Source organism: Cygnus atratus, chromosome 3, assembly GCF_013377495.2.
Source record: "Cygnus atratus isolate AKBS03 ecotype Queensland, Australia chromosome 3, CAtr_DNAZoo_HiC_assembly, whole genome shotgun sequence".
NCBI lineage: Eukaryota > Metazoa > Chordata > Aves > Anseriformes > Anatidae > Cygnus > Cygnus atratus.
In genome coordinates, this window is record NC_066364.1 from 108829994 (window position 1) to 109114138 (window position 284145).

The window sequence follows — 284145 nt, forward strand, 5'->3', positions numbered from 1 at the left end:
GCAGAGCAGAGGTCTTGTAGGTTCTGTGACAGAACAGAAAGGGGCTGGGGCAGTCACACACAGTAAACCCTAGCTGTCCTTATACTTTCTCCAGTTTCCTCCTGTGTATAGAGTAGAAGAGGGTTTCAGGAATGTGTCAGAACTAGAACAGTATTCATGTATGTGAAAGCTCCTCAGGCTCTGAGCTGCCCTGTCAGGCTAACACTGCCAGTCCTAAGTGCTCTTAACTCTTAAGTTTTCCTTTCCACTCTTGTTCTGCTGGAACATACTGAACGTTCACATTTTCAAGCTTTGCCACTGAAAACTACTCTTTTAAGGGAGAGCAAGTTTCTCCCAAAGTAATAAAATTCCAGGAGGCAACATTAAGACACAAAGAAACCATGAGCTGGCTACCACAATTTCATGCTGAGTTCAGAAGTGGCACCTTAAAAAGTCAGATGCTGCTGGCAGATCCATAGCAACAGATCCCCAGGAGGGAAAAAAAAAAAAAAAAAAAGAAAAAAAAAGTCAATTTACTGGCATGTGGTACAGCAGAAATAACATTTGGTCTTTGAAACTTCCTGTACCTTAGGGTGTTGATTGCAGCAAGCAAAAGGCTTAAGCTCCTTGTTACTGAAGCAGGAAGCAAAAAAGCTTACTTGTCTTACAGCCAGTGAAGAGAAGGCCAGCACAGGCTAAGAGATTTTCAGATACCTGGCTGACCCACTTTTTGCAATGCAGATGACTGCTTGCTGTAAGTAACCTTAACCTGTCCCGAAGAGAAGTACAGTCACTGGAGTACAGGTTATGGGGCTGGGGTAATCTGGTAGATAGATGCCTACTTGACTATGCATGAGAAAGACATGTAGGACAGTTTATACGTTGACCTCAGTGTTAACCAGGAACCTGAATCAGCAGTAAGTGCTTTGTGATAGTTCAGTCCGAACTCGGCAGAGTGTGCCACGCCAAATGCCATTAGCCCCTCAGTTATCACTGATTGGAGTCAGTGCTGACGACGAGGAGCATTTCAGTTTCAGTGGAACTGACCCTGTGTAAGGAGGCTTGCTGATTTCAACGATTGCCTTGATGTGGCAAAATATGAAACACGCAATGTGTTTTTATGTGGTCCTGGAAACTTGTGTGAGGCAAATCTGTGGGGACTGATAATATCCTTTATCAGACGTGCTAACATAGCGGCATAAATCAATGAGTTTTAGGGCAGCCAAAGCTGTACTACAGCGAGCACGTGAAGGACACAGCTATAGGTGAAGGGATGATGATCACGAAGAAAATTACTAAAGAATACCAGGTGTCTTATCCTTTTTTTGGAGGGGGTGAGGGTGGAGAAGAGCTCATATTTCAGCCTTCCTCTGCCCTTTCATGGGGTAGCCACAAGAAGCTTTTCCAGAGCAAAGGCCAACAAAACACTATCTGGAGGGCTTGAGAGGGCTTTAGAATGGAACCCAGCACAGCCTGATCTTCCAGCAGTTTTAGTAACAGAGCTGGGAAGTAAAATGCATGCAGATAATAGATTTAAATACCAATATTCTTTCTTGCCTTCAGTTGTGAGAACAAGGTGCTAGTTTGTTGTGAGAAAGTGACCTCCAAGTGGATAAAAAAACTTTGGTTTAATCATTTGTAGTAAAGCACAGAACAAACTTTGTATAATTCAACAGGGAGAAAATCAACCTTATTTGAGTCTCTTTAGCATCCCTCCTGCCCTGTGCACTTCCTGCTGAACAGAAGCTATTCAGCTATTATTCTGTTTTCATGTGTTAAATTCATTTCTAGCAATTGTGAAAGGAGGAAGTGAGTTGTTCCTCTGTGGTGTGACAGTAGGAAAGGACTGAAAAACATGCTAGGTCTGCTGTTTATGAAAGTAGATTTTTTTTTCATTGTTATTCATTAAGTCTTTAAGGTGGTAAGTCAGTAGATACACATTAGCTTCAATGACATGAAATTGTACAGCTTAGGACTCTGGCCTTGAAACCGTCAACACTGAAAACTCCCATTGCAACAGAGCTGCAATAGTCAGAAAATGTGTTTCCTTTTTGTCATGTTTGCCTCTCCGTAGTTTGATCTTTACAAAATATCAGGCATGAGGCTTAATTCTGAATTTCCTGTCTCATATGTACCTTCCGTTTTAACCAGCTCCAGTTATGGCTGCTGGCATAATTTTATCATGTGTTAACATTGACACACCGATAAAAAGAAGGAGCATAGTACGCCCTTGTGGGCTTGCTCTAAATACTGTCAGCCAATGTAATCTTTTTGCTGGTAATGCAGTCCATACGAAAAAAAGGTAAAGGCTATAGATTACAATGACGAGGTGCCAGGGGAGTGCACTGCTCCATCAGGAGGGCACAGGACCCCTTTCTTTTTGTGAAGGAAATGAAAGTAAGGTCAAAGATTTCCGCCTAATGTGACAAATAGAAACTGGTAGTCTGGAGAATGCTGTAAACAAGCATTTTTGGCTTCTTTGTCACTTCTGCTTTCTGGAACTCCTTATCTTTTTTTTATGGACTCAACAGTACCTGCCAAATTCCCCACTGCCAGAGCTTTTTTGATGCAGCGGGGAGATATCACAGAGATGGCTGGTTTCTGGATGCACTGCATGTGCTCCCACAACACAGCAGATCTGCTGAAGTCGTTTATTCCTGTGCTTAGCTCCAGCCCTGCCCCCTGCAAGGTGTGCTGGGGTGTTGCCTTCTAGCTCATAAAAAAGGGGCCACTCCGCCCCCCAGAGGGATGGGTGACAGACAGTGGATGGGAAGATGTAGCCTGGTACCAGAGCAGTGCCTGGCTTTAGTTACCACCTAGGAGGCTAGGCTTGCATCCCAGCAAGCCCAAAAGCCCAGGCTTGGCTGCTCTCGCTAAAAACCAGACTCACAGACTGCCCCTGCAGGGACCTTCCCCTGTGCCAGCTCACCTGGGAGCAAAATGAGGCCTTTTTGGCAGCCACAGGACTTCTCTTTTTTCTTTTTTTCTTTTTCTTTTTCCCGTCTCATTGACCTCCCTTTAAGCACACCACTTTGCCACCAGTCCAGAGGCTCTTGGAAAAGCCACCAGCTCCTTCCCAGCCTCTGTGGCGGTCGGCTTGCCAAGAAGCCCAGCCAGCTCTCAGCTGGCAGCGCTCCTGCCCGCCAGGCCACCCTGCGGCCTCAGACAACAGCCGGGGCTGCTCCTTGACCTCCGCCGGCTGTGGTGTGCCGGGATGGCCGGTGTTTTCTTTCCTAGGAAAGCCTTGGGCTGGGGCTTGCACAACAGGGCTGTAAAATGACCGAGTGCTGACGGGGCACCTTAGACCCCTGTATGTTGCGCCCGGACAGTTTGTAAAGCAGCAGCTGCACCATCCCTGTGCTGGGCAGCCCTCTCAGGTCTCTCCTGCAGAGCTGAGGCTGCCAAGGCAGCATGCAGAAGGGCTCAGGCAGCAAAATGGTTTGGCATCCAACCTGCTGCTGCAGGACGCCACGCTCCTCTGCCCACCTCACACACAGGAGCTTGGTGGCGTGGTTTGGGAAACCCTCTCCTCGCTGACCTCACAAAAAAAAAATATCAAAACTGCATGTTCTGAGGAAAATCAAACCTTAAACTACTTGATCACCTCACCCCAATACTACCCGTTTTTCACCTATTTTTCACCCCGAACGTGCCCGCCCACCCGCATAGAAGGCCCGCCCGCTGGCAGCCGCGCCTGCCCTTAGCCAAGATGGCTCCGCCCGCTTCACCTCCCCCTCGCGTCGACATGGCGGACGGCCCCCTCGCGTCTTGCCCGGCGTTCGGGCGTGGTGGGGGTGAGTCCCGGCTCCGGGAGGGCTGGCTTTCCCCTTATCGACCCCATTGCCACGTTTTGCTGTCTGTCGGGTGCTGCAGCACGCTTTTCTCCTCAACGGCGGGGGAAGGTTGGGGGGGAATGGACATAAATACCTCAGCAGCCATGGCTTCCCCCCTCGGGGCAGTGGGGGTTGAGGCTCATGAGGTCCTTGATTCCCCCTAGTCCCCTTCAGCTTGCCCTGTGTGGCTCCTGTTTCCTTTCTCTGCAAAGCACCCAGGGCTTTGGTCAGGCTGGAGCAGTAGTTGAAATACTGCATCTCTGCAGGAAAGGAGGAAAGAGACGAGGCTGCTTCAAGAGGGCTCCTGTCCTCCATCCCCCAAATGAGCTGAATGTGGCAGCCGTTAATTCCGGTGCCTCGCACCTCCCACCGTGCCCATCGTGTCTTGTGGATGCCATCTGCCCCCTCTATTTGTGCCAACCAAATGCATTTGTCTGGGAAGTTCCTGGTAGCACCGCTGTGCCCCGGGCTGAGGGTGGTCTGAAGGCAAAGCCAGTTTCCTCTTGGAAGTATGTTTGTCCTAATCATTTGCTTAAAATGTTGAGGCAATGGCAGAGGGTAGCAGACAGGATTTGGTCTCCTGGACATATGGCTTGTATCTGTACCCTGGATTTTGCTGCCCTCTTCCTGGTAAAGGCTTGGTGTAAGCATGTGTTGATATGTTAGTGTTGGTATGGAAGCAGCACTAGATAAACCTGGTGGGGAAATAACCTGTGCATCCACAAGTGGGAGGGAAGGGTGTCATCAGTAGTTTGCTTTACTTCTTTATGGATTTTGAGTAAACAGCTCATCTAGCAGCTTCTTGTAAGGGAAATCTTGGCTTTATTTCTACCATGTACCTGCACCTTTCCAGGAGATCTCCATCACCATCAGAAGATTTAAGGATATTACTGGATATGCTATTTCTGATTCCTAGAAAATATCTTCCTCTCTGCCAGACCTGATAAACAGTGGTGTGTGTGATGACTGTTGACTTCAGCTAGTATATGCCTTTTGAAAGGTCACACCATCCAGTCAGCCTGATCAGCTGATGCAAAACATATAACCAGACTGTTTGTTTCATTCCAGCGAGCTGAGATTTACAAACCACGAAGAAGGAGGGGATACTGAAGCAGTGACAGGCTCTTTGCTTCTGGCATCTGTCCCAGCTGACTGCTCCAACATCAGTGCTGTTCCAGGTATGGCACAGGGGTAATAGTGCGTCTCTTCGTGCGTCTGAAGGCCCAGGGCTGAGCTGAGATCTTGTTTGTCCTCACAAATGAAGCTCTCCATCAGTTCTGGAATTAGAACAACTGCAGCCTTGGTTTACATTTCCTTACACGGTCAAAGTGCACTCTGAAGTTGGTGAAGAAATGGAGGGAGCTGATCTAAGGGAGAACTTGGGGGGAGAGGGTAGTGATTAGTTTTAATTGGGAAGAACTGTCTGGACCTGATCATCACATGGCTGCCCATGTTGTCAGCCCTGGTGTGGCAACGCAAGGAAAGAGGCCAGCAGAGGCAGCTAACAGAGAAGGCCAGAATCACAGCAGCCCACACATATCAATGTCGGCCTCAGGCTTCTGTGGTACTACACCAGCATCTCCTCTTGCTATAATCTCCCATTTTCCCTTGGAGGGATAGAGTTGTGGGTGTTTTGTTTGTTTCAGACCAAGGAGTGAATTAGACTTCTGTAAAGTATTTACGTATTTAAAAAGTAGCACCAAGCAGTAAAACAAATTGGAGGTACATTTCTTCTCTGTTTTCCTTATGCATAGCTCATCAGTGATTTGGGGCGAGGAAAACCTTGTCTGTAAAGAAACTGGGGGAGGATTGTGTCCTTTGTTTTGTTTTTAATTTTCCACTCTGTTGTCTGTGGAAAGTTTCCATGAATGCACTGACCTTGCTTGTCCCTCCAACGCAAGGCAGCTGGGTTCCAGTATCACAGCCAACATCTTCACTCTGTTCATTAGCAGGTTGGTCAGCATTCTGCAAAGGTCAGAGGTGTGTCTTAGCTACAAGTTTCTTCAGGACAGAAGCACCTGAGGAATTTATTTTTTTTAAATAAAAACCTCATGGGGTTATTCACTTCATTTTTTCAATGCTTGTTACTTCTAGGGGTTTCTTTTGCCCCTGTGACTGTAGCATTTATCACTGTTACAAAACCCCTGAGATAAAATTAAGAAAGCAGCATATTTTGTTATAAAAGAGGAAATAAATGAGAGTCTATAGGGTCCTGATCCATTGCCTGTCCGCTAGATCTGGTTTCTCTGCCCTATTGTTCTTTATCAAGATAGCACAAGGATACAGCTGGTGGAGGTGGCAGCGCAGAGACACAATCTGCTTTTTTTTTTTTTTTTTTTGTATTACATATAAGTAGACAAGACAGATGATGGAAGGAAAGTGGGCAAAATCTCCTGCAGTCTCTGTAAGAGCTGGGAACTAAATTCACATCTAATGAGAAACATTTTTGTTCTGTCCTCGTTTTTTTTCCCTGTGAAAAGCGTCATCTGTTACTTAAGTGAGGGAGAAGAACAAGATTTTAGCTCACATTTACCTCACTCAATCTCATTGTCATTCTCACTGTATGTGCTTAAGTGAAGCTCCTGCCTGAAAGTCTTGCTGGCATGAGGCCTTGCAGCAAGGCCTAGGTCAATTCCTATTTGGTGTTGCTACAAGTGTAAGGCTGTAGTAAATCTCTGCTGTGAATTGACTCGGTACTGTTCTAGAGCTGGAGCCTGACTCTGTACTTCTGGGAAGCCTCTAAGAAAGCCAGATATGTTGTGGGCTCCTAGTATCCAATATAGGGCTGAGGGGTGTGCTTTTTTTTTTTTTTTTTAACTTGCTCTTTTCTTAAATTTAGTACCAATACTCTAAAACAGCTTTTCTCAGCTCACAGAGCAGTACAGAAATGCCAGATCGTCTTTTGCTCAGATTTCATGCTCTAGAAACACTGCTCAATCAACTCCGTGTCTCTCCAGCGGGACCATGGAAGGAAAAGAGACATCACCAAGCCGTCACTCGGAGGAGAGCAGTATATTGGACCTACCCTCTGTTTGTGACCTAGCAGAGATCTTCCAGCCTCCAAGCAGCGCTGAGAGCAGTGAGGAGCCTTTTTGTTCTCTGGATACTTTTCCCTCTCCACTCCCAGGTAACAGCTTCTGCCTTCTCACGTGGTCTTTCCTTATCCAGTGCATTATCTGTGCACGTCATTGGAGTGAGTAACAGTGGTCTGTTACAGGTGTATCTGCCTTGTCTTAAAACACGGTTTACCAGAACTACAGTCCATTCTAGCTTGACAGATGCAATGTACATTGTGGGTTGATGAGACATAGGAGAGCAGTTCAGAGGATGCTCTCAGCTGCTAATGTTTTGATGACACTGTTTTGTGTGCTCTCAGAGGAAGAGGATTACTTGAACAAGCCCACAGAGCAATCCTACAGTCATCAGTAGGAATTGCTGTCTCAAATTACTATTATTCAAGATAAATTCTTACCTTATGCTCTTCATGTGCTCACCACGTATCTTCCACTAGTGAGCTCAAGACATGGCCTTTGTAGCCTGTTGCTTGAATAATGCAAGAGAGAATGTTTGCTTGTGCTAAGACACGAATGTGATGAGCTGCTTCAGTTTAGCTCCTGGGAGACAGCAGTTTCCTTATTTGAAGGGGGCTGATTTCTGCAGAAATAGCATTTTAGACCAGCCACTACTCCGGGTTCTCAGGAGTAATGGCATATATGAGATCAACTGATGTCTGGCACGTTCTGATTACTACATCCCTCAGCCTCACCGGTGTGAATAGAATATATGTCAAGAAGTGTTAAATCAAAATGCAGTGGCCCAGTGACACTTCTGCCATATATTCGTACTGGCTGGGCTGAGGGGTGTAGTAATTATGTTTAATGTTGTGTGTGAATCTGATTGCAGATAATGTGAGAAGATGTTTTGTCAAGGCAAATCTGCAGGCTGAGCAGGTGTAACATGGCTGATAATATTTCTGATTACTTTGTAGTTTTAAGTAGTGTAAAAGTAGAGTTTGGCGCCTTGTCATTCTCGGGCACCAGGTGGCTTGTTTTGGCCGTGCAGAATCAAGAATTCTGCTTGGAATTAAATGCATGAGGTTTTTTTTATTTTTTTTTTTCAGTGGGGATACTGCTATTTAGGATGCTAAACAGAGCAGCAGTGGGATCTACCAAACTAGTCTAGCTCAGTCAATGTTCACTACTTGCTTGTGCAGTCATCTTCACCTCTAATTGTGGGACATGCAGAACCTGTAAGAAAATCTGCGAATACTAGATACCAATCTTTACTTGGTTTTCCGGTGCGGACCAGGAAGTCACATGTCTTAGGCTACTGTTGCAAATTTTTCACAGTAAAGCCATGATCCATATATCATTAGAGGAATAATGAGTCTGCTTTGAGGCTTTGCATTACTTTTTGTGAATCAGTGTGCTGACCGCCGCTACAAAGAATGTCCTGAGCAAGCCTTTTTCCTCTCTCGTGAGGGTGGGGAAGTTCCTGTAATGGTGGGACAGGCTGGAGGGCTTTTGTCTATTCAGATTTCCCAAGCCCTGTGTCACAGGTATGAAGAAGTTCTGGGAGCTGAGACAGTTACCACAATATGTAGGGCAGCTTAATTGCTCAAACACCCTTTAGTGTGTCTTGGGGCATCTGGACTTGATTGCTCTGATGAACGGGATGCACAGAAGAACGTTATGACCACTCCTCAGTCCTAAGACTGGGCTGGGGCATAGTGGTGACGTTTGTGGAAATGAAGATATGCAGCCTGCAGCCCAGATGATAGCATCGGGCAGGTTGTTGGCAGTGTGGAGTATGTCGCTAAAGCTTGGTACCAGGGTATGCTGCAATGCCAGGCCCTTCACCCTTGCTGTCTCCAACACCCCCTGCTATTTTAAAGCATTCCAGATGTACTGAGAAGGACAGAATGGGCTTATGAGCCTTCTCCTTCATCGCTTGTTTTGGAGACCCCTCACACCTGAAAAAAAAAAAAAACCACAATTGTGGTAACTGTGGGATGCGCACTGTGGAATGGTTCCTTACCTTGTGCTCCTGGTAGTGAAATAACCAAGTGTCACATCATACCCAGTTCATGCTCTGAACATCCCAGTGCCTTTATAACAGTGTCAAACTGTTACGCGTGCCTGCTGAAACTCTTTTTTGATGCCACCTCAGCTGTCTAATCCATTGTGTTTGGTCAGCGTAGCAGAAAAAAGCAGGAGTCTTAAAAACAATCTGCCTTTGGCAGACTTTCTTGGACAAGCAAATTCTGTCTTGGGAAAGGAAGCTCCTTTGCTTGTTTGTATTTTCACATTGGGAAAGGAAGCTCCTTTGCTTGTTTGTATTTTCACATTGTAAACTGCTGCTGTGGCAGGAAATAAATGGGGTTCCCTTGTGGCTATAGCTTGCACCCCTATAAGCTATGGGATCAGAAGACCGTTCTGGGGCTTGGACAGTATGGGTAACGGGTCTTCTCATCAGACTTGAAAGAGTATTTTAGGCATGGGGATCTTCCTCTGATTCAAAAGCACTTCCAAAAGGCCATTAGGTCTCCGGGAATGTGACAGCTTCCTTAGCAAAGAAGCAGAGTGACAGCACAAGCTGTGTTATCTGACATCTGTCACGAGCCAGACTGAGACTGACCAAAATATTGTGCCATCCCAGCCCCGGGAGTCGGAAGTGAACATGGAGGTATGCCTGCTGCCTGAGTCATTAGTAATTGATCTTATTAATCTGGAGAGTCTGCATCACCTGTGACAGCAGAAGGTGGTTCCCATTAGTCAGGGAAACAGGGCCTCATGATAGCAGGTATCTCTAGGCAAGAACAGAGCAGTCCTGTGGAAAAACTGCTGAATATCTAAGTTATGGATGGATGAATGGCTTCAGGACTAGTGTGGGAGTGAGGGCTGTGTTCTCCTAACAGATAAGCATGCCTTTGGCTGACTGTTGTTGTGAGCTCAAGAGTTTATGTAGCTGAGAAAATCAAATTGGATCGGTGAACTTTTGGTATGCTTCCTTTTTTCTTATACCCCCCCCTTACGCTGGAAAATAATTAAACAAAAAAGAAATGCATTATTTATGGTGTTTCTGTTCTGCATCACTCTGCCTGTGTGGCTGTTGGCTAGAGCTCGTGGTCTTGGGGAGGGATGAGCCTCCTCGTGTGTCCTGTAGCTTCTCCTTTGGTCTCTTTGTCATGAAAAGTTGTTGGAAAGATCTGTCCTTAGGAGAATGGGTGGGTAGAGGGGGTCACCCGGTGGAAGGGAAAGATGGGCGGAAAATGTGGTGTCACAGGAACGAAGAAAATAGAGGAAGGGTGACAGTAGAAGGGGAAGGATGGCAGTAAAAGGGGAAGGAGGGATTCTGAAGCAACTGAGTAGAGCAGGGAGACAAATAATTCGCTGTGTGATTGGAGAGGCTCGTGTATGTCTCAATAATGGCTAGATCTCAGAAAAATGCCCGTTTGGGGGATAGAGGCTTCCAACCTTTAGTTACCCTCTCCAAAGTCACTATTTCTCTTCTTACGGTTTGCTTCGTGTTTGAGCCCACGTGTTGGTTATTTTCCACGGGCTCCTGTGAGCTCTCTAACACAGCAAGGATCCCAAAGCGGCCCTGCTTCTTGCTCCTGCTCCATCCTTAGCGCTGGCACTGCTACTCAGGCAGCCACACGAGGAGGCAGCTCAGGGAATCGGTCCACAATTGGCAGCCACGGGAATATTTGTGTGGCTGAGATGGGGGGGACAGCTGTTCTTGCTGGCAGCAGCACAGGAATATGACAAGACGGAGCAGTCAGCAGCGTGCCCTCTCTTTCATGTGGGGTTACAGCCTTCCCAGAGTGGTGGCTTCTGGAAAAAGTAACGTTAGGGCATTAATCGCTTCTCCCTTGTGGGGAGCCGGGCTGTATGTTCCTTTTGATGGATGTTGTTCCCAGGCTTCCTTCAAACACAGGCTGTTCTTAACTACTAGTGAGGGCAGGGGGGAAACGGCGCGGAACCGAAGAGCATTTCTCTGTGGCCTGGATCCAGAAAGGCTTGGGTGGAACTGGTGAGTCTGAGCCGTGGCGCTGCTGGTGCTACTGTGCTAAAATCCTGAGGAGGGTAAACCTGAGCATGATGATATCCCAGTTTTAAAAATAAAAGCAATCATGGTTTTTGGACTGTTTGGGTTATGTTTTTTAATTATTTTTTAGCCAACCAAGCACGTGTTAATCAAGGCAGAGATTTCCAGACTAACTCAGCTCTCTAGGCAATCGTGAGTTCTCTGAAGAAACGCTACACATACCCACTGAATTTACATGCTTAGTTTTGCAGCGAGTTGTGGTGTCTTTTATTAGCAACCGAGGAGTCACATTAATGTCAGTGCATGTGTTTTGATGTGTCCTTAAACGCTCTCCCCTGTTTACCATGTCTACCTGCCTGTCAAGAGTTGCTTAATCTCTTTCGCAGAGCTGGGTTGTGTTTACTGAAGAAGCCTGGCATGGTTTGTGCTTTTTCTGTACGGGAGTTGTGCACAAGTGCTGACGTAGAAGCTGAAAATGAAAGGAGCAGGCTGTACTTTTCATGTCAGCAGCAACCTTTCAGGGCTGGCACTTGACGGGTGCTTGGAGATAGAGTTCAGCCCAGAACTCGGTGTATTCATTCATTGTTTGGTACAGAAATTACAGCTTGGCTGTTCGAGCCACCACTGTTACCAAAAGTAGCAGAATTTCCAGAATGGTTTTTTGTCTGCCCTTGCTGAGGACAGCCAGAAGACTGAAGACCTTTATATAAGGTCTCATTTAAGAGGTCAGTGTTAGCTTTTTGTATCCCAAACATATGTGATCTTTTGAATCACTTTCAGAAGGAGCCACAGCTGTGCTAAAAAAGGCTTTTTCTTGTATTCCTGGCTGCCGTAGTTAGATACAGAAACTTCTGCCAGTTTCCCTTTACCCCAGAGACGCAGACTGCCCAAAGAGTATCTTGCTTTTTGGCTTGATGTGAAGATGAAGCCGAGGGTACTGTACAAAGGGGGTTTGTGCTAGTATGAAAAGTCATCGTGGACTGCAGGAAGATAACGTTCTCCCACTTGCAAATACACTTTCGATTGAACTGTGAGCCCAAACACCTTCAGAAATAATTGTTTTTTTTTTCTAGGTGGATGACCTGTGCAGAACTGCTTTTGACTGGCTGAAGCTTGTGGCCCCTGTTTTGAGAATTACTGGATTTTCATCGGTTATGCTTTGTTTCCTGCTGCCCTCTAGTGAGCAGTGTTACTCATTTACGGTGCTACCAACCTTACGTGCTTGGAGCTGATGGGCTGATGACTTTTTATTTTGGTTTCACCTGGTGCAGATGTATGCTGCTGTAGCGAGCTCAGTCCTGTGGTAGCTGTCTGCCACTGAGAAAAGGTGCTAACCAGTTCCCAAGGCAGATGTGGGAATACTTCTGAGGAGTGTCGGATGCTCACTGTTTAGTGCATGGTCCTTGGTATAACGTGGCTTATTTTGCCAGTAGGTGAAATATTTGTTTTTGTCTGGAAAAGCCTTCCTACATCTGTCTATTACAATTACAGCCATACCAGGATCTGAGTCTGTTATGAGAATGAAGAGTCTTTAAAGCTTCGTGGTTACGCTGGTTTTTGGGTGCAGCTGTCATTTCTTTGCCTTCCCAAAGGTTCTGTTTTTAGCAACTCGCTCTTCTTTTATCCCTGATACTGGCGTAAGCATCAACTTATTTGTCAAGATAGGTGATTTGTTTAGCTTAGCAAAAGCAAAAAAGCACCCATGTTCAAGCAATAATGTGTACTTGTTTATTTATGATTTCTAACCACGTACACTCAAATATAATCAAAATATTAGATTTTTCTTAAAACCCTACTCTTTTCAATAGAAAGCCATGGTGAAATGTTTCAGATCCTAATAATTTTATATAGACCTGATGATCAAGTGGGGCAGATGCTCAGCTGATGTGAATTTATCCAGCTCCTCTGAACTCGTGGCCAGGCCCACAGGTGTGGTAACTCTGCAGCTTCGGTGAGCTTGGCAGGATTAACTCTGTGGCACGGTTGTGTTGAATATTGAACGAAGCTGCAAAGTAGAATTCATGCTACGTGACATAAAAGGAATACAGGGGAACTGCATGACACAAAATGAAGTGCTCAGCACCACTCTGAAGGTCTCTACGTCTTTTGTAAATTAATTTTTCAGGCATGTTATATAAAGCATCCAGCCAAAAATAAATCCTGGATGAGAAAAAGCTGGTGCTTTATTCTGCACAGACTGGAGAAGAAAACTAATCCTATTTTAAGGAGAATTAAAGCACTCTCTTTATAAGTAAGGGAAGAAGAACTGGGGCACATGACTTGCCTTGTAGATTTCAGTGTCTCAGGGTACATCTGTGTTCTGTGAAAATCAGCTGGTTTTGCTAAACCATTACTAATCAGAAATCAAGTACAGAGGAGTGCTTTGGTAAGGAAGACAGGGAGTGCTGCTCACACACTGAAGTTCTCTGATTAGATTTTGGGGTTCTGTGCTTCAAGGAAAGCTCGGAGGTTTGGCTGTCAGAGGTGTTGAGGAACAACTGTAGTGCAACTGGTGCTGAGGTCTGAAGTTTTGTATTGACTTATTTGGAATTGCATCTTATGCTCAGAGTGAGTTTTATTCAGCTACCCATCTATTTTTGTCTTTTTTTCCTCCAGAATTAGAGGATTTTGTAGGTTTGCTCTTTAGGCCCGGAGTTTCAGCTCCGTAAGTGTTGTTTGTTTCATTTATCTTTTTCAATTACATGTGTAGGTTAACGAAACCCTTTCTAGCCTCTCCGTGTACAGGAAAAATCAGAAGGGGTTGATTTTCAGTATTCCCATTAAACTTTACACGGCAGAGTGGTAGAAGATTTCGTTTCCTCCCTAAAGCCAATTCTAAGAAGTTGCTGATCAATTTTACGACTGGGTGCTATTCCTTGTACTGAGAACTGCTGCGTGGTGACTGCAGAGCTGGGTGCTGGTGGCCCATCCCCACTGCAGCTGTAGGAGTGGGCCTGACCTGTAAGAAATTGCTTACTTAATGAATTGCCTTTTGTCCCTCAGTGTGACAGACTATTTGTGGAAGGTGGTGGGGGTGCTGTCTTTTAAAGTTGTATGTATGCATGTGCTTGTGGTGCTGGATTTACAGCTTCAGACCCGGAGGAAATTGACAGGTAAGGACTGATCCAGAGCTCCGTGCATCTCCCAGCTGATGGCAGCTACTGCTGGTTCGGGTCTGCAGAGCACAGCCCTGCCAAGAGGCTGTGGTGTCTGGTTCTTGCCCCTGTGCATCACTTGGGTGGCTGGTTAGCTCTGTGGGTGAAGGACTGTGCTGTGCTCTGAAGCTGTGTGCTGCAGAGGACAGGGTGTCTCCGTCCTTCCTCTAGGATAACAGAAGAGCCCAGCTGTGCACCTCCCTGAGCCAGGTACAAAGAATTGTTCTCTTAAACTTTTGAAGGAAGTTCATTTAGTCCTTGTTTGGCCAGAGAAGGTGAAACAAGGTGCAGGGCAGGGAACAGTAAGTACTCCAACAGAACCAGCAAGGCATGAGTCAGGTTATACGTTAATCCCATTCACCATTGAGAACAAGCTGTGTTTCTGAAGTAGCTTGTAACTCTGGGTTATTTTCCAATTTTAAATGTAAAGTGCACGTGTCACAAAGGTGATGTGGGGTGGTTGTGGTGCATCGTGTGATCTAGAGCCCTGATGTCGAGCTGCCAAATGTGCTTGTACGAAGCAAGCCTTAGGAAAGGGATGCATGTTTCTGCATCCCTTACGCTACTAAAATATCTTTTCAGTGATGCTTTTGTTTTCCTGTGTGCAGAAGTGTGTGGGGTTATTTTATTTTTTTCAGACACCATTCACTTTGTGGAAATTTCTCTTAAATGTTTCCAACTCCTCATGTGCGAGTGCTGAGCCACCTTGCTGAGAAGACATGAGGTGTCAGTCTGATTGAACAGGCCTCACACAAGCGACCTTTGGATTTATGCAGGTTGGTCGGTTAGAGTTGATGCACAATAGAACGGGCAGCATCTTGAAAGCATAAAATGCTGAACAGGGTAGTATGAGAGCGGTCAGAGCGGAGATTGTTCGAGTGGTACCTTGTCTTCAGCAGCAGGTACCAGTGCTGTTGGAAGAGCAGGGCAAGCAGAAGTGATCCTGTCCCTGCAAGCCTGTAGCTTGCCAGGACTCCTGATCTAGGAGCCACAGACATGTCACTGTGTCCTGATTAATGGGCCTTCATGGAATTTGTCTGACTTTTTGTGGACACCACCTGACCTTGTGGGAGTGGGGCTGTGGGGGAGCACTGGCTTTGTGTCTTTGACTTCCTTGGCCCCCCTGAATCTCCTGAGTTCATACAGGTTGAGAAACGGTGAATGATGGCTGCTGTTTCCTTGTCCAAACCATTTGTGATCTTACAGACATCATACAGTTTCTCTCTGCAGAATTCTTCCCAGGTTAAAGAAGCCTAGTGTGTTAGATTTTTATGTCACAGAAAAGCCATCCTGTGACTTTAGCTATCTTTGGTCTGTCCCTTACTGTGTCCTTTCCAGCTTTTCACTGATCTTGTAGGGACATGGGGCAAGAACTGTGCACAGTGCGATGTCTGTGACATGGCTCAGAGCAACCTATCAAGGTGCTGTGGTCCTTGCTTTTAGGTCTTTGTGCATGGTTTTGCTTGGTGGTTTTATTGCCTCCCTGCTTTGGTAGCTGTGTTAGAGGAAGGAAAAGTTTTCCTTGCAGGGCACTGAGCTGTGCCTGAGTTGATACAGTGATCTGAAAAAGGTGCTCTCTTGAAAGGTCTCTTACTGGCTGGTAATATAAGTTGAGGAGCTCTGCAGGTAGGTCAGAGTTGTCCTTTTTGCTCTTTTTCTGGTCTTTTTGCTCACTGCAGTCTGCTCACATGCTTTGCTCTCTTCTTTCCTTCCCTTGTAACATCCCTTGCTTTTGTGCTTTCACTCCCTGGTCTATTCAGTGCTAACTCATGGTGTTTTTTCCCCTGACATTCCTCCATCGTGTGTGCATTGCCATGAACCTGCCATCATCAAAACAGCATGGAAATATTTACTCTGTCAGCCTATAATTAAAGATTAGAAATCCTAAATGCCATCCCCTTACCCTCTGCTGTGTGCTCGGTCTTCAGCTTGATCCTAAGTCAAGTGTTAGTGCTGGATATTTGTTTCGGGAAACTTCATGGCTTTTATTGGCTTTACTTCCAAAGCCCTGCTGGCACAGTTTTCAATAAGATGTTTGCTCAGCACACGCCTTTGATGTTTGCTGTGCTTGTAGTCCTTGTGTTTTCCGAGGTGCTTTTCTGGTTTTTCCTGGTTATAAGGCTCTAGGGTCCGGCTTAGGCTTTGAAATCGCAAAACGAAAATGTGAAGACAGTGATTTAGTGATTTACAAAGGTCAGGCAGGCCTACGAGCCAGGTTCAGGAAATTAAATGTGATCCTGCTTCGGAAGCAAGCGCAGGGATTTACTGAATGTCGAGTGAGGAGGGCAACCTGTACCTGTATAAAATGCCACGACAGCAAGCCATTATTGGTGTGCGTTTCAGAAAGGAGGCTGCGTGAGGGCTGTACCTGCTTTCAGGTTGCAACGCAGCTAATTTCATGATCATAACATGCATTTGCAGCTTTACTTAAAGCTCCATCTACTGGAGGCGAATGACTATGGATGCTTTCCCTTGCACTGACAGCAGCCTGGCTGTCAACTATGGATGATCTAATTCATAAAGAGGGCACACAGGGCATATGCAAAGATATATACGCATATATATGTGTGTGCGTGACATATATTAGGTCTCATTAATCTTTTACCAGTTCTGTGGTGTGAGAGGGGACCTGGCTGACTTGCTGCTGCTGCCAGCTGCGCCGTCAGTGCCAGATAGAGAGGCACACAGAGCTGCGTCTGCAAACCTCGGGGACTGGGGGCTTTTCTTTTCATCTCGCCTTGCTCTGTGGCAGTGGTGTAATAGTCCCCGTGGGCCTTTTCTCCCTTATCTTTATCTAAACTGTCATTCCAGTCCCGGGCTTTTATTTCTCTCATTATAGCTATCTGTGTTTGTCTATTGCTGTGACCTAATCGAATTCCAGCTGCAGTAATTTCATTATGGCAATTGTTGCTCAGGTGGCTGCAAGGCAATTTTGTACATATGTATGCCAATGCTATTTTATCTTCTCGGACTGCTTAGTGAGCCTTAGCTGTTTAAATAAGGAATTAAGTCCTGGACATAAATGACAGAGAATGAGACTTCGTTCAGTTCTTTATGAATCATTTTCTATCCTCTGAAGTGCAAATGTGGACTTCTTTGAGATGGAAAATTGTAGGTCAGGAGCAGAAGCCACCGAAGCGTGTTTTTTACAGAAGAACGAGAGCGAAGTTTAGGCTGTATAAAGCCTGTGCCTTTCAACTGTCATTTGTAACCACTGTGCTGCCATTAAATATTGTGGGGGCACATAAGAACTTCTAAATAAAAGAAGACCTGAATAATTATTATCGACAAAGATCCAGGCTGATACCAGGCCGGGATGGTAGCCAGATGCTCCTGGCTATGCAAAGCTCTAGAACACAGTGCAGACGTGGCCAAAAAGCTCATCCTTGTTTTGGGTTCCTCCTTAATGGATGCTTCCCTGTTCTGTAAATAGGTTTTTAGCTGAGTATGTAGTACAGAGTTTCTTCTGTGTTGAAGACTTGTTTTTTTGCAGTCCTGCTCAGCTTTTCCAAAATCACTAGATCTGTTCCTTGGAGTCACCAGTGGAGGTGGATCTGTCCTGGAGCAACTGGAGGCCAGACGTTGGCAGCGGACTGATGCTGCTGGAAGGAGCAAAGCGTTTACTGAAGTTAATGGTCACCCAAAAGACGAAGGTCCACTTGGGATGGCTGCCCTCCCTACACTGAGCTCCCATCTGAAACGAGTTTGTTTATAAATGATCTTCAGTTGGGCTCCAAAATCTTCAAGGAAGCACTTGATGTATTAATGCATCTGTGAGGCATCTGGTATGTTTCTGGGTAACCAGCATGGAAGCCGTGGCCTAGAATGGTTTTTCAGCTAGCAAATATCATTTCTTGGCTAGTTCCTCAGGAGCACGACTCCAGAATACGTTAACATCAGTGATCCCGGTGTTGTGCACTGTTGTTCTTCCATGCATTTAATGCCTAGCTGCATGGAGGTGTTCTGAATGCTCCAGAGTGGTGGAGTCTGGCGCGTCATGGCATGAACCTCTGGCTTGTCACAGGCAGGGAGATGGGGCTGGAGATTCTTGTTTCTCCTGTGCCATCAGATTCCCTTGAATTTTATAAGAGAAATGCCTTGCCTTGCCTTGCCTCACCTGCTTGATTTTGCCCAGGGACTGATTTTACCACCTGCTCCTCACTCAGGCGAGGAGCTTTGCACAGGCAAAGAGAACCATTTCTTCACGTGGTTTGGATGGTCTTCACATGGTTAGGATGGAAAGCCCTCTTTCAGAGAGTCTCATCTGCATCCTAGCCTGACTCCATCCCTTCAGCAATATTGTGGCTCTATGCAGGGATGCTGAAGTGTCAATAGAAAGGATATGGGGTGAAACCAAGGGCACAATTCAGGAAAGGGAAACAGGAAATTCAAGTATCTGTGAGGTTGAAGGAGAGGTGGATCCTATGGAAAAGGGGTTTTGTTGTTTAATCTGTCTCTAGGTTTGATTCATTTTTCTCATTATTTCAAAGCCGAGAAGCTCTAGGAACAATCCTGATGTTACTTTTGGTCAGGAAGGGCATGGGAAGGCTGAAAGCGGTGATGGAGGGAATATTTTACACGTCGGTGGGTGCTGGCCAGCACTTCCTCTTTCCCTGTCACCTTGGGGGACACCATTTTAATTGCAGCACATTTCTTTGCTACTGGGGAGAAAAGGTTTTTCTAAGAGAAGCATCTTTTGCAGGAAGCGACTTCAGTGGAACTCCAATTTTCTTTAACGACTGGGGAGGAGTGGATACAAAGCAGTCCTGAGCCTGTAAGTCAGTGGAAGCCTGTGCTTTTTGTAGTGGAGTGCTACAATGGTACAATGACAGCAGCCATGAAACATGCTGGTGTACATGTGAAAGTTTCCAATCACTTTGCAGCGCAAGAGTTGCTGTACAACTGAAACTTTTCCACCAAATCTTTTTTTTTTTCATTGAAGAAAAAATGAAAATTCATACCTTGAATCCTTAGGCCAGTGAAATAGCTGGACAGAGTTGTATGGCAGTGTGACTGCTCCTGTTTCTGTGACGCTTTATGGGATCATTTTCTCTTTATTAGTCATTTTTGTGGGGCTCCTAAGATGTTGGTTCCTTTCTTTTATAATATAGCTGCTCTTTGCAGCGTGGCGTTTTGGTCTTGTTGCAGTGCAGATACTGCAAAAATGACCGAAGACACGTGTGTCTGCCTTGAGCAGTCAGCAATGACAAAACATGAAGTGGCTGTGATAACCTTGTTATGTAAAGCCAGCGTTACCATTCCCTGCTGTCTGCAGAGCGTACTTTGGTCTCTCAGCTTGTCAGCTGCATCACTCCGTGTGTGGGTGGCGAAGTTCTGCGAAAACAGCTTAAAATCCCAATTTAAATCGTGAAGGATGTGTCTGGTTGGGACAGAACAGTGAGAAAGGGCAAATTGCCTTGGAAAGCCATACTGGAGCCATCCCCAGCCAGCCAGCTTATTCCTCTTGTGTGCCTGGCACAGGTTAGTTTGGGCATTTGGGGGCACAGTGCAGCTGCATCGGCCTGAAATGCAGCTCTGCCCCCCCGTAAGGATGCTGCAGGGCTTCCAGTTTTCTCTGAGCTTCATGCAGCGCACATTTGCTCAGACGCTTCGGGGTGCATCACCTGTGGTCCAGCTCTGAGCAGCATTTGTAGTTTAGAGGGAGATTTAATACTCTAGTCATATGCTTAGATAACAAATGTGAATCTTCAAGTCTCTTTAAAAAGCTGTTGTTTCCATTTTTGTTCTCTTAAACTTGCTGGTTTGCTGGCAGTGCCTTTCATTTCTGATTTTCTCCAGCGTGTGCCTTCTTGACGGATGCATATCTTAGCTGCCCTGCACCCGGCCTTGCTGCTCCCACGGAAAAGCTTTGCCTTCTGCTGCACCCCGTGGAAAGGCAGAGGTTTGCATCGTGCCCCATGTTTGAGCATGTTTATGCGTGAGTTCCTCCCACTCTGCCGCTCCTTTTATGTAATCCGTCATGGTTACTGCTGAGATAGCAAACAGTATCCCGGAGCTGCATAAATAAATAATCAGGGATGTTCTTTTATTTCCAATTTACAGGGATAGCTTATGTAAGCAACATGTGCCAGAGCGCCATGTGCTGAAATACGGGTGTCTCTTGAGCTCATCTGAATGTCGGTGAGATAAGCTATATGAGCCTACGTGAAGTACCTGCAAGACCTGAGCTTGTACAGTAATGAAGGCTGTCTCCTTGTTACTGTATTGGCAAGATTTTTACTTTGTTTTTTTAAAATCCCCCCCCCCCCCCCCCAGTCTGTTTCTAAAAGTAGAGAATTTTGCCTTGTGGTTTGTCAGTCACATATCCTGTTAACACAAAACACCTTGGAGGACCCCCCCCAGAGGCCTAAATCTTCTGTATCAAGCTCAGCCTTTTTTAGGCATCTGTTAAGCAATCAACCATTTCTGCACAGCCTGCCTTTCTCCTTTTCACTGGGAGGCTTTCACTGCACCCATCTCTATCATTCAAACCTTTTCTCAGGCATACGGTATGCTAGAAAAATGAGCTAGAGTTTTTTGGACCCAAAAGGTTGCGCACTGAAAATTGTCATTGAAGTGCAGCAAGAGGAAAACGAGATGCATCTGCCCTGATTGCTGCGATCTTGTGTTGCTTCTGAATTGATTCCTTGACCTCATAGCTTCTTTTAGATGCTGCTGTAAGTTGGCAGTAGAGAAACACATCTTGGGGAATCCTCTGTGGCTGGTGGCAGGGAGGAGGAAAGAGGGAAGCTGTAAGCCTTGCTGCGCTCCCTGGGCTTGGCTAAGCAGCGAGGCCAGGCTGACTGCTGTGAGAGGAGGCAACTTGTTCCAGTCCAGTGCTGCCGTGGGAAATTTGGAGCAAGAGCCAAGCAGGAGGCTGTCTGTGGGCAGGGATGCCTTTGTTTCCTGTGCGTGAGCAGAGCTTGCGGCGGATCCAGCGCCTGGAGCCTTGCAGGGGATGCTCTGTGACAAGGTAGGACGTCGTGGTGCTGCCTGGACAGCTGTGAGCAGCTGCTGACTTCTTACTCTCTGCAGTGAAGTGGCCGGGATTAATCCCAGGGTTGTGGGGATCACTGCGGAGTTATTTCCTGCTCTTTTCCTTGTAGTTATTTAGTCCCGGCCTTTGAATTCTTGTGCAGATCCTAATGGCTCCTTGCGTCTACTGCAGCTTGCGCCACGTGGATCAGGTCCAGATGAATGCTCCTAAAGCCTCACAGCTCAGGCACCTATCACAAAAATAAATGACATAAGTGGGCAGTCTGGCACTGGATTTTAACTAGTTCTGTGTGACTTAATCCAGGCTTTTTTTTGCCTATTTCTCTGTTTTGCTTAACTGAGCTCATTGGTGTGCAGCTGACGAGACTGCAGCATAAAAGCACACAAAATAGTGACTCAGAACCCTTTAGGAGCAGACTGAGTATAAAATATAGCACACTTTCATCATCCACCATATTTTTTTAAACAAAACACCGTAGCCCTGTGATTCAGCATCAGTGTGGGTTATAGGACATAAATTTTTATCCTGGAGCCCTCCTGCCTCCATTTCTTGCTTCATTTCATAACAACCCCCTTCCTTGGTGTCACTTGCTGTGGATTTTCACAGCGGCTATGTCCCTTGGCTAGCTTACGTATGCACATATATCCGTCTATAAAATCTCCTCCGCAGACAGATGGAAGGCTGTCAGGCTGAGCAGTGCTTCTGTGTTTACAGTGAGCCTCCACACTAAGGTTATATGTGAAGGGTAGCAGGCAGCTGGTTATTTATTGCCGTAATAAGCACTGGCAAGCAAACGACAATATTTTGTGCTATGTGCTGCTTGCTGTTCTTTTCAGCACACTGAAGGATTTGTAGCTGTGCTCTGATGTTCATTGGTGGGTAGAGGTAAGTGGAGGTTTCATTTTTTCCAAGGTTGACTCTTATGAAAATAGCGTTCCCTATGTTATACAGATCATCTTATTCCAAAAGTTAGTTGTGTTTGCCACGAAAATAGGAGGTCCTAGCTTTGTACAACAGCCTGTTGATACCTGATAGGAAAATTTTTTTTGGTTTTAATTTGAAAAGACAAGACAAAAGGAACCAGAAAAGAGTAAGTACAGGAAAACAGATACACTCTAACATCTTCAAGATGAATCAAGGCTCTGGCAGTGTCCTAGTGATCCATCCTGTATGTATACATCTATCTCAAAGAATTATGCAAAACTTGTATGGAAGAAAAAAAATAAGTCCAGAAAATAGTAATGATCTAGAGGAGTATCTGCATACCTCAGAAGATGAGGAAAAGGAAAGACAGTAAAATCGATCTTAAGCACTTTCTTACCCAGCAGGTGATTAGATGACAAAACTCAGTGCTACGGGAAATCATCGAGGCTCAGAGCTTGCTAATGTTAAGAAAGGGGATTATACACTGATTTGGATAATAAGAATGATCTAAGTCAAATAGTTCTTGCTGACACAAACATTGCTGAGATATCGAATACCTAGCGTGGCATTTCACAGCTTGTAATAATCGCTGCCTGGCTGGAAGTGTCAGGTCCCACGCACGTATCCCCATCAGCACATCTCCCTGGTGCCAACCAGCTCAGAGCACAAGTGGAGGGGCCATCCTGGACTAGAAACACTTGTGATCTGATCTTGTCTGGCGAAAAACAAGGACACAGCTTCTTCCCTGTCCCTTTAGAAAGGAGGAAGAAAGATTCTGATTGTGCAGACGGCAAAGCCGATACCAGTGTTTTAATGGGTACAACTCTTGCCTTCAGCATTGCCATTACTTCCTGGGATAACTTGCCCAGAAGCAGGAGGGAAGCTGAAGTAAAGGGATTGTTGGAGTAGAGAAGCAGGCAGTGGGGAGTTGAAGAGGACAAACTTCCCTGTTTTCCTGTCTGCAGCTTAGGTTATATTTGTGCGAGAGTAAATTTTACAGTGGCATTTTTTTAATAGGTAACCCACAGGTGGCATACACGAAAAATCCAGTAACTAGTGCCAACCGAAGGAATACTCGCACATAATGCATTGACCCAGTGCCTAGCCCCAAGACGTTTTGTGCTGTCCATGGTATTAACTTGTTCTGAGTTTAACAATTAAAAAAAATTTTTTGCATAAAGACTGCAGAGAAATATGTCATCTGTACTCCTGGTCATGGTGTGGCACAAGTTGGATCCACTTCATGACATCTTGTCATTTAGTTGTAATTTCTTGAAGAGGTGAGCTTTCTGCTCAAGTGCTGAATTGAAGCAGAACCTGATTTACAAATCCTCCATCTGCAGCCCCTGCAGAATTTAATGTTGCTCTACATTGCTTTTCCTCCGGATGTCTAATGAGGTTATTCCTAGGTTAATTTTTCTCCTGATGCAGTTTTAATTAAAATGTAATGAAAACAGCAGAAGATGCAGAATAAAATAGTTTGAGAAAATCCAATTCACGTTGCATCAGTGCTTTGTGGTAGGATGTTTGTTATTGGTGCTAATTATTATTTTATATGAGGCACTTGTCTAATAGCATGTGCGAGGGTGTGAATCATCTGCAGAGCCTGTGGCAGCATTCCAGAAGTGAAGTTGGCTCTAGTGGCTGAGTCACCAGTGGGTTTCATTCCTACATTAAGTTGAGTGTGAGGAAATATCAGTATTCTTCAGCCCAGCAGTCTGGGAATATAAAGGAACCTGTTTTTGTACTGTTAAGAAATCCTATTTTGCTATTAGCTCTTAACAGTCCGCTGTAGCTCTTATTTTTTTTTTTTTTCCCCTCTTACAAAAGAGGAATCATCCTTTTGCAGAGGATGAAAACAAAAATGAGGCTGAAAGTCGGATCTCACATTCAGAATGTAAGCATGGTGCTCTATAATTAACAGCTGTGAGGTGCATACCCACACGGATGAGTTAAGCCATGTGGGGAAAGAGGGCGAACGTGCGTTGTTGGCAAATGCGCTTCTTCACACAGAAAACAAAATTCTGTTTTTGCCTATGCTCTTCCCACACACACGAAATACTCAGTTGCTTAAGGTCTCGATGACTTGTCTCACGTTAACAATACCTGGCAATGAAACCTTTCTAGATGAACCTTCCTGCGTGATCGCAGATTAGTCAACTGCTCTCTCTCTGTCCACCATGCTGAAGAGTTGGTCATAGGGATGAGATGATAAAAAGTCATATGGTATATAGGCAATAGTCCACCTTTAATCCATCACATGGCTGGTTTTAATACTTTGAACTAGTAACCTGCTTTGTTACATTCTTAGTTTGCCAAAATTGTCCTCCCTGTAGCATAGAACCAAACCACTGTGCTGTTTCTAGATGCCAATATCACAGTAACATCAATATCCCAAACATACAAAAGGACACTTTAAGTATTTCTGACTGCATTCGTGTTGAAGTGTTGCAATCTGTGCTTTCTGGGGTCATAGCAATGGTTTTCCCCTTCTTCATTGCACAAAAAAAAAAGGCAAACCAGTCTAGCCATTTCTTATGAACAAGATGATTTTAGAAGGAAATCCTTAAAGGATCTAGCAAGAGCCTTTGCTGCCAGTTCATCTTTTCACAGCTGTGCACTAAAAACAGAATTTGTCTTTCCAAACTGGTACTAAATGAACGTAGTGGTCAGACTTAGAGACAAATTCTCCTTAGAGCTGAGCCACAGAAAAGAACATAGTGTTACAGAGCTGAACTGCTTGTAACTAGGGGGAGATTTGACCTCCTTATAAATATTATAATTCCATGTGCTTTAAGATCCTGTTCATCTCAATCCTTCTGTGGTCTTGGAGTAGATATTAGTAAGACCAGAGTGGTCCCAAGGCCATGGGGTGGGCAAATTTGAGAGAAGACAGGAAGCTTGCTTTGCTTCAGCAGCCTCCGTGAACAGATTTAGTCTGAATCTTTCAAGCTTCTTGAAACCCTGCCAGGCAGTAGCGGGGCCCTCCCTTTCTCTTCACCTCTCAAACAGACCTCCCTAGCTTTTCTCAGCCAGCAAGATACTGGCTTGCTGCAGGAATCTGGTTCTCCCCCTTGACTATTGCGTGAGACAGTAAGCGAGCTTCACTCCTGTTCTGAAAGCTGTTATATTTGATAATGCATCTGGGGTTTTCCTTTTGTAAGATGCTGTTCGCTGATAATTTGAAAACAGGTTGTTTGTGCTCCTCTCTGAGGAGCAAACGTGTTCCTTTGGATTTTACTTCTCTTCTGGATACAATAGTGTCCCTGACTGCTCTTGCTTTAGAGTTATGCTCCCTGTATTTTAGCTCCAATATTGTTCCACCTGTGATGAAAGAGCAAGCAACGAAGCAGAAAGCAGAACCCATCATCTTCAGGGGTGCAGGGACCAGACAAGCACTTGAACTTTGGGTGAGCAGTGCAGGCACTCTGCTGCTCTGCTTGGACAGCTTGCCACATGTGTGTTATCTGCCAGGCTTTCCCTCTGTGCCTTTCCTTCCTTCGCAAGGAGGAGTAATGCTGTGAGAATATACGCTGTAGGGATTATAAAGTGTGTATGATTGGGATTATGAATATATTAACACAATATTCCAGATGCTCTCCTATCTAGAACACTTTACTTGAAGTCCAGTTGTTCTGGAGAAATGCACCTGGAAGGGCTTTTTGTGTTTACCTCTGGCAGGTTTCAGCAAGCCTTTCTGCTGGGAGTAAGGCTGTGACAGCGCGAGGAACCAAAATGGGAAAGGAGATGGTGTGCCAAGGAGCACCCTTTGGTTTCTGCTTCTTCTCGAGGTTGGACTATAACTGTGGATCCGTGTGCTGCTCAGTGTTGCTGGGTATGTTGTTACCATTACTGTGTGCTATTGCAGAAAATAACTAATTAGACAAGAGCTAAACTATTCATGGAACTTAAATGGTGTCTAGAACTACAGCTGTTTGTCAATAACTCAGTAAAACTCAAGTATAATTGTCTCTGCCTCTTCTTGCTGCTGTTAACAAATTAGAGAAGAGGTTAATATCCTTGGTTCTGCATCTGTTACAGCATCATCTATATGACTGTTGATTTAACTCCTTACTTTGTCCTTTTCTGTAATACTTTACACAAAACTATCTTTGTTGCCCTCTGGGAACGTTTGCAGGAACGTCTCTGGTTTCACTAACGTTCACGTGAATTATTCCCTGAAGCTCAGTGTAATCTGTGAAAAATATCACTGTCCCAAATGGGCATTGGTGCATGTTAAGTCCCGCTTAAAGGCAAAAAAAAAAAAAAAAACCAACACCCTAAGACAAAGGAGATGCAATAAACCATCTGTTGTATGTTAGCTGTACCTTGATGCAAAGAGCACTCTTGGGGCTGGGTGCCGCACGGCACGTGCACGCACAGGAGAGCGTGGAAGCGAGCACTGATCACTTAATTTTGAACAGTGTCTTAGTCTGTGGATGCCTCCCCAAATCCTACTTCCCAGTGCCCATTAGAGAAGACTTGATGTGGATGATGTAGTCATTCAGTGGATGAGTTTGAACAAGTAAAACCTGCTGAACTTTTCCTATCGATGCATGGCTCCAGGTGGGGAGGTGTGGGTACGGGTGCTTGGAGGAGAGCTGGAGCCTTGCCTGGGAGATGACGAGGTGTCTCAGAAGCAGCTGGTAACGTATTTGGGAAAGGTGGTCGCACACAGCCACTGCTTTCGTTTGTCAAAGCTGCAGAAAGCAATGTGTTCTGCCTTGCCTTGAGCCTTGGACTTTCCACTTTAGAAAGATGGTGAAGGCAAAGAGGTTTGAAAAGTAGCTCAGGTCTTTGTGCTGGCTGTTTGACAGGTGCTGTAGCGATAAGCTGTTGGCCTGAGACAGAGGGATGCAGATACCGAGAGCGAATGTGGATTTTTCTGGCCAAAAGTATCTTTGGGAAAGCTTTCCCAAGCAAGATTTCTCTGCTTTTATGAAGACTCTGCCTGCAATTCTGCTTTTTTTCTTCATAGTCAAATCTTGGGTTGAGTGTGGCAAGTCTCTTGGCTGGGAGGCAGCAGTGTCAAAGCCAGACAAACAACCCTGAGCCACTCTGTAAAACGGATGCTGGTGAGAGCTGGCAGGCTGCCTGCCGCCCAGCACTGCCCTATATGAAATACAGCACAAAGAATGCACCAAGAGGAGGAACATCTTAGCACAGTCAAGGTCAGAGTGGCAAAACCAAGCGGAAGAAAAGGCTCTGCCAGGCAGCATGAGCACGACAGCGAGCCAGCTTGTTGGACTGCAGCCACCCGTTCGAGTTAAATAGCTCGTGGTGAGGCAGGTGATCCCAGCAGGGCATTTGGGGCACTGCTCTGGAGGCTCCAGTTTGCAGCCCTGACACCTTGAGCTGTGGCCTGACTTTGTGCTGGCCTCTGCCTCTCCTCACCTTCTTGAGTGCAGCTCTTCAGCAGGTGGTCTGTTTTGTTAGCGCTGCTGATCCGCGCTCGTTGCATGATGACACTGCACTCTTCTTCCCTGCTGCCCCAGGGCATGCGGAGAGTGGGATGTTGGTGCCGCAGCCTGCAGGGATCTTGAGAAGCAGCGTTGGAAAAGTTGCTGTGCAGATGCTGGCGTTTCCTGCTAAACGCTTTTTCCAAGTCTGTAGGTTTACAGCAGCGTATCACAACCTGGATGCTCTGCTCCTCGGGTAACATTGCAGAATGAAACAGCACAATAGCTGGGAGAGAGTATTTTATTGAAATACCTCTTAGCTTGTTTCCAGTTAAAATTAAAACCCAAAACTTTAAAAATATTCTTTCATATTCGCTCAGTAATCTGTTCATCTGTTCCTTTATCTTTTTAATATTTAAAAAAAAACTGGTGAATGTGGTCTTTTTTTTTTTTTTCTTTTAAAGGAAATTAAATTGTTTTCAGCTTGGGAGCTTCCATTCAGCTTAGTCTGCAGCCTGTCCCTCTAGCATCAGAAGATCCTGATATGGGGCTGTAATTGAGTTTTGCATTCTGTCTGAGCAGAGTTCATCTCAAAACCCGAAATCTAGGCGAAAAAATAATTTGCGCAGATGGTCTTCATAAAACAAAGGCAGATTAAATCTGGAGCTGTCACAGAATTGCTCTTACAGATGCATCTGCTGCAAAATAATTACCTCTTGAGCCCAGTAAGTTAATCAGCGTCTTTTGTTTGTGTCTGCAGTGGAAAACAATTAAAAGCTCAACTCCTATTTTTTTAGGTAAACTTACAGGTTCTCTGATTGTTAAGGGTAATTAAATTTATTTTGATGTGTATCATGGTCCAAAGTGTTCCTGTTGGACAACTAGCTGTCTGTAATATAATTTACCTGTAGCCAGGATGTAATTTCTTTTCAATCACCTTTTTTTCCTTGGGCTGTTTTTTGCTAAAGAGTACAAAATCCTTTTGTCTCCGTTCATGTAAATTGCATTTAAAAAGCTCAGGGCTTTTGTCGAAACACACGAACTGCTGTTATTTGCATGCATTTCCAATTTTATTTAAATGCATGTTCTGCGACAGGACGGAGAGTCCCGTAACGGGAAGATAAATGCTGCTACCACCTTGTCTGCCATCTCTGAAGATCCTAGCTGGGAGTGTGACCTCTGGGGAGGCAAAAGGTGGGGTCAGGGTGATGTGGTGGGGCAGATGGTGTCCTGCAGGCTTGGACACTGCTGGGAGCTGAATTGTATTGACTTGGGCAAAGCTTTTTCTTTGAGAGGAGAAATAAGTGATATTTAACTTTCCTTGCGTTTTCGTGTGGTTTGGCTATTCTCCTCCTTTTAACACTCTTCTGACACCCTCGTGTGTTTTGCAAAGCCCATCAGTAGGGCTCAAGACCCCCCTGTAGTTTACTGTGGGGTAAATCCCCCCTCTCCCTGCTGAAATGACTTGTGCAAGGTGGCTGCTGGCGGGCCTGGAGAACGATCGCTGCTTCCCTCGTGGTTCAGAGCAGCAGAGCCAGCTTCCTCCCGGGGTCGCAGCTGCCCCGGAGGGCACAAATGGGTGCTGTGGTGAGCCTGCTTTCTGCCCAGAAAGTTTCCTTGGAGCGTGCACCAGGTGAGCATCCCACCTTCCTGCAAGAGCCATGTCCACCATGGGAACGCTCGGCACGCAGTCAACCACGCAGCGTCAACTCTGCCACAGGGAGCGAGGCTTTGAGATCGTTTCTGCAAGGCAGCAAACATCCTGTCTTTCTGCCTGCTTCGTACAAGCTGGGCTCCTCCAGGGCAGGCCTCTCCTTCGCTGTCTCTGCATTGAGCCCAGGGTGGCTCGGTTCTGCAGATCAGGAGCAGATTTAAACAACTCTTCCTGTGCCTCCTTTTCCCCAAGGTTTGGCAGGAGGGGGAGTAAGCTTTTGTCTGCACTGGCGGTTTGAGAAATAAACAAAACCAAAGCACCAAGACCTTTTAAACTCATTCTATAGTGTGTGGCTGTGATGTTGCAGTTGTGTTTAAAAGAGAACAGGATCACACCCCATGGTTAACCGTGTGTGCCTTGTTCAGGATGGCTTCACTCTGTTAGCTTTTTGTGCTCTGTTTGGGCTTCCATGTTGGCATTCAGTCGCAAATGCTGCTGTCACTAAAATGTACCATTATTTATCTCCACCTCTGAGTTCCTTAATCTCTGAATTCTTTCAGGTCTGTGTGACAGCAGGCTGACTTCTTTTTTTATTGCAAAAAATAAGCATCAGTTTCTGCGAGGGGGGCACTAAGGGCACAACAGAGCCTTTGTGCAGACAGACAGGTGCTTGTTTTATTTTAATTCTCAGTGACCTTCATCATATCCTGATTCGATTGCTCACTCAAGGACTCCAGCATTTTCCATGCCTTTAACACATTAAATGTTCTTCCAGCTACAGGAAGCTTTAGATGTATCTGCTGGTGTCTTAAAAGACACAATTAACCTTCAGCAGTGAATGTGACCAAGAGGAACCGGAACCATGTGCAAGTGGAAAGTAGGTTTATTTGTAGAGTGGAGGAAAAGGGTTCTAGTGCTGTGATCTTACAGGTTTTAAAACTTTGGAGCTGATGATCCTGTAGAAATCAATTTTATTCTCTGACAGATGTTCCTTATTTAATTCTGTTGATGGGAAATGCACCTGCTCACCTTGTTTGTACATTAATAATGTCCATATCAATGTCATTTTTGGATATGAGCATCTTCTGGCATGCTTCATCCTTGTAGCTACACCTTCTTTAAGGGCTGCAAGTGTCCATACACTCTGTGGTAGTGCCCTCCTCCATGGGGGCACCAAGGCTGTGGGGATGGCTTATAAGAAAATCAATCCACTGAGAAAATGAATTTAAGGAAGAAGGTTGTCAAGGTAGCGGAATGCAAATTTGTTAGTTACATCCTTAGTCTCCTCAAGTTGTCCTCACTTGCTCTAAACAAACATTGGCTAGCCTTTGAAGACCAATTTCAAAACTTGAGTTGAAAATATTCACTGAAATCTTTTGTTTCAGAATTCCGTGCTTTATTTATAAATAAAACAGATGTATTTACTGCAATTACAGAACCCAATCTGTTTGAATTATGCTTTCTTTGGGGCATTTAAAACAAGATTCTTAAGCTGATCATAGATGTTGGGGGTAAAAATTCATCTGATAATACAGATCTGTGATTTTCTTTTAGTTTTTATCTGGATTGTCAAATCCCACCCCACCGACAAGTCTCAAGTAAGAACCAGGAGCCTTTAGCTTACATTTGAACACAACTGTCAGAAAACAATTCCAGCCTAGATTTTAAAATTTAAATACTGATTAACTTGCAGTTTTATTTGAAAAATTTCACCTACCTTCACTGTTAAGGATCTGCTTTATGTCATACACATCGTACATATTTGATTTTATCATTAGATAGAAATGTCCTTTATTGAGGCATTCATTACTTTAAGTATTTGCCTTTTCCCTTGAATAGATGAAGTACTGCATTAATATGATGTACTGTTTGCATCAATATTTGCCAGGAATGACAAGAACTAGCTCCCAGAGAACTAAAACTGACTAAATACCATCCCAATGGGGTTTAGTTAAATGTTTCCCTCACATTTCAGTGTAGGCTAATTCCAAAACAGGCTTTCTTTAGACATTATTTTTTCATATGGGCCAACAATGTGGAACTGCTGAAATTCTCCGTAAGTAGAGCAATATTCACAGGCGTGCTGACCTTCCCCTTGCTCTTTAAAACGCAAGTCCAAAAACAAGATACCTGAGGTACCTTCATTGGTTGAGATTGTAGGGAGAAAAAAAAAAAAAAAGAAAACAACTTTGAGCAAGACCATCATACTGAAGGAATTTGTTCTTTCTAATCCAATCTCCATCACTTGTCCAAGGACAATCTGTTTCGGGATTCCTGGTGCAGAAAGCCGGTTGCATGCCCAGATTTCAGGGTTATTCTTAGTCTGTGTGTTGTCTTTAGGAACATCATCTTTATGCATTTAACACCTGCACTGCGGCCACTGGTTGCCTGGACTCAAAAATACTCTAGAGAGCTGCTTTTATGTGGTGATTGTCTGTCTGTTCAGCTTTACTCATGTTTATTTGCATCAATTCTATTTTTTTTTTATCTTTTCTCCCCTCTGATACACTTCTGGAGGGAGGAATGGTTGCATGTGGAGACTTGAGTCCTCATTTAGATGTCAGAAGGGCAGTAGGAATTACTGAATGCCCCAGTAATGTTGGTTTGTTTCACATTTGAAATGACAAGACAGGCAATTTTGAGATTCTGATCAATACACCACAAATTCTGAACTCCCTGGTGTTTCCCTTTATCTGGCTGTCTGTTTCTGCAGTCCTTGTAGCCCATGTTCAGGGTAGAAATTCTAAGCAAACACGGTCATAATTCATGTCACTACTCTGAAAGTCATACAGACATACAAAACGCCTGGAAAATAGTTGGAGTGCTGTTCTTTACTGATTGTAAGTGATGTGAATATTTACAAGTTAAAATATCAGCTGGATTATGAAAACCCCATGCTGCAGCACTTGTTAACTTCCATAAAACCTGCACAGATCTACAAGCCTTGGCTCTCCCTTTATAAGGGGTTGTATTTTTTTTTCCCTAGCTTGTTAACTTGTATGATTATTTTGAATAAAGTAACTATTTTCAGCTAAGCAAGCTCATGGTCCGAGGTGGGTGAAAAATGTTATCTTTATTAAAGGAAAAATTGAATTATTCTACCTTGCTTTGGCTTATCTGTCCTTTTATTTATGTTGTTTTGCAGGAATTAATTTTTTTGTTCACAGGTAATTGTGTCAATATTTTTAAGCTGTTCAGTAACGCAGGATGTTAATGTGCCTGGACACTCTTTGTGTCGCTTAAACATCTGTGTCATGAGTGTGGTGGAAAAAAAAAAATCAGCGTGTGGTTGCAGTAACTATCAGTAACCACAGTTCGTCAGTAGTTGAAGGTGTTACTGAGAAGCTGTCCAAGCAAGTGGTAACACGCAGTGTCAGGCTCTTGCATTAGTGCTCGCTGTGGTGTGGGGAATGTGGGTTTCCCCTTGGTTTGCTTTTTAAACAAGACCTGGGCTCTCGCTGACCTTCGTAGTTTACACAGAATTGTGTCTGTGAGTAATTGAGGTGAAATATTTGGTTTGGGGCAGAATTGAGAGGTGTGAGTGCTCACGGCTAAGGAATTTACTTAAAAAGCAGGTCTGATAGGCTGTGGAGCCAGCTAAAGGGATGCAAACATACCTGAAGTGATGGAAAGCTTTTTACTGTTTGGTCTTCGAGGGCAAAGCTGAGTTGGAGCAGGGAAATGCCAAGCCTTCCTCGTGGCTGGCTGAGAGGACAAGGGAGAAAATAGCCGAGTCGACTGCTGCAGTTGTTTGCTAAGTGACTTCTCTCCCTTTCCTCCTTTTTAAAGTCATACTATTTTTTAAAGACTTTCTCCCTTGTGCACTGTCCCTTTGTTTTTTCAGTCCGTTCAGAGCCTTGTGGATGCCCACAGCTATGACACTGCCTGAGAGGTGAGGTCTGACAGGTGAGGGCAGCTCATTAAGGACCCGAAGATTTCACTCCTGATGTATTTCTTACGTGATAACCACTTCCATTTTCGGGTTTCAGGTTCTCGGTTTTGTAGCAGCGCAGCAATTCCTGCGGAAAGCTGACTGATTAAATGGCAAAACGCTTCTGTTCAAAACCTAATTTTCTATCGAGCTGCTTCTGATGGAAGAGGTTTTCAGTGATTCCCCGAGCGCTATGCAGATAATTAAGAAAAAGCCCTTGTGGTTCTTAAGCCTCCAGCATTTGTGAATGGTCTGTAAATGTGCACATCACTCTGGGCCAATAATCTCTTTGCTCATTACTTACTTTCATGTAATATTGCAGGAGAACTAGATGGCTCCAGTGTTTATTCAGTGTACTTTTAAACTGGCAAGCCAAAATGCCCCAGACTAGTGATGAACAAATACCTCTAAGTTATTAAACTTGTATATCTTGCTTGCTTTTCATTGTACTCTGAAATTGCATTTTCTGTCTCTTGAAAATTTCCTGGATGACTGTTTGATATATCTGATTTTCTGCTTTCTTTGATATGAGGATGTTTCATTTATTAGCCTGTAGAAAGCTCATAGATGGAGATTGTTATCTTGCTTCCATACTGAAAAAACCTTCTGTTCTTGTTTTCGAGTAGTCTCTTTTTTTAATAATTTTGATCAATATGTGATGCACAAACTTTCTCTGGCAAGGGAAGAAAAAACAGCCCCGAGCTGTGTGGTTCCACATCCCACACGGCCGGACTGGAGAGAGGACAGAGCTGTAGCTCTGCTCTTTCAGTGCCAAGGTGCTCAGGGGCTGGCTACATCTCTGCATAGCCTTCTCCATGCACACAGCTACATCAGGCCTGTGGAGAGACTGGGAAAATGTCTCGCTCTACATTCAAACCTTCACCAAAATTTCAGTAGATTCCTTTAACTTTGTATGTGCTATTTACCTGCTTTTTAAGATTATTTCGTTGTGCTTTTTTTCTACGTTTGCTTTTAAAAGAAGGGCTTTGCGTGACTTACAGCATGTATTCAGGAGTGTGACAAAGACAAGAAACATGGTTTTAAAACTAATCCTACTGTAAGTAACTTCAGGAAACCTACACCTCTGCCATGTTCCTCTGTTGTTCTTAGTGAAAAATCAGTCCCGATAGGAGGTATAAAACTGACATGAAGAGAGGCAGACTGCACATGCTCGGCTATTTCTTTCACACCTAGAGAGAATAAGTAGGCTTGTAAACACCTCTTTTGCTATGCCCACATGAACATGTTTGGCCTTAGGCAAAGACGAAAGGTGAGGACTTCCAGATCTGAGAGCCAAAAGGTACCTGTCTGTTTTTCTGTTGTACAGTGGTCTGCTTCCGTACTTAGTAGTGTTAAAGTTGAGATGCCATAACCATGTTCAAAACAGTCAAAGTCTCTCTGTCTTCTTTTAAATTTGGGAAGAGCATCTGTGTGCTCAGCACTTCGGACAATCAATCCACAGATTTAGGATCTGAACCTAAATAAGCTGGTAGAAAGCTGAACAAAAGGTAAAAAAAATAAATAAATGGAGGGGTAAAGAATTGGGGGGAAGTTACATTCAAGTGGGCTTTACCTTCATCTGCCTTGTTTGAGTCAGTTTTCAACCTCCACTGTTCCTTAAAGATCTTTCTGTTTTCCAGGTGCCCTGTGGTATCTGGGCATCGTTTCCGTGTCAGGATTCAGGCCTCCCGGTCTAAGGCCTCCTATGAAGATGTGTAATGGTAGTATTAGATGATAATCCATCTCTCGCTCTCAAAAATATGCACAAATTATATAATTTTAACCACATTTCAAGAGGGATGATTGAAAATATCTCGCTCTGCAGTATTGTTTTGGTCTAAAACCTGCCTTTTTGGATAAAAAATGGATTCTCAAGTTGCTTGCGTCCAGAGCTGTGTGTAGCAGGTTGGAAGCAGAGCTGAAACGCGTGTGAATCTCTGTGATGTGAATTATGTGTGTGTTTGTGGGTGCTAACGTTGTAAAGAACTGGACTTTGAAGTGTTATAATGTCAGAGGAAGGCACTGTACACAGAACAATTTCCACCCCTGTCTCCTTTTCCATGTTCCCATGGTTTGCAAATAAGGCAAACCTGCTGAATTTTTATAACGGTGTGGTCTTCTCTTCTGTCCTTCTCACTGAAGAAACACCATAGTGATAGGTTCTTCCTCTTCTATTTTATCTGTATGAATAGCATTGTATTCTTGTTTTTTTTCTAGGCAAACTGTCACTTTGCAACGAGATGCAGAGGGTAGAATTTTTTTTCCAGTGATGTTGAAACTTGAGCTATTGATCACCAGCGAGAGCCGTCTGCTTGTTCCTCTTCTTGCCAAAGGCATCGGCTGAGCATTGTTGGCTCCTCTCAAGTGCTGAAAACGTGTGACTCTGAATGAAATACCAAGTATTTAATATATCAGGGAGGGATATTGCTTTGGGTTTGTTTTTAATACTTAGAACTGCAGTGATACTGTATTACTCAGTAAGACTTATACTCTAGAGTTGCTTCCTGTCATTGGCAGTGGCCATTATTGAATGTTTTGGGATAAGAGGTAGTTTTCCTCTCTTCATTTCATCCCCATCCTCCAAATGTGAGTCTGCAATATACAGTATGCTGCCCGTTGGGCCCCATTCTTGCCTCTAGCAGAGGATTTGCTAAAGCCCTAAAGAATGGGATTTAATAATTCTGCTAGATTTTTTTTTTTTGCTAGACTCGCCTATGATCACAGATTGTCATCCAGATAAATATTCAACTTCTCTTTTAATTTAAGCTCTCAGCTTCATCAGTTCTGCATGGCAACATCTAGAGAGTACATGTAAGTGCACTATCTTTCCTTTATTATTTTCCTCATCTTTTACCTTGGAACTGTGAAGGATGTTGTCTTTGATGCGTCCTTTTTTGTCTCTGTGAGAGATTTCCTTGGATGACTCAGGTTCCCCAGGGACTTGCTCACCTCTCAGCCAAAGAGGTGGGTGCAGCAAATCTTTTTCCCAGTTCCGGAGTTCACTAGCTGGTAACCAAACCCAGGGGCTGAATAAAAATTCCTTCCCTCTCAGTTAATTAGGGTTCTTTGAAAAATTCTTATGTCAGAAAGCGAACAGTTCGTGAAGGGATTCTAGAGAATAGACGAGACCAGAATTCATAATCTTTAGGCAGGAAAAAAAAATATGAAGGGAAACAACCCCATTCACTTTAGCTGTGTGATGTGAGTAAGTGAGAAAGCTCCTTCAGGCACCATAAAACTCAAACCCCAGTTTTCCTTCATAAAATTCTTTTCAAATCTTAAGCAGTGAAAATCAGACAAGCAGAATTTTTCTCACTGGCTTCAAGCACCAGGCTTGTACTTTTATTCTGAAACAGAATGAGCTTAAAGAAAAATGTGGTCTGAGGTTAAATTATAGCCTTTTACGCAGAAAAGAATGACACTGCAAGTTACAGATTAAAAAAAAAAAAAAAAAAGAAAAAAAGGAAAGTATCTTTTTAATAGAAGCTTTCTGCCTGCTCATATCACGAAAGAAGTTGAACTTGACTCAGATCTCAAATAGGTGCAAGCCCTACCCATGGACAGAGCGGTGTGGTCCTGGTGCGGAAGAGACCTCACAGGAGAGGTTGCTTCACCTCCAGAGCAGGCAGAGGTTTGGTTTGAGGATGCTCCTTTTGCATCTTCTCTGACAAAGACCCTAAGCCTGTTGGGATGCTTTGCTGTGGTTAAGGAGAGGCTGGTTAGCACAGCACTGCTGGGTCTGCCTGTGATCATGCTTTCCAAATGTCTAATTGGAAACTGAGCAATTAGCTTAAGAAGAATTAGCTTAAGAAACCTTGTCAGAGTTTCTTCTTGGAAATCGGTGCCGTTAGTGTTCCGTAGACAAGGTGAGTCTGGCTGTCATTTCCCAAGACTGTGTACGTAATAGGAAAGCAGCAGATAGCTGCAGTTCAAATGAAGCCCCTCGATGCCCTCATCTGCTGGATAATAATTTTAATTGACAGTTAATGTTTTCAGCTACATAAACATGCTTCTTACTATTTCTGTTCCAGAGAAGGTTGCTGTTGGGTGTAGAATCTTTAACCTTATGAAGCTGTTCTTAATTGCACTATGAGACAAGTAGGATGTTTCTTTTTTTTTGTTTTGTTTTGTTTTTTACTAGGTACAGAATCCTGTAAATTAAACCACTCTAAATATCTTATATGAAAAGCTCTTAACTTTGCTATTTCTATTTTTAGAATGGTGATGAGCTCCGAGGCAGGAACTTGCCGTGTGAAAATAAAAGCTTAGACACCCCAGCAACGTTGCTGCCCATTTCTTCAGAGAGACCTGTGATCGTTGCACTGAGAGGTGGTCCAAGTATGCTCTTCTACTTAGAGCAGCCTGTTCACAGGCAGGTGCGTCCGATGCCTGTTGCTCTGGGGCCTAGCTGAGGATAAACCCACACGAGGCTCTTAGTGGGGCGCAGCTGTATGTGGAGGTATTTATGGTGCTGCCATGGCTTCTGCCTATACCCGTTGCCCTGGACCGTGGGGCTTGGTTGCTTAGGAACAGGTTGGTGCCCATCTCTTAGCCTTCAGAAGATAAGGGCTGTTAATTTGCAGCCGTTTATGTTGTAGCTGACCAGCTCTGTGCTTATTAAATCCAGCGTGTTTAACTAGCACATCCTCCAGAAGACTTCATTTACCTGAGTTTTTCCAGCTGCCTTCAAAGCACAGCGCAACAGGCATCAACCGCGAGCTCTCGGGGCAGGGCAGAGCTTAATACCAAGTGTGACATTTGGAATAGCATCTAGGGGGATGAGCTGCGTCTGCTTATTGCGTTTCAAAAGCACTTTACTATTTGCCAGGCTTTTTGTTTTTCTTGAATTTAAGATTCCTAGGGGAGTTAGGCAGAAAGGGAAAGGTTGATGCTTCCCCAGAATAGCTGCTTACGTCTTACCCCACGCGAATTCAAGCCCCTCCAACTTTTCACGCCACAAGCAGGTAGAAAAAAAAAGGCAGGGAGCCTGAGTCAGTACTGGGCTGTATCCGGTGCCATTCCTCCATCGCTACCTTTTGCCTCTTATTCCATACCCCAAAATTCCTCCAGCCTCTGCTTTCCCTTCTTGCTGCCCATTGCCTACCCTCCCACACTCACCTCCTCCAGCTCTGTTGGATGAGCAGCCAGCGTTTGTGCAGCTCCTGGCCAGCTCCTCAGCACTCAGACACAGCACCGTGTGCCTCTCCCCTGGGCTGGTGGACGAGCAAACTCGCTGCTTGGGTAAAGCAGAGTCTCAAAGGTAATTGTCTTGTGAGCTATAGCCTACTGCCTACCGTGGCGTGAGAAGGCTGGTTTGTGTCATGGGGGAGACAGCAAAGTAGCAGGGCTTATTATATTCCTGTTTTCACTTTCAGTTCACAACTTAAATACCCACAAGGAGCAAATTTTCTCTGCTTAAAACAGCCTTTTTGAATTAGAATGTCATTGAAAATTCCATTTTGCCTTTGCTTTAAGTGCTGGAAGATTTCCCAAACAAGGAAGCAAGTAGAAAACAGCTGTTTTCTGCAAGGCAGAGATGTGTGCAGAGAAACTGTAAACTCTACCATCATTCTTCAGTACTGTACACAAAAGACTTAGGATCTGTCAGGTAATGTAGGTGGTAGGTGTTTGTACAGCACCTAATAGCAAGGACCTAGGCTTGATAGTAATTTTTCTTCTTTGATGCTATTCCAATTTAAATGTCAGTAATGGAAATCATACAAAATACGGTGCAGATAGATTCCAGTTCACATAAAGGGATGCAATCAGCTCACATATGGGTTTTTAACTGTTGTAATTGATGGAGTTTTTGTTGATCCAGGTAAGGGCAATAGGGTGCGATCCCAAAATGTCTGGCTTCACAGTGCATGAGCACTCTGGCGTGTGATTACCAGCAAGCCAAGGTGTTGTGTGAGACTGGGGAATGATGAGCTCCTGCTAAATCCTCCCCCAGATTTCTTCTTTCTTTCCAGAGCAGAGTGGAATCGCATTGCCATGATGACATGCTTGCTGCTGCTAGAAATCAGCCAGGTGGGAAGAAAAACAGTTGTTTTCTGCATTAGCTTCCTCAAGTGCTCAACACATGTAATTATAAGGCGCATGGTCATGTCAGTCATGGTCATGAGTAATATTGCCTCTACCTGAGCTTTCCTGTGCATCTGCAGATCTGATGGAGAGGCAAGAAGGGATTTTCTAGGAGTGGTGAGAGGGCCGTGGCAACCCACCAGGATGGCGCTTGTGTGCATTTGCTGCATCGCTTGATAGCAACCACAAAATTAGAGATGCTTTCCTGCTTGGGGATGATCGTTTTCACCCCAGTACACAGAGGAATAATGCAATCTGTTGAAACTTCTGAATGGCCTTTTTTTCTTGTTTTTTAATGGATACAATCAACCAAAACAACTGGTAACTCATGTCCCTCTTGTGTGACTCATCTCTGCCCGTGGACGCAGGGAATGTGTCAGTTTGAGCTGTAACAGGTCTCCGTGGGGAGAAGACTCACGTGCGTAGAAGGAGCATGCAAAAGTGACAATGACCGGGGCAAGTGGGGCATCCTGGGCAAGAAATGGCCACAGGAAGGCTGGAAAGTCTTCTTCTTTGGGAGCATCAATGAACTTGCCACGGCGATGAGCCAGGAGGGAGGATGCTCAGCCCTGTCTGCTCCCAGGGAGACTTAGCAAAGGGTTGGTGACTTCTGGGTCAGTCCCACCCAAGGAAGGAGTTTGTCTCTCCTATAACCCTCTCCTCTCCTGTGTTCTTCCTTTCCATTGTTGCGTTGCTCCCTTCTGTAGTAATTGTTGTTCAAGGACGTTTGTTCAAATGACCTGATGTTGATAATCTCTTCTGGCCTTCAGAGCAGACACGGTGGCTCTAGAAGGAACCAGACGTGTTTTATCAGTGTACCATCTCATAGCTGAATGCCTAAATAATCCGTAACTCTGCTTTACAATCCTGTCACAGACTTTACAACACAGGGATGTGCTCTGGTGTCATCTCACCAACGTCTGGTTAAACCTCAGTCACCACTGTGAACACAAGGGTGATTTGTGTCGTTAATTTAGTTCTGTTCAAATAAATGATTCGTGCCTCCCAATCCCCTAGTTTTCTTGGTACTTATCTAGGGTGGCACAGCAGAGGCGATGCAGAGACATTCAGCCCTTGTTCCAGCTTAGCCACAGTATGTGGCTGATCACATTGCTGAAAGGGGTCAAGGGCTTTTGAACTTCTGGAGAAAAACAAACCAAACCTCAGCCCCAGCAGCATGGCAGTCCTCTGCATTTAGAGATGGGGCTTGCTGCTTTTGTTGGACACAGCTGCTCGGGTCACATATAACCCCTGAGAGCACCAGAGCAGTTTGAGGTCGATATGGGCTTGGGGTTCACTTCGATGGGTCGATATGGGCTTTGGTGGGCTTGAGCTACATTTTGTGTGCAGCTGTGCCAGGGATGAGTCATTCCAAAGCTCTGGAACAAACGATTGCGACCCTGAAACAAGTGATATAATTGTCCTTTTCATAACATTGCTGATGACACACACTCTGGTTTAGCTCTCGTACTCAGATCTACAGAATAAATCTTCCAGACCTCATAATGGGATGGGCCTTTGTGCACGGGGCAGGAGGGGAGCCCACACACGCAGGGTCCCCAGGAGGCAGTCAGACCGCATGGTGGAGGCTTGGACAAATCTGGCTAGAGACATACCTGGTGAATAAGTAGCTGCCGGCATTCAGCTAAGCCTTTGCAAGGGACAGAGACAGAGACTATGGCAATGCCAGCCCTGATGAACCGCTAGCAGCTGCAGGGATCGCTGCCCACTGGAACAGGGTGAGTTCTTTCCCCAGGATGCCATTAGTGTAGGAGCTCTGCTGTTTAAGGGATTTCTAATTTTATCCTCTGACTACACGTGCCTGAATGTAGTTATACGGACTTGAAACTGCTGCATGAGCTGCCTTCGTAGGCGTGCAAGTAATAATATTGCAGAGTTGTTGCATCAGTGGAAGTGGCCCAAGTCCAAACCAGGATTTGGTTGTGTGCTTCGGGCGGTAGGGTTATGTGCATGTACCAGATGGAGACTTTAAATTTTCATCAGCAGCTTCATAAACACAAAGAATACCCTTTTATTGGCCCCCAGGTCTCGTGCTAATAAGCTGCAAATGCTGGTCTTCAATTAGCGTGGAGCGGGGGCGCAAATGAAACAATATATGGTCTTAGTGATGATTATCCATCATGTGAGAGTGAAATCAAGACACGAGTAATCACTTGTTTTGGGTTTTCATTTTTTAAATACCTGCTTCGTAATATAAATGAGTAAAAACTGCTAAAAATAATTGGGGCCAGGTTCTCTGGTGATGAAACTCCATTAACTTCTGCATGTGTTGGGTCAAGCCAACACAAAGGTGCGTGACAGCTGTGCTATGAAGTTTGCCATGGAAGGATAAGCAGTCTGTGAAGGACATTTTTCCTGCTGAGAGCTGGCCAGGGAGGTCCAAGCTCCGAAGCAACGCTGCTGTGTGTTATCGGGGAGTCCTGGTTTTCTGTAGGGTTGCAGATACCCTCAAGAAAGGGCAGCATGACGTGCTCCTGTGCTGTATGTGTGTCCCAGGTGAGAAGCTCTTTCTGGACCCTGCAGGCTTCCAACTATTGGGATTGTGCCCTGGGGTTTATAAATCATTCAGGACATCCGTGCGTTAGACCAGCAGTATCAGCAATTTAGGGCACAACAAAGAAGGACCTCTTCCTTGACCAGTCTCTTTTAGAGACAGAAAGGATGGAACGTATTTGTGAAGATCAGTCTTGGCACATAGTTTGAGAAGGTGCCAGGATGTTGTAAGGAGAGATCAGGAAAGGTGCAGCTTCATGGGAGTTAGATTGGTTCTGGGAACTCTGCTTCGAAGTCTTCACATCTTGCTTTAAGAAGGCTTTGGTGGGAAAAATAGACATATGTAAACTTAAATCAGTAAATGAAAGAAAACTCACCCCGTAATATAATTGAGTGCCTTCTCACTAATCAAAACACAGAGTACACCACTGAGATATTTACTGATCCCTTTGGTGGTTGTATGGCCTGTGCTTCAGCAGAGGCTGGCAGCTATGTATAGTTCTGCTGCCTTGTAATTGTGGAGGGAGGCAGAACAGTACCGCAAAGGTCTCCCCTGATACCGTGAAACCAAGGGGATTTTGCTTTCCCCAGATCGAGTAGGGTTGAGATGTCACTGGAGGCAGCTGCTGCTCTTTCACGATCTAGGCCAGCGAGCTGAGTGTTGGTAGCAAGAAGACAGCCCCGTGCAGGGGGCTGCAGTTGCCACCGGAGGCTGAGCACAAGTGATGCTTGATTGGGTTATCAGAGATGCAGGAGGCTTTGGTCCTAACCTAACGCAGGCACCGAGGCTGAGGGATGGAGGCAAAATGGGCCTGTTGTCTTTGATTAGCTCTGATTTGCTACTCTGATGGCACATAGCAATGTTAAAAGAAGGCCACTGAGCATTGGAAATGACACAGCGCCAGAAGAGAAGTTCTTCTTAAAATTGCAGAATCAGACAAAGTGAAATTGAGAGGAAAGATCAAAGATAGAAAGTGGGGGGAGGAAGAGAGAGGCAATGTATGATACGGCTGCACAGACATCTTAATTTCATTTTAATGACTCTCTGACCACTCAGGCAGGGAGGGGAGCTCTCTGTGTACTGGGAGGTAAGGAGCAGCTTTCTGCCACGGTGCCGAGATTTCCTTTGAACGTGGTCTCTTCCTGAACTGAAGGGCTGCACTCTGCCTCGTATTTTACAGAATTAGGAGAGACCGAGCTGTCTGCTGATCCCCTGCGTCCTGCTTATGTAAGCTGCAGATGACGGCTGTGCAACCTCTGGCTGAGCCCTGGAAAATTTTCCTGCCGGTGACTCAGGTGCTTGGCAAACAGGCTGGCGAGGCGGGCTCGGAGATGAGATTGCAGTCCGAGGGGCTCCCTGGGTACCAGAGCCCAATTTCAGGTCCCTTTACAGAGGCTTCTTGTACAAGAAGGTGTATGTGGCCTGCTGATCACCCTGGTCACGCCTTTGCCAAGTGTCTTGGTGCTGCTGGTGTGTTAATTAGGCATAGGTACATCCCCCTTCATTGCGCTGGAGCAAAACAGAATCAGAGCAAAGGAGGACGAGAAGGGCTAAGCAAATCCTTGGCTCTTAGATGAAGATTATCTGTAAGAATCCCTGCAGGACGTGGGGAGAGTGTTGTAGTGCAGCTGGGCGGTGAAAGTGGGGCTTCATGGGGAAGCACAAAGTCCCCTTTTGCAGGCCCCTTTCCCAAACCCCGTGCACTCGCCGTAACGATGTCGACTCGGAGGCTTTAGTTCTGGCTGAAAACTGGAGGACAAGCCTGCATGTAGTGCTGTAGCTATAAAATTGAGGACTGCGAAAAGGGAAGGATTGAACCAAGTGGTGAAGGAAGAGAAAAGAAACAGGCAAAACTGTTTCAGCTGCAAACTGGGATTTAGTGTAGGTCGGCTGTTGTCTCCAGCAGCAGCAGATACCAATTTCCACCTCTTTGGAAGTATGAGTGAGAGGAGCCCGGAGGCTTGTACCATGGAGTAGATTCAGTCACTGCAGAGGGACGAAACTGGGACACCTGTGAGATCCCCAAATACAAGATTAATCTTTATGAATCTGTGCTGCAAGCCCCTCTGGCAGAACAGCGCGTTTAAAGCAGCACTTAGATCACTCCTGCACGGAGCTTGTTTGCCAGACTGCAGTGAGGGGGGACAAAAAAAGATTTTGCTACAGGGATGACCTGATGACTAATGAGTTTCATTGATCTTGTGCTTGCAGGAGAAAGCAATCCACCCTCTGCAGTTTCTGAGAGCTTTTCTGCTGGAGGCTCTGAGACGGGAAATGTGAGATGTTATCCAGAAGCAGGGCTCTGTGAGCACACTGAACCGAACGATGCTTCTCTCTCAAGTATGTATGAACATGAAAATACAGAAGATACAAGCATCAGGAAATCTCTTGATGGCTTCTACGAAACATATTGCAAAAACGGGCCAGGCAGAGCTGATCCCACCTGTGAGGCTGCGTCACGATGTCTTTCACAGAAGGTTTCAGAGCTAGCAAACCGGGGTGGGACCAAATACGCGCTGCGGTGCCTGCAAATGGCCCAGGTGGTCTTGAACAGAGATGGATGTAAGATCTTTCCAAACTATCCCACTACGGCTTGTTTTTCAAAGCCAGCTGAGGGAGAAGTCTTGTTGGAGGATACAAAGAGAACACCTGGACTCTCAGACGATGTCCTGCAGTTCCTCTTGAAACAGACACGGACAGAACATAGCCCCGACGTGCTGCATGAGAAGTGATCAAGATGCTGGTTTGTTTGTCACCAGAGCTTGTCTTTTTACTGAGAAGAGGTGATTTCCTGACACTGTTGCTCTTCACACCACCTTTGACAGCGCTTATTCTACAGGAGGGGTTCATCTGGAGCAGACCTCGGGGTAGCATCGTATGAGGAGCATCTGTGGTCCCTGATAGCTGATCAGGATGAGTGCCAGCTGGGTGAAGGGTGATAGCATCTGCATCTGGAGCATCAGACACGAGCATTTCTACCTACCAGGCTTCTAAACTGGCCTATCTCCCTGCCCCAGCTGAACAGAGGCCCAGCCCAAATTTAGCCCCTGCACAGGCATGGAAGTACATCCACGTGCTGTTGAGTATAACTGAATGAGCTCGGCATGGTACGCCCCAGGCCTGGGGAGGAAACTCAAGACTTGGTTCTGTACCTGACTGATACTGTGAGGCCTCTGCCTCCTCGGGGTGGCTGATAGCTGGCGGTGTTTACCTACAGACACACAGTCCCACAGATCATCGTTGCAGTGCGGGTGAGCAGCTTCAACAGGAAAAGTGAGAGAAAGAGGAAATACAGCTACAGTGTAGGTTATTTTTTGATAGGAGGGGATAAAAAAAAATAAAAGCAAAGCTTTATCACCTTAGAGATTTTTCTAACACTTCAGATGCACCAGCTGAGCAGAGTGGCTTTTTTTCCCTATCTCTCTGAGCTGTTTTAAGAGCAACCTGAAATAGATCCCTAAGTAGGGGCTCTGCAGACGTGTTCATAAGGAAGCTGCAGAACCGATGCCAGCTGTGCTGGTATCTGCCTGCTGTGAGATGCAGAGTATCTAGGAAAAGCAGAAATTGCACCTCAGCATGCCCAAGACCGTGGGTCACTTGGCTGTTCCTGCAGGGCTCTCTCCCTGCCCATTAGCCCCTGCTGGTTTCTGCTGCCATGGGGTATGACCCTCGAGCTTTCACAGAGAGGAAGCCACTGTGCAGTGCTCGAGAGCACTCTGTTATCTTGGTTGGCATTGCACAAGACCTTGAGATTCCTTTCCTGGTGCGCTGATGGATGAGGGAAAATGTTCTGTACGATGTTTGAACCACAGGGGCGGTTCCTGTCCTTTAGGGATCAGCTGGCACTAGTTGCTTGCAGCAGGGATTTGCTGCTTCCAACGCTGTCTGCTGCTGCTTATACCCAGAACTTTCTTTCTCTGGTTTTAGTTGGCAAGATCGCTGCTGGCTGCAGCAAGAGCTGGCCCAGCGCGCTGGTTTCCCAGCTGGGCTTGCAGTGACTCCATCGTTTGCCCTGCTTGAAGAGGTGACTTGAAGGACTAATTCCCAGCAGTTGGTTTTCGTCAGTGCCATCTGGGGAGTTTACAGAGCTCTGGGTGTGATGCATCGCTACGGATTTAGCAGGCCTCATTCTTCTTTGCTTTGTGCTCGTGGAAACCGGGATGAATCCCAAGGAGAAGAACCTCAGGAAGGATGTGGGTCTGGGCTCCCTTGCTGAAGGGTGCTGCTGTCACACAGGGCTGCAGTTCAGGCCCTCAGCCCCCTCTGCTCAGCACGTGGGAGCCCTTTGAAGCGGTCAGTCAGGAGCAAGCAGAGTTTCTGATGCCCCTGGGGACTGGCTATCAGTCACTAAAGCCACACTTCACCATATGCAATTATTCATGTAAATGTTCTGTTCTTGAGTGATGTCTCAGGCTCCAAAAGAGACTTAGGTGGGAGAAGATAGTTTTGTAGTAGTCTTTGTTGGGGTGGCCAAGCCCACTGCTTTGATGTAGCTTTTGCTTTGCTTCTCAGCTTGCTTGGAGAGCTTGCAGAGCAAAGAAGCCTGCTGTAAAAATTTTGTCTTCTCGAAACCGTTATTGTCAGGCTCTCATTAAAATTTGGAATAAAAATTACTTTGTTTTATGACAGTTTTTTGTGGTTTAGGTGCTTAAAGAAGCAGAGCTGAATTTGTTGGGTAAAGTAGGCTGCAAAATCCCATTGATTTTTAATGGTAATGATGCAAGATAAATGTTTAGGGGAGTCTGACAGTCTTGCTAGACACCTAATTGTGGTGTTAGGAGCCTAAACACATTTCAGTTTAGAATACCTGATCATTACTTCTGTGAAGTGAACGTCTCCATATCCGGAGAAACAATGTTAGGAGGTGTTTCACTGGGATCTTACAGTTCAATCCCTTTTATTAAGTTAAATAAGACGGCTGCACAGAGAATAACACCCATTGCTCCTTTTCCTACTCGCTGCTAATTAATTTTTTACAAACCTGTGCTGGAACCTGCTGTATGTATTTCCAAGCCTGCCGAAAGCCAAACAGTTTGCATTACTCATTTCCTTGATAAACATCTCCTCAGTTCCTTCAAGACGTGGGGAGATGAATGCGTCCCTCCCCTTTGCCAGGTGCTCCGAGCCAGACTCCCCAGTTGCTCTGAGCAGGCTTCACTTGAAAGAATCACGGTCCTGTTTGGCATTTTATGGGGCTGCATAGAAGAGATTGTGATAATAAATATCAGTGCTGCTAAGTAATAGCAGAGGGGGCTTAACTTAAGCCTGCGTTTCAATTTCTTGAGCTGATCTGCAGTTGTAACTAAGGTGTTGAGTGGAGTTAACTTCATTGGATTTAATTTTTCCTCTTATTTTTATGGGTTATTTGGTTTTTCTGTATGTGTTGCTTTTGTAACTTTTCTCAGGTGGATTAGGAGGGAATCTTTTGGGACAGTTGGGACACCCCTCCTTGCAGTGAAGATGGGCTGTCGGGACAGGGATCCTTGTCACGCCAGTCCTTGCCATTGCAGAGCTGTGTAACAACCCTGGCGGGTCTCCCATGGCTGCAGACACAGCCCCAGGTGCCTTGTCGTCTTCTGCCATATGTAGGTGCAGTACAAACCTCGGTCAGAGCTGCTGCTTCACACAAACAACAGTGTCCAGCTGGTGCTGGAAGAGAGGAGGAGGAGGAGGAGAGCACGCCCTGGGAAGGGTGAGAGCACAGGGAGGAGGAGGAGGAGGGATTTGGCAGGAGGAAGTAGGTGAGTGGGTGCCTCGGGCTGAGCTTTTGGGCAGCAGCCCTGCTAGATGCTGGTCCTGCAGAGAGGGGAAGGAGGCAGCCCCACCATGGGGTGGCGAGGGCACCGTGCTGCCAGGCTCCTTCCCCTGCCTCTTTAAATGCAGTTTGGCCGTGCTTCTGGCCTGTTTCCCTCCCCAGCATCACCCCTCCACCAACCTCCAGTTCCTTTCTGTCTTTCGTGATGGTGCTAATGAGATCCCTGGAGGAGTTTTCGCTTTAAAATCAAACAGGTCTCTGTGAGCCCAAAGAGCCTGATGTCAGTCAGCAACAGAGCAACAAACCCACGCACAGCCACTTCAGGTCTCTCTCTGAGGCCTCCCATCTCCTAGCTCAGCTGCTTCTTTGCTACTTTACTCCATCTGCCAGGAAGACATGCCTTTGAGCTTGTTTTCCACCCTCTGGCATGTCCACTGAGGGGTGTTTTTTCGCGGTGCTGTAGCTCACTGACTGGTCAGGCCATCCGTTCTTCTCTGTGGACGTGTTCAAGGAAGCACAGAGAGCAAGAAGAAGGAATGTGCAGAAGGTGACAACGTTTGGTCAAAGGAACTGTTGCCACTTTTTTTGGCAGGGGTGCCGTACTTGTACGTGTGGTAGAGGGCACACAAAACATTGAAACAGGTCTCGAGCTGCTCCCCCAGCTGCTCAAGTTAATAGAGCTGGGGGAAAAAATGAGTTGAGCAGAGGATCTGGCGTGTGAGGGGATCCAGCATCAATTCTGTGGTAATAAATATCTCCTTCCAGCAAGTGCTGGTCTGTCAGAGTCTAGAGAATGGCATCCCACAGGCAAAGATTATGGAGAAAGGTAATACCGGCTGCTGCAGCACCAGATGCAGCTGGAAAAAAGCAAGTATGCTCTCGAGCGTGCTGTCGATGATTACAGTAACAGTACTGGCCTTTCCTTGCCAGCTCACGTTGCTTATCCAGCACCGATCTGTCCCAGCTACAAGGGCATCGACACTGATGGGTGTAGGCAGCTTTTGCTGAGGAGGTTCGGAGAGGAAGGTGTTTGGTGTGAATCAGATGTTGCTTATAATTTTGCCAGCGTTTCTGATGTACCACTTGGTCGGATGAGTGGCCACACAAAGCATTCCAACTGGAGTTTTAAGGGAAATAACCTCCCAGAAGGAGAGCTGGAGGAGTTCAAGACAGTGGACTGCATCTCAGCACCTTCGGTTGCTGGATTTGGTTTGGTGATGAATTGGTCTGTTTGGGATTAGCTCTGAAACCACCTGGTTTCTTGTTCAGAATTTTAAAAATAAGAAATAAAAATATGTCCAAGCCCACACAGTTTTAGTTGAGAAAGCTCAGAGCAAAATAGAAAGCTCCTGTTCTTTAGGAGAGCCCTGCTGCTACCCAGCAGGTATCTTGCAAAAAAAAACAGTTTTGATGGAACAGAGAAAAGCTGGCCCCAGATCAGCCCCTGAGCCAGACGTGGCCTTCCCCACTCAACAAATGTGAGGTACCCATCAGGACCCCACTCTCTGGGGCTGTGAGGGGTGCTCCCCCCCCCAGGGCCTGGACAAAAATGAGCTGCCACTTTTTGAGTTAGGTCTATAAAATGTTCAAGGGATATGGAGAGTTCTTCTGGAATAGCTATTCGTTGCTGATGGTTTTAAATAACTGCAAAATGAGGCAATCTCAGTTTGGAAGGTGGGTGTCTGTGCAGGGAGTGGGACCCCAGATTAACCATGGGGGCATTGAGCTGCTCCCCTAATCACTGGGTGCCAGAGGGGAGAGGAGGCATCCCCTGAGAGGTCGGGCTTCTGCTTCAGCTCCCCCAGGCTCTTGGGGCTGCACAGTCACTGCCTTCAACATCCCAGCTTCCTTATCAGAAACTTCTGGTGCAGCAAGAATCCTGGGATGCGTTTCTCTTCAGCCCTTTAGGAAATGAGATGCAAGTGATGACAAAACAGAACGGACGGTTGCCGAAAGAGCATGGAGAGAGAGAACCAGCAGAGGAGAGCATCAAACTCCCTGATTTTAAAGAGCGACGTAGGCAGAGCAGGCTGGATGCAGCTGAGATGTTGGGATGGTGACTCACAGCCACAAAGCCGGCTGGCGTCTCCGAGAAGATGTGGTAAGCTCTGTGCTGCTGAAACACACGGTCTTTTGGGAAGTTTGCGCTTCTCCCAGTCAGGAGCACCTGCAGCTCTGTGCAGCGCTCGCTGCCAGGTACAGTGTGCAGCTGATGCCAGTAAGGCTGCCAAAAATAGAGGTAGGTCTCACTCTGAGATGGAAGAAAGGGCAAAGGCAGAGCCCATTGGAATAAACATCTTGGGAGAAGGAAATAAATGTGATGCAGGTCTTGCTAGAGGAGAAGATTCCTTTTCTTAACTGTATCTGGTTTCTTCTCTGGAGTATGAGACTGGTTCCTGTGTCCACAGTGATTTGCACAGCAGGTAATTAAGAGGATTTGTTTTTAAGAGGAAGGGTGAAATACCTACAAGGGAAATGGATAGTTCAGGGATACCCAGGGGTTAACTCTCAGTTCAGCAGTTGATTTAGGTGGGTGATGATCTGATATCCTGGGCTGTGGTTTGGAAATAGTTGGCCACAGCAGCAAAGAAACCTCTGTACGTGGTTGGAAATGTTTGCAGTGCATCTTCTGAGCAACGAAGCACTTCCAGGTCACTGACTTCACAGACAGAGCACCCACACTGGGTACAAAGTGAAGGAGAGAAGAAACTGGAAGCCCCTGTGAGTAAAACTAGAAATGATATGCTTGGGGCTCCTTCCTAGAAAACTAGTGAAAGTTCATTTAAGTTCAGACAGGTGTAGCAGTTACATATAGAAGGGCCTTTAGCTCTGGTTATTTTTCAACCCTTCTGAGGTCAAAGACGGATCAACCCATGCTATTTATCCAAGCACCCAATGCTTTTGACATGATCTAACCCTCCTCCTGCCCCATCCGCATGTTTAGAAAAGGGTGAGAGCTCCCATGCAGATGTTTCTGCCCTTGAGGCTTGTCTGGTCCCAGTGGTCCTGTCCCGATTCTGCTGACCCTCACCAAAACGTCCCATGTTTTGTACAGCTCTTTCCAAGCTGTGAAACAACCTCTGGGGAATTGGTCACTTCGTTCAAAGGCTGCTTTCCCCTCTGCCTGGCTCGCACTTGGCTCAGTTTTGAAGCACCCTCAGTTTTGGTGCTCGGTGAAGCACAAATTGTCACCTTTGCCATGGCCCCTGTTGGTTTCTCTCCGTTTGCTTTGTTTCTGTAACCCACCCCATTGTTTTTTCTTTTTTTTTTTTTTCCTCTGCTGCATTATTTAAGGCAGGAAATAACCGCTTCCCCTTGAGGCGAGGAACCAGTTGATGCTGGACCTCTTTGTGCTCAAACATGCTCCACTACCATTAGCTCAGCAGGCAGCTGGGCTGCTTTGATTCTGCTTTCAAAAGCAGACTTAACCGTAAGCACTGAAGGTACAGCTCACAGGCAAAAAAAAATAAAAATGCACCCGAGGTTATATTCTCCTTGAAACTCCCCTCTCTGTTGTCTGTGCTGTGTGCGTGCTCTGGGCAGGACTGCTTGCAAGTTGCCCCATTTTTTGCAATAGGAAACATCCCTCTGAGTTGCTGACTTTCCCCTGCTCCAGAGCAAATGTGCTCTCAGTACCCCCCTGCCCTCCTGACAAACTGCAGGAGGGGATTTTCATGGTTTTCCCTAAATCGTGCTGCTGCAGCTCTGGCAGTTTGCACAGGTGGGAGAGCGGGGATCCTTGATTCCTATTACAAATCTTGCACGTGTGTAAATCCCATTCCTCTCCTCCTGTTCTGCAGTGACCCTGCCTGAACTTGGGAGGGTGCCCCCTCCACAGCCCCCTGTTCCTCCACCCATCTCCTCTCTCCATCTCCCAGCGTGAGCCTCTTACTCTGTGCCATCCCCAAGCTCCTCCCAAGAAGCCTGAGCTGCACGTGCACCCACTGACACCTCTGGTTGTCCCTGTAATGTGTGGAAGCTGCTTTGGTAAATTCATTTGGTGTCTTCCAATGCAGGACACATCCAAGGGATTTTTTTTTCCCTTCTGCTTGCTCAAGCTCAAGAACTTCAGGTGAAATGTGTAATTGAAATAAAGATCCATCCAAAGCCCACCCAGGCTCTCCTCAGGGGTGCTTGATGCGTTGGCTTGGGTTTTTACTGGCTGAACGGGGCCAGCATCCCTCGCTGGGGTGACTCATGCTGCTGCAGGCACAGATCCCCTTGCCCATGCGCACCAGCCACCTTGGGACTCATCTTTGGTCTGAGTCCGGCAGCCAGCGAGCGTTGCCTCTCTGTTCCCACAACAAGCCTTATATAAATGCCTGATCCAAATTATTTTGTCATCCTTGACGAATCCTCCTGCTGTTAAGTCATTCCCCACTTTCCTCCGCTCGGAGCTCCTCCAGGATGCTCAGTATCGATGGCCTTGCTGATGCCTACTCCGACAACTTTTATTTTCCCTCCCACGCAGCTTCTCGTGGGAGGCACTGATTCACACCAGCGACCTGCCTGATCCTGGAGCCGAGCGGCAGCTGGGGAGACATCAGGCAGGCGCTGGAGCAGATCCGCAGCGGGCATCAACGAGGGAGCTCCCCGCCAGTGAATGGAGCCAGGGCCATTTACACCCATCAGAGGATCTTTCCCCAGAAGTTTAAGGTGTTTTGGTATGCGTGGGTATATCGGGACATATGGTTTCTAAAATCAGCGTACAACAGGCAGTATACGTCGTATAGGGATGGATCTATTTCATTATTGAGTGTAGGTGACTCTGCATGGGGCATGTGTTTTCCCACAACACCAAAGTTCATTTTTAAAAATACCCTGTTCTGTAGGTTTTCCCTAATGACTATTTTTCCCCACACATCTATTAGCCAACACCAGATGCCAGCATTTCTTCCTTAAAAGTAAAAACTGGCACATAACGTGCAGAGCATGAAATGAAAAAGATGTGATTAAGACAGTAGCTGGAGCTAACCAAAGCCAGAAAACTCACGGCTGAAAGGTCAAACCTTTATTTAAATTGCTTTTGCAAGGGCCTATTTGTTTGCAGGTTCTGTGAATTAAAAGGGAAAGTCTTGCAACGAACGAACACCTGGCATGGAAAATCTCACCTCAGCTCCACTTGAACTAAGTTTTACTGGCAGTAGGAGGTTGGTTCTCGTAATGGGAGACGGCAGCCAACCTCAGGGCAGGTAACCCTATCCAGCGTTATCTCTAATGATTCCATTTCTGGGTGAGATGCGGTGCACGGGCAGGGGATGCTGCTAAATGGATGCTGGAATCAGCAGCTAAAAGCAGCCAGAGAAACTGGAACGATTGTGTGATTAGAAGTACTGAGGTGGGGATACGGCAGGGCTGCTTTCAGTGCTGTGCCCTGCAACACGTTTTCTGCGAGGCCTTCACAAATCTGTTTGTTCTGCAGTCCCCGCAGCTTGTTCTGGATAGCTGAGAGCTTCAAAGGAGGAGGAAGAGGACGGGATTTCCACCCACATCTTTGCCCGACAGCAATTCCCCTAAAAAGACTGCAATTAGATGTTGAGTTACAACGGGAGGTTGAGTAGTGTGAGGCAAGTACCGTGCAGAGCGATGAGAAGTGTGTGTACAGGCAAGGCTCTCGTCTGGGTTTTTGACTGCCTGACTGTTAATGCTGGTTGTCTGGCGTTCAGGAGTAAACTTGCTGGGTGTGAATTATTGAGAAAAGTCTTCTGGAATGAGGAAAAGCCAATTGTACACCTGTGGAGCGATAACAACACCAGCGTGTTTTGTAAAAAAAGCAAAGAGAAAAAGTAGTTTGCACAAGGGTACTCCTGATTTTTAAAAAGCAGTGCTAGAAAAGTTACCCTGGTTGCCAGTTTTTAAAATACTACAAATGTTTTGGGGAGGGAGGCTTCTCCAAGCCTCTGCCAGGGCAGATGGGCTCTTGGGGGCCCTGCTCTTTAGAGGCTGCAGCGCTGGCGGTGCTTGCAATCTCCCAGCCTTTAAGACATAGTGAATGGCACCTCTTCTGCAAAGGGGGGACCCACCAGGAGGATCTTCCTGAACAGGTGAACTCTCTGGAGTACACAGGTTGAATTTGCTGTGTGTGAGCTTAGACTGCGGCTAAGAGCTATCCTGAAGGCAGGGAGTCTTCCCAGAGATCAGGCTGGAAAACCCAGCTCTGTGCTGGAGAAGTCAGGGGCATCAGGCACCCTCGCCAGCCATGTCCTCCGAGCAGAAGCGATGCTGCTGATGTGATTAGGCCAAGCCAGCCCCGCTTGCAAGGCCCTGCAGAGCGCAGCACGTTGTGATAAGGATCTACCACGTGGCTGCCCTGTTTGGGCTGGGGGCGACAGAAGTTGGCTATTTCGGGCAGCAGTCCTGCGTGTTTGGGTGGTCTCAGGGTGTCCTCAGGGCAGCTCGGCCTGGATGGGACTGTCGTGCTGGCTGGGCAGCTCCTGGCAGTCCCAGCCTTGAACTGAGGTGTCCTTCTGATTTCTAGATCTTGTACGTTTGCCACACCTGACCCGTTTGAGCTGAAATATCCCTCCTGAGATGGCCGCCTGGTGTGGGTCTGCTTGGAGGAAGAAGCATACGGGAACTGTCTCTTCCCAAAGCCAGAGGCTGACACTTTGCGTGCTCGATGCACCTTGTGTGAGAGCCGGTGAGAGACTGCGAGCTATGGTTTGCTCTTCCCCATGTCCAGGGTAGTAGAGGTCTCTTTCAGGGTCACTTTTTCTGCTTATTCTGCTTGCACCACCGCTTCGCCCTCCAGGGTTACAAATGAATGCTGGGCCTTTCATCGGGGCTGGTGCCAGCACTTTATTTATTTATTCATTTTTGCTCCCAGAGTGTTTAAAATGCCTTCTGCTCCGCCTGTCACGCTTCACATGGAGTGGCTGGTCTGAGTCACCCCTGAGGGCTTCTCGTCTGAGTGTGGCCAGCACCAGCTGCCAGCAGAAAGGCTCAGTAAACTTCGGGGCATCACTAAAGGCTGTGACAACGGGACCAAGCCCAGCGGAGCAGGCATGGCCACCGACTGGAAGCCCAGCGGCAGTGGTGCCAGGGAGAATGTTCCATGCATGATTTTTTCAGGAGAAAAACCTGAGGACCAGATAACGTCCAATACAAGTGGCAGCAAAGGTGCCCAGGAGAGCTGGCAGCACCCCCTTCATGTGGGAGCCGAGCTGCCAGCTGATCAAGGTCACCTCTGCTAGGTGTGGAGAAGGACGCAGTGACAGGTTCCCATGTTATTCCCCCTGGGTAACAGGGGATGGCTCTTGGCAACTGCTGGTTTCCCCCTTGCGAGGACATTTAATCTTGAAAAGAGCTTTTTCTCTCCATATCCCCTGGCAGGATCTGTGTTGGCTCTACATCCCTGGCGAGGGGCCTGCAGTACTTCGCAATGGTTTTTGGCTGGAAAGCTGCAGAGGCAGACGTACGATGGTATTTTGAACATCAGCAAAGATCCCCGTTGCCTTCAGCCCAGTCCTGCCCGTAGGCTGCCAGTGCCAGCGGCAGTGAATCTCTGTTGCTCGCAGTAAGTGCTGCTCCTGGGAAACTGGTGCTTCTCCAAGGAACCTGGTGTCTGCTCTCTGGCAGCCACAAAGTCCTAAACCTCTCGTTGAGACCAGCTAGGCGGGTGGGATGGTGAGCGAGTGCCAGGCAGCGTGAAGGTGAGACACCAGGAGACATCATCTCCCTTTTGGAGGAGGGACCAAGTGGCAGCCCTGGTGTCAGGCCATGGGGTTGATGTCTGCGCTTGGAGCTGGTGTGCTGGTGCCAGCCGGCTTCTTGGTACAGAGGTGGCAAAGCCAGGAGTTTAGTGCCCATCTGTGCTTGAAGAGAAGGACCTAAGTTCATGTTGTTGGCAGGTGGACAGAAAAGAGAGACCTAAATGAATGCCTTCCCGAGATAAATAGAGCTAAGTCAGTCCTGTCCATCCCGCCAGCCAGTCACCCAGCACGTGTCCTGTTGGCCTGTCAGCCCTTGCACGGCTCCAGGCTGCGCCGTGCCCAGCCAAAACAGGTGGGATGAGAGGTTGGAATGGGGCACTGGAGCCGGTGGGTGGCCGTGCTGGGATGCAAGAGTGAGCTGGGAGCCCTAGGGGGAGAGAGCACAAAATCATTGAATTCCTGTGTTGTTAATTCTGTCCCTTGCAGAATAGCAGCTCTGCTGTGAGAAATTTTTATTATCCTTAAGAGGGTGCATTTGGGTTATAGCAGGGGTGGTGGGAAGATTTAGGTTGCATTTGGAAACCTTTGCTTTTTGGGAGCAGAGCTCGGAGCACTCCTCCCGTGAGGAGAAATGGTTGCTGTGTGGCTTGCAGAGCTACTCTACGTTTGGCTTTTTCCTGCTAATCATCCTCACTCCTAGCAGCTCGTTCCCACTGACTTTACAAATTATGAGGGCTGCTTTTCCAGAGGTGTAGGAATTGCTCTCCCAGCTGCCGTGCTGCAGTCGCAGGTAAGATGCTTTGTGAAATGTCAGGTCAGCGCTGAAATGCAGTTCCTCCACTTCCTCTGCCTCACTGTCAGAGTGAATTATCTGAAGTCCCTGGAGTTTTAATGGAGGAGACAAGAAAAAACTGGTGAGCAGAAAGTGTGGTGGTGTCCAGTGAGCGGGAAGCTCTGTGCAAGAAAGGCACATCCCCAGTAAGCCCTGCCTCGTCGGTGTGCTATTTTGCAGAGGAATTATAACTATCATTTGGTATCCTCTGGGAAATTGTCCATACATCGCAAATATAGGTAGTTATCTTCTTACCCAGGAGGGAGTGCCTGAAAACTCGTGTGTCTACAGCAAAGCCTAAAATGATAGGCCAGGGATGTGCTCTCTGGTCCTGGCTCTCAGTTGGTGTCATTTGAAGGCAGTCTCTGAAGTCATTGGAACTAGAAAAATTTACACTGACAGAGTATCTGCCAGGTACTTTCAGCTCCCAAGACTGCCTTTAAACTTAAGCCTCTTAAGCCTTTTTTTATAAGCACACAGCGTTTCACACAGAGAGCCTAAAAGTCTTAAAATCATGGTGTGCAAAGAAAAAAAGGATTTTCCAATGGGAAGAGATCTTAGCAAAGACTCCTCTTGGATTTTGTGGGCTTTGCACCCTCTTTCATAGGGTCTTTTTGCAGCTGGGTTTCTGCTTTTTGTACAAGTGGTGATTGGGAAGAAAAAGTGATTGAACGATTCTTTGGCAGTTCTTTTTGCTATGTGTGTGTTGTTGTCACAAACTAGATGTTTCAGCACTGTGCTTTTGGTCTGGAACTACATGCAAGGGCATAATAAGATTTTTCTAGTACATGCACAGTCAGCAATGAAAAGTTTCTTTTGAAATCGTTATAGTCTGTTGCAGGAATCTATATATTTTTATCTTACAAAAATGAAATTTACCTCTGTGAAATTTCCATGGCACTATCAACCACAGAACAATATTATTCTTACCAAACAGAACCCTTGCTGAGAGTCTAAGAGCTATAAATATTAAAAGAAAAAAAAAAGAATTAGTATGTAAGCCAGACTAGTGCCCCAGTCTGTAAATATTAAATGGAACATATGCAGTTGACAAAATGCAGGCAGAAACACTGAATGGGTCCGTTTCATTGCCTAAATGAAATTATTTGCAGTGCAAAGGCAACTGTAAAAGTCATTTTTCCTTAATGACGAGCAGCACTCAAAATACAAGGGCTTAAGTCAGCACTTGGGTCGCAGAAAGAAATTTCCATCCTGTTTTACAGGAGCTGCACAGACCCCAAACTTCTTCACCGAGGAGGTTACGAGTGTGGTTAATTGGATACCTAAAAAAAAGTGGATTTTTTTTGGCAGGGTTGTATAGGGGTGGGTTTTTTTGGGGGGTGTGCAGCTCCAGCGTGCCCAGGCCAGAGGGTGATGTGTCCCAAAGGGACTGCTCTCTGGGCATCGGCTGTCTGGAAGCTCCAGTCCTGCAGCGATGCCGAATATCCAAAAGGCAGGCTGGGGAGATGCACCGGCAGCTTTCAGGGGTGCTCTTGCTCATTGTCCAGGGCTCTTCGCCAGTGAGGATGGTTTTGGGTTCCTGTTACCTCCCTCCTTGCAGGGAAGGAGGTGACTGGAGCTGCGGATGTTGCTCCTGTTGTCACAAGGCAATTTCATTACAGCTGGGGCTTGGAGAAGCTTTAGTCATAGCGAAATTCATAAAGCCATGAGTAATCATTTAAGCCGTTTTTGAGCTCTGGTGGATTCAAACCTGCATTTTACCTTGATGATCAGTTAATCCAGAGTGGCAGGTTTTGACTGGCACTCCACTACATCACTTTCTGACAGCAAATCAAGGATCTATACCAAGGTGAGAAGTGGCACTGTGGATAAAACAAAGAGACCAGTGACTCAAAATCCCAGCAGTGCGCTGCTATTAGGCAAACTCAGACTTCCTCTTGTAGGAGGGTAAGAAACGTGTGTGTCATTTCAAGACCAAGGCAGTGTCTGTGCATATATTTTATTATCCCTTAACATCTGTGATGTATAATAGGCATGTTTTAAACCTTTTTTCAGAGGTTAAAAATCAAGAAGAGTTACCCTGAACTTTTAAGGTTCTCTTGCTTTAGAAGCAGAACTAAACTGCAGATTATTTAGATTTTCTTTGCAGAAAGTCTTTGAGACTAAAGCCTGGTGGTCATTTCCTGCAGTTGTTTCAGTACTGCCTAAGAGCACATGGCATGAAAAAGAAAACCACTGTGTTGAGGTACTGTATATAGAGAGGGAAAAATATATAGTTGCCCACACTAAAGAAATTACACATCTGTATCACACCAGGTCTCTTCACAGCTCCTCTATCTCTCAGCTAGAACAGTTTTCTGGGTGTCTCCTAGATGCCTTTGGCAAAGTCCATGCACTAAAGCCGCACGCAGTGATGGGCACGTTCACCTTCTATGGATACAGAGGAAAAACACCCCCAAAATATTTCAGTGGAAGCAAAAGATGTGCATTTTAGATTTAAATTGGAAGCTGGTCAGTGTGTAAATATAGACTTAAGTGCTTTCATATATGCATCAGTGCATTCTGGTAATTTGCATCCTATAGGCTCAGTTCTGCTACGATGGTGCATTTTTGAACGCTGTCAGGTTTTGGGTGATCCTCCAGCAGCTCGACAAGCAAGCTCCATTCATCAGCATCGCCATAGTGCCTGGTATGAGCTAAACAGTCTTTACTCAGTAAGAAGGAGGAGATCCGAGCATGGGCCTGTCTGCCACCTCTCACAGAGGCTGTGGCTGGAGGCGTGCAAAGATTTTTTTGTGTATACAGGCATATGCAACCCTGAAGTGTTGTCCTTTTTGCTTTGCCAGGCCCCCTCTCTGGACAGAGTGCAGATGAAATCTAGCAGAGAACTGGCCTGTTCCCCCTCCAGTGGATGTGCCTGATGGATTTTAACTCCTCTGAAGCCCGTTACTGTACAAAAAGGGAGATGAGTCAGGCACCTGATCCTGCTTTGCCGTAGAGCTAAGATGGTAATTGAATTCCTGGGGCATGGTTCAACTACATGTTACACCAGCTCTAAGCCACTCTAACAGTTGGTGTTAGTGAGTTATGGGTAAATACATTCATGGTAATGCATAACGGCAGCGAAGGCTCAGCATTACCCGTTACGTTGCAATTGGCATTGCATAAACATGGACCTCTGAAAGGATTTTCACTGCCATTAATGAAGCTGAATGGATGAAGTCCCTCGAGGTGCTGGCTTTTCAGATTTGATTGGTGTTGTTTTCCAGATCCGTCCCCTTAGCACGTTCTGAATGAAAGAGATGAGTTTGTTCATGAAATGGGTTGCAGGATTTTCATTCCATGAAAACTAATTGGCATCCAAGAATGAAGATAATCCTGCTAGCACATCTAATTAGAGGAGAAAAATCCCCATATTCCCCAAGCAGTTTCCTCTAAGTTTAGAAGGAGCTCAGACATGAAAATTTGCATGTCATCTTTTGAAGTTCTAGCTTCTAGGATGAGCCAAATGTATATTTTTTAAAGCATTTGTATTTGAGAGAATCCAGCAGGATAAATACTGTTTATTCATAGAGCAATAGATTGTCACAACGTTATGAGGCATGTATATCATTGCAATGAAAGTTCTGACACGTCTGAGAAGGGAAGTTGGGGTGTGCCATTCACAACCGATTGAGTGAAATGTGCCGCCTGCTGTAATCCTGACTTAATGTAGTCGCTTTTCTTTTCTGATCTGAGGGGAAGCTTATGCCAGCCGATACCTGACTGTAAAAGTCCACGTGAAGTGACATTGTTTTGAAAATACGAGCTGAGTTAATTAACTGTGGGCAAGGTGCTTGGATTCTCGGTGATTGTCCAGCACTGGCAGAAATGTTCGTGGGATCATGTTTTGAAATGCTACCCCTGGACACTGAAGATGGAATTAGATGGACTCCATCCTGTAGTCTTTGTGATCCTGTTGCAGTCATCTTCTGTGATCTCCTTGTAACCTCGACTCTAATCAAATCTGAAGGCACTGACATTTGCCTCCTGTAGATCCTGGGGTGACTGATGGCAGAACATGACCTAGCAGTGCTTTAACATCTTTTCTCATCAACCACAAATATAGGACTTCTTACTTCTTCAGGATCAGCCCACACAGTGCTGAGGTGAGGGAGTGTTTCAGAGAAATCCTGCGAGTCCAAATATAAATAAACCTACCAGCATAGAGAAAACAGCCGTGAAGCTCCAGTGATTGCGGCTGCAGTGCAAGGGATGGATTAGAAGCCATGTGAGCCAGGGGTGCAGGATTTTTTAATCTCAGATGCCTCTTTTGCAGCAAGGAGGTTTCTGTAGTGGTTGTTGTACTGGCTATCAACAGGATTTGCGTGAAACAGGTACTTACTATGAATACCTCGTAGGTACTAAAATAGCTGGCTATTTTTATTCAGTGTCTTTGTATTGCTTGCCCATTTTGACCGTCATGTCCATGATAAGTGCTGTTTATATGCCTGAGGAAGCGGAGAATGCTTAAATGGAAAATATTTCACCTAAAATTCTTTATCATGAGCAGATGAGGAGTTTGAGGCCAGGGTGAATCCTCAGGCAAGTGGGGACATGATGGGGGCCTTGGAGCCAGTGAAACTCTTCACAGTCTTCTGAATTGCGCTCTCAGCTTCCTAGAGTCAAGGCTGGTGATGTCCGAAGAGTTATCTGCCTGTTGATATGGGTCTTCTGATGGTTGTACAGGAACAGCATGAAGTAGGGTGAGGATGACGAAGTGTGGAAAGTATTGCAGTGTTGTTTTGCTTTTCAAGGTGGCCGGGTTCTGTTATTTTGCAGAAATTGTGATGTGAATGGAAGGTGAAGGAGGTATCTGGCACTACCTCCCAGAGCTGAAGGCTGTCTTTTGAAATAAGCTTAAAATGCAGCCATTTCTTGGCTTTCTTTATGCACATATGAAGCTGCAGATGAGTTTCACTGGTGCACTGTGTCCTTCTGCCCTGCTTTATATGTTTGAAAGATACAGTTATAGCAGCTGACATTGCTAATATACAATATAATAAATCAATTACAGAGATACCTGCCATTTTCATGTGTAGATTCTTTGTTTTCCATGATTGCTGGCAATTAGAGGGCCACCTGCTTACCACCAAGTACAAGCAAAAAAGAGCAATCAAAGAATACAACTAAATCGGAGATGGCCATCTAGGAGTTAATGGAAGGACAAACAAAACAAATCCTCGTCTTACAATGCCTTTGTCTGTCTCTGAAGGAGCAGTGGGGAGTGTTCAGACTTGCTCTGTGGAGAACTCATCATAGTTTGTCATTTACACCTCCCAGTCCATCGAGGACTAATTGGGACAGTTAGGGGCTGCTTCAGAAAATGATGTAAAACTTCATTTCGGTAGGTTTGTTCACGGTCCCTGGAGCATCACCAGAATAAACGTGAGGTTTGCGTGTGGCGATGGATGCTAAGAGCAGTGATTTCCCCAGTAAAACGCTTGAGGAACACTGCGTGTCATTCACCCGCCAGACGACGGAAGCACGGGGATCACTTTCCAGTAATTCTCCGGTTCTGGGTTTGCTGTGCACAGCGGGAGCAGCGACTTGGATGGCAGGGACCGAAACCTTGCAGGAAAAAAAAAAAAAGGATGCCGCAGCACCCGAAAAGGCTTCGATCAGGGCTGGATATGGAAATGCAGCGATGCCGGGGTGGTGTGGGGGGGAGATGACTGCACCTCCTCCCTACCCTGCTGCCTGTAGGTAGGCGTTCAGCATCTTCTGAGAAGGGGAAAGACCTAGGGATGATGCTGCATCCTCTGAGCAGGGAGGAAGGGGCAGGGGACATTGCTCTTTTTTTTTCGGAGGGTGGGCGAAAAGAGAGGCTTGCTGGAGGGGGGGGGAGCGAGGAGGCAGAGAGCTGCGGTAGTTACAAAGGAAGAAAAACTTCCCCCGTGCTGTCGGGGAGCTTTCCCCGGGCTGGGGGCACCGAGGGGTGCCTGTGGGGCTCCCTCAGCTCCTCTGTGGGGAAGAGGGCAACGGGCGGCAGCAGCGGCGGCGGCGCCTCCCCCGCCGGCCCCGGGGGCTCGGAGTGACGCAGGCTCCCGGCGGGGCCCCCCGCCCGTCTCCTCCGCCCCCGCTCCCCCCTTTAAATAGCGGCGGAGCCGCCGCTCCGAGCCGAGCCGAGGGGAGCGGAGCGGAGGGGAGCGGAGCCATGGGGCCGCTGGCGCTGCTCGGCCTCCTGGGGGCCGCCGCCCTGGCAGGTGAGCGGGGGGGGGGGCGTGGGCGCGGCCGGCGCCTGAGGGGAGGGCGGCGGTTGGGGCCGTTGGGCGCCCTCAGGGACGGCCGCCGCCCGGAGGTGAGGGAGAGGCGGATCGAAAGCCCCGCCACCGGTTGGGTGGCTCGTTTAAATTTTTATTCCGATTTTTATTTCAATTTTTAATTATTTTTTTTATATATTGTAATTTCTTTAGTTTTTATTTTTATTATTATATTTTTCTTCTTCCGGCGTTTTTCTGGGGAGAATAACGGTGTTTTGGCCATTCTGCCCCCCCCCCCTTTCTCCCTTCTGAAGCCGGTGGGGTGACGCCATCGGTGGCGGCGTGACGTCATGCCCGTCCATCCCGCGTCACCGCGGGGTGGCTGTAGCTCAGGGGTCACCCCTCGGGCCACCACCCCCGAGGCAGGGGGTTAGGGAGGCGAAGCAGCCGGTGTCACAGGTCCCCAGCGGTGAAACTTTCCCATTTGGGTTTGAGGAAGGCTTGGGCGGTAGCACCGAAGAGAGGGAAGCACATAGGGTGCTCCCCGTCACGGAGCATTCACCTCACTGACAGGAACCACGCTGCCCCTCACGCTGCCTGTCCCCCCCATTCCCCTCAGCACCATCAGGGATCCCCCGCAGAGCCCTCGTAGTCACTGCTGTGGATAGCTGAAAAATGAACCTCTTCCTTCTCACTCTGTGGATGCGGCTGGGCTTCGTTTGTTTTTTTTTTATCTCCCCCTGTACACCAAGGCTGTTTCCTTCCACAGACTTTTATTCAAGCGGTACCGCTAGATTTTTGCCAGCTAGTTGTTATATTGTGAGAGGATTTTAAAGTAGCAGGTCTCCAGCTTTAATTAACAATTTTTATGTTTGTGTACAGCAGAAGTATTAAAACTAAACTGAGAAGTTAAAATTAAAGACAGTAGGATGAGGCAATCGCTTGGCTTTATAGCCTTTTATGCATAATTCATCATTTGTTGAAAGTCAGTGTAATTTTGCATTGAATAGTTCAGCTGTATGTGTATTGGAAGTTCTTAGGGTGGAAAGCCTGTTGGGACTTGTGCAAAAACACATCCAAGTCACAGCAGACCCTCAAGGGTCTTTATAGTAGTAAATAATCTCAGGGGAGAATGGAAGACGGCAAGAGATCCCAGTTCACAGAAGCTTGCCAGACTTATTCCACAGACCCAATGGGAACTTCTTACCAAATATTTTTTCATGTTTATGCCATCAGACTGGACAGACACCTTTTTGAGTCCCTTTTGGCTGTCTTGCCCAATCACATGTCATCCAGGATCAATGAACTAAGGAGTTTGGATCTGGGAATCAGTGAAACGTTAACTTTGGGAACTTTCTGGAGCTCCTTCGTCAAATCAATATGCCAAAGTTTATGATCTTTCCTCGGAAAGGTTTTTGCTGAAATTTTGAGGACCAATGACACTACACTGGGTCATTGGCATTAATGAAAAAATTTTAATGGGAGGATCTAAATGGGGACCACCAAAAGGTCTGTCCCAGTCTTGGAGATGCAAGCAAAAGCCACATGAATTTGTCCTGGGTTACTATTTTCAAAGTTGTACGGAGTCTGCATTTCTCATTCTCTGTAGTGATCTTCATCTCATCTCTTTTGCAAAATGAAATGGGCTGACTTAAACTGCCTGGGCAGATTTGGTTCCGGAGGGGGTAGCACACCCAGAGCTGTCTTTTCCTTTGTGGGTATGTGGTCTGATTCTTCAGTATGGACAAGGCAAGGTTTTCCTTCTTGGCATATGCCCTGACTTTATTTCTGCTGCGAAACCCTGCAGTGGTGCCATCTGCTGCATCCCCGCTTGCCCAACAGCTCTGAGGGTGGGTGCTCTGCCGCCCGGCAGTGTTGGGGCGATGGCTTCGCCCTGCAGATCACCCTGAGCACATGGAGGGGATGGCAGAGATGCGGGACACCAAGAGGTGCTGGCCAGCCAGCTGCAGCTGGCAGGAGGCTCCGAGGGAGCTCTCGCCATCTGGCACGGGTGTAAGGTAGGGATGCTGGCTCGCCACGGGCTACCCATCTCAGCTCTGGCACAGCAACCGCCTCAGTGCGTTATTCCAGGCTCTGGGATAGATTGGATACTCATTTTGTCCCTCCGGGCAGGCTAACTTGACATATGTCCAATATTGTCTGTTTCTTCTGACGTTATGATAGCCAGATGCTTCCTCTTTGTGTGTGCATATCAACTCTCATCATTAAACGAGCGCTTGCTTAGTGGTCATTCATCTATGTGTAAATCTATCTGTCTCTCTCCTGAAGAGACAAGAGCTTTGGAATGACAGGGCAAAGGCAGTCAGCACAGCCTGACTTTATACTCACACACCACTGATGTAGCACTTCAGAGGCAACCTGAAGGTGGCATCTCAAGTAGTGAAATGTTCAGAAGGTTGTCTGTTCAGCTTTGCCACACCAACTGGATGCACCTCGCAGGAGATGTGGTGTGGCATGACCGCTGCAAAGGACACGGTCAGGTGTTTGTCCTTGTGCCTGTCCTGATTTCTCACGGGCTGGATGACAGGAGGAACCATGTCAAGGAGAGGCAGTGCAGCAGGTCATCCCCGCTGCTTGCCATAAGAGCAGCGTTTCTAGCCCTTACGGGATTGGGAGAATGTCTTTTTAGTGGATAACACTTTTTTTTTTGTTGTTTTAGTAGAAGGGACTTTGCTGCCAGTCTTCTGCCCCCGCATGTGCGTACATCCTTACTCTTCGTGCTCAGATGCGGGCAGGTTGGACTGCAACGGCGTCAGCACTGTGTAGCGTGGTAGTTATTTGCATAACTAGGTTAGTAAATAAAGTAACCCAAAGCCTGTCTTGTTCAGCACTGATTGCTGCTAACGGTGGGAGAGAGTGTTGGCTCTGCATAGCACCATCTTCCTCACGCACCACCAGGCATTCTGGGGAGGTGGCTTGGTAGGCATGCAGTGCTATTTTAGGGTAATCCTTTCTGAGCTACCCTGCTGCGGGTTCCCTTCTCTGCAGTTGTATATGCAGAAGAGAGTAGAGCGCTGGAGGAGCACACTCCTACGTTTGTGTTTTGAGGGAGCAAAAATAGAAGACAGTGGGAATATCAAGAGAGTTATTAGTGTTCATATACTACACATGGAGCCAATGCTCAAGGAGATGTCTGCTTCCTCTGCAGATGGAAAAGAAGAGAGGTTTTTTTGCTTTCTGTAGTCTAAGGTTACACACTCCTTTGCTTTGCAGGAAATTTCCAGGGGACACCGTCAGTTTTCCTGATGCTGTAAGGCAAATTGGCTCCTATCGTCTCCATAATGTTTGTGTTCATCAGTACAGAAGATCTCTTGCTGTCCCACCCAAGCTGTATTGTAGACAAGGTGACCTTTGAATTTAAAACTATCCTGACCTCTGTAAGAACTTCAGAACTGCCCCCAAGCTGTACGTTTATGCATGGTGATTCTGCTCAACATAGTAAGGCTGTGAAGCAGCGGTACAATAACCCTTGCTTTGACATGCTCCTGTGTGGCTGGCAGACTTGCTGAACTTCACTTCTGCAAATTTTGAGGTGGATGAGAATTGAGGAGGTTTATTAACGCTCAGCAGCTGAGTTCCTTAACCAGCTGGAGACACAATGCAGCAGTGATGGCAAAAATAAAGCAGCATGAAGGTTTCATGTGCAGCAGCTCCTTTCCAAAAGCAAATTCCTTGGACCAGCAGTAGAGCTGGTGCCACGAGGTGTCCTCATGATAGAGAGAAGTTGTACCACTTTCTTCTAGAATTGTTTTTTCCACAGCAATTTGACTTTTTGCTCATTTCTTGGGCTGATAATGGACCACTTTGAGAATGGAAAAATCCGTATCCCTTCTGGCTCTGTCCTCCCTCCAGCAGCTCCCTCCTCTCCAGGTGAGACAGGATTTCTCTGTAGGGTCAGGACAGTAGTTGGTTTTCACCTCTGAAGTGGTCTCCTGCTGGGGAGGTGGTCATGGGGCACTTGAGCCTCTTGTGGAAGGTAAAAGAGTTCTCGGAGTGAAAACAGACCTTGTTTGTTTCTTCTTCTTTCACCACCAAACAGGTACATCTACATGAAGACCCAGATTGCTGTCAAGCTCCATTCTTAGAATTTGAGTGTTGCTTTCTGTTCTTTTTTTGCTGTATATTATTTTTGTGCTGGAAATGTCAACATGTCTCTTGAGTTGGGTTGAAGCTTTTCAATGCTTTTCCATTCTGAGGAAGAAAAGATATAATGCAAAATGCACCTGATTTTCTTATCTTACCAACCCAAAACTCAAGCAGCCTCATCAGACTAATTTGACTGAGGTCTTCTGTCAGTGATGTTTATGGGGCTGCTAGGATTAATGAGTCTGCAATAATTTATTTTTCTTCCAGGTGTCAGCGCAGTTCCAGTGGAAAAAGACCATATGGAGGAAATGGTGAGTAGCTATACGTCAAATCAAATTTCAGACAATATCAGTCACATGCTTTCCAGTGTTCTGGCTCCTGTTTTGTTTTTAAACTCCTAAGATAATGCTTTTTTTAATTTTCCTAAGGGTAAACTCTTAAGAGATCGTTGGTGATGTGGAACACAGAGTCCCCTTAGCTGTCAGAAGACAACTACATGCACTTCAGTGCATTTGATGAAAATGGAAGCTGGCTTCTGGTGTCAGAAACTCTACATTTTGCCTGAAAAATGATCTGAAATATTACTTGATAGTACATATAATCAGACAGTAGAAAGTGAGGAGGCAAATTTGAGGAAAAGTGAAATAGTGGGCGATATCTGCAGTTGCTAAATATGTGATCTTTTGTGCAGTACTTCTGCTTGTGTAGATGAGCTGTTTTGGTGTGCTGTTAGGATTAGAGGTGGTTGTACCACCTTCCTAAAACAACGTCCTCTGCTTCCAGTTGAATGCAAAGTACTAAAAGAAGCAGTGTTTTAAAGCACACACACATGAAAGAATACTTGAAATTCTTAGAGTAAGCTCCTGAAGTACTTTGTGGAGCATGTCACTTACAGAGGCATTTTTTGGTTTATTCACAATCCAAGCAATACCTTCGCTTGGTCCTCGTTTGGGCAGATTGTACAGGATGTTCCTCATATTTTGGATGTATTGTGGAGGTGTTTTTTTTGTTGGGTTGCCACATGTTGTTTGACTCTCCTTTGTACTGAATATGATGTTTAATATTTAAAAACATACAAAAGGAGCCTGTTACCTGTGCAAACAAAAGAGGAGAACAAAAAGAGTCAATGACTATTCTCTTACTGCTATGGGAGTGAGGAGCTGAGCACGTCTTACCCAAATGCACGGTTCTGCTAGAGCTGGGGGTTGCCCAAAACCCATAAATGCTAACCATGAACTCTAACCCTAAAGTAGCTTCCTTGCTTACTGGGCCAGAAGCAGGATTTCCATTTTCACCATGAGATTTTTTTTCCCAATTTTGTTTCTTCTAGGTAACACGGTGCATAGTGGAAGTTCTGTCCAATGCTCTCTCTAAGCTAAATGCACCACCAATTAATCCTGAATGTAAAGAAATCCTCAAAAAGAGTAAGTACAACCTTATATGAAATTGTGAAAGGAACTTGGTAGATACAGTTCTTAATTTTATAAACCAATATTCTCATTTTCAGGATAGATTCATTATTTTAATTCCATGCATATAAGAATAATGTCTTGGAAGTTAAATGCTTTGTGCTGTTAATCACGTGCCACTCTTTTTGTCATCTTCTGTAAGCTCATCATCTAAATTTAAGCCACAGAATTGTCATAAGTGCCAAATGTAAGTAATATCAATAGTGATCTTTTTCCCTCCCTGAATCTTAAAGCTGATCCTGCAATGGCCATTGGGTGATTCATTTTTATTTCTAAGACTAGCCTGGAGTGACATGGGTGAGTTAGAAATATTCTCAAAAAATACAGGTTTCAGCATTAGACCCTCTTGTTGGTAACTTTGAGAAAATAAACTTTCAGATGGATTCTTTCTTGGGTTGGAGGTAGTAAACTGTTACTTCAGCCCATGTCAATCTATGTCTCCTAATTTCAGGGTCAAAATTCCTATTTCCTTCGGTTTAGTCTGTCTGGTTCAAAGAGCAAGCAGTCTTACCTGGTAACTCAGTGATTCAGGGATTCTTGGCTGACGTGTGTGGCTCTCCACTTCAGCAGCCTGTAGAGTATGAGAGAAGCAGACAAGCTCCCATCTGGCCTGGGAGGTCAAAAAATGCGGCTGGGTTTGGAGCAGGTGCTGAATGCATCCCAGCATGTCCAAACTGGCTTCAGCTCACCTCCTCTTACATCAGCAAGGCTCCTGCATGCAGTGACAACTGAATTTGTGCCCAGCTCAGGAGAGGGACTCTCACTCAGGCTGTAAGCAGCCCAGAAATGATTAAGTTTGTCATGCTGATTCCAGAGGTCTGGTAACGCGTGCTGAAAACTCCCTTTGGGAGTCCTCATTTCTGATGAGCTCATGCCCACAGCTGCCTCGATGTTGAGGTACAAGGCTGTTTGCATGCTTGATTTCAGTCTGTAGTGAAGTGCGGTTAAGTCTGACACGGTGCCAAATTGCAAAATGCACATATTTCTTTTCTGCCCAGTGTATATTTATTTGATTGCAAAACAATAAAAAGGCTCTTCAACTTACCTGCCAGCAAGAAGCAATAATGAAACCCATCTGTCTGCTGCTTGTTTATAGAGGAAATAACGTGTGGCCCTTACACAGTCATCAGAAGAAGGTGGTTTCCAAGCTTTAGGAATACATCTATTGGCATCTAACACAGCCCGAAGTTTCTAGTTGATGCTGAATGCCATCGTGCATCAAGCTTCGTTTATGATGGTGTTAGTTTCAGATCAACCTGTCTATTTGTCATCTTCTGGTAAACAAAAATTCACTTACTGGCTGGAGAGAATAAGAATCATATTTTTGCCATTACGCAGCTCTTCTCCAAGAATATCAGATAATGAGAAGCCTTTCAGAAAGAGCAAGCTATTTTTAAATCTGTGAAGCTGTTTGAAAATTTTTAGGATTTGTGACCTATTTCTGATGTTACTCAGGCACAAGTGAAGCAGAAATACCTTCACAGAAATGTGCTGTTACTGATGAGGTCAGTCAGCCTTTCATTTAGCATTTTGAAAATAGTGGAAGGTACGTGATTTGATTAAATGTAACGATTGCAAATTAACAGGTTTCTTTCATTTTTGTGCAATCAACTTAGAAAGTTTTATATTTGCTAAAAGCATATTTTTACTATTCCTCAGATATTCCTCAGTAGCTTGAAATAGATGGCTGTCCTTTTTGTCAGTGAACTTATATTGTAGCTAAGGACTGACATTCAAAAAACGGAACGCAATTCCAGATCCCATTGAGTTTTAATGGGAATAAAAGTTAATTTAATCAATGCTAAAAATGCTATCATGAATAAACAAAAAAGCCAAAGAGTAAAGATGATTCTGGAAATTTTAATGGAATTTTTAAAGTGCCTAATTAAATGGTATTTAATGCTTTTCCAGGCAAACATACAAGATTAATGAAAATAACAAATTTTAAAGACAGAAGTGAAAAAATTAGTTATGTCTATATCAGTTCTGGAAGCCAGTTATCTATTTAAACTGATGCAGCATGTCAATGGAGAGTTAGATAACTTCATTAGGCTGCTTTTGTTTTTGTAGGTGGTAAAAATGACAGAGAGAGAAGTGAAGAGAAACAACTTGAAGCAAGGCATTTGAAAGACCCAGCAGAGGTGGAAAAACATCTTGCTGGGGGTGTGGAGAAGGAGCAAAGTCAGGTAGAAGATGACTCTAGAAAGCACATGAAAGGAAGTGATGAAGGGAAAGTTGTTCCCGAGGAAGGTAAGAGCAAGGAAGAGGAGGGACACCACATACCTGTTAATGAAGAGAGACTTCATACAGAAGAAAAGAAACACTATCAGGAAATCAGAAGAGAGGAGGAGAACAGCTACCACAGTGAAGAAGAAAGCAAAGAGAGCAAGCATCATGACGGAGAGGTAGACCGTGCTGTTCTCAACAAGAAGTCCAACTCGGCAGACATGGGTACAGAGGAGTTCCCCGAAGGGAATGACCAACGCCCCGTGGGCCACTGGCATTCGGAGGAGGGAATGCAGAGCCCTTACAAAAGAATTCACGGTGGTGAAGAGGGAGAGGCAGAGGAAGAAAGAAGTGAAAAATACCACCATGAGTCTAAGGTACGTGATTTCGCCCATCAGCAAGAGCATGAAGAATCTGATGAGAGTGAAGAAGCAGAGGAGGAAAAGCAACCTTACAAACCAAAACATTCCCATGGAAAGCACGGAATGGATGACTCCTCTGAAGAGAAGAGAGGCCACGGTGGTGAGAAAGAGGAACTAGCTGAGGAATCAAATGCAGAGGAGACTCGTCTCTGGGACAGAAGGAACCACCGTCAGAAACACCACCGTGAAGAATCTGAGCAGCAGCGTGAGGAGAAGAGTGGTTATCGTGGGAGGCACGGGTCTGAAGAGGTAGAGGAAAAGAGGCATGCAGGCCAGGGAAGTGCAGAGTACAGAGAGAGGTGGCAGCAGAGTGAAGAGAGCAGCGAAGAAGAAAGTAAGAGGCATCATCACGGTGAAGAAAGTGATGAGAAATGGCGCGAGGAGAAGAGGCACCATGATGGATCGCATGAGGCAAGGAGACACCATTCTGAGGGAAGGACGTATCGTGGAGGTGAAAGTGAGGAAGAGCTAGACAGGTATCACAGCGGTGGCAGCAAGGAGAGGCAGCATCGTGCTGGAGGCAGATACCGCTTGTGGGACAATGAAGATGAAGAGATACAGAAAGCGTACGCTCAGGAGCGCAGAGGGCAGGCCAGAACACATTACAGCACTGAGGACAGTGTAGAGCAGCAGCGCTACCCTGGCAACAGTGAGGAGGAGGAGGAGGAAGTAGAAAAGAAGCATTACAGCAGTGATCAGATGGAAAATGAAGAGGAGAATATGGAGGAAGGAAGATACGGCGAGGGGGAAGAGTACAGAAGCCATCTCCCTGCAGAGAACAACAAGAGAACCGCAGCATCCTACAGCTCTTTATACCCACTGCTGTGGTGGAAGAGCCGGCACTTTGAGAAAAGGAATAGTGCAGGAGAGCGGCTGCTGGAGAGTAAAGAGGAGAGCAGGCCCACCCTGAACGAGAAGAACCTTTTCCCTGATTACACTGACTATGACTGGTGGGAAAAAAAGCAGCTTCTAAGTGCTCTGAACCACGGACGCTCCGAGAAGAGGAACCTTGGCAAAATGAACAGATATGATATGAAAAGGCAATACAACAAGATGGATCAACTTGCACAACTCCTGAATTACAGGAAGAAATCAGCTGAGTTCCCAGAGTTGTACAGCTCTGGAGAAGACATGAAAAAACGTCACATAGTCAGGAATGACAAAGGAGCTCTGAGCCAGAGGCCTCTGACAGAAGAGGAGGTATGTGTACAGGTGTTTCTCTGAAGAGCCAGGGGAAATAAATTTTTATGTGCACGTTTCTGAATCCATTCCTAAGACAGCTGGTAAGCTGTGACTGGAAAAAACACAAAGACGATTAAATCATATTAAAAGCCAGATCTACAGTGATTTAAAAATTTTGCTGTCTTTGAATGAATTTAGTGGAGCCTACCCCAGGGCATGGTGTATAAACTGAAGAGGAGGTGTATCCTGCAGCAAGACAGGGAGATGGAGGAAATTCTTCCTCTTTGGGCTTTACCTCTCCCTCTAGGGTCTTACAGATTAATAAACCAAAGACGCCCATTCCAGCGGGAGCAGAGAGGTAATAATTAGCAAGCACCAGCTGGTCTGTTGGGTTGTTTAAATCATGCGGGTGGAAAGTAGGTTGTGCTTTGGAAGAGATTAAACTATCCATTAACTTGATGTCCTAATTTCAGAGCAGAACCGGGCTAGCACTTGCATGCATGATTTGTGCATGCAGTTCCCATGTACATGAACCCTTTTCTTGTTGGACCTCCTGTTCTGCTTCAGTGTTCATGAAAACTGAGTCTGCGCCCATCAGCTAGGTGTTTGTCTTGTATCTCGCTGTTTCTGTTGCACAAAACTAAGCTGGACTGGAAGCAGTGGAGGTTTGATTGGAATTTATCGAGAGGTGTAACAGTGTTTGCAAGTTAGCATAATAAACAAGGATTGACTGCATAACTTTTTCCCCTAGCATCTAGCAGCTTGGAAGAGTTCCTTTTTCTGCACACTGCGCTTGCTGTGCGTCATAAGCCAGAAGCACTGTGAGCAAAAGGTTGCAGTCTCCTAAGGGACCTTCACCTGGGCAGAAATGAATTCATGCTGCTAGGAGCAGGAACTGTGAGACAGCAGGAAGTCACTACGAGCTAATGCTGTTCTATAGCTAAAAAGATCAAGCTGTACAGCTCTCAGAATGAGTATTTTGATAATTTCTCTAACACTAATTCTGATAAAAGCAGAAAGTTGCACAGATCTCTGAAGTATGTGCCGCACTGCTGTTCGCTTCCCCACCCCAGAAGCTGCCCAGGGACCAAAAAGTAGCAGATGTCCCTGAATTGATTGAAGTGTAAAATGCCCTTTATGTTTTCACAGGAAAAAGAACTGGAAAACCTGGCTGCTATGGATTTGGAGATGCAGAAAATAGCGGAGACATTGAATGACAACAGAAGAGGCTGAAGATGATCTGCTTTGGTGTTTCAAAGCTAGGTGTAGCTTCACTCACAATACCTGTATTTTGTGGTAAATTCATGGCCACTGGATTGTTTGCCCTAAAAACAGGAAATACTATTTACTGTCCACTATAGTGTAGTGATTTATACAGCTGAAAATGTCTTTAATTTGCTATTATGCTATTGAAATCTGAATAGCATGAATTTTAATATTATAACCTTTCATGCGAGGCAGATATTTTTAATACGCTTGTGAAAATAATTGTGTTAGTGTTCTTCAGAAATATATGTCTGAGTTTGAAATAATAAAAAACATTGATCTTGGAGCAAACTTTCTCCTTGCTTATTTGAATGATTGGGTTATTTCAAAGTAAGCTGTATCAGATTAACAGGTTGTGCACGAAATGTTGACTCGTTCACCATTATTTTTTTAAAGTTACAAGGAGCCTGTCTATGCCTTTTATTTGCCACTTAGGAGAAGCACAACAGGTAAGAAAGATGTTAATGATTAATTTGCTTTAGTAACTCGGAAACGTCCTGTGAATTACTTAGTTCTGGAAATTAATCATTAAAGAAGCAAGGAGGTTGCAACACCAAATAGCTGATTGTTAATTTGGAAAGTATGTGGTGCTTTGGAATCCTTGCATTATGTAGTAACTGGTTTCTGCCATTCATTCAGACGAAGTAGTTCCATAAATTTAATCGCCCAGTGAACGTGCTTTGCTGCCATTCTTTTTGTCTAGTGCAGACAAGCAGGTAGTGGTGACAGTGTTGCGGAGCCTCTGTGCTACATAAGAGCAGTGCTAATTTTGCCAAAAGCGCGTTTCTCAGCAGCTAGTGAGCTGAGGGCAGGATGGGTTCTGTGTAATAAACAGTACGATGCCTTATGGAGAATAATAAGCGGCCTGTGAAAGGAGCCAGTTGGTAATCTTGTGACATTATGAAGCAGTAAAAGAAACAATCCCATAATTAGTTTCAATTACCCCAAATATCTGGGGTTCAATTAAATTCAGCTTCTCCAAATGTGTTTTTTCAGCGGTCTTTCTGCTGTGACAATGTCTTCGTATAAGCTGCTTGTGTAGCACCAACACAGGAGGTGCTATACAAAGAATTCAGCTGAGACACATTATCGGTAAATGTGCAGTATCTCTCATCCCATCTTAACCCATTTAATCCACCTGTTCATTAAAACACAAATATACTCTCAATTTTAACTGTAAGGCGATATGAAGTGAAAATATTCAGTGAGATGCTGATCCATGAAATGTCTGAGCATGCCCAATGCCTAGGGATTTTGATAAGAGCACTCAAATGTTTCATTTTGTTTCGTTGAGGTATACGAAGACCAAACCCTGGCTCACAGAAGTTGACAGAATTTTGACTTCAGTCTTACTGTGATTTCACCGGGCTTTTCCAGCACCAGTAAGGATGGTTAGAATGTGTCCCAGCTGCAGAAATACTGGGTCATTTTCAAAGTCTGAGATTTGCTTGAAAAATTCATAATACCATACAATAATTATTCCAACATGGTAGTTTTTTTCTGAGCTGGTACAAGAGAAGGCATGTCTGGGAGTCTATAAATACCCGGAAGCAAATAGCTTTAGTTGTTGCATGGAAAGCTTTCTAAAATTGTTCAAGTATGTAATCCTAACAACGAGTATTTTTTTAAAGGCTTATCTTATGGAAATACACATTCATGAATCAGCAACGTTTTGCTTAAAAACATATGCCTTGAAAGAGGCTGCATTAAACCCAAGTATTGTTCAATGGATTCCAAGAGCTTTGTGACAGCCCTTTTAGCTGTCATCTTTCTGTTCTGCTCCCATTCCTCTGTGGGGCTGACACCACAGGCACCGAGAGCCAAGTAGCTCTTCTGGCTGCTTGCGCCTGTTCCATTTTTAGCTCCACATTTGCATGGCCTCCTCAAGACTTTTTGATGAGTGACACTAGATCATTTTTTTAAGCAGTCCTCCAATACCATTTACATTAATTTGCATTTTTAAAAGGAATACTGTACGCTTTTGGCTTTGAAGCTGAATGGTACAACTTTAAACAAGTAGTGGTGTACAAGATGCATGAATTTGTTCCAAATCAAATGAAGCTGAACTAAGTGGTTTTGGCTTCTGAAAATAATGTTTTCTGGCTCCTGGTGCATGTACCCCTGGGAAATTGTGACTGGTGTGTAGTTCTAGTAAAGCACAGCGATGGAAAGCTAGGTAGCTACTTCTTTTAATTTGCTTGTATTTTCAGTAAATTTGTTGGGAGAAAGCAGTTGTATGTTTTGTTCCGTGAGCAAAGATGGAAATAAAAACAGCTACCAAATCTTGTGCAGCAATACCTTTACCAAACCAGGTTCTCGCCCTGCCAAACATCCTCAGTGTGTTATAGAAGCTTTGGCTTGAGAATTTCAGTTGTGATTTTTTTTATTATTATTTTTTTATTTTGAGACCAGACACTGCTAACTATTAGAGGAAGGCTGAGGGTCCTCTGAGGTGTAAACAACACCTGGATCTCCTTTGTCACCTTCATTGTGCAGAGTTCAAGCTTTGGTGAGTACTTCAGGAGCCAGAAATGCAGGCAGATAAACACAATACCCTCATTTCCAGAGATCACAGCTACACTTTTCTGATGAAAGTGGCCCATTTCAAGCTGTAGGCAAGTTTGCGGTGTTTTTTTGTGTATTAAAAAAAAAAAGCCCTAGTTGAGCTAAGCTGAAAGTAACCACAGCTGAGTTAGTCCTGCTGAGCACATGCACTACAGCGGCAACACCCCGTGCCACCTCAGTGATGGCTGTTTGTACAGCAAATAAGCCCAAGAGTAACAGAGGTCGGCCTTGGCAGACTGTCCAAACCACATTCTCTACCTTGCTGAGAGGATGGCTTCTGCAGAACTCGGTGGTTTGCTTTCAGGAAGCCATCTTTAGTTTAATAGCCACACCCTTAACCTATTTTTTATCTATACATCAGCCACAATCTTTACCTGTTCTTTATCTACACAGCATTGACTAACCTTAAAGTGTAGTGGTTTGTTATTTTCTATACCTCTGGAGATGAAAGCTCTTCAGTGTTCCGCCTCAAGTCTCTAGCAACTATGATGTTCCTGAGCTGCGCTGTGTGGAGACTTATCTATAGGTATGCAAGCATCACCTTCCTTCCCCCACCTTCTCTTTTCTCTTAAAAACGCTCTTTATTACATTACTTGTTTTCAATAGCTTTTAGGCTGGTAACTTGTGTTTCAACTAAACTGGAAATTGTTAGACCAAGATTTGCTCTTCCCCTAGGCATATACGGAGCATGTTTAATCAATTTGAAACTTCAGCAATTTGAAATATTTCACATGAACTGTTTGATATTTCCTTTCTTAGTATTTTTCAGTATTGCAAGCATTATGACGCATTTAGAAAATGTGGGACAGCATTTAATATTTAAAGAGTGCTGGTGTTAGCATCAAATGAAGCCAGTTGGGCTTTGATCTAAAGTATTGTAACACCTGAGAAAAATACTGTTTGCTTTTCAAAACTTTTTTTATTACACAAATAAAACATCCAACGGAACTTTCCTCAGCTTATTATTTTCATCAAGTTACACATGATAACAAATGGTATTTAAAACATATGCTGGTTGCTTAACCTACTTTTTACTGTCTAAGTATCGTGGTTCTATAAATATGACATCTGAGTACCAACCAGCTCCATGAAAGTGGCAGAGAAGTACCTATGTCTGCCTTACAGGCAAGAGAACTGTGCCAAAAGATAGTTTTTTAGTATTTACCTCCTGGTTTATGCTGATTTCATAATTTCCTTGCTTTTGACTGGCTTTCAGGCTCCTAGGCACTGCTCTAAGCTAGGTTCTCAGAATTTCACCACGTAGTGGGTGTTTTGCTTTGAAAGCCCCAGTTTACCTTCAGCATGCACCTGCTGACATAAAGTGATGTAAAACTGCCTTCCCCCCCTTTCCCCACTAATCTACTAATTCTTGAAAGAAGTTGAGAGGTTCAGCATTTAAAAAAAAACTCCATTAGTAAAAGCCACGCATCAGATTTCTATTCCCTATGCATGATTTACAATATTTAAATTGTAGTGAAAGGTAAGAGGGGCAAAACACACTTTTCACATCAGTTTATGCACATCAGTGTCCTAAAAGAGCATTAATCTTATTAATACACAGAATATTATAGCTTCATGAAGTCTAAGAACTTCAACCCAAAGCTCTAGCTTTTGATCGAGGAGTAAGGTTCAAGAGAGGAAGCCCAGTCCTGCTGGCTCCCACCTAGGGGTTTAACAGAATGCAACCTGCAAGGGTATTCTCCTAAAGCCTCTACCTGATTTCCTGAAAGAGGGAAGATTAAGAAAAAGAAATCTCATTAGGAAATACATCCTGTAGTTTAATTAAAACGTCAAATGCAAAGTTAAAAAAGCTACACATCATGAAAGAATAGAACTGTAAAATAAATATACATATAGCAGTTTTCAAAACTGTCGTATCTTAAAAACATAACTCCTCTCAGGAAAATGACAGACAATACTAACAGAGACACTGTTTAAATATTTGGTATTTAATTTATGAACGTACACTTTCTCCCGTATTTATTTCAGGACACGTGGAGTCATGCTGTAAAGTTCTGGTATTCTCTTTCTATTGTTCCTTTGGAAAGAAAAATGCATGATTTTTACCATTTATTCCACTTCCTTAGATTACTGAACATTGCAGGTTTCAGTATCCGAAGAAGGAGGAGACCACTACACAGAACATTTACCCTGGTGCTGTTCTGAGAAAATGGAAGCTAAATTATGTGGGTTGATTCGGACTCAACTTTTTTAATCATATCCACTTTTGGCACCAAACAAAAAGAGTGCTTTCACTGATGCTTTGTCTTATCTCCGTGTTAACTTCTCATCCTGAACACCAGAAGGTCTTTTTGAAGTTAGAGTGCTTTCAGTGTGGTGTTGGACACAGGCTTGCTTCCACGGGTTTTTCTTCTCATTCTGAGCATGTAAACTGGTAGAGAGAGAGGCGATTCTCCCTACCGCACAATTCTGCTTTTTGCTGACAGATGTATGACAGGTACTGTTCCTGTGCTGTCAAGAGCACAGAAAGTGTATTTGTTATTTTACTAACCATGTATCTCCTGAGATCTAAAAAACAAATCAATTCTTCAAATGTTAACACTGAAGGTCTTGAACTTTGCATCTTTTAGATGATGGCTCTTCCATCTTCAGTGCTTCTAAATTACTGAAATCAGATTTGCCCTTATCCAGCACAACAGTTATACCAGACAGAAGGTACCCTCCACCTCCGCTCATTGTCAGTTTTGGATGGCTTCGATCTGGTAAGACCTTTAAGACAGAACAAAACAAAACCCAAAATAAACATCTGTGAAGAGTCATGCTTATACGTGCACATCAAATTGTGTAATTTAAGCTTACAGTATAAGATGAAGGGTTTTTTCCCCAGCCACCGTAACACACAGACATTTGAAAAGTGCGTTTATTTGGAAGGGCAAGGTATCTGCATATCAGCAGCCAGTTACAGAAACACCTAAGAACACAGGCTACTGTATTGCTGACTGCTTTGGCATAGTGTTTCCAGCAGAATAACAAATTCAAGGCATGAGACACCTGAAAGTCTCGTTAATGTGTTCAGAACTCACGTACTTAGCAAGAAACCACAAGCGGTCTAACATACCAGCATTCATTAATAAAGATTGCAGGGGCAGAACTGGAAATTACTTTATGTACCTACTGCTAATGTAAGACAGCAATGAACCAGCACTTCCAGCTACATTATACTTTTCGGTTATCCTCTGTTTTGCTTCCTCCTTCCTTTGACTACCATCACAGGTCTAAGCTGACACAGATACGTTCAGGAGATGGTGCTGTACAGTTCCGAGCTAGGCTTTCCTAATATTTGCACAGTATTGCACCCAAACATAGCAAACCTTGCCAAGCCTAACTTGCATGCAGGTCTCCAGCCATGGACCTCACAATCACTCCTAATTTACTTGGCTTATTAACAGCCAGTAACGGTGGCCACCCTTGACTTACATCATCCTCTATATAATAATTCCTTACGGACTCCAGAAGCCTATGGGTGAGGAACAAGCCAATATAATGTAAGAACCTCATCAGAGGGGGTGAGCTACTTACAAATCACATGCTTCTGCTCTTCCTACTTGAGAGGGAACTCCACACTATAAACATCTTGTTCAAAGTTAGTCAAATTGACATTTTTCACAATGGAGATGTTCCTAGACCTGAAACTTCTGGTTACTCCAGTTCCAGGAACTGTGTTGTGTGAAGACACTGACTTTGGAAGCCATCACCGTTCTTACGCTACAGAAATCTTTTAAGCTATAAAACCAGCTGGAAATTAATAAACAATTGTCATATTTTGCTACACCTCTCATATACTACAATAGATTTACACATTAAAATTCTTCAGAGCATTTTCCTCACTACTCTCAGGTAAACAAATGCATGAGCTTGTACATAATTTCAATCAATCCAAAAAAAATTTTTCATTAGGTTGTTTTGCTTCCCTGACTTCATGCAGTTCTGACAGCCGCTTACTGTAATCCTTACCTGGTAGTTTCGTAGCCAGGTTTCAGACAATTTTAGGTTAATAACACCGCCTCTTTCTCTCAGTTTTGTGTAACACTCTAATAAGGGCTTAAGAAAAGAAATGATAGGTTATACAGCAAAATAGTCTCAGACTTAAAGTAATAATAGCTAGAGTAACGTACTGGATTTACCTCTTTATACTGGCAGTAGACAACAAAAGGCCTTGAAGGAGCAACAAACTCCAATAAAGAAAGTAATAAAGGAGTGGGATGAAACTTGCTGGCTACAATTAAGCTGTAAAAGAAATTTCATGCACATTAGTCTTCTGCTTCTAAAACCTATTCATCAAGTGACATTTTCTCCTACTTAGCTCTGAGCATCAATTACAGCTTAAATGTTGCTAATCAGCATGTTTTCATGGCTCTAACAACTCCCCAAATACAAAAACAAATCATGATTTCCTGCTTGCATAATTAAGAGGATTAAAAAGCTTGTTTTCTAAAATGCCATATATTAAATACATTGCAGAAGCACTCAGTTCAGCTGTTTTGAACTCCACAATAATTCTTATAACCCCCAAAACTTGAATGCTCCTTTTTCTACCCTGAGACCACTGTCAAAATAGAAGTTAAGTTTTGTGATTGCGAGTTGTTCCTTAGAAAGTAACCTCAACCATGTTTCTTTAACCTGGGTCATCTTCATAAAACCCATGTTTTTGATACGTTATTATTTAAAGAGAAAATGATTCCGTAATGGACATGACTAAAGATCGTTTAAAAAGAATTTGTCCTTGACAACTTAAAGGCTTCATATTTTATTCTTTATCATAGTTTTAATATCATAGCGTAACTTGTGTTTACAGATGCTTGAGATTCCCTACAGATAGCCAGAATTTTAATTAAAAAATCACCACAAAACTAGAAAGATTAAGATGGTCAGGAAATAGTTAAAATTCAAATAGTTAATAATTTGTAATTGCACAAACAGAATAGCTTAATGAAACTGGAGTATATGTTTACATTTATATACAAAGACCTGTCAATCAACAGCTGCTCTCAGCATTGAATACACTGCCAAACTTGTCTAACAAAATGGAGGTAAAAGTTGATGTTCGATTTTTTTTTTTAAAAACAAAGTGAGACAATTATTTTTACAGTTGTTTACATTTTGACTTCCTGCTGGACAGAGCTTTTGCACGGTACAGGTTTCCCTCAAATCCAAATTTCAAAAAATTTGTGCTCAGTAATTATCCAAGAGAACTATAAAGAAAAAAAGACTCCAAACCATATTCCAGAAGGGTTAGAGTACTGCGCTGACACCGAAAGGAGCTCTGCCAGACAAGAGGCAGGTAAGTGAGAGATGAGGGAGAATGTGAAAAATCAAATTATGGTCTCTCGTGTGGCAGCACATATTGCTGTCAGCGGGTAGTCTGGCCAGTCTCAAAATTAATATAATGAGTGAGAGGGGGGGAAGGAGGAGGTGGAGGAAGGACAGGGAAGGGTACAGAGAAGGTGTGTGGTCTAATTCTGAACACATGGAGTGTCTATAAACCAATTTCCACTTTCATAGTATCAGAAAAATGTAACGGTCCATCGCTGCCTAGTCCTTTAAAACCAAACTAAACTGAAATAACATCCATAATGAATGCCTTCCTTTTTCCCCCCTCAAAGACCTACAACAGACTTCAGCTGTCACGAATGGAGTTGAACAAATAGTCTAGTACAAGTACAGCAGAGAAGAAATAAATTTTATTAACTGTATCTTCCGCCTTGAGTAGTAAATATTATTAAAGTCAGGGCCTCAAGAACCAATCCTCCTAAAGCTGGTGTTCATCTTCACCTGACTACCAGTCTCTTTACTCTGACAATGTCTTATCTCCCTGCCTACGATCTTAAACAGTTTTTACCTATCCTTTCCCCCTTTCTCTCTTGCAACACAACACAGAATCCTGACTTCCTGGCCTGCTTTTACTCACCTGCCACCGAAGTGGTTAGTTTGAAGCACTTCTTTATTCCGTGCCAATTTCTCCTGCCTTAGCAGCACATACCCTGTGGACGTTGACCTAAACAAATGGTGGCCTATAAATGGCAGATGACTAAAGAAAGGCGCTCCTGACTGAGCCATCTGGGATGCTGCCCTCAGGCATCCATAAGCTTCTCTTTCCCCACCTCATGCTGAAGACTTTCTAGAGGAAGCACTCACTTCAAGTATCTAATTTGTTACAGCGTTCATTCTTTACAAAGGACAAAGAAGAAATATGCAAGTGATTGAAAACAAACGAGCAAGAGACAAAAGACTAATTAGGTGTCCTTGAACTCAAAAATCAACAACCGATAATACTATTGTACACTACAGGAAGAATCAGGTAAAGTCAATTATTAATTTTTGCTTTGTCAGTCCACGCAGAGATTAATTATTATGATAAGTAGAGTGTTAACCATTAAGAAGTTTAATGGTCATCTGCAGGCATCATCAGGGTGCTGCTGCTGGCAAACTGATACGCAGTACTTTTTAGAAAGGTCCTTTACCATCGTATTTCTTCAGAGAACACAGAGTGACCTGTCTGTGCACCTTCATAGAAAACCCTATTTCTACCACCTACCCATACCAGATGAAACATACTGAAATACATACGAGCACTAGATATTAAATCATCATGCAAAATTATTTGTTGGGAAAAACCAATCCTGGCTAATGCAGGTAAAATGCATTCGTATTTGTTTTTTTTCTGTGTAAGAAAATAAAAAGTTTCATTTTTATCAAGTATAGTTCCAATTTATTAAACTTATGACCTCAAATTCCATTTTGGCAAATAGAAAAGACTTACTTATTTTTAAAAATGTTTATTCATACCTAATCAGGAAACCTCACTTTTTGATCAGGAAAATTCAAACCCATTAAAAGACAGAAAAAAATCTCAACTGGTAAGAACCAAACAAGACCCAAGCCACATCTAGGTTAACTGCTAGCTACTACATATTAAGAAAAAAATAGGCTATTTTAAAAACTAAGCTTTTATTCATTTCAAAGGCAATTATTTTCTGTAGATGTGTTTTCAACCAGAACACCTTTCCAACCACAAACACTTACCCATCCGCGTTCTTCTCTCTCAAGAGAGCAGCAGCTTCTATTAGCTTTTTCCTTCTCTCCCACTGTTTTCTTTGTTTTTCCCGAACCTTTGAACAATGAAACAAATATTTTGCACTTTAAAATGGTAATCACTATAGCACGGGTTGAATTTTCATTTTGTGCACCTGAGACGGCTCAATGTAAGGCAACTTTCAGAAGTCAATTTTAACACCTCAGTAAGCTAATGTTTCGGCATGTCTGAAATCAGCCAAATCATATGAACATTGTAAAAAATAGCCATAATAAACATTCTTACATTTTCTTTATTATCTTTTTCTTTGTTATCTTTAAATTCTACATCTTCAGCATTAATGTCCATTGTTTCTTGCTCTTCTGTTTGGTTGACCTCCATAGCTGTGGCAGTAATAGATTCCTCTTCTGTTTCCTGTATAGAAGTCTGCTTCTCATCAGTCAGTCCATTGCTTTCTTCTTCCACTAGTGCATTATCTTCAAATTCTGAAGGTAGCATCTCTGTAGAAAACGTCCCAGAGAGAAGACTGTCCACTTTGCTGAGAGGAAATTCATGAAGATTATTGAAAAAAAGTTTTGGAAACCCAAAACAACTGGTGGCAGCTCTAACAGGTCCCCCTCCTGGATACATCTGAATAATGGATCCATAGCCTATGAAAGCCAAAGAATCAAAAACATAGTTACCGGAGAGTCAGAAGTTCTGGGATCAATGAAAATACATTTAAAAACAGGTAAGCAAATTGTCTTATCTTAATCTAACCATCAAATTTAAACACATCTCAAGGTGGAAATGTTTATTGGAAGGACAGCAGTTACTGCAAATTTAAAGGACAAGGTAACTCAAAGACCATGCATGTATTAAACATATTTAGAATCTGCACAGAATATGTGAGCAGTGACAAATTGTTAGAGAAACTAATTTAGTTTAGAATTAAAAAGACAGGTTTTCTGTAGTATTTCTTTCTTATAACTATTGAGTGGTTTTGTCAAAAAGTAAAAGCTAATTTAAATAGTAAACATATCAACAAGAACTTTTCAATAGTTATCCTGTAATTGCAATATAGTTCATTTACTTCAGAAATTAACCCTATGCACAAAGTTTCCTGTAACAAAAGCAATTTATAGTATAACTGCCTGTGTGCTTTTCAGCCAACAGACAGCTCATCTGGGTGCACAACACTACATCACACTTCCTACCTTTCCAGGCTTCTGGAATATAATTGTCACCTCTGTCTAGTATCTTTGAATGATTTGAGATGAAACTAGTTAACTGAGTTTGAGAAATAAATGCAAGTCAAACTTCTCCTAGAAGAAAATGTCATATATTATTCACGAAAATGTCATATATTGCTTTTAAAAATACACATTTTGCTGATGCTAAATGTCTAGCACAGTGAGCTAGATGAGTGACAACACTTGCAGTGCTGTGGGCTGTCTGGATTCCAGTGTTACCACTCCCATTTTCTGCCATTCCTTCCTCTCTTCCCAAGTCCTTGAGAACAATCTGCATACAAGCTCCTTGTAGCCTTTTCTGGACGTCTTTATGCTAACACAAGACTGACACTAAAATGGAACTACATACAACAGACTTTAAATTTCATGTTTTTTAAAATAGCAAATAATAAATGCAACTGAAATACGCAAAACACAACTCCCTCCAATGGAAATACAATTATGCCTTTGAATACTGGAGACAGTCCAAGCAGATTTTGAAAACTGAGAAATGATTTTGTAGTAGTGCCTTTTAAAAGTATCAAAACCAAATGTACTTCTTAAGTTTCACATAAGCCCTCATTTTGTATGTTGCTAAAGCTACTGTATTACTCACCTCCCATTCGCTCCATCACAGCGCCCAGCACCAGGCCTGCACATGTTTCCATTACAATCATTTTGTTGCCAGCACGGATGTTTCCTAAAGTCAGCATCTGGGCTAGAGTGTCATAACGCAAATGGCTAGAAAACAGAAAGTTTTAAGAAACATCAAATCAGTTTTCTTAGAGTTAGAAAAATAGTGTTAACAGAGTTACAGCGTTGGTGGGTAAGTGAAGAGCAATGGACGTCATCTACTTGGACTTGTGCAAAGCATTTGGCACAGGCTGCCCAGAGAAGCTGTGGATGCCCCATCCCTGGAGGTGTTCAAGGCCAGGCTGGATGGGGCTTTGGGCAGCCTGGTCTGGTGGGAGGCCTTCTTTAAGGTCCCGTCCAACCCAACGAGTCTATGATCTTCAGTTATTCTGCAGCAGTACACACTGCCTGCAATCCCAGACCAAAACCCGTCTACTGACTGCAGTATACACGCACTGAAGAGACTCGGTGATGGCCAAGGAACTTACAACTATTCTTAACACATAATTGAAGTCAAATGCAGGAGGCTGGGGAAAGAAGGAAAAAGGTTTGAGAAGCCTTGAAAAAAATGCTCTTTAGTTTAGTCTCAATATTTTAGGTCAACTTTTCCTACTTAAAAAAACATAAATCCGTCCATCTTAAACAACGTCTGGAACAAGTTATCTAATTCAGGTAGGTAAAAAAATAAATGCATGTAGATCTCTACCTGCTCCCCTCTAATGTTATCCACGTGTTTTTAAATTCTGGAGGTTTCTGACTGAAGAAGATTTGATTCTTTAACATGTTGAATATTAAAATTCCTGTTTTGGGTAGGTGGATTGTTTTTTGACTGCTAAGCCAGAAAACAGAGACAATATGCAACTGACCAACAGGAGATAAGAGCCCTCTGAAAATGTAAAGAGCCACTGAAGTAGCTAATTACTCAACAGAGGTAATTAGCAAAATGGTGGTGCAAGGAAAATGGTAAAAGCTAATGCTGCGTGCAACATTTTTTTCTTCTTTGCTACAGGAGAACATCGATTAATTTTCTATATCACATTATTTTTCATTAATTTACAGTATTTCCATTAACTGGAAAAAAGTGGTATTATATACTCTGGTATAATACAGGTGTTTTGAAAAATATTAAAATACCTTCATCATTGGAGAAGAGAAACAAAATGAAAACTTACTTAATTTTTCCAGGTTCCCTTGCGTAATACATTGTTGAAAGAATGCGAGTGGATGGTTTTACGATTGTAATAACAGCCTCATACCTGTAAGAAACACACAGTAATAGCCTTGCTTCAAGTCAACAAATTAAAGAACTACTAAATATTTTCCACGTTTTAAAATTCACTTACTTTTTTTTCTTCTTCTTTATGTATTTATCTTGAGCAAATTCTGTTTTGTCTCGGAATGTTGTACTGTTCTCTATTAACTGTTGAACAATTTCCTTAGAAAAGACAATTTATATTTACTACAGCTGGTACGCACTTCTTATTCATTTCACATTTAGTATTGTTTCAAACAAACACAGAAAATATTTTAATCCAGTGTAGGCATGTGTATCATCAAGTTCTACTGACATTAATGGCAGGGTAAAATTCTTCTAATCAACACAGAAAGTGAGGCACTACCCTGACTACGTGCAGGAATCGAACCACACAGAACACTTAGAGGCAGAAGTATAACTATATAATGCTAGTGTAAAAGTGGCAAAACTGAAAATGCTGGTCCTGAAAACAGGGCATACTGGGGGAAGGAAGGACTCCGCTAAGTGCAGAACTAACTTTTGAGAGAGGGCAGACTTGTATGGCCAGAAACGAAGGAAAAGCAGGATCATTCCTTTCAGCAAGTCATTACTTCAGCTCTTACTGGGCAGCCTCAATACCGACATATTGTTATCCCATGCTGAATGTGAAGGAAACTATCCTGCTTCCTCAAGGTGATTAGCTATCTTTAATTACCCTGTATTTAGAATGAGTTACATTCATTAGCAGTTGTTATGGAGCATTGTGCTAGACTCCTATACCAGCTCCTTGCATGATGTCAAACTCTAGCATTTATTTCCTACAGTCCTCTCACTGCCTTCTTCCTCCTCTAACTTCCAGTTCTTCCAGAATTCCCGTTTTTGTTTCCCAATCTCCTCGTTCTAATCTTCTCCCTTTGCCAATCCAACTCCTGTTCCTCACGCTTTCAGGTTCTAGCCAGAGTGAGCATTAAGACCTCCAACAGAATAAAGTAAGATAAAACCTTTCATTTTTCAGGGTTTGTCCGCATGCCTGCGATACAAGAACAAAAGCTGCACAATGCTGTCTTGGTTGTCACAATCAAAATAATTTGACTGATACAATCATATGTTCCTATAAACACGTATGAGGAACAATAGTGTAATCTGGCCTAATAGCAATGCGGAGAGGGTGCTGGTGGGGAATGCCAAAAGGATTATTTTCAACATGGACATTGCTCCTCCTGTTGCACTTTGAGAACTTGCTCCAAATATATTGGTGCCAGTACTTCTCCCTTGCTCTTTTTCAAGCCATTATCTCTTAAAGTGCTTCAGACATTTAGGATGTATTATTACAGGGGTGTATCAGCATATCATTCCTTCTTTGCCTTATTCTTGGAAGAGTTAAATGCAGCATCTACTTTTTTCCAGTAAAATTTAGTGAAGAAACTGGGGAATATTTCTGTAGGGCAAGCACAAGAAGCCAAAGGGAAGGTGTGGCGCTCTGCAGTACCCCAGGAATACCTACCAGTTTATGCCTGTAGCCTTACACTACACACCTATCCCTCAGGACCTGGGAATAATTTGGGAAGGTGATGGGCAATGAGACCCCACTAACACTGAGGCTGCTTTAATTCAAAGAGCAATCATCTTGCAATTAAGCCTGCATCACAAACACGTGCCATTCACAAACACGAATTCAAATGCGACCAGACATTCACAGTGCTAATATAACAGTCTGAAATGAATGTTCAGCTACAGTTAATTAACAAAGCAGGCTATTTTAATAGCCTAAATTAACAGTATGGTAGACGAATGGCACAGACATGTTGAGGACAAAGAAAGGAGTGATCTTTTGCCACAGATAATGAGAACTGACAGAAAATGTCCAAGCTATCAGACTGATTAGTACATTCTTATCAAAGAGAGAATGCCAAGAGCAGCACAACCACGTAAACAAGAGGAAATACCATTCTGGACTCCTCAGACCCATCCATTATTAAGCAGGCAAAAGCAGAACAGCTGCTTCAAGTAGCAGCAGCACACAGCAAGATGCAAAGAGACGAACTTGATGTAAGCATGAGCGATTTCTTATCTTTACTAGAAAGGGTAAACCAAAGATGAGAGAGAATTTCGACTGATAACATGTGCAGAACAGAACTTACTGCTGGGGTTTCTTAACATGTTAGAAGGCCTCACTTTTTGCTGGTTAAGTGTGGGGTAAAAACCAATGTCTTTTCTAACGGGACTGCTCTCTTGGGAATATTCTTAGCTTTTAAGGTGCAGATAAAAGACACGCGTCACTGTTTGGTGGGTACCACCTAGAAGCACGCTGCTAGTGTGCTTGTTACACAGTGTTATTAGTTAAGGGTTCTGCGATCCTTCACTACACCTTTGACAGTTATATTATTGTGAAATTTGAATACGTCTGCAATACAGAAATAACATTTTGAATCTTATGAAGAAACCAAATTAAAAGGTGATTACGTATATTAGGTTTCCTTAATGATTAATACTCCTTTTATGTCTGTTATGACTTGTGATACAGTAAGAAGTCATTCTTGCCTCTCTACTGACAAAGTTGCCAACCTTACATGAAGTTTTCTCTGAAAACAGCCCTCGCGTTCTTGTAAAAACAGATCTTTCGGAAAAACGTGACTTGAGCAGAAGAACAAAGAAAAAGCACTGAAGTTTCTGCACCATTAAAAGAATAGCCTCTTCCATAAACTAAAATATAACCATCAAGGTAGCACAGAAATGACACCAAAACCTTATTTTTACCTGTCCTTTAATACCCTTGTCCTTCAAAGCCTTTATGTCATCATGAGTCAGTTTTTGAGACTTTCCATCGTCAACTATGTTACGATTATCTGTACCTGCTTCTTTTGTTTCTAAAGGAAAAGGATATAGATTTGTAAAAATCTAGCTCTAAATACTTGTAAGTCGGAGAAACACATGATTTTAGTTTCACAGAAAGCAGACTCTCAGCATTAAACCCACATGCTTTGTGGTTTTGCAATGTATCGTGTAAGCAATCAATTAAATGTAATATGTAAAACACACCTCAGCATATATATATTCACCCAAAACAAGGTTCAAATTTTCTCCCATATTAAAAAGTTTATTTGTTACGGGACTAGTGGAACAGCGGATCACGACAAAACCATGCATTTGTGACACAGAATATAAGTAACGTAAGTTAACAAATGATTAATAGAAAGCTTTTCCATCATCTTTGGTCTTATCAAAGAAAACATAATTAGTGCTCGTTCTTCCTAGCATCAGCCACGACTCCGTAATACCTGTGGTAGTTTCTTCCACCTCTCGCCTTGGCTGCAGGTTTCCTCCACTGGTTACTTCAAACGTAGTCCCATAAATATGTCCGATGGCATTGTCCAGGTAGAACCACTGCTTTTCAAAAATAATTTTTCTGAAACGATAAAAGCGTTAATAACATTAAAAGCATCATTTTAACTACGTCCAAAAGACCACGTGACAGGATCTTAAAACACACAACAGCTGAATATGTGACTTCACACGTGCCACTGCTACCTGAGTCCTTGAGGAAACCAGGACAAGCGTAAGAACTGAAATGCCAGCTACTGCTAACCACAAAACCACATTACACTGACAATGGATAGGAAGAGAACAGAGAACTTAAATCAAGCGCACGGTATGAACAATACATGTTTTCAGTTCAAGAGAAATCTGAAAGTGACCAGTAAAACGTTAGTGTATAGAACATACTTTACACAGCACGATTTTTGACACGATAAAGTCTGAATGCAGCGAGGAATAAAATTAAAATATATAAAGTCTAGGCTGGGTTATATAGGTTAGGAAAAAAAGGTTTTGTCAGCGACATTTACCAAAGTCACTTAATAAAAAATTACCAGTAGTTTAACTTGCTCACGTGAAGTCTATTAATACCTGCCAACGCAGATTTTGATAGAGTGGAAGGGAATTATAAAAGATCCGAAGTGACTAAAAAGAAATTAGAGAAAAATTGCGTGTGTGTGTACTCAATTTTCATTTTGGTGACCTCTCTACGTAGAATATCCAACCCCTGATATTCTGATGATTGTCGTGTGTTCGTGGAGCGGCCTTAATCTCATCGTATTACAGAAAATACAGAATTAACTCAAGTTATTTCAATTCTAACATAAAAGTTCCTTCACTTCCCATGGCAGCATGTCCCTTTCCTTCTCTGTTCTTTCTCTCATGACGGGCGTTTAAACAAAACACAACCCCGGGAGGGGGCCCGCAGCCCCCCTCAGGCCCCTCACCTCCTCCGCAGCACGGCCACCGCCTTGAAGACGTCCCCCCGTTTCAGCACGGCGCACTCCCCCTCGCAGATGCGCGGCCCGGGCCCGGCCGCCATCACCGCCGCCTCCTCCTCCTCCTCCTCCTCCTCCCGCCCGCTGCCCGCACCGGAAGCGCTCCGCCGAGCGCCTTCCGCCGCGCGAGAGCGCATGCCCGCCGCCGCTGCCCGCACGGCTCCATGGCAACGCGGCGTGGAGGGGACGGGGCCGCCGCGCGCTCCGCGGGGATTGGTGGCACGGCCGGAAGTGGCGTTTGGGCGCCAAAGCGGGTGGGCTCCTGAGGGGAGCGGAGGCGGCGGGGGCTGCTCCGTGAGGGCTGAGGGGGACAGGACGCAGGCGGGGCACGGAGCGGCCTCGGGAGGGACGCCCCGGGTCTTGGAGGGTCCCCCTGGGGCTCGGAGAGGGACCCAGGGGCTGGGAGGGGGACCCCAAGTCCTATAAGGCGAACCCCAAGGCCTCGAACGGGGGCCCCAAATCTTGAGCGGGTCCCTCAGGGCTTCGGGGGGTCCCCCCGGGACTTGGGGGCGGACCCCAAGGCTTGGAAGGGGGACCTCGGGGCTGGGAGAGGAACCCAAAATCCTCCTAAGGCCTGGAGTGGGACCCCAAGGCCTCAAACGGGGTCCCCAAATCTTGAGTAGGTCCCTCAGGGCTTGAGGGGGTCCCCTTGGGGCTTGAAGGGGGGCCCCAAAGCTTGGAGGGTCCAGCACACCCCGGGTTCTCGCTCCCAGCCTGGTCAGCAGCAGTAATTTGTGAATTTTCTGCCCATCATCATTGCCCCGAGCCGATGCCCCTAGAGCAAAATGAGCGCGGGTGTCAGAGGAAGGGGGGCTGCCCGGGGGAGAGGCTTCCAGGGGTGGCGAGGTGGGTGGAGAGGAGGATGGCGAGGAGGATGGCGAGGACGAGGAGGACAAAAGGCAGAGTGGAAGAGAATGCCCCAACCTGGTGAGCTGGCTCCTCACTGTTTTCTGGGCAACCTCTTGTGCCTGCTTGTGCGCTGGACAATGGCACTGCTTGCCTTCTGCTGCTCTAAAGAATCACTGACAATAAAATTTCTAAAGTTTTAGTGTCCACATTGTTTTAATCCCCATTTCAATCTCTTTCAGTAACATCTCGACTAGTTCAGTCAACATTGGACCAGTTTATTCCGTATAAGGGCTGGAAACTTTATTTTTCTGAAGGTATTTTTAGACCAAAATTACGTATAGCAAATATCCTATTCTGTTTTTTCTAGAGTGGGTTATAAGTAGAGGGGATAAGTAGAAGAGAAAGCATTTGTGTTTGTTATATGAATGTGATACAGATTTCAATCTGTACGCTGATTATAGCACACTGTAATCTCTGTGGACTCAAAACCTTGGAAAGAAATCTTGAATAGTGTAAAATAAGATCTTTCTTAAGTTGCTCAATTAGGTACATAAAGCATAGAGTCTGTCAAAGGCTGGAATCTCTGTGCCTCTGTTGAACGTTTCCTCCTCTTACGTGCTTGACTTCTGTCGTCCTAGAGACAGCTCTCTTATAACACACCTTGTAACAGGACGTTACTGTGGGACTGTAGAGATCAGTCATCTTCCTCAGTTCTGGAACACAGAAAAAGAACGGAACAAAAATTGCCTTTTCATGTATTTTGTGAAATTGAAATAAGTATTTCTGTCAATTATTAACGTAGTGTGTTTCCGATTAGCTTATGCTGACAAGTCTCCTTTTGTCCTGAAGACTCAAGCCTTTGAAAAATTTTTCATGCAACGCATTGACCTTTATGATAAGGTAAAATATATATATATGTGTGTATATATATATATATTGTTGATGCAGTGACATTAGATAATTTTATTTTCTCTATCAAAGATAATCTCCATCACAGATGTGAAATGTTTATGACGTGATTTGGATGTATTGTGTTTATAATTTGACTTGTATTTGGTAACTTTAAATGTTTTGCAGGATGAAATAGAAAGAAAAGGAAGTATCCTTGTGGATTATAAGGACCTGATAGAAGATAGAGAATTAACTAAATCAATACCAAATGTATCTGCTGAGTTACGGGATATGCCTCAGAAAACATTACAGTGTATGGGTCTAGCAATTCACCAGGTAAATGTGAAGTTCTAATACATGCGATCATACCCCTCATAGTGAAAAGAATCAGGGGGACTTTAAGGCAATTATGATATAAAAATGAATTTCTATGCTATTCTGTGTCATGGAAATCTTTTGTTCAATCAAAACTCAGTAACTTCCATCTCTATGCCATTTCTGTATAGTCTACAAAATCCTGTTTTGGAAATTCTCTGGTCTTAGTGTGTTTTGCTTAGTCGTAGCCAAAACAGTTGGCTAAAACTAAACGTAGATCTAACAGTTATGTCATGGTGACTTCTAATTCCTGTTTTTATCAGTGGGCTGAGAGTTACTTGTCCTATTTATCTGACCTCACACAGAAGAGCTGTGCCTGATGGGTGAGTGGTAAGCAGGTGCAAGAATTCCTGGCTCTGTTCAGTGTCTCTTAAAGGAGTATTTCACTGCTTGTTGAAAGGCAAATTCTCAGGTGCTTTTGTTTTTGTCAAACAAAACTCCGTGCATTGACCAGGATTGAAGACTGTTGTAAACATTCATTTTATAATTCAAGAAACGCAATCTTAAATTCCTTTTAAAATGAATCTTAGAGCTGTTAAGAAGTAGGAGAACACTGTTTAGTGGGACACTGCTGGACAGCAGAGAGCTCTTCAGACTTCACCAGTGGGTCTGACAGTAACCAAACGGTAGCCAGTTGAACCCGTGTTGCAGGGAATATGAAGTTTGTGCCTGCCTTTCTCTTCTGTCTAGGTGCTAACAAAGGACCTTGAAAGGCATGCTGCAGAGCTGCAGGTGCAGGAAGGATTACCGCTTGATGGAGAAGCTGTAATAAATGTGCCTCTCATTCATGCCAGGTAATAGGTGTTGAGTGTTTGTTTTGTTTTCAGGAAGATCCTTTTCCCTCTTCTGTAGTGATCATCAGTGTCCGTGCGTGGTGCTGAAGGCTTATTTATTTAATCAAGAGACTTGACCCTGTGAAGATATTTCCAGAAGAACAGTCTGCGTTTTTATATTTGCAATGACAGAAGCCAAGCTGTCCTGGTGAAGGCAAAGGCAAAAAGAAACCTGCTTATAAGCTGAAGAAACAGTTTATACATCGAGAAGTAACTTAGAAGTAGAGCAACTATTCTGTGAAACATGTATTCGTTAAAAACAGAAATATATTTATATTTCTGATGTTTACTAGGGGAATTAGGAAAGGGTTCAAAAGAATCTAGCCTTCTGGTAGTAAAAGTCTTGCCTTCAAAAAGGAGTTGATTTGGTGTGTACCTAAACTATAGTGGGCAATATTTACTATTCCCTGTATGTGTGATTTGACAGTGGTAGAGGAAGATTTGTTCTTTCATTTTAGCTTGCATCTCTTAAAGGATTACTGATAGAAAGCTTCAAGAATAGTATTTCTAATTATTTAACCTTTAATTTGAAATGAAGAAACTGAAATTATACCAATTTTTGAATAAGCATATACATTCAAGAATCTTAATTGCTGTTTTCACTGTGAAAATGTGACTTCCTTTGGTTTCCTAATGAAATAAGTCCTAAGTGCATTTTTTTCTTCAGAAAACAGTCTCAGACCTCGGGATTCTGAGGGGGACTGGGAGTATTAGCTCTATTTGAGTTTGATTTTTTTTTTCTGCTGGTCCCAGCATGTTTTGACACAGCAGTTCGAATTCACTGGGGGGTTTGCCAGACTATGATATATTCTTAAGTTTTGTTGTTATAAAACTGCACCCTTTTAATTAGATACTGGACGGTGTTTAGGAAAACCTGTAGACAAAAAAAGCATATACAAGCTCTCAAATTATAAGGGACAATTATGGACCTTTATTCTCTAGAGGAAAGTTCTGAGAAGTCCATAAAAATACCATGCTCCTAAAAGGGTTCTGCAGCACAATGGGCAGGGTTGAACAGTGGGTTGGTGGAGTTCAGGACCTTAAGAGTAAGGAGCAAGGCAGCAAAAGCGGTACTCAGACACAGGATTTCAGGACAAGAGGTGATCTGAGTACAAGAAAACTTAGTTGTTCAGCATTTTTTTTCCCTCATACTGTGGAGGTGGTCAAACACTGGTGCAGGTTGCCCAGAGAGGCTGTGAAGTCTCTCTGTGGAAATGGTGAAAACCCAACCGGACAGTCCTGGACAACCAGCTCAGAGGGGCTCTGCTTGAGAGGAGGGTTGGACTAGACAGTTTCAAGAGGTCCATTCTCACTTCAACAGTTCTGTTATTGAAATTTGTTCTTCAGAATGATTTGTCTGGGTATTCTTTGTCCTCGTTTATGAGGTGCAATGTGTTGTACTGGGTGACAGCATTGTTAAATCCCCAAAGCGTAAAAATCCACCACTTCTTTTGGAGCACAGACATAAATCTTTGATTCTTTTGTCACAAGTCTAAACCTTGGTCTTAACTGGGAATAATTCAAAGGCAGTTATACATGATTATTAAGTATTTTCTGTAATTTCAGTAGTCTTGGTTGTTTCCAGGGTGAGGTACAAACAAAACGTATGGTTGGGGAATGTTAAATGTGCTGCTTTCAAGAACAGCTATCAAAGACTAGGCCGTGAGTTCACAGATGCAATCATTCTAATCATTGCTCTGGACTGCTGTTCATAATTTGCTTGTAAGCCTCTTTTTGTTGGGTGTGGTTTTTTTTGATTGATTGGGTTTTGGTTTGGTTTGTTTTTTGGTTCTTCGTTTAAATGTGGTAGGCTTTCAAAATGTTCGTGCTTAACTTTTGTGTAGGATTTACAACTATGATCCGCTAACTCAGCTGAAAAACGTCCGGGCCAACTGCTATGGGAAATACATCGCCTTGCGGGGTACTGTTGTGCGCGTCAGTAACATTAAGCCTCTGTGCACTAAGCTAGCCTTTGTCTGTGGCACATGCGGAGATGTTCAGAGCGTTCCTCTGCCTGATGGAAAATACACTCTTCCAACTAAGGTAAGTTAAAATTGCCTAAGCTCATATTTCTCCCTCTTGCATTTCTGTAGGGATTTGAAAAATGGCAATACCAGTGGGCGTTGAAGGGTGAGGAAGGGTGGTGAAAGGGGAATTAGTTCTGATATTTAAAGCTAGTGTGAACATAGAATCATAGAATATCCCGAGTTGGAAGGGACCCGTAAGGATCAAGTCCAACTCCTGGCACCGCACAGGTCTGCCCAAAAGTTTAGACCATGTGACTAAGTGCACAGTCCAATCTCTCCTTAAATGCAGACAGGCTTGGTGCAGTGACTATTTCACTGGGGAGCCTGTTCCAGTGTGCAGCCACCCTCTCGGTGAAGAACCTCTTCCTGATGTCCTGCCTAAACTTCCCCTGCCTCAGCTTAACACCGTTCCCGTGGGTCCTATCACTGGTGTTTACAGTGAATAGGTCCCCTGCCTCTCCACTCCCCCTCGCGAGGAAGCTGTAGACCGCGATGAGGTCCCCCCTCAGCCTCCTCTTCTCCAGGCTGAACAAGCCAAGTGACCTCAGCCGCTCCTCATACGTCTTCCCCTCTAGGCCCTTCACCATCTTCGTCGCCCTCCTCTGGACACTCTCCAACAGTTTAGTGTCCTTTTTGTACTGTGGTGCCCAGAACTGCACACAGTACTCGAGGTGAGGCCGCACCAGCGCAGAGTAGAGCGGGAGTGACACACGTGACACATTTAAAAAAACAAAAACAAAACCAAAAAAACTTACCATCCAGCTTTGAATTAGTGCATAACCTTGAAAAAAATGTATACTCCTGAAACAAAAGCAATTTGTAGAAACTCCTGTGAGTCAGGGGATCATACAAATTACCCGTGTTTGCTCTAACAACTGACTCAGGGATCAGCTGTCTGTGCTTGATAGCTCCTTGGTAATTATGTGTTAGTCTGTGGCCTTAATTTACTGATTTTTTCCTTAAATTGTGGTAATCAATATTGTTGTCTTGCTTTCATTTTGAAAAATAGAAAAGGCAGTTTATTTAAAAAAAAAAAAAAAAAAAAAAAGACTAAGAACGAATTGTAATTAATTCTATTACAGTGCCTTATACCCGAGTGCCGTGGCCGGTCATTCACACCCGACAGAAGCTCTCCTTTAACCACAACAGTGGACTGGCAGTCTATTAAGTAAGCATCTCCTCCCTCCTGCACAAAAATGTAGTAAACACAGTAGCCAAAAAGCAACAGGATGGTCCATTCTGTGTTACACTCTGTCATTTTAATCTGCTTATTCTTTTGCAGTAAGCAGTCTTCAAAGACTGTGTTACAAAGCAGTTGTTTTATCAGAGAAATAGTGTACTTTGTATATTAACCCTGAACAATGTAACAGTTTCTTGGGCATTCCTCCTAATGTGACTTCCTTGAGAAATGCGAAGTTTGTGCTCTTTGTAGACTTTCTGCATTATTTCAGTTGCATCTAATATTTAATAATTCCTTTTAATTAACAGAAAGTCAATTACGAAAGCCCTGTTAAATTATTCGTCAGCTGTGACACTTGATTTGAACGAACTGAATGTTTCTTATCATTTCCTTGGTTCTACTGTACTATGACCATGCTGCTGTTGTCCCAAAATACACATGCAGGAGAGTTTGCTCAGTGTTTTGGTCATCCTGTTAGCTTACTGCAGGTAAGCAGTAAGCTTATCTGAACAGAAACAGAACTCTTACTGCTTTCCTCTGGTTGTGCTCAGATTCTGTAAGTTCATGTGCTCTTATTGTGCCAAATGACATCCAAGTGTATTTTTTGAAGAACTTTCTGCAATAAGTGATTTAGAACTCATTAAAACCAGTGCTGACATTCTTGGTAGTAGCTGTAGAGGGTGCTGTTCATCACAGCTTAAGTGAAGCTTTATGCTAAGCTTCTAGGAAAATTTTCAGGACTCTACGTGTAGAGTCAAAATCAGAACCTTTTAAAGAACTTGATAGGTGCTGGCCTTTTGCAATTACACAGCGCAGTACTGTTCTTGCTGTGGTCTGAGGAACTTCGTGGCATTTTCTAGGGTTAAAATGACAATTAAGCACTCATCAGGGCTATAACGTCTGACCTCCTAACTTTGTAAAGAAAGGCCATCTTATTTCACATACCGTACGTATTTCTACATGAATGCACTCACCAGTGCTAGAAAATCTGAACTCCACTTCGATTATTATTTCAGGAGTACGTTGTTACTGTCTTTTGGGGTTTTAGGTATGTTATATGCCCTTTTGTTCAAGTCTGAGTTGAAAAAGCCTGTTTCTCCAAATTCAGCGCCACTGTTTCTAGTGTTGATCAGGACATTTCTGGTGCCTCCCTTCTCGATGTATGCCATTCTTTGTGTGCCGGAATTGGTAACACATGGTGTTACCATATAACGTTACACATGGACTGCGTGCTTACCACGTGTATTGCAGGGTTCAGGAGCTCATGTTGGATGATCAGCGAGAAGCAGGCCGAATCCCTCGCACAATCGAATGTGAACTGGTTCAAGATCTGGTGGACAGCTGCGTCCCAGGAGATGTGGTCACAATTACAGGGATAGTTAAGGTGTCGAGCACTGAGGAAGGTAAAACATGCATCTTGGGATACTTTTGTGGTTTTTTTTTTTCTAGGGATTTCCCAACAGGATGAACAGCCATCCTCTTTCATTTGAGCTCTCAAAGTTGTAAAAGCATTAAGTGTATTTAAGAAGTTCCCAAAGTTTCCTACCAAGGTGTCATACTGAAAAGGCAATCTGCCTCGCTGCTCAAGAGGAGCGCTGTCTCAAATGTCCACTGATAGAGGGAGTTTGTCTTTTGCAACCCACTGGTCTATATTTAACTGTAGTCCTCAAGTTCCAGTCCTGGCATGTAGTGTGTTATGGTGAGTCAGCTGATAGGAAAGCCTTCTCTGAACTGCTCACATGTGGGGAGACATCCTTATTTCCTGAAGTCTCATTGAGGCTCATTATTTGTTTAACCTTTTTCCTTCGATGTCTCCTTCAAATTACAGAAAAACCATCATATGGCTGTGAAGGCATATTACCTTTTTCAGTATGGTTCTCCCTAGAGAAATCTTAGAATTGTTGTTTTCCCCAAAAATGAAGAAGCATGTTGTGCGTAGCTGTAATAGAATGAACATATTGCAGAGAATTGCAGTCGTGATTTACTGTGAGCCTGCATTCACTGCTCAGTTATCATTCTCTGGAGCATACAGAAAACCTTTAATTATTAAGATATATGTTCAATTGTTCTGCGCTCTATATTTTTTTTCTGTAAATACTGAGTGGGAAAATCTTGTGTACAATCTTTTACTCGCCTAGAGTAATATAACTTAAAATTCCTGGAAGACTTCACTTATGTTGGGAGAAAATGCATAAACACATTGCATTCCCCCCCAAATCCAGTAAAACGTTTTATGGACCTAAATGCAGGGAACTTAAAGAAAAAATGCAGCTAGAAGCTTTTACTCACTTTGCATCAATTTTTGAAAATGCAGGTGTCCAGCTACTTAAATATGCAAACAGAGGCTGTACGCGTGTCTGCTAAATATTTCCGAATTGCCCTGTGCCATCTGTAAATAACATCACTATTTAAAATGCAAAATTTCTTCCTCATTGTCTGTCAATCTTTCTAACAGGAGCTTCTAAAAATAAGAATGACAAGTGTGTGTTCCTGTTGTACATTGAGGCGAATTCTGTCAGCAACAGTAAAGGACAAAAAACAAAGAACTTTGATGATGAGACTTTTCAAAGATCATTCATGGAGTTTTCGCTTAAGGACCTCTATGCTGTTCAAGAAATCCAAGCTGAGGAAAATCTCTTCAGGCTCATTGTAAAGTAAGTTGTGTAAGAGCTCAATTAACTTCTGAATCAGCATGACCAAACCCCGTCTAACTTGGCGGCTGGTCTGAAAGCTGTGAACTGTCTGAGGCTAGTGCAACATAGGATATTGAGGTTTCAGTGAAGTGGGCAAAGGACGTGGGAGGAAGTGGAACTATTGCAGTGGGGAATGCGTACAGAAACTGAGACTGTTAGGACTTTGGGATACAGGGAAGTTCCAAGTTTTTCAGGTCAACCCTGAGACAGAAAGCATCAGGTAGACAAAGCAATCCACTAATTTGTGCTTCTCACTGACCAGTTTAACTCACAAGTGCCATTTTGTTCTCTGGTCTGCTTTCCTGCAGCAGAGAGGGAAGACGCAATGATTGGTGGGTGTGAAAGGCCCTCAGTTCAGATGGAGAACTGCTTCTCTAGCTGCACTGTCCCTCAGGTCCTGCCAGTAGAATCAACACAAAGCTGTAGAACCTTTAGAAGGAGGTTTACAGGTAGTTATTTGATAAAAATCAGAACAATGCAGCAACCACTGGGAACATGGTCCTTCTTTGCATTTGTGCAAACTCAAATAAAAGGCTTTTCATATTGTTTCAAGCATATCTGCTTGTCTAAAAATTTTGGGAAATACGGTACTGTTTTTACATGTAAACTGACTCTAAGACTTCAACAACTAAGCAAAAATTTTGTACTTATAAAAGTGTTCCGGGACGAGAGACAGAACAAGTGATGATTTAATAGTAACATGAGATCTGTGTTTCCCCCGTGTCACAGTATTCTTTGTTTTTCAGCTCTCTTTGTCCTGCCATCTATGGCCATGAGGTAAGCAGTTTGACAGCTCTGCTTTGCAACTTCGGGCTGAAATGTTTATGCCACAGTAAACTCCTACGGGATTTGTGAAGTTTACCTGGGGTGGAGGGAAGGGGCAGGGGCTGTATTTATGGGCGACTTTTCAGTGTTGTTCCAGTGCATGAACTAACGGGGAGGTGGCAGCCTTATACCTTTGCAACTTCCTTCTGGGATTTAAGCTCAGCCATCCGGAAGAGAAGGGTTATTACAAGCAGTTCTGGGGAGTTGTCAGTACCGGTCACAATGACTGAATACTGACTACATTGGTGTGTGCTGCTACAGATTGTCAAGGCAGGCTTGGCCCTGGCGTTATTTGGAGGATGTCAGAAGTTTGTCGATGACAAGAACAGAATCCCGGTTCGAGGAGATCCACATGTTCTGGTTGTTGGAGATCCAGGATTAGGAAAAAGTCAAATGCTGCAAGTATGGGTTGATTTCTTACTACTGCATGATTGTATTTTTCAGTAATTCCTTGCTACCTTTACTTCCTGTGAGCATTGTAGGGTAGCTGCACGAAGACCAAGGGGCTTCTTGGCGGTGCTGGAGACGTCTTTTCATCCGGCATGCCTCAGATGTAGTGTATAGCACCCAAATGGCTTCCCTGCAGTCCACTCTTTCCAGAGAGCCTTGCAGAAGAGAACCAGCCTGTTAAAACGTTTTCAAACCAGAGATACTCAGTCAATCCTGCAGACTTTAAAGTACTTTGTACTCTTGCTGTCCTGCCCTTTTTTGCTCCTTTCACCAACTTATCTTCTTGGTGAGGTGTTTCACTTTATTCATGTAGCTATCCTACTGTCAAATAAAATAAGGGCATTTTTAGAACTACCATGCTATTCACCTCTGTGAGGCTCATTTCCATTCTCTTACCCTATTTCTATGTGGCTGGCCCAGATCCCTGCTTTTCAGGGAAGGAACCTGCTACTATGTTTGCATCTCAGTCTTGGTGGGCATTTTTTTGCATGACTGCAAAGCCAGTTAACAGCAGAATTTATCTTGAACTGAATGGTTTTTAAAGTTCCACGTCTTTGTCTGTGGTTACAGAGAAGTGAAAGGGGACAGAGTTTTGCTAGACTTGCAGTATTCCATACCTCATTAAAAAGACTCAGATGTTTTTAAACATGGATATGTCATGTTACGATGTGCCTTGAAATAATTTAACCAAAGTGACAGGTGTATGTGCAAGCCTCCTGATAAATTATTTTTATTTTTTCACTGAATTGGGCATATGTGGCATATAATAAGTGACTTCATGGCTTTTTTCCCCCCACATAATACTAAGTAATAGAATGCCATTAGAGAAGTGCTGGTAGCCTATTCCTCAGATAAGACCCTGGGACAAACCTCCTTTCTGTCATCACTGCCACAGAAAAAAAAATCACAAGGACAAGAAAAAAGCTGTGTAGAAGCCAGCTTGTGGTGGGTTTTGTTGTTGTTGTTCTTGTCTTTTGTTTGTTTGTTTTTCAATTCAATTGTCAGTGCCTGTCACTTCTCTGGTACTGAGCAAATATACTTTGGGTGTTACCTTTTCAATAAAACAAGCACCAGTAACCAAAGTGAATTTTTCCCAATAAATCTCTAATGATAACTGTTTTCTAAACAAACTTAACTGCGACACTGTCTGTCTTTTGCCAGTCCTTTCAAAACACAAGCTGTTTTCTGCATACTAGGGGCACGGCAAAGACTAGGGCTCTCCTTCATCCCTTAGTTGTGGAACAAACGATGCTTCCCCCCCTCTGAAGCTGCTTGTGCTGGCCAGCCAGAGAAGATGTTAGTCTAAATAAGCCCTGGGGCCTAAAAATACAGAAACTATATATCTGCAATTCTGTGATGGATCAGATGTTTCCAAGCATTCCGATACACTTTGGATGCAGATGTTGAGCCCCAAGCCCTAGTAGTTTTGATAACACAGTAGATGTGGCTAAGTGCAAGTATTGTGACAAAAGTTATTCCTGCTGTTTTGCAGAAACATGTCTTTTGGGGTTGCAAGGAGTTACAGCTTTACTGTTGGACCATGTTAAATGGAAAGAAACAGATTCGGTTTTGCTTTGTACTGTTTCTCTAGAATAAGGCTTATGAGAAAAAAGTATTTTCTTCTTCCAGGCAGTGTGTAACGTTGCCCCTCGAGGTGTGTATGTTTGTGGTAATACTTCCACCAGCTCTGGCCTGACTGTTACTCTGTCTAGAGATGGCGCTTCGGGAGATTTTGCCTTGGAAGCTGGTGCTTTAGTGCTCGGAGATCAAGGTAATACTTGTAATGCCATAGGTTTCGTATGAAAAAACGTGGTGGCGGGAGGTGCTGCGGAGTCTGAGGTTGTTAACTACAGTGCTTGCATAACTGGGGATTAAAAATGTAAATCTGTAGTATGATAGCGGCTTTCCCCATCTGGGAAGTTCTGAGCTTCTCCAGTGACTTCTCCAGAGGTGCTTCCTGCTTTCTTAGGGCTTGGGATGCGTATAAAACTGGAGGTCTGCAATTCGCATACCAGGCTTATTTCATGTGGCAAAGAACTAGGATTTCCTTTGTGAGAAATCTTTGACTTAAGGGCAGCTACTGGAGTCTTAACTGTTTTTGAAAAATAGCTTGCTTATGAGATTGGCCGTTTATTTCTACTTTTAAAAACAGCTTGTTTTGCCATCTTAATGAGTAACCAAGACACTGCCTCTGCAAGCCAAGCCAGCTTTATAATGATTCAGCTGCAGCAGCTTGGAATGGAAACACCTTGCTGAAATGGAGGCTTGGTCCAAGATCTCCCGCAGTACCTAGGCTCTGAGTGGAGTTCCGATGTTGCACTGGATTGTAGCATACACTTGTCCATTAGTTAATGTGTTTTCTGATAAGCCTTTGTCCTGTATTGTTTCCAGGTATTTGTGGAATAGATGAATTTGATAAGATGGGAAGCCAGCATCAGGCTCTGCTGGAAGCCATGGAACAGCAAAGTATCAGCCTTGCCAAAGCTGGCATTGTTTGCAGCTTGCCAGCCAGGACATCTATCGTTGCTGCAGCAAACCCGGTTGGAGGACATTATAACAAAGCCAAAACGGTGTCTGAGAACTTAAAGTGAGCACTTTCTGAAATGCTGCTTATATGATCCAAATTCGGCAGCAGGTGCTTCAGGCAGTCTTGCAGTTGGGTTTAATTGACTTCTAGTTTCCTGGAGCTTGAACACAAGCTTATTGTAATAACTTCTCATGCTCTTTTAGGAGAAAAATTGCTGTTTTGCTTTATCCTGAATGAAAAGGACACAATTCTATAAATATTTTTGAAGCAGAGCAGAGTTGCTGTTGTTTTTCTACGTTAATACAAGCATTGTGTGGTTTTCTTGTCTTTACTCCAGAATGGGGAGTGCTTTGCTGTCAAGATTTGATTTGGTTTTCATTTTGCTGGACACCCCAAATGAAGATCACGATCACTTGCTGTCTGAGCACGTGATGGCTATCCGAGCTGGAAAGCAGGCAGCGTGCAGCAGCGCCATTGTGAGTCGTGCCAACGTGCAGGATCACTCTGTTCTTGAAGTTGTTTCTGATCGGCCACTGCTTGAAAGACTAAAGGTAGGACTTGGCCTGTGACCGTTGCTGTGCCTGTTTCTGTCGTGCTCCTTGCAATGGGACTTGGCAACCTCAACCTGCTAGATGTCTTCAGTCTCCCACTCCCATTCTTCTCATGGTAACTGCCTCTGAATTCAGGAAGTGCTAAGGCCCCAGCCACCAGTTTCTGCAAATTGTCTATCGTAGCTAACGTCATCCACCATGTTGGCGTTGCTAAAATTGTTGTCCTGGTTTCAGTTAGGACAGAGCTAATTTTCCTCCTAGTAGCTGGCAGGGTGCTATGTTTTGGATTAGGATGAGAAGAGCGCTGATAACATGCTGATGTTTTAATTGTTGCAGAGCAGTGCTTACACCAAGCCAAGGACTTTTCAGCTTCTCGCTCTGTCCTGCTAGCGAGCAGGCTGGGGGTGCAGCAGGAGCTGGGAGGGGACAGACCCAGGACAGCTGACCCCAACTGGCCAAAGGGGTATTCCATACCATCTGACGTCATGCTGAACAATATATAGGGGTGGCTAGCCGGGGTGGGGGCACGGCTGCTCGGGGATAGGCTGGGCATCGGTCAGCGGGCGGTGAGCAATTGCATTGTGCATCACTTATTTCGTACACATTATTACTATTAATACTATTATTATTATTATTGTTATTATTTTCCTGTCTTAATAAACTGTCGTTATCTCAACTCACAGGCTTCACTTTCCCGTTTCTCTCCCCCATCCCAGAGAGGGAGGGGGGAGGGTGAGCGAACGGCTGTGTGGTGTTTGGCTGCCAGCCGGGCTAAACCACAACAATTGTGCCAATTCACATGGAAAGAGTTTATCAGCTGGGTTGCTTTTTTTCTTTTGTTTGTTCTTATTTGGGTAGTGGGAAGGTATTTTGTGTGAAATCAAATTTACTGTATTAGATTTCAGTAAGGAGCTACAGAACTAGATTGGGTGTAATAATTTTATATAATGTGCTGTGAAATACTGAATCCACATAAAGCAGTGTAAGTGCTTGGACAGGTACTTGGACATCTGCAGACTGAGATAGATTGAGGATTATGGGAGGGAACTGATATTTTGTTATTAAATCTCAGTGGTTAGTCTGAAGGCTGATATTGCTAAATGCCAGGTCTCGGAGAAATAAACCCCTATGGGAGCTAAACCCTTGCACTTTGGGAAATGTGATGGCTTAAACTTCTGCAGAGGTGTATACTGTAACAATTGGGAAATTGTATTTTCCCTTTTTGAGAGAATTCCTGACATAGCTAGGTGACCTTTGACACTAAGAAGTGGAAAATACAAGCTTCTGCTGCTTGTTCTGAAGTGGCAAAGTGTGTCTTAACACGGTGTATGGACTTCAAAAGAACATGGCTCACATGTGGCACCATGTTCAGAGCTTCATGAAGATTTCACCAGATAAAGCCTAGAAGATGAATTTTTTATGTTAAAACTTGTATTCTATAGGGTTCTGACAGAAAATCCGAAATCTAAGACTTCTGTTTGTAATTGGGTTAGATCTCACCAGGAGAAAACTTTGATGCCATTCCACATCAGCTGCTGAGGAAGTACGTCGGATACGCTCGGCAGTACGTTCACCCAAAGTTATCTCCAGAAGCTGCTCAGGTCCTCCAGGAATTCTACCTTGAGCTTCGGAAGCAGAACCAAGGAGCAGACAGCACGCCAATCACCACGAGGCAGCTGGAGTCGCTGATTCGACTTACCGAGGTAAATTCAAGCTGTGATACTTACGGATTGAAAGCAAAGAGATTATTCCTAAAGTGATATTGATATCCCATATTTTCTCACAGCTTATTTACTGCCTTATTTTTAAGATATAAGAGACTTACAAATGCTTAAGAACTACTGTTGTTTAAAGCCTCTTAAGAGGTAAAGCACTCTTAAGGGGGTAGAAAAAAAACCTATCGTGCTCTTCTAAAAGGAGAGCAAGTAGGTGCAGGCAGGGACAAGCTGCTGCCCATCTTGAACTCAAACTGTTACTGCTTTCCATAACACTATGCCTTAACAACATTGTTTGTGTTATTCTGCTGCTTCCCAAGAATGCGCTATTAAAAAGAAAATAAACTCTCACCTGGTGATAATGTGTGTTTGAAGGACGTGACTTTGAAATGCTGTAAAAAGTAGAGGGCTCGTCATCTAAAGCCTGTAAGCTCAGGCTCCATCTCTGTGCTCCCAAATCTTGTGCTTGTTGTATCATTGTGTGCATGGGGCAGGGCTGTAGCCTTTTCTCACATCAGGTGTAGTATCTTAAACATACCTTTCTGTTTTGTCTTGTTTTAAGGCACGATCAAGGCTGGAATTAAGGGAGAAATGTACCAAGGAAGATGCTGAGGATGTAATAGAAATAATGAAATACAGGTAACATACAGTGCTTTAAAAACAAAGCATCTTGGTGTTATTCAAAGACTTTTTTTTAATACTGACAGGCAAACACAGTGAAGAAAAGACTTGACCGAATTTAGGCCCGTGGTACTAACATTCAGAGTTGTTAACTCTTGTTTAAATATTTACAGCAGCCCAAAGTGGAATACCATCACTTCAACTTCTGAGCTGTGTCATCAAAGCAGTTATGAATATCAGTGCACAGTAATTTAGAGATGAGTTACTGCCAGAAATTTTAGTCTTGTGTGCTCACTGCCTATTGTTGCTGTTAAACAACTTAAGTTTAAAAGTGATTTGGACAGATGCTTTATCTAAGTTCCCTAGATAGGAAATCATCCCCTAGGAAAAAGGCATCTCAAGCAGTTATGTTTCAGGAAGGAACTTAATGCATTTTTACTCTTACTTCCTGTTCATGTATTTATTTTAGCATGCTGGGAACCTACTCGGATGAGTTTGGGAAACTGGACTTTGAACGTTCCCAGCATGGGTCTGGGATGAGCAATCGGTCACAAGCAAAGAGATTTATTTCTGCCCTCAACAGTATTGCGGAAAGAACTTACAACAATCTCTTTGAATTGCAACAGCTTCGACAGATTGCAAAGGAGCTACAGATACGAGTAAGTATGGGAATCGAGCATTTCTTCAACAAGAGCAGCCAAAATTATTTTTTGTGTGTTTATTATTTATTTAGGCTGTTGTGGTGTCTGTTCCACTTGTGCAGTGAGGTTTCTGCCTGGCCTTCACTGGGCCCAAATGTGCCCTTTGGGTTTTTGTTTCTGCTTCAGGCATCCGAATGCTGTGACTTGGTAGGAACATCATGGAGGACACGTGGCCACAGATGTATTTTATCCCGTAACAGGTTTATATTCTGTACTTGTGAGGGAGGCTTCAGCCAAACAAAAATATTGATAGTTAATTCTACTTCTTGCTTCATGGTCAAAAGCTTTAAATGCCAACGTAAAACTTTTGAAACTGGATTTAAGGCCTAATAAAGTGAGAAGTAGTGACGAGGAATTTCTCTGTATGGAACTTACTGTGGCCAGTAATGCTGTTCTTCTCTTACCTGGTCAACCTACCCTGGTCTGCTGGGGCAAGATGACTTCATTTCCAAACTTGTCCATGCGTTGGCTATACATAGGAGTAGATTTGGTGTGATTCCTGTCTGACAGAATGTTACTGCCCTCAGAACGCATTATTGCCCACTCTTCTCAAATAAACACTCATTTAGCAACTAGTTACTTGTGGCTAAGTCAATTAATTCTAATTTTGCTTTCATACGGTATTTTTTGCCCATTCAATGTTCTAGACATGGAATAAATACTTGGAAATCAATGAGAACTGTAGAAATTATACTTTCATGTATTTGGTAGACATTTGTGTTTCAGAACTTGGATAAACACATGTTACTCTGCATAGTTTACTAAGTAATGTGTAAATACTGCAATTCTTTTAAATTGTTTATGTTGCTTTGTACCAGATAAAATTTAATTCTTCCAGTCTGATATTTCTTTTTCTTTTTTCTCCAGGTATTCGATTTTGAAAGCTTTATTCAATCCCTAAATGATCAGGGTTATCTTTTGAAAAAAGGCTTGAGAGTTTATCAGCTTCAGACTATGTGAAGAGAAACACTGCCTGTCTCTGAACTTTGAGACATAACCGAAGTATCTGGAATGGGCTGATGGACACACAGCAATAAAGCACCCTGAATTGCAGCCTACCACAGAAGCTGATGCACTGTTGCTTACTTGAGGTGCAAGATCATTATTTGGGAACTGGCAACGCCAGCAGGCTTGCCTGAAGCTGTCGTGGGACAAACTGCCCTGTGATACTGCTGCCTGACTCACCCTGTAGGTGTAGGTCTGCTAGCCCAAATGATCACAGTAACAAATGTTGCTTCTAAACTTAGTGATGTTCAACCCGCACATTTTAAAAAAGGATTCTTTCACGAGAAGACAATGTGAGTTACGTTTTTAGCATTGTAGTTGGTCTGAGGAATTAAATATGTAGAAATGTTTCCAAAAATTTGGGAACCATCATGTTGAGCCAATGCAGCTTTATAGCAGTAAAAAGTGATACCTTATTGAAATTGCTTTAGTTTTCTGATTTGTAACTCTGTATTTATTGGTCTTAGATTTTATTTGAAGTGCAAGTCTAATTTAAGCTCTCCTTCTTACAATATTTAATGTGTAAAACAGGAATTGAATTTTTATTTTTCATTAAACTTATATATATATAAATTAATGTTGAAATTTATTGTTATTTATTCAAGAGATATAGTAACAGTGAACAGGGGTGTGAGTATTAACAGCTATTTCATAACGCATTCAAAGTGCTCTGTACAATTTTATGAAATCAGGATCGTGGTCTAGTCCAATAAAATGGCAGATTTTTTCAGCTTTGTGTAAGCATTTAAAAAAATCAAGAATGTGTTGCTGAAGCTCCTGTTTTCCCCCCTCCTATTTCTAAGATGTATAAAGATGTATAAGAAAATAAGCTTCATGATTTCACCTTTTACATTAAGTGACTTTTCTTGGACTTCGTACACTATAACCTAGGGTAGTGGGGCACAAGGGATAAAACACAGAATGGGAATTTCAGAGGCAGGGTTCTGCTTCAGAGGCTAGGTTCACCTAGCCCTGCTCTGGAGTTCTGGCTGAGCTTGGAAAGGACTTTGAGTTGATCTGGACCCACCACACTCCTCCAGCAGGGCCACCTTGAGTTTCATTGCCATTGCTGCTTGTCCTGTTTGTCACTCAGCACTATTGAGAAGTTTGACTCACTTTTCTTTGTTCCCTCAATCTGCTACTGATACACATTAAGATTCTCTCCCATAACCTTCTCTCTTCCAGGCTCAGCAGTCCCAGCCCTCTGTCCCCATATTATCAAATAAGCTCCAGTCCTTTGATCATCTTTGCAGCTCTGCATGGGACTCACTCTTGTACATCCCTCTCAGACAGGGGAGCCTAGACCTGGATCCAAGGCAGGAGGCTTTTTTTCTCTCCCTCTACAGGCACCCAGTTTAACACAGCCCCTAATGCTTTGCTGGCTCAGGGTGAGCTTGGTGTCTGCTTCACTGCTGAGGTGCATCTTCCACTTCTGCGGTGCTTCCACGTGGGCTTGTTCCTTCTGAGGTGCAGGACTTGATATTTCTCTTTACTCAGCTTCATCAGGATTCTGCCAGCCCAACTCTCCAGCCTGCTGGGGGTCCCTCTGCCTGGCCCTATAGCCATTTTGTGTCGTCTCCACACTTGGAACGCATCCACAGGGCTGCCTCCACATTATCTTGCTTCACTCCTGTCTTCCACTGAGGGGCACCTCTCCATTGGTGTGACTGAAGTAGTAAGTTATGAAGGTCATAGAATAAGTAAATGGTATTTTTCCATTGTCTTTCACCCTGGGGGTGAAAAGACTTTAGTAGCTTACTGTAACAGGTTGCTTTTTTAGGGGTTTTCAGTTCTTTTACCAGTTCCTGACCACTGTGTGTAATCAAAGTGTGTGAGCACAGGGGCTCCAGCCTTAATTTGGGCTGAACCGAGGCCAGCACCGACTTAAAATCACCATTCTTTGCAGGGAAAGGGGGCAGGGACAAGCACATTAGGGGAGCTGGCAAAGTAAACTCTTCTTCTTCTCCCTCGAGCCAAAGCAAACACGGCTGAGAGCGCTACGAGCCCGCACCGAGCACAAAAACCCGCTTTCGCCCTTGGAGCGCCACCACCCCCCCAACACGCCAAGCCCCGGGGGCTGCAGCGGGGCTCCCCCCTCATGGCCGCCTCCCGCCCGCAGGTAGGGCGCCTCCCCGCCTGCCGTAAAGCGGCGGGGGCTGCCGCAAAGCGCCGCCAAACACCGCCCCGGCCCCGGCCCCGTCCGTCCCCCCCCCCCGTCCCGGTGCGCGGCCGCACGGCGCCGCCCGCCCCCTGTCCCCGGGCCCATGGCGGCGGTGGCGGCGGCGGCGCGAGGCCGCTGGCTCGGGCGGGCAGGGCCGCAGCGCGACTAGCGGGCGCCTCGCACCATGCTGGCCGCCGCTTGGCTCGGCAGGGGGCTCTGGGGGCTCCTCCGCACCGCGGGGAGGAGGCGACCGGGGGACGGCGGCGGCGGCGGCGGCGGGGCCAGGCCTCTGGGGAGCCGGCCCGGGGCCGGGGGGCGGCGCCATGGCAACGGCGGCGGGTTCTGCCTGGGGGGGGCCCTGGGGCAGCCCCAGCGGCTCCTGCGCCACCGCCAGCGGCCGCCGCCGCCGCCGCCTCTCCCGCCGCCCTTCCCCGTCGCCGCCGCTGTATGGAGCCTCGTCGGCAGCGGGGCCGGGCACCGGAGGGCCGGCAGCGGCGGCCCCGCTCCGCAGGAGCCGTGCCGGGAGAGGAGCGGGGCGGGGCGCTGCGCCGAGCTGGTGCGTGAGGGGATTGGGGATGGCGGGGGGTCTTCTGTCGGAGGGGGGGGGTCTTTCTGTCACGGGAATCTTCTGTCGGGGGTGTCTTTTTGTCAGGGGGCGTCTTCTACTGGAGGGGGGTGTCTTTCTGTCAGGGAAATCTGTCAGGGGAGGTCTTTCTGTCCGGGTCGTTCTGTCACGGGATCTTCTGTCTGGGGGGGTCTTTCTGCCAGGGGAACTTGTCAGGGAGAGTATTTCTGTCAGGGGAATCTTCTGTTGGGGGGGTCTTTCTGTCAGGGAAATCTGTCAGGGGAGGTCTTTCTGTCAGGGGGGTCTTCTGTCAGGGTGCCCTGCTTTCAGAACCAAAGCCTTGGTTAATGTTTAATAGTTAGATGCTTTGCGTCCTGCCCAAATGGCAGCTCGCTGCCAACATCTGCAGGGCTTCCCTGCCTCAACCCCCTGTTTACCTTGACTGCCGTCATTACGTGCTTAATTAGAATCTGCCTTCCTGTCCTGAAGTTTCTCCTTTCTTGCTTTGCAGTATGAAAACCCGTGGACGATCCCAAACATACTGTCAATGGCGAGGATGGGTCTGGCGCCGGTCTTAGGCTATTTGATCGTTGAAGAAAATTTCAATGTGGCACTCGGTGTCTTCGTTTTGGCTGGAGTAACGGATTTGGTATGTTTGCATTCGTTTGGAAATGCTTTGGGGATAGCGTGGGTTGTGGTGACCCCATCGATGTGCATTGGAATTGAGAGTCAGCGTAGAATGGGAATGAGTAAACTATAGGAACAGACACCTTTTTATGCTCATCATTTTCTAGAAATGTTGTATATGTCCTTTGTGACGCCGTGGTGAGCTCTCGTACCCAAAGCGGACTTGGTGCTGGTGGAGCACTGGGGGTATCTGGGTTGGTTCCCTGCCCATCCCCGCGTGGGCACTGCCCGGCCAGTGCTTGTGCACCTAGAGGTCTGTTGGGTTTGCGGGCGCACCTAGTGCACCCATCAGAGCAATAACTGTCAATTTGAGATGTGCACTTTAAAACATCTTTTTCATTTTTGTTTCAAATAATGAGAGTTGAGTACGTTTGAAGGCTTCCAGAATCTGGAATGTAATGTGGGGAAAAAAAAAAAGTGATACAAGTATCAGCTAACAGGTGTCATATCTCATCAAAGTTAAACTAGCTGTCCTGTGTCATGTCATTCAGGAAATCTTTCTGTAACAGAAGCATATAAAAACTACTATGTTCTTAATCTTTAATACAAAAATATTGAATTTTGTTTTTCCTAGTTGGATGGATTTATTGCACGAAATTGGGCTAATCAGAAATCAGCCTTGGGAAGTGCTCTTGATCCTCTGGCAGATAAAATTCTCATCAGTGTGCTCTACGTAAGCCTAACTTGTGCAAATCTTATCCCAGGTGAGAAAATGTTATTACTTGCCAATGCTGTGTTAGGTATAGAAGTTAATCCTATGTATGATAATATTTCTTCTGTTTTTGGAAGGAAAACTGTGTATTGCTCAAAACTTTTGTTTTGCCAGTTGTTCTTTGCTATTTGCTGCTGATAGATACCTGAACAAAAAAAACCACCTCTGCCCCCCGCACAGATCTACAAAACAAAAAGCATTGCTGCTGTTTTCAAGTGTAATTTCTTCAAAGCAGTAGTAGTTAGCAGTTACATCAAAACATTTCTCAGAATGGATTGATTTAAGACTTCACATGAAACCCTTTCAGAAGTCACATTAAAAATCTTCAGTCGTACCTAAAACTTGTTTAGAAGTTGAGGGTGGTTATTTCTTCTTGCTTCATGTGTTGTGCTCTTTTTGTTTTATTTTGTTCTTAGTCGTGGACATGATTTTTCACTAGATCCTGTTGGCTTGTTTTTTCAGTTTCACTTACTTCCATGATCATTCTGAGGGACGTAGCACTTATTGCTGCTGTTTTTTATGTGCGATACAAAACTCTTTCTCCACCGGTGAGTTTGTAACATTAAACAAAATTCTATGAACATGTAATCATTTTTTACTGTGATTGAATCTTACTTTAACATACTTGTGTATAAAATGAGTAAGCGTTTAACAAGTAACCAATAGGTTTTTCCCTCTTGATGGTTGCTCAAAACATGGGTTGATAGTTTAAGAGGTGTATCAAACTGAATCTGCTAGAATTGCCTTTTTCCCCCTTTTCTCTCCTGACAGAGAACACTCAGCAGGTATTTTAATCCCTGTTATGCTACAGCCCAACTAAAACCAACGTTCATTAGCAAGGTAAGAGTAGTAAGTCATTAGAAAAGATAAATTTCTCCATAGTTGGGGCGAGGTGTAGTTTGGAGGGAGGGAGCTGTTTCCTACTGCTGCTGAGTGCAGTTTCAAAGTAGTGCCAACTAATTTGGAGGCAACTACAAATGTGTAAGATGGTTCGTTAAAAGATGTTTTAAAATATTTTTTCTGGTACTTTTTAAGTAGTAGTATATAGACTCAAACAAGTAATAAAAGTGTACATTGGTATTCTTTGGAGAGTGCACTTTATTTTGGTCACATTTCTAATCTTGCTTTTATCAGATGAATACAGCCGTTCAGCTAATTTTGGTGGCAGCTTCTTTAGCAGCACCTGTTTTCAATTATGTGGACAGCATATACCTGCAGACATTATGGTAACTTGTCTCTTCATTTTTTTTCCAGATAATTTAGTGTACTCCTTAAGAAACTGGTAATAGAGATTAATCTAATTGTGTGGAACAAAAAAACTGTGCCTAAATGATGTCATAGACCCCTTGTGGCTGAATTTTTGCATGTTTATTCTTAGCTGACACAGCAGCTATATATTTATTGGTACTTACTTTGAGACCAGATAAGATCCAAGAATAACAGCTAAGAAACAAGTCTTGAGAATAGAGATGGTGTACACTTTAGGCAAAGTGTACATTCAGATTAGTATAAAAGAAGGGAGTGAGAAGAAAGGATATATGTGTTCTTTGTATGTTTATGCTGTTAGTGTCCCTGGAAAAGCAATCTTGATGTCAGTAAAATTAGACAGGAGGTATTTTCTTACTTTTGCTTTATGTTCTACCTGCTATCTTGAAATCTTCGTTTCTGAAGCCTCTTTGAAAAGCACCTGAAGAAGTCACTGATTCCTCCTGGACTATAGAAAGGAAGGGGAGGAAAGGGGAGAGATCAAATGAAAACAGGCCAATGGGAGTGTACTTCTTTAAATAATGGCCTTTCCTGTCACTGTCATTGCAGACCTGAACAATTAATTGTGGCATTATTTATCCTCAGCTCTTAGGCAAGAGTTTGGAACAAAGAGGCTGGACTGCAGATAGCTGCATTACTTCCTAACTTGGTTTAAAGTAGTGAAAGATCCAGTGTTACTTGTCTTTTTTAAAAAAACAAACAGAAAAACAGCCACAAAGCTTTTAAGGAACTAGGAGTCTTTATCTTAATAGTCACGTGTGGTTTGCATCCTGTTGGAAAGCCGAACCCGAAATTGCATCTGTGAAAGATGCTTACCTTGCTATTTCTCTGGAATTCTGAGAGTAATGAAGAAATGTGAGGTATAACTTACCAGGATACTGTAGGAATGCTCTAACAGTGATGTCAGCGAGCCTGGCAGTGGCAGTGAGGGGCAGGACTGTAACAGTGACTCACACGTGAATGGTGCCAGCCTTTGACAGAGAGGAGCACTGCTCATTTAGAAATACCTAATATGCCCAGTAAGGGAACAAAAAGGCTGAATCCAAAACTTGTGCATTAGCTTTGGTGCTTGTTAAAATAGTAAGTTCAAGTCATTCCTATTATTTGAATGCTCCCCTTTTGTGCAACCACGGGATAGTTTCTCACATCAGTCACTTCTCACGCTGGTAAAAATTCTTTAGGCTGCAAATACTGAAGCAGATCATTGTCTTCCCTTCTTTAAAACAAGTGTTAACATTTACTGTCGTACTCATATTCATCTGACTTACAGGAACTATTTTTCCCAAAGGTGCATCACAGCGTTCACGACGGTAACATCTGCGTATAGCTATTACCACTACGGCCGAAAAACGGTTCAGGTGATAAATAACAAATGAAGTATTATTGAAAGGACCGTGTCTTGGCAGGATGGTTTGCTGTACTGCAGAAGATGGTTGTAATGCAACTGGGCTTTGGATAGAAACCTGTTTTTTCTGCTTAAACCATGGCATCACAATGAAGTGAAGTTTGAACATGTACTGTGTATATAAATAGAGAATTTTCAATGTATTTTTAATTTGTTTAAAATTAAGGTTGTTTACAAAATCAAATAAATAATATTCTTAAAGACACAGGTCACTGGTTGCTGCCATGTGCATTTTGAATAATTTTATACTGGTTTTGAAGTCAGAAGTAGGCACTTTTCCGCAGCTGTTTTGCCATCTTCATGCAACGAACTGAACAGATCTGAGAAGAAAAAGCAATTGTAAGAGCAAACTGTACCTCAACCTAAGTCAATAAAGCAGCATTGCTTATTAGGACTTAATGACACATTTCAGCTTGCAGCAGGAGAAAGAATGTCATCGAGGAGCAGAATCTCCAGAAATTTAAGCCGGAGTAAGAGCAAATGTTATTTCATTTTCCATGGTGATATGGATAGGCCATTGAAGGGTTATTACTTCCCCCTGCCCCTTCCCCTCTGCCCGTATTTATTTTATTTTTAAATAGGAGCAAATGTTCTCACCAGAGAAGTGTTTTGAGTCTGGGAATGGTTGGCTGTGCATTGGAGAGTCTGTAGCCAAATTAGGCACGGAGATACACTCCTCTGACTGTACTACTAATTTCTAGTGATTGAAACAGACTGCATCTCGTGTGTCTCCAGTTTCTTTAAAGCTTGTGTAGGTGCCATTAATTCTAGCTCCACTGGAGAAAGTGAGAGTGTTAACAATTGCCCAAATTAATGGAGAAATTGAAAGAAAATTATAGGTGCACATCCTGTTGATTTTTCCTGTTTCTCCAGCTTCAAGAGGTATACAGCAATCCCACTCATATACAGGCACCTCGTCTGTGTTCTTTGCCAGTTCTATGCTTTCAGAAAGATACAGAATAAAGAACAGACTGTTTGGGGGGGCAGAACAGACTGTATTGATCATAATTTATATTCTATATTTTAGAGCAACGTGGTATTTCTTGTATGTCATAAAAGTACAGCAATGAAGGGCTTAAATAACTGAAATCAGGTGGTAAATGATAGAACTGTATTAACAGAACACTGCTATTGGCATCTCCTTTGAGAGCACGTAGTCTCTTTTGTGACTGTATATGCCTGTATATACAAAGCATTTTAATATTTTTTATATTTGAACTTGTATAGAATGGTGCACAGAGAAAACGCTTGATTTTTATTATTACCTCTTTTTGAACTGTCCCCACGTTTTGTGGTTTACCTTGTGTCTTACAACAAAGGGATACAAAGCACATCCTACGGAAGTTCCCTTAAAATACCTGAATATTTAGTAAAAATGGAATATTTTAATTCAAGTACAGTTCAAAACGCAGCGATTTATTGCACTGCATTGGGTCATTCCTCTTTGGTTGTGGCTTCTGGGGGATGGCTCTTTTTTTAATTCACGGATAACTTTGAAACATCACATGTAATTGTCAGGGCGTGGAAAAATAGTGGTGATAATAGTGAATGTTATAATTACATTAGTGAATTTATTATAGTTAAGGGATAACAGTGAAGGATCCATGGTGGTGTGTGTCATTACACTTGTCACTACTTGTGTTGGTATGTCAAATGTACGATTACCTGGTAGTATGTGCCTAAACATTTGCGTTAAATAAAGTTCTGCTAGAGCTGCTTTTAGAGCTGCTGCTTTTCCAGTCATGGATTTGTTTGGTATTTGATATTTACCATCAGCCTGCCAGAGCACATAATCCATCTGCCACTCGTGAAGAAGAAAATCAGCCTTCCATTTCTCCTCGTCCAACGCGTGAATGCTACCTCAGGCACGGCTCTGCGCTGCAGGTGGGAGCGTGTCGGCTCTAACCACGAAAACATGAGCTCCTCCTCACGGACAGAGCTTCCTTTCCCCTGCGAGGAAGGTGCAGAGCCGCTGCTTTCCACCCTGAGGAGCGCAGAGCCCCGGCCAGCAGCGGGGACCACCCCGGGGCCCGAGCCCCGGCCGCCAGGCGCCAGCCGAGAGCCCGGAGCGGGGCGGGCCGAGGCGCTGGGGCCGCCCCTCCAAAATGGCCGAGCAGCAGCAGCCCCAGCAGCAGCAGACACCGGGAGCAGGGTCGGAGGGCTGCAAGGCGCTGGGCGCCCTGCTCAGCGGCATCGCGCAGGCCGCCTACCACGGCAACGCGGCCCTGACGGCCGAGCTGCTCCGCGGGCAGCTCTACCCCGAGGCGGCGCCCGAGGAGTTCGCGGCCCTGCGCGCCAAGATGGGCGGCCTCCTGCAGGTACCGCCCGCGGGTTTGGGGGTCTGGGGGGTCCCGGGGCTCGGCACGGAGCTGTTTGGGGTGCTCCTGTGAGGAGGAGCGGGAGTGGGGTGTTAATTCTGGGTGTTTAACGCCCGCATCCCAGTATATAGCAGCGAACTTCTTATACTGTGGGGGGCTTTCTTTCTGAAACGTTCCTTGGCATCTAAGTAAAGCTGCAACGTCTGCTTTGTCCTCTATCAGTACGTACTGTTATTACTGTATGCCGCTTGTGTTACTAAAGATTGTTCATCTCTCCTTAAACCCATTATATGTTAAGTTACAGCCCTCTAAGAAATACTTGGAATTACCTTAGATCATTTTATATGGCAGGAAAATGTCCAAAAACTAGAAGATACTGGCTTTACTTTTCTCTATATTTTTATTTCTTACAAGGTCAAAAGTGTGTATTCATTTCAAAAGACTGTAAAACGTCTTTATTTCTCCATCGCTAACTTTGTACCAGGAGGTGGTATCGTAGCACTAACGCCCATGTTAGCGCAGCAGGTGCTGCTCTAATTCCTGACCACACAGCAGCAGTCACCAACTCCAGCTTAGTCTTTCATAATTACACTGTGCTCACAGCACCGTTAGCAGCAGTGTCCCCGTTTGTCCATCAGGTAAGAAACTGTGTATGTGAAATGTACCACTTTGATTTGTAATTTCTTTATTGTCGTTCATGCTTGAAGACAACTGCCTTGGTAGCCACAGCAGTCAGATCTACCTGGTATCCTGCAAGATGCGGTATGCTAATTGAGAAGTATATTATTGCCAAAATCCACCCCAAACCATTCTATGATTCAAAAAGTGGTTGTTTTTGCCCCCTTTTGGCCATATCCACTGCCGCTTCCTTGTGACAACTGCAGTGCTTTCTGGACCACTCCGTGAGCGGACAGTTGTCGGTCATGTTGTTGAATAACTCAAAGGGAGGAAGAGAAACAGAACGACTGAAGCTCCTGAGTCTAAATTGTCTCATGGAAAGATCAGCTGAGTGTCAGAAGTGAATAAAGGATGCAGCTTGGACTGCATAGCCAGGAGTAGCGAGTGAAGGGGAGCAGGGAGCGAGGTGAGTTCTTTCATCAGTTCACTGAAGAAAAACAAAATCAATGTCAGTTTGTACAGTGGGCAGCAAACTAGAGTGCCTCAGACCCGCTGTCTGTTCTGTTCGCTCTTAGGGGGTGATGGTGACTGGCATTACCAATGCCCCACGAGTGTCATGGCCTGAATCCTTGGCTCAAAGCCAGGATGTTTTGAGTTCTACTCGACAGCCGCAGGACCAGTGGGAGACAAAACAAAAAGCCATAAACCAAACTTTCTGCTGTATCGTATTCTTTAAAAAAATAGATGAATGCTTTCTATTTTTTTTCTGTACTGTGTATTTTGGCTAATATGTCAACCTTTTTCTCTAGATTTTCTAGATTAGAATTTCTGATTCGCTCTTCTGTTTCATTTTTGAAATTGGTTTCCTCTAAATTTGTGTAAGCCAGATTTTACTGTATTATTCACCGTGCTCTGTTCTGATGGCCATTTTTCAGATGGTTATGTCCCTTTCTTATTTTTGACCCACCTTTTTTTTGTAGATTGTTTGGTGGTAGAGTGTTTTTTTTGAGGTGTTTTTGACTACCTCTGACAGATGACCGGCAAATACAAGTAGTATTTTTCTACTAATTTCAATGCAGTTCTGTAGTGTAGTAACTTCAGATAAATGTTAACTTCATAGGAATGTTCTCCAAACTCTGTGCATGCACTGTTTTTTCTCTTTACAGGAATATGTAGCTTTTTAGCCATGACTGAAGCATGACAGCTGCTCAGCCAAAATGATGTATTTGAGGCCAGAAGAAAAGACAGTGCCACATCCAGAGGATATAGCTAGAGAAACTTAGGCAAACATAGTTGATAGATTTGGAATTTGATGATGATGCTAGCGCTTATTTTCTGCTTTTATGTAGAGTCCATAGTTTCTTTAATGATCAAATTCAGGCGTGTTGTGGTTTAGCCCGGCTGGCAGCTAAACACCACACAGCCGTTCGCTCACCTTCCCCCCTCCCTCTCCGGGATGGGGGAGAGAAATGGGAAAGTGAAGCCTGTGAGTTGAGATAAAGACAGTTTATTAAGACAGGAAAAATAATAACAATAATAGTATTAATAATAATAATGTGTACGAAACAAGTGATGCACAATGCAATTGCTCACCACCCGCTGACCGATGCCCAGCCTATCCCCGAGCAGCCGGCCCCCCACCCCGGCTAGCCACCCCTATATATTGTTCAGGATGACGTCAGATGGTATGGAATACCCCTTTGGCCAGTTTGGGTCAGCTGTCCTGGGTCTGTCCCCTCCCAGCTCCTGCTGCACCCCCAGCCTGCTCGCTAGCAGGACAGAGCGAGAAGCTGAAAAGTCCTTGGCTTGGTGTAAGCACTGCTCTACAACAATTAAAACATCAGCATGTTATCAGCGCTCTTCTCATCCTAATCCAAAACATAGCACCCTACCAGCTACTAGGAGGAAAATTAGCTCTGTCCCAACTGAAACCAGGACAGATATCCACCCCTTATTCCATACCATTTATGTCATGCTTAGGTTACACTCTTTCCAATACCTTCTAATTAATCACCATTTTCATCTATGATATATAGCAATCATGATAGTGATGACATGCAGTATTATATAATAATTAACATACTACAATTCAACTCATGGGCTATTCTCACCCAATATTAGGTCCCCTTGAGGTACACACCGGACCTCCCCATTCTTTTGCATTACCCACCAAGTACATCCACGAATGGGTTTGCCTTTTCCTGAGGCAGGAGTAGCCCAGACTGTCTTACCCAGCATGTTTCTTACGTGCACTACAGGAACTTTATCCCCTTCTACAGTGCGTAACAGGTTTGATTGGGCAGGTCCAGCTCGGTTGGCAGATCCCCTAGTATTGGCTAACCAGGTGGCCTTTGCCAAATGTGTATCCCAATTTTTGAATGTCCCAGCACCCATTGCTTTCAGTGTAGTCTTTAACAGTCCATTGTATCGTTCAGCTTTCCCGGAGGCTGGTGCATGATAGGGGATGTGATACACCCACTCAATACCATGTTCTTTGGCCCAAGTGTCTATAAGGTTGTTTCGGAAATGAGTCCCATTGTCTGACTCAATTCTTTCTGGGGTGCCATGTTGCCATAGGACTTGCTTTTCAAGGCCCAGGATAGTGTTCCGGGCGGTGGCATGGGGCACAGGATATGTTTCCAGCCATCCGGTGGTTGCTTCCACCATTGTAAGTACGTGGCGCTTGCCGTTGCGGGTTTGGGGGAGTGTGATGTAACCAATCTGCCAGGCCTCTCCATATTTGTATTTCAGCCATCGTCCTCCATACCAAAGAGGCTTTGACCGTTTGGCTTGCTTGATTGCAGCACGTTTCACAATCATGAATAACCTGTGCTATAGTGTCCATGGTCAGGTCCACCCCTCGGTCACGAGCCCATCTGTGTGTTGCATCTCTACCTTGATGGCCTGAGGTGTCATGGGCCCATCGGGCTATAAATAATTCACCTTTATGTTGCCAGTCCAGGTCCACCTGAGCCACTTCAATCTTAGCAGCCTGATCCACCTGCTGGTTGTTTTGATGTTCTTCAGTAGCCCGATTCTTGGGCACATGAGCATCTACATGGCGTACCTTTACAACCAGGTTCTCTACCTGGGCAGCAATATCTTGCCACAATGCAGCAGCCCAGATGGGTTTGCCCCTGCGCTCCCAGTTGTTCTGCTTCCATTGCTGTAAGCACCCCCACAGGGCATTTGCTACCATCCATGAATCAGTATAGAGAACTGGCCACTTGTCTCGTTCAGCAATATCTAAGGCCAGCCGAATGGCTTTCACTTCTGCAAACTGACTCGATTCACCTTCTCCCTCAGCAGCTTCTGCAACTCGTCGTGTAGGACTCCATACAGCAGCTTTCCATCTCCAATGCTTTCCCACAATACGACAGGACCCATCAGTGAACAGGGCATATTGCTTCTCATTTTCTGGTAGCTTGTTGTACAGTGGGGCTTCTTCAGCACGGACCACCTCCTCCTCTGATGATATCCCAAAGTACTTGCCTTCTGGCCAGTCCATAATCACTTCCAAGATTCCTGGGCGACTGGGGTTTCTTATTCGAGCCCGCTGTGTAATCAGTGCAACCCACTTGCTCCATGTAGCATCAGTTGCATGATGTGTAGAGGGGACCCTTCCTTTGAACATCCAGCCTAGTACCGGCAGTCGGGGTGCCAGGAGGAGCTGCGCTTCAGTACCGACCACTTCCGAAGCAGATCGAACTCCTTCATATGCTGCCAATATCTCCTTTTTGGTTGGAGTATAGCGGGCCTCAGATCCTCTGTATCCCCGACTCCAGAACCCCAGGGGTCGACCTCGAGTTTCCCCAGGTTCTTTCTGCCAGAGGCTCCAGGTGGGACCATTCTCCCCGGCTGCGGTGTAGAGCACATTCTTTACATCTGGTCCTGTTCGGACTGGCCCAAGGGCTACTGCATGAACTATTTCCTGCTTAATTTGTTCAAAGGCTTGTCGTTGCTCAGGGCCCCATTCAAAAGCATTCTTCTTACGGGTTACTTGGTAGAGCGGGTTTACAATCAGACTGTAATTTGGAATATGCATTCTCCAAAACCCCACGACACCTAGGAAAGTTTGTGTTTCTTTTTTGCTAGTTGGTGGAGACATAGCTGTTATTTTGTTGATCACATCCATTGGGATTTGACGACGTCCATCTTGCCATTTTATTCCTAAAAACTGGATCTCTCGTGCAGGTCCTTTAACTTTATTTTGTTTTATGGCAAAACCGGCCTTCAGAAGGATTTGGACTATTTTCTTCCCTTTCTCGAAAACTTCCTCTGCAGTGTCACCCCACACAACGATGTCATCGATGTACTGCAGCTGTTCCAGTTCCAGCTCCTGCAGCTGTTCTAGTTCCAGTTCCAGTCCTAACTGAAACCAGGACAAGGCGATACCCTGAAAATGCTGAAATGAATATTACTGTCCGAGTCTGAAAGTCTGATTCCTGTGGGACTTAAGACTTTCTGGTTGTGTCTGTGTCTGCTTTTATTTTCCCTCTCAAAGACAAGTCTTATTCAAGCCTAGTTGAGATGTTCTTTACATAAGGTTAATTCAGGCCCCAGGAAACGTGATTAAAATTGTGTGATGTTTATTCATTGTTGTAACACCAGCATACAGGTTAGGAGGATGGCAATCTGCTGGGGAAAGGATGTCATGTTCCCCAGGTGCTGCTTTAAGAACCCGAACTGATAACACCTGTGGTCTTTGAGGTGACACCTTCCAATTCAAGGTAGCATCTCGTTGTTATCAGGTGTGTGTCTCCTTGCCTTCATGCCCAGAACTCTGCTCATCTTATGGGTGAAATTCCTGGGAAACAGTCAAATTTTATACAGATCGGTGCACTTTGAAGTTGAGTTTTAAGCTAAGCAATACTTTGTTCAGGCACAACTTCAGGATGAGTATGCATGGATTTTGGTTATTTCTAGTGGGGCACTTAAAGGAAGTAATGTGTAAGTCCTGTGGATACTTCAGGATGCTGAACCACAGAGATCCTGAAAAAGTCCCTTGGCTTTTAGGTTGTTTAGAGGGCCATGTCTCTCCCACTTCTGTCAGTGTGGGGAGGTAGAAGTTATGCTTTGGAAGTAGGGAGGCTTAAGCTTTTGTCTACCTGTTGTCCTAGGTATTACTTGTGATGCTTCCTTTTCAGTTCTCAGAGCTAGCTTACAAATCTCTGCCTGTGGCATTGATTGTCTCATCTGAAGATGTCACGCAGAATAAATACAGCGTGAGCCGTTTCCTGTTGTTTGAACAATGTGGCATGGAGAAACTTGAAGGTAAAGTTGCCTTGGCCCTTCAAGTTGCTGAACTAAATCTTCAATAGCCGAGAACCACAAAACACATTCTTGCATATGTCAGGGAGTTGCCTGGAATACTTTTAGTATCTCTATGATTTTAAGTGTATGTGTTGTGTCAGCTTTTCAAGTTGTGTAGACTTGTAAAGTGTTCCTTTATATGTAACATCTTACTCTTCGGACAAACATCTTGGATGCTAGTGTCTCCCCAGAACCTGGAGGAGCAAGCTGTCCCTGTGAATGTGTTGTCCCTTCCTTGTCAATGGTTGAGTAAATCTATTCCAGTCCTTATATTTAATTCATTGTGAAAAATGTGCATGATTAAAGTGTTAACACCAATGCTTGTGTTTTTTCTGTGTTTTTATCTTTTTCTTCTTTTCTCTGGGTAAGGCGAGGGCAACAAACAGCAGAACAGGAGCAGAGAGTCAGAGAACTTGCTCGTGCAGCCAATTCCCTTGTGTAGCAGTGATCCGTACCTGAAGTTTAGAAGAAGACATAACTTTTTGTGTCTCCATTGATGATAATACCTAATCACACCAAATATATTGTGCTGGGCAGTAGCCATGCTGTTTGTTTTCAGATACCTTGTTTAAGAGCCCACGTTCTTTACATGGTCGATATGGAGAAGATAAGATGTCTTTTATTGTCTTCTGTTGTCTCTGTAGGGATTGTAAACACCTAACCTGGATGGGATGAACAGTACCTCACTCCCCTCTCTTGTTTTGTTTTTTTTTTTTTTTTTTTTTTCCTGATGCATACGCATGCTGTCAGTTCATTGTGAGAAGCAGAGAGATTCATTGGCCTTGTGACTATTTAATTGCTGTAGTACTTTATGTCCTCTAAGTAGTAATCATAAATCAGTACTCTGAATGAGTCCATGCATAAATCAGCCACTTATTTCTGTTAGAGCTTATATAAATAAGGTGAAGGACTTTGCTGTACCCTCCCGCATTCTGTGTGTACAAAGCATGGTAACTTCTCAAGCATGTGAAAAGCACGGCACCTGTGAAATGTGTGGAAATGAATAGAGTCCACAAAAGTGCATCCTGTTTACTGGAGCAATAAGACTTATTTTTTCCTGGTCTTTGTATAGTCTTGTATTTTATTTTATTTTATTTTACTTTATTTTATTTATAAAAGCTGTCTTGATAATCCACTTCTTCTGGCTGTTTCTTTTCCTCCCCATAGATCTGCGTATGTTTTACTGCAGAATGTGCATGAATAATCTGGCCTCTTTCTAAAGTCCCAACTTTATTTTGTAGAGAAACAGCGTTTCCTTATTACATTTGTCTCTAGTGACATTTACTTTTTTTTTTTTTTTTTTTACATTTCATTTCTTGTGTGGAATTTCTTAGAAGGTAGAACAAAACTCCAGGAAGGCTGGCTGGGGAGAACTTTATCATCTCAATGTTTTGTCAATTACATTTAACTTTCTGCTTGCATATTTCCCAGCCTCCAATCCCATACATTTACAAAGCCTTGAGAAACGGGGGGAGATCAGCTCCTGCAAATTCTCACCCCAAGCATATTTGGTTTTCAAAGACTTCTTCGTCCTGATCAAAATACTAAATTTGTCTCCTCCTCATGTAAATTTAATTTGCTGAGTTAGTTCCTGTGGTTTAAAAAAAAATAGTTGGTTACATCTAGAGTAATTCCACTCTTTTCCTTTTGGTGGCGGCAGGCTCTTGAATTTACTGAATGTGCTGGAAGTGTCCCGGCTCACTATTCTGCTTCAGAACAAACTGTACGTTGGCTAAATGACAACGAAAATTCATCACGAGGCGTATAAATATTATATTTGATTTATTTTTTGCAAATAGTGAGGGTGTTACCATCTGTAATGAATACATCAGTATGTCCCTGGTAAAATATTAATCAGGATGTACATAAGTACTGTGGGAGAACTGAGCATTTGATATCCAGCATGGGAAATGCCCAAAACATCGCACAGGAATGCATTTCTTAGCCCTCTTCCTCCTCTCATTTCCCCTAGAAATCACACTGATATTCCTACCAGCTTTTCTAGCAACTGTGGTATTTCATTTCCCTGCTGTTTAAGCCAAGAAGCTGGCGGTACCGTTGCAGTTTGGCTCTGCTTGCTTTCACAGTTTATTTAAGCCCCATCCTGAAGCTGTTTCTACGTTGTGAAATGCCCCATTGCTGCTGGTGGTTATTAGTCATTGCGCCTTTGGAGGATGTTTTTCGGGTAAGAAACCATTTGATCAAAATCTGATCTAAAGGCTTGCGGGGGAAAACCTCAGTGCCACCGGCAGATAAAATTGCTCAGAGCACAAAACTCTGGGAAGGAACAGCAGCGACCTGCGGGTGCTTTGAGGGCTGATGGCTGCCATTGGCACACCGTGTCCCTAAAGGCTGTCGCCCGACTGCAGTCCTGTCCTGACCAAGTTGCTGTTGTCACCTGGAGAAGGGGTCCCAAAGCATTACTGCTGCTGCTTGGGAGGGAAGAGATGATAGATCTTGGTGAAAGGGGTCTGCCTTTATGTGAGAAGTCAGAGCAGAAAGATGATCGTGGAGTTTATCAGTTGAGGAGGATGGAGGCCTTTTTGTCTTCTTCAGGGGAGGGCAGAGGCCTTTTCTTCAGGGTTTCTGCTGACAGCCGTTGATAGGGGGAAAAACCCAAACTTCTTGCATTTTCTGGTATGGCAAGAGAGCTGTTGTTCTTCCCTCTCTCAGCTAACTTGTGATTCTTCACATACATGGGCTTTGTCGTGGGCTCTTTTTATTGAACGCTTCACGATTGTCTTGGAAGCCCAAGCTTCTCAGAGGCAGAACGGCCTCAATGCAAAGGCTGAGGTGAAATCATTTGGGAAGAGTTATCGGGAAAGATTGCTTGCTTTCTGATGCCTGGAATTACTCTTGTGCCTGTGTCTACTCACTGAAAACGAGTGCCTGTTAGATACGTTCGTTCTTCTCAATTTGGGTAAAAGGCAACAAGTTAGCCTGTAAGAGGGCATCAACAAGTGCTGTGTCTGTATCAGATGCTTTCTGCCCAAATAGGCATCCCACGTGGTATGAAACCTCTCATTCCCACCAGTGTGCTTCTTTTGAGAAATTTTACTGGGCTAGGCAGAAATGTGCTAACAATAACGCTGCACAGAGTTTTGTGAGGGAGGGTGGGCATGTCTGCTGTGTTATAACAGGATGTGCACGAGAAAATGATGATTATCTAAATTGATGTTTGCCTGGGACAACTGAACAACAACCCCAGTTGTTTTTTAATCTAGTGAAACACGGCTATTACATAGCCCGGCTGCCGCCTCTGTGGGTCTGGTGTCACAGCGTGCGTTTTCTGTTCCTTCACATGCCTACAGTTATTGTTCCTTTTTGTTCCTTTTTTTTTGGTCTTGTTTCAACATCATCTTAGGAGGGTAGAAAATTGCTTGTTCACTTGAAATACCGTCTGCTATACTGTAGCGATAAAAACGTTCATGGTGAAAGTGCTTCCACGCTTAATTATTTTAGATCTCAGTACATGTATATGAGGTCAGTTCGAGTAAGGGCTGGTGGGGCTGGCAGTTATGGAATAACACCAACTGGAGGGGAAAAGTTCTTCAAGAGAATGGGCTGGAGAGGAGGGTTGGCTGCAGGATGCTGCGTGGCTGAAGGACATTTCAAGTAGCCGTGGGCTCAGTGCTTCACTGCCTAGAGCAGCGGTTTACTACTTGTATGTTAATAAGAACAATACACTTTCATCACTCTGGATTTCTTTAATGTTTATTCTTTTTCAGTTTCTCCAGTTGCAGAGCTCAGTGTTTGTATTAAGTTCAAGCCTTTCATATTCTGTTCTCATTACTATTTTAATTCCAGAAGAGGCATTTAGACGGCAGTGTTTTTGCTGGGAGCTACAGGACATGAAGGTGACGGATTCTTGCAGCGTGAGCAGTTTTCTACAAATTGGGCTGTCATTTGAACAATGTGGCCTGAGCGAGGATTCTCATCTGCACCTGCAAATTACAAACATTTTAGCACTCCTGCTGCTGGGCATTAAAGAGTGCACCTCCTGAAGGCAGGCAGAAACAGAAGGACTCTAATATAGTTTATTTAATCGGGAGTATTTTCTGTAACTCAGGCATGAGACAGAGATGAAAGATCACTTCATAATGAGTGTGGTCCTACACTCATTTCATTTGAGGCTGTAAAGTGCCGATATACTATAACCGTGTCATTTACTTAAGAAGGGCTCACTTTATCTTTAATGGTTTACTTGACCTTTTGCATCGCATCGTTTATTTATCTCCTTATCTATAGACAAGTGGTAAATTAAAAGAAGTAGGCAAACTTGCGTCATTGATGTGGTAAGCTCTGTATTGCTCAAATTAGAAGCAAGCCTCTCTCGGTTTTTCCTCAGTTCTGGTGTGGGTAATTTCTGATTATATCTCTAGAGATCTAGGTGCTCTGTCCCAGCTGTGGAGGTGGTGGCTGTGCTCTTGTGTCTAGAGCAGACGGGTCAGTGCCAGCTCTTGCTGTTTATAATGACGGTGTGTTATGTTTTAGCTTAAAAATGCCCTACTGAAAATCTGGTGACCCCACCAATGGGCTTCCAGAGCAGCATACTGGTGAGAAAGGGGGATTCTCTGGTCGTCAGGATGTTTTGTGTCCCGTTCATTTCCTTTTTCCCATCCAAATATATAGTTTGTTTAGTCACATCTGTAGGACTTTTGCAAGTAGTATTTTTGTCATCAATAACATGTTTCCCTCAAAAAAAGCAAAGAAACAAAACCCCACAGGTGAGTTTATCATGTAACACGTATTTGTGTGTGCTTGCACGTGCCCACACGAAGGCACAGCAAGGAAAGTATTTTGGTTGTGCTGGAATTCATTAGTCCCATCTCATTGCTGCAGTCTTTCCATTGACCTTAAGAACAGTCTAGTCTGACTGAAGACTGTGGAGTTCGATCTTGCTTTTGAAGTTCATTGCTACAAATTAAATGGTTCTACTATTCTTAATTAGTATTTGTCCAACACGTGCCATATGGAGTATATCTGAAAAGGGAAAAAGACCCCCTTAGGCTTCAGGTGTGGTTTCATGTCTGTATTTCAATAACACTAGTTCTCCACTTCCTATTCCCAAAAGTCTGGGGGAAATGCTGAAGAGGACAATGAAGTCACTGCCATCTTCTGTCTCAGTTCTGGTGGTTTCCTGGGCTAGTATTAATCGTCTTTCTGCTTTAAATGTGGCCTATGAAAAGGTGGGAACTTGAGTTGTCTCTCGTTTTCTTTCTGTTTGATGCCTGAAGAAGAACTAAAAGGAAAAGGGAAGGCTGTATTTACATGTGAGTCTTGACTGCTCTGTTTTCTATGAAAGACTGAGAAACCAGAAGACCATCCAGAGCAAGCTGGTGATTTGTTTGTTCTTGTCATTTACATTAATTTCATCTTGGACAGAGTGATCAGACCTTCACTTAGGAGCATTACTTATTTTGCATCCTGGTTTTGAAGCTTTAGGGACTGATGGCTTCTTATATGGAGCCTAAAGCTTAGCTGCAGGCAGGGAGCAAGTACCAGCTTCCTCCCCATCAGCAGTGGGATTAAGAGGGGAAAGATGCTTTCTGTCAAGAGCTTCAGAGGCGATGTGTAGCTCGTGAAGTCCACAGACTGGGTATGTGGAAGCTGGGAGTGCTTACCAGGGAAATTGTCTTTGCTTACCATTTCATTACACTCCTTCCGAGATACCCAGTGTCAGAAAGGATCCTGGGTTTGATGGAGGTTTGGGCTGACACAGTTCAACTGTTCGAATTTTCTGTTTAGTCCAGTTTTAACCTTTCTTTCCACTTTAAGTACAATATGTTTCTAGTAATAAACACTTTTTTTTTTTTTTTTTTTTTACTCTAACCAGGACTGCACTGAAATTGTATTCTTTGTGATTTTTTTCTTTGTGATATGATACTTTTAAAATTGTGCCTGTTACTACTGTTGTGAAGGAGAATAAATATTTTCTTGCTCCAGGAGTCTCCTAAAGTTGGCAATGGAGACAAAATTCTTCTTCCAATCTTGCCAGTGTCAAGATGCAGCACAGCTGAGCAGATAAGACTTCTTTTTTTCATATATACTTTTAAACTGTGAGTAATGATTGATCTTATTAGAGAAAGGGACTATTTGATCTTGGAGTGACCATCATCTCTGCTAACATACACACATCCGTGTTTCAGAGAAAGTTCAGAACAAGCAGAGAGCAGCAGAAAGAGGTGTTCATGCGTTGGATAACCAGCACCATACCAGAGATGAAGAACTGTGGAATTCACTTGAGCCACTGAAGTTCACAGTTAGTATTACAAAGAAGTTCAGGTGACACGTCATCTCTTTACTTGCTAAGCAGCTGAAGTTTTCCATTCCTGGTAAGGTTTAGCCACCATGGTATGGGAGTGATGTGTAATAGTTCTTCTACTGTGATAAGCAACTGGATACAGTTGCTTAGATCAACTTAAAAAACAAAGAAAAAATCTTTCAATACCAGAAACTCAAATGATGGAGAAAGTGCTATGGGACTTGCTGGAATTATTCCATTTTATAACTTGTACTTGGAGTTTGCTTCCAGTGTGGTGACTGAGTGTGGTGGAGCCTTGAACTCTTCAGTGTGCTCAGAGGATGTTGATATTTGCAATAGTTTATTAAAAAGTAAAAATAAAAATACCAGAAACCATGATTGTTATGTGATGTCTTTTCTTAGTTTGCATTTTATTCATTGAGCCCCATGGGGCAGAAGTTGCCAGGTGAGACCCTCCAAGGACTTGAGTTCCAGCCTGAGCAACCTGCCTGGCTCCCTGGGGGCTCTCCTCGGGTAGAAGGATTGCTTACAGCTTACTGAGGAGGCTCTCAAATTCATCCCTAGAGGTGCTCTGTCTTTAGGGCAAGATGAAATGAGTGACTTCCTTAAAGGAAAAGGCTTAAATATTCTGCTTTTTTATTTTGTATATATCATTATGGATAATGATGGAAACTTCTACACAGTAACTTCTAAAAAGCATTTAATAAATACGTGGAGTAAGCCTGATCTGCCTGGAAGGTGCAATACCTCCATGGCACAGGATTAGGAGTATTCATTATTGGGAAAACCAAACTGGTTTCTTGTTCTGAGGCATTTTTGTTATGCCTTCTGAACTCCTGAAGGTTAAGGACAGTAGGTTTTCTATCACGTTGTTTGATTACCAGTAGTTACGTACAAGGAAAGCGAATCAACCTACACATTTAGCCACCCAGTGATTTAAAACTGGACCCTTTGCACAAATTGAGATTTGCCCTTCATTGTGTTTACAGTGCACAAACACCTGTGTAGAGCTGATGGCCCAAGATTTAGTTAGGAGTACTCGATCTCTTAGAAAATTGGGTACTTCTGCAGCTGTACAGCAAATCTGTTCCTCCCTCCTCCCCAGCTCCCCGTGGAGTTTAGTGTCTGTTTACCAGTTCTGCTTCAGGACAGCGTGTTTCACTTGGAAAGGTGACAGTGATCTTGGAACATGTTTTTTTTCTCCTTCTCCTTATTTGGCATCTTCCACATTTACCTGTTAACAATGCTGTTTGATGTGTGACTCCACGTAAATAAAAACAGACTACAGCTGAACCTTGGTGAAAGGAATCATAAAACATACTGCGTAGAGCAAATGTGAAATAACACCCAGCCTGGCCAAACACCTTTATTTGGACTTAAAATTGGGATTTCTTTTTAGTTGTTTTAAGAAATGTTTCTATAATTCTCTAATTTGCTATGGTAATATAGTCTGGAAAAATTGATTTTTTCTTTCTCTTCTAACAGTAAAAGTTGCAATACAAATATAGTTTGAGTGAAATTCTCTGTTTTTCCAAGTAAGGTGAGATTTTTTTCATGTTGAGATGTATCTGGATCTCTGCCAACCGATTCCTACCTCAACTCGGTGGGTAGTCTTTCCTTTTTCTGCTCTGTAGTTCTCTATAAACTGTGATGTCAGGATGGAGAAACATGTTCTTAAGATGCACACGGGCCCTGAAGCAGAATCTTGGTGAAAGGCAAGGGAGCAGCAGACACTTTTTTGCTGTCTGACGTTTGCATGTGACTTGGTTGACTCAAGACTGTCACGTCTGATGCATGATTCATTCATGCTCTTCTTGCCAATTCTGGTTGGAGTATAAGTGATCGGCTGTTCTAACAGGCTGGTTATATAAATACCTTTTGGTTTTACATTATCGAAGATGGTACAAATATTTACAAATTTGTAGCAGTTAGGATTTCTTCTGTATTTTTTATTAAACTTTTTTTTTTTAAGTGAACAAAACATGTACGACCCCCTTTTTCTACAGAAGAAGAAACAGGACATTTAGGCAGCTTTCTTGTAGGCTCCTTCAGGTAGTGGAAGGCCACTGTAAGTTCTCCCCAGAGCCTTCTCTTCTCCAGGCTGAACAACCCCAGCTCCCTCAGCCTGTCTGTGTAAGAGATGTGCTCCAGACCCCGATCATCCTCGTGGCTGTCCTGTGGACCTGCTCCAACAGGTCTACATCTTTCTGATATTGGGGGCCCCAGAGCTGAATGCAGGGCTCCAGGTGGGGTCTGACGAGAGCAGGGCTGAGGGGGACGGTCCTCTCCCTCGCCCTGCTTTTGGTGCAGCCGAGGATGTGGTTGGCTTTCTGGGCTGCAAGCCCACATTGCCGGCTCATGTCGAGCTCTTTGCCCACCAGGACCTCCAATGGAGATGAGAAGCTGCAGCTCTGATTCTTGTCGGGGACTTGCTCAAGTTTGTGAGTTTTGGGTTTCTGTGACGTGCAAGCCCATCAGCCTTGGGCTTTGAGGTTAGGCCCTGTTGTTTGAGACCTCCCCCCTCTTCTACACCGCCTGCTTTGGCATCTGCACCCCCAGCATTGCCAGCGTGTGTCTGTGTTTTTTTCTCCTGAGGTGCTGGCCTCTCCTGGTGGGCCCTCGAGACTGGGGGTTGTTACGCTGCCTTTCAACCCTCTTGAGAGCTGTAAGGAGCCAAAAGGCACGTGCAGCTGGTGCAGAAAGGCTCTTCCCTCAGCAGTCACTGGATGTGCCTGCTGGTACCTGACAAGTGACCGTGTGCGTGCCTCTGTTTGTGACCCTGGCATCAAGTCTCCTGCATGACCAAAAGAAAGCGAGGGATCTGGCTGTGGCCAGGAGAGTGGTGGTTGCTCGTTGCTCGTTATTCAATTCATTTTATTACGCATCATTTAAATCTCTTATCAGTCTTGTAATGGAAAGTGAGTGCTAGATAAATTGTCTAGCCCATGTGGACAAACAGTAAGGGGCTTATCAAACATGGGTATGGCTTTCAGTCAAACAGGGGCTAGAAAAGCCATGGGAAAAGTGAATTGATTCTTTCTGATGACAGAGACCACGCTGCCTTGGGGCATTTTAGGGCTGAAGTTTTTTGCCGTTGAGGCCTACGATGGTGAAATCTAAAGCTGGATTTTGTTACGCACCAAGTTTTGACAGGCTGTGTGTCTGCAAGCATAGCAAACCACCGCCGTGCATGTCCAGCTCATGAGAGCAACACAAACAGTCTGTGGAGGCAAAGAAGAGGAGAGTTGTTTCTACAGATTTGCTGGAAAACCTGATTACTTGGCTTGTTCTACCAATAGATGACTTGATCCTAATGTGATTGAAGTGGAGAATTCCCTCTGGGGTAATTACAGTCATAAAGATTTAATGCGATTCCACTGGAAAACGCTTTAAGATGGGTATTTAGTCTTGAACTTTTTTTTTTCTTTTTCTAAAACATTTATTAGATTTAGTTCTAAGAGCATTCTTGTTGCAGCAAATGGTATTTAAATCTTTATGGGAAAGCGAGGAAAGGTTTCTGCTGAGCATCCCAGCCTGGGCTTTGCTCCCAGGCTCCGGTGGTGTTTTCCAGCCCCTCAGGGGGAGTGGGATCCATACAGAAAAGTTGTGACTCTTACAATGAACAGTTTGACCTGCTGCCCCCTTGCCCTCATAAGGCTCAGGTGTTAACTACTACAAAGGCTGCTCCTGGTTTTGGCGAACGTGTTTTGTATTTAACTGAGCTGACACGAGGAACAAGCATGTTGTACGTGCCAAAAGGAAGACCTGCCGTCTGGTATCCTGAGACTGGAAGCTTACCTCTCACCTGTCGGGCCTGTCAGCATGTAACGCGAGTTGTCAAAATACGTGACGAGTGACCAGATAGTAAAGCACTCTTGCCTGCTTCCCTTGAAAATGAGTAGTCTGTAAACTTGTCTCCTTTACGCGCCAGTCGCTTTGCTGCTGTGAAATGTGTCTGCAGGGTTAGGAGCTAAGGCAGAGACAGGCTGCAGTGCTTTCCAGCTGTTTGTTCCCAAACCCTGATTTTACTTACGAGAACACTGCCTGCAAAGTACTGCGATAAGCTCTGCTAATGTCTGCCCCATTACTGCATGCAGGGTAAGGCTACGGCTTTTTTTTCCGTTTGCCCTCAAAATACGAGCTGATCCAACATCTATTTTTAACTCTCCTAAGTGAAATGAGATTAAACATGAAGCAATAGTCCACGACAGCAAGTAATTTTCCCAGAATGATTGTAGAAACCTGATAAACACAGTTCTCATTTATTTTAAGAGGAAAAAGGAGGAGAAAAAATGCCCATCACGTGATGTCTTCAGAGAAGGACAGGTCATGCCACCAATTCCGGGGCCGTCTCTCTATCTGTCCGTCTGTCTATTTTCCTTCTTTTGCTCCTGCCCTTGAATTTCTCTGTATTTACCATCTGGTATTTATTCTGCCCTATCTAGGTTTCTCTTTTATTTTCCTCTCTATTTTTTTTAGCAATACTGCATCGAATGGCTTCTTTTTGTTGAACATTCTTGTTTCTGAATATGGCTCCTTTACAGGGACTGGAGACGAAACTGTTTTGGGCTGAATAATGTAACCTGCAAAGGTTTATACATTCTTAAAGAGGTAACATGGCTCTACTGAAGCATAGCTCAGGGAGCACATGTGTATGCATATTTGTTTGAAAAAGGTTGAACCTGTCAAACTTGCCCATAGCATGGCTGTGTGTTTAAGAACTACTGGAAATGTGACATTTCTTTGCCTCCGCCCCATGTGGCAAAATGCTTTCTAAACCATAGCAAAGAATTTGACTCAAGTCAGGAGAAAAATGGTAGCAAAGCTCATTTAAAAATACTTTTTTTGTTGCTTACTATGTCCATCTTGGCCTGTACTCAACTGAATCAATTTACTCATATTTTTCATCCTCCTTTATAACCCTTGTAGATGTATGTTTATCTGCTATTAGTAGAACATTTCCTTATTTTTTTCAGTTCCCTCTTACCTCTCCTCCAGCCTGTCCAGCGCTCGTCTGCTCTCTGAGAAGTGCTTTCCGTTGCTTTTTTTTTTTTTCTCTTATGCATTTCTTCCTCTTTCTATTTTAAATAATACAAGTAATTTGGAAACTATTACTCAGGAAGGGGGTGGTGCTTCTTTTTTATGCTTATTGCTTAAAATCCAAGCTTTTATAAACTGTTCATAATCTGAGTATTCAGGCATCATTTAGAGATCTAGATATGACTAATGTTATTAGCGGGTGGGCTTGTTTTGTTGGTTTTTTTTAAAAATTTTTATTCTTGTTCTGTAAGCACAGGCAGAATCTTTAAGTAGGTCCAGACGGAGTAATCCCTGTGATTCTCAGTTTCCCTTCTGCCAGAGATGGTTTTTAGGCTGGGGTGGGATGTTGTTTTGAGCCCAGCGCTGTAGGTTTGCAGGAAGTTCTCTCTGACCACAGGAGAATGGCTCAGGTTGCACTTCATGTGGTGACTGCCTGTTTTAATCAACATTTCATCCTCCCTTTGTCATCAAACGAGCCTTCATACCACAAAAAAAAAAAAAAGACACCTCCTGCAAATAAGTTTAGGAAGTGGTGTGTTAGAGAGTTATGAGTCCGAACTGTCACTTCTAGCAGACGTACAGACTAATGGTAGGGACAGGCTGGAGAAAAAATGTTGTGGTAACTTCAGAAGGTTTTAAAAACTAATACTGAGATCTCTTTGGCATTTAGCTGTAAGCTAGGCCGAAAATAGCTGCGTATATGCTATCCTATTGTTACTGAGTTTCATGTTCAAATGAGAAAGTAATTTTACCAGAGAACACTGGAGTTTGTGAATTTATACGCAAAAAAATAAGATACTGGGTTTTGGTGGCAACCTCGGAGGAAATGGAGGAGCACAGAAATGATCCATTCAGAAAAGTTTTATCTTCCCTTGTGCACATTTGATAAGTCTGTGTGAAATCAAGCTAAATAAGATTAGAAATGCAGGAAGGATGTAGTTTTGCCTGAAACTTCATCACGAGCACGTTTCTTTTCCCCCATCTGCAGTATCAGTTTAATAATTTTCTCGTTACTGTGTTGTGAGTGCCGTCCAAGAAGACAGCTAAATAAAAGTCAGGGTAACCCAAACTTAAAAATACTTACATGTCCACTGGATGTTCATTGACTTGGTTAGTGTCTCCTGGGCAATGAATCAAAAGGCTCTACAGGTTAGAATAAGAAAGAGATGTTGCACAAGTTCTGTTACCCGCTAGGAAAAAATTAAACAGTGGGTGTATAAACAAAATACATTATGCTCCTGATGATTGTCAGTTCTTTTCTGTAAGCGAATGGTTTAATATTCACTTTGACTGTATTACAGCTCAATACAAAGCAAACTGAAGTAATATTGGATATAGTATGGAGCTTGAATGAAGGAAATCCCATGGATGAAGACTTAAAGATTTTAATTAAAATCTTTGTACTTTGATTAAATGTATTTTTAAAGTCACTTGTGATTTCTGAATTACAAATTTGGTGAGGTGGACAGGCCTCTAGTTCTGTATTTTTTTCAAAAGATGGATCACCGTTTCCAGTGCAGCAAACAGGCTGTTGCATCTAATTTTGTCTTAATTCCAGTTCTCAGGAGAGCTCATAGACTCTGACACACAGTGTTTGTGAGATAAAGCCTACCAACTAGTCCAAAACCTCTATCATCTTAAGAAACGTGGGAAAGTCTACTGCATTAATATCCGAGGAACGTCTGTGGGAATAGCTGTTTTATTACGGGACTGGATGCATCAGCAGTGCTTGGGAGAGATGCTGGTAGTACATACTTAAAAAGGAGGGTTCAGAAACCACAGGGCTGCAGAGATGTTCTTGTAGCCCTCCTGCCTGAAGCTGCCATTGGCCCTAGGAGCTGCCTAAGTCACTTGGACGGATGAGAAAATGCCTGCACACACCGTCGTGGCCAGCTCCATTATCGTTGACAAGCCATGTTTTATTTCTGGAAATGAAGTGTGTTCTTTTTCCCAGTGGATTTTGCCAATTGTTGTTTCTCACTAGTATTGCATGCTTGTCAGGCTCTATTTCTCAGAAGAGAGAATGATTTTAAGTCTGTTTTCCTTTTCTGTGTACCAAAGCACATGTCTAATGGATCTAATTAAGCAAATACAAAACTCCCCAGATTATCAAATATTGTTCCATTAAGGAAATAGTATTTGAAGTCATGTTTTTATAGGCTGAATTATATTCATAGAGATAATGGGTATCTACTGAAGATGAATACAAAGAAAAGTCTGTGACCACATCTGTTTCTTGTTGCTTAAAAACACCTACTCAGTGTCTGGAAAGTAAAGCTGTCATGTGTTGCTCATTGTCTGATGTGCATAAGCTGTGCTTCCCAGGAAAAAGTGCATGTTTTTACAAATCTCAGAGTATATAATGTGAGGAAGCTTTTGATGTCTAAAAAAGGTCTCTTACAGACTCTAGTTTTTAAAATAGACTTCATGGTGCCTTAGTCACTTGAATGAGTAGTTGTAGTAATGTAAATGGAATCTTTGATAGCTGAAGATTTGTCTTGAAGTAGTAAATCATTTGTGATAGCCAACACAAACTGGAATTGTATCCTACCCTTGGTGTCATGCTTCTAACACAACGCTTCTTGTTACATGATTGAGATGGGGACAGGCTGTAAACAAAAAGCGGGCCACAATGTTATATTGCAAAAATATGATTATGGAGCACTGCCGAAGAGACTAGGTGGGGAAGAAGGCAGGATCTCCATGTACCATGTACTTAGCTTAGAAATACCCTAACGTGTCTCACTGATGGTATGGAGTGACTCACGGTGCTGCAGTGGATCCTGCACTTCAAGGTCTGTCTGTATACCTCTTGAAAGAATGCTGAAAGTGATTCAGCTGTGGGAGTGGGTGGATAGAGCAGATTTCAACACCTCTGAGTCCCGAGGAGTTTTCAGTAATGGTGCCAAGGTGTATCTGTTGTTTATTCCGGCAGTGGGATCTTGTTGCTGCAGTGGGAGCTGTACTACAGCTGCTCACTGTCCTGGTGGTGCTCAACGCTCATAAGCTCCCAGTGTTTAAAAAGCATGAGAGGGGGACCTGTAATCAGATGCATTTTATCTGCTGTTAGTTATAAACATAGAAGAACCACTCATTTTTTTAACTTTTCAATTAATCCTTAGAAATAGCAATAAGGTGTATTCACTGTAATTTCTCATTCTATGTTATTACATAGGAGCATTGTTAAAAATAATGGAAAAAACTGTTCGTAATGATGTCCAGAATATAACTAGAATTATAATTTTTAGCCAAGTTAAATTAAGACATTTCCTCGAGCTTAAAGTTCAGAATTCAGAATGAACAGTCAACATTCATATGAGCACTCATAGGAGGACAGCTGTGCTTGTTTAAAAACAAATTGTACAAGTATCTGTACAAGAAAAGAGATGGAAGATCAGTGAAGCCCTTAACTGTTCTTTCATTCTTTGTAATTTATATCTGGTTTCCTGTGCCAGAATTAAATGTTTCCAAGCTAGGATGAAGAATATTACAATGAGTTGATGTTGTTTAGTTGCTTGAAGACCTTTATCGCTGATAGGTTTCCTTGTGAATTTCCAAGAAAATGTCTTCAGTAATATCTTTGTGCAGTTATAGGGAGGTATAACTCATTGATTGTTTGCATTCTCTTCCAGTTAACATTTATATTCTTTTCATTTATATATATATATGTATTTAAAGTAACTTTTAGATAGTAATCTTATTTGCAAGCTGAGAGAGATTCTATTCTGAACGACGGACTGTATCGGTGTGTTATTTATAACACACGCTGTATGATGTATGTTCCACCAAAACTCAGTATGGTTGTTACCTTCTGGTTTCTAGCTACGTGCATCCACAATATTAAGTGATCCGTATTGCATGTAAATGTGCACCCTTATCTGCAAGAGAAAGAGATGTAAATGATTGCTAATTGTGACACATGGTTTCCTTCCTCTGTTTGGTGCGATAGCCTTTTGTTAGCAAGCTACATTAGGGTGCTCCTGCTGCATGAACACACACAGGTTTTAAATGTAACTCGTAAACCTGCACAAAATGGTGAAAGGTGGTAGGTGTCGGAGAACACACAAACAGGTCCTCGCACAAATTCACTGATATGACAAATATTAAAAGGGAACATATTTCACGCTGCTGTAAAAGATGGTCCTCTTCATGAAAGACCTGTATGTATGAAAGGAATGTGAGTCTAAATAAACAGTTCTTTTAAAACAGAAAGTAAAAATGCTTTTTTCACTTACAAGGTAATTAGAGTTGAATGTGCCTCCAGGTAAATATCTTCATGATAAAAAGCAATCAATGCACAGATACCATGAATTGAAAAAGACAATGGTACACTAGACATCTCACATCTTAAAATAAATTACCAGAACTCCGATTAAGCTGGAATCCTGATACAGCAGAGCAGTTACTTCTAGTATGGGTTGCCATTTATTTTCTTAATCATGTAACAGATGGCAGCCAATCCATCATGAGACTTTGGGAAGGCAGAGCTTCCCTCTTAAACAAAATAGTACAAAAGTTTCAGGAGAAAGCTCTTACGTGCTGGATGATAAAAGGCTGAATTCTGTTGCAGATCACAAGCTGAGTGTTGTTTTTTGGAGATGGGGGCAGTTGTTTCTGATTTTATTTCATATTTTCTCTTGAAAAAACTCAGGTTAAGAAGGATGTGGTGTATTTGTGGAGGTGGTTGTTGGCTTCACTTGCTTTGACGTAGGAAATCTCCTGCCTTTGTTCTCCGTCACTTGCACGACGTGCAAGCTCTTTGTCCGGGACTAGTTCTTGTGTGGGTTTTTGTTGTTTTTTTTTATCTGCTGTTGTATTTCAGGCCACTCTTGATGTGACTAAGATCGTGTGCTTTGCACTCTGCTGACGAACGTAGACCATCAATGGGGAGAAGCAGCAGATCTTGTATCTATCTGTGGGGAGTCTGAGGCTTTGGGAGCAAGATGGCTGCTTCCCTCAGCGCCATTTGCAGATGAGCACTAGGCCTCCTTTCGAGCAGTGGTTTTAAAAGGCACAGATATATTACATTTTGTCTTGGAAAGTGCCGAAGGTGTTAAACCAGGGGACATTTCAGACCAGAGGGCTTTATTTCTTCTGTGTTTGACACTGGTAATGTGTGGAGTGCAGTAGTAGGAATACAGTGTCAAGGAAGATGGGTACAAATCCCAAGGATTTTAGCTTCGCATTGCCTTGCTGCTCTCTGCATTCACATGTTCTTGGAGGCAGCATGGATGAGTCGCGTCCATTTTGGGTGAGGATAAAACAGAAGTGTCTGTTTGAAATTACCATGGGGAAACTTAGTGAGTTTCCTCCCTTCATGTCCTTTCTTCTCCTCCCTTCAGAGACGTATTTAGCGAACATTCCCAGTTAGGCGATGCAAATTTAAGGCTGTAGGATTACCAGTTTTGGAAAGATCAGTGGAAAAAGTGGATGTCTATTAAATAAAGTGGGTTTTGGAAGAATCATTTCTGTTACTTCACCCCTTGCAACCCCTTTGCAAAACACACATACGGCATTTACTGTAGCAGAGTCCACCGATGCTTCAGAAGAAGCTGCGGCTGCATTTTTAACAATTTGAGATTTTTACAATTACAGTTGATACAATTACATTTTTACAATTGCTTTCCGGTACAACAGACCATCAGGACAGCAGTATCGTACTGGATGCCTGTCCCAGCTACCCAGTACAGACAAGTTGGTATGCCTGGGACATACTGGGGAAAAGGGCCAAGCTGACTGTGTAAAGCTTCCTTGCTATCTTGTGCTGCATTCCCAAAGGCATTCCCAGCTTCCTTCCTACCGTTAGAGATCCATTACCCTCCAGCTGTCTTGGGGCAGAAGTGTGGGATAAGTGGTGTAGGCAAAATGAGTTATAATAGAAGTTGTCAGGTTATTTCCATAGCTGAGTTTTGTTTGCACTATCCTTTTAAAATCTGGTATTTGCAAAACCTTAAAGATACAACCTTTTGGTGGACTGTTCAGCTTAGAGTTTTAAAAAATACTTTTGAGCAAGCTTTTCCCTTTTTCTCTTCTAATTTTCCCTACAGTCAATTGCTTCAGCAGACATGGATTTAAATCAGCTGGAGGCTTTTCTCACTGCCCAAACCAAAAAACAAGGTGGCATCACATCTGATCAAGCTGCAGTCCTCGCAAAATTTTGGAAGAACCACCGAGTAAAGATCCACGAAAGCCTGGTAAATCAAAGCCGTTGGGATAACGTCTTGAAAAACATGAACTGGAGAGTGGATCTGAAGTCACAGTCAAGACACATTGATCAGATAAATACTCCGGTTGCAATAGTGGAAATGGAACTGGGAAAAAATGGTCAGGTAAGCTTTATTTTGTAAATTATATAAACCTGATTTAGCTATGTATGCACTGAGACATTTTACATTGCTGAATTTACTGCATCCAAATCAAATTAGTACTTTTTTTTTTTATCTTAATGTACTTGAACTTGTGGTCCCTCTTTGGACGCAGATATATTCTGTGAGATTAATGCAATTTTTGCGTATGTGTGTGTTGAGAGCTCTCTACTTCAAGCTTGGAAAATCTGAAATCATTGAAGTCAAACATAAAATCAGCCATACTAGCAGTTATTAAAATTATATTCCATGCACTGCAAGTTTTTTTTTCTTTTTTTTAACTAGTCAAATAACAAAATTGGGTAATATCTGCAAAGTAGAAACTGAAAAAGAGTAAAGTTCGTGTCATAAATGATCAAGCATTCTTTGCATTTTAGGACAAATGAGGGGAAAGACTCTCCTTTATTTTACATAGTACCTATTTTTATCTTACAAGTAGATCTTTATTACTGTTTGCATTATGCAATCTGGTCTTAACTGCCTGAAAGAGAGAGAGCTCTATCAGTGCTGAACACTGCATTTCTTTTTAATCTTTAAATTTAATGGGATCATATACCTAAAGGCATGGCTTCCCACATTCAAATTTGGTGTATTCTTCCTCTTCAACGTGTTAGTGGATTGTAAAAATTAATTTCTTAGCTGTAGGTACTGCATGCCATACTATGAGCATACTGTGGGGTTTTGATGTTAATAGTTAACACTGAGTAAGTTTCCTTTGATTCTGTAATATTTTGGTAGCTTATAGCAAAGCAGTACCTGTATTAGGCATGTGGAGTATCCCCATGCAGACTCACTGACTTAACTGGAACTGTGTGGCTCTACCAAGGCCAGAATGAAAGCACAAGTAAACTGGGATCCTGCTGAGGTGGTATATGTTGTTGAAAGTACTTTTTTAGTTCTCTTTTCCTCTGTCTTTGAAAACTTACCCTTCTTAAGTGCTGATCCTCCTCCACCTTCCCCCAGTGTGTCTCTGCGGTGACCAATAACACAATAATGTTGCATGTTTTTAGTTTTTTCCCAGCCTCAAGAAAAGTGGAGTTTTCTGTTCAGTATCTTGAGAAACAATTATATTCCATTAGTAACAAATCGAAAAGGGGGAAAAAAAAGGTTATATGAGTAGATTAGAGTGAGTACATTAGTGAGCAAGTGTGAAAAATACCCACGTATATTTAAAAACAAAGAACCAAACCAAACCAAAAAACACCACCTAAACCCAGAACCACGGTTGTATTTCTTAAATGAATTATGTAGGTAGTGACTCCTGTTTTGAGATTGTTTCCCCCAGTAATGCCTTATTACAGTAACATCAAACAGCAAGTACATTTGTAATTCTTCCACTCTGTGCAGAGAAAGGGGGTGTGAAGATGAAGCAAGATGAAGTAAGAATAGATGCTTCTGAGATCTTGTTGTTTCTTGTAACAAAAAGCCCTACGACAAAACCAGAAAGAACTATTTTAGCAGTGTGGTTTCATATTTCAAACATACCAGGAAAAGCAGTTGTGTGAATGTGTTTTTTGAACAACCAGTGGATGTAACTTTTACCTCCTTGGCTGAAGACAGGGCAGTAGCGAGCTGTCAGTAAGTCTGACATTTGGTGCAAATAAGGGTATTAGAGACTGGTACTTAAAGAAATAATCATGGAATAATTAGGGTTATCACCACGTGAGTCTTTTTTTTTTTAAGGAGCTGTTTTGCATAACCTTTAGCTTAGGGTTAAATAGGTTCTCTGATAAAAAGCTTTCAGCAGGCTGCACCATTGCGTGATGGGCTGAGACAGGGCAGTTGGGGGACCCTCAGGACTGAAAATAGCAGCAAGTGGTTTTTGAGGTCAGTTCATCCAGCTTTCAGCCTCTTCCCATGTGTGTCTGGGACTCCTGGGAGGATGGAACTGGAGACTACTACTATGGGGTGAACAGGTTGTTCTTGCATGCTGGATCCAGCCCCCAGATTTGAAACTCTTTTTGTCAGGTTTTATAGCCGTTTTATGTACTCCTGATCGTTAGCACATTTATATCTGTTCTAAATACCAAGTTTTGTAGCACATCAAAAATACATACGCTACTGCCTTTCTGAAACTTGACAGAAAGAACATAGTTTCTGAAAGGTAAAAATTGTCAGTCACAGATGTAATTTGGTGAACAGTGAAGATATGTTAGATTTGTAGAAGAAAGCTGGCTGATAATTCAGGAGAACAGTATTCTGAATAGACCGTTTTCATTTGGACACTTGATAACAGGGGAGTATACAAGTGCATTGATGTGTAGTGAATTGGCATTAATATTTCATATGTTTCAACAGAAACAAAGAAGTGTTCGGTATAAAATGTACCTTTCCAGACTTTAAAGTCACTCTGATTTTTCTCGGTGTCTCTGTCTGGACTGATACCCTGGGGAGTGTCTGCTCTTCCTGCTTCAGTAAGTAACCTTGCTTTCTGCTTGCTACCTCTGAACTTTAATCAGTCAACTCTTCCACGATGGAAAGAAAGAATATGTATGTAAGACCTAATGTGGCTAGAGAGGGGCAGTTTCAAGTGACTGGTTCATAAATAGACAAAGTTTACATTAAGTATGTCAAATCTTGTGAATGTTTTCTGGTGGAACAGAGATTTTTTTGGTTTTGTGTATTCATTATAACTTGTATTAATTAACTTTTACCATCCTGTAGAAGAAAACTGAACCCTTAGTCCAGTTAAAGACACTTCTGATGAGAAACATTCAGTAATATTGGTGCTCCAAAATCTGGGAAGTTTTTTTATGATGTGTAACTTGCAGTTTGAAGCCTTCTTCAGTGAAGATTTTACAGTGACATTTGAAGTCTCCTTTATATTGGTTATATATTCTGTATATGTCCTGGTTAAAAGGAGATGAATGTACTCGCTGTGATGAATGCTCTACTTTGAAAGCTCCTTTTCTTTAACAATCCGACTAAAAGAAATCCTTAAATAGTTGCACTTTAGCCTGCATTTTCCTTTATCAGTTCGTGATATTTGGCACTCATCACTGCCAGTCATTTCTTTTCTTTTGAACAGCCCATCTGATTTTTGCACAATGGTTTTAGCCATCTCCATCTCTGTACCTTGCTGACTTTTTTTTAAAAAAAAAACAAAAAAAACTTCTGTAGCTCCCTGCCCGCTTCTTTACGTCCTTTCAATCTTGTTCTCCCTCTCTGAGCGTTTCTGTATGAAATTTCAACCAGACACGAATCTGCTGGGAGGGATGGGGAGGTGAGCTGGAGAGCTGCCTTTCTTGAGTCCTTCCTGCCCTGCTGGATTAACGCTGCACCGTACGGTGCACCTTGGCTGCTGCACCACATCAGGTTACCTGCAGTGACTTCAGTTTCAGTTGCTCCCTTTTAAGTCACAGATTTATATCTGACCTTGTCATTGATAGGAGAAAAAAAAAAAAAAAAGATTTGGTTTTGCACTTTGGCTTGGTATTAAGGTGTATTTAAATTTATTTTACAGAGTTTGTCATGTTAGATGTGCCCTTGGGACTGTTTTCTTCCCACTGGTATTCTGCTCTGATTTGTTGGCATTCTTTGTTATTGTCCATGTACAATTGGAAATCAATAGCAATAGGAATATTTTACCCAGCAATTATCGCTCATCGTGTATACCTGTCACTTATGCCCTCTGGCTAAGCAGACTGGCACTGAAGCAGACTGCTTGTGTCACAAATGCTGGAGCTGCTCTGCTGATGCTTCTATGACAATCATATGCTATACAGAAAACTGGAGAGCAGCGTGCATGTTTTCTGTTTCTCAAAAGAGATAAAAAAAAGTTTTAGGTAATGGTGAAGGGTGGTTGCACAGCTGAGGGCAAAAATGCTGAGAGCAAACGGTGCGTTCGAGTGCTTTCTTGTCACGAGCAATAGACCGGGTCAGCGTGAGGACTCTGAAAGACAGATTTTTAAGGAGGTCATGATTTTTTCCATTCTCTTCTTTCTAAGCATTAAAGGGCTGGACAAAAGAATTAAATTTTACTTCCTTGCAGTGCTATATATTTTACAGTTTCATATCTGAGAGTGACCAAGTGATAATTAGTGTAATTACTGCTCTTGGCTTTTACAGTTGGACTTATTCACAGAGTGGGTGTTTTCACATTCCTTTCTTTTCAGTGTTGAAATTACTGGTGGTCCACATAGTAGCACTGTTATTGGAGTTTTCTAGGAAGTTAAGCATGTTTTGTGGGCAAATAGCATTTTCTGTGCTACTTTGACATCAAGCTTGGTGTTCTGCTGCAGGATTCTTCACAGAAAGACTTGAGGAAATTGCATCAGGATTATGGATTAGAGGTTTTTTCTTTCAATGCCTTGTGTCAAAGACAACATGAGGATTTGCATTTTTTTCCCCAAGCATTGTATCTCTCTTCTCTTTCCTGATTTTAAAACAGTTGTATCCATCTGACAGAGGTGTTATAAAACTTAGTTAATGGTATGCATGAATACTGCTGGTGAGTATGACTGTATAACCACAGCATGTTATGAAATTGGAACAATTTCTTGCAAACTTAAGGGCAAAGAGCAGTCTCACATCCCATATCATTTTCTGAAGTATGAAATCCTCATTATAAAACAAGCATTTTTTAAAAGAACAGGCCAACATTAATAACAAGATTTTGATAAATAGAAAATCTATTAATATTTTTGAATGTCACTTGAAATTCTCACCAGTGAGATAAATGCTTTCTGATTAAAGGACTTAGATGAACTAATCCTTTGCCAGTGCAAGAACTTAGCAGTTGCTGAAAAAATAACTGTTGACTCAGGATTTACCTGAGGTATATTAAATCTGCTCTCCACTAATGGTTGGGTCCAAACCCTAATAATTCAGAGAGAAGAAGAGAATTCAAAATGACCATAGACAGTTGTCACGTGTTATTATGTGGGAGGTGAAATGCTGGTAGAATTTTGAAGGTCAAAAAATTATGCTCTGAAGCTTGAAATTTGATCAACTTCTAGTTTGTATGACTATGAAGACTTTTTTTTTGCTGTTTTGGGAAAGAATGAGATAGGTCCCAAACTACACTTTTGGGACACCAAAGCTGTTTTTGACGTGTTCCTTGTGTGTATTCCACAGAAGTTTAGATGAAAATTTGCATCAACTGTGCTATAAACAAATGGTAAGCTGAATTCATACACATTCACCAATATTAAAACTGAACATGATTTCACAGTGTAATAAAAATCTTAGGATTTAGCTTCTCCAAATCTCATTACCTTGCCAGGATTACAGACTGAATGCCACTGAGGGTCTGCTGGTGTTGTGCATGTTTTTGTAAGCACGAGTCCGTGAAAGACTTGGTTTGCTCAGACTGCGGTTATCTCCAGCAATAGCTTTTCCTGCTGAAGCAAGATCAGATTAGGAAGAAGTCGTGAGTAAACCCATGCTGTGGGGAAGGAGGGATTGTGTCTGCACTGGCTTTTGTCCCTGGACACGAGATGCAAGCACTCCAGGTCAGGCTGCTTCATAGCTGTTGCTGGAAATAACTTCAGGAAGTGGACTTGCAGTCCTTTTTGTGTAGTATGTGTTTTGAGAAGACAGATTGCCTTTTGTAGGATACCAGAAGAGATGCCTACTAAGATAAAACGCAGCTCTAGATACCCTCACTGGAAAACAAGGGCAGTGCGGCCTGAAAAAGGGAAGGAAGAGCAGCCACCAAACCATTTCTCCTTTCCAGCCTTAGCCTGTTTTAATCTCTGTAGTGGTTAATGTTATTGGAGCCTTGTTCCTGCCAGAAGTGGGGAAGTGCAGAGTCTGAATCGATCACTTTAACCGCACCAGGCTCGATATTTTTATATGATTAAAAATACGAAATCCGGTAAGTAGAAGTCAGTGAAAATAAAATCACCTTTGCGACCAGGACGAATGTAATCACTTGAGCTGTTGTTCACCTTGGGAATCCAGGAGCTGGAGGGAACAGTTACATAACGCGGTACGGTGAAAAGCAAATAAAAACCATAAAGGGCAATGGGTCACTTGGCACAGAGGAAACTGGAGCACAGTTGGCTTTTACTTAACTCAGTTATTTCTTAATCCTCTGCAGGGTACCCTCTGTAGTCCTTTGCTTCATCAGTCTGATTTTTGTCACCTTCTCCTGAAAGCCAAGTGAAATTTGGTGAATGATAAATAAGAGCATTAAATTGAGATAGTAGTTAAATAATTGTCCAGCTTTTATACTGTATATATTTGACTATATTTTGGTGTGTACCTCATCAGTTCATCCTATATGAAGCAAGCAATGTTCCTAACATTGAGTAACTCTTGATATATTTTATGGTTAGTGGTACTTACAGTTTCGATCTTCGTTTATTTGTGCTGTGTATACACGTGTGCCCACTCACATACATTTCTTGTCAGCTGTTCTTCCTCTGGAACTGGATTTGCTGACGTACTTAAATAGAACAAAGTAAGTGAGACATAAATATTTTTGATAGGAGCCAGGTTTAGGATATCATGTTGGGAATTTATGATTAATTGAAGGTTACCTGTATGAAGATAGATGTTATAGTAATGATGCATATTTAATGCCTTTCAACCTTGAAATACGTTAACCTTGGAGTACAAACTATGATGAGTCCGGGAAGAGGTCAGCTGGATTCAGTAGATGTGGCTGTTGAAAAATGTTTTCAGCGAATTCATTTTATCACTCAGCTACACCTTCTTCTGGAATTGGTGCTACACATTTATGTTTAGTTAGAAGGACTTTCTTTCTTCTCATCCTCCCTGTTCTCTGCCCATCTGCTCATGGCTTTTCTGCAAATCCTCACCCTGTCTGTCTGCCAGCTATGTTCTGCCAGACCAGGTAGGTACTCCTTTGGCACCATGCCCTCAGCTTACAGCCCTTAAATCTTGTTTTTGTTCCGTACCAAAAGCATTGCTGTAACTTTGCAACCTTTTATTTGCTGTTCCTGCAGGGCTGGGATAGGTTACCTTATGACATTGGATGCTCTGAGATCTTCAGGACTCAGCCACGGCTCACCTGGTCTTACGGTTATGAAAGTCCTGCTCTGAGCAGAAGGCAGGGCTGGGGACATCTAGAAAACCCTGCCAACTAGTGTTTTGGAGTCTGTGATTTCCAGAATAACATAACTGTGAAATTGGATAAAGTCACTGGAGTCATACATGCAGTTGGAATCTATGCAACAACCTTCCTGAGTATTTTTGGGTTGAAACAGAAGGTTTAGTACTCTTTGTTTAATTCAATCACTGTATGCATTTTGGTTCCTTCTCTATTCTCTGAACCTCACATGGAAGTTCGAGCCAGTGTTCCTGTTGCTTTTGTACTTCATGCATACAACAAGGGTTCCTCTGTCACTAATGAGCACAGAGGATGGCTGTGAGCTTCCTTGGTGTTTCCTCAGCGCTTTGCATTAATTCAGAGACGATAAATTGCATACCCCCCATCACCAAATGTTTTGTTTGGTTTGAGGCAGGTTAGCAGGGCAGCTAAAGCATGAACCTTGAACTACTGCTGTCATGTAATAGCAGGTGTCTCCACTGTCCCTGCAATGCCCCTTCCTTCACTACAGGACACAGAGCTGTATAGAGACTGATTGCAAATACACAAGTTAAAGCACAAAACGCAGCATGTGGAGTGGCACCATGTGGCTGTATGACCAATGCTTGGCCCTTGTCATTGATTCTTGGCTTACTAAAAAGCAGCTTACAGTGCAAAGATGGTGTCCATCACCTGTTGTGGTCCAGAGAGATCATTTGCTGGTTTAAGACCTCCCAGGGGTGACTATATGGAGGTTGGTAATTAGGTTTGGCAGTGCCCACCTTCTGTAGAACAAGCAGCACGTGGTTTTCAGGTGAATGTGTTCTGTGACACAGTTTCTTTTACGAAGGGGGACATGGTTGAAGGACCAAGATTTGTGATCTCCACTAGCTTGTTTTTAATCAAAGTTAAAAGTTTTTCTTGACACACACCAGAAAATAAAAAAAAATAAGAAAAGGAAATAAAGAAAGTGGGCTGGAATTTTTGCTGGATGGCCTTTATACAGCAAAGCAACTGGCTTCTTTGTGTCTTAGCGTGTTGTGTTCAGTGTTGCTGGCCATCTGCACTCTTCAGAGCACTCGGATGTCAACATCAGCAAGTGATTTGTTCTTAGAAAACTCAGCAAAAAAAGGAGTTGTTATGAACGTAAGTGCCCATTGCATTGGCTGACAAAGCATCTTGTTTTTACAGGCCTAGCCTGGCCAAGTACATTTAAAATTGTTGTTTTTGCCAGTTGGCCAGCTTTCCCACTCTTGACAGTATGCCACATTGCTGCTGAAAAGCTCTTTGGAGATCCTTCCAGGTTTGTCATGGTCTCTCTTGAGATCCCTGAACATTAGTGTACAGAGATGTAAATAAGAACAAGTTCTTCATTTATTTTAATTAGGAAGAGCTGCTGCAGGAGAAGGTATCAGAAGATAGAAAATTGGAAAGCTGGCACGTAATTGGGGTGAAATACTTGTAATTCATACCCTTCTTTGCTGCTTAATCCTTTGAATTATTTTTATTCTGTTTATACACATACACACACGTACACTCTTTAAAAAAAACTGGAGTCCAGCTTTGGCTGTGCAAGAATTAATCCAACAAAAAAAAAGTGCACAACAGCAAAGCAAAATCACTCCAAACTGTACGATTAAACTTGCTGAGCTTCTCTGAATGTTTTAGTTTTTTTGAGGGAAGAGTGAGCCTGTGTCACTTCTTCTGAGCAGCTTGTATGTTATCTGCCAGCAGCTTTGCTTTTTCACCTTTACTCACTATTTAAATCGCCACGTGGCGAGGCCTTCTATTAATAAAGTAGGCAGCATAAGGCATGGGCGGCAGGAGAATGCGATTTGTAGGCAGTTCTCACAGCACAATCTTTTTGTTGAGGAGATATTTATCTTCTAATATCTAGCAAGCTGTGGCTTTCTGTCCCTTTAGTGCCTCGAGTCATCTATCTTGTCCTAGTTAAAAATGGAGGAAAAAAAAGATAAACTTCACTGCTATTTTCTTTTTTTTTTTTTCCTTATCATTCCCATTATAAAATTGCTAACTGAAGGATTCAAGTTGCAGCTGCTGGAAATTGTTGGTATACAAAACTGTCCTTGGCAATCAGTAACTGAGCATTGATGCTGCATTATCTGTACTGCTCCTCCTACAGAAATGTAGCTAATCAACACGTGAAATGCTTGGAAAACTAGTGGGTTGTCTCTATAAAAGCAAACTCTCATTTCTTCTGCAGATGTTGTTACTGCTATCCGTGCATAATACTAGCAGCGATACCTAGGTTATCCTAGATGCCAGGAAAAAATAAAAAATAAACTTTGGGAGGGGCTATTGCCCCTTCCCAAGGGAGTAGATTAAAGCTGCAGGAAGCAAGGCTCTTTTTGCAGACACTGACTTCCACATCGTTTAGGTCAGGTTTTTTAGCAGATGACTGGTGGGAGTCTGCACTGAAGAAGCTCCAATACTTTGTCTGCATTTGCAGATTCACTTACCTCATTTCTGTGTGCGTATTAAATGGATTTGTCTTTGTGTACCTGAGTATACTGGCCTCTGCTTCACCTTGCTAATAACATTGACCAAAAGGAAGCAATTAAAACTACCACTGAAAAACACATGCCAACCTCAGGTAGGAGTTTCAAGTTAGTGTTTTCTTGCAGCATCATGGACTTGGCGTTCCTGAACCTTGCTACCTGTTCTCACCATTGTGTTACCCCACTAGTTACGCATTTACAGAGTTGAAAGTGAAACGGTTGAGTGAGTCCAGCTCAAATTAAAATATTTTGTTCCCTCCCCATCCTTTTCTTTTTTCCCTAAAACTATTTTTAGTGAGCATCAGTTTGCCGAGAGGTCAGGGTAAGAGCAAAACTGAGCAAAAGAAATTGAGAACTCTGCCATCTTTTAAAAAAACGTTCTTTTGAACTCATATGTTCAAAGGATCAACCATTTTAAACACTTGCTAGCATTCTCTTGAACATGAGAAGTACATCAGCTTGCTTTGAGCACAAAGGATATCCTCCAGTAGTGCCAGCCTTTCTTCAAAGAATGCAGGTGTCTAATAGAAAATGAGAGACGTGGCCAACAGGCGTGTTCGGTATTGCGGACGCAATCTGGAGAAGTGTGGAAAAGGTGTCGGATTTGGAAATGATCTGAAATGGTACCTGGAGGTAGAAACTTGGTAAGGTTGCAATAGCAGTGGATTTGTGGTATTTCAGACAACAGCGTTAGTTTACTTTGTTTCTAGGATATTTCTCGGTTCATTACTTTCACGATGGTCATTAAGTATTTCAATCCAATTTATTATTGTCTATTCTCCAATTATTTTCTCCAGTGTTGGAGGAAGTATGGCGAGCTGAACCACAGATTGTGCTGAGTTGTGCAGTGATCCTGAAGTGTGAAAGCAGCAAGGAGCAGAGCTGAATAGCCATGCAAGTCTTAACTCAGTAGTCACAGCTTTAACAATTTTTTTTCCATTCAGTGGTTAGAAGCTGATTTCTCCCAACAATTTCATCATCAAAATAGCTTTCCCTGTCTCTTTGTGTGCCTTTGTTAATTATTTTTCTCCTTTTTGCTTGTTTCAAGAATACTGCTGGGGCAGCGTGCTAAAGCACAAATCTGCCTGCATTTCTCTGTGAAAGAAAATGGTTGGGAGGAGCTCACTGGGGGTGCTTTGGGTTAAAATATTCTCATTTACCGCTTCAAAAGTTCTGGAAATGACTGCTTTGAGCATAATTCCAAGAACAAGTCCTCTTCAATCAGAAAGAGATTCTCATTTTAACTTATAAAAGATACTAAACAACCCTTTGATTAGGAAAGCTCTATAAGCTGTAATTTTGCAGAGACGTTGACACAACTTTTTTTCTGTCCTCCTTTCAAATTGTGAGTTGCAAAACTCCACAAAGATAATCAGACATGCAAATCTTTGATATATTTTTAGTTCAACTCACTGATGTATATTCATTAATATGTTAATAAGACAATGAAAGCATAATTTAAATTTCATTTGCTTAATTTGGTTAATAAATGCTGGAAATATAGTCCCACATTTAAAAGTAAAAAGTTCTCTTAAGTCACAATGATCATCTAAAACCTCCTTTTAGTGACAGAATTGCTTTTTTACCCTGACCATGCTCGACCAAAGGATCTGAATTCTCGTCCTTCTCGTATCCGTGGTCACATTCCTGACAATTTAATTGTAATAAACTGCACCAACAGAAGGCTATTGAAGATTGTGGCATTGTAACTTGAGTTGCCAAACAATACTAGGTGGAGTTAGATGGGCAGATCCACATGGAAAGAGCGAAGTTTCCATGCGTTCAGACATGGCTTGGCTCCACCAATGCAAAGCAGTGATACTCCCTCCCTCCATTTAGTTTGCACTGGCCTAACCAAATGAGATACTGGCAAATTACTGCTGGAATTAAAATAAATTCTCTGACAGCTTCTGAACCTTCATTGAATATGCAGGGCTGCTCTAATAACTGTTTCTTTCAGCCTGTGAAGTGATATTTGAATGCTTACAGGCAGTAAACTTCAAGTCAAATTGATTCCATTTCTATTAAATCACTCTCAAAAGTGGAGCTGTGCTTTAAGTGCTATTATTATTAAAAAAAAATAAAAAATCTTTCCATTTAACCTGTAAATATGCCACAGGACTTGAGAAAATTAGTTTGATAATGACTTTTTTTTTTTAAGAGTTCAGCCTGGAAGGCAGCATCTTAAAAGAATGGAGGAGCCTCTAATGGATCGAGTTATGCTAGTCTGACTTATTTGGTCTGAAGTAATGAGGCATGACAGATCATGAGTGCAACGCATCATTTTCAAACCAATAACCCCTTTCAGAAAATTACATTTCTGCTCTAAGCAGTCATTTTGAATTATCTACAGCTAACTTTAAGCCGCCTGCTTTTATGGAAATGGAGCACTTGCGTTTCCCAATAAATATCAGCGCAGTGCTTAGAGGCTGCTATCAAGTATGACTGCCTGGGAAAAGCTCGAGTCTGATCAAACTTAATTACGTTGGAACCTGTGTCTGCCTACAAATATCTTGATTATATAATGAGAACAAACGTGACACTTGGCAGAACTGGCTTTTGTGGTACCTGCTTCTGTGAGGACTTGATGAAGAGCTGTTCGTTCATGTTTTGTCTCTTACTTGTGGTGCAGACACTGGCACCAGCGTCTTCTGGTATCATGTCTCTGCTGACTGTCTCTTTCTACAACAGGAGAAAAGATAATGACTGAATCCAGTAGACTTCCATGTGTACTAAAATGTTTTTTTGTTGTTGTTGTTGTTTTTTGTTCTCCCACTGTGGTCTTCAGGTTTGTGGGCCTGCAGTTTGGCGAGGTAAATCCCACCCAGGCTCTGAAATGAATGATGATTAAATGGTGGCTTGACAACAACCCCCTGGACGAACAGTATGGGTAAAAAAAAAAAAAAACCTTGCTGCTTTGTTCAGCTCAGGGCAGCTGGGTAAGCTGCTGGCTCAGCCCTCGTTTTCTAGGAAACAGAACCAGAGGGGAAAGGCAGCTCCTCCCTTTACACTGGGGTAAAAGTACTCGAGTGGATGTCATCAAACTCTGTCAGCTGGAGCAGTGCTGGCCGCTGGGTGACAGCGACCTGCTTGGGTTAAATTGAAACTCTCAGGGTAAGATGAATGCGAGATATAAGTGAAAGGACAAATAAAGCCTCTTTAAACATGTGGCTTTTTAAAAACTGCATTAAACAAGCATCGAGTTTCAGAGCAGAAGCATTTACAAGTTTAAGCATGCCAGACACAACCTGTGACAGGTCTGGTGCTGATAAGCAGTGATCGAAGAGCACTGAAATACCATAATTATCTGAATATTGTTCGTGACCTAGCTGCTTTGGGTCATAACGCTTTCCTCTGCAAACACATTAAATCGAGCTTAGGGGACACCAGGGAAGAGTAAACAGGAGGAAGACAATACCCCCAGCTAAGAACAAGGCTCTGAACCACGGCGGACAAACAGATCGGTTTCAAGGACCTAAAGCTTCTGTCTGCAGTGGGGGGAGAGGAGGCTTTGGGCACCGCTTCTCTTAGCCAGGGCGTTTTGGAAGAGGGCTTTTGCAGCTGAAGGTGAGTTAGATGTTTGTGGTGGCAGCTCTTGCTGCATGAGCGGCTGCAGCCCACACCAGGTTGGGAGCAGGAGAGTGATGCTGTGCCCCAGGACCGGGACACGACCTTGGCTTTTTCCCTTTCTCGTGTATTCCTTGCAACCCTGTGCTTGCAGAGCAATGTGCAGAGCTCTCCTAGCGCCCCAGGGAGATCCCAACCTGCACCTCACTCACAGGGCAGCATGCAGAGCTCCGGGACAGAGGCTGAGCGCTGCAAGCGTGCTTACATGCAAACTGGGCCAAAGAATTCAGCTCTCGGCCACGGGCTTGGGTGCGACTTCCAGTGCTTACAGTGCTCCTGGTCAGCCTGGCTGGTGATTTCCCATCAGAAGGGAATGTGCTCTCCAGCAGCCCCCTGTGTGCTGCACAGTCGGGCTTTGTCCTTCAGGCAGGGAGCTGTCAGCAGGGCTCATCCTTTGTAATCTCACTGCCTTCCCCATTTGGCATGCCCGGCTTGGATGCGGTTCCTCTGCATGCTCCTTTTGCGCCCTTTGCTTGGCTCTGGTTGTGTGTTTGTTTTCTCTCCCCCACGGTCTCTGTTTCATTCACTGCCCGGAATAATAAGGGGCTTGTTGAAAGGGTGCTGTTAAGCAGTTTGTCGTCTTCATTCATTCTCATTTATTGAGCATTCTTTTTCAGTGTGCTTTGAATACAAATTTCTTCGTGGTTTATTTTAATATTTATTACTGCGGAGGTTATACAAACCATCTTACTGTCATAAAACCCTCATAAATACTTATCAGTTACGATGGTGTTACAATTCCCATTTCAGAGATGCAGAAAACATAAATATAAGAATTTCCACTAATTTTGGCGCCCTGTTTGAAAAATGCTCAGCTTCAGTTTCCAGGACCCTCAGCCTGGATAGCACAGCCAGAGTGCATTTCTGGCTGCACACACGCAGCTGTGACGGACATCAGTCCTTCTGCAAATCAAGCCCCAGGTGCCTCGGACCAAGCACTGAGAAAATAGGATGCACAGGGAGTGACCGCCTGGTAAAACGTGGCTGGTGCTACTTCACGGGCTTTCCTGTGACAGCCCGTGTTCCCCAGGGCATTGTTTGGCTGCTTAACCATAAGACCCTTCTTTCTCTTCCTGCAGTTTCCCATCTGCTCCACTCTGCACCTTCCAGCTCCTGCAGTGAGCGAGCCTGGGTGTGCTGCAGATCACAGCCTGCCTCGCCACACAGCCCTGATTCATGGCCGGCACGCCAAATGCTGTGGTTTGGTGGAAAAAAATAGGATTGGATGCCATAGTGACAGCCTGCGTTGTGTATGCAAAAGGGCAGGAGGTTATCTGAGGTTGCCTGGCAACTCCAGTTGCAGCATCTTCTGTATTTTACAAATTTTGGTTTGCAGTGCTTGTGTTCCTCGAATATAGTTGATCCTCTTTAAAAAGGGTGTTGAAAAGAGGGTTTTCTTAAGGGTGCGTGCAGAAAATCCTCGCTTGGATCTCCTGTATGTACACAGGAACCTCTGGGCAAACAAGTTTACTTAATGGTTCCATGCAAATAAAGGCAGAATATTCGTGATATTCATGAGCCACTGGAGAAAATATTCCTGGGTTTCTTTCAGCCAAAGAATATCCAAGATGGAGGTCTAGTGGAGCACATTAATGCATTCCGGTCAAAAACCTGGCTTTTAGTGCTTTGCTCTTCGTTCCCTGTTGTTAGAGTGTAAGTAAAATGCCACTTTTATCTCGAGTGGTTTGCCTTAGAGACTTGTGCTCTTCGTGAGTGCTTCATCCTTTCCCTATCATCATTTTTTTTCCAAATGTGGAAGGGCTAGGCAATGACGATTTATATATAGTGAAGTGTAATTGTGATTATATTGGGTACTGTCTCATCAGTGAAGTGAATCTACAGCTTAAATAAGGGAGTAGGTAAACACGGAGAGAAGTCTAAATTATAGCAGTGCAGTGGGGTGCCTGTCATACACCAGTGCTTTTTGAAACCAGAGGCTGCCCAGCTACAGTCCACATAGGGCAGGTGCTGCCACTTTTTTTCTTGGCTGAAATGAGTATTTTGCCAGACGGGGAAGAGAGGCTGGAACCACACTGTAAGACAATTGGCCTCAGACTGTGTTTGTACAAAGAGGTGTGTGTTGTTTTCAGTAGGAGAGAAAGGTAGCTGTGTTTGGAACAGCTGCCAAAGGTTGTTCAAGGTGCGGCGCGCCAGCATGCAGGATTTGCTGCGAGGACACTCTGCTGCTTTTCTGAGAGATATTTTTATTTTTATTTTTTGCTTTGTCATAGTTGCAGAGCACAGCTCCTGTCCCAGGTCAAAGCTGCCCTTGCTCTACCTGGCAGGATGGGGACTCTCTGAGAGAAGGCATCAGTGTGCAAACTGTCTCCACTTGCAGTGTCTCTGCGTTATTGTAGAGGCCAAGGTGGTGTTAGGGTAGCAGTGTATTCTTGCTCTGTGTGTGCATTTTCTTGTTATTATTTATTTTAAAGCAGTATATGAAGTCTTCTTTTGAAACTGCATGAAACCCCTTGTCTGTGGTTTTTCTTCTGCGGATTTATTGGAGTGAAGTGCAGTACCAAAGTAGAGCTTTAAAAAACAAGGCTGGAGCCTATAGGAATTTCTTGGCACCCACATACTCCAATATACTCTAAACAATAAGCTTTATTGCGTAGGTATACATATTTGAGCTGTATAATTTTGTTCATAGTGATGCTTATACTGAGAATCAGCTTTGACACGAGCAGAACCCAGGCTTGTTACCTTGGAGGTTTGATGAGCAATAGTGCCAGGGTTGGGCAGAGGGCAGCATAAAAGTGAGTATGTTTGCATTGCAAGCAAGCTGTAGTAAAATTGCTTCCACGAAGGTATGCAAAACACTGTTAAAATTGTACTCCAGCCTGTACAAATGATACTGCACGCTGAGGCTCCAACATGTGGCTGTAAAGCATGTGAGGATGCTGGTTTTTTTTTATGACTTTTTTTTCTCCCTTTGAACTAATGGATCATGTGGCAATCTCAGCTTCAAACAGGATGCCATTAAGGGCCCAAGAGAATAAATTGTGCATTCGTTGGATGAAGTCTTTGGGCATCTCATTAAATGTTAGCTAACTGATGGTCATAATATCTTTTTTTTTTTCTCCCTCTGTACTTCATCTGTCATCCGTTTGTAGCCTGTACAAAAGTCTTCCTCTTTTGCCCTCTAATTCTAGTAAAAAAAAGGACTTATTTGAAAATAAATTCTGAGGACTGAAGATCAACATATGAACAGACGGGCCCATTTACTTAGAGAAGACTAGCTCTGTATGTTGCATACTGAAATAGATTTTATTTTTATTTTTTCCTTTCCCCGGTGATTAACATAATTCACAGTACAAGCATTGTTCATGCAAAGCGCCTGCTCAGCATCCTGTTGACACTTGATATTTTTGACAGAGGCAAGGGTTGGGTCAGCAGAGCGGACGGAACATGATTTCTTGTGCTGAAACCAAAAATGTTCAAATCTCTTACACTTAATATTATGAAGACATGGTTTGTCTATCGTATCTTTCTCCCCTGCTCAAGCACATCTTTCCCTCTCAAGCTTGCTGTTGAGACTTTAGACTTGGCTGGTGCTAATGAGAGGCAAACCAAGCAATGAGTCAAGTGGTGAGAAGAAGATTTGGCCTTTCTAGATCAAAGTGAAGCACATCACCGATATGGTCTGTACTTCTGGATAAGCAGGAGGACTTTTCAGGTCCATGGAGGATGTGTATTTGGATGTTGAAGTGCTAGCATAACAACCTAAACAGAAAAGGTACGTCATCTACAATTAGGGGTGTTACATCGCCAAAACGCTGCCTTCACGCGCAGCAAGTGCTGCACGGCATGGTTAGATTTGTGTGCTCATGGGAAGAAAACGTTATGCTTCGCAAAGCTAATGGAATGCCCCTGTAATAAATTCTGACTGTTTTGTTTCAAGTGCAGTCTTCTATTTGCATAGAAGTCTGGCTGTAACAGGCCCTTCTGGATTTTCCTGCCCTTCATTTTGTTTTGTCTACCTTCTCACCTCTGAGTTTTTCACTCTGATCTGAGAACATGGCACTATGATGTGTTGGGTGCTCTTGTAACTCACCCCCTCACAAACATATGTGCTCATTGGTACGCAGACTTTTATGTTTTTTTGGAAACCTATGTTTAAATGATTGGTAGCTGGTCACATTCAAGGCTGTGACTCGCTGCACGTGGATTTGCCAGCAACAAGTTATCAGCTGCTGGCACCCAGGCAAATTTGCAGGGTGGACAAGGAAATAGCCAGGGATAACCAGGGAGCATTTCTTCTGAGCTTCCTGCAAGGCTAGGGAAGTCTAGCAATTTCAATGGAAATCCAAGCCACTACAAATAAAGGCAGAGGTGTGTTTGACACGTGTGAATGCCAGTGCTATCAGTGTTCACCTTTATTTGTTTGTATTTGTTTCATATCAAAACCATCAGATGCAGTTAGTAACTTTAATGTTGGGAGTAGTTTGTGGCATAGGATGGGGTCCGGGTGGTTGTTTCCGTTCTGGCGATGGAGATGGTGGCAATGTGGCTCTCAGCATTTGCTTATGAAAATTACATTTTGCAGAGAGATTTGTTGTAGCACCTCTTCCCTGTTAAAAGCTCTGCTCTCTTTTTGTTTGTCTCCCTCCTCATAGGTGTACAAGGAAATGGAAATCCTTCATTTCTTTTTAGATGTGGAAGAGAGAGGGAATTTAGTCCCTTATGTCATGCTTGTGAACAGCCAGCTCCAGTCCTAACCTTACAAAGATACTGTCATGTGGTGTATCTGTGAATCTGCAAAGATTTTGTTTTTCCTCTAGCATATTTTATTTTTTCTGTTGCAGGTGGTTTAAACCTGTGTGGGATGCTCCCCCTTTCTAATAATTCGGAGGTCAGGGAATGTTTTTAAAAAGCAAAGCAAAACAAAAAGCACACGAGGGAGTGGGAAGGGGAAAGTACATGCCGTTCTTCAAGTGGCAAATTACTGGTGTAAGTTGCTTCACCCTGCAATTGTTTCATTCCCATAGACTATGAACCCAACTTTATGAGGTTTCCTGAGTGGAAATAACTATATTTCTTTCCCCCAGTGGCAAGGTCTCTTCTCTTGCAGGAAGGAATGTCTTTCTTCGGGCACTTGCCTCCCCTTTCTTTTTCCAGCCAAGGAAACTGGAATTTAAAAGGAAGCCTCAGAGCTTATCTTGTTTGAAACACCTCCAGCTCTCTGGATTGCTGTCGTTGTCATTGTGGCAGCGTTGCAGTCAGGTACCATGGTGATCTCAAACCCTGTCACACTGCCTGCACGTACTTGTCAAATAATTTTTATAAGTGTTAGATTGCATCGATTCCAAGATGATTAAACAACAGACATGTATAATTCCCACCACGTTGTCATGCTATTTATCTTAGAAGAAATCCATCTTTAATGATTTACTTAGTGCTTATCAGTGCCTGTTATATTTTTCCTTCTTTAGCTTGAAGGAGGACAACTTTTGACAGGCATAGGAATCTGCCTGTGTAAAACCATTGCTCACTGAAATAGAAAGGGACCCCGCCTTTTAGGAATTTTTTTCAAATTGTTACTGATAAGGAACGCTTTTGTACTTCTACTCTGAAAGCAGAAATACAAAATCATGGAATCGTTAAGGTTGGAAAAGACATGGTAAAAATTACACAGTATTGTCCCAACTTCACAAGTTTCTCTCCATTGTTCAGGAAGCAATTCTTAGTGGTTTTGTTCTAAAAAACAAAACAGAAATTCCTAAAACACAGAAAAATGTATTGCATTTGGACCTTAAGGTCTACATCCATGAGAGCAGAACTGACTCAAAATTGTGTTTAAATGTTAACTTTGGGTAGCAGGGGGGTTGTAGTGACAAACTTCTGCAACTAAAAGAAGATTTAGTCCCCTAGCTCTGCTCCTTTTCTCTCCCAAAAGCTTACTCACTTTCTTCGCTGGGATAATTTTCTGCCAGGCTAGTGGACAAAATCCACTTAATGCTTGCAGAAGTCTCCAGTGATCACCTGAACTGGCACAGGGGAAACAACTGCTTGTACGAGGCTTTGGGGGCTGGAGGAGGGAGAGCTGCGTTGTATTTCTTCAGGGTTTTCTGGAAAGGGGGAAAAGACCTCTGGCTATCTTGCGTAACTCAAGGAGGCTCTGCTGGAAACTTGCTCCAACTGGTATTGTTTACAAGCTGGCCATGATGGTCCTGATTCAGCAGGTACGTGATTCGGGTGGTTCATCCTCTCTCTAAACCAGCAGTTCCGTAATTACTAGTTCTTCCTGGCCTGAAGTGTAATTTGTTTTCAACAAGCAAAATAAGCTAAGAATTTATTTTGGGGGCTGTTAAGTTTGGTAAACTCAACAAATAAGTTAATGAAAACCTGAACTGCAGAAGCATACCATAATTCTTTTCTTTCTTTTTTTTCCCTTCTGTTTCACGGGTCACATAAGGACCAAGTGGCAAGAAGCTCTAAAAACTAACAAACTGCATACCAGGAAGTTGGGATTTTAAAAAAAAAAAAAAGAGAGAGAGAAAGATAATACCACCAAACCACAAAAGAAAATCTGTTGAGTGGGATAGCTTTCTTCTGGGAGAACTCTAAGAATATAAGCATCGAAACACAGAAAATAAGATTCTGCAGTATCTAAATAGCTTGTCATGTTGGCATGACAAAGGCTAATCCTCAGTATCTAAAGTAAAAGGGATCTTTTATTGATTTTGGGGGAGGTTACTTGTTTCTAATCTCAGGATTTAAGATTCAAAATAGTTGTTTTTTTTGTTTTGTTGTTTTTTTGTTCCTTCTAAAAGAAGGCCACAGGCATGTCACCATGGGTTTGATGAAGATAATTCTATTGAATTTCACAGAAACGACCCTGTTTTGCTGTGGCCTTATGAGGAGCTTAAAAGAGTGAAGCTAAGTCATGTTAGAAATAATCAGATTTGTAACTTAAGAGTGATCTAAAAAAATAATAAACCAGATGCCAGAAATACAAAGAACCAACTGAATATAGCAACACATGAAATAAACAGTGTGCCATCATCTAAAACACTTTTCTCCAGTGCCATTGGAGAAATACCTCTAGAGTTCAGCCCTCTGTTGTGTTGGCTTCAGTGAAATTACCGTGCTGATTACAATATGAAGAACCAAGCATTTCAAATGACAAAATAGCTGCTGACTTCATGGTGAAATAGCCTCACGCGGAGCGGTATCTAGATGTTGGCAGCCCTTCTGAGTCACCCTCCCGTGGAGCTCTGCCAGAGTTTGCCATGCCTACCTGGGTCAAGCTTCCTGGAGCAAAGCCCTTGGGTTTTCTTGTTCACCCAAAGCTTTGTCTTTAAGACTGCCCTTGCTTTTTCTAAAAGAGTAGAGAGAGAGCTCTAGCTGCTGGGTCACAGCTCCGTTTTTGCCAATAGTTTGTAACTCACTGAGGAGACGTAGGTGAAATCTGGCAGTATCAGTTGTGCAGGGATGTTGTAGCAGGAATTTTGGAAATGTTGCACCGATACGTTTGCTTTCAAGAAGACTTCAGTTCTGACTTCTCTTTTTCATTACACTGCATGCCTCTTTTTCTATTACCCAAGGGCTTGTGATGTTGTCCGAAAACACAAGTTACAGTGAAATCAATGGAAATGCTTGGGTTTTAGTTCTTTCCCTCCCACCCGAAAGACAGGATTATATTTTTTTTCTTGCTTTTATGGGTCCTGGTACACTTACAGTCCTTCTGGCTATTCCTTACAGCTTGTTCATAATGGGAATAGTTTCATGGGGCTTGTATCCTGGGTGCCAGAGATACCCTTGGCCTAATGGACTAAGGCGTAATGGGCCATGTGATCGAAAACAGTGAAGAAACCAACCCCAAAAAATAATAATTTAATCAAATGCCTCCAAGAAGTGCAAGGTGACAGCTGGGACGATTCATTCCCTACCTAATCTTTGGCAACCCAAATTGCTTCTGACCTGCGTGGGTTGAGTTTCGTCTCTGTAGGTCCCTTGTGTCGTCAGTGGAGGGAGAGGCTTCTCCAGGGCATGACTCAGGGTGGATTCAGAGGGGAAATGTAGCCTGACAAAGTCTGGTTGCCTTCCGTAAGCACCTCAGCAACTGGAACATGATGTGAATACTCCTCAGAGGCATTCATTCTACAAATATTTGTAAAATACAGTTGGTTCTTCACCTGGCATCTCAGAAAGCCACCTTCCAAGTTCAAAGGATGCAGTAAAGAGAAGTTTTTGTGATACTAACACATACCTTTGCTGTCTGTCCTTGGAGAAGATTACCATTTGTCATCTTTTCCTATCTTGCCTCTGCTCAACCCTGACTCTCCCCAAACATGTACACACACTTCAAGTGGCAGCATTTTCCTGCTCCTTTTTGGTAGGTTGCACTACATATAATCTTTTCTTTAACTAGCAGTAAGAAGAGGGTTGAAAAGAAGGGTGTGCTATGAAAGGAATTTTTAGTGAGGTGTTTTTTTGTCTCGTGTTGTCTCACTGGCATTGTAGTAGCTGTGCTTGTAACATCATCCTTAAATAAAAGCTGAGAGTTTGTTTGCTGGTTGTTACCCTCTGGTGCTGGAGGAGTCTTGTTTCTTTCCATTGGTTTGGCTTTTATACTTTGATTTCTCAGACAGTTTTTAAAACAAGATGGAAATTCAAGATGAGCCCAATTTTATGATAAAGGTTACACATTTATAGTAAGAGAAATAATGGAAAGATAAGATGCTTTTCTGTTTATAAAAAAAAAAAGAGATGGCTGAAGAAATTGTTCCTCTAATGGTCCATATGAAACAAAACCTTCACACAAAAATTGATCTGCTGTTGCCAACAAAATGTTTCTGTGCGTCTGCAAGTAGTTTTCTAAACCTGCAACCAAAGATGTGAGTGCTTCTGTAAAAACAATGAGGTCTTTAATTTTGGTTTTGTTTGGAAATGTGTCAGTCAAAAAGAGGAAGATTTTAGTCAACACTATCAGAACTCGGTAACTTTACAGAAGTATATTTTACCTTAATAGTAGACCAGAGAACGTGTGTCATGCACTTGATTATGGGGTGATTTGTAATCAAAATATACAAAAATGCATGCAAAATATGCAAACCACATATCAGCTAATATGTTGGTAAGGGGACAACTCTTGCTGGGTTTCATTTTGGGGCTTTCAGTTTAAGGAGCTGCTTTGTAAAATCCTGCCCTGCAAACGATACCAGTTTTTAAAGACTTGTCAAATTTTCACATTTCAGTGCTGCCAACCATGCTGGGAAGATTGCTGCCAGGAAAACCTGTGCGACGTCCAGCTCCCACCGCCACAGCTTTGTTTTCAGCGCTCTACCCAGGTGTTCATAGAGAAGCTGTAGCCTTGAATTTAACTTTGCCTTCCAAAAAATCCAATTATCTGCGTTATCGTTCTGTGCATGTATTTGCATAGCCAAAGAAAAACCCCAAACAGAAAAAGGTGGTGAGGTAATGGGCGATAGCTGAACAGCAGAGCCATGTGAGGGTGAGCAAAGCAAATTCTTCGTGTCTGGCACTGAGACAGGGGACAATTACAGTTCACTGGTGGTATCCCCAGTGGTTGGTTTTTAAAGCTTCATTTTTTGTTTCTGCTCTTCCCACCATGCAGAATGCTTTGTTTTTGTAGTGTTTCTGGGGAATCACAAGAAAGTAAGGTTAAATTCTTTCAGGACAAGTTCATTGTATCTGACCTAGGAAAAGAAATATTTTTGTGCTTATCTCCAAGATGCATTTTAAATGAAAACGGAAGAAAAACAACAAACAATGAAGGAGACAGTGTTATTTCTGTCATTTGATATTCTGCCTACTGTCACACATGCACATGCAGTAATTTATCATTGCTTTTGCAGCTGAATAATGTTAATTTAATGCCCAGAGTAAAGCATTTATAAATCAACTGTGCAAAATGTTTTTTTGTAATGTGTTTTCTTACATGTGGTTACGCTTGGTTTGGCAGGGTCACTGGTGGGCATACATTTCGGAAGACATGGGTGTGCACATGTGCACAAAGCCTGGGAGGGAAAATAAGAGTTTTTCCCCTTTGTTGCAGCATTTGTGCAGTTGTGGGTCAGATGGCACTCTTCTCTCAATTCCTTACAGCAGGGAAGGAGGTGTTTTGATCCGAAGCTCAGCTGCTCTCACGTTGGCTTGCCAGGTGCCTCGTGAAGGAGGCGTAGCAGTGAGGAGGATCTGCTGAAGGACTGGAACATTGTCTCCTTTATTTGTGGTATTTAAATTTAGTTCTTTTTGGCCTTGATACATGAAAAACACAGGCCTGATCTCTAAAACTTAGTTTGCCTTACGGTGACCTGAATAAATAAAGCATTCAGCTCATTCACGTGGGAAGGATTGGGTCTTCTATTGTTTTTTTGGCATTGAATTGAAGTCCTTGTTACAGCACCCGATTGTAAAGTCACATCTCCCAAGAAAGGCGTTTTTGTCTGGTGAAGTGCAGAGGGCTCAAGCGTTGCGAGCAATCCACTCCTGCCAGCTGGGCAGCAGTTGCGGACACTTGGTTTTCAACGTTTCGCATTCAGGACTAGGCTGGTATCTGGTCAGGGCTATTTCCAGCAACCGCTCGCTGAGTTAACTCTCAAAGTGCCTGTTCTGGTTTACAAATTGCTTCTTGGAAAATGGTTTGGGATGGGGTGTGTTTGCCCGGAGAGAGGGCTTGTTTTGCCAAGGCTTCCCTTCCTCTTGAACAATTAATGTCTGTTTGCTGCAATGAGGTTTTGAGACTCCCTGGTTTGGGTTGCAGGGAGGTGCAGGGAGATTTGCTCAGCTCCTGGTTAGTGTGGGTGGAATTGTCCTTCCTATTTCTTTAGGTGCAGATGACAACAGCAGATAGAACCCCTAACCAATCCTAAATCCTAAAATGTTGTTTTTCATGCCATTATCTCAAAAATGGTGTGGCAGGGGTTTTATTAGCAATTAGGTGTTCTGCTTTGAAGTTACACAGCCCTTTGATTTACGAGCAGTTTCTGGTGAGATGCAGAGCATTGCCAACTTCTGAACTTACCTCAGACTCACCTGGGCACCAGGCATTGCCTCTTCATTTAGAAGTCATCCTTGACAATTTTGCAACGTGTCTTTCAGTGATGTTCTTCCCTCTGGTTCTGCTGGGCTTAAGTCTCCCACCCATTTTCTTGCACTGCAGGTTAACACTCACAGACCCTTAGAAAGCTGTTTCCATCACTGTCCTGGGGTGGGGGTTGTTGCTGTACACTATAAACAACAAAAAAAGCAACTGGAGGTCAGATATGCTCTCTCACACCGTATCCAGTCATTTGTGTACGTTTGGGTTTTGATACTAGTGTTGAGAAAGAAAAATCAGAACATCCCAAAATTTCATTATCTGCTTCAAAAACGCATCCGCCAACTGTTTAGGAAAGTTTGCATCACCAAAGTTAGTGACAAGCATTAAAAATAAAGATTACGGGTTATTTTTAGCTCGTGATATTTTTTTCCAAACCCCGGACAGCTTGCACAATGACCTCCCGGTGCAGCATGGGGCTGGCTCGAGTCCCCTGCACGAGGGCTGCCGTTCCCCGGCCAGACCCCGCTGGCAGCAAGTGCCCACACATGCCTGGGTTGATGAGATACGTGTCATGGGGCAATAGGCTTTGTTTTCTAGGAGGGGTTTTGAATACATTTTGGGACCTTTCTGTGATTTCTTAACCGTGTTTTTTATTTCCTGGAGGTATCCTCTATTTTTAAGGAGGGAGACACTGAAGGTGTTTGTCCAGCTGTCTTCCCAGTGCACCTGTGAGTACTTTAACCATATGTTTGTAACCACTTGCACTTCATTTTGCATCATTTTAATTAAAAGCATCTCTTCTTTCTCTATAATTCTCTATCTTCGGACATTGGCCATTCTACTGGTTTTCTGGGTCTTTCTGGAGAAGTTGGAAGACTCATACCTCACTTGCAGAGACAGTTTATAAATACTGCCATAAGTCCTGTTAAGAATCTGCTGTTAATAATTTCTATTTCTGACAATGTATTAGGTAGAAACGCACAAGGTATGCATGTCTTTCAAAGCAAGAAATGTACAAAGTATGGAAAAGTACTAGCAAGCACCTTTCCAGGGGTGCGCACAGGGATTTAATCAGGGTTGTTCTTTGACTATGGCTACACGAAAAGAGTCTTTCTTGTTAACGTGTCGTCCAGTACAAGCAGTAGTTTTTGGGGCCAAAGTAAGCAAGTCCAGGCACTTGGATGTGAAGTTTTGTCAATAAATATGATATTTTAAAATAGTGTGGCAGATAGACACAGTACTCTGGTAATCTCCAAATTGAGGTTGATTTCCAGGATTTTGGGGGTGGGATGTCTATTTTGGGCGAGATGCTCAGGTCTGACAATGACACCAGCTCTGTAGAAAAAAACGCATGCAACAAATGTTTCTATGGCACATTTGGCATGAATAAAACATTAGGTTTTATTACCAGTAAATATCCTGGTAGTGGCAGAGAGGATTTTTGAAACATGGAACTTTACGTGGACATTTAACAATACTTGGGAGAAATACAGGTTATTAAGTGTGGATGTTTTAATGAAAAGCCTCATTGAAAGGTACGGTCTTCTCATGTGTTCATTCTGTATTTTTCACAGCCATCTGTTATTTACAGTACTTGCAATTTTGGGTTTGTTCTGGAGGTTATTCACAAAGTTCAATTGCTAGCTTCACGGGTGATACCTGTAATCCTGTGCTTTGAGGAAAGTGTAAACACTTGATAATCCACAAACAGGAGCTGAGGTTGAACTTGTGGAATTGTTCTCTGTTGTGTTGACTGTAATATATCCTACCCTTAAAGGTGCTAGAAGAGCTCATTGACCATTTCCTGGCTTTCTTTTCTAAAGCCAAATAGCTCAGGCTGGTGCACTCCTCCAAGCTGAAACTCTGTTAGGACCCTGTAGGTTCAGTAGCTTTGAGAAAGATAAAACTGCTATTTTTGCTCCTAATTCCTTTGGCAGGCATAACGCTTTGAGGATAATGAGGGAGTGATGCTTATTAAACTGGGTTATTTGTTTTGGTCAAAACTCTCTTAAGGGCAAGCTATTTTTAGAGCTTATCTGAGGCACGAGTTAACAGGTGTTTTGAAGCTTACTCAGACAGGAATATGGATTGTTTTACCAGCTAATGTGATCAACTTTTTTTTGTGACTTGATATTCGTGTTTAATTACTCTGTGATTTTTTTTGTGGGTCATAGTTGTGATAAGATGCAGGATGTAGATATTGAGGGAAGCTACTAAAGCAAAGGTGTTCTGCACCAAGGGAGCAAAACTGAAAAGGCTGGGTGGATGTACTGTGCCTTTTTTCTCATTGATTACCCAAAATAACTTTGCTTTTTATGTTACAGAATATTGATCGGTTTATATAATTTCCTAATAATGCAGTAGGTCTGTGTTTAAAATAATAATAAACCCAACCCAGATGCAAAGTCACCCTCAATTAATTGTAATAAACCTTTCATTAGCAGATTCCAGAGACCTCAATTTCCTAAATTTTAAGAACAAACATCTAGACAGGTGTCAATAAACAGGGCTATATGAAAGAAATGCTGAAGCCTTCAGGTGAAGCTAAGCTAATGTCGTATGTACAGAAGAATGAAGTACTTGGCTGCAGTCAAGAAGGGCCCAAGCCCAAGTTGCAGGCCAAGTGCTGTCATCAAATGAAACTATGGGTTTCTCTTCTCTTCCCTTATACACTTAACCCATTTAACTGAGATTCTCAGCCTTAATGGTTCAAGGGTGAGATTACTGGCAAGATCTTGAAAGCTAGCTCATCGAGTGCCGCATTGATTAGGATATTGAGTGTCTTGCTCTGTCAGCCTTTAACCTGCTAGAATAATTTCTGAGATGTACAAGTAATAAGTGTACTGCTTTTTGAGGAAAAAAAATAAATCCTTGCAGGTACTTCAAGGCTTGAGGAAAAACAAGCTTTTGTAGCTTCAAAAAATTGTTGGTAATGAAGACTTCAAATGGGAGTAAGATGTGTTTGAACAAGGCACTTCACATCAGTGTAAGACATTGCACTGGCACTTGCTTACTCTACAGAGGATATACAAGTTTCGAATTAATAGCTGGAAGTAATAGCAGAAGTTTGTAATCTCAGGTTTGGACTTAATTTTATATTATTTTTTTCTGCTTTTAATTCATTTAGAAACTCCACTCAGGTTAGAGCTCTGATTTCAAAAGCATGCACCATAAAAACTGAAAAATGGGAGAAATCTCTTTGTAAGGCCAGAAGCTTCCTTCACGAAGTCTGATGCCCCTGCTAGGCATGCCTTAAAAGAAACAAAAATCAAATATAAGTGAAAGGGACTTAAAATTTCGTCAGGCTTCTGGAGGCTCCTCGAACAATGGTTGGGTTTGCAGACGGAGCCAGCCCCATTTTTTCAGTTTTGCCTATTGCTTTTCCTTTTCATCAGTGATAGCCCTGCCCTGGTGCAGAGAGCTTCAGAAAGCGGTTCCTTGCATTTTCCTTGATTTGGCTGAGAGGAGGGATGGGATTGCTTGCTACCAGGACTTCTTTTTCTGAAGCTGCCAATTCCCAGATGCAATTTTTCATCCATAGATTTAAGGATCAGAAAGATTCCTTGGCCTTAACCTTGGGTCTTTCACATCCCTTCACCTATTGCCACGTTTTCAGGTGCAAAGCCTGTTTAGCAGCTATGAAAATTAATCCACACCTGAATTTGTCCATCAGCTGACATTGTCAGCTTGGAGTGATCCCTCGCTAACCAGGACTTAGGACCAGGTCCAGTCTTTGTCATCTGATGAGGCCATCGATTTGTGTGATTCCTCCCTGCTTCTTCTGGATTTTGTGGGGTTTTTGTAATGGAAATCAATCTGTTTTTGTAGGTGTCATCATTAATGGATGGTAAATACATATAAAATTAATGTAAAGCTCACTCAGGGAAAAAACAGGAGTTGCAAAAACATTTATGCTAACATTCATTCATCACCAATGTAAGCATTCACAGCAAATAGCCTCTCTACTTTCTCACCAGCTAGTCTCAAACATGTTCACGATTTTCTCTTACAAGGAGGGAACTACAGCAACATTTTTGGGAGCTAGATTATAGTTCAGGACAGATTGATCAAGACGAAATCCATTTACAATCTAGTTTCCTCTGAAGCTTATGTAACAGGTTTGTGCTCTCAGCCAAACTGTTCTCACACTGAATGTATTATGGCTTTATGTAATACGAGGCTAATGCTGTGCACACCATTTTTAAAGCAAAAGCTGGATAATCCATGACCAGAACAGTAAGGGCATTAGAAATTAAATGGAAGATGACAGACTGCTAGTGGATTACTAAATTTGTGGATTTGAAACTCTAAAGGTGGTCGCTTGCCCCGTGAACTGGCATCTCCCTTCCAAATAACTGGACTGGCTCAGGCATTGAAGCCAAAGTTTCATGTGAATTTCCTTGCTGCGGTAGTTCCCAAAGGATTGCTGTATTCACATTATCAAGTTAGGGGCGTTTACTGTCTTCTGCAGTCCATATGAATAGTGCAGGATATAAAATTCTGGTGATAAAACCAGTCCTTGGTTGCCCAGTCAAAATACGCCCATGCCTTACTGCTCTCTTCCTATTACTGGGGTGCTGTATCCGCGCTTCTTGTCTGTGCTCTTCCGAAGAGCTGCAGGCACCTGACAGTGCAATTTTAAGGCGGTTTTGGGTTAATCGATAGGAATCTTCAATGAAGCAGATGCGGATGGCCCTCATTTACTCTGTCCTTGTGCTTGTGAATACCATAGTCCTTCCTCAGAGCAGGTCATCAGGAAGGAGCCCTCCTCTTCCCAGCCAGGAGTCGTGTTTTATCCCACATGAGGAGCAAAACTGCTGAAAGTTCTGGTCACATTTCATTATTTTTTTTAAGCCACTCACATGACAAACCTTCAAAATCAGACTATGGTATTGAGGAGTATTTCTGAGATGGGTAACTCGGTTTAAAGGCTGCTTTGATTTTGGCTTTTCCATCCTAAGTGGTGCTTCATGGAAATTAAGTCTCAGGTGGCTCATTTAGCTGCCCTGTCATGTCTGCTTGCTCACAAAAAGGAAGAGGGAGGAAGTACACCTTAATTTTGACTTCTTCAGCCAGAAGTCTTTCATGTGTATTATGTAGTTCCATCTGTAAGGCCTGATGTTAGTTTGGTAACGGGAGTGGTAAAGGTTTTATGAGGGTTTCTTCCCTCCCAACAGGAAACGTTTCCATATTTACAGCAGAGTGTTGTCCTTCCTTCACTGTGAGCTAATAAACTTGCTAGGGACATGGTTAGTGGGTGACATTGGTAGTAGGGTGATGCTTGGACCAGAAGATCTTGGAGATCTTTTCCAACACTTATGATTCTAGCTATAAGGATGGATCCGTGTTTCTTCGTTTGTTGACCTTTACTCTTTATTTTCCTAACAACCCTTTTCCTACAATTGTTATCTTTTTGCTACACCTGCTCCTCCTCTCATCTCCATATAGAAGCAGATTAATTATTAACGTTAGCGCGTATGGCTGAAAAAGTGCCTTTTCCAAGATGCTTGGGTATAAATACTAAGCAACAGATCTGCTACTAGCTGGAGGACCACTTTTTAAACACCACTTCTTTTAAATGCCCCAGCTTTGCATTTGAGAGGTGTCAGTCTGCTGTTATGCACCTAGAGATGCTCAATCCATGGATGAAGGACCAAAATGATAAACATCAGTATTAGGAATAGAAGTGCCATGATCCCATTCAAAGTAGGCTGTTGGGATGGTGCCTGTAGTGTAGGATCATCTTTTTGGAGTTGTGGAGCCCAAAGCATTTTGCTGGAGCTGCTGGGCACTCGGGAAGTTTCTCACCCAGGTTGCTCCAAAGTAAAAGTGTGAGATCAGTTTTTGTAGTTAGCTTTCCCTCATCTCTTGCAAATGCTTCAAGGATTCTGGGATAAAATCCATTGTGTTAGGCATGCCAAAAATGTTACTTTTCTCTATCAAACTGCTAATGGAAAGCAGCAAGGGAGGATTAAGAGGAAGAAACAACTCTTTTCTTTTTTTTTTTTTTTTTCCACCATTATAAATGTCACTCTTCTCCATTAGGCTTTTCTTTCAGCTCTCTTTGCTGTGATCACGTAGTCACCATGGTAGGAGTAAAGGCTGTGTTGTGACTTAATAGTACAGATGCCTTCCTTGTATTGTGAGGATTTCAGAGCTAGCTTTGCACAGCTGAGAGCTGGGTGGAAGAACAATCCCCTGGAGATGTTTCTGGGCAGGAAATGGGAAGAAGTCTCAAACCTGATCCAGTGCAAAAAGTGTACCAGGGGCTGTCCCAAGGAAAGGGCATTGCAAGTGGTGAACACCACTTGTCATTTTGCTGATAACTTTTGTGTAGGTGGATGATGCATGAATCAGAAAACCTATTGGAAGGAAGTTTGGGGTATCGACGACTTGAGGTAGAGACGGGCAAAGATATTGCACCTCTGTGGGAAAGGGGAAGCTGCTCTTCTTGTGTGTGGCCCAGGAAGGGTGTGAGATGAAGGAGGAGAATCTGTGGACTGCAGGCCTGGGTTTGGGTAAGAACAATGGGCCTGCTGAAACCACAGGAGGAGGAATGGGAAAGAAATACAAATCCATAGGTTTAAGTAGATCAGCCACTTGAGCAGGGGTGTCAGGAACAGACTGGGGTGTGGGAATGAATCAAGCGAGACAGAACAGCAAAATGAACGCTGAAGCCAGTAACTGCTCTTTTCCTTCATTTCACCCCTTTCCAAGCTGTTTTTGTGACCCGAAATGTTAGATTTAATCCTCAGCCAGCTACTTACTTACGCTCAATTCTAGATTGCAAAATGAAGTGTGATGTTTAAGTCAACAGAAGGAACAGCAAGCAGCTCTTCTAATGCTTCATTATATATTTATAACGTTTCTGCGCTTTTAACACTGGCATTAGAGCTGTTGCTTGCTGTTAGAAAATGTCAGCAATTGTGCAGTCATGACCTCAGTGTAAAGAAGCTATCAAGGTTGGTGTTTCAAATATCAATTGAATGTACCACGTTAAAGTGATTTTTTTTTTTGCACTGACACTGTCTTTTCTAAAGAAGAGATGTGAAACTCAGCTCTGTAGAGGATGCTTCTTTTCCGACTTGCATGGCTGAAAATTGTGCTTCCCGCTGGCAGTGAAGAGTCCCAAAATGCCTGCACTGAGGCATACAAAGACAGGCAATATCAGGAAGAGAATCTGTGACTGAAGGAAAAAGTAGATCATAGACTAAGCTTGAGAAGTATGTTCAGGGAAAAGTATACTGTAGGCTCCACAGACCAGATTCCCCAACCCTCCTTTGAGAAATGAACCAAAATTTTTCTTTTCATAAGTAAATTCAGAACTGCATGAGATGCTGTGCTTGTTGCTGGCTCTGTTTTGGAGCTGGCAGCTGATGGTGCGTGTCTGCATCTGCAGCAGAATGTCTCAGGTCAGCGAGGGAATGAGGGGGTGATGATGTAAAGGAAACTCCAAACACATAGTAGTGTTTTGTTTTGTTTTTTTTTCCCTAAACAGAAACACCAAACTCTGCTTTACCCTTTGTAGCTGAAAATAATGAGGACAGTGATTAGAGCTTTTACCTGGCCAAAAAAAAAAAAAGGTGTTTTTCTGGTCATTTTACCTAATAGCAGTAAATCTCAGCGAGCAGTGTCCATTTGTTGTTTCGGAGGCAGCTATTCCGAGACAGAAGATCTTCAGAGAGTGCTCCTGGCACTTGAGACCTAGGTACCAGGGTCTTTTTCCTCCTGCAGTAGTTATATTTTAGTGGGTAAGCCTGTAGAGATCAGAACATCAAGTGCTGGCTCCTCATTATAGTCAGATAAAAGGGTTAGAGACGGAGAGAAGTATCTTGTTTTATTATTTAATGACAAGAAATGGCCTCAGTTCTATTTCTTGTAATACACTATCTTTTAAATGTGTTGTCTGGAAAAAGCCTAATCTGGGTTTTAAACACTAGGTCTTTTTATTAGAACTTACTTCCTTCATTTTCCAGTGTAAGTATTCTTCTCAGGCTATTATTTTTAGATACTGAAGTCTCCTCTTGTTTTCTTGTTTGTTTCATTGGTTTGTTATTTCATTTTTTAAGAAAATCATGTAGTTTGGGCTTTAACTCAGTCAGGTCAGTGAATAAGAATTGGTTTTCAGCGTTTCCATCCCTCCCTCCCCTGCATCCAAAGCTTCTGAAGGGAATCTACATTTTTATTGTCCTGTGCTGATGAAAATGTCTCGAGTTATTATGCCTATTACAAAGGGTGAGGGGATGGTCCAGATGGCCTTTATTGTCTTTATCCTGTTCATGACTGATTCAAAGAACAGTATCCAGTTCCTGGAAGCTCTAGGGCTTCGTTTTTAATTTTGACTAATTGTTTTTGTGAATAATAAGCAACTTCAGAAAATACAGTCTTCTGGTGCCCGGGTCATTAGCGACTCATTGTAAGTTTAGAAACAGTTAAAAATACTTCCCCGCAATTTTTAAAAGTCCACGTCATTTTGCTCACGAAGAATTTATCACTTACTGTAGGGATAAGCAGAGATGTTGTATTTGCTTATAATTTCCTATTAATAGCCGTTTTGAGACACACAGTGCCAGGCAACCAAAAACAAGTAATAAAAAAGGAGTTGGACTGAAGACACAGACACAGACACAGATTTCTAGGTTGGAAGAGACCTCAAGATCATCGAGTCCAACCTCCGACCTAACACTAAGTACTCCACTAAACCATATCACTAAGCTCTACATCTAAACGTCTTTTAAAGACCTCCAGGGATGGCGACTCCACCACCTCCCTGGGCAGCCCGTTCCAATGCTTAATAACCCTTTCGGTAAAGAAGTTCTTCCTAACATCCAACCTAAAACTCCCCTGGCGCAACTTTCGCCCATTCCCCCTCGTCCTGTCACCAGGCACGTGGGAGAACAGACCAACCCCCACCTCACTACAGCTTCCTTTAAGGTAACTGTAGAGAGCGATAAGGTCACCCCTGAGCCTCCTCTTCTCCAGGCTGAACAAGCCCAGCTCCCTCAGCCGCTCCTCGTAAGACTTGTTCTCCAGACCCCTCACCAGCTTGGTCGCCCTTCTCTGGACTCGCTCGAGCACGTCCATGTCCTTCCTGTAGCGAGGGGCCCAAAACTGAACACAGTACTCGAGGTGCGGCCTCACCAGAGCCGAGTACAGGGGGACAATCACCTCCCTAGACCTGCTGGCCACACTGCTTCTTATACAGGCCAGGATGCTGTTGGCCTTCTTGGCCACCTGAGCACACTGCTGGCTCATATTCAGCCGACTATCAACCAATACTCCCAGGTCCTTCTCTGCCAGGCAGCTTTCCAACCACTCATCTCCCAGCCTGTAGCTCTGCTTGGGGTTGTTGCGCCCCAGGTGGAGGACCCGGCACTTGGCCTTGTTGAACTTCATACAGTTGACCTCAGCCCATCGCTCCAGCCTATCCAGATCCTCCTGCAGAGCCTTCCTGCCCTCAAGCAGATCGACACACGCACTTAGCTTGGTGTCATCTGCAAACTTACTGAGGGTGCACTGGACGCCCTCATCCAGGTCATCGATAAAGATATTAAAGAGGACCGGCCCCAGTACTGACCCCTGGGGGACACCACTTGTGACCGGCCTCCAACCAGATTTGACTCCATTCACCACAACTCTCTGGGCCCGGCTATCCAGCCAGTTTCTAACCCAGCGAAGCGTACGCCAGTCCAAGCCCCGAGCAGCCAGTTTCTTGAGGAGAATGTTGTGGGGAACGGTGTCAAAAGCCTTACTGAGGTCAAGGTAAACCACATCCACAGCCCTTCCCTCATCCACCAAGCGCGTCACTTTGTCATAGAAGGAGATCAGGTTCGTCAAGCAGGACCTGCCTTTCATAAACCCATGCTGACTGGGCCTGATCGCCTGCTCGCCCTGCAAGTGCCGCGTGATGACCCTCAAGATAATCTGCTCCATGAGCTTTCCTGGCACTGAGGTCAAACTGACAGGCCTATAGTTACCCGGGTCTGCCCTCCGGCCCTTCTTATAGATGGGCGTCACATTGGCTAGCCGCCAGTCAACTGGGACCTCCCCCGATAGCCAGGACTGCCGATAAATGATGGAAAGCGGCTCGGCCAGCTCCTCCGCCAGTTCTTTCAGTACCCTCGGGTGCATCCCATCCGGCCCCATCGACTTGCGCACATCCAAGCTCCTTAGCAGGTCGCCAACCATTTCCTCATGAATAGCAAAGGCCACATCCTGCTCCCCATCCCCTTCCGCCAGCTCAGGGCACTGGGTATCCAGAGAACAACCGGTATTGCCGCTAAAGACTGAGGCAAAGGCGGCATTAAGCACCTCAGCCTTTTCTTCATCCTTAGTAACTAGGTTTCCCCTCACATCCAGTAAAGGATGGAGATTCTCCTTAGTCCTCCGTTTCGCATTGATATATTTGTAAAAGGATTTTTTGTTGTCTTTAACGGCAGTAGCCAGGTTGAGCTCCAGATGAGCTTTGGCCTTTCTAATTTTCTCCCTGCACAGCCTCGCTACATCCTTGTAGTCCTCCTCAGCGGCCCGCCCTTTTTTCCAAAGATTATAAACCCTCTTTTTTCTGCTAAGCACAAGCCGCAACTCTCTGTTGAGCCAGGCCGGTCTTCTTCCACGCCGGCTCGTCTTTGGGCACGTGGGGACGGACCGCTCCTGTGCCGTTAAGATTTCCTTCTTGAGGAGCGCCCAGCCTTCCTGGACTCCTCTGCCCTTCAGAACCGCCTCCCAAGGGACTCGGCCAACCAGCGTCCTGAGCAGCTCAAAGTCAGCCCTCCGGAAGTCCAATACAGCAGTTTTACTGGTCCCCTTCCTGGCCTCGCCAAGAATAGAGAACTTTACCATTTCATGGTCACTCTGTCCAAGACAGTTTCCGACCACCACATCTCCCACCAGTCCTTCTCTGTTTGTGAACAGAAGGTCTAGCGGGGCACCACCCCTGGTGGGTTCACTGACCAGCTGCGTCAGGAAGCTATCTCCCACGCTCTCCAGAAACCTCCTAGACTGCTTTCTCCGTGCCGTGTTGTGTTTCCAGGATATATCCGGGAAGTTGAAGTCCCCCACGAGGACAAGCGCCGACGATTTTGCAACTTCTGTCAGTTGCCTATAAAACTCCTCATCCGTCTCCTCATCCTGGTTCGGCGGTCTATAACAGACCCCGACCAGGACGCTAGCCTTGCCGGCCTTCCCGCGGATCCTAACCCACAGGGATTCAACCTTATCATTCCCAGCCTGGAGTTCCACAACATCAAAAGATTCTCTAATGTAGAGAGCCACGCCACCACCCCCTCTGTGCTGCCTGTCCCTCCTGAAGAGCCGATAGCCAGGCATTGCAGCACTCCAGTCATGGGAGCGGTCCCACCACGTCTCCGTGATGGCAACCAAGTCGTAGCCTTCCTGCTGGACGATGGCTTCCAGCTCCTCCTGTTTGTTACCCATGCTGCGTGCATTAGTGTAGATGCACTTCAGCTGGGCCATCGCCTTCTTCCCCAGCCTAGCCATTGTTTCCCCCGGTACGGCTCCAACAAGCCTTGTTTGAGCCCCGTCCCCCTTCTCGCCTAGTTTAAAGCTCTCTCTATGAGCCCCGCCAGCTCCTGGCCTAGGATCCGTTTTCCCCTTGGAGATAGGGACCCATCTGAGGCCATCAGGCCGGGTGCCGAGTAAAGCTCCCCATGGTGAAAAAACCCAAAATTTCTGTGCTGGCACCAGCCTCTGAGCCACCTATTAACCACGTGAGCTTTCCATGTCCTCTCCGTGCCTCTCCCTCCCCCCGTAGGGATAGACGAAAACACCACCTGCACTCCCGCTCCCTCCACCAATCGTCCCAGCCCCCTATAGTCCTGTTTGATAGCCTTGAGGCTTCTCTTTTCAAGATCATCACTGCCAGCCTGGACTATCAAAAGCGGGTAATAGTCAGAGGGGCGAACCAGGTTTGGAAGCTTCCTGGTAACGTCTCTGACCCTGGCCCCAGGGAGGCAGCAGACTTCCCTATGTGTGAGGTCAGGCCGACAAATAGGGCCCTCCGTTCCCCTGAGGAGGGAGTCGCCCACAACAATCACCCTTCTTTCTTTCTTGGTGGAGGCAGTCCTGAGGCATGGAGTCAACTTCCTCACCTCAGGCATCCTCCTGGGCAGGCTTCCTACATCGTCCTCACCCACCGGTCTCTCAAGCTCCAGGGCCTCAAACCTATTGTTCAAGGGCACCTGGGAAGGCAGCGCCGGAAGGGGAGGGCATCTCCTGCGAGGTCGAGAGGGGACCCGTCTCCATTCCTCCTCAACTCGCAGGTCCCCTCCCTCTGCCCGATGGCAACAGGGCAGGGGGTCCACCCCCCTTTGGGGCGTCTCACCCCGGTCCCTCTCCCTCCGGTCCTGCAGGGAGTCACTCCACCAGTCTATCTCCCGCTCGCACTCCCTGATATCCCTCAACCTCTGCACCTCCTCCTTGAGTTCCGCCACCATGCGGACCAGGTCGTCCACCTGCTCGCACCTCACGCAAGCAGTCCCTCTGCCTCCCGCCGATGGCAGCAAGAGGCTCAGACACTCCCCGCACCCGGAGACCTGAACTGCCGCATGTTTGGACGGGCAGTCGGTCTGGGTTTGTACTGACTTCCTAGAGAAAGCACCGTGCCTGGTGGAGACCATTGCAGCCCAGCTGACGGGAGAGTGCCGTTAGAGGAGGTGTCCCTATGAGCGGGTGTGAGCGCTCCGCCCTTCCTGCCCGCCCTGCCTGCGCTAACTGCCGCGTCACTCCCTGTTTGCCGGCCCTGTGAGCCGCGCTCCTGGTCGCTCGCGCTCCCTAAGGGCTGCCTTTGAACGGCCGGGGGGAGGAGCTGTCGCTGACGCTGCTGGCTCCGCCTACGCCTCGTCAGCCTCCCTCACGAGGGCTGCCGGTGCCTGGCGGCTCCCTCACGTAGGCTCGATGCCCGAAAAATAGCCCTGCCTGTCCCGATCCCGCGCTCCGCTGCAGCACGCGTCTGCCCCGGAGCCGGTCGCCTCGGCAAGGCTGAAGGACTGGTCCAGATGGAAAATGAGCTTTTTTTATCCTGTCCCATGAAAAAGAGATGGGCAGTGACCCTACTGCCTCCTTCCCAGCTCCTCTGCAGGAGGTGATAAACTGCACTGCACGTACAGCTCCTTGTTTTCAGGCTCTTCTTCAGTGGGCACACCACAATTAGTCCCGTCTGGAAGACTTTGGCTTTCTTGGAAGCATGTTGGAGATTTCATCTCATGCGTTCTTCAACAGCAGCCTTGGAGAACCATCAAGGGAGGAAGGAGCACAGTTTGGTTTGTTAATATGCAGGAGAGGTTTCGAGTAAGGGAAATCCCTCACTGCTTTTCTCAAGCTCTGAGCAGGCAGGCTCGTTCTCATCCCTACTTTGTTTTTCCCTCGAGGGGAAGTCCAGCAGGGCCTTGCCCTGCCTGAACTCCAGATGCATCCATGAAGTCGCTCGAGATTCACTGCTGGGTTTCCTCCTGCTATCAGAGCAGGCCGCAAGGATCGGTGTGGAAACATCTCCCAGGCCCTGCTTTCCATGCTGTGGGGCAACATGTGCCCTGAGTGAACACATGCAAGCTCCTAACCCCTCCTTCCAAATTATGCATCCCCATGTGCCTTTTAAACTTTACGTCAGGACTCAGCTCCTCAGCTGGAGCAAGCAGATGGATGCTGCCTCTGGGAGCTCGGATTTGGTGCGGGGTGGCGGAGTCTGTGACAGGACATGGGATTTAGGAGGAGGTGGGGCTTGTGCTCTGCTGAAATATTCCTCTTTTCTGTTTACTCTCTACATGTACTTTTGGAGCCTGAGTCTATCAATGTGTTGTTGCTGTGATTAAAATAGAAGAAGTGTAGTCAGCCCTTAGCTTCTTGTCGTTTCGTGGGCACTCGTTTCGTGGTGCTGTAACTGGAGCAGAGGTGATGGTGCTTTACGTGCTGCAGCACTTATGTGCTATTTAAACCCATTCTCCTCTCCCAACTTCTAAATACAATCATCTTTATTTGTCCTGTGTCCACACTGACTGCAGATCAGTCAAGATCAGACAAGAATGTCTTGTAAGTACCCAGCTTGTAAATTAAGGTGATACTTTTATTTTTAGTTTTTTTGCCGTGGACAGGACTGGACAATGCAATTACTGAAGTGTGGGTGGTAGGTAGGGAAATACGCTCTGAAAAGTGTGGCATGTCACCATTCCTCTCATAATTTTCTCTCTGCTATGTTATGTGGATTGATGCAGAGGAAAGGTTATCGCATCGAAACTAGCACCTTTGGCATGGGGGTTGTTATGTGACTGGAACAGAGGAGAGCTTTGTTTTTTTTTGCAGATAGTATTGGATGGAAATTTGGAACTGGTGGCAAGGAAATGTCTTCTTGGTATTTGATGCCCTACCACATCTACCTGAACAAAACTCGGTGTCCATATGGACAAAAATTTGTGGGCATATATATACAAAGTGTGTGCACACACAGACACGTGTTTCTCAGTCTTTGTCAGCTTTCACTCCTAAGATACCCCAAAATACAGACTAGCCACCTGAGTCCAGAAGAGGCGGTAAGCCATGACAAAGGAGAATCTATTAGAGTCGTATTCAGGAGAAATTAGGTGTCCATTGTACTTGGGTGAAGTGGAGGGTGAGTGGTGGTTGCTGTCGGGTGTTGCCTCTGTGGGCATCTCCCAGGTTTGTCTGATTTCAACATCAGCAGTGTTCAAGTCTTTCTTAAGGTCAGTACTGGCCAAAAGTTGCCCAGGACCGCCTGATGTCACAGTGAAATTTATAAAAGTCAAGGATGCAGAAGCCCCAGTCCAGTGAAGGACAATGCTCCTTGGCAGAGGCAAGGAAGGTTAGGCAGACTTTTGCCAGCTTTTGCAGACACTTTGCTATTACTCCTGAGGTCTGTAATGTTCACCTATCTCTGAACCTTGTTTTTTGTCTGGGGAGTTGTTGTTTTCTCAATGATATCCAAAACTGCGGTATCAGAGTTTCCTCAGATCCGGTGAGGCAATGTTTTCTACATACCAAGGTCGCCGAATAAGTATACCGGCCCAAGAGAAATTCAGAGAAAACCATTGAACAGCTTGTCCACGCTTCCATCCATCTTTTGCAATGTAAGATAAACCCAGCGAGGTTACAAAAGAAAAAGTCAGGTGTAAGGTTGTCTGTAACCATTTTATTGTTCAAAATTTGGTAGCGTGCTAAAATCGGTATCAACCCCTTCACAGTATCATAACATTCAACTGCCTGTCAGAAGAGTTTCTGTCGGAAAGCATCCCTGGGATGTTTTTTTTTGCAGAGATGTATTGTCCTGGTTCGATATGCTCCAAAGATGTGCTTGTTCCATTCTTTGTATGACTGTTGGGCTGGGTTAAAAGTTGTAGTGGAAGTTACTTTTTGGTTTATCTAAACATGCAGGGAGGGGAAATGCCAGCATGGATTTAGTGGTGCCCCCTAACTCATCCAAGCCGCGGAGCCGGGTCTGGTTGTGAACTTCTCTTCTGTTGCCTGTCCTCTGTCGATCCCAAGAGCACGGACCAGTTTCTTGTGGGATATAGCACAGCAGATGCTCGTGGTGCCCCATGTCCTCCTGCCCCTGTTGTGCTGCCTCAACAGCAACAAAACCAAACAAAAACCCATTGCCGCCACCACAGCCATTTGAAGTGAGGAACTGAGGTCTGTAATGTCAAGATAAGGTATTTTATCAGCGCTTAATTGCAGTCCTTTGTTAAGCAGGTGCTTACAAAAGTAGCACAGGCCCATTAAATGTGAATGCCGAGTTCTGATCAAGAGCTTGTTTATTGGAGAATCAATCGAAGAAGGGAAAAAATGCCATTTTGGCCTCCTGTTTATGTTAGCAGCTTATTATAGCAAGTACACCCTTTTCCTAAGCCAGGCTGATATTTTAGAAAATACCACTGTAGCAAAGTTTTCTTTGCGTGTTCATGGCTTCTTTCAAAAACTGTTAATTGGACCTGCGGGGATGAAGGCAGTTCCAAATGTAAAGCTGCTTCCCAGCATACTCAATCTCAGGGAAATCTTTTTATCCAAGAAAATTACGGCACATTTCTATAGTGGCCAGTGGCACATTACCAAGTCTACAGTAGATTAGAATTAATGCAAGAAGCCTGATGTGCCACCACATACATTCTCTCTTAGAGCTTTTCAGCCGTTTGTCAAATTTATGAGCGAATTTAGTCCTTCTGAAAATGAAGCACTGTTTTTGGCTTTGCGTCAAGCATAATGCAGGCAAGCTCGTTCCAGCCTTCACCGCGCAGCCCTGCCAATGCACCTCTCTCTTCGTCTGCAGCAGTGCTGGTACACACTTCTGCCTTCTTCCCGAAAACGGTTTGGCAGGCTCCAGGAAATTAATCACTATGGTTTTTGTGGTACATGCAAACAACAGCTAACACCAGCCGAACCCAGCTTCACTAATTAATACCGCTGAGATAAGTTCTTAAATCTCCAGAGGGAAGGCAGTGGTGCCCCTGAGAAGGAGGCATTTGGGTTTTGTAAACCTCTCCAAGCTGTGTGAGCTTGCAAAGGATGCGACAGCCAGGGTGCGAGCGTTGAGTGGCCAGCCAGCAAGCCAGCATCCCTGCTCAGCATTCAGCAGCGGCACAGATAAAAGGGAGCCCTGTGATAGCAAGCAAAAGGGCTGGGAGGAAATAAAGCTGGAAATTTAATTACTTACTGCTGCTGCAAAAGCTGTGCTGGCTCATGTCTTCTAACCTTGACAAAAGATGTAACAGACACAGAAAGATGTAATAGGCATAGACCAGGGAAAAGAGGGACGTGAAAATCCTGTGGCAGGGATGGGAGGCAGATGGTCCCTGTTCTTGTGACCATTTTTGCCTTTATATGTGCCCTTTTTGCCCCCCAACACCATGCACATCTTCCCATACGGTCTTTGCTACCACCCAGCCCTTGAATAGGACAGTAAGCAGGGACTGCAAAATACAAGAAAAAGCCAAGATACTTAAACCAGGGACAAGCATTTTTGTTGCTATGGTGCACTGATGGTCTGCAAAATTCCTGCCTCTGTTAGTGTCTTTTGGTCAGGACTAAAGCAGAAAGACCAGCTATCATCACAAGCCCCTAGGCTTGTAAGGACTATAAAGGTTTAATGTTTCAAAGTTTGAAAGAAGGAAACACATTTAAGGACACGGGCCCACTCACAAATTCTGTTATATATCCGCTTCTGTGCAGCTGTCTAAAAACAGGCACCAGCACTTGGTATTACACGTCCTCCTCCTCTTCCTGCTTCCTTACGGAAGGGGTGACTTCGAATTTTGTCTTACTGCTCTCACAGAAATGGGGAGGATGCGGGGCGCATTCTATTCCTCGCAGTCTTAAAGCGAAGTCCCCTGACCTCACATCTGCCAAGGAGGACTGCTTACAGATCTGGGGCTTTGTTGATGCAGGAGCACGAGGCTGCAGCGTGATGTATTTTCTGCCAGTGAGAGATGTGTAAGGCAGAGCCCCCTCTGCTAAGTGCTGGTGTCCAAACCGTGCGTGCAGACTGAAAAAGTGAGGTTGCTGCTGTGGATTAAAAAAAAAAAAAAAAAAAAAAAAAAAGAGAATTCTGCTCTGCTTCAAAGGCACAGAAAGCTCAATGAGTCATTCACTTCATCTCCATTTTCTTCTGGAGAACTGGTTAAGTTCTTTTATATTTCATAGCCCTCTCCTTCCCTTGGTCACAAGAAAGAAAGAAAGAAGGAAGTAGCCAATTAAATATCTGTCGTGGGGGAGCTGTAGCCTTTTTTTTGTGCAGAAGAATCTCCAATTCTCACATGCTTATTTTTATATTTGGTTCCCATATGCTGAGTGGATCACACATTAATTGTTAAATAACTGCTCTGCAATTCAGTTATGGAAATGATTTCTACTTCAGTACCACTCGTCCTTGAGTTGAGAATGAGAGGTCAACCAAAATTAGATAACTTTCCTTTGCATCTTTTCTGTTTCTAAAAAAAGCTCCGGTTTGACATGATGTCTGTCAAGAAGGCTCTAAAGTGCTGTGCATTAGAACAGCCTTCATGGCAAGGTTGTTTCTGTGAGCATGTTGAGAACCGGTGCCCTGAGCTGTTCTGGTTAAACTTTCAGGCAGACGTAGCCGTGTGCCATGCATCGACTGCAAGGCAGGTTGCATATTTTAGCCCTGCCTGCGTTCACTTCTAGAGATGGATTTGGAAATGGCAGCTTTAACAAAACGAAGTTGTAATATTAGCTGTGGCAAAGGGAGCTGTGTGGGCAGAGCCTGGGGCCGCTTGACTTCAGTGGGATTGTGCACAGGCACAAGTGTCCTCCCACGCTAAGCTCTTTGGATCTGCAGCCTTGGCTTTCATTGCGAGCCTTTGCTTTTCCTCTTACACAGGGGAAGCGGCTGAAAGAAAAGAGGAGTTATGTGTCACGCCGCAAATATTAGCAAGCACATCTTCTGTGTTTGAAAGAAAAAAGCAAAGCAAAGTGCAAGTCTTTTTTCCAGCTATATTCTTTTAGTATCTCCGTGCCTGCACGTAGTGCTGATATTTCGGTGCATTTGATTCCAAGGTCAGTACAGAGATCCCCACTATCTTTAGTGGGCTCTGCACCACGCTCAGCAGAAGCTGCTGTTGTGGTGATAAATCTGAGTGCAATGCCCGTCCCGGTGCTCTGGAGCAGCGGTGGTGTTGGAGGGGCTGTAAAACAGCTTGGGCTGCGAATACCTGGCTGCCCTCCTTTTCACAGGGGGTTTCTCCTGGTGAATCAGAAGAGAACAGTTTGCATTCTGAAAGAAGTAAAGAGAAAACAGTGGTTTTCAGAACGGAAATAAAACCATTCTTGTTAAACTTTGGCTTCTTTCCCCCTTGTAAGTTATATATTCGAATTACTAAAAAGAAAAAAATACAGTTATTTTGGTCCCACTGGGAATTCGTGTTTGCAGTGGCAAAGTAACCGAGTAGTCCTTGTCCCCATAAATTCTATTTTCAGATCATCGGAAAGGGTGTAGATAAATTTCCTAAAAACGGGGCGGGGGGGAGCCTTTTTGGCCCAAGCTTATTGTCTTGATGAATATTTTTAAATAGCTAACAGAAAACCCAGCTGAACTGCAAGCCTATTTTCGAGCCTCTGGTTTTGTGTTGCCACACGAGCCCTTCTGCCCTAATTAGAGTTACTTTTAACTCTCCGTTTAGTGGCACATTCGTGTGCAACTGGGGATTCGCGTGACTCACCAGCGTGCCCCTGGCAGAGGCTCCGTGTTTTTGTAAGGCCGTGATGCTGCTGTGTGCGTCTGCGACTGTTTTGCTGCTCTCCATGCTCTTCCCCTCTAGGTGGTAAAATACCCTGGAGGAAATTAATGCCCGTGTTGCTATAAACACAGCCAGGATGGAAGCGGATAAAGAGATGCACTTGAAAAAATCACTGTCTTTCTGAAAAGCACCATTTTGTGGACACGGATGGGTTTGTTTGAGCTGGGTCATGCTGATCTCAGGGCGCAGGTACAGGCACAGGGCTGCAGGTGGGACTTGTGGAGGGCATTGCCTGTTGCTGTTCAGAAAACAAAGGATTTACACGGCCTTTATTAACCACTTGTGAGACTTGCAACAACCAAAATCAACACCATTTGTACCGTTGTGCATTTTTTAGTATTTCAGTAACGTGCTCTGCACTTCTCTCACCTGCTCTTCTGTTTCAGTCAAGCCGGGTGCGTTGTAGGCCTCAGCGCAAGCCTGCGTGGTTCGGAAAGGATCAGGAAAGAAGGTTTTAAACACACCTGATTCCAAAATGTTGTTTCAGAGTCATTTTACTCTCCTTTCTCTTCTTTGACTGAACCCAACTGTTGTCTGCTGAAGACAAATTGGAGTTGAAAAGCCAAGCTCTTGTAGCCATTGACATCAACAGGAGCCAGCATCTCCTGGTGTCATGGAAAATACGGCTGCTTGAGCTGTCTTAGGGTATTAATTTTCACTCAGCTTTTATATGCAGTGTAATACTTTTAGGCAGGACGTTAATGGGCACTTGAGGCCTTTATATAACAGATAAACAATAAAAAGCTCTGAGAGAGCAAGATAGAGCTGGTTTGGGGGATGCTAACCAAGTAATTAACTATGCAGAAGATGCCAGGATCGAAAGTCACACGACCTCTTACAGGTCAGCTATTCTTTGCTCAGGTTTTGGCTGTATTCTTTGATTATCTGATTATTTATAAATGCAGATTACATAAATTGTGTGTATGTAGTTGGTATAAAAGTAACTCTTAATCCCACAGTTCATTCCTATATTCCTGCCAATGAATATTGCAGTAACTGAGGGGAACAGGGTTGACACTAAATTGACGCTAAATAAAGAGCTAAAAGTACAGAAATTTCCTTGTGTAATTAAGAGTTAGATAAGTGCACAGTTTGGAAACTCCTATCTTGGCAATACCCCGTAACAAAAATACGCCCCAGTGTCATGAAGGGTTTGATGTTCCAACACGAAAGGATAAATAACATCACAATTTGATTTCGAACATGATACTTTCTGATATGCTTAAGGAAAGGGTAAATAACATCACAAAGTAGCTGAAATTTGATTCTGGAAAGGAAAGTCTGTTGTGATGCTGAACAACTCCCATATTGGTTAATAGGGAGGTTAAAACATAAGGAATGTGAATTCCAGCTCTGAGAACTGGAGAAGCTGAATTTAGGGTGAAAGTGGGAGATCCTTTGAGTAGGTCTCTCTCTTTCTGAAACTAATGCCATACTCTTGAGCTGCAATTAAGTGAGATAAGACTAAAGCTTAGAGAGGTATTTGGAGCCTAAACACGTACTGAGAAAACTGTGGATGGCTCTTTCAGTTCTGTGAGCAGGCATAAAAGCCAAACAACAAAAATACGGTAAAAGAAAATGCGTACAGCTGTCAAACAAGATCGAACTATGAAAATACAGCTCAGCATGGAAAGGCAATGATCGTAAGTGAGGAAGGTCATTTAACCCTGAAGTTCCCCTACCGGGGACTTTCCAAGGAAAGTACATAACCTTGCAGCAGTGTCCCCAAGAGAGTCATTGTTGGGGAAGAGCTGACACAGCAGAGCTCAAATAAATGATGATGGAGCTTTCCATTCTTTGGTACCCTTGCGAGCACCGGCAGTGGAAGGACTACCAGCAGTGGGGGAGCTGGGATGAGCTGGATGGAAATGTGATTGAGAAGTAAGACAAGAACCTGATACTCTGCCAAAAATAGAGCATTTCTGTAGTTTTTAAATACATGTATTGATTCAAATGCAGTGGTGATACAAAGGTAATTTAATAAGGCTTTATTTTTAGTGCTGTCTTTAATGCTTCTCTGTACAGTTTGGTGAAATTTACAGGTGTTACTATATTGGTTTTTCTTTTAAAACCTCCTAAGTGCTTTCAAGTACCCGTAAGCATGCTCTAGGGTATTCATGTGGAGAAAGATAAATACAAATGTTAAGCATAAAATTTCACTCTCTATTTTCCCTAAGATTTCATCTTATGATAGATGCTGGAATTGCATAGGATCCCCAAAAGCTCTTTTCTAAAGGAGGAAAAATAATGTAAAACTAGAACAGTTTGCAGCCTAATTTATGCTTTTCAGGTGATTAAGGACTGGCAACCACATTTGTTACAGCATTAATGGGATTCCCCATAAAGGTTTTATGTACCATCTCCCAAAGGGGGATTAGACCAGTGACTTCCAAATATTGACCAAACCCCCTAAATAAATTCTCCCTAAGTACTCTGCAAGTCTTCTCTTCAGAGGTCTTTTAAGCTTGCCTAGTGGGAATGAAATTTGTGCAAAGAGTTAGAAGGCAAATGTGGTTCTCAGCTGGTGATTTTGACTCTTTGTTAACATTTTCTTCTGCATAATAACTGGGCTAGAGACCCTCCCAGGGTTGTATACCAACATTACCAAGGAAGTGTCAGTGGACTAAGGAGGTGCAGTGATTTGTGTTGCATGCTGTTACACTTATTTATCTCAAGCCAGCCAAGCTGCAGGAGAAAAATGCCCTTTTAAAGATTAAACATCCCATGCTCACTGTTGCAGGGTTTGAAAGAGCTCTTGAGTTCAGCTTTACTTTCAAAGGTGCTGGGATTCAGCAAAACGAGAGTGGTCTTGGTGTGCTTTCTGTGTCAAAATAGTGTTTGTGGTGTGGTTTAGATACAGAAATGTCTCACTTTTCATTTCCACACCGGGTGTTAGAGCTTAAAACATTTTGTTCTCCTGCCACAACTCCATTCCTGTCTCGAGAAGGCAACAGCGGTGGCAGTGCCTTTAGCTGGCATTACCCATCCCTGTGCTTAGCAGCCTTCAGCTTTGACCAACTGACAAGGTCAGTGTTTCATAGAATCACAGAATCATCGAATGGTTTGGGTTGGAAGGGACCTTAAAGACCATCTGCTGAAATGAAACTGATGCAGCTTCCAGGCTTACAAAAAGGTTGCTAGGGTGAAATTGGTCGTACATGTGGGACACCCCAACAGCAGCACACGAAGCCCGCTGTTGAATTGTTCATAAGGAGCAGAGTTTCTGCTCGGTGCGTGCAGTGAAGGAGGAACGGGGCTATGGCTTTCCTGACGTGGGGACAGTGGATTTTGCAACCTCAGTGTTGTTTCTCAACATCAGCAGCTGGGACTCAGGAGAATAAACCAGGCTATTTTCAAGCAGTTACTCTTCGTGTGTTTTAATCAAATTTATGAAGTTGGTTGACTACAAAGTTGAAAAAATTACTGGGAATTCCCTCTGAAATTCACAGTTTTATAGTTAGTTACTTGAACTGTAAGCAGGGAGGAGGCCTGAATGTTTTGTGCACTGCATACGTTCAGGCGTGTCGTGCTGGTCAGCCAGGGACTGCCGAAGGGTTTTTCCATCCTGTTCGCCTCCTGTGACAACCAGTGACCTCAGCAGATTTGGAAAGGCAATCTATGCAGTCATTTTCTCAACTACTTGAACATGTTGTAAAAGGGTAACAGAGGAACCAGGTAAGCAAGCTTAGCAAGTAACTATTGATCAGATATGCTCACAGAAAAAGTTGCAGGTATAATCTTGCAAATAGTCATCTACAAATGAGGATTAAATTTGCATTTTATCAGCATAAACGGGTATTTTTTTTCCCAAATTATATTAGCACCAGCAGGGCAGTGACTTCTGTGACCTTTCCTTTTGTCCCCCCAGCGAGTGTCCGTGTCAACTGGCTCTGCACTCAGGCCATCTGAACGTGTCGAGGCGGTGGTGCTGCGCTCTTAGGAAAGGCATTCGTGGTGTTTTCTCCAAAACCACAGGGTGCTTCAGCTCATCTCCATCAATAATGAACGAGCAGTGTCCTAGCAACATCTGGAACGCAGTGGCTGTGACTGAGCACTCCTTCAGTAATGAGGCGAAACACAAGATCACTGATGACAAATGCAGGATAATTAACTGTGCGAGACGCAGTTTGTTCGGTGTCAAACTCTGCATTTACGCACCGTGGTACAGTATTTTAGGTGGAAGCTTGCATTGGGTAGTCCTTGGAAGAGTTCATGTAGGGAAGGCACCAAGGACAGGATGCTGCTCTGTGAATGGGATATGGGGATTACAGGAGGTTCAAACCATTCAGAAAAGGAAGCAGGCACCAACCAAAGTGTGGTTTTTTTTAAGAAAAAAGGAAAAAAAAGAGCAAGTTGGAAGGCTTACAGATAAAATACGGTATACAGTACAGACTAGGATACAGTATCACCCATTTGAAAACAGTATAGCCATTTATGAAATATATATACCTTGCATAAAAGTATTAATCTCTTTAAAAAAAACAACTTTATGATGTGAAATATGGAAGAACTTCAGTGTATGCTTCCTTCTATTTAGTTGCACTGTTAACTTTTCTTTTTTCCTGACATTTTCTGATAGGAAAACTCTAATTCCAAAAGGCATAAGCACAAGCGGGTTAAAGCATGTGCGTCTCTGCATCCATAAATAATCGTCTTTCACTTAAGGTTTAAAATACCGAATGGAATATTTTAGGTAGGTTGATAACATAAAAGCAATGACATTACATTTGCTGTGCAGTATCAGAGAACTAATCTTATGCTCCTGAGATTATTTCAATTTCTGCAATCCTTTCTGATTAATCTGTGCTATTACAGGCTTGATGTTACATTAAAAGAATTAAGGAAAGATCTGCAGGAGGGTAGACTTTTTTTTTCTGTGTTGATGTAATAATCATTAGCTTAAGAGATTCCTGGTTCACGTAATACCAAAATAATGCAGAGGAATTAGAATGCCCTTTCAGTAACAAATATTTCTCCTTTATTTTATGCAGTATTATGGAAATGAATTGCTCTTTACCCTAGTGTTTTCGAAGGCCATGACTATATGCTTGCTGCAAAAATAGCTAAATTTAATTAAAAGTAATGAATTTAGCATTGTCTGAAGCATAGCTATATGAAATCAATGGATTGCCATCCATTCCAATTTCTCTGGAATTAGCTGAACTTTGCTGTCATTAGCCCCACCGTGCCTTGCAGAACTTTAATGAATCTAAAAGTCACTTGCAAAGTTTGCAGTGGGATCACGATTGATGCAATCTTTTAGCAGATTCGATACAATTTCAACTTTATCAGGCTACTTTGTTTTCTAGCAGCCCAGGGTTTTTTTTTTTTTTTTTTAATTTTATTTTTTACCACATGTCAGGTGTTCCTAATGTGAGAATCTAAGCAGTGAGAGTAAACCATTCTCATAAACATCTGACGATACATTTCTTCTTAGCATGAATCACCCAGCTCAATGTGCCTGTCACTCTGATTCTTACAGAAGGAAAAATAAGCTCAAATCCAATATTTTTCTTCTCTTGGGGTCATCTCTTTATGCTTTCCAGAACATTGTCATGGTAACTCATTATGTTCTATGTTTTTTTTAGCGTGAATTACGCAGGTCACTTTTGTCTCCCTCTTCCCCCACTCCTGATGGGGCTGGCGTCAGCAACCACTCCTTGGGGAAGCAAATCTGGAGCCGTGCGGGGAGGGATGCGGCTCCCCAGAAGCCTGCAGGAGGGTCAGGTGTAGCTTGGTTTGTGTTTTGGCACTCAGGCAGCATTTCCACAGGTGTCTTCGTGGAAGAGGGATGGTGGGACAGCACAGCATCTAAAACAGAAAAAAAAAAAAAAAAAACACAACAAAAACTCTTTGAATCCAGCACTTGAGGGCTTCCCAGTAGTGCTGGGACAAGTCATTTTATGTTATTTTGAGATCTGCATTTCTTTATCATCAAAGCCTTTAAACGGGTCCATCTGAACCTTGAGGGTTATATCTTGCTATTTCTGTCTGTGTCAGAGAAACAATCCCACGACGGCGATCGCTATTAATGCTGCCTGGCAGTGGCGGGGAGCTGGCCCAGCTGGGGCACACCGAGTGATGCTCAAAGGAGGTCTCAGAGACTTGGACTGTCCTGTAATTTCCTCACCTGTTGGGTTTTAGGGGCAATTATTGCTCTCAGGTCAGTGCTACCTCTCTGCACATTCTTTTTTGGTTTCCTCACTGGCCGCTTCCAGACACTTTCTTTCCAACTATAGTTCATTAGTGATTAATAAATAGGAAAGGGGTAACCACGAATGTGTCATTTTGGTTATAGGAAGGGAGAACTGGGCTGTATCATGATCACTCTTAGCTTTAAGCTGCTCCCACCTCTGCTGCGAGGCTCTGCAGTTCACAGGAGAAGTGCTGATTAACTGAAGCCAACAAAACCTCTATATAAAATACTCTTAGGGATCTCTTGTCCTCTCTGTGTGCCAAGCACGCCCGCAGGGAACATCATTTCTGACCCTTTGGAAAGCCTGGCTTGTCCCCAAAAGGCATTACAGTTTGCTGTGAGCCATCAGCCCCGAGCAGAAGCAGGGAGAGATGCTTTCTTAGCCAATAATGCTGCAGTGAGGTGTTCAGAAAATTTATGTTTTTAATGTATGTGCAAGCTCATGCTGAGTGTGCAGTCGTTCAGTTTCATCTGGAAGGGCAGTAGGGTGTAAGAAGTTGGCTTATTAGGTAGTTGTCCAATATTTATGTATTTATTTTCCTATTGAAATAATAATACACTTACAGCTTGTGCGATATTACTTAGAGGCTAATATTCGTGGTGTTTTATGAAAATTTTTTAAATATAATTAGAAAATTTTGAGGAAGCAGGAGAGTTGACATTTTTGATAAATCAAAAGGTTTCTTCTCATCCTAACTCCTGCTGCTGAAGCAGGTTATATCTTAAGCACGTGCGTGCATTTCCTCTTAGTCCAGATAAGCAGCGTTTTAATACTTGTTTGTGAAATGAAAAAAAATAAAATCGATAGGCTGTAGATTTACTCTGAGAGCAGTATTTGGTCTTTGCCGTGTAACTCTTGCCCTGGAAGCCACGTGAATGTTGTTTCTGCCCGTGGCTGTTGCTGGAGGAGGCAAGTGTGCTGTGCTCCTTGCACGCCTGCTGCCGTGCTTGCTCCCACATCATGCGCACTGACCGGTGCCTCGGTGCTCCACAAAACATTTTGTTTTATGTACCCCCAGCTGGCTTTTCTGTTTGCAGCCTAATTTGCTTGTACTGTAAATTGCACGATATTCATCTGGTGTTAAAGCATCTCTGGTTTAACCCCAATCCTGCTGCGTTGCTGGAAGCAAAGCCCATGGTTGCTTTGGTGCACTGGGAATAAATCTCAAGGTATTATTTTTTAGATGGGCATACAGAGATAATTCTGTTTGAAGGAAGATGGTTGGGTAGCTTATAATGTATGTGGCTTTACATATCCTCACATATCTTATGCCTTATGTAACGATGTGTGAAAAGCTCCAAAGGCAGGTTGTCATTCTCTGTTGCAGTGAAGTTATATTGAAGTCTGACGGTCATGACTTCAGCATCTTTATTTACCAGCGATGCGCTTAATTACTTATGTAAGGTATACTTGGTGTTTTTCCTGGTTAACAGAGGAGGCAGGAGATTTGCGTGGCTGCAGAATATTCAGTGATCTGGAAGGAAAAGAGACGTGTAAAAGTAAAGAATTTGTTATCTGTTGCTTAGCCCTGAGGAATGAGGAGGTCTTTAGAAAGCAGAAAGATTAATTTCTATAGGAAATGTTGTGTGAGAAATTTCTTTGATTCAGTCTTTCACACATCTGATTAAGTGGAGAAATAAATTATTTTCAATTTTAATCACCTGTCATAGAGTGGTTGGGCTTCAGCCCAAAATAAGGCAACACTTCTAAACTCTACCACTTTGAATAATAAATTGTATTGGAATTCTGGCTTTGACAGTTCTTTTAATTAAGAAAAAGCCTCCTTAAGTGAAGCACTTTGCTTATCACAGTATCACGAACTGTTGATAAAGATAACATTTCCATACTAGCAAGGGAACGCATTACTTGAACGTAAAACTGTTTTATCAGCTAGTCCTTTCTGAAACCACTTAATGCCTTTGCAGGCAAAAGAAAATTAGGAAGGCCAAAAATGAATGTTGGCTTTTAATTACAACAGAAGGTACCGGGATGTTTGAAACATTTGAAGGCAAGTTCGGATCCTGGTGGCACTACGGGTTTGATTTTTACTTACACAAAGGGCAGCCAAATCTAAAAATTGTAGTCTTATGCAAAATATGAGCCAGGAGAATGAAATATCTTCCAGAGCAATGAAATTACATTGACTCCCAGCCTCTGTGGAGGAAGTGGCTGTACCTATGGCCTAAGAGCTAAGAAATGGTCCTATTCCCATTGCGCCAGTAAAACACTGTTGGGGTGTGCAGCTCTGTGTCTGTACCCGGCTGGCTTTGCTTGCAGGCATCAGAAGTCTGTCCTTTGTCACTTTCTGAAGAGTTCGGCTTCTTGGTTGCTCACCCCAGGGTATGCCCCAGGTGTGGGGTAGGAGGGAAGGCCGGACAGTTCCTTCACGTGGAGCTGTTGGTACCTTACTGGCATGGGGTCAAGTCCGGAGGGGTTTTGTGGGTGGGCCTGGACGGCGGGCGCCTGTCCTGGGGCATCAGTGGGGTTTCTTCTTCCCTTCTGGTCCGTCACCACAAGCTGCAGGGATCCCCCTTCGTGGCTTCTCTGCTCTTCTGCAGGACCGGGAGGACTTCTTGTGCCCCTCCAGCTCCGGGCCTATTGCGGCAGCACCGGTGCGGCCCCTCAGACTGGAATCGCTGTGGCTGTGAAGGGGCTCGCTGCCTTGCAGCTTGGGCCCTGCGCTCGCTCCAGGCACGTCTGAAATCCTTGGTGGTGGGGATGGGCATGCAGCACTTTGTCTGAAAATGTGACTTTTTAATGTGAAATAGAGGCTAACCGAACATTTCATTTCATTCATTTCTCTCTCTCAGTTCCTTGAAGGCCATAGAGCGCACCATGCGTAAAGGTGGAGCTGGCTCCTTCTCTCCTTGCACGAGCCGTGGAGTTGCTCTCCTGGCAGCCGTCAGTGGAGGAAAGTGGTCGCTGGTCCCCTGAACCTGCTTGGGTTTGGGTTGTTACGGCTGCCGTCACCACCTTGGAGTCTTTGTCCAGTTACTGAGCAATTTTCTGGTCCCTACAGCTTGGCAGGGGGCTCTCCTTGCCTCTGTCAGGGCTTTGTCCAAGCTGTTTCCACCTGGGTCAGCAAATATTTGTGAGCAGCAACCTTCCCTGTCCTTGGGCCAGCAAGCGTGAAGCGTGGCACCGTCTGTGCCCCACCGATTGCACCAGTGGCAGCGTCTCCCTCGAGACTCCTTTTGCTCGACTTCCTCACTTCTGCACTGGGACATTCCCCCGCCTCGTGGAACAAGCAGTAGTCGAGATGTCTCAGCATCCAAAGCAAGTCTCTTGCTAGAACTTAAAACACTAGAAGTATCAAGGTCACTGGGAACCTTTTAAAGTAGCTGGTCAAAGCGATGCTATAGAGAACTGAAAGCTATTTTAAGTTTTGAATGTGTGAGAATTGGTTTTCTAAAACCACTTTTTTTTTTTTTAACTGTAGTTCCTGAGATAGAGAAAGCTGTCCTTCTCTTAGTATTTTTCTAGTAGATAGCAAGAACACTGATGTTTATAAAGACAGTCTCTCGTATAAATATTTTTTCAGCTCCCTGTTGTTATTGAGGGAAAAAAAAAATAACAAAAAACAAGCAAACCTGGAAGACCTGATTCATGGCTGGGGGGAGTGTGTGTTTCTTGGATGTTTGTTTTGCAGCTCCTTTTTATAGCCCAGGCTTGGGAGGGAAATGGGAGGAGGGTGGGAAAGCGTGTGGGGAGAAAACCAAGACAGCTGTGGGAAGTGGATGTCCGTTCCGACTTCTTTCCGAGAGGCTCGATTTGGTGGTGGGAGAGCAGTGTGGTTCTCTGTGTGCTCCGAGCCTGGCCTTCCAGCCTGAAAGTGGGGACACGCGTGCTGTTTCCATTGCACACACGTGTGCTCTGACAGCCCTACTCATGCACGGACACACTCCTTCCCTAAAGACCTCTTCCATCTCCAGGAAGGGCTCAGCTAAGTCCAGGTTTCTGTCTTGCAGACGAGCGTGCCGTGCTGCGGAGCTTCAAGGCACCGCCACTTCATGCTTCAAGTATGAAACATCGACCACAGCAGGTCCCCCTCCAGCAGAGGGGCTCTCGGCACTGTCATCGCGTGTTTGGTGGCTTCGGATAAGCAGTCAGCAAGTGTTTGGTAGTCTGGTGATGTTCCTGTTTGTTCTGGGTTTGTTTTTAATGAATGACTCGTTCTGTTTTGGTTTTGCTTAATTGCAAGGCATCCGAATGGGCTGAAAAAATTTATAGCACTAAGAAATATCAAAAAGGATGCTTTGTTTCTTGCTGAGGATACCAAATTTTTCCTGCTCTTAGAAAACAGCTTCAAGAAGTGTTAAGTTTTGGATTTCAGAGCTCTGTCTTCTTATTTTTTTTCTCTTTTTTCTCTATCTTTGGAACTTTGTGGAGGATATAAACTAGTTGAGCATTACGTGAAAGTAAAATGCAGCTCTGAGCAGCCTGATTTATCACCCCCTCCTTCATATTTCAGGTTGGTCCACGTGAGAATGTGGTAACTACTCAACTGTTGTCCCATCCACGTAGGAAAGGTTTGGCTGTTTTATAGGTAAAAATATGCTTTACGAGTACACTTCCATTTGCATAAAGTGGCATGCGCAGTCTTAGTGTAATGCAAGAGTGTCCTTCTGCTCCGTTTACAGTCCTTTTAACTGACAAAACCTGAAGAGGAAAAAGGCCACCTTAGGCCAAAAACACCCCCACCAGAGCTGGGAGCTTCGGTCTTTTCCTGTTTGCTCACGCTCACCGTGTGATTAAGCTGTAAAATCAGCTTCTGCAGATCTTAAAAGCTGCACAGGCAGACCTTGCCCTGGGGAAATCCATTCATGACCAGCAGCACGCATGACTTGGGGTGCACAGTTGTGGCCAGAAAGCCACAGATGTCAGCACAAGTTTGGCCCTGGAGTTCATCCTGTTGAGGACTATGACCCAGGGCTGCGAAGCGTGGCGCCGCCACTCGTTGCCTGAAAGGTCAAGACAGAAGTTATCCCGTGGCAGTGGCACACGTGTTGGGAAAGATGAGGTCAGGTTATGGAGAGAAGAGCTGTTTTCAGATGTTGTCTATGAAACAAGACTTGTAACATGTTACTGATACTCAGAGTGTTTTAGGCTGGCAAGAAAAGCTTCTGCTTCTGCAGTAGCTCTTCTGTGAAAGCGAGCTCAGATTTGTTTTCCTGTCTGGTTTGGAAAAACAAGGATTCTAAAGCTGGGGAGATTTCATGGAGGGAGCTGAAGAGGCATCGGCTCTGCAGTCCCGATCTGCTGCCTTTGCACCAAAACCCGTGTGGTTGGGCTGACGCTGCCCTGTTCTGTTCGTTTCAGAGGAAACGATTCAGTCCAGCAAGGGTATGTTGTCTGGTTTCAGCACTGTGCTTCCGAAAGGCTCAGGTTGTTAACTAGCTGGCTGAGATTTGATTGGAGATTTGCCTTTTCCAGTGCTTCCTAATAAAGGAATATATAGGGAGATGTTTCTGGGTTTTGTTTAGGCATTCTTATGCAATCTCCTAAGCTTGCAAACACATCTTCCTCAGGCAGATACAACCAATGTTTTTAATAACTCTTAATCAGAGAGGAATCTACAGGAAAGCCCACTGCCAAATGGAGTTAAGCTGTCTAGTGTCTCACCAGTCATTCTTTTCTGCATGCTGACCAGCTGTAATTATACTTTGTAGAGGTATTCAGGGTATTTTATATGTGGGCTCTAGTGCCAAGGTACTTCCCATAAGATGTGTTGATAACCATTGTCAAGGACAAAGAAAACATCCAAGTCCTGGACTTCCTATCTGTGTTGCTGTTGATCCTGAATGTCTACTGCTACTGTTTTCTGACTACTTTTATAGAGGCTAATAATTAAAAAAAGAACCAACAACCTGTGGTGGTAGTTTCCAGCAACATGCTCTTTATGAGCATAATTGCTCACTCAGGTAAAGGTCTTTCCTAGCAGTCATTTGTATATTCTACCTGATACCTACTCAGATATGTGACTGTTACTGAATTCTGATTGAATGAAGTGGCATAAAATAAGTTCTCCTAATTCTATTAAACCTTTGCTAATCAGAAGTACTTGCTAAAATACTAAATACATAATGTGATCTCTGCACTTTGGTCTGTTGGATTACGTGGTAGTTGGCGGAGAAGATAAACATTTCATGAAGACAGACTTACCCAGCGTAGCTCTGTGAAGTGACTTACCAGTGCCTGAACAGCAGCATTTGGGGAGGTGCAGTCATCTTTGGTGACTTAAGCTTAAAGTGCATGATGCTTTTATTTTGCCAGGTTTCCTTTCTTAAAGCACGTGGAATGTGGATGTAAGTGTGCACCTTTATGGCTCCAGTTTCAAAGTTTAAATCAATGTTTTGATTTCTACATTGAACTATGGTAGTTCCCCCAGTGACTCATGTCAGGGCAGAAACCCTGGCACAGCCTTTTTATGGACTGCCACATGCTTGACTTCATAATCATTAACATCTGTCACCTCATTTCTTTCCTGTTCGCCTTCTTCTGGCAGTGCCTTTTGTGGTTATCATACACAAAATGATCCCCTTCGGTTCCTCCGTCAGCCTTTTGCTTTACATATCACTTTCTGGTTTGATTCTTAGAAAAACCAGAACAACCCAAGAATCCCTGTGAGGGTAACAGAAGGCAAAAGGTAAAACTATTCCCCATGTCTGGGGAAAAACACTTGTAAAATTTGGTTTGTAAGAAATTCAGTTAGTAAAAATTGATGTTTTTCATTTGCATTTCTCTGATGACTTTGTCCTTGTGTATGAACTATTTATTCTGTGAATGTGAAGGATGAGGTTGCAGTATTTTTGGCAGCTGATAATTATATGAAAAGATGTATTTTGAAAAAATGACAGAGTTCAGTGTGCTCAAAACCATATGAGACCTAGGGATGCCCTTTTTGTCAGCCAGAATCGCCATAGGAAGTACTTTGTGACCATAGACGTACCAGTGGGAAAGGCTATGGGACTGGAGATCTCAGGAGGCTGGTTCACATTGGTGTTTATTAATAAGTTCCGTATGATTAGAACTTCTATAACACGTATTCTTTATTTTGTGGGCCCTTCATATGTCCTCTTTGGCAGCAGCTGGCTAGCCTGCCAGCACGTACTACTTTTGCTCGGTGGATGGGTGATTGGTGGCAAATCCCTGGGTGTGCTGCAGGTATTGAAGTGGTACCACGCAAAAAGGAGATGCAGGGGACATATCACTGGGAAACCGGAACGCGTTATCTCTCCTCCTTTGTATGCCTGAAAAACGATTGTCATTGTCAACTGCTGTTCTTTCAATTTTGTTTTGTAGGAATCCGAGTTTCTCTGCCTGGAGTTCGATGAGGCCAAGGTGAGCCAGATGCTGAAGAAACTCTCGGAAATAGAGGAGAGCATGACTGCGTTGACTCAGACCACTTGACTCTTACAGCAAATAAAGAGAATTGCAACTCAGAAGTCAAACAACCTCGGTACTTTTTCATAATGCCTGTTTATACAAATAAAATATGTAATGATTTGTAAGTCCCAGTTATAACCATACAACACATTCAAAACCAAGCACGGGCTAAGTTATGCCGTGGAGCCTTCTCTGACCCTTCCTCCAGGCCTGTTCTCCAAGGCAGCAGTAGTGTTGTTTGCATTAAACTTTGCATAATCAGGCCCTTGAGTTTTGAGTAGCTTTTCCCTATTTTTCCCCCCCCTTAATCATTTTTGAGTCTTCCAGTTGCTGTAAATACCAGGCGATGGACAGCAAAGGTAAATTGGATGGTTGTGGTGGGGTGAAGTGAGCAGAAGGAACAGGCAGATGAGGGTGAGCTCAAGTATATCCCTCCAAACCATGGGCAATGTAGGACAAACATGCCCACCCAAACTATGCCATGTAGAACTCAAAGCCCAGGAGAGCAGACAAACCAGAGAGTTAAGGAAAGAGAGGTGCAAACGCACATTCCTGTAATCATGAGCCTGTCTGTGCTGCTGAGGATTAAACTGTTCCCAAGTGCGAGAGGTGGCCAACCTCGCTGACCCATTGACGCACACCTGCCCCGTGCTGCAGAGAGCCAGGGGACAATCCTGGGAGCATCTCTTGGGTGGCGGGAGGTGACACTGGTTTCCCAAAAGCCTGATCCAGTGACCTCTTTTCCAGCCAGGGAGGACTGAGCTGAAATGTTTTCAGTCTCAAAGGTTTCAGTTCAGGGCTGCGATCTTGTACACTTTGCCACAACAGGATGAATAACCATAATTACCAGCTTATCAGTGCGGGATGACGTGGAGGAGCTGCATGGAGCATGATGGTTCCTATGGAGAATTGCCTGAGAGTCCATAAAATGGTGATGGAGCAGCTGGAGCGCGACGCTGGCTTGCTGCTTTTGTTCCTAGCAGGAAGGCGTGCTTATACATTTGGTTGGAGGCTACACTGATTCTTTCCATTTTATCTTAGCTTTACAAGTAACCTTCCGAACTAAAATTATGTTGACTGCTTGTACCAAGGAAGAGATGATGACATAAAATGTTCTTGTGCCATTACTGAAGTACTCCTCATTGCTTCTTGTGGGTTTGTTGCTTGTGGAGTTGCCAGGTTGTTCCTGGAAGCAGGCTCTCTCTCTTCAGAGCAAGAAGAAGGCGCCTTTTCCCGTCTGCCTGGTCAGAAGGTAAAGCATCAACCAGGCCAGTTTGTCTCATGGCATTAACGTCTCCTTTCCCATGCTCATCCCACTGCTGCCCCGGCTCTAAGGGCCACCTGGTTCTCCCCTCTGTCTTGTGAAGGGACCACACAGCCCCAGCTCCTCGCTCTCCAAATTTGGCTGCAGCTGATACTCGGCAGAGTGGAAAGGTCTGGGGGCATCGAGCCCCATCCCCAGCCCCTGGTAACCAGCTGCCAGCAGGGCCATGAAATGCTGAGTGCTTGCTGATGCCTTCAGCTTGCCACTTGCCTCTTCAGCAAAGTTCATTAAAATGTTCTTCTGCGTTTTAGTGCATGTGAAAAGAAGCAAAAAAAAAAAAATCAAGGTCAGGGAAGGATCGTGATCTTGAGTAACTTGCACCATGTCAAACATACTTATTGTTTTATTTTAACATGGTCAGAGGATAGGAAAATGTGCTATAAATGGAAATTAAAGAGAAACAAACTGGGAACAGATGTCAGGAAGTATTATTTCATGCAGAGAATAATAAATATGTGAAATGGCTAACCAGGCAAGGAGGCTGATGCAAAAAATAATAATGTCGGGTCATTTAAGAAATAATTGGGTACTTTCCTAGTAGAGGTGAGATGTTAAAAAGGAGCATGTTGGTATGGGTTGCTGCTTCTCTCTTCCCAGTCCTCCTTCCCCTAAATATCTAATCCTCCTGATTTTCTTGGTGGGTCTTTGTGAACTATCATGCAAAGCTGAAAAAAAAAAAGAAAAGCAGCCTAATATTTTGGGAACCACACTCTGCCTAGCCCTTCGTAAGGGCACAGGAGTGTCACTGGGCAGCAAAATCATTTCTGCTTCACAAGGTTTGACATGGGCAGGGAAAGAGGACGCTGTGCATCACCAGGCTGGGTCAGGAGAACAGATTTCTACGTTGAGCAGGACCGTGCCTTCCTACCGGCATGGTTTATGTGCGTGTCCATCCATCTGGTCCTCGCTGTGGAGATTTGAACCTATTGGCCGCTTTCGGCTGGACTTGGTGGAGGAGAATAAGCTTCAAATGTTTCTCTGCTTGCTTCCTTGAGTGAAGGACCCAAGTCACCTTGTTTTTTTGTTGGGATTCATGGGCATTACTTGCTATCAGTGCTCTTATGCCTGGCTATCGGCTCTTCAGGAGGGACAGGCAGCACAGAGGGGGTGGTGGCGTGGCTCTCTACATTAGAGAATCTTTTGATGTTGTGGAACTCCAGGCTGGGAATGATAAGGTTGAATCCCTGTGGGTTAGGATCCGCGGGAAGGCCGGCAAGGCTAGCGTCCTGGTCGGGGTCTGTTATAGACCGCCGAACCAGGATGAGGAGACGGATGAGGAGTTTTATAGGCAACTGACAGAAGTTGCAAAATCGTCGGCGCTTGTCCTCGTGGGGGACTTCAACTTCCCGGATATATCCTGGAAACACAACACGGCACGGAGAAAGCAGTCTAGGAGGTTTCTGGAGAGCGTGGGAGATAGCTTCCTGACGCAGCTGGTCAGTGAACCCACCAGGGGTGGTGCCCCGCTAGACCTTCTCTTCACAAACAGAGAAGGACTGGTGGGAGATGTAGTGGTCGGAAACTGTCTTGGACAGAGTGACCACGAAATGGTAAAGTTCTCTATTCTTGGCGAGGCCAGGAAGGGGACCAGTAAAACTGCTGTATTGGACTTCCGGAGGGCTGACTTTGAGCTGCTCAGGACGCTGGTTGGCCGAGTCCCTTGGGAGGCGGTTCTGAAGGGCAGAGGAGTCCAGGAAGGCTGGGCGCTCCTCAAGAAGGAAATCTTAACGGCACAGGAGCGGTCCGTCCCCACGTGCCCAAAGATGAGCCGGCGTGGAAGAAGACCGGCCTGGCTGAACAGAGAGTTGCGGCTTGTGCTTAGCAGAAAAAGGAGGGTTTATAATCTTTGGAAAAAAGGGCGGGCCGCTGAGGAGGACTACAAGGATGTAGCGAGGCTGTGCAGGGAGAAAATTAGAAAGGCCAAAGCTCATCTGGAGCTCAACCTGGCTACTGCCGTTAAAGACAACAAAAAATCCTTTTACAAATATATCAATGCGAAACGGAGGACTAAGGAGAATCTCCATCCTTTACTGGATGCGAGGGGAAACCTAGTTACTAAGGATGAAGAAAAGGCTGAGGTGCTTAATGCCGCCTTTGCCTCAGTCTTTAGCGGCAATACCGGTTGTTCTCTGGATACCCAGTGCCCTGAGCTGGCGGAAGGGGATGGGGAGCAGGATGTGGCCTTTGCTATTCATGAGGAAATGGTTGGCGACCTGCTAAGAAGCTTGGATGTGCGCAAGTCGATGGGGCCGGATGGGATGCACCCGAGGGTACTGAAAGAACTGGCGGAGGAGCTGGCCGAGCCGCTTTCCATCATTTATCGGCAGTCCTGGCTATCGGGGGAGGTCCCAGTTGACTGGCGGCTAGCCAATGTGACGCCCATCTATAAGAAGGGCCGGAGGGCAGACCCGGGTAACTATAGGCCTGTCAGTTTGACCTCAGTGCCAGGAAAGCTCATGGAGCAGATTATCTTGAGGGTCATCACGCGGCACTTGCAGGGCGAGCAGGCGATCAGGCCCAGTCAGCATGGGTTTATGAAAGGCAGGTCCTGTTTGACGAACCTGATCTCCTTCTATGACAAAGTGACGCGCTTGGTGGATGAGGGAAGGGCTGTGGATGTGGTTTACCTTGACCTCAGTAAGGCTTTTGACACCGTTCCCCACAACATTCTCCTCAAGAAACTGGCTGCTCGGGGCTTGGACTGGCGTACGCTTCCCTGGGTTAGAAACTGGCTGGATAGCCGGGCCCAGAGAGTTGTGGTGAATGGAGTCAAATCTGGTTGGAGGCTGGTCACAAGTGGTGTCCCCCAGGGCTCGGTACTGGGGCCGGTCCTCTTTAATATCTTTATCGATGACCTGGATGAGGGCGTCCAGTGCACCCTCAGTAAGTTTGCAGATGACACCAAGCTAAGTGCGTGTGTCGATCTGCTCGAGGGCAGGAAGGCTCTGCAGGAGGATCTGGATAGGCTGGAGCGATGGGCTGAGGTCAACTGTATGAAGTTCAACAAGGCCAAGTGCCGGGTCCTGCACCTGGGGCGCAAGAACCCCAAGCAGAGCTACAGGCTGGGAGATGAGTGGTTGGAAAGCTGCCTGGCCGAGAAGGACCTGGGAGTATTGGTTGATAGTCGGCTGAATATGAGCCAGCAGTGTGCTCAGGTGGCCAAGAAGGCCAACAGCATCCTGGCCTGTATAAGAAGCAGTGTGGCCAGCAGGTCTAGGGAGGTGATTGTGCCCCTGTACTCGGCTCTGGTGAGGCCGCACCTCGAGTACTGTGTTCAGTTTTGGGCCCCTCGCTACAGGAAGGACATGGACGTGCTTGAGCGAGTCCAGAGAAGGGCGACCAAGCTGGTGAGGGGTCTGGAGAACAAGTCTTACGAGGAGCGGCTGAGGGAGCTGGGCTTGTTCAGCCTGGAGAAGAGGAGGCTCAGGGGCGACCTTATCGCTCTCTACAGTTACCTTAAAGGAAGCTGTAGTGAGGTGGGGGTTGGTCTGTTCTCCCACGTGCCTGGTGACAGGACGAGGGGGAATGGGCGAAAGTTGCGACAGGGGAGTTTTAGGTTGGATGTTAGGAAGAACTTCTTTACCGAAAGGGTTATTAAGCATTGGAACGGGCTGCCCAGGGAGGTGGTGGAGTCGCCATCCCTGGAGGTCTTTAAAAGACGTTTAGATGTAGAGCTTAGTGATATGGTTTAGTGGAGTACTTAGTGTTAGGTCGGAGGTTGGACTCGATGATCTTGAGGTCTCTTCCAACCTAGAAATCTGTGTCTGTGTCTGTGTCTTACTAAATACCTTTGTGGTGTTGCCAAGTGAAAGGTGCTGCTCAGGTGCACTGGGAGAGATTTCAGATTCCTTCCCTGAGGTCCAGGTGTAAACCACAACCAGCCCGAATTTGTGGCCGGGTTCTTCTTCCTCCCTGCAGGGGAGCGGCCAGGTGGCAGTGTGCCCCAAGCCACCGGTCCTGGTTCCTGCCCTGTGACCACTGTCTGGGCCCTGCCACGGCTTGCTCGGTGGCCAGGGATGGAGGTCTCCAACCAGACAAAGCTCTGGATGAATTTAACCAGGAAACCTTCCATTCCACTCTCTCTTTTGGCCATGGAGTCAGTTCAGGCCGGCTTTCCCCAGTTCTGCAACCTGCCAAATTTTCATCCTTCCTGGTTTACTAACGACTGGAAACCAGGAACAAGTGGGACTTCCACATGGCCCTGGGCTGGGGCAGGCTTGGTTTCGATCAGAGCCTGGATATTCAGGCTGACAAATACAGATGGGGCTGAGACAGGGCGGGGAGCATCCAGGAAGGCACGGGAGCTGCGGCACCGCCTGGGTGAGCTGGGATGTTGCGAGGGTTTTCACCAGCTTCCTCCAGTCCCACTTCTGCCAGTGCTTTCCTCCTAACCCAGCTGGTGGTTCCCAAAAATCGTAGTGGATTTAACCAGTAGCAAGCAAGAGTGCGATGGGGCTGAGGCTGCAGCTCCAGCACCACGTACGTGGCTCCAGATGTGCAGCTGCGGAGGTGCTTCTCATCCCAACCTCTTACTGTGGTCGAAAACTCACAAACGGCGGCCACGCATTGTCGCAACCTTCAGCTGATGTCACCTTATGCGTCGCTAAAATGCCCTGCAATTTATTCATTCAGTGACTTCTTGTTTTCTGGGAATTCCTCCAAGTTGCCGCTGGTTTATGAGCTGGTGCTCCCTAAAATATCTGCCAGTGCTGTCACCTTAAATCACGCGTTACACGACTGGTCCACGTATTCCCAGAATTGCTTAATTCATAGAGTATTTTTCTAGGCATATCTGTATCTGAAAAAAATAATTTAGGCACGGCACATTTTTCCAAATCCAAGCCATGCAACCACTGCATTTCATAAAGCTTTGGGCCATGTGAAACAGCAGAGGCAGAGACATATTACATTCATGTGGATTTACTTTCCCATTATTTGGGTTACTCTCATTTTTTTGTTCACCATTTCTTTATTTTTCTTTCTCTTTCTTACAGATCTTTTTACAAGTGCAAATACCAGAATTTACATTTGTGTTTTTATTGTATGTCATATGAGGGTTGCCACTGCAGTCCATGACCTTTCGTTGTGCTTCATCTTGATAAACTGGTTGATATTTTGATAGATTTACTTTTCCGTACACCAGTTCCTATATTCTTTGTTATCTATTGATAAAATAAATCACGCACCATCGTAGCAGATTTCCTGATTTGTTTACTGGACGGTTTTGGATGTGTAAGTCTCTGAGAAGCTTTACCTGATGACTCACGCTTGCTCCATGTCGATCGTGGAAATGTTTCCTTCCCGTTCTGGGGAATTTGAACAGTTTATTCATTTATTCCAAATATTTACAAAAAGTTTACTCAGTCAGTGCTGGGTACAGAGAGTGCCTTTTTAAGAAGGCAGCATTGCAGGCGACAGCCTGGCCGGGGAAGCTCCGAGTCCTTTGCAGCAGCCACCGATGACGTTTTGATGCGTTGCTTTTCATGTGTTTCGTGGCTGGAAAAATAGACGATGCCTCCCTGCTGTGGAACTGGGTCTGCAAAAACCCCTCTCCCAACATATTTCAGAATCCCAGGGAAGCAGGGCTCGGGGTGTTGTTCAACATACACGGAGGCCAGACTGCAAGCCTCGGCCTTCCTCGTTGTTGTGTTGGGAGGTAGAGATGTGGCACAGGACTTCATGCCATGGTTCATCGCCACTTTGAGCCCGCAGTGGCCAAGCAGGGTTTTCAGATCAAAAGAATAAGCTGGGTCTTAGGAGAAGGTGGGGAGGATACAGAAGGAGCCTTTGGGAATGGCTCACAGGCCTCCCAGCCCTGTTTCACTGCTGCTGTACCTTCAGCTAGACAGAAAGAAGGCAAAGTCTGGTGATTTTCACGTAAATTTCTTAAACCAGTCTGTAAACTAAAAAGAAAGACTGCTTATAATTTGAACCATGGCCTTTCCCCCGTGCAGACTTGGCCACTCATTTGGTGGTAGCACTTCTCCTCGTCCTCTGACAGGTCCTGGCCTGGGCTCCCTGGGAGCACAAGCAGCCATCTCCATCAACATTTTCTCCCTTCTCTGTACCGAAATAGAGCTCCTGAAGGTCACCACGCTGCTCCTGCTTGGATAGGATTATTTTGGGGTGTTGCCTGAGCCTGTCCCTGCACAAAATCTGTGGGTGCAAAAGGCTGGTGCCCCCTGAGACGTAATGGGGTTGAGAGAGCCCGTGCGCCTTACCCTTTCTGGCTGCAACTTCCTCGCTGTGTTGGCAGCCTGGGGGAGGAAACCTGTTAAGAAATGAGAATTGAGGAATTGAGCCACAACTGACAACTTGCTGTTAAAAGAAAAGTCTTGGGATTTGTAGGTGCTGAAAGGTGGGAAACAGGGGGAAAGACAGCTCGTGCCCTCATCCTCTGCAGAGACAAAGTCCTGGAGGAGGTTTTCCCCAGGATCTGAACCCCAAATGCCTCACCCTTCCTCCTTGCTTTCAGAGGTAGCAAGGCAGATCTTGAAATGCAAGAAATTGCAGGAAAACAGGTTCAAAAGCATGTCAAGAGAGCCTGCCTGGGGCTTTTGCCCCTGTGGCGTGTTGCAGGTGGCCATTAGCTTTATCAGAGCAATCAGGGCATGAAGGGCTGCCTCTGAGGGGAAACCGCCACAGTGCTGTGCCGCCACACAGCCAGAGTACCTCGCTACCAAGTGTTTCTCCAAAGAGTTTCTGGTTTCTAACCTCCTCAGAGCACAGGTGACTTGGAGCTTTAATTCACTTAGTGGCCAGCCATGGTGGAACTCCAGCACTCAGCCACCAGCTTTCACAATGAGATGGTCTTGGAGAATACATAAAGGTAGTTGAACAAATGGCATTTTTGGATACTGGTGAGCATCTTGGATCCTCGAGGAGTGAAGTTTTGCAAATAAGAATGGGAGAAAAGCAGCAACAGCAGCATAAAAATCCAAAGCCACAGCGCATCTGAGCAGAGCCCTGGAGGAAACATTCCTCATTCGGGTTTGATGCTATGTAATTTCTCTGCCATATTTCCTATGCTTTCCAGCCAGCTGGCAGCTCTGGCCAAACCCAGCATTACCAGGAAATTATACAAAATAATGCATTTTAGTAATAAGTGGCACTCTTCCTGCCTTGCAAATTGAACCACGCAGAGCACGCGATAAGCGAGTTCCTCTGTGGTAAAAGTGATTCCTCTGCTGGGTCGAGGTGCTTGCTGGGGGATGTTTGTCCCCGTGCTGGGTTGCTGGCTGCCCCGCAGCACAGCCAGCCGTGCATGAGGGTCTTCAGAGGGTCTTCACGGCATCTGTGTCCCTGGCAGCAAAAGAAGAAAGTAAGCAAAGCCGCGATGGAAGGGGATGGCAGGCTCGAGCAGAGACGGGCATGGGTTTGACTGCAGCCACCTCAGGCCTCTGCCTGCTCCCCCAAACACAGCAGCCACCCCACCGCCCTCCCCAAAGCACGTGGTGACTTAGAAAGTCCGGCATTCCCTAAAATAAATTTGCTTCTGCAAATCTGCATTTTTTTAGAGCTGAGGAGCACAGTGAGCACAGCTCATTGCCCCCACCACAAGATCCTGCAGGGCAGCGGTGTGCACGAGTACAAAGATAAAAAACACCTTCGAGAAGCAGCGGCTGGGAACCATAAATTCCTTTCAAGTAGTCCTTGGGCACATCAGGAAACGAGCGAGCAAAGCAACTGGAATTTATAAACCTACATCATTAATTTTTCTTTACGGGGAGAACAAACATTCCCATGCTCCAGCTCTCTTAGGGCCTTTGACAATTGGGCTCCTTTTTATAAATAATGTTACGTAAGTTTATACATTTCAATTAGTGCGTGTTCTGGCCTCTTGCAGCCCAAGGATGTTTTCACTCTGTTTAGGCTGCGGATAGATCATTGTGCCTCGGTGCATCTATAATGTGATTTAAATGAAGATGCTTGCAAGCAGCGTAATGGTAATGAAATGGTCTCTGGAAGAGATTGGCACGTCCCCAGTGAGAATGAGAAAATGCAAGAAACGAGCTTTACGTCGTGGTGGCTGACAAAATGTCTGCACCCTCCTCTGCAGGGCTGGAGCGGGATTTCTCTGCCTGCAGACACGCCATGTGATGGCCACGGATGGGTTTTTGCCAGAGCAGGAACATCTCCGAGATGTCCCGCAGCCCGGTTACTACAGTGTGCTGCAATCTGAGCCAGCAGAAATGCTTAAGCCCGCTGGCTTAATCCCCAGCCATTGCAAATTAGCACAGCTCCATTAACTTCGGAGGACTATTTACATGGGGAAGGTTAAATACATGCAGGATCAAGCACAAAACCTGCAGCGATTTCATATGTGGGGCAGTGGTTTACTAATTTACGAGGCCAGATCTCGTTGGTGCTGTGTGCTGGTTTCTAAAGTTTTGTTTATTTATACACATCCATGGCAGAGGGATTTCTCCACGGAGCAGCATGACGAAAACCCATTATTTACTCTCATTATGTTGCTGGTCTCAGTCCCTAAGCATATCTCCCCTCCAGCTCATTTTTTAGTAATCTGTAGCTATGAGGCTGGATATTAAAATGAGATATGTGGATTATTCCATTTCCCTTTCCCTCTTTTATTATTATTTATTTCTGAAGTTTATCTGCAGGCCCTACAACAACAAGATAAGAGCTTTCTGGCCTCCTTCTTCGATATAATTCTGATATGCGTACATATTGCCGCAGAAGAAAAGCATTTTCACATTTTCGTGATATTTCTATGAACCATCCTCACCAAAGGTGGCAAGGGGACTTGATCTGACGCAGCTGGACACCCCTGCTCCTCGTGTGCCCTCGCCTTGTCCTGCTCTGGGCACAGGGAGCCCCTCTGAGGGGTGCCGGGGGTCACATCCTGCACCTCGGGGGTACTTGCTGCAGTGAGTCTGAGGTACGGGCAGGGACTGGTGGGTGCAACCCAGCAATGCGGCACGACACACAGCCCATGGCTTCCAGCATGGGTTTTATGAGCCTAAAACCACAAAAACCAGTTACAGGGGATCCGCAGTGTGCAGCAACGGGACGGTGCAGGGCAGGAGTTTTCCAGCCAGAGCCATTGGCCCAAAACCACTGCTTGCAACCACTGCCTTGCCAAGGTCCCCAGCGAGCCAGCACAATGAGGATGCCCTGCATTTCCCTTGGGATCAAGCCCGACGAGTGCCTCCAAGGGAGCTTCGGAGCAGCCCAGTTTCTCTCTGTCTTACTGGGGATGTGCCAGCCCCCAGGCCAGTGGTGAAACACCCGCTGTGCCCTGCACGCCCATGGGCTGAGCGGAATGTCACTCCCATTGTGGCTGCAAGCTCTTCGCCAAACCTCTGTGAGTGTCTTGAAAAATCTGCGCACGGCGGTGGCTTAGCTTCCCCTGCTTGCTGACATGCCTTCCTGCTGCCCGGAGAACAGCCAGCTTGGATGTCAGCATCCTTCCAGCAAGAAGACTGGCTTTAATCGAAGTCGCGTTACCCACACTGCGAGAGTCCGAGGGAAATCACACAGCAGAGCCTCATCGAGGAGATGCCTGAAGTCAAGATGGTTTAAAAATCTTAAGTTGCATGTGAGGACTGGCTGTTTTCCCACAGCTGGTGTTTTACTGGTGCTTAAAACTACATCCTCAAAAAAAAATAAAAACAAAATGGAAGAGGTTCAGCTGAAGCTGGCCCAGTACATTTTTTTTCCTAAGTGTAAACTGTTTTCTCACCTTTGAAGAGACTTGGCTGCAGCCTCTGCTGCCTGGCAGATTTCAGTTTTGCAGCTCTTTGGGTCTTGCTGCAAAACCCTGTGGGATGCTTCTGAAGTGAGGCAAGGAGAGGCATAAGGTGTTCACATTTCCAGGACTGAAAAAAGATGTTATGTGCATAGCGGGTGTGTTTTTGTTGTTGCTGTTTGCAAAATAATTATTGTCCAGTTTCTGCTCATACAGAAGTTGAATTTCAGGTGGATTCTTCTCCATCCCATTGCCTGCACTGCTGTGACCCTGATCTGCAAAGAAAGGGAGGAAAACACTATTGGTTACTGCAGCCTTTGTCTAGAAAAGGCAGGTATGTCCTTCTAGAGCATTCACTTTAATCCAGCAGCTCAGGGAGTAATTATTCTTGGCAAACGTGAACCAATGAGAGCATGACACAGCTCTGCCCATGGCTCACAAGTGACAGTATACAATGCAGCAGAGACAAGTTTCATTCCACCACTGCTATCCTGCCCCAGTTTGCCTTCAAGAGCAAGCTGCAATGCTCCAGTAAAAAAATAAAAATAAAAATAAAAATACCATGGTGCTCCAGGAAACACGGATGGATGTGCAGATCCCTTCAACTCGAGTGGTTTTGCCCCAGCTGAATATGCTATCCTCATTGCTCTCATCTCACCGAGGCATGAAAGCAAAGGGAACAGGAGCAAAACAGCTCTGCGGGGCTTGCTCTTGCTTTACTGGTTTGCATGAGAGGCTTGGTGGGGGAAGAGGGGGAATACTGCAGTGTGAGGAGACCACTGAGAAATTGTGTTGCTGACAAACCGTGCTGGTAAACTTTGCCCGCCCTGGGAGAGGCTTAGCTGAATTCCAGGCTCGAACCTTCTGAGTAGGAAAAACAGGCTTGTTCCTGGAAGAGCTGAGATGCTCCAGCTCCAGTTACACGTTGTCTTTGCATTTTTATTTCCTTCTTATCTCCAGCATTTGAAAATCAGGACTGCCACTGAAGCACATGCATGCAAGGGAGTGATCCTCAGCCTCCTGTTGTTATTTAAATCTTAACCTCTTATCTTGTGTTTTTAACCGTCTTGGTCAGAGAGGCACACTGAGGTTTGTCCCACGCTTTCCAGCTGGATTTCTCTAGCCGCTCCACTCAATCCACAGAAATCCTGTCAGAGATTCCTGTCATAGGCAGGCTTTGGTCCATCATGGAAAATTAATTCCAGCTGCACGGGCCTTACAGGAGCATTTGAACCCAGAGAACCAGGTATTTCCAAGAGGGACATCGAAAAGTGTTTCAGTACATGCCTGCCTGCGGCTAGCAGCGTTTTTGGCTAGTGCACGCTTTGGAGCCAGGGCGGCGGTGCTAACAGAAATCATTAATGTTACGGGATGTGGTGCAAGGGGTCTGGGACAACACATCCATAATGTGAATAACTACCAGCTGTGCTGGACTTACAGGTGCTCCCTGTGGAAAGGACTTGTAAGTGTTTCTGATGAAATGGGTCCTGGGAGGAGGTATGGACCATATTCACAAGAGCAGCTGCAAGCAGGTACCTCGAAGGAGCAGCTCGAGGGCCCCAGCCCCACATCGCAGCAGTTGCAGTCATGCTCGCTTGCAGCTTGGCTACATCTGATGTTTCTCACTCTTACTTTGCTGCTGCAAAACAGGAAAAGCAAGATAACCTTGAAGATTTTATAACCTGGGACTCGTTCCTACTTCTCTTTTGCTCCTGGCAATGTACCAATTATTAATTAACAAGCAAATACTAGAGAAAAGCCAAGGTACATAGCTCAGCTGTAAAGACAGTAGCACCCCAACATAACTTTTTACTACAGCGCACCCAACTGCTCTCAAAGCGATGAATAAATAGCCCGGAAAACAAAACAAAACAAAACAGAACAAAATCAAACAAAAACAGAAATTATTTTGAACTTGATCAAAAACGAGAGTTGAATCCTTTTAAAAGACTCTTATTTTCTGGTTGTTGTGCATCTTACACTTCCCATGGAAAAACTCAGGCAATAAGGATTCATGTCACCAAGTGATCCAACGCCAGTGCCCTGAACGTACAACTTCACTGTAACCACCCCATGAGAACAGTTTGATGCTCTGCGATTCACTACATCTAATAATTTGCATTGTGATGGTGTGTGAAGGTGATATTTTTGATATGTAGGCAAAAAGCTATGCCAGTTTCAGACTGAAGTGTGTGCATGCCTCTGACAACATCTGCAATCAAAAGCATTTGCTCTCTTTCTCAGGAAAAAAAAAAAAAACAACAGAAATTTATTATTGTGCTTATAAGAAACCTCAACTTTACAGACCTTAAACATGAAAATTCTGCTTCCTTTCTCATGAAGCAAACCTCAGAACAATTTTATATCAAATTTTTTCAGGGCTTCCTTATTTTCACCCAGGCACAACCAGCCATCCAGGAGAGATTGTGCTGGGACTGTGTTTCAAGCAGTCCATCACATCTTGTTCCATCCTACCGTGCATGCTGGAGGTGGCCCGGGGACTGTGCTCCCTGACAGTTACACTGGCAGGTGTCATTAGTGTCTACTCCATCACCAGTGCTTTAAAAAGTGTATTTTATAAGGTTACTCATCACTCTGCCACTCCGCTACCTGTCTCAACAACTGGATATAAAATCCTCTTCCCCAGCAGGCCCTGCCAAGCTGCCTATGGTTTGTTTAAAGCAACAACAACAACAGCGAGCCTGGGAACAGCGTGTCTAGGTGCTGTTAGGAACTGGTTCCCATTAATTCATGTCTGAGGTTGTATCAGGTCATGACACAGGATGGCAGGGCATCAGGTGGATTTGTCTTCTCCTGACGGCACTGTCAGTTAGCTTGCACTAGCCACAGTGCTCACCCAGTGGGGTGAGGGACATGTAGGGATGTGTCCTGGCCCCAACAAGAGCACTTGGGGCAGGGGGGTGAAGTCTGAAGGGAGGATGTAGGGGAGAATTGCTCAGAGGGATTGTTTTGTGATAACGCGACTTCGTTAAACCTGATGACTGACAGAGGAGATTAGAGTTGAAGCCCTGCAGGCCGGCATTGCACTCACTCTTACTCCTGGTGGGACTGTTTAATTGCCAGTGCCAGGTAAGAAACCTCCCCAAATTTAACACTTTGCCCTGCATGATGTGCAGATACAGGGAAGCTCACACTGCCTAAACTCAGGGGAGTGGAGCTGGAAATCAAGCTGCTGCCTTACTCCCCACTGAAGTTTTTAGGGTACAGCTGCCCCGAGCACAGCAGAGATATGGCAGTTAGGTAGTAGTTTGACGACATGCTGTGCTCAGTGGCGATGTGAATTGGATCAGGGAATGTATTTGGATTAAAACACCCTTCCTCCTCCTTAAGGTTTCACAACGCAGCCCCATGACCAGTCAAGTCAGCGCGATTGCAGAGGAGCAGGCACAGCTGTGGGTGTGAGGCTGGGAGGAGGGAGAAAGGTCTTTCCCCCAGACAGCAGGCCATCCATTACACCATCGTCCAAGGTCCAAACTCTGCACCTTTAATGTTTTTTTTCCAGGCTCCTTAGCACCCAGTGTTACGCAGAACACTTCTATTTCACTTTTGTTTTTCCTTTTTTTTTTTTTTAATTGATCTTGCAGTACAGTGTTATGAAATCTCCTTTGCAATGGAGCCTAGCTACTGGTGGCCAGATACTTAATTCTCCTTTCAAGCCTTGTATGAGTTAATAGACAAAAATGCTTGCCAGTTTAGGGTAATTCATCCCTCTTCTGTAATCTTTCTACTTTGATAGTAAGGACAACTTTAGTGAAACGTGAAGTACATATATAAATATTTGAAGAGGAATGAAATATGCATTGTCCCTCTGAATGTGTCATGGATGGGAATGGCCCTTTCTTACTCCTGAATAAGATTTTGGGGCAGTCTTAGGACCACTTCAGGAAACTTGCTGCAGGTCTTCTATGGCCTCCAACACTTCATGACACGGGGTATGGGGAGCTTGGTATGTACTGTGGATACTCGTGTTGCTTACCAAACCAGTTGTGGCTGTGGCTGTGCACATCAGCTACCCAGTCTTGGTGAAAGCGAGCGCTGTAAAATGGAAGACCATATGTCCTGGTTTCAGTTAGGACAGAGTTAATTTTCCTCCTAGTAGCTGGTAGGGTGCTATGTTTTGGATTAGGATGAGAAGAGCACTGATAACATGCTGATGTTTTAATTGTTGTAGAGCAGTGCTTACACCAAGCCAAGGACTTTTCAGCTTCTCGCTCTGTCCTGCTAGCGAGCAGGCTGGGGGTGCAGCAGGAGCTGGGAGGGGACAGACCCAGGACAGCTGACCCAAACTGGCCAAAGGGGTATTCCATACCATCTGACGTCATGCTGAACAATATATAGGGGTGGCTAGCCGGGGTGGGGGGCCGGCTGCTCGGGGATAGGCTGGGCATCGGTCAACAGGTGGTGAGCAATTGCATTGTGCATCACTTGTTTCGTACACATTATTATTAGTAATACTATTATTATTATTATTTTTATTATTTTCCTGTCTTAATAAACTGTCTTTATCTCAACTCACAGGCTTCACTGTCCCGTTTCTCTCCCCCATCCCAGAGAGGGAGGGGGGAGGGTGTGCGAACGGCTGTGTGGTGTTTAGCTGCCAGCCGGGCTAAACCACAACACCATAATTGTGTAATTTTGTGGAGATTCCTGCTTTGCAGTGAAGGCAATTTTTAAATGACTGTGCGAGGTGACATTGCTTTGGTTGGGTCCCTCCTTCAACTGTCTTGAGAATGCAGGTGCTTAACAGAGAAACAAAAATGGCATGTGTTCATTTTCTTCCTGTATAGGACAAAAAGATGTGAGGATCACAGTCCTAGGGAACTGTAAGTCGGTCTGCTAATTGCTGTTGATCTGGCCATGACAAGACTGAAGACTGTGCTCCTTGTTGTAACAGCATATATTTTTATGTTTTGTTTCAGTGAGCATCCTGGGTCTCAGATATTTCTCTAGTTTGTTTAAATAGGGCTGCTGGGATAGGATTTGTAGTCTCATCAACTTTGCAAGTAAGCAAGCAACAACAACAAAAAAAGAGGGTTACTAACGAGTGAGTGAGTCATGCATGATTAGTATTAGCTCTACAGGGCACATTTCCAAAATTTGAAATTCTCAGAAACTTCCTTACTAAGGGAAGCACTGATAACCTAAATCGGTCCCTTTCTTCTTCCAGCTGAAATCTGACAGAAGCTTTGTGGACCATCACCTAAAACTGAGCCAACTTCCTTCTTGTTTTAAAAAAGGAGAAACCTATTGAAAAACGTGATGTGTGACAGCACTTTCCAGCGTGGCTGGGGGGGTGTTGTTTTTTGCTCGATGCTGTGTGGAAAAAAGAAGGAAGGAATAAATATTGTCACAACGATGTTTTGCAGCCATAATCAGCAGCCCTCGAGTGTAGAGGCGGCCGCTCAGAGAAATTCTTCAGAGTAGGTATCTACCTCAGAAAACCTGTTTTTATTGCTGTATGAAGGAGGGAAGGAGGTGAAACCTGCCTTTGCGAGGCAGAAACGTGTTCACCTCCCTGCGCCTCAAAATGGCGCCTGAGGTGGGCACCGGTCTGCAGCGGGGGAAGCCGGTGACACCTCCCTCCTGTGCTGACAGTGCTGATGTCTTGATGGTTTGGGGGCACCCGGGGACATTGATTTTCCTGTCTCATTTCTTTTTTATTATTATAATTGTTAACATCAGAAAGGCGTCGAGGGGGATCATGGCGTCGGAGGGGGGGAAACGTGGCGGGCGGGCGCCATGGCGGCGGGACTGGGCAGCTGTGCTGGGCTCCGTGATGGATGGCGAGGGGATGGATCTTCCGTGAGGCTGCCGAGCCCCCTGCAAGCCGAGGGGCGGTAGGGGAGAGCGGGAGAGCGGTAACAAGGAGGCTGTGCCCTGCTCGGAAAGGACCCAACGAGGGGGCGCTGCCAGCCCCCCTCTCCCCTACCCTCCCGCACACCAGCGGCCGGCACGGAGCTCCGCCAACCACAAAAACAACCGGAGAGGGCTTGGGGGGGGGGGAGGAGAGGAGTGGGCTCAGCGTCCCCCTCCCCACGGGCCCCACCCGGCCCCACGGCTCGCCTCCCCAATCAATCCGCTGCGGCGCCGGCCGGCCGGGGGCGGGGCTTGAGCAGGGGCGGGGCGGTCCCTTTGGCGCCCGGCCACGCCCCGCGGCGCGTGAGGGGGCTCGCGCGGCGGTGGTTGGGGCGGTTGGTGCGCGGCGCGCGCCGCGGGCGGGAACGCGGGTGCGGGCGCGGCTCTACCTCAGAGCCCCAAGCGTCCCCCTCCCCCCCCATAAAATTCGCTCTTTGGGTCTCTTCCCCCCCCCCCCCCCCCCTTTTTTCCCCTTCTTTTTCTCCTGTTCCCGGCCCCTTTCGAGCCGGCGGCGGGAGCCCAGCCTGCGGGGGAGCCGGGGGAAGCAATGGTGGAGGTGGCGGCAGGCGCAGCCCCGGCGGAGCCCCGCGGCAGCAGCCTGGAGAGGTGGGTGCGGGAGCGGCCGCGGGGGGGCTGCTGAGGGAGGCGAGAAAAGAAATAAAATTAAAAAAAAAATATATATTTATTTCACGTTCACCTCCCCGCCCCCGTGCTTGTTTGTGTGGAGGCTGACGGTGTGTGTATGTGTGGAGGGGGGGCGGATGGAGCCGTGTGTATTTATTTAGGATATTTTTTTTTCTTTTTTTTTTTTTCTTTTTTTTTTTTTCTGGGGGAGGTGACAGGCGCTGAGGGTGGGGTTAAAGCACGCGGCCACGAAGCCTCCTCTCCCCCGGCGCACACGGGCACATGTTGCAGCAGCAGCCCGGCGAGGAGGCGGCCGGCCGCGCAGCCTACTGGCATGGGTGAGGTCGGGCCAGCGCAGCAGGCTTCAGTCACCGTACGTGCGTCGTCGCTTTGCCTTTTTCTTTTTATTTTGGTATAGGGGAGGAGATGCCGAAGCCCAGAGCTCTCGCAGCGCAAAACCTGAGGTGAAAAAACCCGAGGCGTTGAGTTACCGCAGTGCCGGCTGCTGCTGCAATCCCTCCCGGGCTGGAGGAGAGGACGCGGGGCCACAGCGGCTCCCCTCGGGTTTCCTCGGGGGTAGGGGGCATCTCACCAGCAGGCTGTGCCTCAGGAGGTTAATCATTAAGCTTTATTTTGGCCACAGCCCCGGTGCTGAGGAGGTGGTGGATTTTGAAGTGCTAACGTTTGGGCTTGGGTGAAGCTGTCTGGATAGGGAAAGGAGGGTAAATGCCAGTTTTTAACTCGAGTTGGTTGGAAAAATGTGTGTTGCTTCATGTGATGATGCTTTTTAGTCCTTTAAAACTTACTGAGACATACTGTACCGTGTCAGGAGGGGACTTCAGGTTACTTACTGCGATTGTGGCCAAACTGCAGCTCACAATTCATTAGTCATCCTGCAAAAATTTGTGGTGAAAGTTACTTGAGTAACCCTTTAGTCTGATCTCCCAAAATGCTCTGTGCTGTCGGAGTTGATTATTAAACAGCCCTGTTTAGTTTAACTATGCAAGTCAAGAGTTCACTTGAGTCAACTGTTTTTTCCTGTTTTTTTTTTTAACTTTGGGCACAGAAGAGTTTAATCGGGATGTGGAAGGATATATGCGTAAAATTACATGTTAAGTATATGGTCTGAAAGTTCTTGAGGAAGCATGATTATGGTGCTCTCCTTTGAGGAAATTTCTGGTTAATTATTCCTCCTGTCTTAACGAGGGACAGGCTCGGTTTTACTTCTCTCTTGAAGTTGCTTAAAACGGTTTTGTGTTCCCGCAGTTCCGCTTTTGCGTCAGGTTTGGATGCTGTCACGGAGGGGTGTGTGCGGGTGGGGTGGGGCGGGGGGAGGTGACACGCAGGTGCATGGTGCCCTTGGTCGCTGCTTTGTTGAGGTGATAAACCCAGGGGCTGGCTGGTGGGACCAGCCACCTCATCACTTCAGTGACCCAGCCTAATGTCTGTTGAAACCACCAGAGGAGCTGAATTATTGCCCGGTGTGTGGAGGGAACGAAACAGAGCATCAGCTTTTCCAGTTCAGCTTCTCCAGGTATCATTTTCAGTTGTTTTTCTGGGGGCAGCGAACAACTTGAAAAGAGAATGGACTCTTTGTGAAGTAACAAAATATCTGCATTTCAATTCATCCCCTCTATATTTTTTAATACTTGAAAATATAACAGCATTGGTTGGAATCAAAATCCTTTTTGCTTAAAGGAAACCCAGATTCAGCTGCTCTCTCAGAACGTTTGCCTTTCTCCCTGCAATGTTGCAATGCTGTCCTTCAGATGGAAGGAGGCAACAAACACTGCATAAAGTGATCAATAATTAGAACTTGTTTTGAGTAATTTTGTCATGTGAAGACTGGTTTCGCTTGGATTTTTGTTTGTTTCTGGTCCCCATGTACTATAAATAGAAGAAGAAAATAGAGGAAAACGAGGTACAGCTGCAAGGTAACACTGCTGAAGGAACTTGTTTTGAAGGTCATGCATTTGGTGACTGGGAGTGCTAGCTAACCCTCTTGTGCCCTGTCTAGTAATAGGTACAGCTCACCAGTCTCCCTAGACATTGTTCCTAATGAACTGGATGTTGCTGGTAATCAAAAATTTGGTTATTATTACCTGCAGACTCCTAACTTTTTAAAAAATGCTTCGGGGTAATAAAGATGCTGCTGAGGGAGTCAATGCATTGGTATCAAAGGAGTGATTCCTCCAAAAGGCTTTGAAAAATGGGAAAGTGGATAAGGTGTTTTTGTATTCCGTGCTGACAAATAGATGTCATTCTCTGCATGAGTAAGTTACGCTGTGCATGGGGGGAGAACGGCTGGATTGGAGTGTGACTTAAAGGCTCCTCCACTGTGATTGCCAAGGCCTAGGTCCTCAATAATTATCATTTTACTGCCACCTGGTGCGGCTGGTTTTGTAGTGGGGCTCGTTGCCATGCTTCTGGGGTTTGGTGGAAAGTGTGTGAGCGGCTCTGTTGGAGTGCATCAAGGAATGACATTCCAGGTCAGTATTTTACTGGATTTGGCTATGCCTCCTGCTGTAGAAATTACATTTGTTTCTTATCTTTTTTTTTTGAAGTGTTTGTGCTGTAAATGGGTAGAGCCTGGTTTGTTTTTTAGTTTTTTTTAGGTTTGTCATACACTTGAAGCTTCTTGAAGTGTATACTTCTAAAACTAGCCAAAAAAAAAAGTCAGGAATATGCTCATTGTGGCAACAAGGTTTTAATAATCTGTTTTATTTAGTTTTATCAGTGTATCTTTGTAGCAAGCACTGAGTATGGGGAGGAAAAAAAAAGTATTTGAATAAAATAATGAGGCTGTTAACAAGTTCTGTTTTCATGTTTCTGGAAGGCTGCTAGAGTTGATCAGCTTCCAAAAGCTTGAAACTGTTTCTCTCCTGTGTTGCTGGTTGGGGATCTCTTCCTAGTGTGTATATTTATCATATTTTCTCTTCCTATATAGTAGAAGCGCGTAACTAATTTTGAAGCGAGTAGATATCAGGTGCTTTACAGATTGCAACTTTAACATTTTTTTCAAGTATACCTGATTTTAATCCCTAGTGGTTGTTTGTGAAATAACACTTTTAACTGAAATGTTAACAGTTAATTTAGGAAGAAGGTGTGGTCATTATGGTTTTGATCATGAGAGAGCACGGGATTAGTATTTGATGTTTGTACTGTTGTAGGCTATATTCAGACAAGCGCTTCACAGAGAAGAATTTGTTGCTGTGAGTGCAGTTAACAAAAATTAGTAATTTAATCTGCCTGTTATGCAATGGTGTGACCTCACAAGTGTATCTTTAGATGTTTTTATCGGTCTGCTGCTACTTTACAGTTGCATTGTGCAATTCCTATGTGCTTAAAAACAGCAAAAAATAACCAAGAAAAGATGAAGTTGAAATAGTAAAACACAGGCTCTTCCCATTACTTTAGCACAAAGCGAGCACATTGCTAAGTGAAAGCTGAAGAACAGATATCTCGGATCTGGTCAGATAGCAGCACGGTTTTGTTCTTTTTACACAGGAAGAACTGACAGGCACACTGAGCTCGATCCTGCATTTCTCTTCTTTTTCACTGATTTCATTGGGCATTTTTGGATGTAAAAGCTGAGTATGCAGTCCTCAGCAAGTCTGCAGGTCATGTAAAACAGAAGGAAAAGACTGGACCATTAAAATGTCTTGCGACGAACTGTCCGAGAAAGTCACTGAGTTGGTGTTTCAGGAGAAACAATTAGCATTTAAGTAAGGAAATCCCAGTGTGTGATGGGTGTGGTGCTGAGATTTGTAAAGGAGAATTGATGAACTGATTTCATCAGCAGTTAAGAAAGTTTTGTTGTTTCAGATACAATAGCAAGTGCTGAAAAACATAAACTTTGAGCTAGTTTTGTTCATCTTCGTAAATAACTTCTGAAATTTAACAGCTGCTTCATCTTAAGCTCACAGAAGAGTTACTCTGCGAGTGGATTGACAAATGACACAAATCACAAGCCAGCTATCTAAATCAAATGAGCAAGAAATCTGCATTTTTTGGGTGGATGACTCACTTCAATCTATTTCCAGAAAAGATGAACTCTCATTGGTGACGAAGCACCGGAGGATGTGCAGGTTTGTAGGAAACGTGCACGAGCAGCATGGTATCGAAAGCTACATGCCCCGCCAAGGCTTCCTGCCCCAAGCTGCTGCTCAGCCTGTGCCGGGTTTCCTGCTGATCGCATCCTTCTCCAGCTGCTCTGGGCCAGTTTGGCGGCCTTGCAGCCGCAGGGAGAATGAGCTTTCCCCTTTTGGGGGAGGAAAGCCGTGAGACTGGCCTGGCCACGAGTGGAGGTGAGGCCTCTGAGGCAGCCGATGGGTTTTGGGAGGCATAGCGGCGGCAAGAGCAGCGCTCCTGTTGTCGTGCAGGCGTAGCTGTTTGTGCAGCTGTGTGGTGAACTGAATTGAGGAACCGGTGGGGTTGAGAAATAACCTTTCTGTTTGCTTGTCTTCAGGGTTATGCGTAATGTAATACAGAGAGCTATGCAAATCTGGGAAAGGCTGGGATTTCTTGATTCGGTATAAGGAGCACAGCTTGCTGAATGACAGTTTGTCTCGTGGCTGTTTCACCTTACTTGGGTAACGATTTTTTTTTTAAGCATACATTTAAATGTTAGAGTAGTTGTGAAAGGCTGTCCTTGGGATGGAGAACGTTACTGCCAACTGTTGATTTGCTTTTGGATAAAAATAAGACATACAAAACAGCTTGAAGTTGATTACTCAAACTGCTCTCAATTGCAGTGGGTAGTTTTGTATTGGTATGCAGGCACCAGCTACAGGAGAAATTCCTGCTTGGATTTAGAAGTCTCTAATCAGGTTAGGTGCTTACCTACTACTGGTATCAGTGGGAATTAAAAGAACGGGAGTTAATTGCTTAACCTGCTTAAAGGTCTTTTTGCAAAAGCCTCTAGGTACTGTATGCATCCTTAGCTGCCTAAAAGTGTGGGAAAATTTTGTTCCCTTTTCCTTAAACTTGATATGTTAGAATGAGATTAATATTTCTCCTTCTACAAGTCTGAAGGAAGAAAACTTCCCCACTTCACAACTCCACTGTTTTTTTCAATGTTGAATGAATCAGAAAGATTAAAACCTTTTTCTGCGTTTTTGGTATTTACACTTCAATCCTAAACCAAAGAAAGGCGAAGAAAAAACTTTCCGTGTATTTGCATTCTTTAACATTAATTTAGTTCAGTACTGTAAATTGAGAGGCAGATCCAGAAATTCTGACTATTATATTTGCATTATGGATTTGGTTTGAACTGACACTGGATTGAGTAACTGCACAGCGTTTGCTTTGGCTGGGGTACGTGACCTGAGGTGGCTGGGAAGCTTATCGTCACTGCTGTTTGTCCCCTCACCCAGCTGCTGGACGCAAGTGCAGCAACTCATGGAAAGTGAATTGAAACCAGGGTCTCTTTCTCTTAATGAGAAGTGGAAGGGTCTGGGGGCAGTAGCTGAATTTGATGTACCCAGTTACAGTTTTCTTGCCTTTTTATTAGTGTGACTTACATATGACAGTCTAACACGGGCAAGAAGATAGAGTAAGAGTAAGATTTTTGATAACCTGAAATACAGTGCTTAAGGGATGGGTTTGTTAGTTGATTAAATAGTGAATGCTGTGTATGTGGATGTGAGGGTTGTTGGAATATGGTTTAGGCAGTATTAATTACTGGTTATAAGATAAAGCTGGCGGAGATTCTGAGGAGATAAATTGGCTTGTTTGTGGATATTATGGTTATTTGCCTCTTCAATGGGTAGACGAAATACATTATTTTTTTTTTACTAATACATCATAAAAGTATGAGGTAAGACAGCCAGTCCAACAGACTTTCTTTTCAATTATTCACTAAAAGCAACAGTCAGGTTTGCACTGTTATCCCTTTGTTCTCTCGTACCAGGACCAGCACCAATCCCTGTGCTGACTGTGGTAGGAAGGTGGCTTGTTACACCCTTCCATAGCTTTCCAGTCGTTACGGGAAGATGCTGCTCGAGTTGAGTTAACCCCCCAACAGGTACCAGACCACAGCACAAGTAGTGGTGGCTGTGCTAGTTGAAGAGCGAACCAACTGATGGTGTTATGAAAAGTGCCAGAGACTCAAGCCCCGTTGGGCCGTGGTGCAGTTGAGGCAGCCCAAAGGCTGGTGGCTTCTGGTGGGCCGGGGCTGGTACTTGCCTGGCTGGTGAAGGTGGCAGCAAGATCAGCAGGAGCAGACTGCAGCAGCAACGTGCTGTTCCCTGAAAGCTTATGCAGATAAAAAATGGGATTGGCTGTGGGCTGTGAGGGTCTTCCCTCTTCTCCTGTGCTGTTACTGCACGTGGCACAGTGGTGAGCGGGTCTGGCTGGTGATAGGGGCCAGCCGAAAGGCAATCGCTGCTTTATTGCGAGGTTCTTTGTCGGCCTCTTCTGTGCCCGGAGCTGGCTCACCCCAGACAGATCTGTGCAAAGGTGGGATGGGACTGTGCAGTTTATAGTGGAAGGAATAAATAACAGGAATTTGTCAGCCTTGACTGACGCTGCTTTGAGCTGCCATTATACCCCACTTGAAATTGAAGTAACGAATGATAATTTTCTTCTGAGAAGTGCTTCTGTTTCCATTCAGTTTAACCTCTTTTCTGGATTCTGTAAGATTTACTGTTCATCCAAGATGAAAATACTCAAAGGTGTTTTAAAAACTGAAGTTCATAAATCAGAAGCAGACAGCTCTGGCTTATTCCTAACAAATGTCACAATGGCATAACTCTAAAGCTTGAACTGACCTTAGAATGGCATGTGATTTTTGTGTACTGGCCTGGGAAAAACAGGTCGCTCTCCCTGCTGTGTGCCCTCAAATACTGAGGTATTAAGCTTGAATATTTTTATAGTAAGTTGAGACCTTCCCCAAGGCTGTCAGTGTGAAATGTCAATTAATAAAAAAAAACAAACTGTTTTTACTACTTAACAGCAACTCCCTCCCCCATTTTTTTGTCACTGTATTTTGGATGCATGGTTAAGAAAACGTGCACGGATGTTTAGTGTGGTTATGCATGCTAGCGCAGAATGGTAATACCGGCACGATACACCAGTGTGCTAATTTACAGAGACACGGCTGCAGGTTAAATTGCCTTATGTAGCTGTGGTATACCTGTGGAGTGCTATTGCTTTTTTAAATCTCCGTTGTATGCCCAAACTAATAGTTTATACCAATAGAAAAAGTGGAAAATAGGCTAAGCCTGAGTTTACAGAAAACTTTTAAATATGAACGGAAGGCTTTTCTTCCGTGTACCTTCATCTCCTACAGGGACATTGGAATCAGTTGAAGTATGAATTGATCATTCAGCCGATTCAAGGATTTAATTTTGATTGCATTAAATGCAATTTTAATTTGCACTGAATTCAGCAGGTACATGATATTTAAATACCATCTTTAAACTAAAACCAGACCTTTTTTTTTTATAAGAGATGTATGTAATATCCTCAAATATTGACTGGTTGGGGCTTCTCTGAGTGATTTACTGGTAACAGACTTTCTAATTTAAAAAGAAGTAACAAGTAGATCCCTTCACAGTTAAATGTATTGTGACTTGGTTTGATACAGGGTTGGGCGTGTTCAGAGTGAGGTAGTAGAGATCTTGTGGTATCTCCCCTGTGAGGATTCTGTCAGACAGGAATTTCACAGAAACGGTCCTTAAAGAAATCTTACATGTTTTCATTGTAGTCCTGAATTACCTTACAAAGAAAACTTGATCCAGACTTCGTGGATGTTGCTGCAATACTTCTAAGCAGGAATATGAAGTTAATAAAACTTCTGTTTCATAGGTGCTGTTTGATTGACGTACCTTAAAGCTGATCACCTGGTAACTTCTGTCCTGCTTGTGGTGCTAGAGAGAAGGAAGCAGCTGGAGCTACTCAGAATGGTGACAGAAAACATGCTTACAGTATAACTTAGTCCTTCAACTTTGAGGTTTTGATAACAGGACTTCCTCTTTAGCAGTAATGAAAAGACTGTTCAGTCTCTTTACCGCAGTCGGAAGCTGACACCAGTAGTCTCGGGACAGCAGTTGAGTTGGATGGTAGGGAGTTTTGGATTCTCATTATGCTTTTACAAATTGTAATGTAGTAGGGATTTCCCCACCTTTTGGTATCAACTTCTGACAAGTTAACTTCCTGAGTTTCGTCTTAGCATAACAGCTTTGAGCGAAGTCTTTAAATGCTGTGTTATCTGATGATAGCTTCGAGAAGTGAGACCTGGCAGAGAAGAAACCTGCTGAATTTAGGAAGTGGTAGTCTGAGACACGTCAGTGTTGGTGGTGCTCACAGATCCCCTGAGGTAGCTGCAGGGTCTGTCTGCACTGCTGCTGGGGGAATTGGCTTCAATGATGACACGATTCCAGTGACAACGTGTATGCTGGCGCTCTTATCTCATGCAGACTGAGTCTTCGCTCAGGTGGTTTGTTGTCTGGGTGAGACCTGATGATGGAACGTGGTCCCGACTGGCTTGCGGGGTAGAGGTGCTTTGTTGGGACATGCTCTCCCTACTTGCTTGTGGTTGTGACTTGGATGAGGTTTGAGGGGCTGCAAGTGGAGTCTTGCATTGTTCTTTGCTTTCAGAATAGTAGCTCATGGGGCACAGGATGACTTTATCATCCTCATGCCTTCCTTCTCTCGTCATTGCACATTTTTTTGCAAGTAGCTGAATGGAATACTTGAAATGAACAAAATGGCAAGGCTAACATAATAAAGCCATTTTCTGTGTATGTACACAGTGCTAGATCATAGGCACTATCAGCCTGTGTGGAGAAAAACTTTTGTCTAATCTGTAGTTCAAATTATATGATATATTCTGTAAGCAAGCTGAGGGTCACAAAACTGGGCTGTGATTAACAATTCTAGATGGTATTTAGAGAAAATGCCATGTTTTTTGTACTGGCGCTTTTAAAATTCTATAAAACGGAACTTTAAAGTTAGATTCTCTTGCATTTATCTGCATGTTGTATAATAACCTTCATATGTTTTATAAAATAGTTTTAATTATGAAGTAGCAAATATAACAGTGGTGTTGATTTCTACCTTACATACTCTTTGAGGCTATTCCTTTATTGCTGCGTTTGATCCACCACAGGAAATGTAATACAAGACATAATGCAGAGAGGCTTTTCGGAATGTCACCTTCATAATCCAGTAGCTGCTATAAGAACGAAGGGGAAGGTAGCTGTTCAAGTACAGAATATAGCATTAGTGCTGAATAAAGTCAGTCAGAGCTCAGAAAGGTATTTCCTTTTTGCTGTAGTTTTTCCTTGGCTGATGGCAAAAGTTCGGATTGTTGCAAAAAGTATGTGGGCCTAGCTTGGATGACTGAAAAAATGGGCTTTGTGAGTGCTACATTACAATATCTTAAAGGCTTCTTTCCAAGCTTGTTAAATTACCGTTGGACTGAATAGTACATGATCATTAGACCGGCTTGTCTTCCTTAAGTTTATCAACCACGGAAGGAAAAAATAAAAAGAGAGCATATCTGTAGCACGCATTTAATCCTGTATCCTACATGGAGTGAGATCTTTGTGGGGGGAAGTTGCAACAGTTTATTTCTCTTCCCATTTTTTAGCAAGTCACTTGGAAATGAGGGATTTTCACCCATCTGTTTGCAGACATATGTTTGTTCAGCTTATTTTTAGAAGATGGATCCAAGCTTTTTTCCCCTGTGATTGCAAATGTAACCTGCCAGATGAATTGAGAATGAACAGTGCAGTTATTTCCTGAAGTCTGTAGGTAGCTGCAGTGTTGTTGCTGCTGCAGGAGAAGATTTCTTTGTAATTTGTAGGATATGCAATTTAGAACTTAAAATCTACCTGTGAAGCTAAGAGGTTTTACTTAAAAGCAATATCAGAAGAGGAGGGACAGTGAAGAGCTTTGTCCCTATGCCTAGGGTAGCTCTGAAGCTTGAGGTTTGGAGATAGTTCCCTCATCCTTCATAAAAGAAAACTGAAGCTTCAATTCTTCTGAACCAGTTTCAGACTTGAAAAGGTGGTGTGCCAGCTAATTTTGCGACTGGTAAGATAAATCTGTGGTAGGGCTGGAGAGGGCCCAAGTTTGTCATAGCTACTGTGAGCTTATTTTGTGAGCTGGCTGAGTGCATGGGTGGGGGTTAGCAGGGTGGAAAGCAGTGATTTACAAGGAGGCAGCACTTCTGTGGCAGAGGGTGAGCTGAGCAGGAGAGGAGCACAAAAATGCGTGCTTCATTAGAAAACAGGCAAGCACCTAACAATCCTGGCAGTTTCAGATAAATTTTTGTGTTCATGAAGACTACTCATTGTTTTCATCGGTCCATCTCAGGAAAGAGGGAGGGAGACACAGTCTGGGAAGGGAGTCCCCTTGCTAACCTTAAAGTGTAGCACAAAGCTGAGTAAACTGCCTGTGGTTCTGTGCACAGAATGTGTCATTCCCTCATATCATAGGGTATGGTCTGGGAGTAACCAGTTATTAATAGTAAGGCTTCAGGTCCACTTAAACTTTTTACCTGACAGCCAAAATAAATAATAAATACTGATAACTTGTGGGTGCTAGAAACTGAATTGAGATGGATGTAACTTTACGTAGGTCACAAGACAATGATGTCTTTCCTGGAAAGCAAAAATAACAAAATCTGAAGTCTTTGATCAATTCAGCATCACCCTACTTGCCATAAATTAAAAAGCTTCCTAAGCTAATGAGAATGTGCTCAGATGTGTGTGGGAAAGCTATTTTTTAAATGTTGTGGCTGTTTTTCAAGTAATTCTCTTCCCCTTATGATGTTTAGCAAGACTGCATATAATATCTGGCTTGAGCCTTTGCTAAGCACCATTGATATGGCTCTAAAAAGAGACTTCACAAATACTTATGTGAGCTTCAATTAGTAAATGCTTTCTTTGTTGCCATATCCAAAATGACTTAGCAGAAGCAGGGAGGAATGACAAGGATACACAGCAGTGCAAAAGATTGCTAGAAAGAAAAAGACTAGAACTTTTCACCTTGGCAAAGAAGAAACTGAAGGCAGATGAAAATTTACGCTTGCCATGCTAGCTGTAGAGCAGATAGGGGGAATAATGGAAAAATTTCTATTATACTTGCACAGAGTTCCCCTTTTGTCTGGTAATTGAAAATCAAGGCGTTCCATGTTCTTGCTGTATGAAGAATTGAGGAATTCATTGCCAGTAAAGTTCACAAAGGTTGAAAATATAAATGGGTTCAAAGAGTGAGTGGAAAAAGTGAGATTAGCTTCCATAACAGTAACTAAATATGGTTTGCACGCAGTTCCTGGTCCAGAATGTACTCAAATACCTTGCTGCAGCAAACCAGGTGAGTATTACTAGAGAAATGCCTCACTGTCCTAGTGTGGTGTCCTTTTTTTTTTTGAGGAAAATGTTGGAACTGTGCTGAAGATAACTAGTGGGAAACAGAATGGAAGCAGAACGTGAAGTTAGATTAACTTTTACTCAGACTGTTTACAGTTCTTCATGCCTCAAGCTGTGTTTAGGGAAATTACAAGCACATCCTTCCGTGGCCTTTTTAGTTACTTGAATTGTGAAATTCCATACCCATGTTGTGCTGGTGACTCTTGGTGCTGAAATGTGGGAGGATTGACCTTCTCGAAGAACTAAATAACATGCTGAAAGACAGTTCAAAACGTGTTGAAATTGATTAAAGTAACACCAACTGCTCTGAATTTCTTTTCACATGTAATGTGCTGTTTTGTTAACTTCCTCTGCTGGGTCTGTCTGGGATGCAGTTAACTTTCCCTGCAGCAGCCCATCCCAGCCAGACCCAGCACACTTCCCCAAGCTGGAACATTGCTTCAGGCTCACTGTGGCGTTGGAAGAACACAGAAAATGTTGAGTGTTAACTCAGCAGTAGCCCCTGCAACGTGCTTCTGCAGAAGCAGAATACCAGTATCTGTTGAATATGTGCCAGTTCTTAAGATGTTCTTAATTAACACTGTGTAAAAGTGGGCTTGTGTGAAGTTCTGAGAGGAAAAAGTGATATGATTGTGTGTAGTTAGAAAAACAAATAGTGTTCAAGTTCTTTAAGTTGGACAGGGCGCAGACTTCTTTTGTAACAGGTCAGGGATCTTAACCTCTCCTGTATGTTCTCAGACTGTTGTTGGTCACTCCGTGACAGCTTTTGACTCACTGAGTAGAACCGAGGTATTAAAGGACAGATGCCTCTCCCAAGTGGGTAGAGAGACTGTGCATAGCTCGTGATGTGTTTAATTAAATGGAGTGTTTTATTATAGTTATCTTCAGAGCAGCAGTGCTGCTATTGAGTGCAGTTACTAGCACTATGAGGAGTTACTGTGTGCACACCTACTACAAAGGATATCAGGCTTCAAAATGAAGCCATGTGTTGAGATCTAAGTCTGCATAGCCCCAGTTACAGCTCATCTCTGCAAAGAGCTTTCAGAAAGATGGAGGTTTTTAGATAATTGAACTTCAGCTTTGTTTTAACAAATTCCTTATAGTCTGATCCTGAACCGGTAGAGCGGTAGGTGTAGTGCCTGCAGGTAGCAAGGATTAATCTCTCTTTTGTCAGCCTCAGTAAGCAAATGGACTTTTAATGCTTGGGTATGGCAGTCAAATAATGCATGCAGGTTACTCAGCCCCCTTAGGAAATACAGCGTAACTCCTGTCCTTGGTAGAAAATACAGGTATTTACAGGTAAAGGTCATGGCTTCTGTCAGACTCAAAGAAGAAAAAAATTAGATGTTTTACCCTGTCTCTGCATGATCTGCTCGGAGACTGGCATTATTTGGCTGCTTGCACCAGGGCATGTAATGTTGCTGATACGATGCTAGCTAGCCTCTCGTTAAAGGGCGGCAAGGATTACGGATCCAAGACCAAGGCATTACTGGTGTGTTGTCAGTCATCCCTGCCAAAGAGGGGAGATCTCTCTGCTCCCTTTCTTTCTTCTACACTGAAAGCACACTGAGTTGCTCTGATGCTTATCAAACCTTCCTGAGAGCCGTTTTAGTTAGCAAGCACACCTGCTATTTCCCTCACTTAGTTTTCTGCAGGGTTAGTGATATGAACTGATCTACAGAGGGGCCTGGTGGAGCTGCTGCGAGGGAGGGATTGGGCCTGAGCTGTTGGGGGCGGGGAGGAGGAGGGAGTGTCCAGCCGAAGGAGGGCTCAGGTGGTTTGGTTGCTTCAGCTGTGCCTGGATCCACAGCCTGGGACTGCTGTTAGAGGTGAGGGTAGAGGCAGGCAGTCTGGTTACACGCATTGATTTTTCTCTCCGGAGTCAATGTGAGCGAGCCTAGGTTTGATTTCATCTAGGAGCTTGTTGCCAATGCAGGAATGCTTGTGCAGTGTGGGAAGGTGTTGACACCGCCGGAGGTAGTCCGTATCATGCTGTTCTGGGCTTCCTTTCCCAGGGGAGTTGTTAATTGTCTGTGCTAAATATTCAAGCTGATTTAAGGCGGTTCTGCTTTGGGTGGTTTGCTGAGCTGCAAACCTGGGTAATACACTGCTGTCGAGATGGCTCACTGATAGTCACAGCTTACTTCTGTGGCTGTTGAGCGTTCGTGTCAAGACTTGAGATCAATAAATATTACTTGTAAGTAAAAGCATCAAGGAAGAATGTTTTAATAGCAGACAACCGGTCTTGGAGTCAAGAAATCAATATTCAGTACGTCTAGAAAAACTACATTTTTTTAAAATGGAACTACAGCCTTGAAAATGGCTGGTGTCTTATGCTCCCCGGAACTTTTCCTTTCTTATGCAATAAACAGGAATACTGCAATTTCTTCATCTTACTGGAAGAGTTTGTGGGTATTCTTGTGCTGTGTTGTGGAGCTGAGTGCAGATCACTGCACGACAACAGACTACGTTGCCTCTTGAAAGCAAGCCAATGTCCTTGTGTGGTTCAAGGTTGTGCTGTTTGAACCTGCCTGCTGACTTGGAGCTGCTTGCAGCACGGTGTTGTTTCGCATTGTGCCCAGTGGTGTGTTTAATAAAACTTAGCTCTTTATTTGAAAGAGATGATGGAGCCCGCTTTCAGTAATATCAGTAATACTTTTTTTAGGGGTTAAAAAAAAAAATACTTTTTTAGGGGGTTAAAATTTAAGTAGTCACCAGCAGTCTGTCCACTTGCATAATTTATTGTGGGTGTCGCTACTTCAGAACAAGAAGATGACTTTCACATTTCTGTCGATGTTAAGGTGCATGGGATTGCTTTCACTCCTGTAGCTCTCTTCTGAATGCCTGTTCTATTTTCTGTTACAATTATGCTTTTAATGCCATTGCAAGGGGGAACTTGGGTGCTCATTTCTGTACAGAGACTGACGATAGTCTGTAGAGAGCTGCCAAGGAAGCTTCAGCGTACAGCAGTGGGGCATCTTAGTAGGAGGCTGCACTGCTCACAACTTAAACATCAGTAATAATCAGCAAACAGGGTCAGTATTTTGTGTTTGAACATAGGGCTCTTCAATACAAGGGTTGCTAATAAGAAACTTGTAATAAAAGAAAGTTCTACTCATTCTGAAAGTGGTGTTCCTGGAGCTGACGTATGGTATCTCAGTTACCAGAGGATTAGCTACTTACATGTTATTTTTAACAGTCAGTGGGTGTTTTGTTGGGTGTATGCAGAATGAACTAAGTTAGGTACACGCTTGGTCTGACTTTTGACGAAAACTTTTTATAGTTGCTTCCTTCACTGGTAAAATTGTTAGGATCGGCTGTCAAAATGTTCCCCTCTTCCGCTTGGTTTCTTGCGGCCATGTCCTTGGTTATGATGGCATTCCCAACAGAGCACCTTCCTGTCCTGCCTTGAAGTAGGACAACATCTGGATGTGGAAGCGCGTTCCAACTCTACAGAATTTGGATGCATTATATGGGGTTGCACCCAGGTGTGTGTTAGTTATGTGTCTGCAGGTACAGGTGCGTGTTAGTTAGGACCAGTTAGTGCACCCTCCGAGTCCGTTGGGCTTCATTGTCTCTCTCCTAGAGATGATTGTTTTGGCAACACCTGCCTCTCTTCCTCATACCTTTTTTGTTTCCTACAGCTAAACCTCAGTAGAGGTCTTGGCTTGTTTTTGTGCGTAGCGATGTCTTGCTATCAGGGTTTAAAACTATTTTCATCATGTGTTTCACATGTTAACTGCATGAGGTCATTACAGAAAACGGAGTGCTGTACCAGGGCTCATCAGAACTCATCTGTAGGATCCTAAGTCCAGTGTGAGACTGTCAAACTGATGAATCACGTGGGGCCATAGCGTGCACTTTGATAGACTTGTTTTGACCTTAAGTGTAGCTTCCTCTAGACTTAGCCCTTTTGTCACGGGTTATCGTGGCGCTGTTTGTCAGAATGCTTGCTTCCAGGAAAGTGTCTTGTGTAATTCTTGGGTGTGTGGATCACTACCTGGTCCCACAGAGGTGCTGCTTTCTTCCCATGTTCCGCTTTTTCATCCACCTCTTGATCCCAGTGCTCCCTTGTGGCTCCGCAAATTTCCTTCCATCAGTACCTTAGTTTGACTGCAGCGGAGTAGAGCTGAAGAAGGCAAATTCCCTTCCCCCCCTCCCCCCATTTATGCAGAATAAATCTCCCCAAATACTGTCTTTGTAGCGGGCCCTTGGTTCATCCCAAGTATGGTTAACGTTAACCCATTTTTCTTGTCACATGGTCGCTTTCTAAGGGCGGTGAACAAATGGACTTTGTGTGCAGTGGCAGTGACACACAGCTGTGCAGCTGGAAGTTGTGTAAGCAGAAGTGTGGGGAGTTGTACAAACTTGAGCTGATTGCTAGAGCTGTCTTCAGATTGCTCTAGCTGAGAAGTGGGAAGCAGACATTGAAAACCTGTGAGTCAGATCACCGTTGAAAGTAGGTGTCTTTTCACCTTCCTAGCCAAAGCTGGAACAAGGTTTTGTAGGGCTTCTTGTTCCTGAGGTTCTGTACTGTGATTTGCTTTACTGGTACATAGTATTTGCTCATTTTACTTTTTACGTTAGTGAGCTATGTGCAGGAGCATTTCCTATTTTTTAAGACAAAAAGCAGCAGGAATTTTTCAAGTAGTGTTGCTTTGTGTACTGCTCATCTTGGTTCTTCAATGAGTTCTTGCATCAGTTTTGTTGGACGGATTTAAGTATGAACTGAATCCCTTCTAGTTTGTTTTTGGCTTCCTTAACAGATCTCCCAGTCTCATCAGTCAAAGGAAAGGCAGCTGGAAATTTTGTAATACAAATGGTGATAGAAGCTATTACTGGAATAGGAAAATATCTTGTGATCTGTCCAGATGGCTGCCGCTAAGCCGTAAGTTGGAAATGGGCGCTGTCGTGTGCTCCACGATGCTGCTCCTTAGCAGGCTGCCCAGAGCACAGAACCTCCCCTGTGCTGGTGCTTCAGTCGACCACTGCAGCGTCAGCAAAGCAGATGAGGAACAGAGAACTGCCTTGAGACATGGGCTGAAAAATGAAAACCACCGACGACAATACAAAAAAAAAGCTACCTCTCCCATTATGATGAGGACTGTAATATTGTATATTGTAATAAATCCCATTTCCTCGATATGAAATTGTCTAACGGGCATTCCCTTATCACTCATGTCTTGAGATATGATGATAGAAGCTTATACTAACGGTGGAGTTTGAGATTCCATCTTTATATATAGAAATAGTTGGGTTCATTCTATTGCTTTCAGTTCAAGAAGTCAATCTGATGCTATGAGCTAGGGTTTAGCACAACCCCTCTTTGGTGTTATGTTTTTTTCCTTTTTTAGAAGATGATCACCTTTTTAACAAAGCACTTCTTGTCCCTTTTTGTGGGTAGCCTTTATTTTTGGCTTAGTATTCATAATATGTATATTATTTGAATGCATCGATAAAAACCTCGTGTAGACAGCTTTTAATTACAGAACAGAATGCTGTTATGCAAAATTGTTGATAGATGATCAAGTCTTACATAACTTAAGTCTTTCTCGTATTGATACTGAATGTTACCTATCTTTTCTCAGAAATATTAATCAGCATTGTTTGATAACTTTCACAAAATGAGACTGATACTGGAAGTGTGCTCATATGTGGGACTGGCAGCACTTACAGTGCATTATTTGATGGAGCTACGCTGATTTTGCTAGATTGGTGTTTTTTCTGATGAAACATACAACCGAGTCTAACTAATGGAGATTTTTCTGTGTAGGATCCATGTCCCATTTGCTGCAGGGCTACAAGTGAAAAAAAGAAAATGAAAGAAGATCTTGTAGTTACATAATCTGAATGCTTACCGTAAAGACTTTGAGATGTAAAGGGTTTTGTTACATCGCTGAAATAGTCTGTGCAAGTGGTGTTCTGAACACTCTCAGCTCAAGCATCCAGAAGATGAATTGCAAAAGTGTTAAACGCGCGGAGCTTAGTGGCTGGGGGCTGTGACCAGATCAGCTGCACAGCGCTACATATTCTGGAAAATCAGGCTCTGACTGAGCTCTTGACAGTCCTGTGTGTTTGCTGTTTCTGGGGGAGCTTCTCACCCTGTTGTCCCTGGAGTACAGGGATCACAGGTAAAGTACCGCGTCACTTGTTTTTCTAGTGAGGGGTGCTATAGAAACACCTAAGGACAAGGTAAATGAGCACTGATATGCATGCTGAGCTGCATGGAGTGGTACGAAATGCAGGCAGCTGCTTCTCCAGTATGTGTGTGTGTGTGTGTACTGAATGGGAAGAGGAGAAAAATAGTAGATGATGGTCTCTGGTTTTAGTTGAGGCTGCCACTGCTTTCTGACCGTTCAGCTGTTTGGCTTAAATGATGGCACTGGCCATAAATATGTTTGTGTCTTTGAGGTATGGAAGAAAACTAAACTTTGAACAGCAGGCTTCACAACTGGTTGAGAGCAGGACATTAAAGAAAGTAGTTAATGTTAGCCCACAAGAGCATATCTGAAGATCGATATGCAGATGCTACAGGAGATCAAATAAAGGAAGAATAGGGATTTTTCTCTGGACGATTCCTGCTTTCTAGGAGGGTTTTTTGGTTTTGCCTTTTCAAATATTTAAATTCAGTAATACTCTCCCTTTGGATTTAGTGACAATTCAGTGGTGAAAAAAGGATCACTGATGATTTACCTGCTGCTATCTTACTGAAAGTTGTGTTTCGCTTGCTGAGTAGAAGACTTAAAACCAGGAGAGACCAAGGGTCATTATAGCCCAGGTCTCTGGTGATGTGGAAATAAGTAAAAGGTGAAGAGAAGCACACTGTGCACACGTAATCAAGTATACCTTCGTGACTGCTATTGTCCTGCCTTCTGAGCTAGCATTTACAACTGGGCTTGTGTTCTTTATTTCATTTTTTATGGTCTTGCTGTAATTGTACTTCAGGTAAATGAAAACTGCTTTGACAGAGTTCCCTATATACCTGAAATGTAGTCTAACTCTTACTCATCCCGAGTTATTTTCTAGTCTGACATCCAAATTTAGAATGGTTTGAGTTTTCGTGTAGCTTGTACATTGGTTCTGTAGCCCTCTAGGCTGGTAAACAGCTGGGTAAGTGTTGCTGTAGAGGAACTCGGTTTTGGGGTTGCTTCATGGTACGCCTTCCGTTCTGATAACTGTGGAAGAGAGAGGGGTTGATCCATTTGCGCTCTCAGTAAGAAGTGGAGACAGATTTCCATATATCTTTTGCTACAACTAAGAGCTACAACACTTGCTATTATTCCTGGTCTTACGTATATCAGAAACCTCTGCTTATTTAATTTCTCTTCAGTTGCTTTTTCTTTCCTAGAAATAATTGCACTTCATTTTCTGCCGCCATTCACTCTCTTTTCCAGTTGAAGAAAAAATTCAAAATTCATTGTATCTCCTGTATGCAGAGATGTGAATAGCAGCAGTGCAGCTGGTCAGTTTTGTCAGCCTCTCTCCCAAGGAGCAGCCAAGTGAAATGGCTAGAAACAAACTTTATGCTTTAAAATTCAGCTCTGCCTATTCTGTAGTTGGAAGGTATAAAAATACAAGTATAAAAGCTTGGAACTTATTTTAAAAATAACTGACCTTATTATACAGCAATTCATTCTGTACCCTTAAGCTCACCTTGCTTGCAAAAAAAAAGTTTCTCTGCCTGCCTTTGCCAAGCTGAGGGCTCAGATTCTAATTACTGTACAGTTAAAAAATTCAAGGAGACTTAAGTGAGGATCAAAATGTGCTTGCTAATCTAGACACTGTAAAATGCCATGTAAAATTCCTAATTAGGAAATGGAAATTTTTATGTTCTTATCAGCATTTTTTTGGTCTGTGGAACCCCAAATCCTGACTAGCTGCAGGTGTGCTTGTATTAGAGGTCGATGAGGTTTTGCTTTTGTTGTGTATAGGTGACCTCTGTCTTCAGGCTGCCATCTCGCTTGTTCTTCATCTGAAAGTAGCTGCATTTTCATGAAATCAAGAACTTGATAGGAAGAAAGCTAAAAATCTGTTTTTCTCTTTCCAGATATGAGAAATGAGTGTTGGACGCAGAAGATTAAAGCTGCTGGGAATTCTGATGATGGTAAACATTTTTATCTATGTGATTGTGGAAGTCTCCAAAAGTGGCAGCCAAGAGAAGAATGCAAAAGGCCGTGTTATTATACCACGCAGCAAATTCTGGAGGAAATACACTCCTCACAAAGCTTATTGGAACAAGCAGCAACAGAAGCTCGAACTGCTGTACAACCCGATTCTGACTTTGCTTTCCAATATGACTGTGGAAGAGAACTTAATTTCTAACGCGAGTGTTCTCAGTTCCTGTGACCCTGACCCATGGGTGACTTCAGAGGTTAGTGACTTTGCAAACTTGCCAGAAAGATTCAAAGACTTCCTGCTTTATTTGAGATGTAGAAATTACTCATTACTAATGGATCAGCCAAACAAGTGCAAACATAAACCTTTCCTGCTGCTGGCTATTAAGTCACTTATACCACACTTTGATAGAAGGCAAGCAATTAGGGAATCCTGGGGGAAGGAAATAGAATCAGGAGATATAACAGTCAGAAGGGTCTTCCTCCTTGGGCAGACCCCACCAGAGGATAATTTTCCTGACCTTTCAGACATGATAAAATTTGAGAGTGAAACCCACCAAGACATTCTGCTCTGGAACTACAGAGACACTTTCTTCAATTTAACTCTGAAAGAGGTGCTGTTTCTCAAGTGGGTGAGCAGCAGTTGCGCAGATGTCCAGTTTATTTTTAAGGGCGATGACGATGTTTTTGTGAATACCCATCAGATCCTGGATTACTTGAAGAGCTTATCAAAGGACAAAGCCAAAGACTTATTCATAGGTGATGTGATCAAAGATGCTGGACCTCACAGGGAAAAGAAATTGAAGTACTACATCCCAGAAAGTGTTTATGAAGGTTCGTATCCTCCGTACGCAGGAGGCGGTGGGTTTCTGTACTCTGGTGATCTGGCATTAAGACTGAATAATGCGTCCGACCAGGTACTCCTGTATCCTATTGATGACGTTTATACTGGAATGTGCCTTCAGAAGCTTGGGCTGGCTCCGGAAAAACACAAAGGTTTCAAAACATTCGACATTGAAGAGAAATACAGAAATAACATATGTTCCTACACAAACTTAATGTTAGTGCATAGTAGAAAACCTCAAGAAATGATTAAGATTTGGACACGCTTGCAAGATCCACACTTAAATTGCTAAAGTAATGTGCATAAGTGTCTTAAATACACATAACTTCCCAGGTTTGGGTCTGACTTTCTTGGTGAACCATTGAAGCTCTGTTTAATAGTTCTTTTCAAATTTTCTCTGGAAATTTCTTCCTGTACTTTTGAAAGTGACAATAATACTAAAATTGGAGGGGATGGCACCAAGACTTGGTCCTGATTTTTCCACTGTACTGGTGGTCATTATGTCTCAGTATCTATCTAAATTTTAAAAAGGACTTGAAGGATGTGGCTTGCTGCCAGTGATTGGTTACCTGTATTGGAAGCAGTGATTGCATACTACAGAGCATCTTTCATTAATTGTGATGGTGGAAGATATTTTTTTTCCTTGAGTAGTGTTGGTGTGGGGCTGTGTGGAAACCACTGTAAATGAACAACTCACAAATTGGGGGAATGTAGTTTTTGCTTTAAGTATGAAACACGAGACTTGATTTTTTAACTTAGTTTTCAGTCTTTTATGCACCCCAAGCAGTATTTTCTCCTTTTGTGCAAAGTGTGCCTGTGTCTGAAGGATTTACTCTTTTATTAGATAATGTGTTTTTGGTGTTTTGTCTTTTTTAACATGAAAAGAGCGTAATGTGGTTCCAAACACCCTGTAAAAGAGCTGAACATACAAGGGAAAGGCAGAGCAGGTTTTGTTTGGGGCTGGGCAGTAGGTACAATTCTGCTGCTGCCCACTCTGAGCTTTATACGTAAGGTAAAGCTGACTTGTAACTCGTGGTATTTATGTGAAAAGCTACTCTGGTCAGTCCTTGATTTCTGTTTTGGCACTAAAAGTGATCAGGTAGCTGATTTGATAAAAATAACTGAAATTGCACATTGCTTGTGAGAGCACAGTTTGGATCTCCTGTAAAGCAGTAGCGAGTCTAGGATTGCAGTTCCTGAGAGGTTTGGATTTTGAAACAAACTTTGAAGTTGCATGATGTCTCATCTAGAGTTAAACATGTTCTCAAAGTTCAGATTTTCTTCTGTATTTCCACATCTTGCTTATAAGAGCTATTCTAAATAGTGATTGCTTCCTTTGTATATGTAGAAGTGCCTGTCTATTTATTGTTCAGATTGAAGACCAAAACATTTTCTTAAATATATTTTGTGTAACATTTTATTTGTATAGTGTTGTCACTCAGATATTTAAATAGAGCATGATATTTTAAACCTGTGAGATGTGTAACATGTTAAATAAAGCTAATTGTTATTTTTGAATTTGAAAAATAAAATGTGATTTAAATGTCGTGTAATGCTTCATTTGAGATGCAGTGTTGGCCTAGTGCAATCACACTGTAGCATTCAGTAACACATTTTGGGAGTTAACAGGCTTAATTCAGCAACTTTAACGCTTGGGTATTATCAAGAAAATGTTGCTGCACTTGTGGATGGATTTGTTGGATGCTGCAAGGGATGGCAGCTCTTGCAAGGGTAAGGGAACATCAGGTGCCCTAGGAAAAACAGTACATGCAAAAATCATTGATACCCATATGGCAATGCCATTCCTCCAATGAAAGGAGCTGAGGAGTACCTCGGATGGCTTACAGTTTAGTTTCTGTTTAAAATAACTCGGTAACTGTACCTCTTCGGGTTTCTTGACCTGTTTTCTTGCTCCTTCCTTTATCTTGACGTGGGATTTTCTTCTTGTTGCCTGGTTGAGGGGTAAGTTTTTCTGGTGTTACACCTCTCACTTCTGTAGGTATTCACTGCCAACCCTGGGACAGACAGACGGACTACGCTCTGGTATTGTGCCATGGGGTTTGGCCCCAGTTCCTTGTCACTCTAGAGGAATTACGCCTCTCTGGAAGCTGCAGATTTTAGTGTGCGTGTGTTACTTCCTACTCGCCTTCCTACCCATGCTAGGCACCCTGTTTCTTTCCAAATACCAGTGTGATTTTTGTCAGGAGTTTGGGCCAAGGGAAAGAAAAGTTACACAGGTGATGGAGAATGCAAGTAGAGATGTTAAGAGTCTTCGTGGACTGGAGAGAAGAAAAGGAGGGCAGTGTGGGGTAGAGAGAAAGAAGAGGGTAAGCAGGTGAGCAGCAAATTTGGGGATGAATTCCAGGGAAGAATGAGTAAGATGGGGTGGAGTGCACCTGTGATACTAACCTGTTAGTGAAATGGGTGGGATCTGTGGGGTGCCAACATTGTTTATACCATTCCATAACCATGAGATGAACAGAAAAGCCATCTTATACAGGACACAACTGAGAATAAGAAAAAACAGGCTGAGCAATACGTGCCAAGGGAAGCACTGAGAGAAAGCATCTGCCTGCCTTCTGAGTGACACGAGCAGGGAAGAGGGAGGGGAGGAGAAGGCCGAGCGGGTGGACCCAGTGAGCTAATAGGTAAATAAAAACAGTGGGGAGGGAGCCGGGCTCACTGCCCTTGTTTACCCTGGGCGTGGAGAAGCCTGTGACTGTACTGCCCTCTTGGGCTGCCAGTCCGCTCCCATGGGGAAAGGAATTGTCCTGACAAAGAATAAGAGTCTGGAGTAAATGAAATAAGAACAAAGATAAGGAAATGGGCTGCAACCAAATGAAATGGGGGTGTCCGCTAGGGTGTATCATTGGGGGTGTGGGGATTCGGGGACATCTCGGAACAGAAGATAGAGCGTACTTCAAAAGAAAAGTGAGGAGGGATTTATTTTTTTTAAATATGCACTGGTTTCCTATGAAGTAACTTAAAGTTGAGAAAATAGTAAGAACTGATGATTACTGGTAGGGTATTACATACATCTATGACGTTTGGAATTTATTACTGAGAAGAGATCTGGGAAGTGCAGAGATATGGATAGATATGGATATATATTTTTTTTAAGTTTTTAAACTTAAGGAGGAGGAAAGTCAAGATAAAGGTGCAAGAAAATTTGATTGCAATGAGAATAACTGGAATAGTGGTATTTGAAAACTGAAATGAGAGGTTTTTAGAGGTGGTTAGATGTGGATGAAGTCTGTTACTGGAATACAGCAGGGAAATGAAGTGCTCCTGTGATTGACTGACGTAGCATCAGGATGGGCCATTAGAATCCATCAGCATGTTTGTGTGAAGGCTCAGGCCTTTACTTCCCAATCCAGCCAGGAGGAGGTTGTAACAGGCATTTGGATGAGAAAGGTAAGTGAGCTGTAATTAATATACAAACTGCAGTGTTTATCTTATAGAGGCAGCAGTCCCTTTTTTTCCAAATAAGTTTTCTGCAGGTCTTTGACTTGGGGAAAATGTTTGCCCTTACACTTGGATTCCACCCCCTGCCCCCATTATTTTATTTTTATTTTTATGTAGGCTTGAGTGAAATGTTGTACTTGACTGGATTGATGATAAGAGAATCCTTGAAAATCCTTTTTGTTTTCCAGTGTACGGTTAGAAGTGCTGAAAGCCAAACTTGGAAAGAGTTTTGGCTGAAGAACACAAGAGAGATGCAGACTAGAACTTAATAAAGCTGTTTCATTAGGAATGCAATTCAGCAAGGATCCGTCACCATAGATTTGTGCAGGTAATTTTTTTTTTTTGTGGTAATGAGCGATCCAGCTCTTACCTTGTGCTGCTGTTGTGCTGACTTAGCTTGCAGTAAACAGTTTACTCCCTGAGACTGGGCCTTTTCCCTTCCAGCTTATTATGCCTCATGCATAAGATTTCCACTGTAACTGTGTTTGCCTGAGGGCACCAATCCTAATGAGTTCATGTCTATGCTGAACTATTTCCTTTTCACATAATAATCACGAAACCAACTTAGCAAGCAAGTGGGGCAGGGAGAGCTGCTTAATGGATCCGTGTCACAGTGCGTGGAGAAGGCCTGAAAAGAGGAATGCCAGTCAGCACAAGCACAAAACATCGTTCTTTAAATTCTCTTCAAACTCTTCCCGAAACTTTTTAAAGCCGTTGCCCAGTTCGTTGCTGGATGAAGGTGAGAACAGGAGTAGGAGTGCTAACTTAGTGAAACAAGCTCAGTTCTGGAAGCCGTGTCGGCCAACAAGCTCCACGCTGTGCAAAAAGAGACATCTGCTAGTAGTGTTCTCAAGAAGGGAACGCAGATGAAGACAGGGTTGCAAAGAGATGCTCTTTGATTTTAACCTTTCAGGAACACTTTGATGTCTTGTTTTCCTGTAGTTGCACATTGCATTATAAGCCGTGTGCCATCAACTAAGACATTTAAGCAAAATTTCCAAATGTGAAGTGTGATGAAGTACTGAGCAAGTCTTTTTTTTGTTGTTGTTGTGCTCAAACCAGGTCTTTGTTTGTTAAAAGTCTAATCACAGCAGTATCATGTTTGTAGTGGCCCAGTTTTCTCAAAGTAGTGATGGCTGGTGAGGGATGGTTAAGCAGCACCTCAGGGAGTTTGCTGCAGCCCTTCCAAAAGATTTATGGGCTGTTTTAGTTCGTCTTTGAAAACCTCAGCATTTACTGGACAACAGAAGGAACTCTCCGGATTCACCAATTTTCTCCTCTAGTGGATGGATTTTGACTTCCTCAGGCTGAGTAGTCTCAAGCTGCTTGATGCTTTTGTGGGTTCATGTCCAGTGACAGACCCCTTGGATGGAAGGAAGAATTTGGACAATGTTCTCTGGGGATTATTTTTTTTTAAATTACTGGCTTCCATCATAGCCTAATTCAAACTGTTCCAAACAGTGGAGTAAGTGAGGCAAAAAGTGCATTGTTGCACATCAAGCTGTAAACTTTCCGATTTTGAAGCTGGCCTTTAAAGCCAAGTGCTGTGGTTTGGTATTTGTTGCAGCTTATTTTTGTCCCCCTTTGCTATCCCTCAGGCTAAATCTTGACTGAACGCTGCTTTTTGCTGTGTGAGGGGGTTGTACATGATTCATTCATTTACATGTTTCCTCTTGTGGCTGAAATGTGTTATCTTTTATTCCTTCTCCACTCCTACCACCACTGATACTTCTCCTGCCTCTACTTCCTTCAGAAATGACAACTATATTGTGAAGATCTGAACCTTGTCTTTTTTGGGGACACTGCTCACGCATCCTTGCTGGTATGGCATACATAATACACATCTGATGAGCATTTGAAACCCTTCCATAAAACCTGTGACTTCCTGCTAAGAATACAAGCCTTCCATTGGAACAATAAATCTGAGTTACAACTTCAAGAATAAAATGTCATTATTTGAGTCACCGCTTTTCTTTTTTCTTAGTTGCAGGATCACTCAGTTTCTTAAAGTTTCCATTACATTTTTTGCCTTTTTTCCCCCCTGGTATTCTGTAACACTAAATTGTGAGCTGTTGTGATAGAGTTGAGAAGGCGTGGGGTTTATTTTCGGTGTGTATAACTACTTGGCCAGGTAGGGAGGCCAATGTACGTCAACTCTTTACAGAAAACAAAGTTGAAAACTCACCTTGTGCATACAGGTGAGATTAAAATAGCCACTTTTAGACCAAAATTGCATTGGGACTTGAAATACTACACTTCAATAATATTACTGAAGAAAATAAAAACATTTGTGTACCTAGAGTATCCTTGCCTCTTTCTTCTTTATCTAAAATCTGCATCACTGTGTTTGCATTTATTATTGTCCTGTATTCGGGCATACAAATGATTAGGGGGAGAAGGCGAAAAGCCCCGGTGGAGTTACTGCAAAAACTTTCAGGTAAGGAACAGGGTAGAAAATAGTAAGCTAAGCTGAAGGAACAAATAGCCTGTTGCTAAGATGGGCTCATTGTTATGCACAGTGTGAAGTGTGAGGGAATGTTTTAGAAGATGTAAAAACAAAGCAGTTTGTCTGCTTTTGTTTCCATTCAGTCCTTCTGGTATGCGAGGAAACAGGCTTCTGCTTTAGAAGTAGATCTGGCAGTTGCCCAAGAGACCTGAGTGGAAAAAATAAAAATATTCATCACCTTACTCGCTGCTGACCACTGAAAACAAATGTCAGGGAGGCCAGGGAATTCTTCTTAAATCCCTCCTTACATGGCTTTGATACAATCCTGGTTGCTTGGTAAAAATATTAACGGTGTTTAGATGAGGATGATGATGAATATCACTATCACAGAAGTTACACATAAGCAAAGCTTTAAAATATCTAGGAATTGGATGAGTTTCAGGACAGAATTGCTGAATGTTCTTGGTTTGCTGATGCCCTTTCATACAGGTTCCTCATCAGAATGGGTCTGAGGATTTGCTCTTGTTATTAGAGCTGTCACCAGTTCTCTGCAGAAATTTAACCTGGGTTGTTCCAACTTGTTCATGCGCTAGGGAGAGCTGTATTTGGTCAAACCAAGGCTAGGGTGGTCTGCCAAGCCCCTCTTCTGTTTCAGGCACTGAAAGTGGCCAACAGCATGTGCTTGAAGTGTTGTGGACCGGCAGAAACACAGAAGGCTTCTGGTGGCTTGGAGGGCTTTAACCCTGCCTAGCTCTGGACCACAGCGGTTAGTGACAAGCAACAAAGCTATGTTCCAGGAATTCGTCTCATTCTTTTTCTTTTTTTTTTTTGAACTTCACTGCATGCTCTGGCAAAGCGCTCTGCGACATAATTAGGTGCTGTATGAAAATTCAGTATCTGGCACTCCAAGAATGAGAAGATCATCAGTCAGCTGTCTCCTCCCTCCCTCGCAATTTGGAGTGGACGCAATTGCAAACCCCCTTCCTTATCAAAGCCAGTCATCTATGCCTGAAAGCTCGAAGGGTTGATTTTAGCAGTAGAAACTTGTTTCTTGCTCTCAGAGCAGACTTGGCAGCACAGGTCTCAAAATGGGATTTCTACAAAATAACTTGTTCTGTGAGGCCTGCAGCAGCATCGTGAGAACTGGTACGTACGCATATTGCATTATCACTGTTCTGCTGTATCTTTGTGCCTACTCATTAAAAGCTTGAAGTGCTATGGAAGTGCTCTTGGCATAGAAGAAAAGATCCATGGATGGAGGTATTTACCATGAGAATCCATACGGCACGTGGATTTACCATGAAAGATATATTTATTTTGCCATCTATCCATCCTTTTGGAATGGACCATCCCACCATCCCCAGTGGGGTACAGCCATAGGTGAAATTATTCAAACCCAATGTCCACATGATCTTTAAGTAACAAAACCTTCCATTTTCCCTGTTACATGTTATATATATATCATTATTGGTGGACAACAGGCTGGCCATGAGCCAGCAGTGTGCCCTGGTGGCCAAGAAGGCCAATGGGATCCTGGGGTGCATTAAAAGGAGCGTGGCCAGCAGGTCAAAGGAGGTGATCCTCCCCCTCTACCCTGTCCTAGTCAGGCCTCACCTGGAGTACTGTGTCCAGTTCTGGGCTCCCCAGTACGAAAAAAGACAGGGATCTCCTGGAGAGAGTCCAGTGGAGGGCCACAAAGATGATACGGGGCCTGGAGCATCTTCCCTATGAGGAAAGGCTGAGACACCTGGGTCTGTTCAGCCTGGAGAAAAGAAGACTGAGAGGGGATCTTATTAATGTTTACAAACACCTTAAGTGTGGGAGACAGAAGGATTTGGCCAACCTCTTTGCAGTGGTTTGTGGGGACAGGACAAGGGGCAATGGCCACAAGATGGAGCACAGGAAGTTCCGCACCAACATGCAAAAGAACTTCTTCACGGTGAGGGTGACGGAGCACTGGGACAGGCTGTCCAGGGAGATTGTGGAGTCTCCTTCTCTGGAGATGTTCAAGGCCTGTCTGGATGCCTACCTGGGCAACCTGCTCTAAGGAACCTGCTTTGGCAGGGGGTTGGACCCGATGAGCTCTGGAGGTCCCTTCCAACCTCTACAATTCTGTGATTATGTGATGCATTGAACCAAACTTTTACCTCCATGCACTATACCTTCATGTGGTAGGTCAGCAGTCCTTATCTGATGCTGATTATCCGTTTATTCTGCTCAATCTTCCTTCTTCATAATTCCTGTTCTTTCTTCCTTCCAGTGAAGCAAAAGAAACCACCTTAGGTACAAGTGAAAGAATATTTTTAAGTAAGTGTGAGAAAACTGGTTTCAGATCTGCCAAAAAGTGAGAGCCACAAGAGGGGCATTAAGGAGTTGTCTTTGGACCTCTGGTTGAAGCATCTCAAACACTTTCAAAACATTCATCTTCATTCTAACTTTGGAACTGATTTCCTACTATTTGCTGTGCAGTCTTTGTCATATTTTCCAGGCCTAGCTCTTGAGTGTTGCCTGAGCAATGCTGCAGATTGCAGCTGCAGCTGCCTGCTAGAAAATTTCCCTGCTGAAGAAGTGAAACACGTGCTCGTGTCTTGAGAGGAAGAACTGGCACAGACACAGCGTCGTAACTCTGGGGTGATGTCTGATGCTTTATCCTGCTTTTTGTGCTGGAACCGCCTGCAAGGGGCACGTGAGGGTCCTCTCACGTGCACACGTGCTTTTTCCCCAATCTGTGCATGTTTTAGGGTAGGAGAAAGTGTGGGCCTCCTGGTTCTGCTTTCACTTGGGAGGTTACGAAGCTAACACCCTTTCCCCTGGTTTATTTTTGCTTGTTCTCAGGTGGTCTGGTTTGGATTTCCCCTTTTTTAGGGTGTTTGTTGTACGTAGCCAGTGTTTACCATAGAGATCTGAATCATTCACTTGGGGTAATTAATACCGGCCTAATTACACAGGTGAGTTTTGCACTGAAATTTTTAATGGTAGTTAATAACTAGAAGAGTTCTTCATTCCCCACCTTTATGATTCAGCCCTTTGCCTTCCCTGCCTCCAAAGAATAAGGGCACTTGATGAAATAAACTCCCTGTTAATTTTCTGTTGGGCAACCCTCCACATCCTCGTGCCTCCTGCGCCGAGAAGCAAAGGAAGCTGCTGAGGAAGCCCTGGTTGGATTCAGCGCCGTGATGTTGTACCTCATCCGAAACAGGGCAGGACACACCTGAGATGTGGATTTCTGACGGAGATTGTGGAGGGCAAATGTAGAAAAGAGGTCAGACAGGGATAGAGGGACTTGTGGAGAACATCATGCCCAGAGGCTGCTGTGCCAGCGTGGCTTTCTGCTCAGGGAATCCTGAAGCTCTTTGCTAGGTGGGAGGTTTGCTAGAGAAGATGCATCTTTACATTCCATCCTTTTTACAGCCTTCCCAAAGTGCCTGCTAGCCTAAACTGGTAGAGTTATCCTTTATGGGCTTAGTTTTAGTGTTTGCTTGAATGCATGTGTCTCTTACACATTATATTAAATATCCCTTCCACCTACTTCGCTTCAAATTCCCCCTGTGTTTCTTCCCTTTTATTTCTGGTCTGCTCTGAATATCCCAGTGTCTGGAATTTGTCTTTTATAATGATATATAGCGTGGTGTGATGCCAGCCTGTACTCCGGGGAATTTTTGTTCATGTTAAGATTTGAAAATCTTTATAAACACATCTTTGGAGGGAAAACAGTCTGGTATTTAAAGAACAGGATAAAGAGTCGAAGATCCCAGTGCTCTTACCAGCTGCATCATGTCCTTCTGGGCTGACATTTTTTGGGGAAAGAAGGATAACCTCTGAAACTCAGATCCAGGGTGCTGATGCTATATAAATACATGTAAAAAATCGGTGAACAGATTTTGTTCCTGACCACTCAGGCACACATGTAGTACTCTGAGGAGGAAAAAAATAACAAATAAATACATTTTTGAGAAAAGCCAAATGTTCTGTTACAGAAATTAGCCCTGCTGTTTGGGCTGTCCTCACTGACCATCTTCAGTCTGAGGTGGCTGAATGCAGGGCAATGTTTTAGGGAACCAAAGATGATCTCTGGCACGCTCATACTGGTCTGGAGAAGAGGGTGAGTGGTGCGATGGGACAGCTTGATCGTGAGATGCAGTTCCGAGCATGGTGACGTGGGCACGGGCAGCCGGGGGTGGGGTGGGTGGTTCAGAAGGTCTGCAGGAGGCTGGGGGCAGTGGGAGGTAGATTTGAAGGAAGATAGGAGGATGGTGACACAGCAGGGGAAAAGGTCACGAAACCTGGCTCTGCTCCGTAGCAAGATCTTGAGGTTGCTGTGGGTAGAGGTCAAAGCCAATCACACGTTGAAGGTGACGAGGAAAGGGGTAGGGTACGTCTTCATGACACCTTAAATCAACGGTTTGTTTGTATCCTCATTAGTGCACACGGTTTGGGCTTTCTCCTCTAAAAAAAATAGAGGAGAACCAGCAAAAGGTTCTGAAATAGATCACATTGAACAGGCTCTGTCTTAGGAACAGCTGTGATGGATTTGGAAAGAAATGACTGAGGGCAGTGGCCTGGAAAAGCAAGAAGGGGGGGTCTTCAAAGGAAGCCGGTAGCGGTCAGGGACACAACACGTGGTGGGGTTTTACACCGCAGGCAATGGATCTGTGCAGGTCCTCGCCTTAGGGTTTTTGGATGCTAAAATTTGCCTGGGCTCATGGGGGAACTGGGCTAGCACTTGAAAAAGGAATGTGCTTCAGGAGTGTGGTATGTTTGTGTGCTGGGTGTCACCGAGCAGAGATCGCGGCTGGCTTACAAAGTCCCCTGAGCTGCCAGCAGTTGGAGGCAGGAGAGCACTTTGGGTCAAATACCTTACGTGCTTGTCTTGTCCTTGCTTCTCCTTGGTCGTTTGCTGGTGAGTACGGCCAGATGGACCCCGGGGCCGACCTGCTGCTGGTTCCTTTGTTCATGTTCAGTAGTTTTGTCAGGAGCCAGCCCGAAAATCTTTGCTCTCAGCATACAAAATTCCTGGCAATTACCGGCAGCGTAGCTAACGTGCAGGAACACCAACGCTGTAATAACTGCACAGAAGATAATTATTTCCATCATTTTCACAACAAGCCATCGCACGTAGGCAGTGCTCATTTACCAAGACTTTGTTGTCTTCATTTTGATGAAACTCCCCCAAATGCTGGTCCTAAAAACTCAAGCTTTTCAGGCAAGAGCAAGTCTGGTTCTGCGGATGACTTCTTGCCCAAGAAGAACCCGGTGGGGAAAGGGAGGAAGCCAGTGTCACTCGGCAGTGGACATGCTTATCGCCCCCACGTCTGTTAATCTGATACATCGAGTCTACGTCAGTAACGCTTTGACTCTCCCAACTTCCTTCTGGTGCCGCTCCTTGGCCTGGCTCCCTGCTTTTCAGCAGGCAGAGATGTAATTATTAAAAAGCCAGAAAGGGCGGGAGGTTGCAGTGAGAGTGGGAGATCTCAAACCCTTTGCTCTTTACCCCCGTAACCCTGGAGGACTTGGTGACCCGGGACATCTCGCACCGCCTGCGCCAGCACTGAAGGTCAGCCATGACCCTGCCGAGCTTTCCCTGATGGACGGATCCTGCAAACTCAGCCTCCTAAAGAGGAAAGGGTTCAACATCTCCCACTCTTGCTGCAATTTCCTATGAGCCTATGGGCTGACATCAAGTCCCAGTGAGTTATTTCAATAAATAATAATTTCTAAACCCCTCCCTTCCAGCCAATGGTGCTAGCATGCCAGTAAATTTTAGTTTTTTGGCTGAGAGTTGTCTTTTTATTTTTTTCCCAAAGCTATGAAGGTCCGTGACCTTTGCCCAGGCTGTTTTCTAACAAACCATCACCCTGGCTTGCTCCAGGTGGGATTTTTCTTCTTGGTCTGGGGATGCACGCAGTCGCTCAGCTGAGGCAAGCTGTTGGTTCCCCGGCCTGACCTCCGCTCTGGGGACACGTGGAAGCATCACAAGGCAGACGTGGGACAGCTCTTTGGCTTGGCCGCGATTTCTAACAGCTGGATTCCTTTGCATGAAGTTGTTAGCAGACGTAAAAGAGCATTCAGCCCGAAGGGAGGGGAGATTCCCCTTCAGCACCCACTGCAGCCTGCTGTTTGAAGATGTCCGTACTGTATGGACGCTGTTGCCCTGCTGAAGCAGGAGGTGTTCCTGATCTTCTCTCGAGGAGGCAGGTGTACGGAGGACACGGCAGCATTTCCTGCAGCCTTTGAGATCTAGGGTTTGTCCTGACTTTCCAGTTGGCCTGATGGTCTTTTGTTGTTTGAGTTTTAAGGGCTCTCTTCCCTTCTCCTTGATATCAAAACCTTCAGACAGGGCAGGGAGCACAAGCTCTGTATGGTGAATGATGGTTTTCTCCAGTGTCACACGCAGTTAGAGACATTAAAAGAAAAGGGGTGATGTTCTCAGATCACACCATCATACTCTTTCTTAAACCACTTCCTGGCTCCGACATCTCCCTCAGATCACCCATTTCTTTCATTTCTTTGCTAGCACCGGTGTGGCTTTTCGAGCACTGGCAACACCTGCCGGCCTCCTCCAGCACCTGGAAACTGGAGCAAACCCATGCACAGAGCCCCAATGCCTGTTTGTGGCTCCTATTTTTCTTTTTTCTTTATTTTTTGGGGGAAGGGGAGGTTATGTTTCAGCTTTTTTATGTATTTATATATTTTTTAGGATCAATTGGACAAGGAGAGCTTGGGATTTTTGCCCCCTGCTTCCCAATACTGGCCCGACACGGCTGGCAAGGGGAGAGGTTTGGGTCACCCTACAGCTGTACACACACAGCGCTGCCTGGTGCTTGTACAGTGAGGGGAGACATCTGCCCCAAAATTGTGCTTCTCACCACCTGCACCTCGCTGTAGCCACCCTGAAAGTTTTGGGTGGGAGCCGACGGACCGATCTGCTAAGCAATGTACCAGCATCACACCACCATCTTTTTGGGTACAGACCGGGCTGTTTTAGGGCAGAGGGATCAATGTAGCTAGATTTTTCTGGCAGGCTGGGGAAATCCCCGGTGTGCTGGGTCTTTCCCAGGTGGGTGACACCAATGCAGAAATGCAAGGCTGTGTCTCACTGGCAAATTCCCCGCACCCGCAGCGGTGTGGCCAATGCTGATTTTCATTATCAGCTCTCGAAATGCAGTTGCAGAAGAGGAAATGGGGCGCACTTTGGTCGTTGCCAACATCTCCTGCGGTGTTTCTGCTTCTCCCCAGGGCAAACGGCTGCAAGCAAAAACTCTGGGGCTGCCTGGGGAGGACGTGGCCCCTGCGAGCAATTACCAGCAGAAAAACAACCACCGGCTGCTCCCGGGCAGCGCAATTAGCGCTTGCGGGCCTGGAGCACGGGGATAACACAGCTCTCAAGCCACCCATCACCTTTTTGATTTCTTCCCTGTTTCAGACTGTTGTTGTTGCTTATTTTTTTAGCCAAAACTGGGGGAGGGAGGGAGCTGGGATGTGGGTGGCTGGGGACCTGCTGGGGTGGCAAGGGACGGCCGCCTTGCTTCTGCACCTCCCAGCCCCGGGTGCCCTCGCCTTCGGCATCGCCCACTCCTCCGCCACCCACCTCGGGACCATCTCCCACTCCCCATCAGTCCTCCCCAATTCTGGTGGTTTTTTTTTTGTTGTTGTTGCTTTTTTTGGTCACGGCCATGGCAGGGGGTCCCTTATCGAGGCAGCAGTGTGCTTCCTCCCTCCGGCCCCTTTGTGCCGGGCAGTCTCCGCGGCGGCTCCCAGCGGGGCTCCTTGTGATTTTTGGCACCTGCACCATACAGCGCTCTGTTGTCTCCAGTTTTGGGATTTCCTGCGGAGTCTGATGCCCTGTGTATCACTGCAAGCTTATGTGTGTATAAACCTGGTGGAGAACTGGTCTTGTGAGCTGCTGGCAGCCGAATACGTCCTTTTGTTTTCAAGAATGCACCAGAAGACAACACCAAGTGATGCTGGGTTAAGCAACTAAAAATTCAGGCTGGGTGAACAGGAAGCAGCGCCACATGCGTTGTGCGTATAAGATGCACACGTTTCTAAATTTCAAGAATATTTTGCTGAAAAACTTTTCTGTAAATATTTATTTCTCTCATCTATTGGGCTGGCTTTAGTTATTTTCAGCTCCTGTAAAAGGAGCTTCATCAGTTTCACGAATTTCATCAAGTGCTCTGTTCACCATGTCAATGTGGACTTTAAGATGAAAGAGATGGAAATGTCTTTTTCTTATTGTTATTTCTCTTCTTATTATATATTTTTTATTATTTTTCCTCTTTCTATTCTCACTACTACTCTTCCTCTTCTTTTCTGCTTGTCCCCGTCGGAGCACAGCACGGGCAGAGCTCCACCTCTCCCAGGAGCCCGGACAGAAGCAGCACACCACCGTGACCTTTTCCCACCAATTTCCAAACAGCGGCACGTGGGCATTTCCCGAATATCCTGATGAGCCAGCGGTGGAAGCAGTCCTCCAGGAAAACCTCATCCCGGGTGGGGTCACAGAGGGAAAGTACCTCTGAGCAACAAAATGGGGCTTGGGTTTGCTGGGCGGCCGGTGCCAAATTTCCGAGGTTGCCCATTAACTGGGCGCTGACACCCCGAGGGCTCTGCCCGGCCCTGGTGGCTGGCTTTGACCCGGGGCTGCCCCGGTGGCTGCCCCACGCCCTGCCCCGGTGGGACCCGGTCCTGGCACAGCACCAGGAGATCCCAGGGGCTGGAGGGGTCCCGTCGGGCACAGCCCTGGCATGGGCACAGCAGTCGCTGCTCTTCTGTCTTCTTTTCTCTCTTCTTTTCCATATTCTTTCTTCCCCTTCTTCCCTACACTTCTCCTTTTCCTCCTTTCTTTTCCTATTCTGCTTTTCCTTCTCCTTTTTTTGCCTATTCTTCTCCTCCTTTTCCGTCTTCTTTCTCCTCATTTTTTTTCTTTCTTCTCCTTCTTTTCCTCCTTCTTTCCATCTCTCTTCCTTTTCTTCCTTCTCTTCCTTCTCTTCCTTTTCTTCCTTCTCTTTCTTCTTCCTCCTCTCCCTCTTTTCCTTCTTCTTCCTCTTATTTTTCCTTTTTTTTCCTCTTCTCTATTCCTCCTTTTCCTTTCCCATTCTTCCTTTCTTCTCTTCTTTCATCTTCATTTTTGCCTTCATCTTTGTCTTTTTTATCATCTTCCTCTCCCTCTCCTCCTTCTCCTTCCTTGCTTCCTTCATCCCTCTCCTTCCTCTCTCCCAGTCCAGGCACCATTTCCACTGCAGAGAAGGAGCTGGTTTGGGACCAGCCTCTCTTATCTCAGCTGCGATGGGGCTGCTCCACCATGGGCACAGACAGCTGGACCCTATGGGCAGCGTTGGCATTTCTCCTATCAGCATCTCTTCACTGACCTTCAGAGCTGGGGCTTTTAGCTCCCATCCACATCACTTTTTCTTTTTCTTTTTTTTTTTTCTTTCTCCAGACCTTCCAGTTATTTCTAGGGAGAGAGATGAGGGAAGCGCCAGGTTCTTTTCCTCCTGTACCTCTTTTCTTCCTGTTACTTTTGGTGTGCAAGAGGGAAGGGAATCACGGGTAAGAGACGCCCATAACATGTTTGCTTACTTTGGTTTTATAAAAAGGAAGGAGGATTAAAGAAGTTTTGTCGAGCTTCATTTTCCCCTCTCCCTTCATGCCCAAATGCAATCGCTAGGGGGAGGTAGAAGGTAAATTTATTTCTCCTAAACTCGGCAGGATTACGCCACTTTATAAATGACAGCAGAGTAGATGTACGTAGGAGATTTGCAAGCAGGAGGAAGCCCATACAGAAACACCTACCACACAAAGAAAAACAAACCCTAGCCCTCTAAAATTACCCAAATATTTATGTACCAGCAAATTAACAACAAACAGAGCCCTACGATCCCATTCAGCCCCTTCAGGACTTCTCTCCAGGGGCTAAAGCCCGGTGGCAAGATGCCCAATGCCCAGGCCAGTATGGGGAGGCTGCAGTGGGACCGAGCAGGGCTCTGGGGACATTTGGGATGCTGTAAATGCAAACACACCGCCATGGGAGAAGGCCCACACCAGCCTGTCAAGATGTGACAATTTAGAAGAAGAAAGGATTTCTTCTTTTTTTTTCTCTCTCTCTCTTTTTTTTTTTTTTTTCTGGTACTAAATTATGACTGACATTTTAAAGGATATGTTGTCAAAGCTGTACATCAAACAGCCTAATTGCCTCCTTTGTGTTGCCCCTAATGACAAGCTAGGCTATTGCAGCTGAAAGAACTTGAAGCATCCAATAATTTGCACATCATCACCTGGGCTGTTTGCTTTCTGCCTCATTTGGCACAGACAGGGAGAGGAGCCTCGTGTTTTGAGGTAGTTTCACTCGTTTCACCGGGTGCTGGGGAAACCACAGAGTCCAGCCAAAGCGGGTTAAAATGGAATGGAGGTGGTTTTACATGAGGGTGCTTTCCCCCCAGGACTTTAATCCCTTATTATTATTTTTGTGGAGAGATAAAGCAAGCTGGGCTCTGCTTCGAGGTCACACCACAAGCAACATCAATGCTTTGACTCTGGTTTCCAACACTACATGTCACAAAAAGATGATGCCTGCTCTCCAAAACGCGGAGGGAAGGAGGAAAGCTGTGAGGCTGACCTCTGACGAGGGACAGCTGGCTTGTCCCTGACGAGCTAATTGCAATCAGGCGGGTGGCCAGGGGGTATATGAGTGCATATAGCAGAGACGAGCTAGAGCATTTGCTGTGCCTGGGGGGAAGTCTCCTGGGTTGTTTTAGGGAGGAAGAAGTGTTTTAGGGTGTTTTGGGTCTTGTTTTAATGCTGTGAGCCCTCTGCCATGAAGCCTTTGCCCCTTCTGGTGCTCCTTGTGCTGGTGCCCTTGGCATGGGGACCAGCACCCAGGGAGCTGCTGAGCCCCCCCTGTGGGGCTGCTGGTGCTGCCCCGGGGGTGAGTGATGGGGGGATGCCCTGACTCTCTTTTGGGGATGTTATCGTGCTGATCGTGGCCTGAAAGCATCAACTGGGTAGCCTTGCTGGTGTTGGAGGTGGGGAGCAGGCATCACTTGTTGCTGCAGGGGGAAAAAAGGAGGGGGTGGGGGCTCTGAGTGGACTCACTGCTTCCTTGCTACCTGCCTTGGGCTGCACCAGCATGGATGCTGACATCTGAGTCTGCAGTAAGAATCTTTCCTTCATAGGGTTGTGGATCCTGCCCAGAGCATCAGGATGTGAAACCAGGTAAGATGTAACTCTTATACCAGCATTTTGAGTTGCAGGAACACTGTGTTGCAGCAAGCTGCTGTTGGGGAGCAATTAAAGCACATAGCAGGAGCTCAATCCGAATCTGAACTATGCTCCTACAGGGCAAACCCACTGCTTGTGGCTCTTCCCGCTTGGAGATAGTGGTTTTTGGAAAATGGTATATTTCTGGCTGCCCGAGGGAAAGCGTTCCCTATCTGAGGGCTAAACTAGTTGTTGTGGGATGTTAACATAGCTCATCCTACTGAGACTGTGAGGGCTTTTTGCTTGGCTGAAGCCTGGAAATGAAAGGGGTTGAAGATGCCTTCAGGACAGCACTGCCTGCTGGCTCTGCAAATGTATGAACATCCATCCCCAAACTCCTGCTCTCTTTTTTCCTTTCTCCAGGGTGGTGGCAGTGGGCTTGAAGCCTGGGTCCCCCTGGGGCAGAGGGTGGTGGTGGCAGTCAGGGCTTCTCCAGCTGCCCCCAGCCCTCCAAGTGCTCTGGAGGAGTAGGTACTGGTGGGGATGAGCACTAATGGAGAGGAGGTTTGGGGTAACTAGCCAGAAAATAACTTTGGGAAGTAAGGACGAGTAACTTTCTGGGAGGTGGGGATGGAGGACAACTTGAGGTTGCCCCTTCTTGTCTTGCAGGGGCAGAGTTTCCATGGGTAACGGCCTATGCATCTATGAGAAGCTGCCACAGAGTCCTGAGGGATGCCTATGGGGAGTTTTCTCCTCCTGCATATTGTAGTGATTCTCCAATGAACTTCTGGTGCAACTGGACAATCTGGGCAGGCTCCAGAAAGCATATAATAATTTACATCCAGGGCTTTACCACTAAGGAAGGTTGTAACAAAAATGAGGACAAAATCCTCTTCGAAGGAGTTTCTTCACTGGTGGAAAACAGTGTGGTTTATGCTTGCTGGAAGAAGGAGACGCATGTCTTTGCCACCTTTGCTCGGGCTGTCCATGTCGTGCTGCTGAAGCAGTATGTGCCAAACTGCAGAGATTCACAGTTTAAAGGGAAGTATTTCACCTTCCAAGATGGGAAAGGCGAATCTCCCTCCAGTGGCGCTTCAATTCCCAAAACTCTGTCTCCAGAGCTATCCAAGCCAGGTGGTACTTTTGAGCCTGGTTGGGCTGAAGACCCCAGGGACGTGCTGGGCTTTGGGACCACAGATAGCACCGAGAGTTTTGGTGCAACTGCGGTGCTGCACGATGTGTCCCCACAGGGAAGAGGCACTGCAGAAAGCCCCGACAGGCTTGTCCCCTACCGAGGTGCAGAGATCCCACTCCTGGAAACAAAAGCTGCTCGTGTGCCGGGGTCTGAGCCACCAGCAGGCCTGAGGCTCTGCGAGGAGGATCAGTGTGGGGGCATGGCCCGGGGTGGGAGCCCCACTGCAGGGCCGGGCTCCTGGCAGCAGGGTCCTGCCACGAGTGGAGATGTTGGCGGGTTTTCAAGTGTGCCTTCGGAAACTCCTTTGCTCGGAGCCTTGCAGGGAGCAGAGCCTTTTCTGCAGCCCACAGGCACGGGTCAGGAGGGTGGTCTGTCTGTCCTGCACTCTAGCCTGAGGCTGGGAGATGTGGGCAGCTCACAGCCCACCATTAAACCAACACACACCACTCACCTGGATGTGGCTGCTCGCTCACGGGCTCTGTCCTCTGGCAGAAGGGAAAGCCAGGATAGTGTTGATGCCACCACATACCAGGGGCTGGGCGCAGCTGGTTTGGAGGAGAACAAGAGGCAGGAGGAGGACAAAAGCCATGGAGCAGCGAGGGGTGATGCTGATGGCCTTGCAAAGGGCCTGACACCTAGCCTGAGTACCCCGTACCAAGTGGTGAGGAAGGACAGCTCGCAGATGCCACCCGAGAGAAGCCAAAGCAGTTTCGAGGGTTTGTCCACAACTCAACCCGACCTGGGAACGACCAGCCTCCAGCATACGAAGCTGATGGGTATTTCTCCCCCTGAAATAAAAGAAATCCCCACACCAGCCCTCTCTCACCCTGACCACGTCCCTGCAGGCTTTGGATCTGGCAACTTCACCCCCAAGGATCCTCTTCCTTCACAAGTGGAGGCTGTCTCCAGGGCAGCCTCACCTCTAGCAGCAGCTCTGGGTTTGGATCCTGTCAGGAGAAGGGCAGGCACCCCATCACCTGTCCCTGGAGGACAGGAGGTGTTCTCCCCATCACCACCTCGCCATCCATCAGCAGCCCCTGCGCTGGGTGCAGACGTGTCCCCCGGCCCCCTTGGCCTCGAGATGAGCAAACGGGTGCTGGAAGAGGGTGGCCAGCGAGAAGAAACCCTAGCTCCTGCAGGCTTGCCAGACAGGGGTCCCTCTGTGGCCTCCAGCCCCAGCCTGAGGCCCATCACAGGCCTTCCTTGTCCCCAGCACCAGGTGAGTTCTGGCTATGGGGTGGCACCTGGGGGTGAGGGGAGACCACAACACCACCTCAGTGTCCAGTGACTGACTGGCTTTTGCCTCCCTCCTTGGGGGATTTAACACGCAGAAAACCACAGAAGGCTTCCGAGCAGATGCAGGTGAGCAGAGAAATGCCTCCTTGAGCCATCATCACTCCAGTTCTCCTGTGGCCCCGCGGGGACAAACAGTGCTGCAAGGCCAGGAGCTGCAGCAGCCCTCCAGTGACCCCTCATCCAGAAAGACATGGATGCCAGGAGGACAGCGACAGCAACATGCTGGTAGGTCTCCGAATGCTTTGTGTCTTGCTGCAAGGTGTCTTTAGAAGGCAGAAGGGGTTGGAGGGGGTGTCTGTCACCTGCAGTCCCCACCTGGCAGCTGAGACCCCAGCTGCCTGTGGGTGCTTCCAACAGAGCAGTCTTGTTGGCTAAGCCTCTTTTAGGATCAAAAACATGTAGTTCAAGCTCTCCGGGGCTGGAAGGGCTGTGGAGAGACATGCAGAACATCCAGGTCCCTCAGCTCAGTGCTGTTTGCAGAGCAGAGATGGGGCTCTGGGGGCTGGAGTTGTAGGAACCTCCCAGCAGGAGACAGTTTGAAACAGGACCTCTTCTGTGATGACTCCTAGAAGCATAATGTCTGTGCCTTGGTGTGTATAACAATCACTGATGGCGTTCCCTCTCTGTTTGCAATGTGCCAGAGCTGGGACTGCCATGGGCAACAGAGTACTTCCCCGCCAGGAGCTGCCACGTCGTCTTTCAGGGTGGGTTTGGGATGTTCTACCTCCCCCCACATGGCGACATTAAAGCCAACATCTGGTGCAACTGGACCATCTGGGCAGGCCCCCAGAAGCACGTTGTCATCTATGTCCAGGGGTTTCAGGGGAGTGAAGGCTGCGGTAAGAATCAGGACAAGATGATTTTCCAGGGGGTCCTCTCAAGTGTGGAAACCAAAGTCGTGTACGCCTGTCACAACCGAGGTACTCTGATCTTTGCTACGCGAGCCACTGTGGTTCACGTGTTATTTCTGTCCGGGGGTGGCTCCCTAAGCAGTGAATACAAACATTTTAAGGGACAGTATTATGTATTTGGAGACTATGAAGCTGCGGGTTCTTCAAATGAAATCATAGCTTCTGGAGAGCCTGTTCAGGAGAGCTGGAGGACAGCAGTAACAAAAGACTTCCTGCCCATGCTGGGAGCTTCTCCGAGCCCATCAGCTGTGCCTCCTGCAGACAGGTTCAAGCCTGAGTTCATAAGCTCAGATGAAAAAGACCAACACCTCCCTGATCTTGCAGAAGATGCCCAGCCTGGCGCTAGCCTGGGCAAGCATGGTGAGCTGCAGGATGAAACCAAGATGGAAAGGAGCCTTCAGGATGGTGGCACCGAGGGTGAAGAATCCGACAATATGTTGGTGGCTCCAGCCAGAGGCGATGCTGGGCGTGAAGCTGAGCAACCCCCCTTGGAGGCTGTGAAGGGGGATGTAGGGCTGGTATCTGCTCTGGTCACTGTAGCCCCATGTAGCTCACCTGGTGTCCCATCTTCAGAGGTGCCCAGCAGCACTGCAGGCCTCTCTGACTCCTCTAGCCTGGGACAGGCCAGTGGCACCCTGGCAGCAGAGGTGGTCACCACACATCGCCTTCCAATGCTGGAAAAGCCACCGCTAAACACAAGTACAGGACCTTCTCCTCTCTATCCCTCTCCTGGTGTGACTGCTGGAGGTATGGTATCACCACAGGAAAGACACGAAGACCTTTTTGGTAAGACATTTTGTGGGTTATTTGTGGCCAAACTGATCCACAACATTGGCCAGTGTCCACTTCCAGAGAAGGAGCACTCTTGAGAGGTTTTTATTGTATGTTGTAGATTCATCTGTTCCCTTCCACTGGTCCATGTGGTAGCACTCCTGACTCTTACCATGCCTAAGGAAGGTGGAACTGGGGAAGATACAGGGATATCTGCTGTATCATAGGCATCTATGGGATGATGCTCCCAGCTGTTAGAACAGTCTGAGCTCCAGAATTTAGAGGGAGGAGGGGGGAAAATGACACTCATCCCCCATTAAAGTTTAGGAGTTGATGGTAGACTTTCTATTCCCCCTTGCCAGTAGGCAGAGGTCAGAAGCCTGACTCTTCTCCTTGTTCTGACAGATCTGGATTCTGTTCTGGCATCCCTGGAGAACAGTACAGCACTGCAATCCCTGCACCACCCAGGCGGTAAGTGATGCAAAGACTTCAGGCAGGTCTTAAAGCACTGCCTGAGTCCAGTGTGCTGGCTGGTGCTGTGCATGGGCATAGTCTGCTCGTGAAACTCTGAGAGGAGTGCAGGGTGCTTCTCACCAGTGGCCATTTGGACAGCATTTTGCGCTCACTCTGAAGAAACCCGAGTTCACATGCTGAAGCTGGCATAAATGCAGGGTGGTTGGAGTTCCAGCATTACTTGTTGGCTCTTTAAAGTTTATTTTTTTCGAAGGTAAATGGGTGGATTCTATCCTCACTTTTTCAAATACACTCACATGGGTGTCTCAGGACTACCTGGCTTAGAAGTCTGCAGGAGCCTTGCTCCTCAGACTGGCGAGAACAGCACAACCTGCCTATGGGAGCAGGAGCTAAGCACAGAACCAGGCTTGGACGGCACAGCAAGCCCCAGAAACAGCTTGCAAAAAGGAATCGATGCAGAAGGGGGCTGTGCTTTGAATAGGAGAAATATTGCTGAATAAATAGGCTTTAAACAACAGACTCTGGCAAGTCTGTGCTAGCCTGGATTCAGCCAGACCACAGCTGTTTATCTAAGCTGATCCCAAACAGAGATGGGTGAGAGAGGAGGGCTTTTAGGCTACTGCAAATTACGGAGATAGCTTTGGGAAAGATGATTGCTGAGGAAGTTTGAATGCAATCAAATGCACATTAATGCTTTGTGTGCTCTTTGCTCAAAGATCAATTCCAGGATTCAGCACGGGGCATTAGTTGAGGTTAGCCTTGACCTGTTCATCCACAGCTTGTTCTACCTGATGCACAGCATCTGGAAACACCCATGTGGCACTAGGATGAGGACGTCTTTGTGTAGCTGTTGTGCCATTGTTATTATCTGGGGCTAGTTCAGTTTAGGAGCCTGTTTGTTGACTGAAACATGCTCAGATCTTATGTCTTCTGGTAGATGTGCTGTTTGAAGTAACTACTGAAATCAAGCATGAGGAGTGGATCTCTCTTGGTGGAAGTGAGCTCAGAAAAGATCTTATCGAGTCCCTTAAGAACAGCGTAAGTCTGGGCATGGGGATGGAAAATCAAATGTTATGTCCCAAATGCTCAGCTACTGGAGGTCACGTGATCTTCACCCCAGGGATTTTTTTTTTTGCTAATGCCACGTGATGAGCTGGCATTTGAGTTGCTTGTGCTGGTCACCAGCTGAGGCCAATGCTGTTGCCCTGGCAGGGTGCCTGGCTGCAGTGGCTGGCATCAGCTGCTGCAGCCATCACAAGACAGCAGGAAAGCACTGCAGAGACAGGGATGCAACCAACCAAGGGTTGTAACTTGCTTCTAGAAATGGGGCAGCTTCAAGTCAGAGCCCAGGAGGGGCAAGACTTGCATGATTCCAAGTCTTCACCTGATCTTGCCTTCTGGGACTGTAGTGTGTGTAGGGTTCAGCCTGTTTCCTGCTCTAGAAAGCTGGATGGCAGCCACCCCATCCACCCACTGGTTAGTGCCCAAATGCTTACCTGGGGTTACTGTTGCCCTTCCCAAATCACCTTGTGTGCTTGGAGTTGAGCTGAAGCTAGGCAGATAGGTGCTGTTAGCAGTATCCTAGGCAAAAGGCTCAGAGCATGAGGCAATGGGACACTTAACGTGTCCTGAGTGGTTTGTGAAGGGTAAGAGCAAGAGGGGAGGGAGGACTGGGAGAAGAAAGCTTGATGCCATATCTGTGCCCACCAAATGTTGAATCATCACTGTTCACTCTTGTCTGCAGATTCAGCAGAACCTGAAACTCTCTGCCAACAGAGTCAATGAGATAAAGTTAAAGGAAGTCAGAAGGTAGGGTTATTGGTGTGTCACCCACTCGGCAGGCACCTGTGTAACCTGTGGTGCTCCTCATTCTCCTCCAGCAAAGCTGTCTCTTGCCACAAAGACTCACTGCAAAAGCCTGAAGCACCATGACTCTGTGCTAAAGAGTGGAAGGCCTGAATTTCATGGCAGGGCCTGGCAGTGATGCTTTCCTCCTGCCTCACCCTGGGCTCTCCCTGCCTGCAGGACGACCAATGCCAGCCTGCTGCTCACCTTCTGGCTGCACCTGAAGCCCCAGGAGAGAAATATGTCCTTGCTCCTGCACTCCCAGCTGGAAGAACTGCTGGGCGCCTCGGTGGGAGTGGAGAAGTTGCAGCTGGTCTCACTGCTAGTGGAAGGTAGGCATCTTGGGCTGGCAGCAGAGCCCTTGTGTGCCCAGCCTGGTGTGACTCACGGCAGCTATTCCCTGTTAGATGTGAACGAGTGCAGCTCGGGAGTCAGCCTGTGTGGGGAGGAGGCAGAGTGCTTCAATGGTGTGGGCACCTATTTGTGCCGCTGCAAGAAGGGCTATGAGGACCGTTCTCCCACAAAGTCTGGCACGCTGTGCGTCCGTGCTCCCACATCAGGTAGGGGGTCACAGTAGTGCTCTTGTGCTCTGCTTTCTTCTGCATCTCTTTGCCCTCCTGGGTTGGGGAGGGAGGGTGTATGATTGTGTGCGCAGAGATGGTGTGAATGTACTGCAGGGATGAGCAAGTCACTTGTGCAGCATCTTCAGTACTTGTTTGCTCTTCAGAGGGCTCCTATATATCATCTCGTGCCATGTGTAACCTTGACTGGGGTCCAACCAGATGTGCCTTTGCTATCAGGTGTTACATCTGATCCATAAAAATGGCACTGCTGCTGGCACAGTGGCTTTAGGAGTGGGAAGAATAGATAGTATCCCTGCCAGGCAATTCCCAGCTGGATGTTCTTGGAGGCAAAAGAATGCTTCCTGCCCTGGCTTTAGGAGCATCTCTTTAGGAGTTGCTTGTGGACCAGAGAACTATGCAGTCCTCTCAAACTGAAGTCAGGTATTGAAGCCAAGAGGTGAGCCTTGTACTTGAAGGACAAACTGTCTTTACCTCATCCCATGCGGGCTCTAAAGGCATCAGTTTTCAGAGGTGAGCCTAGACAGGCATCCAAGGGGTGACCTTACATCAGTTAACTGTGTCAGGTTGAAGTATCGCTGCTTGCTGGGTTTAGTTAAGTGAGCCACCTCCCACAGGCTCCTGAAAGTTTTCACTGAGCTTTACCAAACCCTCCTTGGCAGTGGGTGGAAGCTGTCAGTGAAGCCTGTGTGCCCTGGGACCAGTGGGTGGATGCAGCAGCCAGTGCCTGAACCTGGTGTTTATGCTGCTAATTGCTGGTGACAGCTGAGGTGTTTAGTGGTTGTGCTCTGTTTATGGGCTGCATTGGTACTTCTAAATATGACCTCTCTATTAGGGTTAGCCTCTCTCCTCCCTCTTTGCTGTTTTTCCTGCAGCAGGGTTAAAATTAGGCATGCATGAGCCTTTGTTCCCCCAGATCTTCTGCATCTCCTCATGTTGGCTGCTTGGAGCTTCAAGCAGAGTGTGGTCAAGTGGTTACCTCTGCTATAGTGCAGTGATCAGTAAGCTTGGTCGCTGCTGGGGCTGCCCTGTGATCAATCTCCTGTCACACTGCAGGTCTTGGCAAGAAGGATGGTGATGTTCCCAGTGTTTACCCTAGTGCTCCTCAAACAAATTGAGCACAAGGCTGACCAGATGGCATGTGGTACTTAACTGTAATCAGGGCTGACTGATCCCATCTTGCAGTGTAATAGGGCCTCCCAGCCTGAAATACACCAGTATTCTGCAGTACCCACTTAAAACACTGCTACTTTACCAAAACTCCTCCTCATCCCTGCAAAACTGGAAGTGGTTTGAAGATGAATGTGAGCTCACAGCCAAATTACTTTCCTCTTCCATCCTCTCAGCTCCAAATTCACTAACCAGTTATGTAGTCTAAGCCTACCCAGATCAGTTAAGTATTGCATTATATTAATATATTTCATAAATGCATCTTTATCACTGGGGTGAAGGAGAAGGGCCCTTGGGGTTTGCAGGGGGATGGCAGCAGGCTGTCCAGCCTCCATGCAGCCACACATGATCTCAGAGATGGCTCTGCTGGGAAACTAGCACCTCATGGTCTAAATATCTCTTTGGGACAGGGTTTGGGGAGGGATGTTCTGCTCTGGAAGCAGCGGTGAGGTTTTCTGGGGATGGTGGCCCCACTTGAGGTGCACCTGCAGCTCCAGGCCCAAGCCCTGAGGCTGTGGACCTTCTCTGTCAGGGATGGGCTTCCTGCTCCGACATGGAGACATCCTGGTGGGGGCGGCCATCATGGCCTGCCTGGCAATGCTGGTGGCCGCTGCAGCCATGTGTGGGGCAAAATGCTGGGGACAGCGCCCCAGGAGGGACCTGGGGCCTGAGGAGCCACCAGAGAGGCCTGCGGAGGAGCCGGTGATGGAGCTGCGGGACCTGGAGGACTGCCTGCGCCTCGACCCCTTCCAGCTGAAGCTGCGGGCCAGGCCCCCGGAGTGGCTGTGGGGTGCCCGGGCCCACCCTGGGCAAGCTTACCGTGTCTTCCTGGAGCAGTCCCCCCCCGCTCTAGGAGAGCCCCATAATGCTGCTAGCCACCATCGCCTCTGCTGTTGGTCCTGTCTTCCTTGGCTGCGTGGCCCCTCCTTGTGTCTCTTATGGACAAACACCTCTCACAGTCGTCTTCGTCTTGTCATTTATGGCTTTTAAATGCTTGCTCTGCTTTGGAAGTCAAGAGCTTGCTCACAGCACTCTGTCCTCTCCCACATTCCCTCCTTGAGATTTGTGCAGACATGTCAGTACATGGAAAAAATAAATGCTTATTTTTTTAAGAAAAAAATAAGAAATAAGGTGTTTTGCTACTTGATTTAAGGAATTAGTCTTGCACCTCTCCTCCCTACCCATCATGCAGAGCTCTGTAGGAAGCCAGGACAAGACTGAAGCAATGACAAACTTCTCAGCTTCTTGCACGGGGGGTGAGAACTGTAAGGTTTTGGCGAGTTTTCTAGCCTTTACAAGACAAACAATGGGGACAACACTTTTTGTGCTTTTGTGAATTCTGGTTGCTGAAAAGCCACTTGAAAACAGCAACACCCAGCACCTCATCCTCCTAGCTGGCAATAAAGCGCAGTTGTGTCCACAAGTCACAAGGCTTGTGACTTCTCTTTCTGTTTCATTTTTATTTACTGATTTTATTTCTTAATTTCGGATAACCTTGCTTCTCTCCGGGAAGGTATGTCAATGGTGTGGTGGCAACTGTCCCACTGGAGGGCACTGTCCGCCACTGAAAGCCTAGCACGGGCTGCTCTGCTGGGCTGGCCCTGTGCAGGGGCTGCCAGATGTGGGGCACAGCTGGAGGGGGCTGCTCCCTGCTGCAGCTCCAGGAAGATGTTCGCATGTGTGCCCTCTGAGAACAGCCTCATCCCAGTTATTTGGTGCTGATGGGGCTCCTGCCTACAAAACAGACTCCCTAACCCCAGCTGGCGTTGGTGCTGTCCAGGTTTGGGTACCAGGTGCAAATAGATCTCCCCAAAACAAACATCTCCCCGGAACATCCCAATTGTTGCTTGGTTTGCCTGATGTGTGCCTATCAGCTCTTACAGAGCATTTTTTTGTGTGTGGTTTTCAAAGTATGTTGCAAATAGCAGGGAATTGATTGTGAGCCTCTCCGTAGGAGGCAGATAAGGATGTGTAATTTTCCATCATAAAGAGAAGGAAGCCATTAGCAGGTCTGTATTTTTGTGGAGTGTGGTTGTTTCCTCGACGAGGTCAAAGAACAAAGCAAGGGCTAAAATAATACTCTCCTCGTTGCTGGGAAACAAACTTTTTCAGCCCACATAGAATTGGACAGTAAATGTTAGGAAAAATGCAACTCTGTCTCTTCTGCCATCTATCTGCCTTGTAGCCTTGGGCTGAGTCCCTCTTGGAGCTCATCCTCTACAAAATTAGGGGCCAAAGCAGGATTTTGCCGGGCACCCTCTCCCCTTTTTGCCCCTTGGCTCCATGAAGGGGGCCCTGCAGGTATCTGTTCTCCTCCATCCATGGGCATGGAGCCCAGGGGAAAAACTCCTCATGCAGGGCATTACTGGGGCATCCAGCATAAGGTAGTCACTGTTCAAGCCCCTTGGCATCCTGGCTCAAGGTGAGCCTTTTTTATTTTGGTTGTAAGATATGTATGGTGTGATGGGTATGAATTGTTTTAAAAAATAAAATCTGATCCATGCTGCATTTTTTCCTAGCCACGTCTGTTGTAGCTGCATGGTTAACAGGCAGATTGCAAAGAATTATGTTACTGCAGAGCACAGCTGGGACTTCTGGCAGCTCCATGCTACAAAGAATTATCATCTCCCCCTTAATGGCTCGTCCCCACTCTAGCATAACGGCTAGAAAGCGTGTCCCCAGCGGTAGCGCAGTGCACCAGGGTGATGATAAACCCGAGGATGGGGCTGGTATCAGGATGGCACATGGGGAGCACAGACACATCGGTTCATGGTGAGAGGAGGAAGAGGCACAAGGGGGGAATGGCTGCGTACTGCAGGAAGGACAGGATCGGGGGAGATGGTCTGCGTGCTACAGCTGGATGGAGCAGCTCCCAGGTGGAGGTTTGGAGGCTGGGGTCTCCCAGGGAATGAGGACTAGGAGCAAAGCTCTGCCTGCCTCTGCTTCACCCAGCGCGCTGCTCAGCTTGCCCTTAAACCCAGGAATAATTAGTGCTGTGGGGAAAGTCCCCAGCATTTAATCTACCCACCCCATCCTATTCCCATACGCATCTTAAATTCACACTGGAAACCACTGAGGGAAACCCTGCAGTGCCTGTGTGTGAGTAAGTAACGGATGGCTGGGAAGGATCTGGCTTCCGGGAGCTCATGGTCTGAGGCGAGGGTGCATGCCGGCTTCAGCCCCCATTTTTTTGAGGAGCTCTGCCCCTTGCAATTTGCACTGTGTGCCAGGTACAAGGCTCCCAATGGGTGCTCTTTCAGGACAGCCCGTGCCCTCTATTGCTGTATTTTGGAGAAATGTTAGGCTTTTATTGGAAGCATCAGCGGTGCACGTGTGCAAAACAGCAGGATTTTGATCCAAACACAAAGCCCATCACGAGCAGTAGGTGTTACTGTTTTCCTGCTACAAACATCAGCTGCTTTCTATCCCAAAGAAGGTTGCTTTTTATTTTCCACCGAGGCCAAAAGAGCTGCATGCAGTCCCCCTTTGCCTTACGGGCTGCCGGCTGGCTGCAGGACAGTCTGCCCCAGGGCTGCGTCCCTCTCCTCGCCTGCTCTCCTGAGTTGCACTGAGAGGGGTCGACTTCTTTCTCTGCTGCAGGTCAGTGTCTTGGCACCTGTTCTTCCAAAATCTTTCTCATCTGCCATACAGCGAATTAATAGACAATAAAATGAGGCAAAAAGTGTATCTTCTGGTTCTGTAAATCTGAATTCTTGCATTGCAGGCTGAGATTGACTGGAAGCTATTCTGCTTCTGACATCCAAAATGGATTTGTCATCTCTCTGTGCAGCACTCAGCTCGTTTGCAGCCCTGGGCCATATGAAATGACACACTCTGTAGATTTATGGGCTATGAGGCATGATTTTTTTTTGCAGCAGGAATCATTCCCACATGCATTATCGTTGAGCTATTGCAGTGCGTGCAGAGATTTGGGAGAGCCTGTGATTAACTTGGAAGCTGGGATTGTCCTGTGGGGGAGCATCGGCCGATGTCAGCTGATTTTTTATTATTTTGCTGTAATTTATTAAAGAGAGTCACCAAGCTCTGGTTGAACTCATTCTCCCAAAATACTTCAAGTTAATATGCTTCCCTGGGTTTTGAAACAGGCAGGGAAAGCCTTGCCTAGCTGCAGAGCACTGGCGTCAGATACAAATCACAGAGCTAGGGGAGAAGATGTGGAGGCACTTCCCTATGGGAGACCTCTCACCCTATCCGTTGCCATCTGCCTCCCCAGAAAAACAAGAAAGAATGTGAAACATCTCACTGAACATGTGGTGGCCATGGCTGGCACCTCAGTGAAAGCAAAAAATAATGAGAACCACTGCAAAGGGATGTTTTGTTGGACACACGGGCTAGGCATATCTTGGAGGAGGTGGAAAGGCTCCAACACTGTGGGCTCACAGCGAGTTGCCTCTGCTTGCATTGCAGAAGACAGAAGCAGAAACAAAGGCTGAAACCCAAGAGAAATGGCAAAATGGCTTCAGCTTATTGCTGTTTTTCAAAAACAAAGCCAGTTGTGGGACTGAGAGGCCGATGGAAATGATTTTGGTTTGGAGAGGCCCCTGGATAAAAAGCTTCGGGATCAGTGTGACTTCAAGAGCAAAGAAATAAAAGGCTGTGGGAGTGTTATATATCCTATGGCTTGTCTCATGATGCAGGAATGAGGGGACACTCCCTGAAAGGGAGGCTCTGAGTTACCCCAAATCTCCCCAGTTCGGCTGGAGCCGTTCTGCTGGAGCAGGTGCAGGTCGGGCCCTGCAGCACGAGCAAGCACACCGGCACTGCAGGCTGGGAAAGCCCCTGGCTTGTATCCACCTCTGGGCAGAGAAATGAAGCCTGCTCAGCTGTAAAAAAAAATAAATGGTAGTTTTCTTCTACAGCAGATCACGGTCTAAAAGCTCCTTCCTCCCTTTCCTATGCCTTCAGCAGCACGTGTTCCCCACCCTGCCCTGCAGCTATCACGATGCAGCACACGAGAGTTTGATTTCTTCGTTAGCACTGCTGCCACGTACCCGGTTATTACCTGCAGATGTGTGTGTGCAAGCAAGGGCTCTGCTGGGATGCAGCAGAGGAGCACTGTCTAAACAGCGAGATTTCCTGGAAGGAGGCAGCACACACTGCGAATTGGGTCCGTTCCCAGAGCATCTTAACTTGCAAGTGATTAGCTGTTAATTATTATGCTATAAATTACTTAATAAATGAGTATTCTTCACAGCACCTATTGTACCCCACGACATCTGCTCAGCTGTGTGAAATACACATAATTACTGGCACAGAGATGTAATTATAGCTCTTCCTCCACATTCTTGCACAGCTACCAGCCATGTTGTGGGTGCTGGGTCCTGCAGGATGCGCGGGTGATGTGCAGGCAGTGCCACCTTGTCCCCATATCCAGAAGTCCTCCCAGGTGCTTTGGAGCGACTCCACCACAAGGAACCTTCTTCTTACTAATACAATCCTACCAAAATGGCTTTAAGAGCATCCTAAGGGTAACAGTAAGCTTTTAAGTTAGCTTAAAAAAAATAAAAGTCCTGCTAAACATTCTGGTTTTATCCCGTTTTTTACAATATTTTTGCTTAAATAAAAGCTGTAATAATTACAACTATAGGGAAGAGTATGTTCTGCTGCCAGGGTACTTCAGGTCAAGAAGTTTTTCTAGTGACCTAACTTTGTTTACGGCCCTGAAGAGGGAGAGGTGGAGTCTCTCGACTGAGATCATCAAAATATTTGTGCTGGTATGTGCGTTTTGGACCTGCCCTTGAAATTATTCAGATTAACTGTAGCTTGACTTGGTATGGGTATTTGAGCTCTAATTTTTCCCCCAGTTCTTGTCGGTCTGACTTGTGGTAGTTGGCTGTGGGACTGTGTAATCATGGGTTTGGATGTATTCAGCTATTTTATTTTATTTATTATTTTGGGACACGCAGTGATCTAGGCATGCTCAGAAGGGGAAGGAGCAGGGATGGAGAATGAAGCAGGAAAACATCTGCATGTGGCTGAATGTTAAATCAGTGCATTAGTTTAAACGTATTGAAGAGGTTTTCTAACATACGGAGCCTAAGTGGCTCTCTTCAGGGCTGGCTGCACACGTGAAGATTTGTTGCATGAGAGACGTGGTTGATAATGTTAACTGTAGTGGGATTTTGGTCTTAGCTTCTACAATAAAACTCCATGATCACCATGATGATGTGCAATTTTATTCTCAGATTTCCATGTTCCCAGACCTTGTCGCACTCTCCTCCTTTCCCTGCCGCGAGGGGCAATGGTACTGCAGCACAGTTTGCAGTATCACGACCTCTTTGCACTCCGGAGGCAACACCTGTTTGGATCATGGGAAAGACCTGACACGGTTCCAAAGGTACAGCCTGGCAGTGTTTGACGTGGTCAGATTTTAGTTTTTGAAGGCAATATTTGACACTTTCTGAAAATTAAAGATGCTGGCTTCCCACTTACAATGTGACAAACCAGAAACTTTTCAAAAGCACTTTTTGTTGGTAGCTCTGTTTGCTAGATGATGCACTGCTTTACAGTCTGGGTCTGGTTGCTCCTGATTTCTCCTAGCCGTAGAGGAGGAGGAAAATAATCCCTTTTCTATTCTAACTGGCTGGTGGCGAGCTAAGCTACGCCCACGCACACTGACTCTCCCCATTGACAGATTTGGATGCAGACTGCTTATTTTTTTTCCATTTTCAGGAGAATGAAGGCGCCTGAGATAGAGGGTTTAGATGACTTGGGAAGCCTCAGCAGTGAATTAAAGCCCAATCCACTGAAACTGTGAGTGCTTGCTCTCCTGCTACAGCTTCTTCATACATTGCAAAGGATCAGGAAGCTATCAACGAGGATAATGAGCACTAGATATTACAACAGGGATTTCTTACATTGCTAGCAAGAGAAAAAGCTGTACTGCCCCTCTGCTGGCAGAAAACAGAATAGAAGATATTTCCAGCAATTATTTTTCTTCCGAAAGGGTCCAGGCAACAGCATCCATGTAAGTGCACGTTGCTGACAGTGAGGCCGATGCTTCTGGTTTTGTTAGAGCAAACAAGACCCTGAGAATGGTCCTGAACACAGCTCTGAAAGGCACTGCTTACGTCTAACACACCAAAACCATGCAGAACTGATAGCAGGACAAACTCGGTGTTTGGCAGCCTACCTCTATTAAATGGGTGCTAAATAACAGTGCCATCACTGCACAGCTGCTTGCATGCCAGCGTGGGCACCCAAGCTGAGGCACTGAACCAGCTGCACGTGCTTGTTCTTCAGATGAACAGCACTGGGTTTTCTGCAGGGCCGAGCCACGTGTGCCTGGAAAAGTGCCTCATTCTCCTATTGGTGTAAAAATTAGGGAAACGGTGTATTCTGGATACCTTTCACGTGGGATGGTGATCTGGTGGTATAAAATGGGAAGCGCTGCATCATGCAGGGCATGCGGCAAGCAGAGCCAGCTTGAAAGTCTTTGGGCATTCAGGGGAGAAGGGTCCACCAGCCTTCAGACCCACACTGGCACTCGCTCACTGCCTGATTCCAGAAGTGCTAACAAAGCAGTAAAGTGGCTCAAAGCACTATGCAATTTTTCTAAACTTCTTTATTCTCTAAGCGTGAAGAAGCAGAAATTATTTGTTGTTTAATCATTTGTTCAGCAGGGCAATAGGCAGAGATCTTACCTGAAAGAGATGCTGAGAAGGATGGTCTTTCTGTTCTAGTTACGAAGTGTGGCTATGGATTCTTTTTCCCCAGGAAAATACCCTCTCTCTCTTTTCTCCCTGAAAGGTTTAGCATTTTTTAAATTTTTTTCCCCTTTTTTTTTTTTAAATTGTTTCAAGCTTTAAAATAATAATAATAGAGCAGTATCAATTTCTGAGTGTCTGGACTTCTGAAAAAAATAAAACAGTGCAAACACCTCTTGAGGATGAAGAGATTCCAGTTGATACTGTTTGAGGTCACTGGTTTTCTGCAGGTGTCATGAGAAATGAGTTGTACTTCCCCAGGGTGCTGGGGTTGGAGGAAGACACCTGATCTCTCACTCAAGTGGGACGATGTACATCCTCAGCTTTGCTTGCTCTGGTTTTGCTTTTTTTTTGGGACATGTGCGGCGGTAGCATGAAGGAAGGTGGGATGCAGAGGTCCTGCTCAAGCTCCTGTCACAGCTGGTGACCACGCGGGGCCAGAATATTAGCAACTGGCTGCCAGCCAGCACTAAAAATTCAAGCTGCTGGCTGCCTGATTAACTGCCAGCAATACAGCCTCGGCAGCCTACAGCAGTGGCAGCTGGCCATATGGTGAAATTAAAAACACAAACATAACCCTTCCCTGGGTCCCCACCGAGGGTCCATCTTTCTGTCAGAGGTTTAATATCAGTTAATATCCCTATTGACAGGGCAGCAGCACCAATGGTCACATTTGTGCTGGGGGCAGCAGAAGAGCCTCTCTGGTCCCAAAGCTGCCCTGTGCTGGGGACTGACTTTGGGGTGGGAGGAATGACCACTCAAACACGGAAGGTGGGAACCCGCTGTCCGGGGAGCAAGGGGTACATACTGCTGCTCTCTTGCCTTTCTGGACCAGCCCCAGTCTTTTGCAACATGTAATTCAAGCTGTACAGACAAATGTGAATGTGGGCAAATGTGGTGCAGGGAATGTTTAGGACTGAACCAAATTATTCGTTCAGTGCATCTTAAACAATCCCTTGCAGACTATTCCTCAGTTATTTTTCTTTCCCAATCTCTGCTTATCACTGCAATATTTCATGCTTCATGCTTCTGAAAAAAATAAATAAATCAATATTCAAGAACAAAGTAATCCAGAGCTTTCCTTCATTTCGGTCTTTTGTATCCTAGGGCGGTTCTAACTCAATAACCGAGTTTTTATTGTGTCACATTTCACTGTTGCTGACTGTGACCAGCCTGCCTAATCCTTTTGCTGCTGCCTTATCAGGATTTTTGTAATTCATTGTTTGTCCATTTTATTTTCCTGGCTTTTAGAGCTTTTTAATTTTTTCCACACACCCCAGTTCTAGGAAATTTGTGGCCGCCCTCTGTGCGTGCTCAGTCTGAGACGTGGTCACATACAAAGGCAGGCAGGTAGCTAACACTGGGAGCCTGATTTAAGCAGCTGGGATTGCATTCTCTCCAACTGGGGAAGAGGAAAAATTCAATATTCTCCAAACTCAGCAACCTGGAAATGTTTCCATTGCTGGTGGCAGTGGTGAAAGAGCAGGGAACCTCTGTGTGGTGCCATCTCCCTGCATGTGTTCAGCCGGTATGCTGTTGCAGATATGCAGCATGCTAACCACGCAAACCCCACTACACACCCAGAAGTGGGGGGTCAAGGCGATCCTAACAGGATGGTGCCTCTTTGTTTAGAGAAATACAGCTTGCACAGCACCGTCACTCTGCTACTAGGATGCTAACACATGAAAGCAAGTGTCTTTGTAGAAGCAGCGTGTTGCTTCTGCTATCTATCAGCCAAAGCAGCTCTATCAAAATAACTGGACAAGCTGTGATTTATTTTTGGCAGATGAATTCACTGAGTTCTGAATAAATGACTGATTATTTAATAATCCCTCTTGCTGGCTAAAAGTTAATGTGTGTATGTAGTGGGAAGTGTTCATCTGCTTGCTTGTTACTCTAGTACAAGACTGTATATATTGTGTCGAGGTGGAAGAGGGAATTGTTTTTCTATTTGAAGATGACACACATTTTCAGGCACAGTGTACTAGCCTTTTAATGACTAACACAAGACTCCTGTCTTGTGGTGTGATTGGTTTAAAAATATAAATTGAAAGGAAATCATTGTCAGATGGCACAACTGAGTAGTGTTTCTTTGTGGTGGGACACATCAGCTGAGCATACTTACTCCCATCACATGCCCCTCAATGTGGCAGACTGGAGTGGTTCACCAGGACAGTCCCCTGGTGCCCTTGTATGTGGGGCACGAGGAGACATCTGCTAAAGCGCCAAAGTTACACCCAGGGTACCCCACACAGCTGTCTCCATTCAACCCACTAACTCTGATTTTTGAGTTCTTTTAATCAGGGTTGCAAGACACTCCTGAAGTTGTTCCCAGCTGGGCTGAAGACTGAGGCTCTTTAACCCTTCTTCCTTGGTGTTATAAAGCTTGTTCTTCTGGAGATAGCTTTCCAGGGTGGTGTAATTTTTCTCAGGAGCTCTGAGTTATGTTCTTGGGTGAAGGCTGTTGCACTAGGAATGTAGCTCTGTCTTGGCTGGCCGATGCTAGCAACTTTTAAAGGTATTTTTTGAAGGACATGGTGACCTTGACATTTTTCTATCATTGCTGCCTCTATTCAGTCAGCTTAGCTGTGCTTTAGGACACCCCAAGCTGTTGTTGCTGTATTCAGAATACGGGGGAAGCCTAACTAAGGTGCATGTATGAATTGTCTACTACATACTGAGGTTTTTTCTACTCTGATAATTCTGGGAAGTTTTTAGAGGCTGCTGGAGTGGTTTGTGTGATGTTAGGAAGATCCTTGGTAATGCACTTTTTTTTTTTTTTTTTGCCTTCCTAACCATGCTGAGTCATGTGAAAAAATGAGTGACCTTTAGGTTTTCCGGGACTTGAATCTGAAAGTAAAGGTATTGTTCAAAGGGATGTTGTCTAGTCAGTTCCAGCACTTCCGGTAAGCTTTCATTTTCAAACTGATGTGTTATCAAAAACATAATTCAAACCTGGAATTCTTTGCAGTTCAAACAGGAGATCAACCATATTGTCGATCCAGAATCGTACATATTGGTCACGAGCTGTAGGTTCTTCTTTAAGCAACTGAGGACCAGTAGCTGCATGGGATAGGAGAGGCTGTTTGAAGCTCCAGCCTGCCACAAGCTTTTTCTGTGTAGAGTAATGTGAATTAAATCAATCCCCCAAGCGTTAGCAGTATGAGTGACTGGGAGTAAGTGTATGTGATGTTCTTCTCACCTTAAAGACTTCAGCTGAAGGCATGGTTTGAATAAACTGAGAAGATAATAATCAATGGCTCAAGCATTTTTGTGTGAATTTTTGACTTGGAAGTTGCATGGCTCTATCAAAGGTGAATAAAGAAGGGTCTTTTCTATCCCTTAAAGAATAACAGTGGTTTCTTTCACAGACTGTGGGAACTCCTTCCCTAACGCTGCATGCTCAAGGCAGCTCTTAAGGAAGTCAGGAATACTTCCGAATTTCACTGGGGAAGCCATAGGTCTTAGTGTGATTATGTTTGCAGCTGTCTGCCAGCCTTGTTCTGTCATTCCCTATGGGTTCCCTGTTGTGCTCGTGTCTTCTGGCTAGTATGTGCTTCCCAAGGATGGTATCTTTATTACTTTCAAACCTTGGATCCTATGGAAAATGTTTCTTTGTAACAAGCTGCATAAGTTGCATTTACATAATGAATGTGGAACTGTATCCTGTAAGCTGCTGCTTAACTGGTGAAATAATGTGTATCCTCTGAATCCCTGTAAGACTTCAAGCCAGTAACTCAGCACACTTATTTCCTTCTAATAAATCCTCTGCTCTTTCAGTGGCATCTATCATCAACATAGTAATTTTCCCTCAGCGTTACACTTCTCGAACCTATTTATTCTGTCATAGTTTTTTTTTCTTGTTCTTATCAGTTGACCCTTATATACTGCTTTGCCTGTCTCCTGCAGAAGACTTCTCTATTATCTTTGCTTTATTTGAAGCACTGAACAAAGTCCTTTTTAATTGCTGCTGTCTGATCTTTGTCCTAGAGAAGCAAAATTAGTTTTTCAAAATAAATGATCTCTGGAGCCTTACCCAGCTATCAAACATGACTATTGACTGACTACCTTATCAGACCATGTAATGGTTCAGATTCTACTAGCTTCATTAACTATTTAAAGATTAACACAAACTCTATTCTAGTTTATAAGAGACAAAGGCGAGAGTGAAGTGTATGATCTCACTCTTCTGGGTACAAATCTTTCAGCAATCTGTAAGTGTAAATTGTTGGTATAGGAAGGTTAACGCTGCACCCCTTCTTCCATAAATTGTCTGTCTTTATCAAATTTGTCCCTTCTCTCATGTCTGCCTTATCAGATTGGCCTAAGTGAGGTACATAAGTGAATCCTCTTCCAAATTTAATTTCACCTTCTCGGAAGCCCAGATACTACTTAAAAAAAAATCCTTTAATAAAAGTCTATTTCTGACAAGGAATGAATGCTGACTTCAGATTTTAACAACTCAGCAACTATACCCTTGAATACAAAATACTCCATCAAATTGATCAGAAATCTAAAAATAGCATTTTAAGGTAATATGCCTGCTCTTCACTTTTCTTCTTTGGTTAAAGGAAGTACAGATTTCATTTCAAACTGGCCGTTGACCTTTCCTAACAATTAACTTGGTAAAATAACTGTGGGGTTGAGTTCTGTATGCAGACTTCTGCTGTTCAAAGGTACTGCTTGTGAAGGGAAAGCTATTGATAGCTATCAGGTGATGAGATGCACCCAGCGGTCCTGAGGGAACTGGTGGATGTAGTTGCGAAGCTCTTATTATATTTAAGAAGACATGGCAGTCCAATGAAAATCCCACTGACTGGAAGAGGAAAAACAACCTCCATTTTTAAAAAAAGGGAAAGGAAGAGCCAGGGAACTACAGGCCAGTCAGTCTCAGCTCTGTGCCTGGCAAGAGCATGGAGCAGATTGTCCTCAAAACTATGCTAAGGCACATGGAAAATAAGGAGGTGACTGGTGACAGCCAACATGATTTCACTAAGGGCAGACTGTGCTGGACAAATCCGTTGCCCTTCTACAATGGGGTTAAAGCACTGGTGGATAGGGGAAGAGCTACTGACATCATCTACCCGGACTAGTGCAAAGCATTCGACACTGTCCCCCGTGACATCCTTGTCTCTAAATTGGAGAGGCATGGACTGCTCGGTGGGTAAGGAATTGCCCGGGTGGCCACACTCAAAGAGTTATGGTCAACTGCTCAATGTCCAAGTAGAGATCGGTGACGAGTGGTGCTCCTCAGGGGGTCAATACTGGGAGTGGTGCTGTTCAACATCTTTGTTGGTGACATGGACGGTGAGATCGTGTGCACCCTCAGTAAGTTTGCTGATGACACCAAGCTGTGTGGTGCGGTTGATGTGCTGGAGGGAAGTGATGATGCTTGTTTGAAGTCTCACCAGTTCCTGCCAAATTTAGCAAATGGTGAAAAAGTCCTAGTGCAATTCTGCATTTGTTGTTCTGTCTTCCTGGAGCACTACTGTAATTTTCTCCTGTCTCTGGGTATGTGAGGAGCGGGGAAACTCATGGGAAAAAATGCAGCTGTAGACTGTGAATGTAAGTTTCTAAGTACTTGCAGGCTTTCTTCATAATTAAATGTTCAAGCTGGTAATGATGAAATGACTACCAGGTCTGGTATGAAACCTGAGCATAGACAGTCCAGAGATCCTGGACTCATCAAAATCGTTGCTGAAGCTTCACATCCCAGGCTGGTTTCTACCTTTTAGCATTCCCAGGCAACTCTTATTTCTAACAGTGCTTCTCTGAATGCTGTTCTCTGTATCCACTTCATCAATATTCTGTCTGTCTCTCCAGCAAAGAGGCGTGTATCCCTGTATCTTTGGCTCCTGATAATTGTCTTATATGGCAATTTGATCCTCCAAGCCTATGGTTTCCTTATCACTAAAAGCAAGGATTTTGAATCATGTCTCACAGCCTTAAGCCTGGAGGCCACTTCCTTGTTGTCAGTATTGGTGCATGGTTAACTTTTTTTTTTTCAGTCCTTATCATGTTGTATGTGATGTATTTGGTGTCAAAAACATTCCCAACCATTACACTCTTATCTTACAACAGAGTTTAACATTTAAAACTTTTTAAGGTGCTACAGGGAAGAAAACCAAAGAATGTGGCATTCCCTAGTTAAGGCAAGAGATTAGATTACTACAGGTACATTCCGTCTCTTCAGAGCTTAGTTTACTGTACCATTTCCGTGTACCTCCCTGGTAATACCCGCCCTGTCCCACAGTGGGTTTTTAATAAGGGGAACAGGCAAGCTATGTGCAGGGCAGGAGGGATGGCAATTGCCCTAGAATTTCTTCCAAGCTGTTCGATGCTTGTGCTGTTAATGAGATCAAGGGCAGGTTTGGAGATCAGGTGCGCATAAGAAAAAGATGCTGACTTGACTCCCTATGTTCTCTTCAACAAATTGTTGGAAGGCATTGCAAGCTAGCAGGGCTCAACTTCCATATTGCATTTTGTTAACCTGTATTTCTGTAACAGCCAGGTTTTCTTAGTGGTGGAGGTGAGCTCCTTGGAGGTCTACCCTCCATCCTCTGCCAGGAAGGGCAGCCTGTGGTATTAGACCCATTGCACTGGGCCAGGAAGAGGCTGTATGGCTACAGAGGCACTAAGATATCTGAGTTATGCTCCACAATTACAGGAGAAAAAAGGTCTTTGATATTTCTGTTTGGCCTGTCAGGACCCCTTATGCTGTGATCTGTTACTGTAATGGATCCTACCAAGCTTCTCCTGTACCTCATCAGCCCTGGCATTGGCACTGTGCAGTAGTGTAGCTGATAGGAACCGTTTCACATTTTTATATTGCATCAGTTACAAATGTTTTTACAAGGGATTTCTAATGCTGTAAAACTGTCTTTCAAATGATCTAACTTAAGCCTCAATTTCTCTCTTGTAGATTTTAGATGATGGGCTTCAAATGTTTTACATTAACTGAAAGAGATTCTTAAGAGACTCTCATAGAGGAATTCTCTTTTTCTGCACAATAGCTAATTCTGTTGTTGGCAGTAGTCATAGCTTGTTTAAAAGCAAACGAGTATGTGCTTTGATAATATATGCTTCCCAATAACAAAATGGGAAAAAAAAACAGAAGAAAATTCAGTAGAATTGAGTTCACTCATACAGTGAAGAACACCATTCACTCATACATTGAAAACCAAGTATGTGAAACAAAGATAAATGCCTTCTTTTCGCTACAGTTTCTTTGAGCTTTAAACATGCATCAGTTTAAGCATACTGTGCCTTTTTCACATAAGACGACTTTACCTTACTTTGAACAGTCTGGATGTTTGTGCCAGCTCCAAAAAACTGACTACTCTTGCCCAACTGAAAACTCAAAGGATTCATATAAAAATGTATTTTACTTCTAATTTTTCTCCCTCATTGACAAGAAAAACTAACATTGAGCTGTTACTGAAACTGAAGAAGATAGTCCACACGTTAATACAAACAGGAATGAGAGGACCTTGGTATATGTCCTGGCTTGCAAGAAACATGCTCTGCCTTCAGTGATTGATACAAACCAATTTTTTTAATGGCTATGATTTTGTTACTGCTGACTTATTGGATCTCCTGTGTGAGAAAATTGCACCATTCATTTTGAATGGCTTGATAGTTAAAACCCTAGCTAAGCCAAAGAAGAGGAGTGTAGGAGTTCTGAGCAGAGAATGCTTCATAAACTCCATTCCTAGTTGATTAGTAAGGAATTCCTAGTGCTGGAATGATCTTCAAGACCACCTCAGACTCTAGTCTTTGCTTACTGTCTCATCACTGGCATCCCTACTGTTCTTTCTGGGACTTGAGTTTTCCCTATGTTCTTATTCATTTTTTCCTTAACTGCGATACTAGACTTTAAACACCCACAAAACCTGAAAGAATAGAGAAAAAATTGCTGTCAATCCAAACGTGTATAAAGGATTTATTGTAAACAAAATATTTCTGTGCAAACAGTTAGGAAAATAGTCTTCTGTTCTTTAGAAATGGCACGTGACTTTTTAAAATGTCAAAGCCACCAAACCTACTCTGTAGGTACTTCATGCAGTAACAGAGCACAGATGAATTGGTCCACTCAGCAAGCAATGATTTTTTTTTTTTCTTGCAGTGTGGACCTCGGCTCTGAGGTTTAATGTTGGCTCTTATGCAAGACATATTTTTTTAATGCCTCTGAAGTAGGAAGAATGATAATGACCCAATGAAACAAAAACAGAGCTGTAGCAGCATGAGGACTGCCTCTGTTGACTTCTCAGGCCCTTGGTGTGTGATCCCCAGCCAGCATTGGTCACGTGAAGCTCCTCAGCATGGGCTCCTACCAGCCCTGGACACTGTACTCTCTTCTTAACTCAGGCTGTAAAACTCATGCCCAGGGTGTTCCTCTAGCCTGTCAAATTCATTAAGGCGGAAGTGAGTTGCCAGTTTGTTCACCATTCTCTTCAGGGTGACAAAGGCTGCAATGACTTGGAAGATTAGGAAGAGGGCAAAGATGATATTGACTGATCTTTCCAGTGGCAGAATTTTCAAACCTTCATTAAATAGCAAGAAGAGAATTATAGGTAACTGCAGGAGGAGAGTCAGGAGCCAAAACCCAGCCAGCTCAGGGACCTATAACAGGGAGATAACACCTTTTAAAAACTGGCAGTTGGAGATGAAAAAATACAAAACCACTTATTTTTAATCTTCTAAAACACAGGAAATAATGTGAAATGGTGAAGTGAGGTGGCTTAACATTTCCATATACCACGTTTTTAACAGTCTTGTATTTTCTGAAAAACAGTTTTGGGGAGCGAGAGGGGTCCCCTCTGAGGGTGAACTTGGAATCCACAAAAGTTAATGCAAGCTGGTGCCACGGTAATACAAGATGCAAGCTGTAAATCAGAAATAACTTCAACTTACAATCTCTTGAATGAACTGTCATGCCATTTTATTTATGTTCAACTGCAGAAAGCTCTCCTGCACAAAATAAAATGTATGTGTAGTAACATACCTTCTCCTGCAGATTGCCCATGTATCCCAGGTACAGTCGAATGCCCTCTATTAGGGAGGCTAGGATCATGACTGTGACCAGAATGAACTTGTAGTAATCTGACAGGGCTGGATACTAGAGGGAAGCAGAGAGTAAAAGTTTCTGCCATGCTGTGTCATAACATGTCATCTGTGGTTAAATGAAGAAACTGTATGCTACTGTAAGTTTACAGTGTTGTATTGGCTTTCAAATACTCTTGAGCCTCCAGTTTCAAGCAAATCCCAAATAAACCTACTTAACTTCTAATGTCAGTGAGCACCATCTCTGAATGGGGAGGTGTTTGATCAGAAACATTACACTTACAAACAACTACTTTCCTTCAGGACTTACCTTCAGCTGGAGCATGACAACACTGCTGAGCCACCAAAATGGGAAAAAATAAACGTTGAAATAGAGGGACATCTGTAGTGGTAAACTGGAAACTATTTCATTATCTGTAGATAAACAGAAGCTTTTATCACTCCTGGTTTGTACCATAGTTCAGACAGAAAGATTGTTCCATCTTAGCTTCAAGCAAGAGCATTAACACCTTTCTCCATTAAGTTAAATGTTAAGAGAAGTGTTTTCACGTATCAAGAAGAAAAACTACCCTATCTTAGGCCACAATATTTTCTGGAATCTAAGGTAACTTCCAGTACACAGGATACAGAAATATTATTGCTTAATCGTAAATTCAAGCTGTGTAATTATGGAGTAAGCCATAAGCTACCACCTAATCAATCTGACTGATAGGCTTAGCTCAAGTATTGCTGTATACTGATACTGCAGAAATATTAGGTGGTAATCTTATTGCTGTTCTTAAGCGAATGGTCAAAGTTGAAATGAGTACATACTGGATTATCCTTGTTTTGTACATGATCTTCCTGTGTAGGGACTTAATGCTAGAGAGCAGGCTTGCAAGAAACCTGTAATGCTTTTAGTTCTTAAGAACTTCAAATACATATCAAACGAAAACTTATTCAAGACTGTATCAACACATTTTGTTCTCTTCAGTGTAGAGAACAGTAAATATTGAACTCTGCAGGCTGTAAATTCTATATTTACCATTTAATTATAGATTTAAAAGATTAGACTGAAAACAAGGAAAAATTTAAATAGGCATTCCAAGGGAATTGTTCATTTTTAATGGGTGAGGTTTTATTGCCATAGTCAACTGATATTGCAACCCATTTACTTCCATTACCAGCAGTCCCATTTTTCACATTTTCCCCGAATGTAGACACATTTCCTCATTTGATAAGTGAAGCTAAGCTCTAACTAAGAAGCACTAACTAAAAACTAAACAAGTTTAGATAGTATTTGTTGTGACCTATTGATTTGTATTCAAGACTTCTGTCTGTCTGCTACAATGACAATATTCAATTGAAACTCAGACTGACAGCTATGCTTCTTTGCTTCCAGACTCAGAACTACCTCTCTTCTGACATTACTGTCTCATTCCGTATCTTCCGGCCATTTTCATACCTGTCTTTGTTCCATCTCAGTCTGGCATCCCTGTTTCCAGTCCAGCAACATGCAGCCTGGTACAGTCTGTTCCAGAAGTCTTTATGACAGTTGCAGAAGTATTCATGGTAGCTACTAGACTAGGTGGGAACGGATGAGGATTTGGGAGTAGAACTAGGACAGACCTTAAGGGTAGGGTGTGAGGGGCAGGAATTTGTTACACTGAAATAGAAAGTGCAAGACAACCAATATCCTTGTTTAATAATCCCATTTTTAAGCATCAGCACTTTGCTACAATCTACAAATGAATGAAAATCCATAGGTACTTCAGTTTCACTATCTACCTAAATTTGTCCTAGCCGTCCTAATGAATCAGTCTCTCAGCCTCAAATCTAATTTAGTAATAGTTGATTTTGGAGGGCACTGAGGTAGAATTTCAAAACTGTTTTATTTTTCAACAAACAAAAAAAAACCAAGACCATCCAATTACAAGTCATTACGTAACTACATAATATGCATTGGATGAACATTTAATAGTTCATAATGCTATTCAAAAACAGAAGCCAAGAGCTCTAATTTCAATTGCAATGATGATGTTTGAAGTACATTAAAGGTTTCATCAATGCAACAGTGGTATTTGTAACTTCTGCTCAAGTTTTAAAATTGTCTTTTCAATGAATGCTTAGCAATACAAGACAATTCTAATTCATTTTCTATTCCTAATTTAACTTGTACTTATTTTCTGGAATTGTTTAAAAAAAAAAAGGAAATGCAAGACTATTGCAATGGCCAATTCTTTCATGCTAGGTCAACTCACTGAAGTATATATGTGAAAGCCTAAGATTTGAAATCCTGATCTCAAAGAAACTAACTGTACATTTGCTGTTGCTTTCCATGGGCTGAATACGCAGGTAGGAGTTTTCGTAAAGGAAACTGAAAAGAAATGACTAAAATAGTCATTTTCTCACTTCACATTCACTCACTTTCTCGGAGCCTAGAAAAATATGTTGTTTGATAAATGAAATGATTTCGTAACCAGTGTGAGCAGTACAGCTACACTGGCATAACTACACAAAGAAAGTGACTTTTTGATTAATTTTATCACCTAGGAACTGATTTATCAGTTAAAGTTTGCATGTTAACTTCTATGAACATTACCTTCCTATATTGACAGTAGCCATGAAAATAAACTGTCTCTCCAAAGGTATGAAAAAGGGGCATGTTATCCTGTAGGTTTCACTGGCAATGTGGTGAATAGTTATTAGTCCTTACGGTAGACTTGGAAAAAGAAAGAAAGCTGATACTTCGAGATTTTGCTATCTAACTGTAACTTGGTGTACCTCTTCAAGCTTTGAGTATCTTGTGTCCAAACTGTGCAGTAATATTGACCTTAAACCAGTAACTCAGTTCTTTTTTGTTCTTGTTCCCTATAAATCATTTATACTTTTTATTTTGGAGGTCTGAGTATCTGGTGTGTGAGTAACAATGGATTTTACCTGTAGTATTTCACACAAACCCTCTTCCAGTGCTGTAAAGGTGGGTATAAATTATCCTGTACAACTGACTTTAAATCATCCTGTTGAATATTCTCCGTGTCCAGGAAACCAGTCCTAAGCCTACAACACTACAGCATGGTAAGTGCAGAGTGATACTGAAACTGTGCTTGCTCTACTCCAGAAACTATTCACTAAGCCACACTACACTACTGGCGGCAAAACCAGATCTCGTGTACAGGGCATCTCCACTTTCCACCAGCGTTGCCCAGGCTTGGAGGAGGGCGGTGGGGTTTCCCTCCAAGCCGGGTCCGGCAGCTCCGCCATCCCGCCCCCATCCACTTTTTGGGGCCCAGGCGCCTTCCCCTCATCGCCCACAACCGCCTCAACGGCCACCAGGTGACGCTTGGCGCCGCCATCTTGGTTGCTGGCAAGCGCTCCCCGCCCGCCCCGGTTGCCCCCGCCGCCATGTTTGTTGCGGGCGGGCCGATTACCTGCACGGTCGCCCGGGAGCGGCGGGCCGGCGCCGCGGCTGTCGGTGAAGACGGTGCGGCTGAAGGAGCCCAGCCGCCGCCTCAGCGGCTCGGGCAGCGACATGTTGCGAGGCAGCGACTTGTCGCGGCTCCACCGTCGCCCTGGCGACGGGGCGGGGGTGCGCAGGCGCGGTGGGGGCCACCGCGCTCCCGCTGAGGGGCTGGGAGGAGAGCCTGTGGGGAGTTGGTAGAGGTGTGCTATTGCTAAAAGTGAACGTCCATGAGGCTCGTTTTGTGATAGAAACACAGAATCATTAGGGTTGGAAAAGATCTTCAAGATCATTGGCCCAACCATCACCCTACTACCGATATCGCCCACTAAACCATGTCCCTAAGCACCACGTCCAGCCTTTCTTTGAACACCCCTAGGGACGGTGACTCCACCACCTCCCTGGGCAACCTGTCCCAATGCCTGACTCCTCCTTCTGAGGAGAAATGTCTCCATTTCCAAACTGAACCTCCCCTGGTGCAGCTTGAGGCCATTCTCTCTAGTCCTATCACTAGTTACCTGTGAGAAGATGCTGACCGTCAGCTCTCCACAAAATGTCCTCTCCTCGAGGGTGCCTCTCTGTGTCACTATTAAAAGCAGCGGTGCAGTCAGCGCAGGCTTTTTATTCCAGTTAGGTTTTGTCCCTTATGGGATGCCCTCTCAGCATTAAGAAAAGCTGTTAACGTGAAAACAAGTTCTGCTTGTTCCTGCTTTAGAAAACACAGTCACTTTGTGTCTGAACCCTAAAAATGAGGTAGTCTATTCACCAGGTTTTTCGGCTTCCCTTAGGGTGTGATTCTGCCAGAGGAGAAAGGATGTGCGCAGGAAGTTATTTTCCTCATGACCAGAATGAAAGAACAGCTTGTGCCCTTTACTACAAGGATTGGTAACAATTGTGGTTTTACTGAACATAATATGACACGTTAACTCCCGTTCCATCTCCTAAATCCTTTCCCCGTCTCCTCGCTCTTTTCTCCAAATCATATTTAGCTACTTCCCTGGGTGATCGTTCTCTAGTATGACTTTCCAAACTCAATTATCTCTGACTAAATAATTTAAAGCCTAGTTTAAATTTAATTTCTTTCTATCCCACTGGGAGAACTACAGAGAAAGATAGCTAAACAAGCATGAGTTCTGAGAAATCCATTTGGCTATCAAGCTGATGAACGATGTGATATTGACAACACATACTTTTCAAAGAGTTCTCCAAACACGTGTATGGCAGCAGGAATCTGCACAATAAATAAATAAATAAACAGGCCGTGACAGCCTTCAGAAGAGATGAGGAGGAAGTGATTTTCAAATAATGGCAGCAGATTTGGAGAAGGAATTACAGATATCCCAGAATTTGAAGGGATGCTGTGCATGTCCCCTTAGAGGTGGGGAAGGCAGCAGGCTCTGCTGTGTAAGTGATTTTATAAAATAAATCTTGAAGTGCAGGTGAGGCTTATCCCCATTTCATGGAAAAAGCAGAGCAGCTCAGCAGCTCTATCAGGTCTGCATGGTACCAGGGCTACCTAGGTAGCACAGGCAGGAGAGCTCTACAAACAAATAATTTAGTAAAAGCAACAAGTCTGAATGTTTGTCCAGCTTTTTTGACCTGACTATGTAACTTTGAAGCCTGTCCTGTTACAGGCATAGTGACGGTGATGCCTGTGCTAGTTAGCCTGTTTTGGGGGCTGTAAAGCAACACAAGCTGCAGTCACAGATTTGCGCACAGTTGTGTCCTGGCTAGATGTGGATGCCAAAGCTCTAAGCTGTGAGGGCAGTAGAGTTATACCACAGTTACAATGATAAAAATCTGGGAGCGGATGCTTGCTAATTAGCGAACTACCTGGTAAATAATTGAAGGGCTCAAAGATGACTTTTATGTTTCAGGAAGCATTAACATTAATGCTGGTTTTCATAGGTAGGTTTCTGAACATTAAAAAATGCAATCTGTATTTGTTATTTTGCCAATTGCCAATAGATACTGTCAGACTCAACAACTATAATGGTGACTTTTGCACAAATCTCACTGTAAAATTCTTTGCTATAGACAGTGGTGAGATGATGAACCTGTGCAATATTACCAATGAGATAGTAAAACAAAGTTTCAGGCACTTGTTGTGTTTGTCCTGATCTCATTAACACCCTTTAAATTAGGGGAACACTGATCCCACACTCTCAGTTAATTAGACAAAGGAACAGGTTTATACGAATTAAAATTCTGGCTGATTAAGTCAGTTCCTTGTGGAAGTCTTTTTTTTTTTTTTTTCCACTGTATAAAGTGCTGGCCTGTTAAAGTTCAGCCTTTAAGGATTTTCCTTTTGATTACTTTCTCAGAATTGAGGGAAGAATTTTCCCTGAACTGCACAATACTGTTCCTTTCCTGTTGCCAGTGGCTTTGAGCAGAGGCCCTGATCTCCCACATGCTCTGATTTTCTTATGTTTCCCAATTCTGAAAACCTATCAAGCATACAGTCAGGTATCCAGCCAGCAGCTCTGTGGCAGTCAGTGAAACTTTGCAAAATTGGGCTCTGCTCTTTCAAAAACTGTGAAGCAATCCAGCTTAGCAGTTGGTGAAGTGTAAAACTAAGCAGCAGGTAAAGGAAAGGCTGGTGGAATGCAGACACCACAAGAAATGCATGGATTTGCCATGTGAACTTTATTTCCAGACTCAAGGTGTGAATCTGTGATATTTGGCAGTCTTACATTTTCAGCAGATGGCCAAGCATCTTACATGTCCCTGAGAAATGAAATTGTGCACTTTTTTGTTTAATATTTTTGTCTGCGCAAATACTTAAAATATTCCCCGACGATGGAATATAGTCTTTGTTTTTACTAATTCTTTTTAATTTTCTTTAGACCAAGGCACACATCTTGGGGGGTCAATTTAATGAACAAAATTCTTCTGATTTTCTGTAGGGGCGTTTGGAGAGCACCTACTCCATTTTCAAGCAGAAGAGAATCTTAGCACTTGAAGAATCAGAACACCAGAACATCTGCATTGACAGGTCAGAGCTTCCTGTAACATTAGGATATCAATATGGGCCATAAGGAGTGGAAGAAGGAAGAACATTTAACTGTTATGTGATGGAAACCGTTATGATGACCATCTGTATAAATACGGTAAGTGTCCAGCTTTTGTGATTAAAACCGGTTTTGGCATTTTCCTTTTGTAATGTAAAGACATTCTGCTACTTAGTTTCTTTGTGTCTATCCATGTATGAAAGGTTAAGGTAGAAATAACCAGATTTCCATTTCTCTGTGTGTTGAAATAAGCTACTGAAATGTGAAACTGGAAGAAATAAGCTCATAATTGCGCAGCATATTAAATGACCGTTTTATTTCTCTCCACACATGCTAGCTATAAATAAAACAAAAGTCTCTGAAAATCTGCCTGAAAGCTTTAAATCAGAGGAATATTGGATCTTTGTGTATCCACAGTAGTCCAACTAAGTTGGTAGACACTGGCTTGGCTCCCAGACCGAAGCTCCTGGGGCTCTCTGGCAACAGCACTAAGCCATAAACACCAGATGCAGTATATCTAATGAAATTAAATATCAGCAGTTTTTTACAGTTGGCATTTCAGAAACACAGAGTTCATTTAAATGGTGCCAGTGGTTTATCTTTGCACCTGAATTGCAATTGCTGTATTTCTGAATTTGCTGGGGTGGAATCTCACAAATGCAATTTTCCGTGGCATGCCTGTGCTGCTGCCCCTTATGTAGCCTTAAGCGTGCAAGCAACAAAAGTCACACTCCTCTTTGCTTGACCCTTATTAATACCTGCCCAGTGCTTTGTTAGAAACGCTGTAAAATGTAAAAAGTGCTGGTGAGTCGAGGTATGTGCAGGCAAACAGAGTACAGGCTTGCTTTCTCCTCCTGTTCTCAGAATGAAGTGACAGATTGGGAGTTTTAACAAATTGCAAATGCCACGAAGACTCTAATGTGTGTATTTGAAAGGATCGTGTTATTAGCTGTGACAGTGTCTGCCAGAGCAATTTCACAGCTGTGTTCCTGGCGTGCAGTACCCCAGGACAATCTTTTCTCTGTGTCGCTTGTACACTAGTCCCTGGTGTTCGTTTAATACCTA

General features: G+C 44.4%; 8 protein-coding genes across 14 annotated transcripts; 6 read left to right on the top strand and 2 right to left on the bottom strand.

Moving 5' to 3' along the window:
• The first annotated feature begins 3627 nt into the window (after window positions 1-3627).
• On the top strand, window positions 3628-75102 carry CHGB (chromogranin B). 2 transcript variants are annotated; one of them, XM_050709470.1, is made up of 10 exons: window positions 3628-3773; window positions 4881-4990; window positions 6681-6939; window positions 54609-54792; window positions 65198-65328; window positions 66338-66381; window positions 67401-67494; window positions 69610-71387; window positions 72519-73084; window positions 75043-75102. In XM_050709470.1, the coding sequence occupies exons 3-9, from the start codon at window positions 6777-6779 to the stop codon at window positions 72600-72602; spliced, it is 2478 nt and encodes an 825-aa protein (XP_050565427.1). In that variant the 5' UTR covers window positions 3628-3773; window positions 4881-4990; window positions 6681-6776; the 3' UTR covers window positions 72603-73084; window positions 75043-75102. The 2 variants fall into 2 exon arrangements, with proteins under 2 accessions (XP_050565427.1, XP_050565428.1); XM_050709471.1 differs by lacking the exons at window positions 54609-54792; window positions 65198-65328 and having other exon boundaries at window positions 6770-6939.
• On the top strand, window positions 20909-46385 carry SHLD1 (shieldin complex subunit 1). The gene is made up of 3 exons (XM_050709472.1): window positions 20909-20990; window positions 25620-25773; window positions 43733-46385. The coding sequence occupies exons 1-3, from the start codon at window positions 20976-20978 to the stop codon at window positions 44251-44253; spliced, it is 690 nt and encodes a 229-aa protein (XP_050565429.1). The 5' UTR covers window positions 20909-20975; the 3' UTR covers window positions 44254-46385.
• Window positions 75103-77128: 2026 nt separating the features above from the next.
• On the bottom strand, window positions 77129-89797 carry TRMT6 (tRNA methyltransferase 6 non-catalytic subunit). Of its 2 annotated transcripts, XM_035552834.2 has the most exons (11): window positions 89595-89797; window positions 88611-88738; window positions 88090-88199; window positions 85442-85533; window positions 85271-85354; window positions 84082-84206; window positions 82540-82904; window positions 82245-82330; window positions 79346-79448; window positions 79176-79262; window positions 77129-77930 (listed from the first exon to the last, which is right to left on the bottom strand). In XM_035552834.2, the coding sequence occupies exons 1-11, from the start codon at window positions 89780-89782 to the stop codon at window positions 77757-77759; spliced, it is 1542 nt and encodes a 513-aa protein (XP_035408727.2). In that variant the 5' UTR covers window positions 89783-89797; the 3' UTR covers window positions 77129-77756. The 2 variants fall into 2 exon arrangements, with proteins under 2 accessions (XP_035408727.2, XP_050565431.1); XM_050709474.1 differs by lacking the exons at window positions 88090-88199; window positions 89595-89797 and having other exon boundaries at window positions 88611-88740.
• MCM8 (minichromosome maintenance 8 homologous recombination repair factor) lies at window positions 89777-108985 on the top strand. Of its 3 annotated transcripts, none has more exons than XM_035552832.2 (18): window positions 89777-89899; window positions 90734-90808; window positions 91312-91394; window positions 91572-91721; window positions 92451-92554; window positions 94438-94636; window positions 95703-95788; window positions 97052-97203; window positions 98256-98454; window positions 99240-99270; window positions 99580-99720; window positions 101398-101539; window positions 102160-102355; window positions 102633-102846; window positions 104340-104549; window positions 105124-105200; window positions 105652-105841; window positions 106751-108985. In XM_035552832.2, the coding sequence occupies exons 3-18, from the start codon at window positions 91368-91370 to the stop codon at window positions 106841-106843; spliced, it is 2211 nt and encodes a 736-aa protein (XP_035408725.1). In that variant the 5' UTR covers window positions 89777-89899; window positions 90734-90808; window positions 91312-91367; the 3' UTR covers window positions 106844-108985. The 3 variants fall into 3 exon arrangements, 2 of the variants coding, with proteins under 2 accessions (XP_035408725.1, XP_035408724.1); XR_004779647.2 differs by lacking the exon at window positions 89777-89899 and adding an exon at window positions 89940-90572 and having other exon boundaries at window positions 105707-105841; XM_035552831.2 differs by lacking the exon at window positions 89777-89899 and adding an exon at window positions 89940-90572.
• Window positions 108986-109135: 150 nt separating this feature from the next.
• Window positions 109136-113896, top strand: CRLS1 (cardiolipin synthase 1). Its single transcript, XM_050709671.1, has 7 exons — window positions 109136-109605; window positions 110126-110263; window positions 110876-111005; window positions 111476-111561; window positions 111785-111853; window positions 112148-112239; window positions 113568-113896. The coding sequence occupies exons 1-7, from the start codon at window positions 109234-109236 to the stop codon at window positions 113653-113655; spliced, it is 975 nt and encodes a 324-aa protein (XP_050565628.1). The 5' UTR covers window positions 109136-109233; the 3' UTR covers window positions 113656-113896.
• Window positions 113897-115754: 1858 nt separating this feature from the next.
• On the top strand, window positions 115755-236030 carry COMMD1 (copper metabolism domain containing 1). Of its 3 annotated transcripts, none has more exons than XM_035552869.2 (4): window positions 115755-116002; window positions 139286-139567; window positions 196531-196687; window positions 233577-236030. In XM_035552869.2, exons 1-3 carry the CDS (start codon window positions 115790-115792, stop codon window positions 196636-196638), a joined length of 603 nt encoding a protein of 200 aa, XP_035408762.1. In that variant the 5' UTR covers window positions 115755-115789; the 3' UTR covers window positions 196639-196687; window positions 233577-236030. The 3 variants fall into 3 exon arrangements, with proteins under 3 accessions (XP_035408762.1, XP_035408761.1, XP_035408760.1); XM_035552868.2 differs by lacking the exon at window positions 233577-236030 and adding an exon at window positions 197443-197741; XM_035552867.2 differs by lacking the exon at window positions 233577-236030 and having other exon boundaries at window positions 196531-197741.
• Window positions 233586-236030, top strand: B3GNT2 (UDP-GlcNAc:betaGal beta-1,3-N-acetylglucosaminyltransferase 2). Its single transcript, XM_035552865.2, has one exon. The coding sequence runs from the start codon at window positions 233586-233588 to the stop codon at window positions 234777-234779; it is 1194 nt and encodes a 397-aa protein (XP_035408758.1). The 3' UTR covers window positions 234780-236030.
• Window positions 236031-275478: 39448 nt separating this feature from the next.
• Window positions 275479-280194, bottom strand: TMEM17 (transmembrane protein 17). Its single transcript, XM_035552903.2, has 4 exons — window positions 280041-280194; window positions 276941-277044; window positions 276572-276685; window positions 275479-276189 (listed from the first exon to the last, which is right to left on the bottom strand). Exons 1-4 carry the CDS (start codon window positions 280141-280143, stop codon window positions 275926-275928), a joined length of 585 nt encoding a protein of 194 aa, XP_035408796.1. The 5' UTR covers window positions 280144-280194; the 3' UTR covers window positions 275479-275925.
• Between the last annotated feature and the right edge of the window lie 3951 nt (window positions 280195-284145).

Coding starts and splice junctions, on each gene's coding strand:
- CHGB (XM_050709470.1), top strand. CDS start 6,777: ATGGAAGGAAAAGAGACATCACCAAGCCGTCACTCGGAGGAGAGCAGT. Junction 54,793..65,197: donor GTGAATCTCTGTTGCTCGCA/GTAAGTGCTGCT, acceptor TTTGCTTTGCAG/GAAATTTCCAGGGGACACCG. Junction 65,329..66,337: donor CAAGCTGTATTGTAGACAAG/GTGACCTTTGAA, acceptor TTTTTCTTCCAG/GTGTCAGCGCAGTTCCAGTG.
- SHLD1 (XM_050709472.1), top strand. Junction 25,774..43,732: donor GTGCTGCTCAGTGTTGCTGG/GTATGTTGTTAC, acceptor TTGTGCTTGCAG/GAGAAAGCAATCCACCCTCT.
- TRMT6 (XM_035552834.2), bottom strand. CDS start 89,782: ATGCGCTCTCGCGCGGCGGAAGGCGCTCGGCGGAGCGCTTCCGGTGCG. Junction 82,331..82,539: donor AAAAAGATAATAAAGAAAAT/GTAAGAATGTTT, acceptor CATTGTTCAAAG/GTTCGGGAAAAACAAAGAAA. Junction 79,449..82,244: donor AGAGAGAAGAACGCGGATGG/GTAAGTGTTTGT, acceptor TTTCTTTTACAG/CTTAATTGTAGCCAGCAAGT.
- MCM8 (XM_035552831.2), top strand. CDS start 90,431: ATGAGCGCGGGTGTCAGAGGAAGGGGGGCTGCCCGGGGGAGAGGCTTC. Junction 92,555..94,437: donor GTGCCTCTCATTCATGCCAG/GTAATAGGTGTT, acceptor ACTTTTGTGTAG/GATTTACAACTATGATCCGC. Junction 101,540..102,159: donor TTTAGTGCTCGGAGATCAAG/GTAATACTTGTA, acceptor TATTGTTTCCAG/GTATTTGTGGAATAGATGAA.
- CRLS1 (XM_050709671.1), top strand. CDS start 109,234: ATGCTGGCCGCCGCTTGGCTCGGCAGGGGGCTCTGGGGGCTCCTCCGC. Junction 111,562..111,784: donor ACAAAACTCTTTCTCCACCG/GTGAGTTTGTAA, acceptor CTCTCCTGACAG/AGAACACTCAGCAGGTATTT. Junction 111,854..112,147: donor AACCAACGTTCATTAGCAAG/GTAAGAGTAGTA, acceptor TGCTTTTATCAG/ATGAATACAGCCGTTCAGCT.
- COMMD1 (XM_035552869.2), top strand. CDS start 115,790: ATGGCCGAGCAGCAGCAGCCCCAGCAGCAGCAGACACCGGGAGCAGGG. Junction 116,003..139,285: donor AGATGGGCGGCCTCCTGCAG/GTACCGCCCGCG, acceptor TTTTCCCTACAG/TCAATTGCTTCAGCAGACAT. Junction 139,568..196,530: donor AACTGGGAAAAAATGGTCAG/GTAAGCTTTATT, acceptor TTTGTTTTGTAG/GAATCCGAGTTTCTCTGCCT.
- B3GNT2 (XM_035552865.2), top strand. CDS start 233,586: ATGAGTGTTGGACGCAGAAGATTAAAGCTGCTGGGAATTCTGATGATG.
- TMEM17 (XM_035552903.2), bottom strand. CDS start 280,143: ATGTCGCTGCCCGAGCCGCTGAGGCGGCGGCTGGGCTCCTTCAGCCGC. Junction 277,045..280,040: donor GCTCCCGGGCGACCGTGCAG/GTAATCGGCCCG, acceptor GTTTATCTACAG/ATAATGAAATAGTTTCCAGT. Junction 276,190..276,571: donor TGGGCAATCTGCAGGAGAAG/GTATGTTACTAC, acceptor TCCCTGTTATAG/GTCCCTGAGCTGGCTGGGTT.